Below are 254,401 nucleotides of genomic sequence, written 5' to 3' on the forward strand. Positions count from 1 at the left end.
CATGTGTTTTAGTTACACTGATCATGTAAACAAACAGAAAAAAATTGAAGAAAGAAAAAGAATTGTTTAAAAGGCTTCTCATTTTGTCTTATAAAGTGAGAAAAAAAATTCCGTTAGCAAGTCACCTTAACAACTTTATATTTTCAGCCTCCAAAATGTTCTCGTAGTGAAAAGCAACATTTTGTTTTCTAGTCGGTCCCATGCAAAAGAGATGCTACGTTTCCTTTAACAAAGTAGAAAATATTGCCAAGCACCATATTTCCGTTTTAACAGAAGGCCAGCAGGCTGTCACAGTGGTTGGCACAGGGGTCGCCAATGCGGTGTCCACGGGCACCAGGATGCCCTCAAAGACCACGAGTAGCCCGCGGGCATGTTCGAAAAATAGCTCTCCAGTGGGCATTGTGATTTTCTAGGAATGTTGTATAAGTGATTATTTGAAAATTATTATATATTATTTATGTTTCCCAATTATTGTAAGAAATCATCAAATCTTTTTTAAATTGATTATCCAATCGATTATTCCATTAATTACGATTACATCTCCCAATATTTGTGTCGACCAATTTTTGTGTTTGAGCCCAAATAATAGCTTGTGAATATTGCAGTGCTTCTCAATTTTTTTTTCATTACGCCACCCTCGGGGGTTGGGGCATCCCCCCTTGCTGGTTGGTCTGCCATCGAGAGAATTCTTTCCACTCACCGTTGGAGATTGCTTTCCAATTGAGAAAATTCTGCCCAGTTTTCAAAATAAAGTTTTTAGTTGAAAACAGTCCCATGTAAACATCCCCTTAACATAAAGTAAGTGTGGATAAACGTTTGTTTTCTCATTTGGGTTTGTTAGCAGTTCACCTTGAGGCCAATTTCTTTTAATTCAGTTTTCAGTCTCCAAATCTTTTTCATGTAAACGGACAGCCAAAGCTTTTCTTTTTTTTCTGTTTCACTTGAAACTGTCCCAAGGAAACAGCTCCGTAATTCCTCTGACAAAAGTGGAAAAACCCTGGAATGGCGCATTTAGCTTTGGTGTCAAGCAGGCCACATTTTTGTAATTGAAGGGAATTGGAAGTTTCCCTTTTCAAGCTCATTGTTGTGTAAACCAATCACTCATTTTTAGTTGAACACAAAATAACGCCTTAAGTCCCCTGATAAATTTGGGGAAGTGAATGGTGGTGCGCCATATTGATGTTTGTCCGTTAGCAGGCCACCAAAACTCATCTTTTTATGAAAACAAAACATTTTTTTGTGGTCTGGCATGCAAGCACAAAGTGCAAACTGAAATGGGTTGATTCTTCTCCTGTGTTCTATCACATTATTGCACCATGTGTCCTGCACTTATCGACGGTTGTGTGTCACAATCCTAAAAGAAAAAAAAGCTGTACAAACTGACAACCGAGTACAGCAGCTCCATCTCCTCCGGTTATTTTGCTTAATCTGTGGCACCGACTCATGATCTCTCCCTCATTCCCTTCCCATCTCTCATCCCTGCTTCTCTCTGTCCCACACTGCATGCCTCTCTATTTATACTGTTGAGTCAGTTTGACACTGACGGTCATGGCACACGGCGATAAGAAACACTGAATCATCCTGGGTGAAAAAGAATCCGACACTCTCGTGTGTTTTCTGAAAGCCAACGCGTGCCGAGCGGAATGTTCTCAACATCTTCCCGAGAGGGGGGAATGGGATGCTGGCTGTGAAGATGTCAGGAATGGCGGGAGCACAGTGTGGAGCACAGCACAGCCAAGTGGACGACCATGGAAACATGCAGAGACACAGGTGTTCCTACTGACATCAACAGAATCAGAATCCTCTTTGTTAATGTGTTGAACTTGGATGCCCGAGCAAGGCTCTTCAATCCCATACAAACTGCATAGAGTGTGACGTGTCTATGTGTGATGTGGATAATATAATGTGTTTGCATGATGTATGTGTTTGCCCGTAGAGCCGCCGGTATTGATTCTCTTGCACTCTCGCTGCACTCGAGCATACTTCCCTCAGGACGCCAGCGCCAAATGGAATAACACTTCTCAAAAGAGACCAACGAGGAACGAAGGCGGCCCGTCTAGTCAACAAAAGAGCGGGAAAATCCACCGTAAAAGTCACCTTTTCTAACCACTCCATCCCTTTATTCCCCCTTCCCCTCCTCCTTCTTTTACTCACTGGAGGATGCTAAACCATCAGGTTTCTTGGCTCCACTCCATGGGATGATGTCATTGTAGATGACATCACCATGCAGACACACACACACACACACACACACTCCCTCCCACCTTATTTTTTTCCCTGAGAGGGAAGGTTCTGTTTGACACACACCCGTGATACCACGAGCCAAACTGCCCTGTTAGCACAAGCACTTGGATTGAGAAGACTCACACACAAATACACAAAGAAAGACTACGACAGAGGGGGAGGGGCACTCGGGGTACAAGTTAGTCTAATTACACAACACTGGTGGAACCATGCGACCACAAAGCACACACTGTCATTAAGATTCAAACCAGTACGTTGTTAACATGCTTCTATTTGCAACGCCACTGTCTGGTGTCGAATTACAATAGGCAAATTAGGCTCCAAGAGTAGTTTGTCAAGTTTTTTTCTTCTTCTTTTTTTTTTTATCCATACGACACATTTGGGAAGAAAGTGGCAAGCTCAGTACTGTCTGCATTCTCACAAAATTGGACTGCAAATCTAATTACTTAACAGTTAGTTTAATCAACAGCAAAACCAAACAAGGATAAATGGGGGTTTTACACAGGTTTATGTGTGGGGATATTTCTTGTCCACAACTATAAAACCGCACCATTATGAGATAAAAATGACTTATAATGCATAATGTGACCCTTTTAGGCAGAGCCGGGCATGCATTTTTTTCTCCTCCTCGTGGTCTTAAAGGTGCTTAAATTTGGACAAATGACAAACAGGAGTAAAGCTGCTAAACAAAAACAATGTTGACAAGTGTTTATGTTTTTTGCCAGGCTGAATAGATGGCATTTTCTTGGTTCATGTAAGATAACGTGAGATGACAAAACGGTACTATTCTTGATAAAGTTATTAAGTGCTATATTTGTGTTTTATTCATATTTATGTTGTGATAGCAGCCTACTTCCTGGTTTACAGAAAATGATAAGACAGTGTCATCGTGTCATTTTTGTGTTTGCTGGCAGGCAACTTCCTGGTTCAGTGAATTATGCATTGATGCATTTTGTACTTGTTAGCAGGTTACTTCCTGGTCCACTAAGGATGACGTAGGACAATGGAGTACCGCAAGATATACGTCACCACACTTAATTCATATTCATGAGTCTAGCGAGGGGGTCAAACTCGGCCGGCCAGTCATGCTAAACGCATGTAAACGGTCCACTAGCGAGATGTCTACTGCGCTAAACCTACAAATTCTGTCCAAGTATGATATCCCTGGTGCCAAAGTCACTGGTATAGACGTCGAAGAACATTCAAATGTTCAATTGAAGAGATGGCTGAAAAAGACGTCAAAAGAGCCGACCTGATCCAGAGGTAACGTTTTTTTTTTCTCCCCTTCAAAACATCGTCCTACGCAACTGACACTGACATTCTCCAGTTTCAACAAGCTATCCTTCCTTTAGCACCATATGCCCTGTCTGTCATATCTGGTTGTCTTACGTCTTTGATAGTTGTTGGGGGTAAATTTGTATTGCTTTTTTGTGTGTGAACTAATCAAATCAAATCAAATCAAATAAAAAAAATCAGGCGGTAAGCAAGACAGGTCTGAAAAACAGTGGCAACGCCATTTTAACATTTTTCCTCGGCATTCATTATTGTCGTTTGGCAGTCGGGGTAGTGCCAAACGCCCAAAAATTAAAATAACATAAAGACAACCTCTTGCTGGCGTGAAACTGCTCTTTTAGATGTTCACACAAGTTGACCCACGTTCACATTTATCTCTCTGAAGTTTTGACTTCGGGAAACAAACAAAGAATACATCCTTCATATGTGGACGGTCGTAGTGTCTGGAGTCGTTTCCGCAAGTTCCACAACAGCTGCGTTTACTCGGCATGTTTTTTCCCCGGAGATAAACGATAAAAAAAACTAGCATTACTAGCTATAACGAGCCGGCTTCATTTTTGACCTCCTTCCGGTTCAAGCTGCTGAAGTCACGTGACCTTGCGGTCTAAAAATAGCATTCGTGCGGTACCCCGTTGGATTGAATCAGCCAAAAGAGAAACAGAAGGAAATAAATTAGGCTCGCTCTACCAAATTAAAACCTCAAATGTCCTGCGAAATTGCCTCTCGATAAAATGACTGTGCACCAAATCCTAGATTACGGAAATGTACTACATAGACCAACTACAAAAACTCTCCTCCACAAGAAATACACTGTGACGTACCACACTGCCAACCACTGTGCCACCGGTACTCTTTTAACTTGTGACCACAATGACTGGTTAATTGGTGCACTCTTCTTTCTTTCTTTCTTATTTTCTGTCCCAAACAAACAAATAATACAACTCTTAACATTCAATCCAATGTCATCATTTAAAAAATGTATGAGACACTTTTCGGATGGTTCAAGGTGGGAGTGGTTGGGGGGTTTAACAGTACAATAAGCGTTTAATGCTATTGGGTAAAGGGCGATGGAATTCAATGCCCTACCTCGGCAATATCTTTTGTATTAAAAAAGAACTGACTGCACATGTTAAATTTTTAACAAGAGTCTATATTGCCGTTGTTCAATGCGCCCAAAACCAGAAGATTTGTCATGACACAACCAGAGATATAAAATAAATAAATAAATTAGTTATCCTACCCAAGGTGAAAATAGATATGCATAACATTTTAAATATTTCTATTATAATATTTAAATGTTTTCAGTTTAATCCTTTTCAAAGTGATTTAGCAGTGCTAAGTTTATGTACATGTGACTTCTCCGTTTTTCCATTTTTGACAAATGTACAAAAATGTCAGGAAACCTATTTCATGGTTTCTTTATTAAGTGTTTTGCGTGGAATTTATTCTTATTTAATTTATTTTTTATTTTTTTTGGGGGGGGGGTGCAATTCATACAATTTCAAAATTAAGTTGTAGGGCTTCAAAAGTGAAATACTTTGAATAATTTCAAGGACGTACTGTAGATAATAAAAGTATTGTCGGCTTCTCGATTACAGCAATACCACCGTATTGTATTGTCCTTGTCTATAAATTGTAACAAAAGCCAAATGCGCTGTGATTCCAACCCAAATGCAGATGTATCACAGACAGATTTCCGTGGTATTGATTATTGCGTTACTATCGTGCCAAAATAATGTGATGAAATCCATTTTGATAATGCTAAAATCTTCACACAAGTCTTACGACATACCGATTCACTTTCTTAGCAAAGTATCGCAATTACATTAAGAGCACAACCAAGTATTTTTTTTTGTTTGTTGCCGTTGCGACGATCCAATTTCCTTTAGAGCAACTTGTTGAGGAGCGCTGACCAGCTCCACCATCACATTTGAGTCATGACTAATTTAGTAGAAAGATCTTTCTCACCCTCTCTCTTCTCAGCGCACCAGAGGCACTCCCTCACTCCTGAAACACGCCTGGCCTTTATGGAGCACACTTGGCACGCCGGGAGTCGATGATGTCATACGGGTGAATGGGCCTAACAAAATGGGGATCAGCAAAGTGTGAAGAAGGCAGCGACCTGATGAGCAGGCGTAGATATTCCGGCTGTCTGTCCAGCAACACTAACAACATTTTGGTGCGTTTCCTGCGACACTGATCCTAAATTACATTTTGCGAGTCTCAAAATATTGAGGCATGATTGCAGGTTTTCATGTGGTGCTGCTGAAGGAGGTCTGGAGAGTGGTTTCAATTCTGCCCGGTTTTACACTGGAAAAGACAACCAATGCTGATGAGATGATAGGATCTGATATTTAGGCATCAATGCCTATCAATTACCCCATTAATAAAATAATGTATCTAGAAAAATTAGTTTTTGTGGTAATATTTGAGGACACCCGGTTGGTAGCTGGTTAACATACTAAGTTCAGCAGATACATTGTATCGCTTATACCTAAAGGCCTATTCTCCAAAAGCTGTTTGATACTTTTGGCATGTTTTAGTTAAGGTGAAAAAAAAAATCTACATTAGTTGCTGAAAGTCACAGGAAAATTATGTTTAAAAATATTTTAGCCAAGGAAAGGAGCAATCCAGCATTCAAGAACTAATGCTGCATTCTAGAGTATTGGGAATTCGGAACTTTCAGTTTTTCCACTAGGGAAAGTCTACGAACATTGAAGCTCTAATTCAGCACAAATCAGATGTTGTACAAAAAGTGAAGACTTTATACAGAGGGGTAAACAATTATTAAGATGGTGTACATTAGGCACATAAAAATTCCGCAGGGGATTAAATATATTAATTATTGCCCCTAATATACAGTAAACTGTAGCTATTGTATTCGTCTTTATCTGTATTAATGAACCTATTGAAACGTATACCAAAAGAAGATTGTTCTATCTATCTACACAAACCACAAATAAAACAAACACAAGCTTATCTTGTCAGCTGTGTTTTTGTGTACATTTGAAAGAAACACATTGAGTAGAATGTTTTCAAATTCCAAATAGTTTTGAATGCTAACATTCACTAATAACTATCCAGTGAGCTAGCGTGCATTAGCAAAGCAATTTTGCAAGAAAGCAGCTTTAGAGTATGTTTAAAAAACGGCGTTCTTAACATCTGTGTGTGTGTGAACATACCAACAAGCTGGTAAAAAAAGCTTCTTTTTTTTTAACGTTTCCCATAACAAAACAATTTATGTTCAGCCGGACTTTCAAAATCAACTGAAAATGTTTTTATCATGTACCATAACTAAATTGGCAGCATTTAAAAAACAAAACAAAATCTTAAAGAGCCAGTGAAGTGAATTCATATATTTGTTTTTAAATACATTATAGATTATTGAAGATAATTGCTGAAAATGTGCAAATACGGAACTATGTAGTACTTACTTGTGGCGCTATAGTGTTACTTTTTTTTTTCACTATTAAAAGTTTTTCTCATTTTTTTTGGGGGGGGCTAAAACGGGACCCAAATACACACTTGTACCCCTGTATAAGTTACCCTGTGTCCAAACGATATTAGAACTTGAGCGCTTTCTTTCACCTGTGTGGTTATGTGGCACAACTGCAATGTGCAGTTAGCTAGCTACCTAGCTTTGCCTACACCTCAAACATGTATCTTTCTTCCCTTCGGATAGTCTGCTGGTGTGGCTGCATTAGAGCGTCTTGTTGTTTACCGCGAGTGTGCGTACGTCATGCTGACAAAAGCGGAAGAGAAAGGAGAGGGACATTTTTTTAAGTTTTGGCTTTGACAGCCAGGGCTTCGACAGGTGTGGCTTCTTTAAAGTGCCTCGTTGTGCACTGCAAGAAAGACAAAAGATCGAGGAGAGTGGAATTTAAAAAAAAAAAAGTTTGACTTGATGCTTAACTCATTCACTGCCATTGACGGCTATAGACGTCAAAAATTTATTTGAACTATACAAGTTTCACATTTTTTCCCACTTTTGTTAAGAGTATGAAAACCTAGAATTTTTTTTAGTGTGCATTTATAACAGATATAAAATGTGTGATTAATCGATTAATTACAATTTAAGAAATGTAATCGTCTGACCCCCCCAATTTTTTTTAAATAATCTTTTCTTTTTTTTTTTTAAATTGGGGGCATTAGGGGATTAGAATTTTTTATTGTAATTAATCACATGACTTCACTAGTTAACTCAAGACTAATCACAAATTTTATATCTGTTTTAATGTACAATCATTTTGTTTTTAAAGGTTTTCATACTGTGGAAAAAAATGTGAAACTAATAACTCAAATTAATTTTTGACGTCTATAGCCGTCAATGGCAGTGAATGAGTTAATGAACTAGCAGCCTTTTTTTCAAGGCGCAGTAGTGGTATATGATCGACAGTTGAGCGGGGTTGGCTTTTCGAAGCCTCTTTTTATATACAGTACTTGATTTGTTTTAATCATTCAAATTTGGCAAGGCTACTGACAGCACTCTTCTATGAGGTCTATTAAATTTAGATGACATTTATTTTCCCTTTCCAGAAACTTTGAGCTGAAAACAGTTTTTTTCCTTCAAATGAGTTAAAAACAATCTCTAATATTAATTACGGTCACTTAAAAAGATAGGTGAAAAAACACCAGTTGTAGGGCATTCTGGGACTTATATTTTCACCGGTACTCATATCTGTGTGTCATAAAATATTTCCTGCATGGTACTGTATATAGTCTAAAGATGCCAATGGTACACGGCTAGTTTTAAATTGTAGCTGAAGGCAAATGATTTGCTGAGTTGTGGGATGTCAATATCTGTGCTATTCCTGAATGGTGAGCTTTGCAGCGTTGATCATGGAGTTAACCCATCTGCCCGATGAGTGTAGGCCAGAACCCCCGTCATTCCCACCTGCTCTTGCCTCCAGAGGAGATGGGGGGGGCGTAAGGGGGGATACATTTAGATGACGGTCGAAGCTCAAAAAGCAGAGATCCTCCAGATTGGGGCCTTCATGTTTGTTGCCAAGCATACAGGGAGGGCATGAGAACAAACGTGTGCCCACTTAAGTCTTTCTATACAGTGACAATAAGGTCCAGACATGTATATTGATACATTGATAGACCTTTTTGTACTGTACATCAAAAATTAAGTACTGTATCATCAATTGGAAATACTACTCATGGCAGATGGCGGTACACCCAAAGTCTCCACTCAATACACTTTAGATAAATGTTTGCTCATGAAGGAATTGTTGAGTGTAACACAGTAATGGACAGTGTTAACACTTTACTCATTGGGGACTCATTAAAGAAGTTGACATTTTTAAGATTTGAGTCAGAGAAAATGTTATGTCCCTCCAAACTGACAGCTATTGTTTTAAATGATCATATTGTGCTTTTTTTTCTTTCCTTTGTTATGATTTTATAGCTGTGCTTGTTTGAGACAAATAAAAATCAAGTCAAATTGTTGTTTGGCAGTATTATGCAACATTACCAGAGAGATTTAAATCTGGTGATCAGAAGGTGGGCTAGAGAGAAAACGACAGAGAAACACAGTTTTATTGTTCATAACTCACAATTTTACCTTTTTCTCTTTCCAGCGTGGCAACAATTTTAATATTCTGAAATTGGGCACTGAAAAAAAAAAGAAAAAAAGAGACTTTTTCATCATAATGGCATGACTGTATTTTTGCAATTTGAGATTTTTATTTACAACTTTTTCCAACTAATATTACACTATTCCCATAACATTACAAGAATTCCCTGTGATATTATGACTTTATTCTTTAAACATATACATCTCATCGTGTAACTATTTTTGTTGAAAAAAATACTAAACATTACTTTTTATATTCTTGAATTGACTTTCCCCTTTTATAACAGTTTCACAATCCCATATTTTTTTTCATAATATCGAAATGTTATTCTTGTAATATTATGACTTCCACCTTGAATGAAATGACAATTTTTTTTGCAATTTTTTGACAACCATTGTCTCTGTCTCTTCTTCTTCTTCTTCTTTTTAAAAAGTCACCTTAATTATATAAAATCCCAATACCATTTTATTCAATTAAATTTTTCCTTAAATACTATAACTTCATTCTCATAAGGTTACACATTTTTCCTTCTAAGTGCACAATGTTACTATCATACTATTTAAACTTTTTTTCTGGACTTATTCCTATTATCTTCATAATATTACAAATTAATTCTTGCAACATTAGGCTTTTTTTTTTTCATAAAATATTTGAATTAAAATTTGCGATGATGCTTGGTACAGTATACATCCAGATGTTAAAGTCTTTTTTTGCAGTACTTTTTTTTTAATGGGCAGGAAGCCGTCTTCAACACATATGGTGTTGCACTCAGTTGGACCGGTCATTTACAAAAGCTTGCATACCACAAACCACGGAAAATTAACACAGTGGGTTACTTTTAAATAGGTTTGATATGATTATGTTTAGAGTCTAATTGAACGTTGCATGTTTTCCTGGCATGGTCTAATATGAGAAGCTGTGGCCTGGCTTCTGTCAGAATGTTTACAAGCGTATTATTGGACATATTTAGTTCTAGATGGGGGGATGTGGGGTTGCTCGCTTTATTTGTTCTGAGGCCAAATGACATCCTTATCACATCTGTTGTATGTTTGTCTTGTTTATATCACGACTCGGGCTTCTTGAGTGAGAGAGTGTGTGTGTGTGTGTGTGTGTGTGTGTGTGTGTGTGCAGCCAAGCCTAAAAGCATTTAAGCGGGAACGGGAGAGGGTCTGGAATGGTGGGATGACATCATTGTCCATGATGTCATTTCTTCAGGGTGACTTTGGCACATGTGAGCATGGCTGGTGAGGTCACATGCTCACTTCTATATGCAATCCTTAATTGACAACAGCTCAGCAGCTCATCATTAGCGACAGATGACGCCGTGTCGAACTGAATTGACCAATCGGGTCATCACAATTACAAAAGTGTTACAGGTGACATTATTTATATGGAACGAAAGAACAGCAGGGGGTGGGGGGGGGGTGTTTATTTATTGCAGAGGTTTGGTAAATGTGATTCACACACACACACACACACACACACACACACACACACACACACACACACACGCACACACACACACACACACACAAAATCTGAACAATCACATTTTCTATATTTGCAAGTGATAAATATAAAATATCAAATGTTAGTCAGCATAATGTATGCAAGCAACGGATTGTTTTAGTGTAGTAAAAATAGCTGCAATAATTCTGATACATCCAAACTCTTATTTACTAACCTATTTTACAGACATACTTAAAAATAGTTAATCAATAGTAGTTATCAACAATCATTTTTCATCAGAGAAGCACATAAAATGAGGATACAGTGTCACAAAGTTCCATTATAAATTCATTTTTCATGAACTGCACATTGCATACATTATAGTACTGTGTAAGCAAACAAACACGCCACATAAATTCTATAAGAGAATCAGCTTTGTCCTGTGGTAATCTGGAACTAAATTGACTGTTCTTCTAATAAGGTTATTTTGAGCACTGAAATTATCTTCCTTCACTGTCATTTGTAGCAAAACCAAATGCTACATGAAGTAGGCTTACTTTATTTTGTTTAGTGTTTTTTAATCTGTAATTTTTGGATTGTGATTACATGCAGTGAACAATCTAAATAATCAAAGCTCCAATGTCAAATCATTTTACATTTCTAGTCATATTGTGGTGCGAATAATGTTACTTATTGTGAGCAACATAACCTAATTTGACCCTTCTCAATATAAAATTAAAATAATTGATGTGCTAATGTTTCAGGAAAATAGCCACACCCAGTTTGCATGCGAGCTGAGTAAATGTACCAGTACTGTGAGTGGAAAATATTTCAGTGGTAACAGTTCTCAGTATGATACACTTCTGCACCCCTACAAACTACTGCACAAACACAATAATATACAGTGCATGTATTGTCAGCGTCCATTTAAAATGACTCAGCATTGGAATCTTTGTAAAGGCAAATTGATACAACTCAACCAATCGTTTGTGTGCAATGTGTGTAAGAGCATCAAACTTCAACCGTTCTCTATAAATTAACATAATTATCTAGACCAGAGATCATCAGTAGAGCTGTGGAAATCATCCAATTTCACTGGTGTGTGTTTCTTCAATCCCTCCAAATGTATCAGCTTTGTGTTTGACAAACAGGGCCAGAGTGAGTACAGTGAAATGAGATCATCATTGTTTTAATGCAGTGTTCCCTGCCCATTTTGCGATTTGGTTATTGCAGAAGCACTACTTTGCAGAAATGCACCTATTGGAGGTAGGCGGTGTTTGGAAGATGTCACCAGCAAAAAGTGAGGGAACACTGTACACAGAATACAATTTTTGTTATATTTTTTAAACATTTCCGTAAGTGCCTTAACTCAATAAAGGTTGAACACTGTGTTTGACTTTTTCCACATTTTACGTGAGCCTCTTCACAAAATGGAATAAATTCATTTTCGTCCCCAAAATTCTACACACAACACCCCGTAATGACAATGCGATTCCTCCAAACACGGAACTTGTCATTCATGCCAAAGAGTTCAATCTTTGTCTCGTCAGACCGGAGAATTTTCTTTCAGTCTTTCAGACTTCTGTCTTTGAATGGGACTTTCTACCCCCCTGGCCACTGGATTAATTGTTACATCTTATTTATCAATAAAAAATAAGAATCATTTTATTGTGTGCTCTATACAAAATGACTTTTATGAGCAAATTGAAAAAATATAATTGCCATTAATTTCATTCAATTTTAAGGAAAACTGCTGTAGTTGGTGGCGGCACGGTGGCACGTCCGCCTCCCAGTGCAGAGGACATGAGATCAAGTCCGGGCTTCAGCCTTCCTGGGTGGAGTTTGCATGTTCTCCCCGTGCTTGCGTGGGTTTTCTCCGGGTACTCCGCTTTCCTCCCACATTCCAAAAACATACATGGCAGGTTGATTGGACGCTCCAAATTGTCCATAGGTGTGATTGGGAGTATGATTGTTCGTCTGTGTGTGCCCTGCAATTGACTGGCAACCAGTTCAGGGTGTACCCCACCTACTGCCCGAAGCCAGCTGGGATAGGCTCCAGCAACCCCCGTGACCCTTGTGAGGACAAGTGGTAAAGAAAATGGAGGGATGCTGTAGTTGGGATATATATGTCTTTTTTTTTTAATTATATGTCATTGTTTTTTTGTGTGGAAATTTCATGTATCATAATTTTTAATGGTACACTTGGTATCGGTGAGTACTGAAGATTTGAGTTTCGTCAAAAAAAAAAAAAGGTATAGAACATCCCTAGTGAATACATACGTGCATGTGATTTCTTATGTTTCTACATTGCCATGTTCAGTTATTATGTGTAGAATTTAAAGTAAAAGATTCATTTCTTCCATTTTGAATTGATGCTGTAGCATAAAATGTGGAAAAAGTGAAGCGCTGAGAATACTTTCGGACGCATTGGAGAACATCTCCACATACAATAGGTTTAGGAAACCTGAATAGGATGACATTGCCATATGGGTAGCATGCAGGTGTCTAACTGTCTAAAAACGAGCTAACGTTGCATTGGAAGCGGTAAAGAATTCAAGATCTGTGTCACACGAGCTGTATAAGAGGAGCTGCTCAATAGCTTAGCAGCAACATTTCAAACCAAGCAGGCCGGGGATGACAAGACAGGTGAACAGGGAATTGTGATTGATTAGATGGGATCTAATTTAAACTAGGACTGTCACTAACTAATCTTTTAAAAATCGATTATTCCATCAAATTGTCGTGTGCAAATATGGTTTTAAAATTATTAAAGTTTGGAGGCAGAAATTTGTGTGTTGAATTTTTGTGGTCAATTTAGCCCCCCCCCCCAAAAAAAAAACGGTTCCCCAATCCTAATGTAAACATGAAGAAACCTGACTGGAGTAGCATTTCCTAATTGGTAAAAAAGACGCAAATTCCTTTTCAACATTATTCGGGGGCCACATATTACCTTGCACTTCATACGCAGATGTACGACAAAAATGCTACTTTAGATGTGGACAAAATACATGCATATGTGCTAAATTCTTGCTTTTTTCCCCAAAAAAATTTCAGCTCAACCAATTACTTTCAGTTAAACCAAGAAAAACTGAGGTAATTGTTTTCGGCAATAAAGAGGTGTGCTCTTATTAATAAACAGCTGGAGTCACTGCCTTTAAAAAGCAAAGACCAAGTCCGAAATGAAGTCCTAAAAGAAAAAAGTGCCCAAAGGTAATCCTTATACTATTATACTAGTAGAGGTCAGAATTTTTGTTCAACTTTAGAGCAGTGTTTTTATTTATTTATTTTTTTTTACAAAATTCAGAATTGCACAACTTGAGGGGTGTTCTATTTCATAGCATCCTTGTCTTTCATTCCCTCGAATATACCTGTATGCGTAATTTGAATCAACCCCTCAATGAATTGAATAAATGCATCAGTGCATGAGCATGTGCTCTCTCACACACATGCAAACACACACATGGATCACTCGAAGCAGAACATCTATTCTCATTAGTACCCTGTTGCAGTCTGCAGAAGCCAAACTGACCGTGTGCCAATGTAATAAACTTGCAATCCCCCTCCTGCCATTACCTCATCGACATGATATCACACCGGTGTCTCATAGTGATGACATCACACTAGCAGATTCGCAGACAGGCTCACCACCCCCACCTAAATATATGACACTTTGCGACAAAGGCCTTTAGCCTTGAAAAGTCAAGGACGAAATGCAGACGAATCTCAAGATTGGACCGTCTTGCTGCGTTATTTTCATTTTATGAAGGCTCATTGGTGGATTTTTAAGTGTGCCTACCATTGTTTAAATGGTGATTGTTTAGCCTTTCTCGTCACGGACGGTGACGGCAGCTTTTTAACGTATTCATTTTTGTTGACTGAGGTGAATGTTCGCTGACGCGCAGCCTCTACCGCATCGCTTAAAAATGATTGCGTTTAAAAGTCAATGGGTTTATTGACTACCAGCTAATACCTTCAGATCAGACTTGTTTTTAAGTTCAGTTGAAAAAAATGACAGCTTTGACATAAAAAGCATAGATCCATCACAAGAACAATTTCACTAAAAGTCTTATTTGAGTGGTTATTTTATGAAGCTGTTGCACCAATCCATCTTGTGAGGTAAGTCAAAGCCAATACATCTGCTACATGTCTCTGCTGTGGACATACTAGGCCTTTTCCTTGGACATATCATTTAGCATTTCTGCCTGTCACTCTCATCCACGGTCTGTTTTTCTCTTCAGACACCAGAACCTGAGAGAACCTAAGAAGATGCAAAAAGGATTCCAGGCAAAAAGATACTTCGCGTTATCCCCTCGGCATCATTTACAAAAGACGTGAAGACAGAGGTTTGGGATTAGAATTTAAATGACCCTCTAAAATGCGACGTGTAAGGCGGTTATCGCCGCAGTGGAAAAAAAATCATAAGTATTCAGAGGGAGGTAAACTAAATACACACGAGTAACACAGCACATACGGTGACGTGTGCACACACAGAGGAATGAGCCTGATGATTTTGCCACCTATTGATCTCGGGAGATCTGGATGATCATTTTAATGGTTGAAGATGTCTGTCTCAAAAAGATAACAAAAAAAAAACAGGCTGCAGAAAGAACCCCTTTGTATTCAGGGATTTTGTCTGATAGCAATAAACCACCATTTCATGTGTTAATGTAATATATTTGAAACATTGCAAGGGGTAACAAAAGCTAATTAGCTTTTTTTGTTTGTTTCTGTTTTTGTCTGCAACTAGACTCTTTGAAAGTTTAAAATGTCCCACCTTGAATCTGAAGGCCCTCTGATCATTTGCCCCTTTAGGGCTTTCTATTTAGGGTTGCTTTACAGGACAAGAGTACGGCACCTCTGCGGATTTCACGAATGGCATATGTAAAAATGAGTGCTGTCAAAGTGTTAACTAATTAATTAATCAAAAAAATATCGCATTAATCATGCATTAATGCAGATGACTCACACGATTAATTTTGACCGCATGCAGATGATTCTTTAGCTGACAGTGAATGGTTACGTTAAAGGTAGCACAGGTTGTGTTGGAGGAATAAACATAACTACATGCATTAAAGTAAAACATTTAACAAATTTTTGCGTATGACATTCAGCATATTTGTTCATTTGTTCAAACTATCGGTCATTGTTTTTCCATTTTACCTTATGGAAGTAATTAACTGATTAGAAAAAGAGGAGGATGAGCGTGTGCAGTGGATCAAAAAATGTTGAAGACGCCCAAATAACATTAAATGTCAAAAGAATTAACACATAACACGGTGCTCTTTAAATTTGGCAGGCAAAAAATGTTGATAAAATGCCTTTTGATTTGCCTTTGATTCATCGTGATTAAGATGTGATCAATCTGATTGAAAATTTTAATCTTTTGACAGCTCTAGTAAAAATAAAACAAATGTTTAAAAATGTAAGTCACAATTGCCATCATTAGATTGAAAAATTCTGACAAATTCCAGTCAGCAGCCCGGACGGAGCACGGAAGCAGTTTATTGACTCAAACCGGGCAATTGACAATTCCGAACATCGGGCATTTATGATATTTACGCAATACAACTCAATGCAAATGCTTCCACTAGTGAAAATCACAAATTGTAGTATTGCTTTTTCCTGTGACTAGCATATGAATAAGACAGATTGTTATTGTAATCAAATGACATTTCATCACATTTTGAAATCAAAATGATCCTCACAAATCAAATTACAACCAAACAAAGTCCAATGCTTTTCAATGAGCAGAAAGCGTCATTTCACAGAGTAAGACCGCCATTTTGATGTATGCCAGCTCAGAATTGACAAGATGACGTTTCACCTTCAATAGTCTTTAGTATAGCCTCCTGTTTGCACAAGAGAAAAGATGCTTAAGCCTCTGGAAGAATAAGTGCACCGCTAGATTTGACAGGGGACACCCTCCTTTAAATGCTGCTCCACCCAGAGTGCGTAGATTTCACGAAGGTGTGTCATTGACACAGTTAAAGGGACTCTTTTAAATAGTATCTTTTTACTGCTGAAAATGTCTAAATGAGTCAAGTATCCCTTTAAGTCCATGTGAGAATCTGCGCAGCCAAAAGTGCACGGCAAGTGCGCCTTTTCTGACTTAAGCACACGGGAGAATGAGGCAGAGCTGAATGAGCGGTCAGGGAAAGCCCCAATGCATAACCACAGTGGAAGTGATAAAAGACATTTAGCGTTTCAGCACTAAAATGCCAGGTGTTGTGCTATACCAAGTCCAATATTTGTTTCTGTTACGTAGGGATGCCGAGGCCTCACCATCTTCAGCCACTTCATCTCGTTCCCCTGAACACGTCTGATGGAGACATCCAGCAGACATCTGCGATATATGCCCAAGCCACCCAAAACCCAAGTCTTCCCCTGGGTGAGAGAGTTCCTCACCCTATACTGAAATGCAGATTCAAATTTCAGGGCGGGGGGATGGTTTCTAGAAAGAGGCACCATGCTTCGGTTGAAGATTAATTACTTATCAAACTCTGATTAAAACAGTGTTTCATTTCCTGGGTAACAGCTAGACCAAGGGTGCCTAAGTCTGGTCCTCGAGAGCCCCTATCCAGCCTGTTTTAGATGTTTCCCTCTTCCAACACACCTGATGCTTATGATCAGGATCATTATCGGGTTTCTGCAAAGCTTGCTGATGAGTTGAACATTTGATTCAGGTGCAGGGGGAGAGAGACATCTAAAATGGGCTGGATACGGGCACTCGAGGACTGGATTTGGGCTCCCCTGATCTGGATTGTTCCAAAGTTGTGGAAAGAACAAGTCGAAGTAAATTCTAGATGGTGTCATTAGAATCACTATGCAGATTATCTCATTCTATTCTCTTTTGATGAGACCTTCCAAAAAGCTCTGGACTGTTCACAGCAGTAGTTAAAGTGGTCAGAATCACAGCTTAACATGTCAGGGCATATTTCAATGGCTGAATTCAACCAAATCAAAAGGTTGAGATGCGCAAACTGTGAACTGCTATAGTGGAAGAGCTACTGCTAAAATGGAATACTTTCCTAACAACTTCTGATGAAAGTTTCCTGCATTGACGGAACCTCAACTATCAGAGGCAGGGATACTGCAAATGAACTGGAATTTTGAGGTCTCTTAAACAAACAAATAAACACATTTCATACACAAAAAGTCCTTATTCTAATTACAGCCCAGGACATGCGCTGAGCAGTCTCTAATTTCTCCCCGAGCAGAGAGACTCGCAAAGCCGTCTGCGGCCGACCGTCAGTCGGCAGATATAATTACTGCATCATCTATGGTCGGTGCGAGCCTACAGTGAGAGCGGGAGGCAGCGAAGGACAGGGAGATTGATCCGTGTAAACAATAATTAGGGTTGTAGACGCTGTATTGGGGGGGTCTACTCGGTGGGACATGGTGCAAAAGGGAAGGGAAAAGGAAAGGATGGGCTGATGGAAGATATGAGACTGGACAGGACGCCGTCTAGATGTGCCAGAGTTTGTATTTAACTGTACCACGTTACAAGAATTAGGTATTTGTCTGATAGTTTTTGAATCATTGGCTATACTGGACTGTAATCATTCTCTGCAAGCTCCACTCACCTGTTGATTAATTGTGGTTGGAATGTTTGACGTCACCCAAGGCCTCATGAGGCTCCTTTTGTAGCTTTTATTAATTGTAATGGGATAGTGCCGCCGAGGCATAGCCCTACTTATTTCTAGTCAATGGTGTAAACAGTGCATCCAAAGACAATAAGTGAGTATAAAGTTGCAGATTTTCAAAATGATCACAGTGCCACAGTGTTGTCACTCCCACGTAAAAACATGGCTACACTATAACTATGTGGTTGGTAGCAACATTTAGATTCAATACGTGTATAATTTTCGGTTTCTGGACTTTTTTTTTTAACCAAATGAAATAACATCCAGCCAATTTGAGGCAGAATTTAATCAGGTGTTGCGGCTCAGTTTGGATATGGGTCATGAAAGCAAATGGAATCGGATATTCCTAGATCGGAATCAGGAGGTTTGGAAATCATACAAAAGGCCATAAAGAGAGAGATTGGATACACCCTGAATGCTGGGATGCTGACACATGTCATTAGTGGGCTTTCCATCCACCCATTTTTATTCAAATTGTAAAGAAATGCGAAAATATAACGGAATGGAAACACTAGAAATTCAAAAAAGGGCCCAAAATTCGCTAAAAAGTTTTTACACTTGAGGGGGTGGATTTTGAAGCGTATCAAAAAAAGGAAAATGCAAATTTTGGCTATGGAGACAGGTTTTGCGAATAAACGCTGACAAGACTGTCACACGTTTTGACCGGATATTACGTCACACGCACGTTTGCAGTCCCTAAAGCATTGTCAGACGATAAAGTAAGGTACAATTACAAAAGCAAACTCATACAACGTCATCGAACGGCGCAGTCACTTCCTGCTTTTCTTCTTCTTCTTTTAACTCACTGGAGGATCACATCTCTATGGTGTATACCGCCACCTACAGCACCGGAGTCCCCTCTCAATATTCGCAAAAGAAGAACAGATGGAAACGGGCATAAGTAGCATGTCCGTTTTGCGCATTTTCAGTAAATTCGAAACAATTGGATGTAAACCTGACTATTGATTTTATTTTGAGTGATATTTCAGGTGTTCAGCAAATGCAAACATAGTTGTCGGATACGGGTCATTTATGTAAGTATATATGTCGTTATATGGAAATGGACCCAAAAAATAAATCGGCTATAGTAAACCAATATATGGCTGACGTTGAGCCAAAACCTCATAAGTCACAATTTGGCAAATTTCATATTTTTTCAAAAGTCTATACTACTGGTCAGTCCACATGTGTGATTGTTGTTTATTTATTTATTTTTTACAAATTACTAATCAATCTAAAGTGTTGAAATGGCTCGCTCTTTTTGATGATGTCATTTTCATAGTTGAACAAGCATGCCGTTTTGGGGGTCTTTCTGAACGTGATGGTATTGGAGGTACAAGGTTTCGGCCCGACGCCAACGATATATATTTCATTGACAATTTAAACAGTTTCCTGATCAATACCAAATGGTTCCATTGACATCAAATTACTTGCTTTCAAATAGAACAAAATAGTTTATATAAAGCCCACAAGAAGAGATACTCGAGTCCTGGCATCAGACACTGCAGCAACGGAAATAGCATTGAGCCAGAGGCCTCCCACAGAGCAACTGATGCTGGGAATTAGGAGTCACCACTTTCGGGTTGGTGTGTAAGGGGTGGGGGGATTAGGAATTTACGGGAAAAAGTTTCTCTCAAGTGAGATGATTGCCGAAAAAGAAAAAAAAAACAACGGGTGAGCGTGCAAAGCATGAAGCGCAACATCTTACAAGTGAGCGAATGGCATTACACGCATTTTTGCATTCCCGACATTCCTCGCCGCTGCATTTCCAGTCAGCGGCGAGCCGTGCTGTTCCAATGCTATGACATCACCCGGGGGTTCCACTCTGCCTTCCACATTCTGCCTGCCGCTCGCTCACAATCCCACCCATATTTGGAAGTGAGAGGAAGGGAATCCCAGCTGATGACTCAAAGGCCTCGGCTGCCAATGGGAATTTACTCCACATCTGTTTTTCAGTGCAAGGATGTGTGCGTGCGTATTTGTGTGTATGTAGGCCAATCACATGCACATTAACGTTATCTCCTGAAGCTCAAAATGGGACTTGAACTCAAAGTCCATATAATAATAATAATCTAATAATAAATATGTGAGGAAAACTTGCGTTGCTGTCTCTAAATTTAGAAAGACTGCCGTGTATTAGCGATATTTATTTTGTCATCCTTATTTAGTATTAAAGAGGAGGTCAAACCCCTAAAAGATTCTTGACAGTAATATGTTATATGTTATCATATAACATATTACTGTTATCATTAGTCCAAACATGACATTCTGACTAATATTACATTTGTGCAATATGAGTTAAGTAGCAAAATCCCGCCGTTTTTATACATTTCAGGGGGCGGCCATTTTGCCACTTGCTGTCGACTGAAGATGCCATCAATGTTGCTCAGGTAACAACCAATCACAGCTCTGCTTCAGAAAACAGGTGAGCTGTAATTGGTCGTTGCCTGAGCCCTTCAGCAAAATTGATATCATCATCAGTCGACAGCAAGTGGCAAAATGGCCGGATTTTGCTTCATTATTGTCAAGAAACGTTTAACTCATTCACTCCCAGCCATTTTCACTGAAGCAACCCCTTTGCTCCCGGCTGTTTTACTGGATTTTGGTTGATTTTGCAAGGCCCACAGAATATTGTATTCTATTGCTATAAAAACATGGAGTCTCTTCTTTCATTAAAAAAAAGATCTATCTGTTTTCATTTTGCAGCAATTACCTTTAGAATATAGCTAAGTTTCATCATTATTCACAAATCTGTTTAGGACTGTGGGTAAATGAGTTTTTTGCAACATGGCCCTGGTTGAGCTCTTATACTCTGCTGCCACCTGCTGGCCGTTTTTGTAATTACTACAGTTGCTTCACCCGTTCTCTGGACTTCAGAGGCTGCATCAAAGCCTTCTGTACGCTCTAGCATAAAACAACAACAACCATAAAACGTCTTTGGGACACTTAAAACATTTAAAATAGAACATATTTATACGTTTTTGGGAGCAAACGAGTTAAGGTTGACTTTCATTTTAAAGTATGTCCTCATTTTACAACAGAGATGTTTTCCTATAATGGCAACCTAACCCAAATTTGTTGGCAGAATATATTACAAAGCTACACTAACACACTAGTAAAGTCGTCATTAAAGGTTTTTTTTTATTTAAAGACCCTCTACCCTATAATATAAAACAACCTACTAAAAAACTGCAAGTAGGGTGGTAAGTGATCATGCCAACATATTCTTAGTCCGCTGCCATACTTTCCTCTGGCCGTTCCAGCACAGGGATATTGTGCTTGGACTGGTTTTTGTGGACAAAGTTTGCTTAGTGTGAGAAAACCTAACATTGACCCTGCTTGGAAATGGGACGAAATAATGATGCCTTTGAAGCAGATATGCTGCTTAATATTGCATTCAAACAGAATCATTCCACATGGAAGGAGAATGCAGTGCTTTAGGACTGAAGGCTTTGCTTGTGTCAACATTGAAAGTTGGATTCAGGTTTATGAAGCAGCACCAAGCTCTAAATTTGGATACGCATTGTTAACGTCTGCGTGCTGATGACAGAAGACACGGGTCCCTGGGGTTGTGTGTGGTCCGGGCTATCAGAAAAGGCTGCTGTTGTTCTCCCTGGCAGCCAGACACGCACACGCGCTCCCTCAAGAAGGCCCGAGAAAGAAAGAAAGCTTTCATGGAATATTCTGTTTAAGTGCACACACAGTCGCATATGATACTCCCAGGACCCATAAAACATGTTATTCACAGACAATATCGCACCCACGCTTTGTTTGCCTCGGACTACAGGCGGCATAAATTCGGATTTCAACAAGAAATTGGGTGTTCTGAGAAAATGTTGCTAAAATCGGTGACTGAGCCTCTAAGGCAACTTCATTCTTACATCAAAAAGTCAGTGAGGGATGCACACTGAAAAAAACGCGGTATTTGACCTTGAACAAGTTAAGGACCAGGCTTGGGGAGTAACGGAGTACTGCCGTAACATAATCAGATAACAAAATTTTTTAACTGTATTCCGTTACAGTCTATTCAATTACAGTTTATTAAAAATGGGGATTACTTCAAGGGATTACAATTTCTACGATGAGAGAGAGTGCGAAATTTGAAAACGCTTCACGGACGGGAGGAGGAAATGGCGACCAGTATTCACTGGAGCTTACTCGGAGCGAAAGTTTGAGCTGAGATTCCAACGGCATGCTACGCGCTGTAGCTTCTTGCTAGCTAGCCCGCTAGCCTACAACCGTAATGTGCGTTACATCTTCCAAACAAATCTTCCTCTCACCAATTCACTATTTAAACATCATGCACAATATATACACGGCTAAACTTGTGACTGGGATAAAAGTTCATTTTGCAGTTGATGTCACGAATCATCATCTTCATTGGATCTATCTATCTGTCTATCTATCTATCTATCTATCTATCTATCTATCTATCTATCTATCTATCTATCTATCTATCTATCTATCTATCTATCTATCTATCTATCTATCTATCTATCTATCTATCTATCTATATATCTATCTATCTATCTATCTATCTAGCCTACATGCTTTTTAATTACACAATCATTCTTGCTATTTGTAGGCTGCCCGGGTCCCTATCACCCGCAAATAGCAGGGGCACATTTATAGAATATATATTGTGGTGATATTTATTTATATTTTGTCTTCATGAGCATAATTAAATATTGGAGTGATCCAAAAGTAATCCAGTTACATTACTTTAATAGTAATATTATGTTACTTGGATTACGTTATTAACTACATTTTTTAGCAGGTAACTTGTAACTGTAATGGATTACATTTTAGAAGTGACCCTCCCAACCCTGTTAAGGAGCCACAACATCTAGATGGCGTATATTTCACCAACAAGTTCTCTTTTTGTATATTCTATTCTTCAAAATGAAACTGGCAGTCATTTCCACTAATATCAATTATTTTGTGGCGCAATCGGTAAAGAACTAAGTACCCTGTGAACGCCCCTTTTTCATTGCCAAAGTCGATATGTCTTGGTGTGAAGTCAGAACTAGAGATCAAATCCCCTGCATAGCCAGTGTGATGTGTTTTTCAGTCCAAAACTACAGAAAAAGCTCGTTTCAGCTCACAAAGGATTACTTTGCCATTTTTTCTTGAAAAACGACAATGGTGAGAGAATAAAAACGTTAGAAGAACACACACCAGCAGTTATTCTGACATGAATTAGACAAATTTAAAACAGAAAAAAACTACAGGTGCCCCTTTGCTTATGGCAGTCCCAACGTACGAGGTCTTGAGGTAATGAACGTCATGCAATGAACTAGTTTGATCAGTGGTATAGGAACAAGTTGTTACACGACACAAGGAGGCAGGTTCGCCACACTTACTGGTTTTCATTTGATGTTTTGACATTTATGGCCACTGAGCAAACTCGGACAATTATGGACTTGGAAGTGTTTTACCGTACATCAACATAGTTAAGTTCACAGAACGTTTTGACTTGCGTACAAATTTGGGGTACGTCACCACCATAAGAGTGGGACTCATACACCGAGGACCCCGTGTAGTATTTTAATTCAGAGTGATTTGGTTTCATAGATCGATAGAAAGTTAAGTGCAGTAGTAGTAGTATGAAGATGAAGTGTTGCTTGTGCTAAGCCATGTTTAGCGCAGATACTGGTCTTGCTATTTTGCCATTTTCATATAGGCCCTTAGCCAAACCAGCTTTTTGTCAACAACGGACATTGATTTGGTTGTTCTGTGATGTCGTACATTTGAGTCCATCTGCTGCACTGTTGGACAAGCTGTTCAAAGGCTGTGTGTTGTTTGTGTGCTTGTGTATGTACAGTATACTGTATATGAGCATTTGTTTCATCAAGATTTTCAGGTAGGTGTTGGAAACACAATATTTTTTCCACAATATTACCTCTCCCTCCACCGAGGTGCCAGTTCAAAACATTGCGTTTTCAGAGTCATCTTCTTCTGCTTGTTCGTACAAATGACAAGGGTGCAACAAGTTGTGCAAGTCATTTCTAAAAGCAACGGGGGCTTAGGATCGTTAAGAAAAGGGGAGAATAAAAACGTTCAACCAGTGGCAACAATTAGCAAAATTATGACCGGAAGCGGAAGCCCATGAGAGCCCTAAAAAATAAGGTGGATAGGACTAGCAAAAAAAAAAAAAAAATATATATATATATATATATATATATATATATATATATATATATAAAAGTTCTATAAACCTAAAATAGTATGAGGGACCCCCGCAGAATTATATAAAAGGGATGACACATCTTACAGTCATCTATCAGGCAGGAAAACACACATCATGCATCCTACACACCTCCAGTGGAGCACACACAGAAACAAATGAATGGTGCAGCTGGGGAAAGAAGAGAAAAAACAAGTGACTCATTTGACCCATAGAAAACCAACAGGGAATTAACAGTCATATCCTGAGCTGAGTGAGAGCGCAAGCACCCTTAAGATGATAAATAGTCATAGTAGTAGTAACGATGCATTCTATTATTATCAACCAATATTGTCTTTAATTTTATACCAAAAGAATGTACAATACAATTTATTTGTATAATTGTCCCCCACCCAGGGTTCACACCATATTTTTCCAATACTACTTTTCCATGACTTTTTCACAATATTCACGTAATTTCCAAGACACATCTTGATCCAATTTGTCATGCTTTAATGGGAAGAGATTCCAGATTCTATCTGGTTTCCTCATTCCAATTCTGAGTCCAAAAGCTTCTCGAGTCTGATTCTTTTAGGCACAGGGTAAAAAAAAGAAGAAGAAGTTTGCATGTCCAATCTACGGCCATCCATGTTTTTTCATTTATTTATTTTTGTGGCACATTTGACTCGGACCGTGTTGTCTGCCTGAATAGTACAACAGTACAGTCCTTACCTTCTATTCTACACTGTATGGGAAGGCAGCTGCTTGGGGTCCCCAAACCAGTGGCCTGGCATGGGCGCCATCTAGTGGTTCACTAGTGTAGTGGCAATTGCATTTTGAAAGTGCACTCCATTTATTAACCTGCATATCTTAGAAAATAATGAAGAGGAGCTATTCATCCGGGTAGTGTGTTTTAATGTGAAATAAAAACGTTCACAATTTTTTTGTTAATTTATTAAAATAATGGGGTTCCGTATAAAAGGGGGGCCACAACAGACCTTTGAATCGCCTCAGAGATGGATCTATTCTAGTGGGATACAGGGCCACTGACCACCCCAAAATCCTGAAAAATCATTGGGCCTCATTGACTAACAGTGCGTGATTGTGAATGCACAAATTTCTGCTTAAATCGTGCACATGTGAAGGTCAATACCTCTTGGCATCATGGGGTGAAAAAATCGAATGTTTTTAGCATTTAGCCAACCCTTTACCAATACGTTTGAATGAATTTGCAGTACTTTCAAGCAACATAGCCTAGTCAGAACTGTTTATTTCATAATGGAAGTTCCATGCTTCCATCGTATTGATTGCTAATATCAATAATGTTATTTGTTTGTTTTCACAACAGTTTTGATTTTGACTTTAGAGAAATGCACAATTAACGTTCTCAAAATAATATTATAAAAAAAACATTAGCATGTTTATGTGATTGTTGAAGTTATATGACAGTTAACAAAACATAAGACATTTAGCCAAGGCCTTGGCTGACCTCCAGCGTCGTTTTTGAGGAACTACATCAAAAGTGACATAACGCCTGCATATAGCCTACCACTGTATGACATAGGGAGGACCGAGGGAAGTACATTCCTTAAAATAGTGTGCGTTTCGCAACTTTAGCGAAACGGTTGAGCACAAGACGCTTCAAAAAATATCTGAACAATTTAAAGGCTTTTAAGAAGCTATCAAAATAGTGAGAAAAAAAAAGCTAGTGAAGCCGCAACTGTGGTGCAATTCTATATATTGTAACTTTTAAAGGATTACTCAAAAGGAAGTCAGACTCTTGCTCCACCCCTCACTAAAATTTGAAATCGGCGGTCAAAGGGGGTGTGACCTGGAGGACCGTTGGCTTGCGAATGGGGAGAGGGTTGGGCGTGGTCTGGCTGTGATTGACAGCAGCAATTTACGAAGAAGCCGTTTAAGGACTCTGTAGGAGAATGAGCAGGTGGGTGGTGGGGGCGACTACATCATCCAGAACAAGTGACGTAGTACGTCTCGTCTCGTGTAATGAGAGGACAAACAGCCAATTTGTGTTTAGCTCAGTGTTTAACCTTAAAATGGCACCAAACAAACGCCCCCCCACCCTCACCCCTCCAAAAAATAAATAAATACAAAATTCAAGCTTTCGACAAACATGTACTAAAATGTAAAAATAATGACCAGGACATGTAGACAGCATTTGTAGACACCAGTTTATACAGTTTATCAGCAAAAAAGAAAAAGAAAAAGAAAAGTTGATTAAGTGTTGAGTTATTCCTTAAGTTAAAAATAAAAAGTTGTTATTATTTAAAAATAAAAATAAAAAATGACATTGTGCTGCTCTTTTCCCGGAATGATAGTGGGGGGAAAACAATAAAGTTTAAAAATGGGATGAATTATGATGTTATTCTAATCAATGATATTAACGTTGCATTCGTATTATATTTTCCCACCTATTCTGAACATTGGCCCTAGTTTTAAAGAATCTGTGGCTCTTGATGAGCTCAAGGGACTGACAAAAAGTTTAGAAAAAACAACAAAACTCTTCCCTGCCCCCTCCCTCTTCACCATCTTATCGATCACACCGGGAGGTCGCGCCATTTAAATCAAACGCTCGCGCGCGCAGCTGAGCTAGTCGGTCTGAAGGAAAAACAACATGCGTGCCCTCCTGCTTCTGATCCTGGTCGGCGTGGACGCTGTCCCCCAGGAGCGGCTCCTCCTCGGCGCCCTGGGCCTCTCCGAGCGGCCTGCCGCCGCCGACGGACTCCCCGGGTCGCGGTCCCGGCGCCTCGACGTCCCTCCGGCCCTGTGGAGGATGTTCCGGAGGTCGAAGCGCGTCCAGGCTGAAGGGGCAGAGCCGTGCACGGTGTCTGAGTACGGCGTCCGTGGCAACATCATCAGATATGTACAAGACCAAGGTAGTATGCTTGTGTGTGTTTGTGTGTATCCACGTGTAGGCTACCTCAGTTGGGTCTTTTTTGCAAATATGTGTTTATCTTGTGTGCATCCCTGTTTGTGTATCTGTGTCTGCGTTTGTATGTGTGCGCTTGTGTCTGTTTTCTGTGTGTGTACCGGTACGTTTTGTTTGTGTGTCCATGCCACCATGTCTCTTTCATGTTTGTGAATTTTCAGGGTCTTTGTCAATTTGTGTGCTAATGCTAAAGTGTGTATGTGAGCACATGTTCATCCACCTACGTTTGGCGTCCGTGTCCATTTGTGTGTGTGTGTGTGTGTGTGTTTGAGTGCTTAATTATGTTCTTTGGTGTGTGTGCATGCAGGCGGTGTAGTTCTGGGTTCCGGCATGGTGTGCCCAGGCTGCGTGGACCAGCATCTGTTTTTCAATGTAGCCGCACTGGAGTCGTTGGAAGTCTTGTCTCTGGCCCAGCTGCACGTCCACTTCCTGTGGAGTTCTGGGCCCAGGGGCTCCGGGAGCTCGGCGACCCTGCTGCAAAGCAGTCCCTCAATCAGTGCCGTTCTGTACAAGGTGGTCCGGCCCACGCTGAAGGGTGCCGACCCTCGGGCCAACCGCCGCCTTCTACTGTCCCAGTCGGTCCGGCCGGGCCCAGAAGGGGTGTCGGTCACCTTGGATGTAACCTCGCTGGCAGAGTCCTGGCGCCGCCCGGCACGCAATTACGGTCTACTTCTGGAACTGCGGCCTCTGGACTCTGACCTGGATCAGTCCTGGGCGGCGCCACCTGTGCAGGCCTCGCTGGTGGCAGTGTCGCTACACCCGCAGCAGTGCCGTTCCCGACAGCGGAGGAGCGTTGAAAACGCCCTGCAGGCCCCTGTGTCGCCCAGCAACATTTGCAAGGCCCGCCGTCTCTACGTGGACTTCAAGGACGTAGGCTGGCAGGATTGGATCATCGCACCGCAGGGTTACGTTGCAAACTACTGCCATGGCGAGTGCCCCTTCCCTCTCAGCGACAGCTTGAACAGCACCAACCACGCCATCCTGCAGACTCTGGTTCACTCGCTGGACCCGGGAAGCACCCCTCAGCCGTGTTGCGTGCCCGTCCGCTTCTCGCCCATCTCCATGCTCTACTATGACAACAACGACAACGTGGTGCTACGCCACTATCAGGACATGGTGGTGGATGAATGTGGATGCCGATGATGAAAGCCTCCCATAGCCCTCCACTCCCAGGCCTTGCTGCCAATTGTCAACTGTCCATTTTTAAATGATGCCAATAAAGTTTTGAATGAAACATGGGGATTATTTGAACTTTTTAGTAGACAAGAAAAATGAGAGATACTATTTACAGTAATAGGGATAGACCGATTACGACCGGGCTGATTATCAGCGCCAATATTTGACGAGTATCGGCCGGTGTTAACTTCTGTGATCTCTTATTTAAATTTGTATTTAACTTTATCGATGCTGCTGAGCTTGGGAACTCTTTGCAACTTTTATTTTTATTTGAAATTAAAACTAAAATGTGTGAAAATTTAACATGTCAGATGTTTTGAAAATTTGGAAACATTTATTTACTGTAGAATAGAGTTATTTACTTAAAAATAAAAACATTTTCCAAATCTGAAAAGTGCCATAAACATGCTAAAGACATTTCGCTAAAGTTAAGCGTTGGAGTTTGTATTTCATTTTAAATTTTAAAAATTTTGCTGCCAATGTTTCCATTGAGTGAAAGTAAATGTCGGCTATCATTCTCCTTGACTAATCGGTATCGGCCTTGAAAAAAAAAAAATATTGGTCTATCACTACAATTTAACAAAAAGCGGACAAGGGGACTTTGGCAAGGCTAGATATTCTAAATAAAAAGTTGTATTTTCCAGTTTCACAAATTGCAAAAAAAAAAGTGTTTTATTTTTTGGTTCTAATTGTTTACCCTCCACAAGACTTTTATGTTAATATTATATGCATACAAGATTGTGTATGCATCATCATATAAAAATACGGAGGCTTATTTTAGGGTGTCAACATATGACACCGACTTACCTCAAAATCAGTTTGTTAGATTCCCGCTTACCAGTAAAGTTATTTCAGTGCTAAATAAAGTTTAACAGGGGTGCTATTGTTCAGGGAAACAGCTGAGATAAAAATGGTTTCTGCCTTATCCCAAAGTCAATTGGGATAGACAGCGTCACTGAGTCAGAGGAACTGAAATCAGGAAGGGGGATACAGTATTTCACATTCAAATCAAATCAAACTCTATTTATATAGCACCTTTCATACATTAAAATTGAACAATTAAAATACCCACTGTACAATAAAAAGATAACCCACCCCTCCCCTTAACATTTGCAACTAGTACCTTTGGAATACACAATGCGTTTGCATGACATGCAGCTATAGCCCCCTCTGCTGTAGACAAAAGCGAAGGGTTAGTATTATGTAGTGTACTGTATCGTCTTTGGCCCTGCTGGTACAAAACTAGGTTTACTGTATTTAAAAAATAAAATAAAAAAAGCGCGATGCATCGTGTTTTCTCAGTTGATGAAAGCAGGTCGCCTAAATGTATAAAAAAGTATAGGCTATTCATGAAATAACGTAATGGAAAAAGTATTAGTAACGTAAAAAAAATAGAAATCATCTGACATTGTTGCCATGGTAACAGGGACTCTATTAGATTTACCTGATTTAACAAACAGCATTTCTCAAGGACTATGGATTTGGCTGAAACTTTTTAGGCACAGGGCTGGACTAGCCATCTGGCAAACTGGGCAGATGCCTCTTTTGGGGCTCCTTTAAGTATTATTTTTCTACATTGTGTCCACTGGCTCACAATTTAGAGGGACGAAGCCGTTAATTCATTTCGAATATAGATAGCAATCTAGTCTCAAACATCATCAATTAACTTCAGTGACGGAAGTACATGTTAGACAACAGTTGGGCCAGTGGGCCTAAGTCAAAATGCCGATTTTTCTGTGCCAGTCCAACCCTGTTCTATGGGAATGTTGTCTATCCCTGCTAATTTGTCGTTTGCAATTTGTGTCAATGCCCGTTCTACCCCTGTCATTAAAATGTCCGGTTTGTTCTCATACTCTGGCTTTTCAGTGAATGTTCCTTTCATGTTAGGGTGTTTTTGGACTAAAAAAAGTAATATTGACTAAATAAATAATAATAATATTGATTAAAATACATTCACAATCATTTGGCCAACGTGGCCAAGCATAGAGGTGTCACAAGGTCCCATTAAAAAAAAAATTGTATGACCAAGGCACGGATTGAACCCACTATCTCACAGTCTGAGGGTAAACACTCTACCACTAGACCACTGAACTAGTAACATGCTGGCTGGAAAGAAGAAAAATGATCTTAGTAAATATAACGAAACCCCGAACTGATGTTTTTTTTACAAGAAAAAATGCTTAGAATAAAGTTCTATATTAAACTTTTGTCTGATTATTTTCACACTTTTTTCCATTTATTTTATTACTAGATTATGCAAAATCTTAAAATATGAAATTAAATTTATGAAACCCCAATAACAGGGCCTTTGATGTTGGTTAGCCATCTTAAAATGTGGAAAATGCTTGTTTTAAGCCTCACAGTACTTAAAACTGGCTGTTAACACTCAATGCCAAGACTGCTTGATCAAATAAGATAATTAAGTAATGCAATCTTATTTTAAGTAAAAATAACTTAGCAAATTTAGAATAGATTTAAGAAATTATATCTTACTTATCTTAGGTTTGCCTAATGGTAAGTCCGCCTCTGTATTGTAGCAATATTTTATTTTGTCTTCCTTGTAACTGAAAGTAATCAAGTTACATCCATCCATTATCCGAACCGCTTATACTCATGAGGGTCTTTAATATTATGGTTCTTGGATTACATGACTAACTACATTTTTCAACAGGTAATTAGTAACTGTATTATTATGGGTTACTTAAAGTAAACCTCCCAACTCTGCCTATTTGTCATCAAAAAACTCCTAAACGGGCTTGAGAGACTACTAACAATCAACCGTAACAGAGTAACAGTGTTGACTTTTGACTTTAACCCCATTTGAAATTTAAAGCATCCGTTGACATTTCTGGTGAAAGTAGTAATTCAATTATTTATTAATTTGTTAAAATGCGGCAGTGACAAGGCCTCTGTAGGGCCGCGAGTCGGCTGGTGTGGTGGGCTGCGGCGAGAGTATCTGTGACTGCTACTCCGGCTCATTATGTAGACGTCTCCATGAAATGAGGAGATCGAGGAGCGTTGCCTCATTTAAAAAAGTATATCTCTTAAATATATTAAAATATATCACATTTTTTTATGGAAAAAAAAATATCTGCCTCAAATAAAAAAGAAATATCAAAATTTATAGAAACATGGTCTACGTATATAGAATTTTTTAACCTAATTCTGGTTACTTAATTCTGTCTGTTAGCGAGAGCCACTACATCGTGATAACTTACATTGATGTTTCTGCATTTGGCAATTTATTAATTTATTATTATATTATATTATTAGTATGGGATTTTTTTTAATGGGCTTTAGGTGAACTGATGAATACACACACGCTCGCACGCACGCACGCACACACACACGCACATTCACATACTCACCCACATACAAAAAAAAAAAAAAAAATATATATATATATATATATATATATATATATATATATGTGTGTGTATATGTATATATATGTATATATATTTAAAAAACAAAAAAACAAAACAAACATTTATAAAAAAAATTTTAATTTATTTGTTTTTTTTAAAAAAAGGGAAAAAAAAGTATATCTCTTTTATTCAGTGATATTTGTATTTATTCCAAGGTATTCATTTTACATCATTAATGATTTTTTTAAAAATGTATTTATTTAATTTAATTTAATTTGATTTTAATTTTAATTTTAATTTTAATTTTAATTTTAATTTTAATTTTAATTTTAATTTTAATTTTAATTTTAATTTTAATTTATATTTTTATTTTTTAATTTATGCTTTAATCTTAATTTAACCAGGAATTTTCCAAGGGAGTTTTGGCTAAGAGGTGGCAAAAGTTACAGTTGCAACACAACTGAAATGACATAATAGATTAGATAACACAATTACAAGTTAAGAAGGCTGTCTGAAGTGCTCCCCGTCTGGATTTAAAGTAATTCAAAGAGATACATTCTGTTAATTTCCAGTTTTTTTGCAGCAGGTTCCATGTAGAAGGGGCAGAGAAAACAATATTTTTTTTCCAAACTCAGTGCGAGTAAATGGTCACATGGGTCGGGGATCAAACCCACAACCTCTGGTTTATGAGACGATCACTCTACTAGTGAGCCATGCTAAACCCCGTTAGCAATAATAAAAAAAAATTAAAAAAGCACTTTGAGTGTGCTACAGAAAAGCGCCACCAATCTCATGCTTTATTGTTAACATTTTATTTGAACACAAACTGTAAGAATTGGAAGATACAAATGTAGAAAAGAGGGCAGTAGTGCAAGAATCCCACAAGAGTCAATCTGACAGACATAGCTGAAGCATTCACATATGACAAGTCTCCGTAATCAAAATTGATTTTTTTTTTTTAAATGTTGCAGCGACAAGTCACTTTTTAGCCTTAACAGAAATATAGAAACTTTTTCTGAAGAAAATAAAATCCCAGTTTCAATTTCAGTTTCTTGACAAGATTCTCAAGCAAGATACCCAAATATTTGTGAGGAGTACTTTGTACAAAATATTTTGTGGGTAATTTGTGACTTGAGTGTGTTTCTGTGCTGATACAAGCAAATAAGAGTTAAGCATTGGACATCTGGATAGGAAAGCAGATAGACTTTTTTTTTCATCCTATGAAGGAAATTGAATAGTACAGTACATATTACCAACACTTCCTGAATGGGATGCTTTTTTTTTCTTAATCATTAGTGAAACACATTGCAATCAGTTGTGCACTGAACACATTTCAATACAAACACCAAACAAATTGGAAATGTTAATTATCCAGAAAAAGTTTTCCATGATGTAAATAATGTTACATAAGTTTGACTATTTGAATGCCAAATCAACTAACATGGACAGGGTTTAAAACCATTTAATTGACTTGATTTGTTTTCTGATTTTTTTCATCTTCACTCCATAGATGATTGGATTCAAGAGAGGATTGTACTCCACGATTTGCAGCATCATGATCAAGCGAACGGTCTTTGGAATCTTTGACTCCATTCGGTTCATAATCACGTCAAACACAGCTAAGAAAGAGAAGCAGATTAAAACTATCAAGTGAGGTAAGCAGGTGTCAGTCGCCTTTTGCCAGGCTCCGTCGCAATGGCGATGCACAACGATAAATATTCGGATGTACATGAGGAGGATGGACAGGACAGGGAGAACCAAAATGCTGAGAAAGATGAACACACCGTAAGCGACAAACATTTGTGATCTAACGCAGAGAAGCTTATTCGCAGAATTATTACAGAAAATCCCCACTGAAATAAATGTGCACATTTTTTGCTTTACAATCATTAAAGTTCCCGTCCCGATCTGGCAGGCGGGCAGAAGCCAGGCCAAAGCTAAGAAGATGGTGACATCGCTTGTGCGCATGGTCGTCGCATATTGCAGAGGCTTGCAGATGGACACGAACCTGTCGATAGCCATGGCGAGCAACAGAAAGAAGTCTGAAGCGCCAAAAGTGTAGAAACAGAACAACTGCAACAGACAAGCGGTGTGAGAACCACTCTTCCCTTGAGACAAGACGTCCACAAACAGTTTGGGGTAGATAGCAGTGCTGAAAAAAAGCGAGTTTAGTGACAAAGCTGCAATGAAAATATACATGGGCTCGTGAAGGTTCCTGTGAATCCAGATGATGTGAATAATGGTGCCATTAGTACATAAGATGAGAGCGTAAAGTGCCAAAAAGAAGACAAAAAAAGCATATCTGTACTTATCCAAATCTAAATAGGCACTAAGACCTGTTAGGATGTGCGTTCCGTTCGCCATGTTTCATTCACGTGCACGATGCACACTTGGTGGTCGAGAGCTGCCGTCTTTTATGATGGCTGCTGAGCCTACAAGGACCTCATTATCAGCTGCTGTCACGCCAACAAACTCCCCTTAAGTCCTTTTGGCCTCGGTATTGTTTGTGGTGCTGACCTGTCCGTCACATGCAGAAGGATCAGACGTTTGTTGGACATGAGGTTCAAGTGATGAATCAGTTGTTCATTGTTCTCACTGGCTGTTTTCGTGCTATCCGACTGTTAAATATGCGTTGTTCAAAACATGTTTTGCGAAAAAATGGATGGCCAATCTCGAGCAATGTTTTTCTTAACAATTGATAAAGCGTGAAACGTTATATCGCTGGCATTGGGCTAAAACCTTGTACAGTATCTCCAAAATAGTTACTTTTCAACCATTAACATTGCATCATGAAAGAAAGAAAAACATTTTCAACACTTTAGATGAGTCAATAATTAAAAAAAAAAAAAGTAAAAGTGACACTCACAAGTATGGCCTGATCAAAAGTATACATTTTTGAAAAAATATGAAATTTGCCAATTTGTGACTTAGGAGGTTTTGACCACCTGCGATACTAAAACATTGAACGTGAAATAATTACCACTGACCTCTTTGTTGAAAATATTAAGTATTCATGAAAGTAATACTGTATAAAGTAAGGACGTAACAATAACGGCAAAATCGTGATATCGCGATATCAAAACTGCCACAAGATATCGTCGTTGTCATGTCACGATATTTAAAAAAAAAGTCAGGTTGATTTCCATTTGTGCAGTTCTAGCACCCTCTGGTGACTAGTTTTTTAGTGCAGTTTAATTTTCACAAAGCATGTTTTGGCCCTTCTATGTTTAAAATCCACGCTAATGGTCAGATGAAGGGGACGTAACATGTTTCGGAACAGAGTCAATATGTGTAGGAATTCAACATGTGCTTGCATTAGTAAGTACCTCAATATATATTTGTGTTGTTCCGATACCGTTTTTTGGCCCTCGATACCGATTCTGATACCCAGCTTTGCAATATCCGCCGATGCCGATACCATACCGATACCTAAGTTTTCTTTTCTCAACATGAAAAAGCTTTCCTGCCATTGGTTCAAAGCATTCAAGGGCCAATAGCTCGGCATGCAGTGAACATGTCACACATCAGTGAATGTCGTGCATGAGCAAGACACAAGATGCTGCAGCCAAAGTCCTATATCAGCGTCAGAATTAATGATATCGGCATGTTACTTGTTGATACTCACCGATACCGATACCACTGTTTTAATGCAGTATAATATATTTGTATATATAATATTTATAATATTTGTATAATATTTTTCATTGCTGTAATGTACAAAAGCACAATATTGTGCGCTTCATTTTTTTTTTAGGATATTGTGACCTTTTTTTGTATCACCAACCTCCCCACAATATCGTGATAATTATCGTACCATGACCTTCATATCGTGATAATATCGTATGGTGATGTTTGAATATCGTTGCATCCCTAGTATAAAGTGCAACTGAGTGTTGCTGAGTAACGTTTTCAAGCAGAATAACCCTTGATAGATGCACACCAAAACATTACTTTTGAGTAGATTTGAAATTCAATGACATTATTTGGTAAACATATTTCATTCTAAATCCTCCCAGTCCGTTTTTTTTTTCTAAGCGAGATGATAACAGTCCATGCAAAAAAAAGATAATGGCTTGTGTTTTAAAATAGCAACAGGTGCCCATTTTGAAAGTTGAGTCTAAAGTATTAAAATATAGGTTCTTCTTTTTCTATGTCATACAGAGTGTTCTCCGTTATACATCATTGTTAAAATATTATGTTATTTTTATTACTAAATAATAATTATCACATCAATTATAAAATGATTATTCATGTATGTATGTATAATGAATAAAAATGATCAGGATCGTTATCAGGTACAGTTGTGCTTGAAAGTTTATATACACTTGGGATATGGAAATTTATGAGCATGCTGTGTAGTGAGAAAAAGTCTTAATTAATGCCCATAAAATATATAATACGGTGGCAATTGTTTTGATATTTTCAGAGGTTGAAGCTGACATGAGTCGAGATGTGCATTCGAATTTGGTGTGTCATTAAGCGACGTTTAGCTTTTGTACATTTACAGTTGTGCTCATAGGTTAAAAACTTTCAGACACAACTGTAATCTGCAGATCTTGCTGATGAGCGGATCCTTTGAATTAGGTGTGTTGGAGGAGGGAAACCTCAGTGTAGAACATGAAGGACTGCGGCCCTCGAGGATCGGAGTTTGATCATGCTCCAAATTGTTCTCAGGTGTGAGTGGTTGTTTTGACAAAAGAGACTTTTTTCTTTTTTAACTTTGAAGAGAAAGCACATTTGTCTTTTTTTTTCATTTCTGAGGTGGTGATCTAAATAGTTTTTTTTTTTTGGGGTGGGTGGGGGGGGGTGTTAGTTAGTTTCAAAGCTTGTTTGTGTGTCAGGAGAAATTAAAAAAATCCCAGAAGGGAAAACAACAAAAAGCAAAACTTTTTTGGAACGATGTAATTGTCATTTTGTTTTCCTATAATCGAGTAAAAATAATAGATAAAAATTGGGATTTTATTGTAAAATCACATTTCCCAGCCGTACATCCGTTTCTGGAGGCAAACTACAACAAGATGGGCAATTAAGAGGAACGTCAGCAGTGTGTGCAACGTCAACAGACTGGGATTGACTTGTTATTGTTTTCTGCTGTCATTACATCGTTTAATTAGAAGGGAAAGAATGATGTAAAGATAGTGTCACAACAAGGTCAGCCTCTGGGGGAGGCTAATGATGAGCTAGTGGCCACAAGTGACGTTCACATGGGAGGTTGTAATCTGGCAAACAAGTTAAGTATCTGGACAACACCAGCAAAGTGTTACCTTTAGCACGTTGAAAATGACAGTAAAGCCTGGTACACACATCAGGATTTTTCAAATCTTAAGATCATTATTATTATTATTTTTTAAATCTTTGGCAGACCCCCACATAAAGATAAAAAAATGCGAATTAAACAGTTTTGGGCATATTGTGTGAGGTGTGCTCAGATCATATCAACGCATTAAAACACACACATAAATATTCGATTCCACCACCAATCAAGAAAACAGTTCTCCAAGGTCAAGCTTTCACGTAATCACACATAACTTCACGTACACGAAGAGGACCAGGCACATCCTAAAAAATTTTTTTTTTACATCATCAATCTTATATTTCTGGCTGAATGTCATATACACAAATGTTGATACATGAATCCATTAGAAGTCAGACAATATATGAAATCCAACAGTTCTGCCATCACCAGCATGACTTTTTCCGGCCAAAGCAGCCCTCTCTCCACGACTGTCACAAAACTAAGAGTTAAAATGGACCCTCAGCTCAGATTTGACACACACATCAAACACCTCGATTAAACCTCATTTTACCATCTCAGGAACATCGCAAAACTCCGTGAGAACATCCAACGTCCCTCGGAATTGAACACAAGGTTTCCTTCCTCACCCATCAATGCATTCAGTCATACCTCAAAGACCTCCTTATACCGAAGACCTCCAACGAACCCTCCGCTCTGCATCTTCAAACCTCCTTCCAGTCCCCAAAACCAAGCTCCGCACTCTGGCCTTCTTCTCGGTGGCTCCCAGGCTGTGGAATGCTCTCCCCGAGCGCCTATTGACATTTTTAAATAGGCTTTTTTTTTTACTCTGTAGCACTTTGAGATTGTTGAAATATAAAGTGCATCACAAACTACATTTATTCTTATTACTACTATTATTATTATTATTAAAATTCTTGACAATAATATGTTCTCTACAGACATACTACTTTAAATACAGTATTCTGTTTAATATTGTGTTAGTGGAACATGAGTTAAACAGCAAAATACAGCAGTTTTGATCAAAATCAGAAGGCGGCCATTTTGCCACTTGCTGTTTACTGAAGATCACATCACAGCTGCTTCGGGCTCAGGCAACGACCAATCACAGCTCACCTGTTTTCTGAAGCCGAGCTGCTCAAAATCATGTTCTTTGCATTCTTTGGTCAAACTAATGGATAACCATGATGCCAGTTGTGGGGTCGTGTGTATAGAAACGGATGACAAAAGTCACGGTTTGGATCCGATAGTTTTTCGAATTAGCAAAAACAAACAAACAAACAAGATAAATAGTACTTTGCATTCATTTATTTTGTAAAGCGCTTTTCCCCATTAAATGAAAAAATATTTTCAAAATGTCTAGTATAGCCGTTTAGGATATTAGGAACACAACTTTTAAGTGCAATATGAGGTAAAAACATTATTTTTAACTGGTTCATGTGTAAAAAGTAATGGCTTAAAATTGTTTTCCTATAATCTAAACATATTTTTGTTGTTGTTGACATTTTGAGTTGAATGTTTTACTTTTTTGAAGGGCAAAAGTGTTTTATAAAATAAACAAAGACAAAGTTATATTTCATATTTCTAGTTCCTAAAGAAACAACGGTGGGTCCAGCGGGATGTTTTTCTGGATGGCCGCCAGGTGGTGCTGTTTATTACGGGCCTCGAGAAAGTCAGATAGCAGCAAAGAGTGGCTCAGAAAAGGCAATATTAAAGAAAAGGAGTGGAGCTGACACGCCAAATGCATCCTAACACAAATGTATAAATCATCGCAGAGCCCTGAAGTGCAGTGAGTAGGCGACACAAAGTCTAACACAAAAACAAAATATATGTGTAAATAAGGGGCCAATAGCATGTTTGGGTGATCATTTTTCTACTAATAAGTTAATGTTATGGTATTTGTATTTGTTGGGAACAGTAGGTTACATTGGAAGAGGAAGAGGTAAATAGCAGGGCTTAGCCTGCTTTTTAGCACTTAAATTTTTTTTAGTAATTACATTGAAAACAAATATAGAAATGACTAGTTTTTAAATGTGACTAAAACTAACTTTTGCATTTTGTCCACCATTTTGTAAAGCCTGCCCTTGCTATTAGTAATTGAAACACATTCTAGCACAAGACAAGGAAAGGCAAGTTTATTTGTACAGCACATTTCATACACAAGGGAACTCAATGTGCTTTACACAAGGAAAAACAACACCTATAAGGATCGACAAACACAGAGCAAAAAACTACTAAAAGAACATACATTAGACAGCAAACTTTAAAAACATTTAGCGTAAGGATGTTTAAAATAATAATAATAACAAAAAGGGGAAAAAAACATTATTTAAAATTCTTTATAAGACCTTAATCAAAGATATGTGGAAAAAAAGCAACGTTTTCAACCTGGATTTAAAAACATTTACACTCAGGGCTGACTTCCCTTCTGTTGGCAGCTTATTCCATTTGTGTGCAGCATAACAGCTAAATGCAGCGTCGCCATGTTTACTTTGAACTCTTGGTTCCACTAGTTGGCCCAAGTCTGTAGATCTCAGAGCCAAGGAAGTTAAAGTGTGATTGCAGTTCATTATTATGAGCTCTTAAAAGAACTGAAAATTTGTCTTGTATCTTGCCTTATTTATTAGGCTTTATGTTTAGAGAATATCAAATTAATTTCCTTAGCACTCTTGACTTCATGTTTTCATAATTGTTCAGATATACTGATTGTGATCTAGTAAGTTATCATTTTTGATCACATACGACATAACTATTGACGTCATTTATTGGAATGTTAAACTATTTTAGATTGCTACATTAAAACGTATAAAATGATATAGGTTCATTAAAACACTGTAAACTAAAGTGGGCCGGTCTGAGCCAGTTACAGTTGACAGTTACAGTGATTTAATGTTATTTTACATTCAGCATATAAGATCATAGTCTACTTTTGAACATTATCAAATAAAATAAACATTGAAATTCTGTTATTTTGGGACTTTTTATTTATTTTATTACAGTGTACCTTATGTTGAACTTAAAGAGTAATTCAACAGAAAGTGAGACTTTTGCTCCACCCCTCACTAAGTTTTGAAATCGGTGCTCAAAGGGGGTGTTGCCTGGAGGGTCGTGAATGGGGAGAGGGTTGGGCGTGGTCTGGCTGTGATTGACAGCAGCAACTCGCTAAGAGTGGCTGGCGGGGGTGACTACGTCATGCGCCACATGTGACGTAGTCTATGCCTTCCCGTGTAATGAGAGGACAAGTCGCTCATCTGTAAATATCGCAGCCACGGTAGGTCTACGGCAGAGGTGCTGACAACCAATACAACGCTGCAGGAAATGTTTAAAAATAGTTTTCTTACCAGTGGCACAAGCGAGGTGACTTGGTATGTTCCCTGTTCTCCAAATGTGCGGAAATGCAGAAGGGTCTATAAAGGGGGAGGAGGGAGGGGGGGTATGTTAGCAATATATATATATATATATATTAAAGCGCTATACATAAAGCAGTACATTTACCATATTTACATATTTGGATAATGGATGTGTAACACACATATACATACATACACGTACATACATACATACACATACATATATACAACACATACAAACTAGGGGTGTACATCTCTTCACAAAAGACGATTCAATACGGTTTTCAGTACATGGGTTGCAAAACAATTCAAGGACGGTTCGATTTGAAAGCTGAAAGATTTGTTTTGATATAGTACAGTTCAAGTTTGAGGGGATGATGCAATGACTTTTTTGTTGTTGTTGTACAAACATGCACTTGTCACTACTGTAAACGTGCCATTTCCTTCTAAGATATACTGTATCTCTCCAATAAGAGACGATTCGATACATATCTCGATGTATTTCAGAGTGATTCGGTTCGATTTATTTATTTATGCATATTTAAAAAAGAAAAGAAAACGATTTTCCAATTCAAATAGGTTTTTGTAACACCCCTAATACATATATATACAAACAGGCAGCAAGCTAAGGCTTTGAAGAAAGACTTGACTGAAATAAACAAATATAAAACACAGAACTCGCCGTATTGGAAGAAGATAATAAACCGATACCATAAAAGCATTGTGACGTCCCTACAAGGTCTGGCAGATTTCGGACAAATTCAGAAGTTTTCTTAGCCACAATAAAGGTTGGCCCAAAAGTACTCAGTAGCACTAGGTCTTCGAAGGCGAATGTCATGAAGTCGGGGCCAGTCAGGTCAAGTCAAGTCAGTCAAGTAAATACATTCTCCGTAGTCAACCCCTGTTAACAGGACAAACACTGTTATCAATCATGTATAACTTGATTCTGTGTTCGCCTAATACATGTGATATTACTCACAAATGCTTCATTGTAAGTCTCTCCATAATAGTTAATGGGGCATTCGGTCAAGTTAAAACGTTGGGGATTACTTAGTAGAGATGTTGCACCTGCAGACAAGACATGACACATACTAAATAACAAACATCCCAACATTGAAATGTAAACATTTGTTGCGCTTTATAGCACTTATCTTTTGAATAAGATTGTGTAGCAAAGATTACAAGTGTTCGTCAAGTCAAGTATTCGAGTAAAGCACATTTGTTAGAGGTACAGTATTGTATATGGTAGGGGTTGAACAACTAAGAATTAGGACCAAAACCACTAAAGGTTTGCGTAGCTTTTGGAGCAGTCTGGGAGCGCGTAATCCTCTAAGCGAGCGCAGCTGGGGAAATTGCCAAGCAGATTGCGCGCCAGTGCGCCGTTTTTTTTTTTGCGCATATGTAAATTAGGTCATTTATTATACTTTTGGCGGAGAAATTGCCCACCTCTATGCAAATGAGACTTATTAATAAACAACGTCTAATTTGTGTGGTTGGGGGGCATTTTGTAATGTTGGTTTACAACACATGACGTAACACGGGCTGGTCGCGATCGGCGAGCATTTTGCGATCATTTTCACATGACAGATGCATTAACACTCCGTTATGCTAGATGAAAGTCTCTAGTCCATCTCTACTGTATGGCCACGTCAACCTCTGAAAATATAAAAGATGATCGCGCCAATAATTTGTATTTAATGGACATTAAATGAATGAATGAATGATGTTGTCATCCTTTCTGCTCACTGCAGCTTAATGGCGCTAAATGAGGAAAAGGTTTTTGCACCTCCTTGGCCCAAGCTCGCTTTCTGATAATTAAATTTTGGCACACTTATCCAGTTGAAACAAGTTGAGACCATCAGGTCACAAATTTTCACATGGGCCGTCCCCCGAGTGAGTGGTCGGCCAAGACAGTATAAGACTAGAGACTATTTTGAATAGATTAGATCTTCTTCTGCATTCAGCAGATAAGGCCTTAGTGTAGTTGACTATAATGTGAACAGACAGACGGACAGCGTCTTATTCACAAAGAATGCGCATATGGTGAAATGCGTCATTAAATGAGATGCCCAGCAGAATCTGCATGGGTGCGCAGGTGCTACCTGTGCGTATTTAAATGATGTAATATTTGGCTGAGGAATTGCCCACTTCTATGCAAATTAATCTCATTAACAAATCAACGTCCATTTCGCTAACACCAGCGCTAATTTCCACATGCAGTTCGAGTGACACAAATGGACCTTTTTCCACAAAAAAACGGAAAAGACGTCATGACTGGGAATCTCAACTTCCAGTCCTTATATTTAGCGCGAGAAGCAAGATGGATCTCAGAGTTCATCGTACACTATCTCGAGCATTTGCCCAAAATCTCCTTTGCCGATGTGGAAACTAGCATTGTACAAGAAAACTTCATCAGGAAAAAAGGAGAATGAAGAAAGGGTACACATTTTCCCCACGAGAAACTCAGCGAAAAGGGGGACGTCTAAAACGCCTCATGTGCATGTATGTCGCCTAAGGTCATAAAACGCTCACTATAAACAGCTTATTGTGTTACAACGCCTTGCAAAAGTATTCACCCCCCTTGAATTTTTTCAACATTTTGGCACGTACGACCACAGACATAAATATATTTCATTTAAATGTTATGTTAAACATAAACACAAAGTAGAACACAATCATGAAGTGCAACAAAGTGGATATCAAACTTTCAAACTTGTCTTACAACTAAAAAACTGAAAAGTAGGTTTTAAACCAGTGTTGAGTGTTTTGTGATTTGACTTGAGTCTCTTCCTGCCCATCGTTCTGCCATGGTGTTCTTGGTGCAAAGCCAGCATTCATACTTTGCCATGTGTGGCAAGCGGTGAGAAACCGGTACAAAATGTGCACAGCTGTCAAACTGTGTGGGCATGTCCTTTGTGAATCGGACACCAAGAATGCGGGTGCAAATCAAGTTGAATTAATGGCGCTGTCAGAGGTTGCAGTTAAGTTCATTCTGTGTGGATTCGCTCCAAAGTGTTTCAAATAAAGCAACAAGAATGCCATGAAGTTGGTCTGTGTTGTGCCATGAATAACGTTTTTTTTTTTCACTTTCTCACACTTTTCTCCCAAGCATGATTGGACATAACGATTTGGCAACAAAGATGGAGTTTCTGCCCTCTTTCTTTTCCGCCAATGCTGCCTTTGGTATGAATATTTAAGGCTAACCACTGTTTTCACCCACAACAAGCTTATATATAGGCATATAAAGATTGGGTTGCCTTATTTTCACATTGCCTATTTCACAGAGCATTATTTAGTCTAAAGTCCTTTTTAAACTTGCTGAAACAAAGAGACGATGAGTTCAAACTTTAAACTTCAAACATTGAAGTAATGCCCTATATGAGAAATTCTAGGTTATTCTGCTCTCCAAGCACCAGCCCCTCCCAACCTGAGAAAACGAGCTGTTGGCACGGTTATGACGTCATTGCGTGCGACCCCGCCCCCGCACCGCCTCTGCGGACTGAACGCACGCCCACTTTCTCTGAGACCTCCCTCCATGGGATGATGACAAAAGTAGCCTTTATCAATAAACATTCTGTCCAAATGAATTCAAAGAAATCAATTATTCTTCACATTTGCAATGCCAAAGTGCAATGAAATGACAATTGGCTGTCTAAAAATCCATTGGCTGACACTGGTGGAAACTACAAGTAAAACATTTGCGATGGTAGAATTATTTGAACGGATGGTGTAGTGGACAGTGTGCTGGCCCCACAAGCAATAGAGCATGGGTTCGTGACCTGCTGTGGTGCTTCTTTTTTTTTCTCTCTCCTCCTTTCTTCTAACTTCTCTGCTCCCCTCCTCTTCCACGATTTCTTGCGGCAAGGACCCGTTTTGTTTCAAATGTTTATCCACGAATTGATGGCTTGCGAGACCAAATGCAGAGATCTAGCAGCCCTTGAAATTTAGAGTCCATTTTAAAAATCGGCTTAAAACCGATCTGTATGTTTCGTGGGCTCGGACGACGTCATGAGAAAAAAAAAATCTTTAACAAAATAAATACATCTGTGATTAGAGGTGAAATTTTGCTACATTAATGTAGCTATATTCACTTGTCTTGTTTTTGTTTTACTCCTGTGTTTTTTTTGTTTGTTTTTTATCTCAAAAGTTGTTGAACATACAATAATTTGATTTGAGCTAATGTTTAATTGTTTGTGCTTCGAAAATGTACTAATTGTCATTGGTGAGGTTTTGACCGTTGACTAAATTACTGATGTCTGAAAAGGAAGCATCTATCGACGGATGCTAAGGTACCTTAGTTTTGCTAACGTGCATTCACATGGGGCAAATCCATCTGTTACAAATCCATCTTTTACTAATCCATCTTTTAAAAGTGAGAGCTCCTGCTTGGTTCCTGATTAATGTGAAGACCTACCAGTTTGATACACACTTCTGAAATAACAAATTTGCTTGTTACCTTGAAAAAAATGAATAATAAATAAAAATAAAAAAAAAATAAAAATAAAAAAAAAAATAAAAATAAAAAAAAAAATAAAAAAAAAATAAAAAAAAAATAAATAAATAAAATAAAATAAAAAAAAATAAATAAAAAATAAAAAATTGTACTCATTAAGATAACAGATAAATATCAATGTTCAACACTATTTTTTATATTCATCCAGTGTTAACATTTTAAAATTGGTGAACTATTTTAGAACAGGCCATCGGCCAAACAGTCACCCTCGATTGCGAAACCCATGGCGGCAGCACCGGCGACATCACATGGCACAAGGAATTTGTCTCCGGCAACCTGGCAGGCATGGACAGATGCAAGGCCGGTGGGAATATGTCCAAAACCGTCAATTTGGACAAATTATATGGTGGTTTCAAGAGTGTGAGAGATGTGTACATTTTGGTACTAGTATAGTCCTCTAGTTACAAACATTCTACTTACGAGCATTTCGCAGATACGTACAGGGGCTGACTGACATGCCGTATTCCACGCGCAAGTTAATATTTTCAAGTGCGCGCCACATTATACATTACGGTACAGTACTGTGCTGTAGTTCCCCTCTCTGCCACAACCCCGCCGAGCAGCACCGCGCCATTTGTGCATTTCAACTACCTCCCTGTCCTGCAATGCATGGCACAGGCTCTCTCTCCCTGGTTGTGAACTTGTTGTCTCTCTCTCTCTCTCTCTCTCGTCCTCCTGTCTGTCACCGCCAGCCGCCATGATTAGTATACTTCGAGTGTGTGGACGAAACTTACTCACACGCAGTAGCGTCCAAGTCGCGAATAAAAGCTTCTATTCGGCACAGATGAGCAAACGTGTGGCCGTGGTTTTGGCCGGCTGCGGGGTCTACGACGGCAGCGAGATCCACGAAGCTTCCGCCATTTTGGTGCATTTGAGCCGAGGAGGCGCAAGTGTAGGTGAAAAGTGAAAGTAACGTCCGCTTGTGACGCGGGGCTTGGCGCGTGCCGTGTGTGATGTTGTGTCTTCGTTACAGGTGAGCATGTTTGCTCCCAACGTGGAGCAGATGCACGTGGTGGACCACGCAAAGGGTGACCCCACGCAGGAGAAAAGGAACGTGCTGGTGGAGAGCGCCAGGCTGGCCCGTGGAAACATCCAGGACCTTTCCAAACTCAGCGTCAAAGATCATGACGCCATTATTTTCCCAGGTGACGTTATGCTATTTGCTTAAACCGTTTTTTTTGTTCCCCGTTAAATGACTGTCACGAATGCACATCTTTTTTGTGGCAATATTAAAATTCTTGTGTTGTTTTCTGACTTTATCTGAGAAAATGACAACCTTAACACTTGCAGTATTGCAGTCTTGCAATATAAATTTTTCAATCCTAGCTCATCCTTTACAATTTTAGTCTTCCACAATAGCAACTTTTTTTTGCTGTAGCATTATGACATTAGTCTGGGGAAATTGATTGCATCTGTTATTTTGATCGTAGATTGTTTTTCTTGCAAAAGTATGACTTGTTGCAATATGCGACTGTCTGAAAATCATAAATATAAATACACATCCCCAACGATAATATTGCAGTTGTGTTCTTGTAATATTTATTTTTAATTTATTCTAACAAAATGTTCTTTTGTTTTCATTTTAATTTGGTGATATTCTGACTTTTTTCAGAAAATTATGTCTTTAACAAAGTTTTATATTCATATTTTACAGATCTTAATTACATACAGAATTTTGTTACAGCTGCATTTTTTTTAAGTGATGTAAAATAAAGTTTTGTTGTGTTGTTTTACACTGTATAAAACCCAATTCATCTTGCCAGTGATATTATATTATAGTGATATTTTTTCTTTTATGTTACTGTGACGTTTGTGTGTGACTTTATTTAAAAATTTGTACTGTGTGACATTGATGCTCTTTGTTAGCCCATCTATGATAGCAATTAGCTAGCGCTAGGCATGAACAAAGGCATGCACATTGATAACGGTTGTGGTCATATTTGGGCAGGTGGTTTCGGGGCGGCGAAAAACCTGTGCACGTGGGCAGTGCAGGGCAAGGACTGCACGGTCAACGGCGAGGTCAAGGCGGTTCTAGAGGCGTTCCGCGGCGAGGGCAAACCCATCGGCCTCTGCTGCATCTCGCCTGTGCTGGCTGCAAAAGTGTTTCCCGGATGCGAGATCACCGTAGGACTGGAGAATGACGACAAGTACATATAAACCACTTAAACTTTACTTACCGGAAAAAAAAAACGCCAAAAAGTCATCGAGGGCATCTATTCCCTCGCCTTTTAGGTATCCCAACACGACGGACACAGCGGCCGCCATCAACCAGTTGGGCTGCAAGCATGTGAGCACAGGCGTTAGCCAGAGCCACGTGGACAACAAGAACAAGCTGGTCACCACCAGTGCTTTCATGTGCGACGCGCCCATCCATGAGGTCTTCGACGGAATCGGCTCCATGGTGCAAGGTGTGCTTAAGCTAGTGTGAAGCCAGCCTTATTGCAAGCGCTAAATCGATGAAAAATTGTATTAGGAAATGAAGAAGCACTTCCACATATAATATGCAGCACCTCGCTTGACTCCTTTTCTTTAATTGTATAGTTTTTTGTAGGCAAAATTATAATGATGCATAGTGGCTGCAATCAGACTTTCCACAGGGTATTTTTGAGCACAGTGTGGGAGTGCAGGGGCTATATTTATTTGCACATTAAAATGACAGAACTATAGAGCTTTGTGATGGAAAATAAGAGGTAAAAAAATAGCCAGTGAAAGTCGTCGACCTGTCTAATGGTGTGTTATTGTATAGAGGAAAATGCAATAAATGTGTCCAGCTCATTGTGATATACACCAAGAAGAGTTGTCTGCAATGTCTAAACTGCACCTGTCTAAATGTTTCATTCTATTTTTATTTTTGGAATACAGCAGACACACCATACTGGCTGTTCAACACAAGCTTGTTGCATGTTCATGGATGTATTTTTTTTTTTCTTCCCAGTATTTGAATTTTTTTCCCCTTGCGAATCTAAAATATTATTGAATGTTTATCAGTGGCTTTTATTGTTATTGAAGAATTTAGGTATAAAACAAAAATCCAAAGCATTCTAATGATCGTCAATTATATGCGGATTCTATTCGCAGGCTGGTCCAGTCCCTATTTCCCCGCAACTAATGGGGGCCCATTGTAACAACATTTTGTTTCCGGGGGAAGGGGAGATAAAGGATAAGGTTAAAATGATCAAGAAGCAGCATTTACCTGATCTTAGTTTTTGGATGAAAAAGGAAAATTAAGAATTTTTTTAAATCTCTAAATAAGGAGAACTTAAATTTAAAAAAAATTGGAAACATGGCTTTTATTCACTCACCAATAGTACATTTGATTCAGGTTTTAAATTATCTTGAACATTTACCTTAAAAAAAAAAACTGAAATACAGCACATTCTTAAACAAATATTAATGGTCATTGTTTTCTTAAAACGATTTCTTTGGTTGATACAGTGCTTGATTTTCATTGGAGGGAAAACAGTCTTGTTTTGCTCATCCACTTTGAGACAAAGCCCGTGAGCCATATCGGTGGCCACATTCCTCATTCGTCATCCTCATGTATGAATGCAACGCCGTACATTCTGTCTCCAACTCCATGTTCCTTATGGTGTCCATCACCCCTTCAGCTCCCTCTGAGCTCAACACAAAGGAAGCATTGGCCATGAATTTGTCCACCAGGTCCTCCTGCCTCAGCGGCTTCCTCCAGTGTCCGTAGAATGTGTCGCACCTTGCCGACAAGCTCTCCCCTTGATAGGTTTCGATGGTGACCTCGCTGTACATCTTGTCAAAGCTGGCCTGGTTATCCCTAGGAACGTGCACCTCTACTTTGCCCAGGAGCTCCTTGAGATCCCGACGCTCCCTTTGAGCTCTGCTGAATGAGCCCACTGACACGCCGGCGTCCAAGATGGCGGAGCAGGCGTTGAACTGGAAGGAATGCCTGGCCTGGTGCTCCGTGGTGGGAAAAGGACAGTCGATGTACTTGGAAGGCGGAACTTTCAGTGTGATGAGTTTGATCTGACCCACGTCCAAGTTTGGGATCTTAGCGCGAGCCGCCAAAGCGGCGTCGACCACCCAGTGCATCCCCAAATGAGCAGGCATGCGTTTGAATGCCACGTCTTGCTCCTCAAGGACCCAAGCGGAGCCACCGACACCAGGGAGCGTCATCACAGACGGGTTGTAGTCTTCGTAGTAAACACCGAAGCCGCACTCTACGTCCAGGATGGCCCGGTTGCCCTCCAGGCCCATCTGGGCCAGCCGAGCGGCCTCCAGGCCCCTTTGGGCGGCGTAGCCCATGTGCAGGGGCTTGGTCTGGGTGGCGGCGTTGGCGAGCGGCGCCCCCGCCGAGCACACCGCGATGGCCAGAGCGTTGGCGCATTGCTGGGAGGATAAACCCAAAAGCTTGGCAGAGGCCGCCGCGCTGCCCATCACGCCAACCACACTGGGAGGGTGGAATCTGAAGAGAGACAATTCATTAGGTACAATTGCATCATGCACAGCAGGACATTTGGAGACACATGCTTTTCATTGGACGGGGACAATATATACATATTTTTTGTAAACAGTTTCTTGGTGTTAAAACAACATGCTTTTCAATAGTGGACAGCAATAAAACAAGCTATTGTTTTTGTATTTAACAAAAACTAATTACTTCTTTGCCTTTTTTGGAAGGGATCATGAAAAATAAAAAAAATTACGGTTACTTTACTGTAATAAATAATTTGAATTTGAAGATACGTGCTTTTAATTGGGCAGTGTCAATTATACAGTATTTACTTTATTTTTTGACACCAAAATGAAATTTGAGTTTATAATTTTCATACATTAAAATAAATAAGGTAAATTAAAAAATAAGTACATGCTTTTCATTGACAGCAATGATTTTGCTGATGTGATTTTGCATTTTTATCTTTGAAAAACAGATGCAGTAGCTAATGTATTCCTTTTTTTGTGTGTGAATATTTTTAAGTATTTAAGTATTTTTAAGTATTTTAAAACTCACAAAATGAATAACAAACATGATCCGTTAGACTAGATGGTGTGTGATTGTGTGAAGTTCCTTATTTAAACCACCAGAGGGAAGTGTTCTTCCACCACCAATAAATAAACGCATGATTTGACATTTGACCCCAACGACCAAACACACCAAAGTGGATATCATTGAAAAGAAGCACACAGTCCAAACTTCCTACTTCAATTGAAGTCGTTGGGGGGATGCTGTGTATGTACCTTTTAGGGATGTCGAAGGCCTCCCTGGAGAACCTCAAAAGTCTGCCCTGCACCTCAATGCCAACATTGAAAGCTAACAGCAGTTCCACACCGGAGGGCCTCGTGGGCGTGACCTCCACCAAGGCCAGTAGCGCGGCCAGCACGGCCCCCGACGGATGAGTGGCGGGGTACCACGTGTCGTCAAAATCCATAGAGTGAACCTGGAACCACGAAGGCAAAAAGTTTCAAACCGACGTCACGTGACTGTAGAGTGCAACATGCCATGTGACCCAACTTACTGCCACACCGTTGACAAATGCGGCAAAGTGCGGAGGCGCAGTTATGTTTGATTTGCCCCAAACGCTGCTCTTCTCCACTGAATGGAACAACTGACGTCATCCACAAGAAAAGAAAGGTAAACTAGTTACTCAGCTTAATGTGATTTACTGTGATTTATTTGATTATCTTTTAAAAATAATTTGTCTTATGCTAATATTTTGACATTTATGAAATAAACGATGTATGTATAAAATGCATTTAAAATATATGTAATTATATATATTGTTACCTTCAAATTGTTATTATTAATTTTTTCCAATTGCCGATTTGCAACAATATCTATATTATTATCTAAGTATAATAGTCATTCAATGTATATACTTTAAAATGTACTGTATATGCAATAAGGTGTAAGATATACATTTGTAATTTAGTATATTGATACTGCTCAACAAAAAAGCATCTAGCCCTCAATTTTGTGATATAAAAAAAATAAATAAGGGCATATGTCTTTTTTCCTTTGGAGAGTGATTACTACTACTACTACTAATAATAATAGTAATAATAATAATAATAAAGCTGATCAGATTTCATTGGCAAAATCAAAGCAGTAGCCATACAACCCTGTTCATTACATTTCACATTTTGCCATTTTTGCAGTAAGAAAGAAAAAAAACCATTGATGCGATGCAGTTGCACACTACCACAAACTACAGTATATAACTCCAATAATAAATAAATACCTCTCTGACAGAGTCACTCTAAACTATAATAAACTATAAACAATATTTGAGCTAAATGGATTAACTCTTTTTTTTTTTTCATTTTTAATGTGAGTGAAACTGAACACGCATAGAAAAAGCATATCTTTTGAGTAAACTTTTACACAAAATATTGATAGATTTTATGGATGTTTGGACTTGGGCCACTAATGCTCTAATCCCACTGCTGGGTGCTCATTTGTAAAAGACAATACACAAACTTTGCTATGGTACAAAAACATATAAGTATCCTATAAAAAACAAAACAAAACAACGGTTTTCTATTTGTATTGCTCCAGTGTTTTTTAGAAGGCAGATTTTTTAAAATATATGTATTGTAAATGTCTGTCTAGTTAAGAAGTATCCATGAGTTGGAGTGTACCTGGCTGTACTTGAGAGCTTTGTTGAAGACATCCGTCCTGGATCCAAGCAGGCCCACGCCAAGGGTGTCCAACATCATCCGTTTACTGCGCCTAATCACGCCGTCTGTCAGCTGGCCGGCGCCCAGGGCATGGATGGCGGCTCCGAAGCTCTCCGTAACACCCTGCAATGGATAAGGTGAACACCCACACTCAAAAATCACTCACCATGATCATCCAGATCAGAGCTACTCAGAAGACATTCCACTACCTTACGCAGCATCTCTCGTGCCTCAATGTTTGCGTTGATTGTCAAACGTCCTAAAGGGAAGCTCCTTTTTATTAGGGACGCTTACGCCCAGTGGCGAAATGTCAAAATTTCCAAAGTGGTTGATAATGGTCAAGTGGGTTATTTCACAATGACTGAATGTTGCGTTTGATACGGTTTCACTTTCATATACCATTACTGACCTCATGAAAATATCTTTTTGGCTTTTAAAAATGTTGATTTCTTTGTCACCTGCTTAATCCTGTAAGAGCGCCGAGGGCCGTACTAAGTTAATGAAAAAAAAAAAAGTCCCATCCATCACACAGTTGAGGTTTTATTAGTTTTCTAATCTTATTTCCCCCTGAGTTTTTAGACGGTTGATAAAAAAAAGACAAAATAGAAAAATACAAAACTCTAATTAGTAGACTTGAGGGTTTTAGCACACTTATTTTTGTTGTTGTTCTTGTACAGACTAGAAAAAAACAACTAACCAGATAAAAGCAACTTCATCATCCATCCATCCATCCATTTTCTTGACCGCTTTTCCTCACAAGGGTCGCGGGGGTGCTGGAGCCTATCCCAGCTGGCATCGGGCAGTAGGCGGGGTACACCCTGAACTGGTTGCCAGCCAATGCAACTTCATCATGTGTTTCATAATTGAGTTTTTTTTTTTGTGGAGGAAATGACACAGCCTCGGTCAAAGCAGCCATGTCGGGAATGCATGTGACACAAACCTTTGGGAAAGTCTGAAGATAAGGAAAGAGGAAGAAGAAAACAACAACAAAATGTTCACATTGCAGTCCTAGCTCGTTGGTGCGGCACAAAATGGCAACAAAAAGCTTTTCTATGTCCTGTGCAGTTTTAAAGTTGGATTGTTTATCTTTGAATGCAGGCTGGAGTAAAAGTTTATGTGGCCAATTTAAAGGACTATTTATTTTTATTCAACTTGACCTTTAAAATATGATTTATTTAGTTAAAGAAGAAAAGTGGTTCCTGATGAGCCGAAACATTGACATTTTGCTGTTGTCATGCCGAATGAGCAGCAACAAAAACAAACTTTAAAAAGTACTGAAAAGATAAAGATTGTGAAGCTGGTTGTCTTCCAATTTGTTCTCACTTTCTGTTTGTTTTATTTGTCCTCTTGTAAAATAACAGTTGAGTCTATTAGTCAGTCCCAAAGTCAAACTGTCACCTAAATTAAACTTTAATTAAATGTAAATTCAAGTTAAAGGGGGAGATTGCAGTTTTAAACAACACTTTTTCTTCAATCAGGCTTATGAATAAGTCTCCAAGAGACTTTGGGGTGGGTGGGTGTTTTGGGTTTGGGGTTTAGAGAAGCAAGTGGTTTTAAAACTACAAATACCCTCTTTAAGTAACATTTTAACTTTCTTTATTTCGACCAGTAGAACAAGCCGACCGACTGTAAAAATCAATGCCCACCCTGCATCTCTTCTACAGAGAGCAAGTCCACAAGGGGGCGCAAAATCCCCATACAAATGTCAAAGATTGCGCATCCAGTTCTGAATTAAAATGATGTTCCTGCTTTTGTCTCCTCACTTCACCTGTCTGAACAAGATTTTATTAGACTGTCTCCTATTAGTTGATTACACATATAAGCCTTATTTAAAAGCTCGGTTAAAATTATATATATATTTTTTTCTTCTTTTTTCTTTTTCTTTTCTTGTTTTAACTGTAAAATGTTGTGATTATGTATTTTATATTTCTTAAACTACGTGAATCACAATGTGAGTCCCCTTTAAAAGTGCTACAGTACTATTTATAATAAATTGACTTGCTTGTTTACTGAACAGGCATACCTAATGAAGTGGCCGGTTAGTTAAAGATGCACGCATTTCCATCATAGCAGCGAATGGTGTCAGCCTTACCACATTTACAACCGAGTGTCACACACACGACGCAAGTACGCGTAGGCAACATTTTAACTTCCACCGAGGGTTAAAATCATTTCACGTTGCCATATTTGTTTGTCCACTCCCCTTTATCCACAGCATTCATTTACAGTACATTAAAGCCGGGTAGTGTAGTTTAATGGTTAACTGCACCCCCCACCCCCATCCTTCCCTTTCCTCCACCGGGTCCACGCTTCATAAGCCGTTTGCAGCCTCTTGAGGCTCAGTCAGCCAGCCCACTGAAGGAGCCGACACGCACACGGACACACGGACACGCTACCGGACACACGGACACGCTACCGGACACGATGGCTCTGGCCGAGGCGTGCAAACAACGTGACGACTCCCACTTCCCGGACATCGTCGAGCTGAACGTCGGGGGCCAGGTGTACGTCACCCGGCTCCAAACTCTCGTCGCAGTGCCGGACTCGCTCTTGTGGCACATGTTCAGCCGCCGGACCCCCAAAGAGCTGGCCAGGGACACTAAGGGCCGCTTCTTCCTGGATCGGGACGGCTTCTTGTTCCGCTACGTTCTCGACTACCTGCGCGACCTGACCTTGGTGCTGCCGGACTACTTCCCGGAGAGGAGCCGACTGCGTAGGGAGGCGGACTTCTTCCAGCTTCGGGAGCTGGCCAAGAGGCTCTGCCCGCAGATGAGCAAGGACAACTCCATCAGCGAGGAGATCGGTCACAGCGACACCGAGGACGGCTCGCTCCCAGGCGGCCAGCCGCCCTGCGCGTCCGCCGGGGGCGCGGAGGTGGCGTTACGCACCGGCACAGCCGTGCGCTCCCCGTCTATGGACTCCAGGAAGTCGGGCTACATCACCGTGGGCTACCGGGGCTCGTACACCATCGGCCGGGATATCCAGACCGACGCCAAATTCCGCAGGGTGGCGCGCATCACCGTGTGCGGGAAGACCTCCCTTGCCAAGGAGGTGTTCGGAGACACGCTGAATGAGAGCCGAGACCCGGATCGTCCGCCGGAGAGGTACACGTCGCGCTACTACCTCAAGTATAATTTCCTGGAGCAGGCCTTTGACAAGCTGACCGAGGTGGGCTTCCACATGGTGGCATGCAGCTCCACGGGCACCTGCGCCTACACCAGCAATGACCCCGGCGAGGACAAAATCTGGACAAGTTACACCGAATATGTCTTCTGTCGAGAACAGTAGCAACAGCACTTTTTAAATGCAAATAATTAAGACCCTTTACTGAGTCCTTGGAATATGAATTACCCTTCTGACCATATAAAATTCTGATATTATTGCACCCCTTATACTGCATGGTTGTAGACCAGTGTTCCCCAGTCTTTATTGAGCCATGTGCATATTTGACATTATCACACTATCAAGTAAAAACTCACAAAAAAGAAGAAACCCTACAGTGACCCCCACCCCCTTTGCCTTTTCGCCAATTCCTTTTTGGAAAATCCATCCTCCCAAATTTGCTGAAAAATTCACCTCTCTGCCGTTTTAGTTGTCACCGGTGCTCACAACTGTTTAAGTGAGTTAAGGAGCTTCATTTCGACCAAAGTAGTCCTTTGCCGCCATTTTGTGGCCTTTTTAGGTTGTTACTCGCGGATTTTTAACCTTCTCTGTCCCAATCTCCTGTCGAATAGCTGAGGTTCACTGTACTGAGATAATAGTGGGAGTGGAAGAGCATTTCATTGTTCTGCCTGTCGTTATTCATCGCCGGCATAAGATGAACAAAGATACGGCATTCATAGTATTTTTGGACCAATGAAGTGGAATCATCATATATGCTACTAAAAAAATATTTCTAATTCTATGTGTATGTAACAAAAGTTTTTCATCAAAACAATTTGGTTCCAGTAATAACATCCCCTTCAATGAACCTGTTAACTGTATGTTGAATAACATACCAGAAAGAGATACAAAATTTGGCCCATGTTAAGAATTGAAGTTAAAAAAGCACAACATTTGAACCTAATCCAGTTAAAATTGTGACCTTGTGACCTGTGATGTGAAAGAAATGTCTGTGGTGACAGACGCTGTCCAATTTAGTGCAAAGCAGTGGCATACAACTTAACATTAGTCTAGGTCACAGTCCAACATCTGATTTTCATCTGTCATCACTCACTGCTATCTTAATTAGGATGACAAAACAATAAATTCCTTTTTGTCTTTTGTTAAAAGACCCCAATGTCCTGACAGTGAATCTACCAGATTGGCTCTGCTGTTAGCTGTATAAGAGAAGTTCTCCCCCCCGTCTTTTTACATATCGCTCTTGTCCAATAAAAATAATGTATTTCTTTCTTCTTCTTTTTTTTTTATTGTTAACACCCCCCGCTCCCTCCCCCTTGATCAGAAACAAGAAGACAGACTTAAGAAATTCAGACAATTTTAGTTGGTGGGATGGCATTAGCTGCTTCAGCTAGTAGTGTAGCATGATAGCAGTGCAACACGGTGTTACTCACCAACAAAGTGGCCATTTTGTGTATGAATAAACTCATTATACTTATATTGTTTTTGGAGTATTTTTTTTTCAGTGTGTGTCTGAGAACATTCCTACCATTGCATCTTTATTATTATTATTATTATTATTATTTTAGCTATGCGAGTTGTAGTTGATCCATGTGCTTTCAAAAAGCATTGCCACTTAGGCCAATCTTGAAAATGTTATTATTTTGCCCAAATATCCAACCAAATTGTGGCAGGAGAAAGTATAGTTAAAACAGGGTACATGCAGAGAGACAAACGGGGCACATTTTCCCTTAATTTTTTGTTTGTTTATTTCACAATTTCACAAAATCACACAAGCCATAAATATAATGACACATCAGTGCGATCAATAAAGTCTTCTTACAACGGAGTATACATTTTTGCTTGAATTGTGAAAAGGGACACCCCAAAAAGCTATGATCTTATTAAACGGGGGTCCAGGCCACCACAATGAACAAGAATGAACTAATAAATAATGTATGTCATAATTACTAACAAGTGGTAATTATATAGATATACAGTATTTATCAAATACAAAATAGCTTCTAGTGTGGTCAAACAATGTGACATATGGGTTTCATTTCAGATAGATGAAATAAAACCTATTGGATTAATTGAAAGATTTGATTCGATGCGATTTGATGCAAGGAGAGAAAGCAAACACCGTACCACAATATATACCAAATAATGTTACAATAATTTAAATGTGGCTCGAATAAGGATTTATAAAGTGACTGTAGTGCTTATTTTGGTAAAAAAATTCCGTACTTTAAAAAGTAGTCCTACATTTTTGGACAATTTTTTATAATCTCGTCAATGTGTTTCCTAAAAGTGATACATTGATCTATATAGACTCCTAAAAATGTAATAGAATCAACTTTTTTAATAGAGATGCCATCGAGAGTTATATTCATAACTGGATCTGTAAATTTATGACTGCCAGTATGGAAGACCATATAGAAAGTCTTCCTAATATTTAACGATAATTTGTTACACTTGAACCAAGTATATGTGCCTAACTGCTCATGATCTGCTTCTACTACTATTCTTTCTTCTTTTTTGTTCTTTTTTTTTTGTATTTTCTGGCAGTCGGAATTCTTCTCATATATATACAGTGCTTTAAGTTTGTGAACCCTGCAGTCGTGGTCAGATTTTTTCTATAAAATATTAAAATAACCTTATTAAATGTTTAGTCATACACCAATCTACAATGCTGGCATTGAAAATAATGGACTTGAACAAAAAGAATGATAGAATTGTCAATTCATTCAAGAACAACTTGTAAAAGTATGTGAACCTCAGACATTGCACCTCCTTTTGCAATGAGAACTTCATCCAAACACTTTCTTTAGTGACTTATCAGTCTTTCACATTTACTTTAGGGGATTTTTGCCACTCTTCCTTGCAAAATGCAGCCAGTTGAGAGAGGTTGGATGGGCGTATAGCATAAACTGCCCGCTTCGGGTCCCGCCACAGTATTTTGAAAGAATTGAAGTCAGGATTTTGACTGGGCACATGCAGAACATGAATCTTGTTGTTCTTCAGACATTCCTTGGTTGTATTGCTGGAATGCTTTGGATTATTGTCATGTTGCATGATCCATCTTCTACCAGGCTGTAACTTCACAAAGGACGGTCAGGTTATAATCCAGGATTTCACAATATTCCTCTGAATTCATGATTCCCTGGATTATGTGGAGTTGTCCAGGTCCTGAGGACTTTTCACCAAACATGACTGTTTAAATTGTGACCAAACAATTACATTTTTGACTCATCTGTCCACAGAAGGGACTTCCAAAAAGCTTCAGGTTTGTCCAGGTACTCTCTGGCAAAGTTGAGATGGGCAGCTTTGATCTTTTTTGTTTCTACCTAGCAAGCCTTCCATGAATGTCTTGTCGATTGACTTTTCTTCTGATTGTTAAAACATGCACGTGTCCCAGATCCAGCAAAAGAGGTCTGCAAATGCCTCGATGTGATGTTCAGGTTGGCTTTCACCTGAATTATCATTTTTCTTGTGGTTCTTTCTGATATGTTAGAAGGTCGTCCATTTCTAGGCAGGATTGTAGTAAAATTCAGTGTTCTCTAGTTGCAGATGATCTGCGTCACAGTGGAATGATGAAGCACAATTTTTTTTTAGATGACTTTATAGCTTTCCCCATACAGATGTGCTGTCACTACCCACTTCCTGAGGTCCCCTGAGATTTCTCTTCCTCCCAGCATGACTGACCTGTATGGGTTCACCTGGGTAAGACTAAAGTGACGTGGTTTTGTCTCAGTTTCAGTCAGTGATGCACAATTTCTTTGCTAAACCTCTCATTTCATCGGTCCATTTCAGTGGTTAGTTTAGCTACCAATTTGTCCCACCTGGTCCTACTTGACTGCTTGTTTTAACCAATGCAGCTTGGGGTTCACTTTCTTTTGTACCTACATGAATTGACCAAAACTCTTTTTAATTAAGTTTTGACTGCACAATTGTTAAAAAAAAAAAAAGAACAATGCATTGAATTGATCAACCTAGATTGAACAACAAAATCAGGTTGAATCAATTGGAAAGTTCAAATTGCTCAAGAGGTTCGCAAACTTTATATATATATATATATATATATATATATATATATATATATATATATATATATATATATATATATATATATATATATATATATATATATATATATATATATATATATATATACTGTACTGTATATATATATTTATTTATTTATATATATATATATATATATATACTCTCACACACACACAAAATGTAACTCCTTACATTGACCAATTCTATAATAAACAGTTTTTCTCCCACCCTGTGCCAGCCCCGCCTTCTTAACGTCCGCTGACCTTTTTAAACTGCAGGCAATCAAAGAGGCGGCCTCAAAGAGAAACTGCACTGGACCTCATTAGAACCCAGACGCGTCACGCAGCTATTAAACAGCTCGGGCGGCGGTAAATATCGCGGGGGGTTCTTTCACATAAATTGAGATGCGTAACATGCTAATCGTGCAGCTGTGCACACACACTATCATTGTCAGTTGCAAGTGTGAAAGGGTCCAGCTGCACGCTAATATGAGAGACATGCATATTTGGACCACCTTGCTCATTCACATCAAAGAAGAGACTTTGCATTCACAAGATAGTGAGAGAGGATTTAAAATATTTTAAAACCGGTGGTGGAGATAAACCCCTGTAGGGGATTTAGGACACATCCCTGAGGGATCCCTTTGCAATTTAACAATATTAAACTAGAAAGGTTTCTTATTTTGTCCCTTTGCATTTGGGATTTTCCATCCATCCATTTTTGATAGTGCTTGAATGGGAATCGAGTCTCAGTTTCAATTTAAGATCGGTTCCAACTAAGCGATGCCGAATAGTACACCGCCGCTGTTATTGATTCTTCTTAATGATGCTCCTGTGTCTATGTTCAGCAGTATTTTGGTCATGTGGGCCATTTGACCAATCAATGTTGCAACTCTTGTGATGTCATGTGTTTGTGTAGATATTACGACTAACTGTTTCTCAGAAGTTCTGTATGTGTGTGAGTGCATGTGTAGTGTTAAGTGGACTGCTGTGTGTTTTGTGGATTATTCATTGAAACTAACGTGCTGATAAAGCCCAACCTCAACATTGTATCATGCCCTGGAGAAACCGTCTCCCCTGCGTCGGTCAGGTGATAGATTCAGGAAAGGTTAACTCGGCATTAGCACAGCTGACTCCATTTAATCTAATGAGCGTCATTACTCTGCCATTTGACAAACAATATTGTTAAACATTGATGACGTATGCGTCAATTCTTGCGTGACTGCGTGCGAACCGTCAGTCTGTCAACAACAATGTCGGATAGCCGTGTCGTAGTCGTTTTGCGCAGCCTCCTTAGCTTGCTCATGCTTTTCCAGCAAAATATTTTGCTTCTTTACTCCCACGTTCAACAAGCAATCTTGTACTTGAATCACCCGCCATTGTCACTTCTCCTTTGTTCGTCTTTTTCATGTTGAGAAGCCATGTTTATTCTGTAGATTGCAATAAAGTTTTTTTTAAAAAAGTGTCCGTCTTCTTCGCTGATTCTTCTTCTACGCTTTCCGTTAACTCCCTGTGGCTGCGCTACAGCGCCACACCCGACTTGGCTTATACATTACAGCCATTAAACGTCCTCAGCGTCTTCTTTTGGACACACGCAAGCCTTGAAATGCTTCTTTGTGTACGAGATTTGTTTGAGGAACGAAGCCGGCTTTGCTTTCGTCGATGATTTTGCCCGAATAGGCAAGAAAATGCTCCAATTAAGCCTCATTGTCAGTACTGTACGTGCGTACCCTACTTAAGCTTTATTCTATGTCAAAAATAAGAACCCAGTTATTTTATGAGATATCTGAGATAATATGGCATCAGTAAACATGATGACAGTGAAATATGTCGAGGCGATTTGCAGGAACAACAACACTTTTTTCATTCAGGGCTCTATTTTCGTAGACAGTGCATCAGCTATGGAGCGCCAATGCTGGCAGACGACTCGGCGGTCCAGCACAGCAGAAGGCGTGTCTTGAAGATGCGTCTTGCAAATTGACAACTTGGTGGCAGAAAGTCGATGTCAAATTGATGCCGGCTCAACGATGTCTAACACCGACACAGGGCACACATCTGGTCTGATGTGACATGTTTCATTCATAAAACATTATCATTGTATTGTGTGTTTTTTTTATCTTCTCCAAGTTCCACGCTTGTCTGAGTACCTGTTCCCGAATGATTTGGTCGAACCCACTTTATGCCTGTCACGAAAACAGAGCCTTCAGTCTCAAAGACGCTTCAAGTATCGGGTCGGCCAGTACCAGTTGAAGTTTTCTCCTTGTTTTTGATGTTGAAAGAAAAAAACTGTATTTTTTGAGGTTATAGATTCATTTTTCTCCACCCGAAACACACAGAGATGAATAACTTGCCTCATGATTATCACTGGCTGTGTATATAATCTTACTGATTAATGATTTCAATGCTTGTATCAGCAGAGTGATCTTATCGTGTTGACTTGCGAAATTGATTACTCTTCAAAACAACCATAGCTGGCAAGCGAACCGAAGCTAATGAAGTGCAAATGGCTTCTCAGGTCAATTGCTACTGAACATCACAGTTTCAAAAGCATTCAAGAGCTATTGTAATATATCACTTTTCTTTTAAAATGATTGATTTCTTTAAAAAAAAAAATACTACAAGAGGTAGAAAGTGGATGGCTGATTCCCCCCCCCCCCCCCCCCCTATTTATTAATTAATTTTATGGTTAAAACGGAAGTTGAATGCCCCCAAGAAGTTGCACAATTTGAGTAGTTTTTATTTTTTTTATATTGTAGTTAGTATTACTTTTTTGCTTTATGATACAATGGTTAACTTCTCTCGACATCTGTTGGATAGTTAAGATTGTTAAAATGCAGTGGCAGGCCAATCATTTGGTATTTGGGCCTTCAGTAGGGATTTACTGTACCTGACGTAATCCACCTCATATTTTTTTTGTTTTTTTACCACTGCTACCACATCCCAAAAAACACACCAATTCGACACAGCAGAAAATGGCTTAATTGCTGCTAATTTGTCACTGAAAACATTGCCTGTGAGGTTAGTAACATACAGTTAATAATTCTATGTTGGTAACCATTTGAGCCAAGAACCAATCCCATTTACATGATATATTGTACATTTCCAATGGAGACGTATAGCATACACAGCATACCATGTCATTTGTGCAGTGAAGCCTATTATAGTTAGTTCCAAATTTACACATAGAGTGGTACGGTTAGTACCCCTCTTAAACTTAAAAATGCCTCAAAAGTAGTTCCTTATTAACAGCAGTTAACTTGTTTTATGTGTATCTGACAGTTAAAAATGTTAAAACATCATGTAAAACATTCTCCGCGTTAGCATGTTAGCCTTGCTTGTGGAGTGTTTTGTAGGTCGATTTTTTGGGAATTATTTGAATACAAACCAACATGTTGGGGGAAAATATGCTTTAAATATTACACTGTCATTGTTAGTTGCTACAGCCAGCCACTTGCTAGCGCTAGGCCAAAAGGCAAATCATTATACACATTATTTCAATTGTCGGGAAAGTTCTTTCGTCTGATGATGGCATTAGACAACGAGCGTAAAAGTCAAAAGGAAACATGAAAGGACAATAATAAGGAGATATTAATGCTGTTGAGTTGTTTCACATTTTATTGGGTACATATTGTGCGTCACTTGTTCAGCATATGACTGCTGATTGACTCCCTCATATGGACTCAGGATACTCCTCAGCTTCATGACTTATTTTAGATCAAAGCTGCTTTCATTTGCACATCACAACGGTGACTCCCAACCGAAAGCCTCATGATTATTCTAATTGAACCGAGAGTCGCAAACACAACCTCTCAATGTGAGGACATCTCACAATATCAGATTAGGAAGAGTTCTGTAGCAGGTATTTACGGAAACGTATTGCATTCACTTGGGGGGGAAAAACTCCAGTTTTTCTGACTATTTTTGGGGGGAGCTTAGAACATTTTTTTCCCTGTTTTTAAAAAAAAACATTTTTTTCCCCTCAGTTTTTCTGAATATGTTTTTCTTTTTTTCTGAGTAATTTTTCCCTGTTTTATAAAATAATTATTTTTCTGAATTTTTTTTTTCTGTTTTTCTGAGTATTTTTTTTAAAGGGATTTTCCCTCAGAGATTAGAGAACAAACCACAATACAGTATACACATTCATTCCTTTATTGAGAGCCATTAAGTAAACATGACCATCTTATTGCATATGGAGGTATGCGGGAAAGTGTCCGTTTCCGCTATTAGCGAGTCTGCAACAAGTCACTTGGAGTTCAGAGGTAAAAAATAAAATTACTACGAAAAACAGAGCTGGTGTTCTGTTTTTCCGAATCATTTTTTTTATAAATTTTTCTTTTTTTTTGTGACTATTTAACCCCCCCCCCCCCGTTTTTTTCTGAATAATCATCTCCCCCCTTCCCTGTTTTGCTGAGTAATTTTTCCTCCTGTTTTTCTGAATAATTTTAATCTGTTTTTCGGAATATTTTTGGGACAGAAAAAGAATATTCAGTAAAACAGAAAAGAATATTCAGAAAAACTGAACTAAAAATAAAATACAAAAAAAAAAAAAAAAAGCTTCCCCAAAAATGTGTCGAGTAGTTTTTTTTTCTTCAAGTGAATGCAATACGCTTCCGTAGGTATTCAACTTGAGAGCAGTATGAAAAGGGTACCTCTTGAATGTTATTTTTTTATGGAAAAGATTTGTACTTTATTTCTTTTAGTGACCAAAAACCAAATTTTGCAGCATCAATGTTGTTGTTTTTTGACATTTCATAATGGCCACACCATCTCAGAAATCTACTTTTGAGAGCAAAAACAGATCAAGATGGCCGCCTTTGATGAGAGCAGTGTGGTTTCAAAGCAAGCTTCGCTCTGGCTTTTGGTTTTGGGATGGGGGGGAACTTCTATGCAAATCACAATTGTAGGGTGTAAAATCGTACACGACAGCAACCACACGTACGGCTTCAATTTAGAAGTGAAACGTCTGTGAGGTTGTACAATTCGGAGCAAAACTATGCGTCTAGAGTGTAAAGTGGTGGTGGGGGATTATGGTGTTGCTTCAGCATATATCAAAATAATTTGGACCGTTCCATACTGCCAACTTTGTGGGAACAGTTTGGAGCTGGCTCCTTCCTCTTCCAACATGACTGCGCATCACTGCTTGATGACAGTCTAGTGTGAATGAACTTGACTGGCCTGACCTCAACACACTCACATCACCTTTGGGATGAATTAGAACAGAGACTGCGCTGAAGTCTTGATGCCATTCACGATCATTTTAACGTTCTGTTTGACTTTTGAAACCATCTTTCACATGTTGAACTCCAAATTGTTTAAAGAGGTTTCACTGTGTAAAGAGAACGATGACATCATGCATTATCTGTCATGTTCAGACCAAATGGAATACAAACATTCTGCACAAGCGATTCGATCCAATCATTAGCATTAAGCATTTCAATAAAGCCTTGTGGAGTTTATGGAAGCCCCCGCCGTAATTATGCAACACACTGCAGTATATCAATAAATGTCATCTGGGACTCACTGCAGGTTCCGCTGTGCTTCTTTTAGTGGCAACAGTTCCCTGTAAGGAGCTTCAGTCTCAACAGGAAGAAGGGGGTTATCTTTAGAAAGGAACTAAATAAAAAGTGTAGGCTGCAGAGCAGAGGAAGTCAAACGTCGAAGAAAAAGTGGAGTTAAATGCCTGATTTACACACACACAAACCTAAAGCATCGGTGGCAGGAGACTATTTGATCCAAATTATGATTATATTAACTCATTCGCTGCCATTAACGGCTATAGATGTCAAAATTAAATTTTAACTATCTCTTTTAGTTTAACATTTTTTCCCCCACTTTTGTTAATAAGAGTATGAAAACCTAGAATTTTTTTATTGTACATTTAGAACAGATATAAAATTTGTGATTAATTGTGAGTTAACTAGTTAAGTCATGTGATTAATTATGATTAAAAAAATTAATCGCCTGACGTCCCTAATTTTTAATAATATTTTCTTAAAAAAAAAAAAAACAAGAAAAAAAGAAAATAATATTAAAAATTAAAAAAATAATAATTATAATATATATATATTTTTTAATTAATGGCATGACTTCACTAGTTAACTTACAATTAATCACAAATTTTATATCTGTTCTAAATGTACAATATTTTTTTTCTAGGTTTTCATACTGAACATAACAAAAGTGGAAAAATTGTTAAACTAATAGAAATAGTTATATCTATAGCCGTCAATGGCAGTAAATGAGTTAATATATACAGTATATTTTTTAATGGGATAATTTTATTTATTTTTTTAAATTTAACTTCAAAAATATTTGTTTTATTGTAATATAGAAATACATATATGTTGTAAAATTCAAATTATGACCAAGTCTCCCACAACTATAATGTATAACAATTATTCGACTATTGCATCATATTTGATCCTAAAGCTGACCGTCCTCAGAGGAACTGAAACGACCTCAGATATGAAAACATATTGACATCTGCTCCACTCTTCCTTTGACAGATGTCTGCCTCCTCTGCTTGTTTACAGGTTAAAGCACGAGTGGATAACTAGGTCAAAAAAATGAAGACGCCTTCACTTGATTTGATTAACACCTGGCGTGTTTGCTACATATCTAAAGAGCACATCAGTATTTAACTGCACTTTAGTACAAAGCTGCACATTTGAGAGCAGTCGTGAAAGAGCAGAGAAAGGCAGCGTCCAACCACCCACAGGCAAAGCTTACCACTCTTGCGTGTTCTGGCAAACATCAATGGTGCTATTTTGATGCTCGTAGACCAGAAGACACATTTCCCAACATATATTTGGAAGGCACAGCATGCATAACCGCAAGGCCGCAAAACCCCCTAAGCTTGCATGTTCTGGTTCTATTATGGTGTGTTTGCCTTCATGCATCACGCTAAAAATAGGCTAAAGCAAACATTTAGAAAAACAACACGGCTGAACAAAATCCATCAATCCAATTTTCATTCGTTCATGACCATAGGGGTAAGAATTATGATTTAAACTGACCCTATGACCCTAAATTATTAAACAATCTAAAACCACAAGCGTAATGGACAAAGGAATAGTGGACAAGTCCCTTCAAATATTAAAACCTTTCTTTAAAATTGCCTGTTAAAGTGAATAAAGTTTCTTATGAATCGATGACTGTACATTTGAAAACATTACTTGTGCGTCCAATACAGTATTTGTGAATTTAGCATCCCGGAACAGAATTTGCTCAACTTTTGAGGTTTTCCTCTACATTTTCACAATTGAGTGATTAGTCAAGTACACGTTGCCGGCTTATTTAACCACACTTTTATTCTGAGGCCTGTTTAAAAAAAAAAAAAAAAAAAAAAAACTAAACAAAAATAATTCCGCCAACACACATTTTTCACGGGACTAAAACTAGACTGGACTAAAATCCTCATTAATAAACAATAATTGGGTCTAAATCAGCCTGCATTTCCGTCGACTAATGCAGACCAGATGAAAATGTACTTCGCTTAATAAAAACTGGACTAAAATCTATGGACATTTTACTTCATGAAGAAAAACGAGACGGAAATTGTATGATTTTGTAAAATCTTGTCTCTGCTAATCTGTCACTGTGACACTGTCATGTCTCATTTCTCATTTCCAACACAAGCTAAATCCAATCAACAGGATTGTTATCAGTCTTGTGCAGAGCTTGCTGATGAGCTGATCAAATATCAGCTGTGTTGGAAAAGGGCAACATGCAAAACCTGCAGGACTCCGGCCCTCGATGCCCACCTCTGATGTAACATTAATCCAACAGCTATAACGTTCCAACAATAATGTTAATCTGACCACTAACTAATGCTAGCTAATTTACTAGCTTGTAGCATGGAGCCATAGTAGCCACTTATTGCTATACTGTAATTGTGTGTCAAGTTAATTTTCATCAAAAAGATGAGAGAAAATTTTATGTGAAATAGTTTTAGATCTGATATGTACGGAAAAGGATTAGGGCCAGTGACGAGAGAGAAAAAAGGCTTGGCAGGATTCTGACTTTATTCTTAGAATACTCACTTTAAAGTCAGAATTCTGAGAATAAAGAGACAATTCTCACTTTAAAGTCATAATTCTGAGATTAAAGTCAGAATTCTCACTTTACTGCCTTTAAAGTGAGAATTCTGAGAATAAAGTGAGAATCCTGCCAAACTTTCTCTTTGCTGGCCCTAATCCTCTTCCGTGAACTTCCGTTCAACATTATCTACTGACCCAAAAAAAAAATGCAGGGGTAAAATGATTGTCCTGACTAAAACTAGTTTGTTGACAGTTTTTGTTGACTAAAACTAGACGAATAAAATTACGTTTTCTTGGACTAAAATAAGCACTAAAATGCTAGATTTATAGTCGACTAGATGTGCACTAAATAAAAAAACGAGATGAGGTTGACTAACTATGTTAAAAACTAACAAGCGTGGTTAAAAACGGGACTAAAACTGAGACTAAATTAAAAAATGTCTGATAAAATTAACACTACACCTAACAAACTTGATCTTTCCACGGCCGTTATAGTTTACGATAAAAGCTCAATACTGCACTCTGCACTGCTCTCTTTATTGCTCTTTCACTTTCAGGACACACTATAAAGCTGATTTTATTCCACTTTAATTCAGTTTCAAGGTTGGATTGGAATTTAAGTGTAGTGGAGTGGAGTTGTGCTGCAAATTGCTACAAACAGCAGCATCCCTGTAAATGTTATTCTCAACTAAAACTACAGTACAGACAGCACAGTATATCCCGCCAGTTGGAATACAACACTGGTATAAACTGGTCTTATCAGTGATCTGAACGCATCGCGGTTGTAGCAGGTGTTGCTGCCCTAAAGTGTCCTTCTGCATTGACACCCCCGCTGTGTGTGGCTGCACACCAGCTGCGCCTCCTTGTTTATCGTGAAATGGTGGACTTCACTCTTTCACTTCTTTGTGGGTCGTTGTCATTCAAATGCTGAATTGGAAAAAAACAATGTTTTCACATTGCCTGTAAGGAAGATTGCATGTGCATATTTGCGTGTAGCCGCCAGTGGCGAGAGATCCCGAACTAGCTAACCACTTTTGTTGTTTGTGCGGAACCCGATTGCATGTAAAGCCCGGCCACAGCATGAGGTGCCGTCTGCGTCCCGGCGCCAGTGGCGTAGCGTGGGTTGTCAACGAATAGTTATGCCCTCTAACATGTGGAGCTAAAGTGCATCTTTGCGGCTCTCCTTTCCCAAAAGTGAGGGCATCATGTTAAATAGATTTTGATTTCCAAAAAAAGGCTTCAAGATACTTAAATGATACTCAAAGTTTACTTTCGCCGATTGTCTTCTTTTTTTCTTTTTAAATCGGTGTGATTAGAACCCCCACCATGACCATGTCACCAATTTGGGAGCACAGAGCAATACTACTGAGCTAAAATTCTCATCTTATTTGAACATTCATGCGTAAAAAGCTAGCCTACATTTTTCTTTTATAACAATAAAGCTATTTGTTTAATATGCAGTATAACAATAATAACACCTAACCCAAAAGGAATATCATTTTCCAGCTTGTAGACCCTTACATTTAGCAGTTAAGCCTTAAAATGAATGCGGGTTTGCATTGGCCATGAAGTCAATTGGATTTGCAGGGAGCGGATTACCGGCCTCCGCTTCCTCATATGATTCATCTTTTTTTTTTTTTTCTCGGTGATGTCGCACATTCCATTTTAGTCATCTAAAGAAGGACTCGACATTTCCTCTCCTTTTCAAGGTGTCCCTCTTACAAAACGGGATATCTTTTTACCTGGTGAAAGTCTCTTACACGTTCTACCGTGAAAGTATTGATTTGTGATCATTCTCACACTTTGAAATGCAAGTGTTTCATCACGGTGACTTCATCACCAAAAGCTGCTCACACTCTCCATTCCTGTGAAAGAACGTATACCCTTTCATATTTGCCTTCCTGTAGAGTGATGTAACATCCTCAACTTTCTTGGATGCCTCTCATATAGAGCACATTTGGCCTTACTGTAAATACAAAGCCCCAATTATCTCAACTAAATAAGATTCTTGCTCTCTAACTCTAACTTTAACCAATCTTACTAATACAACAATACACTGGTGCTTTGAAATACAAGTTTATTTTTTTACGTGTCAAATCTTTTCCCATTTAACTCATTCACTGCCATTGACGGCTATAGACGTAAAAAATTCATTTAAACTATTCTATTAGTTAAACATTTGTTTCCACTTTTGTTAACAAGAGTGTGAAAACCTATAATTTTTTTATTGTACATTTAGAACAGATATAAAATTTGTGATTAATCGTGAGTTAACTAGTGAAGTCATGTGTTTAACATTTTAATCTCCTGACACCCCTAATTTTTTATAATTTCTTTTTTTTAATCGCGTCAGGTGAATAATTTTTTTTCATTGTAATTAATCACATGACTTCAATTATTAACTCACGATTAATCACAAATGTTTTCTATCTGTTTGTGGATTTTTTTTTCGGTTTTCATACTCTTATTAACAAAAGTGGAAAAAGTGGAAAACTAATAGAAATAGTTCAAATGATTTTTTGACATCTATAGCCGTGAATGGCAGTGAATGAGTTAAAAGAATGGAAATGCCATTAATCAGTTCTAGCTTCCCAAAAAACAGCATAAACATTTGTAATGTTTTTTTTAAAATTATTATTAATTAACATTTTTTTCCACATTGTTTGTTTCAATTCAACGGACAATGTGCTGCTTCTTCTGCTATGTCCGCCGTTAGCCACTAAGGGGCAGTATAATAACCTTGCTTTGCAAGCTGAATTCTTCTGTATTTGTAAATTCACAAACTTCCGAGAATCCATCTTGTACAGAGTACGCTGATTTTCACCAATGGGAGCCACTGGTGGTTTGGACCAATCACAAAGCAATATTGGGTTTGCGGGTGGGATATGTGGTTGCTACGAAACCAGGAAACACCGACACCGTAAGAAACAAACAAACTTAACATGAACGAATGGATGCTGCAATTAATTCTGTTCCCGCAAAATTACTCACCGATTCCTTGTTGAATGAAGAAGAGCAAGAGGTGCTTTGTGCGTTTTTAACTGGTAAAAATGTATATGCTTTTTTTTTTTTCAACCTATGACACAACCACGACGACATTTTCATCCGTTGCCGTGATTGGTCAAAACAAAAGATAGGTCGACGTGCACAAGATGCCGCATTGTCCAATCTGCTCGAAGTATTGCGCAGTATTTCCCGCCTTTCCAGAGCAAATCACAGATTAATATTGTGGAGAACTCCCTTGAGTGAATCACAATTATCAATCTGGCTATTGCCAGGTTAATGTTCAATACCTGTCAGCATTTGAAGACCAGCTCAATATAATTTTTAATCGTTATGACTCTCACTCAAAAAGTTTGAAAAATCACTACGAATGGTATCAAAAGAGAGTTCTTGCCCATTTTGAAAGTCTTTTCCTGAAAAATCGGCCTGCTGTCTATTGATTTCAACCACGTGGTGTTATCACTATGACTGCTGATCATATTGAGCGCACCCGGTTCCCCACTGGTCCCCTGACATCCAGATTTAGAATTTCCTCTCGGCCCCCCGCCAGCTCTTTACAAGGCCGACATCCACCCCCCTACACCTCCACAATTGACATCCTGAGGCCAAGAAAGGTCAGATGGCTTAACATATTAGCGCTGTCGATCACTTAACGATTTTCAGTAGGGGAGGCTGGCGGGGGGGTTCGCCAATAACACCTCAACTTGTCTTTTCTGTGGCTCTTGTACGGGGCACTTGAACGATACCGACGGCGAAGCTCACCTGTCACTATTTGGGATCCACGTCATATGTTGCGTCCCCCCGAGGACACAAAGTATCGGCCCGCCAGAGCGTGAAATTAAGTTTGGAGACAAATGGAAGCCAGTGATGTGATAAAGTGAAGCAAACATCAGCGAGTTAACAAGGCAAACAGTCTAATTAGCTCCAGGCCTCCCGTTCTTGTTATTTTTCTCTCTTGCTTTACTTACCATTACGTAGGCGGTGATAGGTTTATGCCAAACATGGGGAACGGCTGGACGAGAGCGGATGAGTGGCGATCTCATGACTGTGGTGTTTGCGCTCCATTTTAGTCCTCCAAAGTGCACTAAAGTGATGCTGAGTGATCCGGGACCGGCAGGAATTTGACCTGAGATAAACCCCAAGCCTAAAAAAGAGATTCATTCAAGGGAATGATGTAAAAATCGATTTTGTGGTTTAGAAGTAATTTGAAGCGAGTTAATATGTTCCACCAAGTTCCACCAAGCATTTGCTATCATCACTAGTATTCTAAACCATAAAAAAAGAAGAAAGAACAAATGACCATGAATTTGAGGATGTATAAAGAACCTTACATTGATGAAAATTTGAATATACTCGCATATCTAACATGTAATCTTGTCATGTGTTTTTAAAAAAGGAAACTAACTCGAGATGCATGACTCGAGTTATGAGTTTTGAGATACGAGCTGGCCGAGTTTGGCCGAATTTTGCCATGACTTGCAAGTGCGGACATTAGATACCAGCACAGTTTAGTAGCAGTGAACTGACTTCACAAAAGAGGCTTTGAACTGTTTCATGACACTCGCAGTATGTTGCCAAGCTAAACATAAAAAAGAATTCGACCTTGTGTATTTAAAACAGGCCCCACTATCTTAACGCTAATTTTGCATTTATGGTGGACCCCTGCTATTCACGGGGGATACGGACCAAGCTAGCCTGCTGATAGCAAAAATCTGTTTTTAATTGACATCCATTATTACATGCATTGGAATAAAAAAAAAAAAAATAATAATCACATTTATTAAACCAACATGTTGAATATTTAATGACAAACCACCAATAAACACATTCTATGAAAAAAAAAAAATATATTTTTTAATCTGCAAATAGATGAATCTATGGGTGTTTAACTGTGAGTCCATTATGTTGCAGTGCTTTGACTATTTAAGTAACGGACTGAACACAAATGGTTCCGCAACAAATTGTAAACAAGACAATATAACATTCCTCTCAGTCATATCCTCTGCTTAGAACAAATAATAATAGTGCTGTACTGATGAGCTCAAAGAGGAGTTGAGACGCGTTCAACTTTAGTGGGATTTATAATAGTCGCTAGTCTTAAACTGCCCCCTTGTGGCCACATCAAAAGGCACAGCATACAGTTAATGCTAAATGCAGTAAATTGTATTTAATTAGTTTTTATAAAGTATATATGTAAAATGGAGTGCTATTTTTACACGTTACAACCATTTTGTTGTTCTTGGGAGGAATGCTGCAACATTTCTATTCATTTCAATTGGAAAAGATGATTTGCACTGTGGTATTTGTGAGGAGGATGAGCGTGGCCTAGCGAGTGGCTCTAGGAGCTGCTCTTAATGAAATGAACTTGAAGTATGGTGCTATTTTAATGGAAACATAAAACTCCAACAATATTATCATTTCCTCCTATGATAAACGAATGGCATTTTTCTTCTTCATAAGATATTATTAAAACTGCAATAGTGCCAAGACAGAGATACAGTTATGTTTTAATATTGGATTACCGAGGACACAAGAAGGAAAGTTATGGGAATTCCATTTTCCGTCTCCCTAAAGAGCCTCGGATGCGTGAATTAGAAAGAAGGGCATTCAAGCAAAACAAGTAGTCACCCAGGAGCCAGGAATGTGGAAGAACCCTCCAGGGCTCGCCAGCTCGCTCCCTCTGGAAGAAGGCAGCAGATGGCTCGAGTTCTCTTGGGACTTTGGAGGAAGAAGTCACCCTGATGAAGCTTGTAATCATGGAACATACAGTATGGAACCTCCAAACGTGGAATTCAATCAACAGGGTGGAGGCTGAAGGGTTTTTCTTTTCTCTCCCCAAAATCTCAGTGCACACGTGAGTAAGTTGTATGGGAGGACATCTTAGCCGAGCAGAGGTACGAATAAAGTAATTTATGTAAAGTGTCACCCTCTTAAAATGATTGCCTAAAAAGTATGTTTTTCTTTTTTTGCCTAAATCATCTCCTCATGATGCAAATGGTTCATTTTTTTCAGTTTCCTGAAAAACCTGGAAAATAACCCATTACTTTAATAATAAGGCGTCGATATATAAGGGTGTCAAACGTAGTGCGTTCATTTTGAGTTAATTTAAAGTTCCTTTAACACCACTAAAAAAATTGAATGCACGATTAATGACCGCCCCTCACTTGGAAAGCCTGGACTGGGGGAATTCCAATTGCAATGCAGCAGACACCTCCATGTCAAAATTTTGCATAGTAAATTTAATAATGCATATATTTGTGGAGACTGGGGTCAAGTTGTATTTTACAATTTTAAAAATGTGCAGAATTTCACAAATTACTTCATGATAAAGATTAGATAGCTTTAAATATGAAAAGAAAAATGCACTGAGCTGTCACTAACGTCTTACAAATGCAATTATGCCATCTTGTGGCAGAAAAATGACCAAGACAAATCAATATCACACTCATTTTTTACAGTACAGTACATCTTTTTAATTTTTAACTCAATTTTATGAATTATTATGAATTTACTGTAACAATGATATTTCTATTAGTTTAACATTTTTCCACTTTTAGGTTAACAACCGTATGAAACGTAGAAAAAAAAATATTGTGCATTTTATTGTACGTTTAAAACAGATTCTATTTGCAATTAATCGTGAGTTAACTATTAAAGTCATGCGATTAATTATGATTGCAAATTTTAATCGCTTATATATATATATATATATATATATATAGAAAGACTAATTATTATTCCTGTCTAGTTGTACAAGGAAAAGTAGTAACTGGCAATCCCTGCTCTTGAACATGTCTGCGGAATGGTCACTGTCCGAGTCCAGTGGCATCACCACCCCTCCATCAAGATAGCGCCGTACAAAACTTCACATCCATAAATCGACACGAGCCGAGTGCTCCCGCGTCCGCCCAAACAAAACCAGCCGCTTAACAATACAGCGAATGATGGCACACCGAAGGCTGTTCGCACCGCGCTAGTGTAATTACAGCGCCGTGAGGGCGATAATGACGCTGAATGGAGCGCGCACAAAAGAACGGCCCAAAGGCTTTATGCGCTCCCGGGGAAATATCGCAAGGTCGACACAATGAAGCCGTATGGGCCGCCATCTTTATTTCCTAGCCCCACGTGCGTGCTTCTCCGCAGTCAAGACGGCACAATCAATTGTTAGAGTCAGGAGGCTATTTTAGACGGCAACCACTTACTGTTGGATTGATTTTTAAATTGGATGTGAAGATCTCTCTCTGAATGTTCTAAGCTCCTATATGGATGTCAGTGTTTTAATGAGGAGCCATGTTGTTCTTTAGACAAGAAATTTGGTAAGCGTGACGCAACAGCACCTCTGCTGGTTGCAGCCAAGTCATGCACTATACGCTGCACAAACCAAAATGAAATAGAGCTCTCAGTATGATGCAACACAGTTGTTCAACCGAAATAGCAACCATGTTGTTAAATGAGTCTCTGATATATTTGTAAAAGCATTTTAGGCTACGTCTCATTGGATCTCGATAGGTTGTACAGATGCAGGTGTCCTTGACGACCATTGAAGGAGATGATGAAGGTCAGGAGCTCCAGGCAGGAATAAGGCATACACAGTCACTTCTCACTTCATCTCCTCTTCTGTGAATAATTCAAACCTCTCACACACCCCCTGCCCCCACCACCCTCAACCCACATAATCATGTTTGGGGGGGAAAAAAATACCAAAATGGAAAATGTACTGGAGCTGTATTTCAAGAAATCTGCCTGCAATGTATGAACTCTTGTTGCCGGTTATAGATATCATAACAAGCGCTGTATTGATTTTAAGGGCTATGCAATGCTGTGCAACAGGGCTGGCAGAAATGTTTTTAACTCGTGAATATGAGGCCTCTATCTGAAGACATAAACATTTGGAATGGCTCATGAATTAAAAGAAAATCTGACATATAAGATGGACCAAGACCATGACCAGTACAGAGAGCAAATAATCATGTCATGAGTCTTTCTTTCTGGTCTTTGTCAGCACTTCTGCAGCTGAGTTCTGGAGTAGCTCTAATGGTACAATATTCTTTTTTAGGAAAACCAGAAAGAAGAGCAGTACAAAAATCAATTAGTGTCTCTGTGTTGGCTTTTGAGAGAAATGGATGCACTTTGGAAATATTTTTGGGATGGTTAAAAACCATTCTGATGTGGTGTTCAACAGTGAAGTTTGAGTCAAAATCTACACTTCTTAAATTGATTGGATAATCTAAATTTTACTGCTGATTTAAAATGAAATAATATTTATCTGTTTTATCTATATATCTGTTATCTTATTTGTTTTCGGTGAGGGTTGGACTCCGCCAAGGTTGCCCTTTGTCACCGATTCTGTTCATAACTTTTATGGACAGAATTTCTAGGCGTAGCCGAGGTGTTGAGGGGGTCCGGTTTGGTGGCCTCAGCATTGCATCTCTGCTTTTTGCAGATGATGTGGTGCTGTTGGCTTCTTCAAGCCGTGACCTCCAGCTCTCACTGGAGCGGTTCGCAGCCGAGTGTGAAGCGGTTGGGATGAGGATCAGCACCTCCAAATCCGAGACCATGGTCCTCAGTCGGAAAAGGGTGGAGTGCCCTCTCCGGGTCGGGGAGGAGGTCCTGCCCCAAGTGGAGGAGTTCAAGTATCTTGGGGTCTTGTTCACGAGTGAGGGTAGGTTAGAGCGGGAGATCGACAGGCGGATCGGTGCAGCGTCTGCAGTGATGCGGACGCTGTATCGGTCCGTTGTGGTGAAGAAGGAGCTGAGCCGAAAGGCAAAGCTCTCGATTTACCGGTCGATCTACGTTCCTACCCTCACCTATGGTCACGAGCTGTGGGTCGTGACCGAAAGAACAAGATCCCGGATACAAGCGGCCGAAATGAGTTTCCTCCGCAGGGTGCTCTCCGTTAGAGATAGGGTGAGAAGCTCGGTCATCCGAGAGGGACTCAGCGTCGAGTCGCTGCTCCTCCACGTTGAGAGGAACCAGTTGAGGTGGCTCGGGCATCTGGTTCGGATGCCTCCTGGACGCCTCCCTGGGGAGGTGTTCCGGGCATGTCCTACCGGCAGGAGGCCCCGGGGACGACCCAGGACACGCTGGAGAGACTATGTCTCTCGGCTGTCCTGGGAACGCCTTGGGGTCCCGTCGGATGAGCTGGCTGAAGTGGCTGGGGAGAGGGAAGTCTGGGCTTCCCTGCTAAAGCTGCTGCCCCCGCAACCCGACCCCGGATAAGCAGAAGAAGACGGACGGACGCATAATATTTATCTCAGTGCTTTAGCGGGGAAGCATATTGCATTCATTTTGAAAGAAAATCCTGCTTTTCTGACTAAAAATTTTTTGGGGGGGGAGATGGCTTTTTTAATGTGTTTTTTTTAATGTTCCTTTTTATTGATTTTTTTTCTGTTTTTCTGAATACTTTTTTTCTGTCTTTAAAAAATATTTTCCCGTTTTTCTGGACATTTTTTTCAGTTTTCTGAGTAATTTCTATGTTTTATAAAATAATTATTTTTCTGTTTTTCTGAATTTTTTTTCCCTGTTTTTCTGAGTAATTTTTAATCCTGTTTGAAAAATATATTTTCCCGTTTTTCTGGATTTTTTTTCAGTTTTCTGAGTAATTTCTATGTTTTATAAAATAATAATTTTTCTGTTTTTCTGAGTAATTTTTCATCCTGTTTTTCTGAATATTTTTTATGAGAGAAAAAATCAATAAAACAGAAAAATATTCAGAAAAACTGAAAATAATAATTAAAAAAATCCACAGAAAAACAAAGCTCCCCCCCAAAATTTGTCAGAAACTGGATTTTTTTTCTCTCAAGAGAATGCAATAAGCTTCCGTACTATAGGACTGATAACCAATACTTCTGTTTTTATCCTGCATGAGCTGCAAGAAGCTTTCTACCATCCATGACTTAATGTCTTAAATACAATTTAAATGGGCTCAATTAGCACTGTGTCATCAGGAGACACAGCAACTTAGAGATGTGTACCATTCACATACAGTGTAAATGTGGAAAATTATACGGTGTCTCCTGATGAACGTCTCCAAGCTAAGCTAAGCACCTAAAATTGAGCCTTGTGGGACACCACATTTTAATAAGCATTCATTGAAACTTACAATTTACAAAAAAAAAACAGTTGCTAAGATGGAAAATCGGAAAAACAGTACCGATAATCAATCAATTTGTCAAGTAACTTTCCATGATCAACAACATCAAAAGCTGCACTTAAATCTAACAAAAGTGTATTTAATATTAGTGAGTCACTGTAACTTTATGAAGACCTTAAACATAAATATTGCGTTATTGGAAAATAATAATAATTAAAAAAACTGTCCTTCAGTACACATAATTTAAATCATCTATATCTCCGTTTCCTCCAACAAATGGGAGTTTTTGAGGACACATAGCAAACAGCAGCGGCGTCTGGCATACAGAGGCTAAAGCTAAAGCAAAGCTTCTGCTTAGCATCCTATTTCTGGGGTAGCGCCCGCGGGAGGCCTGTTTTGTTTCCCATAACAAACATGTCCTCCTCTGTCATAAAGCGTGTGAGTCAGAACAGAGCCGAGGATGGATTGTCTCCAGGAGGAGATGTTTTCTTATTTCCTCTTTAAGTGCCTTGCAGCCTGCGGGCGTCACACGGCCCCCTCGCTTTGTTTGTAGCGTTGCCCTTTAGCGCGGCGGGGATTAGCGTGAGGGGCCTTCGTTCCTCACTGCTAGGATCTGTGCTAATATGCAAAAGGTTACAGATCAATATCTCAGGAGGGGAGTGATTATCCGTTGATTAGCAATAGGCTACTTAGAGCCATCTGGGAACCCTTCAAAAATCATTTACATGCAGTATTATAAACACCACTAGTGGTTAGCATGTGTGCCTCAGAGGGCTGAGGTTTAGGGTTTGAGTTTTGGCTCCAAGTTTATGTATAGCTTACAGTATAGTTACTCTCTTGTCAAGTGGAATAAAATAACTTAGTTTCCTTGCCAATTGACACTGTTCCAGAGTGCCAAATCAAGACCAATTATAGTTCCAAAGGGGACAAATTATTTTTTTGTTAATAAATTGTAGTGTCTCAGGACTGCCTGCCAATTCCATCAAGTGTAAAATTAACCCCTTCAGACCCGAATTTTTTTCTGCTGGGCTTTAAAAAATATTATTTTTTACTGATTTTGACTCTTTTACCACATAAGAACAACATGGCAATTTGTTTGGGGGGGTTATCTCATGTTTTTATTTGTTATAGTGGATGCCAGGATAGCATGGCTGTAAGGTGTTATTAACTTACCAAGCTTGTATGTAACATTTTTAACATGAACATCATGCAAATCAGCTTGCGATTGTGATTGGTTAGCTAGGATCCAATCATAGTTAAATTAAATTAAGTAACCAAGTAAATCTAAAATGATCTTTGTATTTCTGAAAATGGTTGTTACAGAGCTAACAGCAACGCTGCAATTTCGAACTGATCCTTCTTTCGTGGTCAATAGCCAGATGAAAAAGAAGAAGAAAGAATTGTATTGATTTTAAATTACATCCATGTCTACGTGCACACAGCATTTGGTTCATAGGTCAAATGACAATGTGTTTCTTTTCACTGCTTTACCTTTTGGAATAGCCATTGATTGCCCCAATTTCACAGGTGTCGACTCGAGAACTCATTTGGACATCTTGTGATTGGAGCTCAGGTAGGTGAGATTGGCAAGGTAAAATTTTCTTTGAAAATAGTGACACGGCCGCCAAAAGGCTCAACTTTGCTTTCAGACCACAACCCTCTGAGTCATTTCATGAGCTCTGAGTCATTTCATGAGATGTTCGATGCTCACTGGCAGGCTGAAGGTGGGCCTGTACATTAAAAAAGGCTATTTTGAGTAGGGTGACATTTTGGGCACCGCAAGAGTTTAGTCCATTATAGCACAATGTGTTATCAACTGCTTTCTTCTTCACTTGCTGTCAAATCATTTACTGTAAATGTTTCTTTTGCAAATTTTGTGGCTGCTCCCTTATCTTTCTCAGGGTAAGGTGTTGTGCAGGTATAAATTCTTGTCCCTGGCATCTTATGATGGCTCTTTAGTCTTGCCCACAGAGGGATAAGAATCGCAAGCTAATAAATAGATTCCTAGAACAGGCGTGATAGAAAATAGATGGAAGCTTGTTAGTTTCAGAACATGCGTAAACATTCCATGGTTCTCTGGAGAGCGTGGCATTTACAGGTTGACTTAAGGTGGTCTTGATTTCCACTTGCACGGTCGATTGACTTTATGATGGGCACACTCGCATGAGAACAGGTCACATGACCATGGTAATTATATCAAAGCATCAGGTGGACTAGGGCAAAAATGAAGTCATCCTATTAACATTTTTCAGAGCAACAGAGCAAACCTGTCCCTCAAACATGATTTTATGCTTCATTAATACATTTTTACACTCTTTCATTCAATGTTCCTGGTGCATGAAGTCCACCATAAGGCATTTGAAATTCAGAAATGAACTAAATATTTCCCTCAAAAAAAAAAAAAAAAAACATCTTCTATTTTTAACAGGTGTGACATGACAGTTAAGCCCACATTTTTTGGGGAAGAAAAAACAAACATTTTTCAAGTGTGAAGAATGCAGAACAAGAAATTTCCCCCCAAAAAGTACTTTTATTGCCATCACACAAACATAAAGAATATATAAATTCATGATTAAAAACACAACAGACAGAAGCCCTGCATTAATGTAATGAAAAATAGGAGCAACATATATATTTTTTAAATGTAGTGTTACAATTAAAAAACAATTCATTAAAATCTCTGATACACTTTTAATTGAAAATCTATGTAAAGTACTTGAAATGTACGACAAGTTTCCTCTCTTTCATAGTAGTTGACGTGAAAGTGGTAAATGTAAATATGTAAGTGCATTTTTCTCAGAATTTACACGTTAAGTAAATTTCTCCTGATGGAGACTGGCGTCCAAAGACTAGTCTAGTATTTTTAGAGTTGAGACCACACTACCCCCTATTGGTGAGTTTAAGATACAGCAACAATAACCCTACAAATACAGTATCGCTGTGATGTTCATTAACAAGTACGACTCAATATTTTAATTGTAAATTTAAAAATGACTGTTCTTAGAAAATTCTTATTGATTTTATAGAATTTAGAACCAAAGATCTCTGGTAGCGAGGTCAGATAAATGGTTTCTTGTCCTGCTTCTCCCCAAAAGTTGCTGGAAATTGAATAGAAATCTTCTACCACAGTAGAGGAGAAAAAATATCCTTTTCGGTTTCATATTCCTCATCCAGGACACCATTGAGGTTGATTTTGTTTTTCAAGCAGTCGGATTGAAAATCTCCCCGCTGCAGAGCGCCAAGAAAAATCCAAAAGTTGAGACGTCTCCTCAGTCCACAGTAAGACTGAAAGAGCCAATTCCGCACCCCCTTCTGACTCATTTCCATTCCAGTCTTATTCTCAATTACGCAACGACAAGGACAATTTCCTACCTTTTTGTCGCGGAAGCAAGAGAGGCAGGGGTATGAATATTCAATAAACGCTCATTGCAAATTGGATCTCGTGTAACAGCTTCGGTGGCGAGATTATTAGGATTTGTGGAGATGGCTTATCAAAAGTGTCATGCGATGCCGCTGGCGGAATCAAATGGGCGTGACAAATTGCCTCATTGAAATTCCACCCAGACACCTGGAATCATCAGACAGCACAATTACACGAGTCCACGATCAGCGTTAAAGTCTTTATTTACAAATCTGTATGCCATCATCACATATATATTCTTCACAACCTGTGTAATAATCCGTCTCATTAAATACAGTCTGGATAATGATAATAGTAATCTTAATTACTTCTCCCTGTTGCAGACATATAGGCACATAAGTAGGCGGATGAACACTGAACACAACTAGTGGGAAGAAGTGTTATTTTTCATTAAAAAAAAAATAATAATAAAAGGAAGATGTTGTAGTAAGATATAGAGCAGGGGGTGAGGAGCCTTTTTCCTCCCAGGGCCATTTTACATTTATGGAAATATATGATCTTTATTATGATAGAATTAATGTTCATCTTGGCCGTATATGAAACCGCTCTTGCGCATAAAAAATACACCATTCTTACCCATGGGCTAGAAAGAACAAAACAAAAAAACAAAAAACAGCACAATGATTCGAATCTCAGGAATGAAGATACGGAAGTGGGCCATGTGGAGCCAGGGGAGGCATCATGGGTTGTTGTCGCTCGTTGTCTCCTCGTCAATCTTCTGGAGAACCCTCAAGTCACATCGAGGTGGGCTGGCCAGCTGGAAGAGACACGTCACAAAACTTTGAAATTTAGCTTACAGGCAGGTGCAGCAATGTCACATGTGACTGTGAGCGCGGGTGCTTTTTGCTTGGCAGGATTCAAAGGGGCTGAATAAAAGTCCATTCTGCTCCATGTAACAACCTGGTAATTTTTTATTATTTTTTTTTAAATCTTGAGTAACAGACAAACTAACCAGCTAACCAACTATCTGACAGTCAGATTAACCAAAACCAACTAATTAAACTGACAGACAAACCTGGTAACTATAGCTTACTAACCAAAACGGACTGACTACAGAGACAATTAGACAGCTAGACAACCCTGACAATGAGTTGCCACGAGTGGAAAGAGGAAAAGAAGAAGAAAGGTGGTAGGACTTTGCCTTACTTTTGAATCGCATGTAGCAGGAGTTACAGTAGAGTTGTTTGTTTCGGATTCGGACTTCAGCCCCAGCTTCCGATCCCCCAAGGGTCGACTTGCAGTCGATGCACTGGAAACAAACACAACGTTGAAACAATACATTTCAGGAAGAAATCTTTTTATTTTTATTTTTTTTATTTATAATAATTCCAATAACTGACTGACAATAGACATTTTTAACTATCTATCTATCTATCTATCTATCTATCTATCTATCTATCTATCTATCTATCTATCTATCTATCTATCTAGCTAACCTGCTGGCTAACTAACTAACTAACTAACCTGCTTACTGTCCAACTAAATAAAGGATTGCTTGCCTAATTTACTAATCAATTAGCTGACAACCATGTAGATGACCAGCTAACATATTGACCAATTATTAACCACCCAACAAACTACAAACGAACAACCTGACTGACTAACTAACTAAAGAACAGATTGGCTGACCAACCAACCAGTTGACTAACTGATTAGCTGGCTAACTACATTACTGAATACTGATCAGTTAGCTAACCTGCGAATATCTTCCAACTAACTGTTTAGCTAAATATCTAGCTGACCAACTGACTGACTAACCAACCAACCAATCAATCAAACTAACTAGCTGATTGACTAACAATAGAACCAGCCAACTAATGTATTGACCAATTAGCTGACCGATTAAATAGTTGGTGAACTAAATATGTAACTGACTAACCCTAACCAAACCCGTTTTAATGCGATAAACGATGACATGTAACAACCACAAGTTATGAAATTATTATTTTCACAATCACAGAAAAAGCAGGAAGGGCAAGAACCTCAGAAAGACATAACAAAACAACACAAAAGAGAGGTGGGATGACGTCCGGATGAATTTAGAAAAGATAGAAATATTTGGTCAAGGGAAGTGGAAAAGGCAATTAAGACGAAGGTTGAGATTGACTTTATCTTGGACTTTCAAGATAAAGAAAAGTGTGAGATAGTCCGAATGTGTGAAGAAGATCTCACCTTAAAACAGGTCAAATGATAACAGAGCCCGAGGGACTCGATGATCATGGCGGCTCCTTTTCCCAGCGCCGTGTCACACAACGTACATACTTTCTTACCGCTCACTGACCTGCATCACAACGCACAGGATGGACGTTTGGAAGCGCACACAGTCACTGACACTTACGGATGATATTTCAACACAACTACAGCAACTGACAGAAAGTGGAAACTGATCTTTTTAATGGCAAACATTTTCTTGAAAAAGAGAAAAAGTGCTTTGTTACTTAAAAATCAGTTTGCTTGTTGATGAATGCCCAAAATGGATACAACATGTTGTAAACAAACAAGTTTTTGCAGAAACAGTCTGAAATAAAGAAAAAAAAAAAAAATCATTTGCAACTAAACGCAGAAGCTTTCGCCAGAACTCACGAAAGCTGCGGCATCACCTCCGTTCAAACGCCAGCCAAGCCCACTTTACCTGCTGCGCTGCTGCCGACCACCTGCGTCAGAACCAAGTTCTGGCGAGGTGGTGGGAGACAGAGAAGACGGCGAAGGGGACGACGACTGTCGAGACCAGGGGGTCGTTCCCGCTGCCGGGCCCCGGAAATTGGGGGGCAGGGTACTAGAGCCCGACCGCGTCCCCGTCAACCCGCCACCATAAAAGGGAGCGCTGCCGGAGAGGGCGGAGTGCGGCCGGGAGTCGTTTGTAATATAGGAGTCGCTCCTGGGTGTCCACGACGAACGGCAGGAGTTGAGGCGGTTATCCAGGTGGTCAAGAGAGCCGCTCCTGCAAAGCCAACCCCGCGCCCAATTTTGCCAGTTAGCCCCAGAATGGAAACCCACAACCTGCGTACCTGGGTGTTAGCGAGCCCACACCAGCACCACCAGCACCGCCGCCAGGCCGCTCGACATACCTGCGCGTCGATGGCAGGTCCTCGCGGCCAGGGGTGGTAGCCGAGCGTTGGCGGATCCAGCTGCTGTCCGTCAGCAAGTTAGTCTTCTTCTTCATGTCGTTCAAGAGTTGCTGGCGTTGGAGCTCGGCCTGCGATGGCGGCTGTGAACCCTTTGCGTCGACCACATCGCCGCCCGTCACTGCAAAGAAGTAAGTATTAGCCCCCTTTGAATGACATGTTGCCACATTGCAGCCTTCAAACATGGAGATATTTTTTGATAAGAAGAAGAATCAACACCAAGTGGGACACAATCATGAAATAGAAACTTTTTCTTTTTTTTTTTTTTACAAATAAATATTGAGAAATAGGTCATGCAAACTTATTCACCCCCTTTTCTCTCAGTGCAGCCAACTGACTCCAGATAAAATGTTGACCTAAATGACTTATGATGATAGAGTGCACCTGTGTGTAACCTAGCAACAGTTCACTCGCGTCCAGCAATATTGCTCGTTCACACGTATCCCGAATCTGGTTTCAGTCCATTCTAAAGACTTAGTTCTTAGGACTGTGGAATGAATCGAAAGGATTTTTATTTGTGTAGTGTGTCCACATCGTTATCCTGGGGTTCAATACTGACTGAGATTTACCAGCCAGATTTGGTCAAGTCCATCAATTGTGATTTGGATTGTCTGATTGGCATGCTGATTGGAACGTTTTGATTCAGAGGCCGATCACATTGCGGGGGCGGGAGCCGACCTCTCTCAGGCTCCCTGTATCTCATGGCATTGAGGATGTTCCTCCTCCCCTTCTGCAACTCGCTTGCGGCCCATTGACCATGGGCCACTTTGTCACGTGTGCTCTTGGCCTGCTCCTCCAGCAGCCACTGGGCCATGCCGCCCCGATGCACAAACACACCTACAGCGTCGCACAATTGACGTTTACGTGTGCCTCAGTGCACTCCATTAAAAGTATTATGTACAATTGCTAAGTGTATTTTAACACTTGAATCACTGACCTCTGCTCGGAAGTCTTTCTTCATTCTCAAGTGACATAGACCTGGGGGAAAAAAAGAACACAATTAAAATTGACATGCTTTTTCCTCTACATCTTTAGGGTTTATTTGGAAACTTGGTTTTTGATTTGTTTACCAACTATCAACGATTAGTCTTTTAGACATTTATGTTTGATGTTGGATTTATTTGCAAACTTACCATTGCTGTGACTTTTGCCATTTGTCCTATTATTTATTATGAAAACTTTTGGAAAGATTTGTTTGCCATTAACTTGTTTGTAAACGTACTGTTTTACATAATATTTGACTGCAAAGTTACACTACTGTTACTAAAGATGTATATACTTGCCTGTTTTTATAATTATATACGGTATATATATTTTTAACGATTCATAGGCACCAGCCAGGAGGAAAAAACTGGCCTACCAGGACAGATCAAGATGATGCCCCCCAGTAACGACCTGCTTAGTAAATGCCTCAGGCAACACAAGCCCAATAAGGAGAAGGAGCCAGATGGACTGCCATGGAATGACTGACAAACTGTTGTTGGCCACCCAGCCTGACACAGCTGTGGTGGATAAACATCAAAAGACAGCAGTCGTGATCGATGTAGCAATCCCGATTGATAGCAACAACAACTGGAAAAAAGGAAGATGTAAAAATACTAAGGAAAAACAGAGAAAATGTGTGGTAAAGGCAACATTGATGCCAGTAGTGGTTGGGGCACTCGGGGCAGTAACCCCCAAGCCTGGTGGACGGCTCCGGCAGATATCAGGAACAACATCCGATGTCTCTATGTAGAAAAGTGCAATGCCGGTAACAGCTAAGAAGCTGAGCAGAATCCTCAAGCTCCCAGGCCTCTGTAGAGGACCTCAGCTTGATGGAGATATTGCTCAGGTGGGCGAGGAAACAATTTATATACTGTACTATTAAAAGCTATTTTTCACCTTTGTTCACTATTTGATATGTTTACAGAATTACTATTAACCTTTTAACTGTAAACATACCATTACGTTCCTGTTTTTTTGCTACTAAATTTGGAAACTTTCTGTCATATGCCTTTAAGAAAAATCCTCATTTGTTTATGTAGTTTCTATTTTATTATACATCTATTGTTTTTAAACGTTTGATTTGTATCCAATTGTTTTCTATCATTATTAGAGCTGTCAAACGATTACATTTTTTCATCATATTAATCACCCCTTAAAATTTTGATTCATCACGATTAATTGCTTAATAAAAAAGGCTTGTTTATTAAAAAAAAAAAATCCATCCAAATTTGAAGAGCACCGGTTATGTGTTGATTCTTTTGACATTTAATGTTATGAGGATGTCATAAGAATTTTTTTTTTGATCCACTGCACACGCTCACCCTCCTTTTTTTCTAATCAGTTGATTACTTGCAGAATTTTAAATGGAAAAAAAAAATACCCCAATGTTTTGACATGAACAAATATTCTAAATGTGAAACATGTATTAAATGCTTTACTTTAATGCATGTAATTATGTTTATTGCTCAAACACAACCTGTGCTACCTTAAACGCAGCGATCCGCTGTCACGCTAAAGGATAATCTATGTTCAAAATTAATAGTGTGATTAATCTACGTTAATTCATGATTAATGTGATAATTCTTTGTGATTAATTAACCAGTCAACACTTTAACTTTGACAGCACTAATTATTATACATTATTGCTTTATCTTAACTCATTCACTCCATTTTCACTGAAGCAAACCTCTTCGCTCCCAGCTATTTTACTGGATTTTGACTGATTTTGCAAGGTCCACAGAATAATCTGTGCTATTGCTATAAAAATATGGAACATACCAAAAGAAAGATTAGTCTCTTCTTTCATCAGGAAAAAAAAAAGTATATTTGTATCTTTTTCCGTTTTGCAGCAATTAGCATTAGAATATAGCTCAATTTCATTATTAGTCCCAAACCTGCTGAAAACACTGGCAAAAAGAGCTTGTTGCAACATGGCCCTGGCTGATCTCATAATCTGCTGCCACCTGCTGGCCATTTTTTGGAATAACTACCATTACTTTAAGCGTCCTTTTCATGTCAGAAGCTGTATCAAAGCCTTCTGCATGCTCTACCATAAAAAAAAAAACATTTAAAGAAAAACACGTATAAATACTTTTTGGGGAGTAAAGGACAAAGTATTAAAAAAACATATTATTATGGTTTGGGGTTTTAATGAGTTAATATAAAAAATAATGACCGTTGGTCCTCCATGGCAAACTCTCTCTCTCGCCGCTGCTGCTCTTCTGCGTCCGCCAGCTTCCTCCTCAGTTCCTCCTTCTCTGCCTCTCTTCTCCTCTGCCACAGCAACTCCTCCTCTTCCCTCTGCTTCCTCTCCCCTTCCTCCTTCTCCCTGCTTCTTCTCCTCTCCTCTTCCAACTGCCTTTGGTGCGCCTCCTCCACTTCCCTCTTCTTCCTCTCCTCCTCCAGCTTCAAGCGTTCAAGATCCTCCTCCCTCCTCTTCCATTCCTCCTCCTGCTGCCTTTGGCGCTCCAGCTCTTCCTCCCTCCTCTTCCTCTCCTCCTGCTGCCTTTGGCGCTCCAGCTCCTCTTCTCTCCTCCTCATCTCCTGCCTCTGGCGCTCCAGCTCCTGCTCCTGCTCCCTCCTCTTCCTCTCTACCTCCTGTTTCTCTCGCTCTAGTTCCTCCTCCCGCCTCCTCATCTCCTGCCTCTGGCGCTCAAACTCCTCCTCTGTCCGCTTCCTCTCCATCTCCAGTTTAATGCGCGCCTCCTCCTCCTCCTGCCTCCTCTTCCTCTCTTGCTCCAGCCTCTCTCGCTCCAGCTCTTGGTAGGCGAAATTTGGGCCCACAGGCTGCAGGAGACACAGAAATGTGTGTAATTGAACACATGATGGTGTTTTCTATTCAAAAGGAAGTGGGACCACAAGCAAATAGTTCTTACTTCCTGTGAAGTTATAGACAGTGGAACAAATCTAAAGGGGAATTTTTATTGTGTATTCTGTCCATAATGTTATCCTGGGGTTCAATTTAAGGAAAGCTAAAAGCAAAATATCAACCTCTATGTATACTCGCCAACTAATATAGAAGAATCATAGTTAAGTAGTCATAAACTTGCTCTGCTGGGTTACAAATAATTACATTATATACAATTTAGTTAGTATTTCAATCAATCAATCGATCGATCGATCAATCATTCATTCATTTGTAAAAGACAATATAAAGCAATATTCAGATTCAAAGTAAAGTAAAAGAAATGAAAGGGGACAGAAAGAACTAAAACTTGTTTTGTCTGATCCTGATCAACTCGAAAAACAAAACAAAAAACAACACAAAATGAATGACAGCGAGAGGTCAAGACGCTTTCAGTGTAACAACACTACAAAATAATTCAACTGTGTCCTTGTGCTATATATATTTTTGCAGTAATTGTGATTTTATACTTTTTTTTAAAGATTTTGTTTTACAATCCAGATTGTTCCACACACTGACACCTTGAGTTGAAATACATCTTTCTTTTTATTTTGTTCTATATTTATTTTTTCTATACATTTTGTTTGTATATTAACTGGTAAAATTTCACGAGGGATTTCATACAATATTTTAAGGCGGTTAAACTCCATCAATTCATTAAATTTTAAAGTTCTTAGTTGTATAAATAATGGATTAGTGTGGTCTCTGTATGCACAACCGCAAACAACACGAATAGCACATTTTTGTAAAAGTAAGATGGATTCAGTGTAGGTTTTAGCTGCACACCACCACATTTTAATACAATAGGTCAGGTATAGAACAATCAATGAATTATACAAAAATAACAAAGCATTCTTGTTCAATGATTCTTTAACCTTGTGTAAAATGGCTATTCATTCAATGGATTGTATACTTTTGATTTAATTTCTGCGGTTGGATGCAAAAACAGATTTCATTTAATCTACACAGCAACAATGTAAGTATATGTAAGACAAGTAAATAGTTTAATTCAATATGTATATTACTATCTGACAGAAAAATATCATCTTACTGTTATGCAATGGCTTTTGTATTATTAAAAACGAATACAATTTGGAGATTTGACTATTTTAATACAATTTACATGTAAGGTAAGTACATCATTTAATGTATTAATTGCTATTAGTCAACAATCTAATACAATCATTTTTAAATATCTTATATTAGGAGCATTAGATTGATATATTTCCTCTCTTTTGTCGTAAAAAAATTCAGGCCAATTTCAGCCCTTTTTTTTCCTTTTAAAAAAACAACAACGCTGCTCAAAATTAGAGGATTGGATAGCGTAAATGTAATGAATTTAATGTTTAGTATACAATTGAGTCTAACAGTTTAAATATGGTACCTCGGGTTGTAGAACACTGCTGGAGATCCCCTGCTGGGCTTTTGTCCACTGCTCCTGCAGTTTTTCCTGGTCAAGCTTATATTTCTCCTGCATGAAAAACAAAAACATTGACACCTTTTCAAAACCTTAAAGGGATACTTGACTCGTTGGGCCATTTTTCATTCATTTGTCAACAATTAACACCTTTAAAAACTAACTTTGCCATTTGCTGTCGACTGACGATGATATCACCCGTGCTCAGGAAACAGGTTACGACCAATTATGGCTCACATTGCTGACCAAACCCAGAAAACAGGTGAGCCGTGATTAGTCGTTACCTATTTCCTCAGCACAGGTGATGTCATTCTCAGTCGATAGCAAGTGGAAAAAATAGTTTTTAAAGGTATTAATTGTTCATGAAAAATAATGCCGTTATCAAACAAATTTGGGGCAAAATATTAACTAAGTACTGCTGAAAATGGCTCAATGAGTCAAGTATCCCTTTAATTAATTTGTCTTCAATGTTTAAATTGGCCCTGCGATTGGCTGGCAACCAGTTCAGGGTGCACCCTGCCTACTGCCCGAAGCCAGCTGGGATAGGCTCCAGCACCCCCGCGACCCTTGTGAGGAAAAGCGGCCAAGAAAATGGATGGATGGATGGATGTTTAAATTGACCTGTAGTTGGCGCTCCTGCTCCTTCTGCCACTTCTCCTGCCTCCTGCGCTCGTCTTCTGGATCCCAAGTCCAGCGAGCCGACGGCGCAGCGATTGGCGGAACTGGTATCTACGGATGGAGAGGATAAGGCTCTTTGAAAATCGACATTATACTGCAATACATATAGTATGAAAGGAGCTAATCTAATTCAAGGGCTGTATTGAACATTAACGCACTGATGCTGGTACTTACATCTGGCATGGCGGAGTCTGATGCTCCTTGACAAAAGACAAAATATATATTTGTGTCATGCACCATGGAAGATTAATTCAAGGCACCCTGTAGGCCATCTACCACATTAACAGGCTGATGGCAGGCTTATTTACCTTTAATTGCCCAGCCAAGCACCAATTGACCATGAAAAGTGACAATGAGAACAACCAAGCCATAAGAAACAAACAAATGTCAGGTTCGCCCCATTCAGACTTATTGATTCTCTCCACTCAACATCACTCAATATACATCAAATGTTGATGGTCATCAGAGATCCATTGGTGTGAATGGGGAAAGAAAATGTAGAAGAGCATGATCGAGTTGCATAAGCACACCATCAGCATGCAGAAGAAGAGAAGAAGAAGGTTGAACATGCTGAGATCGTGGCAGGAAGACTGTATGCTTTTAATAAGCATAGCAAAGTAAAACAAAAAAAAGTGTGCATAAGAAGGAAAGAAACACATCACAAGAAGAAAAAATGTTTGCTTTTAGGTCTGACATACTATTCACCCATTTTTTTGCACCCAAATCACAAAATGTTGCCATTAAAAAAAGGTTAATTTTACTCTCTATGAAAACTGTTGCCATTAAAAATATATATTGTTTTGCTCAGTGGATATTATTTTATTTAATAAACGATTTTAGACTCAAATGTAATATTTTTTATTTTACTATGAATTGAAAACTTACCAAAAATGTATACACATTTCACCCACAAAGTATTTTTGAAAGGAAGTGTTCTATTCATTTTGCTGTATTGAAGGTAAAATTGTTTTTGAGGGTCTTCCTCTCAAATGCGAAAGCTTGAACAGTATGGCCTCAATGTAGTGGTGCTGAGGTCAAGTCAATACTCTGCTTACCACAGAGGAAGACCAGCGCATTGACCCTTGACCCTGAGATGTCTGAAAAAGGAAAGAAAGACCTCTGAAACCAGACAAGATCAAGGAAAGAAGGGGTCCCAAAAGGCATCCTGGGAGGACTCCATTTTCATTCAGTTGTATTTCAATTAATAAAGCATGCAAAGTAAATCACTCCAAGTTTGAGAGATTGCTTCATGAGATAAAAGCATAAAAAACAGGCCCAACCCTCTTCTAAAACATGTTTTTATTACCTTTCTCAAAAAACTCTGACCTCCGTTTTAAGTTTATCATAGAAATGGGCTCTGATTCTACACAGAAGATGGGAGAAATAAGGTTTAATCAGAGGAAAAACATACAATTAATATGTCCCCATTACTTCAATTAGCGGCATGTTCTTACCTTTTGTCGTCATGGACACTTTGGGGTAACCACCATCAACGCCATTGGAAGCCATATCCTGCGCAAAGGTAGCCCTTCAGTAAAAATCAGGCGGACAAACAGCCGTGAGGATTTGGCCGTCCACTTACCACCACAGAGTGGGTGGCCAACTTGGTGGACGTGTCAGTGAGCGAAGTGAAATCCAGCATGTTGGCGGCACCGGCATCAGGGAAACCTACAAGTATGGGATGATCCGGACTGGTCAGATTGATGGTCTTATGGCCTTTAAATGGCGGGGAAGATGGATCTCTGTCCCAGTCTGCATGCAGACAATATAGCAACATGTTTTTTGTGTGTTTTAGTGGCAACCAGGAAGCCAAAGGCCGAGGAGCAAGGGGCAAGTGTTGTCATAGAAAGCAGCAGAGGGGAACGGGACAGAGAAACCATCTTCCTCAGCCATGAAGCATATGACAGCTATCATCCACCCACAAAGAGTTAGGAACAGGCCAGTCATTAGACAAATAACATATATTGTGTGCTAAAACCAATGAGCTAAACACATTTGTTTGTTCATGACAACTTTCCAAGTTGCTCTCTTCTCAAATGCCCCCACTTTAAATGATCAAACAAATGTAAATATCAGACAAAGCAGTTAAGAAAATGGATGGACAACCCAAGTAAACATTAAATACAGTTTTGTTTTGGTTTTTTAAATGGTGATTTGATTTCACAGCACTGGAGGGGGTCTATCAAAGATGTTTACATTCAATGTCCATAAATTAGTACTTTTAAAAAATCCACAATGTGTGAGACGTATCAGCAAATCATATGAGATTTAAATGAAACTGTATTGCAGTGCGTACACTACTGACAAAGTTAACGGGGACATTTTTAATGACAGTGACCTAAAGTTTGTCTCAATGTGCTTCTTTATCCCAATTATCTCCACCAAGCACAGGTTATTGCTGATTGTTAGCAGGTTGATATCATGAATGACTGGACAGCAAAAACTAAAAATGTTCCTGTAATTTTCAATAAAAACGGGACGACTTTCTATTTCTGCCTGAGAAAAAAAGGTAAATTATCCTGGTCTGTGAAAATGGAAGTAACTTATTTTAACAGGAAGTAAGTCAGGATTTTCATATCAGAGCAGTAAACTCTGGAACTCTGTCCCCACTTTTGTGAACCACATATTATGATTTGAGATGTTGAGAGTCTTGTTGTTTAGGTTAACTTATGTTGACATCCCCATCATATGCATTTATGTTTTGGCTTCACAATAGAGGCCATTAATTGCTATCTACTTTCTCATTGTTGTCAAAGTGAAGGCTCACCATAATGTGGTCAGAAACGGCCATTTTTTTCTTTATCAGCTCAAACATGGTTAAGGTCTGCCCTCCAGTGTGGGCCACACTAGTTTCACTTTCACAATTTCTCACGAGTCATGTGGCGCTAGTATCCCAGTAATCCTGCCAGACCAACACTGGGAGAAAAAAAGTGAACTCGAGTTGAGTTGTTGCTACCACCACAAGCAAAACAGTGAGAATGCTGATAAGACAAGAAAGGACCACAAAAATAAAGAAACTGGCAAGTGGAAGAATGCAAGAAAATGTCCACAGAGGAAACAAAAGTAGAAATGAAAACTATGGATGGTCAACACAGTCACATGAGTGTTGGCGTGAGGTGCCTCCTCCCACAGGGTTGTCATGGGATTATTCACGCATGATTCAACAAACACTTTATGGTCCAATTTAGAGTGTCACAATCATTTAAGCAACGTGAGGAGCGCAAGCGACAATGTCAGTCCGGGAATGCGACCACCTTAATGCGTCTCATTAACGGACATGCGTGCGCACACGCACGCACGCACGCACGCACGCACGCACGCACGTGCCCCAATAATAGCCAAGATAAACTTCTCTTTTTTTTTTAAATTACGCTGTGTAAAAGTTTAGAGTGTGCTTGTGATGTCACACAGAAATGGGACTATGAATTTAAAAATGTTCTGATTTTTTATGTTCAAATCTATGCTCTGATTTTTCCGTGCGAAGTTTACATGTTCACCACGTGTTTACATGGGTATACTATGGATTTCTCCCTCGTTTCAAAAACATAAATCTATGGGAGTGAACACAAAGATTGAAGCTACATCAGCAAAGGTCGTCAGTAATTTCTTCCCTTTTCAATTCCTGTAATGTCCCAATACTTTTGTCTTTACAGTTTCCGTGTTGATTAAATGGTCTAAATCCGGTAGGCCCGCCCCCCACACACGCACTGTGTGTATGACTCACTGCTCTTGCCATAACGCCTAATGTCCATCACCAAACTGCCCTCTTGAAGAGCCCGGTTCAAGCTGGCCTTCCAGTCCAGGTAGCTCATGTCCGCCACCCGGTGGCCGTTCACTGTCAGCACCTCGTCCCCAGCCTGCAACTGAAACATTTCAGCTGGGCTGCCTGTGTGAGACAACAAAGTAGGACTGTGTCAGAGCCGAACTTTAAACTCATGTATGAAGCTAGCTAGCATTGTGGAGATGGGGCAGTCAAAAAGGGAGGCTCGGGCCTGGGAGAGCTGTCCCAGAAAGATGCTGCCCTACATAGGCCTTAACTGCAGTGGACTAGAAAACATGCTGATACACAGCAGCCATACGTACACTTTTCTTCTGCACGGTCTCAGCATGGCTTTAGTTGCTGCCTACTGATATTTTTTATTCATTCAAAACCAATAACGTATAAATACGTTTTTTTAAATAATTTGTCCTGCACTCCCAAAAACGTACTTAAACGTTTTTTCATGTTTATTTTATTTTATTTTATTTTATTCTAGAGCATAGAAAAGGCTTTGAAACAGCTTCTGACATGTAGAGGTCACTTAACACAATGGTAGGTATTACAAAAAACGGCCAGCAGGTGGCAGCAGAGTATAAGAGATCAACCAAGGCCATGCAACAAGCTCTTTTTGCCAGTGTTTTCAACAGGTTTGTGAATAATGATGAAAATTTGCTATATTCTAATGCTAATAGCTGGAAAACAGAAACAGATGAAAGAAGAGACCCTAATCTATCTTTTGGTAGGTTCCATTCTTTATAGCATTAGAACAGAATATTCTGTGGGCCTTGCAAAATCAGTCAAAATCCAGTAAAACAGCCGGCATCAGGGGGTTGCTTCAGTAAAAATGTGGGGGAGTGAATCATTTAATAGAAATTAACTACTCAAAATGTGTGTTACCAATCGGGTTGACCACTGTGTGAAAGCACCAAAGTGTTTGAGGATCTCCAATGCTTTTGCTGGTGTTACCTGGTTGGATGGACTTGACGTGAGCCCCGCTCGAGTCCCACGCCGCATCAAAGCCGAAGTCTCGACTGCTGTTGGGCTTCTGATTGAGACTGATCCGCATCTCGCAGGAAACTTCCTGGAAAGCAGAACCAGACACGAGACACTGTCAAGATAAATAACAAAATAAGCTTAATGTATAGTACGTAATTATGACAGGACCAGAGCCTTGGAGGAAACCAGACTTCTAGTCGGCATTCAAGCAATCCCCCATTCAATGAAATGTAAAATGACAAACTTCTCGTAAATGGTCTACCAGTAATTTTGAAATTTCAATACAGGACTGATTTTGACACTCCATCCAAAATCAGGGAAGTACAGGAATACCTTGCTGGGTTCTTTGGCTGGAACTTCCCTCTTGACCTCAACTGGGTGGGACGAGAAGCTTGATGTGGAAGTGACACTCTTCCCCGTGTTCCCCTTTTGTGCATCGTCGTCGTCGTCATCATCCTCGCTGCTGTGTACGGGGCTCAACTGCGACTGGGCCTCGTTTTCAGCGGTCATGAACTGACGATAGCGGCTCGGCACCGAATGGTTCTTGGAAACTGCAACGTTGCCGTTGATGCGACTGTTGGAGTCGTCCAACTGTAAGACAAAGACGTGTGGACAAGTGCCTTTTACACCATTCAGTGAACACAATTTGTGACTAACAAGCAATAGCACATCAACTACAGTGGCACTTAGAAGTTTTAATGTTCCAAAGGCTGTACAATTTGGAGCAGTGGTTCTTAACTTTGTTCGAGGTAATGAACCCCACCAGTTATTTACCCAATCCTTCTTTATTGAAAAATATAATATGATTTAAAAAAAAATAATTATTTTTTAAGACGTAGGTATAGGGTTTACTAGTGAACAAAATGAACAAGAAGCGTAGCCTTTTCATCAAATCTGGAGCTCTTCACTTTGAATTCCAAAAGCGTTGTGTAAGCACTTTAAAACAACCACCGCTGTTTTCTTAAGATGGAACCCAGGGGCAGCAGATGCAACGAAAACAGCAGAGGCCCTAGAATTGAACCCTGTGGAACACCATACGTTCCATTATACACGTGAATTGCACATATTCGTCCGACCACTTTGGCTAGCACTTTGAGGGCCTTGTAAGGTGGAAAAATGCTATATAAATGAAGAACCATTTACACTGACACTAGTGCAATGCACTCATAAGTGTTTAAACACCAGAGTTAAGTGTAGTTTGGTAGAATTAAATGTTTAATGCTGGCACTAGTGTAGAGTACTTTCAACACTACTCAGTATTTACCCGTGCAGGTTTTTAACACTATACAGTGTTGGAGTTACACTGGTTAAGTGTGAACAAAGTAACACTTTGAAAAGTGTCAGATTTACACTCATTGGTGTGGACACATAAACACATCTAGTGTTAGATTTAACACTGTCAGTGTTAATCTAACACTGGCGATTTCGCTGTGTATGAAGGGATTACAACAATAAAGAAATTACACGATCCACCATCACAACAGCCAAAAGTCGACTACTGAGCGCACCAAATTCCCTGCAGCACAGATAGACCAAGCAATGTAGCGTGATCACCTGCAGCCTGCAGCCAATGATGGTCAAGTGAGGCATATCATCACAAATCAGTGGAGGAGGATGTGTACGTGTGGAACCCCTGAGACTGACTCACCGAACCCCTGGGGTTCGATCAAACCCAGGTTAAGAACCACTAATTTGAAGGAATCAATTGTGGTTGAATGTGTGGTACCACTGTATGCACGTAAAAGGGTCCTGGACTCACTGTGACGGCCCGGGTAAGCGAGCCTACGCGAGACAGCTGTGTCCCAAAAGGTCTCGGCGTGACGACAGACGACAGTCGCGCACTATCCGATCTCTGGTAGCTCCGAGGCAGAGAGGCGGAGATCCGAGAACGCGCTTCAGTGCTGGCTTCTGTCTTGCTGGGCAGCTGTGGTTTGAACATGGAAGCGGAAGATGGTGGCTGCATCTTGACTGGGCTCTTTGGCTCAAACACTTTTTGGGAGACTTTCGGAGGTAGTGAGATCTCCTCTGTTTTGGTTGAACTTTCAAAAACTGAACTCCTGAACGAGGATGTGGTTTCGGAAGGTTTGGGTCTGTAGAATGAGCTGCGACTGGTGGTCCCGCCATGATCATCTACGGCATCAACTTGCTGCTTCGAGGCCCTGAGCGGGACGTCTGGAGGCTTGTCCTCTTTCTGAGCTGGCTCAGAATAGCCCGAGGAGTGATAAGGAGTGTCAACAGTGTAGCTCCTGCTCATGCTGTCTCGGGTACGGGGTTTTGGTTTCTCAAATACGTCGCTGTCATTGTCAAAGCTGAGCGACCCGATGCGGCTGCTGGTGCTGCTGGTTCGCCTCCCGTCCCTGTTGACCCACGGAACGATGAGAAGAAAGTAAGTAACAAGTGGATTTCATGATGCTGCGGCCAGTGTGCACGGATCTCGTACCTGTCGTCTTGCATCTCCTTGTAGGTCTTGGACCTTCTGGTGCTACCACTGTACGTGATCTGCTCGACCTTCTCCCTCTCTTCTTTCTTTTTAACGATGTCAGAATTGACGCTCTTACGTCGGTTCTTCCATTTGCTCAAGTCCTGCAAGAAAAGAAGGCGAGTTTCACCTTAACAGACGTTGACATTCAAGCGAGTGAACTGAACAATGTTCTATTTGTGTGTTTTAGGCTCCACCCGCCTGGCTCGCCACCCCATTGGATTGGGGGCCGTGTGACCCATATGCTGCGTAAAGGCTTCATTATTCCACTATGCACCAATCAGACTGTATAGACATACAGTACATTGTACACCGTTCCCTCAGATACAATACAGCAGCGGTTCTCAACCTTTTTTTTCCAGTGACATACCCCCTGTGAAATATTTTTTCAGCCAAGTACCCCCAAACCAGCTCAACGCATTTCTGATTGCTCACATGAGAGAAAAATAAAAATCTATCTATATATATATATATATATATGTATTAAAAAAATAAAAATCTATATATATAACCGAGTGCTGTGCCATCATTGTCTGATTTATTCAACTTTGGAACTCTATTTGTATTTGTAGTCTCTTGAACAATTTGGAAATAAAGAGTTAACTAACTAACTAACTAATAAATAAATAAAGATTTGTGCACATGCAAATTATTATCAACATAAATGTCATCTTTTGAGATTATAGTAAAGCTCTGTTCTCAAAAACGGGTCACAATGCCACCCAGGTGTGAACTAATTTTTAAATAAAGTTTTAAAGTGATTGACAGATGATTCTAGGTGGCATATAACCAGTTGGGTCAAGCCATTCTGGTATGGGGGAGATGCTGGGTTTTTATGACACTGAAATTGAATAGCCTACTACTTATAAAATTAATTTTATGAACTTTTTTAGAAATATTTACATATACTTTTTAAATATATTTTAAAATCTCACGTACCCCTTGGAGTCCCTTCACATACCCCAAGGGTTACACATTCCCACATTTGAGAACCACTGCAATACAGGATGCAGATGACTGTATTTTTGTTTTTTGACCTACTATAGTATGAGGTTTTAATTAATATTTGAAATGAAGCTTTATAGAACAGTCACTTAGTAAACTGCTTTTTACTCTAAACAGAGTCTATTTGGTCCCACTCAAAACTGAGTAAAATTTACAAAAAAGTTACTCAAGGGTTGAGGAACAAATCCACAACTTGAGGTTGGGACACAGACAAACTATTCCCTGAGCCATGCAGGCTTCTACTGTGTGTTAGTATATCACTCATGTCAGCTGAATTTTTTGTAACTCCGAGAGATGAAAACCGATGATTTTGGTCTCCTTTTGGATATAAGGTAACAGTAGAAGTGGCATAGCTCTGGGGGTAGAGTGACCCAAGCTGTGGGACGTGAGCTTGTTTCTTAAGCGTTGTGTAACTTTAAACAAATTTATTTTTAATAAATAATAATAATAATAATAAAAGTAAAATCTCTATGGGATAGGCAAATTTTCCCGTACACACTAAAAATACTTTGAGTAAAAGAATATTTTACTCTATTCCAAGTGTAACTTCTCTCTTTAGAGTGGGACCAAATACACTGTATTTAGAGTAAAATGTACTCAGAAATACTTGGAAATAAGCAATACAAATGATAACTATTCATTAATCCATCTTTTATATTCTTTACTTATACCTTCCAGTACAGAAAGATGACTTTGAGGGAGCGCCCAACTACAATTGACAGTCAATCACCATCCGACACAAATAATTATAGGTGGTTATTCAAACTCAATTTATATATATTTTTTATTAATGACGGGAAGATCTAAAACCAGCAACAGGGAACCATCAAATAACACAAGTCAAACTTTGACAGTTATAGTATTTCACCTCTTTGGAAAAACATTTTGTATTATGATCTTTATATCTAATTTTAATGACACAGTCATTTCCATTATTTTATCTTATTTTATTTTTTGGGGAGGAGAACAAGTATCCTGGGGTCTTGTTCACGAGATCGACAGGCGGTCCGCAGTGATGCAACAAGTTCCCGGATACAAGCGGCCGAAATGAGGGTGTCCGAGATCTCCCTTAGAGGTACGGTGAGAAGCTCGGTCATCTGGGAGGGACTCAGAATTGAGCCGCTGCTCATCCGCGTGGAGAGGAGCCAGTTGAGGTGGCTCAGGCATCTGGTTCGGATGCCTCCTGGACGCCTCCCTGGAGAGGTGTCCCGGGCATGTCCCACCAGCGGGAGGCCCCGGGGACGACCCAGGACACGCTGGTGAGACTATGTCTCTCTGCTGGCCTTGGAGCTCCTTGGGATCCCGCCAGAGGAGCTGGTTGAAGTGGCTGGGGAGAGGGAAGCTGCTGTCCCCGTGACCCGACCCCAGATAAGCGGTAGTAAACGGGTGGATGGATTTGTTTTTTTTTATATTTTACACCGATTCGTCTAGTAAAGTGTGGAGTCTAGATTACCCACAGGAAGTTCCCAAAAGAGGTCCTCTAAATGAAGTCTATTTTATGTAGTGCTGACATTTCAAAAATTGGTTAAGGTATGCCCATTTTTCTGCCCAGTCTCTTTCTGTGTGTCAAACTCACATCCTGCCACCTATCGTCGCTCTGCTTGACCTTCTCGCGGTATTTCTCGATATCTTCATATTGAGACCGTCGTCTGACCAACACAGGTTCTTCAGTGACATCGCTTGTTGATTTGCTCCTAGGAAAACAGAGTTAGGAAAATAAATCAGATCTAAAAGCAACAATAAGACAAAAGTTTGAATCGTAGCTCCAGTTAGAAGTGGATGCTCAGTTACAGATCTATCTGCCAAATATTATACTCCCATAGAACAACTGTTTGTTCATAAACATGTTAATGAAAATTAATAGTATTTGCATGGACAGAGAAACACTTGTTTTATTGTACATATTTGTTACAGTGAATGTAATATAGTTCTATGGCAACATAATATTTTGACAGTTTGCATCCCAGAATTCCAAATAACAACACACAACAATGTCAGCCATCCAGAAGGTTAACACGTTTGCCCTGTGGCCACACGTTACACGTTAGATGACCACCCCGGGGCGCAATAAGCTCAGCTGGTTAGTGAACAGTCCCGGCCCACAATGCAAACACAAGCAAAATATTGTACACACGCACATACACACACTCACCTGAAGAAGAAAAAAAAAGTCGAGAATTAGCGAGCTTAGACTTGTGGCCTATTGTTATATCGTGTAAATCTCTTGACAAGAGATTTTCAGGACCCTTTTGGGAGAGGCCAGCAGCACCCACCACGGCTGCCACAATGTGTCAAGTGTTAAGCATTTAGCAGCAGCGGCAGCCACAAAAGCGTGAAACGAGCAAAATGTGTCACATTCCTGGCAGCCCGTGTCAACTTACCCCTCGAAACTGTCTGATGCTTGCCTTTCTCTAGGAAACCAAAGAAGGGGGGAGTGACAGACAAGAGTGTCACATATTGTCACATGGGATCTTATGCCGTCCACTTGTGAGCATCTCAAAAGTTTTACACCAGGTCGGGTGTGTGTGTTTGTTTGCACATGGACGATATCATTTCACTTTACAAGACACTCTGGAAACCTAACAAATAATGGTGAAGTACTGTACACCCACGCAGTGGGGCTTAAACAGCTGCTTTGTGTATGTGGAGATTGATGTTGTGGTTGCCACAGAGATCTCGCAAGTGGCAACCTCCGTCGGCGCCATGAGGAATTTCCGAAGGCTTTCGCGACCCATCGCAAACACTTGAGTGTGCTAAGTGAGTTTCAGGACTCGCACGGAAGCTGCATTCCATGCAACACAAGAGAAAAATATTCAATATATGCCTTTTATTTATGTTTATAAGGTCCAGTATTTTCTTTTTACATCCACAAGCAATCTGATGAGAAAACCCTCCAAAAGTGCATTCAAATATATTTCATCACACAGTGGCTGGGTGCATTTACTCAACTGCAGAGAGGTACAGGCATCTAGGGGCAAGGTATTTATTTGATAAAATGGAATTTCATAATATAGTATTTCCACATATAGGAGCCTGGGGTATTTAATTGCCCAACTACAAACAGTGTTTGTTAGGGGTAAGGCATCTATTAGGGGAGGCTTTTATTTGCACATTTCAAAACGTTTAAATAAAGGCTAGAGTTATGTATTTACTCATTTGCAGTGAGTACCAGGCATCTTCTGTAGTAAGGCTTAATTTATTACATTTAGGGGTGTCATAATTAATCGCATGACTTCATTAGTTAACTCAGGCTTAATCGCATATTTTATATCTGTTCTAAATATACAATTTAAAAAAAATTCCCTAATTTTTCATACTCTTGTTAACATAAAAGTGGGGGGAAAAAAAGGTTAAACTAATAGAAATATGTCAGGATCTTTTAGTCATTTATATAATAATGTCATAATAATTCATAAAATTGAGTTACAATTAAAAATATGTACTGTACTGTAAAAAATAAGTGTGACATTGATTTGTGTTGAGATAATTTTTCATTTGTAAGACATTGGTGACAGCTCGGTGCATTTTTCTTTTCATATTAAAAGCCATCTCATCTTTAACATGAAGCAACTTATGAAATTCTGCACCTTTTTAAAATTGTAAAATACAACTTGACCCCAGTCAAATTTATTAAATTTATTACTGCAAAATTTTGACGTGGACGTGTCTGCTGCGTTGTGACTGGAATTTCCTCAGTAGCTTTCCAAGTAAGGGGCGGTCATTAATCACGCGTAAAATAAAAATAAAAAATAAAAAGTGGCATTAAAGGAACTTTAAATTAACTCAAAATTAACACGCTAATTTTGACACTGGTCGGCTCGGTGGCTGACTGGTTAGCACGTCTGCCTCCCAGTGCTGAGGGCGTGTGATTGAGTCCGGGCTTCGGCCTTCCTGGGTGGAGTTTGCATGTTCTCCCCGTGCTTGTGTGGGTTTCCTCCGGGTACTCCGGTTTCCTCCCACATTCCAAAGACATGCATGGCAGGTTAATTGAACACTCCACATTGTCAATAGGCGTGATTGTGAGTGTGGGTGGTTGTTCGTCTCTGTGTGCCCTGGATTGGCTGGCAACCAGTACAGGGTGTACCCCGCTTACTGCCCAAAAGGCAGCTTGGATGAGCTCCAGCACCCACGTGACCCTTGTGAGGATAAGTGGTTAAGAAAATGGATGGATAGGTGGATAATTCTGACACCCCTAAATATAATATATATATATATATATATATATATATATATTGCCATAAATATTTGTATTTATTTGCGAAACAAAATAAAAATGGAATTGATATATTATCATCACATTAAAGCCTCTGTCTATATATATATATTTTAAAATTGGCAAACCTCCATTTTATAGATGCCCTGTCTGCACTGCAAGGCAGTGTCACTTTTGTCTCAACATTTTAAGGGGCACTGTTTTGTTTACATTAACTGTACTATAGACATCATCGTAACGCATATACGGTCTGTGGGCCAGAACCGGTCTGTCAGGTTGTCTAGTCTGGCCTGTGGGGACACAACACACCGGCATTTTTCATTAACTCATTAACTGTTGTTAATTTCATCCATTGGAGGGCGCACTGACCGCCACTGATATGGCAACGATATGACATTATGAAATTTGGCTATTACTCAGGGAAGATTTTGTACTCCTTTTTTTAAAGGATTACTCTGGGGTAAGATTATAGTAAGTAGGAATATTTTCAGAATGTATACTTGTAATTATTTGCACCAAAAAACAAGAAACGTTTTGACCTGCTGTTATTTATGGCTTATTAGGCCACGGACATACTGGTCAAGCCCACTTGAGATCAAATTTGGGTGACAGTGGCCCCTAAATTAAAATGAATTTGACACCACTGTCTCAACAGATGCCACATCTGCTCTGCCAAGTGTTGTGGTAAACAAAAACAACACGTAGCAGTAACAGTCATGGAACAAAGGCCACTATTTGAGAAAGAACGGCGTTCATAAAATTTGTTCACAAAACACACTTCGAAAAATAACCATAACATGCAGCGGTTCTACATTGTAGCATTAAAATATATCCATTAGCCAATCAATAGGCTATTGTACGAAATTATCTGATTTGAAAAAACCCTCTTATCTAAAGCATCAACAAACAGTAAACACAATAAATTTCCCAGTAGTTTTGCAGCAAATGCAGCCCTCAACAAAACTGTCAAAAACAAAACCCCAGCCAATTGAGACATGAACTATTTCAAGCTAAATATGTAAATGCAATGCGCTCCTACAACTTCAGAGTGGTTAGCATCTCCACCATGAGCCTCTTCTTGTATCTCAGCTGACTAGCTTCCCTGATGGACTGCCACCTCTGCAGGTCACCCTCACTACAAGAAGTTGGCACAGAGGGGTTCGCCTGATTGGCTGGCACTTGGTTGTGCGGTGCCGTAAGCTTTCGGATCAGCATGTCATCCGTTTCGGGACACGGCTCCTTTCGGACACGACTGGATTTGTTTGCCGATGATTCCTGGGTGAGCGGGCACGGCGGGCACAGGAGCCTGGTCTTGAGTTCAGGAGGGAGGTCCCAGGGCTCAGGGATGGCCATTGGGGAGAAGTTGTCAGGGGCGCCTGACAGGGGACGTTGTTGCTGCTGGATTTTCTCTCTGCGTTGGATCACGTCATCCTGCTCGATGTCGGGAAATTCCTCCTCACCCTCCTTATGAAGCTGCGTCACGATATTGATCTGTTCCTCCGATGTGCAAAGGCAGCGCTTTGCAGATAGCGGGGTCTTCACTGCGGCGAGCTCGCTGTTTGACTGGAAGGCGAGGGTCCGCCTCGCAAACATGTCATCATTCTCCAAATCAGGGACGATGCTATCATAATCGATAGGATCCGGGGGCTCCCGGGGGTCTTGACGTCCTAACAGGGGCCACTGCTGACCTTTGACCAGTCTGGGACCGGAGGTGGGGTCCACTGGGGCGAACACCAGAGGCGGGGTCGCTAATAGGGTGGTCTTGGGTAGGTGTGCTGAGCTGTGAGCGTGCATAGGAGGACTGCAGAAGGAGGGGCAGGTGTAAAAGAAAAGGACAGAAAGCTGATGAGTGCATGCACGTGAACTGGACTAAAGATAAAGAGAAGGAGGGACAAAGGACAAAGGTAGTTGGACGGCCCTCAATCAGTTCAGGTTCAGGGTAGACCAGGGGTGGGCACACTTTTGTGGTCACGGTTTCTAAAGGGACAAATGAGCTGGCTTGCTTTAATGAGATTAAAAAGTATCATTTTAAAGCTAATAAGAATAAACCGGTAATAAAATAATTCACTGTTTTTAATTTGATAATTTAATTATAATGTCACATCCAGTTACTTAAAAAAAGGAATACTGTACAATTGTATTCAACAAATTTTTGTTAAAAAAAAAAAGCTAAATTAATACAGCTAACCCTATTGAGGATAAATGGTAAAGAAAATGGAGGTGTGTGTGGAAATATTACAGGATTCTTGATAATGTAAATACTCGGTGTGCATACTTTGAGTACAATTTCTTGCAGTTTGACTGCCTGTGGTGAGGAATGACACGTCCAAAAACATTTGTCCATATTGCGCACTCTTAAAAGACAATTGTTGAACCAATTTAAGATTACAAATTGAATTGTTGACCAATTTTAAAAAATTGCTTCAATTAATAACGTACAATTGAATTAAGTTCATCCAAAGTGAATATATTAAATTTAATGAATTATGAATTCATTAAACTTAATATATTCATTTGGGATTAACTTAATACATCGTGTGTTACCAATTGAAGCTATTTTTGAAGTGGGTTCAACAATTTCAAATTCATTTTAATTGAAGTGATTAAAGTGTTGTGGCGGGAAAATTGCTCTTCCCGAGTCAGCCAATTGGCAAAATTTGTGTATAAGATGACAATTTATATAGATAATGTCAGGATATTCTAGTCTAGAACATCTTGACGTGGTGCAACTGTATGGACCTTTTCCCCGCAGCGAGGGTGCTATGAGCCGTGGAGGGGTGAGGGTTGGAGGTGCCTGAGGGAAGCGAAGCAACGGCGTCAGGCTCGGAATCGTCCGACGAGGAACCCGACTTCTCATGGCTGAGGCCGAGAGTGGAAGCAAAGTCAAGGAAGGGGGAGGGACAGAAGATGCGGGGCAGCGACAGGGAGAAACAAAGTTAATGGAGAAAAAAATGAAGTGGAAATGCAAAGAATCATGCACAAATGTTGAGGAAAATGACATGCTTCGTAGAAAAGGGGGGAGAGTTTAGCAAGCGTGAAGAAACTGGACACTTCGTTGAGTACACCTGCACAATCCAATGTGATCCAATACAAGGGCTGTATCACACATTCTACCTCGGATGTTAATGGTCATCCAAATTTTAAAAAAGGCATAAAAGAAAACATTCAAAAAGTAACCATAACATGTCCAAAAACAAAAGAAAGGCAGAAAATTACCATAAATGTCTTTGAAATTGCCCAAAAAAGTCAATAAAGTAACTATAAAATGTCCAAAAACAAAATTAAAAAATCCAGGAAATTACCATAAAATGTCCACAAAATTGCCAAAAAGTCAAAAAAATTCTATAAAAAAAAGGCAGAAAAAAGTTTTTTTTTTTTAAAAAGCCACAAAATGTCCAAAAGAAGAAGAAAGGCAGACAAATACCATATGTCCATAAAATTGTCCATAAAAGTATTAAATTTTACAACAAAATCAGAAAAAAAAAATCCAAAAACCAAAAGTGAAAGGTAGAGGAAAATGAATCTCAAAGTATTGGATGCTGCATATTTTTTGGGTTACGGTGCAGCTCAAATTAGCTCTTGGGCACTTAGTATATTAGATTAACAATGTTGAAATGTTTTGTGGCTCCAGACAGATTTTTCGTTATTTATTTGGCCTAAAATGTCTCTTTTGACAATAAAGGCTGCTGACCCCTGGGTTAGCAACAGAGTTCAATTGTGATGTATTTGTAAAGGCAGACATTTTAATACAGCTCTTGTATTAGATCCCATTGAATGTTGGAGGTGTACCTGCCCAAGTGTCTTATGTTTCTTCTGACTAGGGCCTGGTTTACTAAAGGCTTGTGCATTCGGTCTGTCAAACGCACTCAATTTAATTTTCTTTATGGTTTGTCTGAGAGGCAAGTGCAAGCCAGCACATAAAGGTATTCAGCAATGCAATTTTGAAGCTTTTGAATGATTTAAGAAGTGACACAGGTATTTACAACAAGGTATCGTGCCATCTTACCTATGAAAAAAATAATTTGAACTGGCTTTTATGTGGGTACGAGTTGCGCCAAATCGATGTATTTTTGAAAGTTCAACAATATATTTGTCTTCCCCTAACACTTCCAATTCCATCACTTAAAACTTCATTTTATGCTTGCAGTGCTCTCCCAAATTTTGATGAAAACTGCTACCTCAAGCGCAAAACCGTCTTTTAAGTACTGCGTCATCTGAGAGAGCAATTTTAGTAAATCAGGCCCTAAGTCCATGTGGATTCCTGTGCTCCTCACACACCTGAACCCTTGTATCTTCCTGTACCATGGTCTCCTCTGAGAGCCCAACTTGATCTTCTGGATGTGAACATCCTCGTCCGGCGTCCACAACTTGGGCAAGAACTTGTGGTGTGAGGCATCACCCGCCACCAAGGGTCTGGCTCCCACCTTGCGGGCATAGAGGTCGTCTTGCACAGGGTCAGCGTAGCCCACCTCGTCGTCGTCGTCCTCGGAGTTGGCGTATAGTTCACTGAAAATGCTGTCAGTGGACACCGGGGGGCGGCGCCCGGCCCTTTGTTCCTCACCGTCGCCGCTGCTTCGAGAGACACGGTGCAATCACGCGTGTGAAAGCAGTTGGTTTGTTAGGCAATCACGGCACACCAAAAGTAGACGGAGGGGCGGAATGATCCTCATAAGCTCAAAACAAGCTTGAAACCAAAATTCAGTCAGAAGTGCACAAAAATAATCAGGCAGAGCAAATGAAGTTGTGCAGCTGCAACTCAACCCGGCTCAAAACAGGAAACAAAAAACCCAGAAAACAGCGCTGTTAGCATGAGCACATCCAAATATTTCAGCCGATGTTACGACGAACAAACTGAATGCATAATGGCAGCGTCCATGTTTGCGCTCTCGCCACAACAAACACAGTCACACAACTGCTTCTCTGACCTGCGAGCAACACTGGGGCTCACAGTCACCCTTGGCCATGGCCCCCCAGACGCCCTACCCAAAACCGACAGGTTGGCGGGTACGGAGAAGTTGGCAGGGGGTGCCGGAGAGGGGCTGTGGAAGCGTCGGCTGGCCAGGTCATCCATAACGACATCGGGGGCCGGACGGTCTGAGTCAGAGTCGCTGCCGCTTTCGTACTCAAAGGCCCACTGTTGGTGAGCACTGGGGGATTTGGGACTTTTGTCAGGGGGCGGCCTGGCGTCACTGAGGGCGCCGTTCCAGGAAATGGGAAGGAAACACAACACCGGTACCAACATGGACCATTGGACCACATACAAACATCAGCAGCATTGGAAGAAAGCGAGTTACAATGTAAAATTTCATGGACTGTGTTTGGAATCATTCACTCATTTCCTACTCCCTAATCAGTATATAGGGAGTTTTTTTTTCCTTCTTACTTTTTTTTTTGCATGGTGGACAATATACTTCACTCATCAGTTAATAAAAAATCCATTTTCAAACACTACACAAGCGCCATTAATTACATCACTGATGTCGCAAAAATAACAACCTAGCGTATTAATGCTAATTGGACAACCTTCCGTTAAAAAAATAGACCAAATAAGATTTAACAACAAGACTCAAAATAAGTGGTTTCACATCGTAGTTTGTGAGTCCAAATTTGCTAGATTGCTTCAATGAGTTAGAAGCACATCACCTATGCTATACACCGGTCGTCAGAGGCCGAGGCAAGCTTGGTGCTACTTGCGTGATACCAGCTAGCTAGCAACGAGCTTTGGCAAGTTGCTAGTGCGACTAAACACGTTGTGGAGTCACTCCTATGTCAATAATCATCGCCTCTATGTTGGCAAAAAATATACACTTCTGACAAGTATCGTTTTCAACAAGGGATGATGAGGACAGATGGAGAAGCCATGCTAATTGCTAAGCTAACCTAAGGTTGACATTATAGTGCAACACCGGAATTAAGTGCTTGGCTGATCAAGTACACTTTTCACAGAAGTCTCAAACCGCATTCAAACCGATAGTATGCAACTCTGAACAGCAAAATTTAGATTTTTGATGTCTGAGCAACAAATGTTGTCAAAATTACAGTTGATCTTATCTTCATCTTTCTTAGCTATAATACAAGACATTCAGAACTAGTAAGCATAAACTGAAATATGCATTTGTTTGAAATTGCCACACTGAATATGTTTCTAGACAAGATATACATAGCGTTTGCTTCAATGTGAAGGTTAGAAATAAAAAATGTTGATTAAACTGTATAAAAAAGAAAAATGTTGTTCATAAAACCCTTGCTACCTAACTTAATAACATTTCATTCAAGTTTGATTTCATCAACTTGTTGTGTATATGTAGTTACATATTATATATTTTTATGGTTTCACAGTCATTATGGTCATCTGAGGGAAACCATAACCACAATTTGTGGCCTGCAACAAAAATGATTTAGACACGCCTGAATATGGTGAATAGATTCCGAACAGAGCCACAACTTCAGTCACTGGTTTAGCTCGAATACGGTACCTGGTGATCGGGGGGTCATCCTCATCCATGTAAACGAGATTTGCCCAGCTGCGGCGATTGTCGTCGTTGCGCTCAGCCCGTTTCTTTCTCAGGGGAGCGGGAACATAACCCGTAGCCTTGTCTTTAGTGGGCAGGAACTGGTTGAACTGTGTGGTGACTTTTGGAGTGAGGTTGACAGAGCGACGGTAAGAAAGAGACTCCTTATTGTCGGCCATCTTGAAAGCCGCGTCGGCCTCGGCGTCGCTGCAACAACCTGGAGTGTGGAAGACGATAAGCATCTAATGTTTGATCAGGTTGTACTGGAAACTGAGAAAACCTTACCACATTGAACATGGGCTGAATGTGACACAATAAACAACAATCCACCCACCCAAACAAAAGCACACACCTTCAACCGAATGTGCTCTGGCACCAAAACTGTCAGCACCACGAAATTTCCGATCCTAGAATGACCGCTACTGTGTGGTATCATGCGGCAATAACAAGTAAAGCCAAGTAGGGACAAGTGCAGTTTCTGTCTATGTCACTGAACATGTTCTCGATAAAGTGATAAATGAAACATCCTTGGGCAAGTCTGGTGTAGAAAATAACAGAACTTTGCCATGTAACCATTCCAGTGTTTGGTGTACATCATGTTGGCGAAAAGGTGATGAGACTAAACAAACTAGGAAAAAGCTAGGAAGATTTCAATCTTTAAATTCAACAAAGATCAAATAATACTGTATGTAGTTTTTTAAAATATTTTTTACAATTATATATATTTTTTCCTTCTGCGTATTACAACCATTTTGGTAGGACATTCTCTCGCAATGTAAAACATTTGTCATTCTATATTTCTGGAAGATTAACAACTATGTTGGTCCTTCCAAAAAAAGCATAGTATAACTTTTGGGTTGGGTTGGCTTGAAGAGGCAAATCGCAATGGCTGAAGAAAACAAGACGGGAGGTTTGAATAGAAGGAGGGAAATTGTGTGTTCTGGCAAGAGTACGGAGACTTTTTTCTCCCCTCTTTTGGAAACCATTTACAAGTCAGTGTGGAGCACTGTGGAATGTCTCACTGCTCCGATTTTATGGGTGGGTGGATGGGCCATAATGTGACTATTCTTGTTTTAATACAAGCAACTATAATCACCAGTGAACTTTCAACAGAAACAGTGCCATGCTGAACAAAACCACTAGATGGCGGCAGATGTTTGTTTTAACTAAGTCAACTTTTCACAGCTTGTCATCCCACAAATATTTGACAATCCTGCAAGATGAGGTTAAATATTTATGGTAGACTTGGAAAAAATGAGAAAGGGAGTAACACGGCTGTTAGTAGGAGACATCCTACCCTCGCTGCTGCCTTTGAGTGTGGCTTCCGATGAGATGCTAAGCGTCTGGGAGCCAAGAGAGTCCAAACTGTCCAAGGAGTCGTCTCTCTTGTGTCCACCTCCTCTTCCGCCTCTTCCTCTCTGATGATGCTCCTCTCGCTCTGAATGCCAGTTATCTCCCAAAGCACTGTCTTGGATGCTGTTGCTTTTCTGACCAGACAATTCTTGTAGAGCCTTTCAACACACACACACATGCAGATTGTGAGGGAAAAAACTAACATTATTACAAGCAGTTATAATATTTAGTTCCAGTGTGTGTGGGTGTGAATGAGAGCACTCCCATGTGGAGCATGACCTCGCTTGGCCATGGGCCTCTTGCTTTTGCAGTTACACAAAACCTCAATGTCCAACAACACAAGTAGGTCTACAGTTCAGTTCAGTATTGTTTTAATAGAAGGCATGTGTATGTGTATGTGTACAACTGATTGTCACACTACTGTTGGGATCTCCAGTATGTATGGTACTCAGTGGTATGGTACCCAGGTCACTATCCCTTTCCCATATTCCTCGATCTGCACTAATCTTGATAAATAAATAAGTTACCCAATGCCAATACCTTATAACTAACTGACTAATTAACTGATAAAGTGACTAACAATGCAAAACAAACAACTTGACAAGCTAACTAAAAACTGAACTAAGATGCTGACTAACTAATTAACTGACTAGCTAGCTGACTAGTGAACTAGCAAACAAATTAACAAACTAGCTGGCTGCTAACTGACTGACTAGCTCAGTAACTAAATAACTAACGTAATAGCTAACTAACTCACAAAAATTAAACAAAAAGTTGCTAAGTAGATAATTAACTAGATGAATGGCAAACAAAAATACAGAAAAAACAAAGCAATTTGGCTAGCTGGCTAACTGACTAAACACCTAACTAGCTGATTAACAAAAAACACATGACTAACTAGCTAATAATGAAAAAACACAACTAACTGACTGACTGGCAAACACACTAATTAAATAACCAGGGTTGTGTAATCCAGATCCAGAAAGTAAAAAAAAAAAAACTAAAACAGTTTGACTTTAGCCACAGGTGTTTCAACTGGCAGGTAAACGAGCTTGTCTCCACCTGTTGAGTAGAAAGAAGCACCTTTGGCTAATGCCAAACTGTTTTAGGATTTTTACTTTCTGGACCTAGCTGAATATTTATCTCACTAAGTAGGGAGCATATTATCTAAATAGCTAACTAAGTAACTAGCTGACTACATAGCTAGGAAATAAGAGAATTACCAAGCAACCAAGCAAACAAACAAACACACACACACTTTAATTAGCTATGGAACTAACAGGCTAAATAATGACCAGACTAGCAATCTAGTGGACTACATATTTTGACTAGTAAAATAGCAAAGTAACTAGGTGACTAGCTAGTTAGTAAGCTAACAAACTCACTAACTAAACCAGATGTCACAAAGACGTTGCACGCGGGCAATAGGTAACCCGTGGGCCTGTTCTAAAAATAGATGTGATTTATAGAAATAATGTTCACTAATTATTGCAATAACTAATTATCGTTGTCTTCACTCTTCATATATATGAATTAATATTACAAATTTCTAATAATCACATATAATAACATTATTAAAGGAAATTTGGGCAAATGTATTATATTATAAGTATATCAAACTGGTGGCCCTGGCATTAATCACTACCCAGGAAGAAACTCTAAGTTAAGTTGGTGACCACTAAACTAAACTAAAATGTAGTAAAATGGCTGTTGAACACGGTTAAAGAAGTTAATTTACAATCAAACAGGCATTGCACACTTGCAAAAGCAATGCAGCCAATCCCAGTTTGAGGAGCATTACAGTATTACTGTTGCATGCACAAAATGTGCTCAAACCAGTTAAGTCACATGTTGACGAGAGTGAGCAAGGTGGTAAGACTTAAATAACTTAGTGAAGCCGTGGGGTCATATACTGTATGACTTAACATAGCCTTTAGCTTGGACTCCCCCATGCAGCATGTATGCCATGTTATCCTGTACTGACCCTATACACTGAAGGAGCCTACAGGAATGAAATGTACAGTGGCTGTGAAAAGGGGATTGCAATAATGCTCATATAATATTAAGTGTTTGTTTTAATATACTGACGTGGAGTGTTACCTTGTGAAGTGCTGTTCCAAGTAATCCCTCAAATGCCTTGAAATTCAGGTAAGGTCCATCATAGGAATGCTCACTCTGAGCTCGTCTACCAAGCCAGTAAAGTGTGATCAGCACCTGTAGAATACAAACACATGACATGAAATAGCTGAGGTTTTGTAGTGTGTTCACACCTTACTGATCTACTAAGTGAACAGTACGCTGGCTGACTAGTTGATTTTAGCAAGAAACAAGAGAAGATCCAGTAGTAAAAGTTAACTACTATAGGCTACTAAATGTACATACAGTAGGTACTTGGCCAAGGGACCAATTCATGCTCACAAATCTTTTTGTATTGACCTCTGGCCTGTGTTAAAAAATATCACACAAATATTTAACCATGAGGATTTTTAAATAACTACTTAGCATACTGTTTTAAGCAGGTATTAAAAAAAAACAAAAAAAACCTGTGTGATAAATAAATGAAAGGAAATACATTTTAAATTGTTATTATGGTGATGATGACCTAAAGTGCATTGTCTCTAACAAACTAATCATAACTCACATTTTTAAGCCTCCGGTCGGTCTCTTCGTCCCTGTTAGAGTAAAAAAAGAAAAAAAGAAAACAGAGGTCACTGTGTGTGTCTACATGCATGTATATGTGAATGTGTGCGTCTGTGTGTACGTGTGTTTGTGTGTCCGTGTTTGTGGGTGGGAGTGAGTGGACAATAAAATAGTAGCATTGAAAGAGCTAGAAAGTGAGAGCACAGGCCACACTGCCCGCCCTTCACACGATAACACAAAAGGCTGAGACAACATCACACACACACACACACACGCACGCACACACACACATGCACGTTCCTGAAAATACCATCACGTTGGGATTCATTGGAAAGCACTAATTTATTTGTTAGGCCTTGTTTGTTTTTTTACGACGTTACAAAATGAATCACATAACTGGGCATAAACTTGCTGGCAAATGTATTGAATAAGTGTCCAAACTTTTGGCCTGTACTATATATCAGGCTAACTATTTTTTTGTGAACCAATTAGGACTTTGAGGTAATCTTCTGTGACTGGTGTAGTCCTTCTGTTTATGCTGACAATGCAGCATTGATCAAGATGTACCTGCTACGTTAGCTTCTCACATTGGCCACTAGCTAGCTAGCTGCCGCTAGCTTTGAGGTGTCACTTGTGGAACTGGCATGTACTGTCTGTTTTGTTTGACATAAACAAACAAGAGTGCTATGCTATGTTAGCTTCCCGTAATAGCCGCCAACTGGCTAGCTGACATACGCTTGTCACTTGTGAAACAGGTTCCCACTTCCTGTCTTTGTGTGCTTTGTCAGAAAGGAGCACAGCGGGAAGATGCAGACTTCTACTTTAGCTTCTAGCTATCCAAAACTGGTTGATGACATGTTTGTCACTTGTGAAGCAGGATTCTGCTTCCTGTCTTTGATCTCATTCCCATTGGCTTGTCAGAACTCTCGGCCAGGACACTGAGTACGGATGTAGACTGCTACATTAGCTTTGAGCTAGCTACTGTACCTAATAGGTAGAATGTTACGAGCTATGTTTTCATATTTTACATCACATTTGTAGTTGTCACAATCGCCTGTGTGTTGTCTACTCAGAGAGGCCCATGAACAGTGATAATGGCCCACACAGTACACCAGTGGTGAGATACTGTAAATGTACACTCATGAATTTGATGAACGCAATAGCCACACATGCCCTCACCCGCTTTCATGCCTTCCTTGCATGCAGTCTGACTAATACACCTGCTAGGGTGTGGGTGGGGCTTAAAACAAGGACAGCCAGTTGATTAAACAGCAATGATGACATGAATTAATTTGATAATAAATGGTGGAGCTAGAACTACACACATTCCTTGTTGTTGATGCGCACATTCTTGGCAATACACTTAGGCTCAAATGTACAAGTTCAAGTGGTTAGTGATAATGGTGTGCGATACTGCAAGATTTGCTATCAATCGGACACTAAGAAATACAAGGTCAGTATCACCGATATAATACTTCATAATAAAACTGAGTTAATATTTATGACCTCTAATTGACTTTTGTTTATTTTTCCTTTGGATTACTAGTCTGCTTTATGTATAACGTCACACGACCAAACCCAGGCTTTGTCTATATTCTGCGATTATGAGCATAACAACGAGTTGATGAAATTAAAATTGCTAAATTTTGTTTTCTTTATGGCTGGTGTTTTCGGGTTAGGGTTATAAACGCATGCATTCAACTTGGGATGAGGAACAAGCTAGGTTGCAATTGGTGAATTTCTTCAAATAATTGACGACCTCCAGCCCACAAAGGTGATATAATTTGTGATAAAAGTTTAGATCACAAATAAGGCACAAACTATGAACCTTATTCGCATTTTCTAAACTTCTGAAAATCTATAACCATTGCTGTACCTTACAGTGCAGCACTATAGAGAACAGGAAACAGCCTATGGCAAATCACACATGTCTTGCTAGTCTCTCCTTTGTTTGTTCCATGTAGTCATGTCAATACCGCCCACTCTTCAATTCTGTACTTCTAGTAATGTGTTACAAACATAAGAGCCTTAAAAACTAACTTCCTCCTCAGCTTCTGCAAGCACCTCCTCAAACGTGTGATGATGTAATCATAAAAATTCAACATAATATATCCTCTGAATCTTTTTTTTTTTACCACATCACAAAAAAATCGCAAGTAGGTGGGGTTTTTCTGCTGATAAAGGGGTGTTACGTTCCAAAAAGAAGCTCCTCTTCTGAGTCAATGTTGGGATCAACCTCAATATTGTGATCGACCATTTGTACAGAGTATCTTCAGCTGCAATTTTAGAGAGCATACTGCACAGCAAAATTTTCATGAGGAAAAACAGCTGAACTCTCCAAACAGTCATTTCACACCCATTTATTTTCAGTATACTAATCTTACAAATGCATGCAGCCATGAAATACTTATTCGGAACTGCAGTAATGCATGCTGCTTCTTCTAATAAGGTCTGGTGGTAGTAATTTTCCAAAGGATGAGACTAAAAATAAAGGGTCTCTAAAGAACTATTTCAGTGGATCCAAAGCCTGAGGGTGTTTGTTTTACAATCATCTGAAAGTCTGTGTGACCCAGCATTGTAGTCTGTGTGATTACTTTTCTATTCTGCAGTATTCTATTATATTATATCTTGCATAAGTGTGTATGGGAATTCAAACAATTTTTTTGTAGAAGTGAAAGCAAATGTTTGCAAAGTCTTACTGGCAGCTCCCGCAGGAAGCCCTGCAGCTCCACACATGCTCATCCCTTCACTTGTGCAAACTTTTCATTCAAACAAATGACAGAGACAGTGCTCAACAAAATGTTAGCATATGTACATGTGGTAATGAAATAGTGCCCTATGCTACATTCATGACTGTCCAACTAAAAAGTGCAATTTTGAGAGCTATGGTTCGTAGATAATTTAATATGTATAATATTAGTTAGACATATGTTTATGGTCCAATACAATGCCTACGGTATCTCCAAAGTGTGAGCTTTTAGTATCTGTAACACAAAGACATTAATATTGTTTTATATTTCAGCCTAAATATTTTTTTGAAACACAACATTTGGAGGCACATGATTTCAGTATAGTGGTGTTTTTTCTTAAGCTAGTAGCTAGTACAAGCTACTATTTACAGTAAAAGCTAGTAGTAAATAAGCTACAAGCTAGTACAAACAACCACTGGTATTTTTGCTTAAGCTAGTAGCTAGTACAAACTACTATTTACAGCAAAAGCTAGTCGTACATAGTACAAACAACTACTGGTGTTTTTGCTTAAGGTAGTAGCTAGTATAAGCCACTATTAACAGTAAAAGCTAGTAGTACATAAGCTACAAGCTAGTACAAACAACTACTGGTATTTTTGCTTAAGCGAGTAGCTAGTACAAGCTACTATTTACAGCAAAAGCTAGTCGTACATAGTACAAACAACTACTGGTGTTTTTGCTTAAGCTAGTAGCTAGTACAAACTAATATTTACAGTAAAAGCTAGTAGTAAGCAACAAGCAAGTAGAAACTACTAATACTTCTAGTACAAGGTATTAACTTATAACAACAGAAGAGCAGTACATCAGCCCCTTTTTGAAACTTACCACTACTTCTTAGGTATACTGATTAATGATTAATGTGAAGGGCTACCAGTTTGATATACACAAATTTGCGGAAATTACCTTTAATAACATTATCATTTTATATGATTATTAATAACATGATCATGTTAATGATTATTATGAAAAATCTAAATATCAATTTTCAACACTTTAGTTCTCGAAATCTCTACTAGGTTTACATTTTCAAATGATCACTTTTACAATATCCCCCAAAATCACTGATGAGCTATTTTTGTTTAGAAAAACCCAAGGACTACTCATGTGTTCCTTGGGGGCAACCAGTTTGCTGACCTCGATAATTTATCGATTTGTTTACAACTAGTGATTGATCATAATGTTGGGGCGCTATTGTGTTGATGTGAATGAGCACTGGTATTTGATAGCTTAGCGTGAGTAAAGCTTGTAATGAGGACGGCTGGCACCCGACTCCAACTTCAACAAAGCGCTGTTTGGAAACTCAAATAAGATGACATTTTTTGTTCATATACTTCCTGAGAAGTTGTCATTCTGGAGGTCGGAGGGACTTTGCCTGACAGCAATGATATATAAAATAGGAGTAAATACTGCCACTTTGTATAGTCCTCATCGACTAAACAGCGAATCTGGTGTCCAGTTCTGTCGCCGACGCGTACATACATTAAGACATGATAGCACTTTGCACTTCTGCATTTATTCAACACCTCATCTGAAATCTCACTAGTCTGATGAGTGCTCTTTCGTTAGATTTCACACAAGCACAGGGGCAGACACAGCAGCGTACACACAGACACACGCTCTCTCACCCACAAGCACGTGCGCGTGCACACACACAATACAATCCAACACTTGAACAGAGGAGGCACCCGTGCCAGGCATCGCTTTGTGTCACCAAGTGTAAAAAGAGGGAGTGAATGAGGTCTGGTGTTAAACCACGAATAATACCACCTTCGTTTGGTGTGTTCACCATCACCAAGGCCACTGCCACACTTCCAAGTCATGCTATGTGGGAAAGAAGATAAAGCTGCCACGCACACAGATCACTCTTGTCCTTTCCTTTACATTCACATAGGAAAGGACAAGCTTGTATCTACATTGTTTTTGCATACCGTATCTGCTCATTCATATAACCTTAAACAGAAAGTGTAAGCGCTCAGTGCTTGTCAAGCGTATGTTCGCCATCAAAGGGACATTTCATTGGGTACCTCCTGCAAGGTCTAAAGGCATCCAAGGCAACATTTCTGATAATAATGCATAGAACAGGGTTAAATAAATAAATAAATAATCTGATTTGTTATTACTGCACTCAGTGCTCAGCTGTTGGACAGAAGCCACCAAACAAACAAAAATTTGCTGTGTTTTGTTGACAATAAATGGACTTCACTGACTAATGTTTCCCATGGTGCTTGGAAGTGCACTACAATGTGATAACTGATATCGATATTATGGCACCCACGCGCTTTGAATCATTGTGGGTAGCAAAAATGACCATATTAGCCTAGATACCAAAAGAACAGGTAAACATCTTTACCAGGGTTCACCAAAGTGGTGCTCTAAAAATAGCTTGTCAGTGTTGGGACATTGTGATTTTCTAGGAATGCTGTAATGGAAGTGATCACTTGGAAATGGAAACACTGGCAGAGTTTAAAAAAGGTTGGTGACTCCTGGTCTATACAATTTGCTGATTTCTTAGTTTTTTCCTCTTGGACCTATGTATAGTACTCCCATTTGATTTTGGATGTTGTGCGTTTGTTTTTTGGGGAAAAACAAAAATATCATATTTTTATACTTGAGAAATGGGATACTATTAGCTAGTAAATTACAAGCTACTATTTACAAACTAAGAGACGAGGTTTCAATCTAGTACAAGCTAGCTACAGTTTAGTGCAAGCAGCACCTAATTACAAGCTACTAGTTGAAGTGGCTAACCTGGCAATAGCCAGATTGATATTATGATTCACTCAAGGGAATTCTCCACAATATTTATCTGGGACTGCGCCAAGGTGATTTGCTCGGGAAAGGCGGGACATTCTGTACAAAACTTTGAGCTGATTGGACGATAAAACAAGCATGGACATCTTTACCAGATAAAAACGCACAAAGTTCCTCCCGCTGTTCAATATTGAACAAAGAAATGGCGAGTAATTCAGCGAGAACAGAATTAATTGCAGCGTCCATTTGTCCATGTTAGGTTGTTTCCCCCGGCATCTGCGTTTCCTGGTTTCGTCACAGCTGCATATCCCACCCCCAAACATAATGCCGCTTTGTGATTGGTCTGAATGAAAATCAGCGGGCTTGTTACAAGATGTATTCTCTGGAGTTTTTGAACTCACAAATACTGTGAGAATTCAGCTTGCAGAGCAAGGTTAAGAAGTGGCACAATTCACATGAAGTAAGGTAGCAGCAACTAACTGGTATTTAGTCAGCTATAATAATGCAAGCTACTAGCTACTAACTATAAGTAACTAGCTAGTCAGCTCTAAGTTAGCAAAAGTTAAAAGATAGTATCATTATTGCTAGTTGAAAACTACTAAAGCTATCAAATATTAGCTTGTAATACCATGTAGCAGAAGCTACAAGCTAGTAGAAGCTACACTCTTCTAAAGGCTGCTCTCCAGGCTGTAGTTCAGTGGTGAAGTGAAATAGTTTCCATGATTCATCTGGAAGACTTTAATTTCCCTGTCAGCCGAATAGAAAAAAAAAGGGATAGATTTGGCGTTAAGACGGTGGTGAATCACAACCTCCGGTGTGATGAATCAGGCCTTGTAAAATGTCATCTTTTAAGGTACAGAACAAAATGCACTTCTTATCTCTGGCATTCCTGCCACAACACCCGCTATTGCTATATGACACTTTGTATATTGTCTGTACTTGACGTCACTGATAACAGTTCTTCTATCAGAGAGCAGCTTGCACAAGCATGAAGCAATAGAATCACCACAAAGCTCAAAGGTCAGCACACACACGTCTGATTATACTTTTATGGTTGCCGCCACAAGGCACAAGTTCATACGCATGTTTCAAGTTCATCAGAACAATCTTTTTTTTAAATCAATATCCAGGTCTGCAGTCTCGTAATATTTCAAAGTAGCCCATAAACAAGGTAGTCGCAACACATCCTGTTTAGACGGAAAACCAGTCGAGCAGCATTGAAATTCTCTAAATATTTCGGATGAGGGTTCAAACACTTCTTACTTTTTACTTCCTATGTGGCTTTGTTATGCTTTTCTGTATTTGTTCCTGTGCTAATAGTTGTTGGTAGCTATTTATTCAAATGAAGGTGGGACAAGGTATCCATTAAAGGTGAATCCACATATTTTGAATAATATCATTAACTTTCACTGATGTCAGGTGAATTCTTCATACCTCCAAATTCACCACTTTTTAGAAGAGTCCGAATATGTCACATTTGGTCAAGCATCAAAAAAGACTGCAAGACATTTTCAACACCTAGATTGGTCAATATTTTGTCAATAACACCCACATATGTGGACTGACCAAAAGTATAGATTTGTGAAAAAATATTAAATCTACCAAATTGTGACGGTGACATGCATGTTAATTGGAGTTTTAAAAGCAAACTACAGTATAAAGGATTATTATGCAATAACTGAAACAGAGTGACTGTAACTTATAGCATGTATCGCTCTTGAAACTACGCCCTACCAGTTAAAATGCAGCACACTACTGCAAGCGACAAGCGCCGAACCAAACCAACACAAGCTACTAACAACTCCCACTGATGGAGCAAACAACTCTTTCGTAGCCACAAACCACTTTTAGCTTGTAAGTAGGGATGTAACAGTAACGGCAATATTGCGATATTAAAATTGCCATAAAATAATATAAATATTAAAAGCAGCACATCTGTTAAAAAAGCGATGTTGTATTCCATTTGTGCAGTTCTAGCACCCTGTGGTAGGTAGTTTATATTAGTGCAGTTTCATTTTAATTAGGAATGTTTTGGCCACTGAGGTGGTTGTCACTCCCATAAATCAGTCATACCAGCAAATATCATCAAATAACATGTCCCTTAAAAAAACATGACTTTTAGCCCTCTTCAACTGAACACAGCACTGTGCATTTAATTAGTATTGTTATTATTATTATCATGATTATTATTATTATTTTATTATTTACAGTATTGTGAGTTTTTATACAATACTGCAAGTTTTTTCATCCACCTCCCCACAATATCGTGATAATTATCACATCGTGAGGTTTATATCGTGATATTTATCGTGCCATGACTTTTGGACATTGTTACATCCCTACTTGGAAACTACAAGATAAAGCTAGCTTAGCTTGCTAGTTCAAACTAATAGCTATTATATTGTAAGTTAAAAGCTAGTACATGATACAAGTCACTAACCACAAGCAAGTAGCTTAAACTGGTACAAGCTACAAACTATTACCGGTAGTTACAAGCTAGTCACATTAAAACGGCTATGTACTTGCTACTCAATATTAGGCAACAAGATGTGGGGGGGGCAGTAACCCGAGCATGCATATACAGTATACATTTATACATACACATGGCAACAAGTTGTTGGAGAAATGCTAGCTGCCTTGCTGGCTACTGCCGAGGTGCCCTTGAGCAAGGCACTGTACCCACTTTCAGCTTTAGTGGAGCAAAACTGTTTCTGCACATCGTGGTGTGCAACACAAAATATACAGCAGAGTGTAGAGTACATGCATTTTACGCACTAAAAAAATAAATACATTTGAAGTTTTGGTTAGTGTGAGGCCACTGTGCAGCCTTAATACACTCAAATTTAAAATCATTACTTTATGAGGAAAACTAGCACTCTATAATATTGTACTAAAAACATACAGTAAATCACCAAAACGTAGACGCTAATCAGCGTTAGTATTAAGCTAGCGGGGCCTTTCTTGGGGCAGTAGTTTCACTGTTTTAAATACACAAGGCGTAATTCTCTGTTTTGTTTAGTGTGACGGTAAACGTCAACTGGGAGTGGTATTAAGCAACATCAATCTTCTTTTTTGATGAATTGTTCACTAGTCCCTTAACTGCTGCTTATTTTGAAATATGTTGAGCTGCGTTCAATTCTACCATGAAGCACTCATATCACAAGTCTGTGCTCGCATGTCAAAGCAAAAAATCGGTTGAACGAGGGCTTATATCTCAAGGCACCATTGTATAGAGCTTTGGGACACATTGTATCAGTTCCAGTTATCATACCAGTGCTTTAGAGGAACTTTGCCGTGTGAAAGGGAACTTCAGGCTGAGAATAGCACAGGTTACAATGGCTTCGTGGGGGAGGAGGAGTTTGGACACACAACACAGCAAAGACAGCTGCTAGAGACCACTTTCTCTTGCTGTGCTCTGATCAAGTGAAATGAAGACACTTGATATTATCTCCTCCCACTGTTACCGCCTGCTGTTTTATTAGTTACACAATCTCAACTCAGAAATTCCTGTAATGGGTAACATGACCCACACAAATTTATACCCACACTTTTGAATTCCCTTCAAAATGCAAAGACCTGCTATTCATATCTCTTTTCTGAATAAAACACACTTTAAAAACAGACATAGGTGTAAGGGCAGCCCTGTACGCATTGCAGAATGCAGTGGGGGGATGAGAGGACGCTATTTAAAGCTACGATACCATTCATTCCAATCAAGCTTGACAATCTTGCATGTCAAACCAACCCTCCGGATAGTCTAATAATAGGACGGGACTTCCACCTCATCTCCCCTTTTCTCACATGGTGGTAAAGAGAACTGCATAACAAGTGCGATAGTCCAGTCGTGTTAATGCAGCGTATCGACTGGTTCCCCTCGTATAAGGCTGGTGGAGATGTTGTAATAAATTGGAGAGGGGACAAGGAGCAATATTAAATAATAAGAAGGAGATAAATTATCTTGGTCAAAAGAATATACATTACAATATGCAGTACGGCAAGCATCTTTTGGGGATACGGCTTTTATTTTTTTCCTACAAATAAATCATGCTTGATTAAAATACTATACATGATACATATTTATGGCAGAAGAATGTATTCATTAAATTAAATTATTATTATTATTATTGTTATTAAAAAAAATGATAGTATAGTTTAATGATGACGATGGTTCTTTAAACTATATATTTAACATACAGTTTTTTACTTTGTATTTTTTTTCTTAATAATATGGTTAAATACATCACTTTTTTCCCCCTAAAAGCAAAAATGATGATTGAAAAATAGCAGTATAATATATTGAAAGTATAAGCAACTATTAGGGGTAAGGCATTTATTTTTATAAACATGCCATCATCATAGTAAATACTGTAAGGTAACTCTTCCAAAATGGAGTTTATAGAAGTACAATGGCGGAAGTGGCCAAGAAGATAAATGGCCGGTTTATGACTCATTCCAATGCACCATAAAGACAGTGTTTGACGCACTGATATCATTTTGTATCATAGGGCATCATTGTTAGCTTGGCAGGTGTGTCACGATAACGTGGCAGATTTGTTTGTTTAGCGTACGTACAGTTGATCTCTATGTCTTTCAACATCACTTTGGGCATAAACCAAGCATGGCTAATCCAGCCAAGAGTGGATGATGGGAAGAAAATGGATTGCAGGAAAGTTGTTGCGGCAAAGAGTTCAGTGACAAATGCCTGACAGAAGGAACACCGTTACGACGTACCAAAGCCACAAGGTTGCGGGTATTTTTATACTCTAAAACAAAACTTTTTCTTTTTTTTAAACTAATCCTGCCCACAACAGTAGTACTGGCAGGGTTTTTGTTTCTGGATCTGGATAGCCCAACCCTATATATGTCCATATATACACATGTATACCTATATATGTATACATATGTACAGTGTTGTATATGAAATCATTTTTAATTAAGAGGTACATTTTTGGGGGGGTGGAAAAGTCATAATTAGGGGTGTGATTTACTTAGTACCTGGCGATTCGATCCATATCACGATTTATAGGTCACGATTCGATTCAATACTGATTAATCACGATACGAATCTATAATTCGATGATTGCGATTTTTTTTTACAAAAAAAATTGAAAATACTAATCAGTAGTGATAGATAAATGAAGCTTCATGAAGCACTTGTGATATTTTTTGACTCCCCTGTATGGCACTATTGGTTTAAAGGTGCTAGCTAGCTAGCTAAAGAGCAAACTACATAGACAGACAGACGGACAAATGAAGCTTTATGAAGCACTTGTGATATTTTTTGACTCCTCTAGATGGCACTCTTGGTTTAAAGATGCTGTGGGAATGTAATCAATTTCCATCGCCATTATCTTTAAACCAAGAGCACCATCTATAGGAGTAAAAAAAAAAGAAGACAAAATTGCAAGTGCATCATGAAGGTTCATGAAGCTCCATTTTCCCATCACTACTAATCAGTTTACTTGTACATATACACTGCAAGATTTATCTGAAACTTCAGGCTTATAACTGTGAGACACTGTATTTAACCAACAGATTGCAATCTGTTTCAGGTTTGAAAAACATTGCAATAAAATATTAAGGCTTAATGTTACATTAATATAACATTCTTCGATGCTTAAAGTGTAAACCCTAATCCCAAGTAAGATGTTTTGTTGAATATTGCCATAAAACATTATAGATTTAAACATCACTTTGGCCGCATATTGAATTGATACGAGAATTGCGTGCTCTATTATCCCAATATATCGCTGACATTTTTTTTAACACCACTAGCCATAATGGAACAACCCATTTTTTCATTCTCCCACCCCAATTAGCCATAATCAATAACCCTCCAACCCCTGCCCCGGTAACAGCCTGCTAGCATTAGCCCAGTTCTATCTACTGCATCGTCAAGCATGTCAAAATGTTACTGCTTGCTTGCACCTGTCCCGTACACCCCTCGAAAGCATGCCTCACCTAGTCGGCTCCCTCCTGCTGGCTCACCTGAGTGCAAAAAGCGAACAGGTTGTTCGACATGCCGCTCTGCTGGCCACACTACCGAAACTACAACAAACAGTGTTGAAATGTCATCCACTTGCTATATTACCGTCCTGTACCGATCAGGCCAAGGCCTTAGTTTTACTCCTCTCAACTGACTATAGCCTACACCCAAAGGGAGTGATGGGATCAAAACATGCCAGAGACTGCATTAATGAATCATACTTCATCGAAAACACATAGTTTCAACATGAAAATACATGTCAAACTAGCACGGCACTCCGCCAAGGCAAAACAACCTCAGTTTGGATCAGTACCAAATTGTGCACATTGATAAAGTAGATAACACACCTGCAGCATACGCCTGTTTTTGTCATTATCAATTATGTTCTTTTCAATCAGAAATCAATATTGTTTTTTGTTTTGAAGTCACAATAAGTGTAGAGAAAATAAAGATTTGATTGTTGTTGTTTTTTTCCTGAGCAGTACAATTCGGATCAAGGTCAAACAATCTTTGGAATGAAGGAAAATGTTAAGGGGAAAAAAGCACAACTTGCAATATTAAAAATATGAAAAATTATTCGTGGCACTGCCACATCAAATATTAATGTGGTCTTTCGGGGTTAATAATTTGCATGTAATATTGATGCCAATATTCAAAAAAATAATACATCTCCAAAGCATAACTGTATATTTTTTCTTTTCAATCCAAAACACAATATTTCATGAGTAAAGCACCAAATTAATTATTATTATTAAGGATCTATCTATCTATCTATCTATCTATCTATCTATCTATCTATCTATCTATCTATCTATCTATCTATCTATCTATCTATCTATCTATCTATCTATCTATCTATCTATCTATCTATCTATCTATCTATCTATCTATCTATCTATCTATCTATCTATCTATCTATCTATCTATCTAAATATATATATATATATATACCAACATTGTAGGCTTCTTCCTGAGCCCATTCCCAACCCCTCAATCATAAAAAATAAATAAATAAAATGACATTTCACCCAAAATCCTGCAATTTTAACAACAGTGAAAGATATATATATACTGAAAAATACAAACGATTTTAACAACAGCAGAGAAAATCATCTGGATCAGCACTTTTATCCAGTTCTGCATCAAAATCGTATGAGCTCTTCCTAAGCCCATGCCCCATCCCTCAATAATGCCAAAATGAAATTGGATAAGTGTTTTTTGCATAATCCTATTACCAAAGCACAACATCACCTGTTTGTGCCACTAAATAAAATAATAAAACAAAATAATAACATTTTAAACAACAGTGAAAAATAATTTCTGGATCTGTTCAAAAATTCAACGGGTTCTTCCTGTGATGATTTTTGCAGAAATTGGTCAAGTACTTTTAAAGCTGTTCTGCCAACAGGCAAAGGGCAATGACGCCAGTCGTAATGACTAACATGCAACAATGTGGAACTACAGTACAGTACATTCAAAGTCTCATTCATACACGATACAAAAATAAAGCATCCGTTAGCAGAAGTTAGCTCACTCACTTGACTGTGACTCTTGACGACAAGTCCTGTAGGTCTCCGGGGTGAAAGAGCTGCGCCTCCTTGAGTCCGAGCTTCAGGCAGGCCTTGAGGAAGACGTTAATGTTGTCCTGGTTGGATGAGAACAAGAGAGCACAGATGAGGGCTGTCCAACACACACACACACACAAAAAGTAATCACTCAAGAATTTTCTGCTAGCATTGGCGACGCAGCCTGCGACTCATTGCTTCCAAAGTTCATATCGCACAGGCAGGCAGGCAGGCAGGGAGGAGCATGTTTGTGTGTGTGAGTGAGTGTGTGCATAACAAACATGCAGTGCAGTGAAGGGAGGGGTGTCAGCGTGTGACAGGAGCTGACTGACAGCAGCAACGCCACCTGTGGGCAGGGCTCGGGTGTGGCTACAAGTGCTAAAATGAGGAAGTGTGATATTGCAGGCTTTGTGTTTGGTCTCCTCCTCCTCACACCCCATCTGTGGAATCTGAGAGGCAGCGTCTTATTTTGAAGATGGTTGCTAGGAGACGTGAGGTGATAGAAACTCACCTAATGCCACTGTGATATTTCGTAAATGATGGTCTTGATTAATTTGGGGGACAATTACTATAAATTATTGTTAAGTTCAGCCAACCTAGAACAATTAATAGACAACATATATAAGAAGAGGGACAAGAGATTTAAATTCAGACAGAGAGTGTACCCAGATTACAGTCTCTTTTCCGCTATGGCCACACTTCGCCGCTCCCTCTATTTCATTGGATTTTCACTAGTTGCATAGCAGTTGCTGTTCTAAAGGGGAGGGTTACACACAACAGCAACTGCAAAGCAGTCACGAATACAAATCATCGGGAAGATAATAATGTAGACATGAGTTTCTTCAGCACTCAAAGCTTCAAAAGTTCAATCGCAAAATATTCCAGTCGTCATTTTGCAATAGGGCCACAGTTCTTGTTTTTGAAGGTGGAGGAGCATGAGTCATATTCCCTTTCACAGAATAAATGCTACATAATACCTAAAAGAAAAAAATATGGGGTACATTTACGTACATTAATCCTAACAATTATCCACATATCCACCTGCGTGCTGTAGCCTATCCCAGCTGTCTTCAGGTGGTAGGCGGGGTATGCCCTGAACTGGTCGCCAGCCAATTGCAGGGCACACAGAGATAAACAACCCACTCACAATCACACCTATGGGCAATTAAGAGTGTTCAATTAACCTAGCATGCATGCTTTTGGAATGTGGGAGGAAACTGGAGTATGCATAGTGCACACATTGGGATAACATGATCAATTCACAAAGGATTGACCTGGAATTCGAACCCACGACCATATTTAAATATATTGTTATTTAATTGATCAGTCTATTTTTATTTAATGTGTAGTGGGTTGGATGATCTAAAAAAAAGATCTTTACACAACAGTACATAATTTAAAATATATATAAATACATATAAAATATAATGAGAAAATAAAAATACAAATCTATGAATCTACTTATTAATGAACTCATCCAAAACCCAAAAACGTATAAATAAGTTTTTGATGTTGTTGTTTTTTATGCTAGAGCATACAGAATGCTTTGATGCAGCCTCTGAACTGAAAAGAATGCATTAAGCAATGGTATTTATTACAAAAACGGCCCTCAGGTGGCAGCAGCAGAGTATAAGAGATCAACCAGGGCCAAGTTGCAACAAGCTCTTTTTGCCAGTGTTTTCAACAGGTTTGTGAATAATAATAAAACTTAGCTATATTCTAATTAATCGACAACTATTTTAATAATAAAGTAATTGTTTGGAGCCATTTGTTAATTTCAAATTGTCCAAATCCTCTGATTTCTGCATATCGACAAACTGATTATCTTCTGTGTTTGATCAAAATACAATGACCAAATCGGCAAAAAAGTACAACATCAATCCCTCTATTTTTTAATCACTATACAAATACGAATACAAAGTACGAAATAAACACCAATCACTGCTTAGTAAATAGTAATCACGGGAAAAAATGCTTTTGTATTACATTTTGATGCAAAATTAAATGAATCTGATTAGTCGATTAATCGTTTGAATAATCGATAGATTAATCAATCCCAAAAATTCGGTAGTGATGGCACTAATTTAAACAATATTTTTGGTCGGCTCTCTGAACGTTCTTAACTCCTGCTTCAGGACAACAAGATTGAACATTGTGCAGTTCTCACAGAGCAAAAGTGAGGACGTGGGATGACATCATCATGGTCTGGTGTAATTGCTGGGTAGATTCTATATTTAAAAAGGCCCAAACATGCTGGCTCCATAAGCCACTGTGGCTGCCCACAGGCCAATTACACAACCATTATGTCTTTGTAATAATTATCTTACCCAGTCATTAATATGTAAAATTAAAGGAAACTAATAAAATACAAATGTCCTGCAGTGAATGTTGCTTTTAACACAGGGGTGGGGACGATATATAAAAATTTTGGGACTAAATGTCTTGCATTAGTTCACCATAAAATACAGGGATTTTTTTTTTCATTCATTCATTTTCTATAGTGCATGTCCTCATAAGGGTCACAGGTGAACTTGAGCCTATCCATACGGATTTTGGGCGAGAGGTAGGGTACAACCTGGATTGCTCACCAGCCAATCACATGGCACATAGAAAAATAACATTTGAATGGCGCTGACCAATGCGGACTGCAACAAAGTGTGGTATGTAATAATCCCATATCCAGAGAAAGAGGGCAAACTAGCATTAGCATGTGTGTTTATTTTTGACATTTATAGATTATTTTTATTTGTTGTTAAAATTGCACAGCCTGATGAATACTGATGTGGGCCGTGTGTGGCCCTTGGGCCGCAGGTTTACTACCTGTGCTTAATCTAAAAAAAATAGTTCACATGCGCAGACTAATTAAGGTGTTTTTCCACCTCGCCTTCTTCGGCTCATCTCCAGAATGTTGCCTGACAGACTGACTGACATGATTGCGCAAACAGCGCCCCAGCGCAAATATGTTGCAGGTTTGATTCCTGGGTTGTGAGACGAGTGCAAAAAGATCCTTTTTGATCATAGACAGAAAACAAAAGTAGCCTGTTGTCAAGGATTTAACAAAGTATCTAAATTAATTACCAATATATTTGTTTACCAATTTTTTTTAACATGGTAAAGCAATTGAGAGCACTTTCTATTATACAAGCCAATTTAGGGTTCAGTCCTAATGACACTTGAACAGCAGACAGTCAAAGCCGGGACTCGAATTGCCATCAAGTGACTGGAGAGAATTAACAAATGACAATAAAAATTAGTCAATATATTATTATTTTAATATTATATTATTTATTTTATTTTATTATGATTATTTTCTATGTATTTCTTCATGTATATGGTTGTATATTGTTTAATTTTATTATATTTATTAAAATATATTTTAAATATATATTTTTTTGTTGTAATTTGGGTGGGGTGGGAAAATATTTCCCGGTACACATTGTGTTCCTTCGAATGTGTGTGCTTTTGCCACCAGGGGGCAGCATAATCCAGACCCAGAAACACACACGAAGTAGAGTTTGACAGCAAACAACTGTAACTGCCGTCTCGCGGAATCCTCGTACTTCCTAAATCATCACCTTTTAGGAGATCCCAAAAATGCATCGTCAAAGAGAGCAAGCCATTTTCTACGCTTTAAATTGTTCAATAATTTGTAAAAACAACATCCACATGTGTGGAGTGGACTGACCAATAGTAAATATTTTGTGGGAAAAAAATATCAAACTTTACCAAAATGTGACACACAAAATGTGATATGCAGCATGTGTACCTTTATGTCTGTGAGCTTTGGGCACTATAGCTAAAAATGCGCTATATTAATAGCAGTCCATTCCATTCCAATATTATTGTATTGTCTATCTACATATGTTGCTGCACTGCTTGTGTTTATATACCAATTCCCTAACAGGCCATAACACAGCAACATAGATGCTATTTGTTAGCCCACCTATGGAATTTCCCACTATATGTTAGCATTAAGCTAGTAAAGTTGTGTGGTTGTATTAAATATACAAATAATTTTCTTTCTTTTGTGTTTAGTTTGATAGTCAACACCAACTGCAGAACATATTGGAAGCCCCCCCTTTTTTTGAAGAAGAAGAATAGTTCCCTGGCTTGTTGTGAAGTAAGGGCTCAATATTTAATTAAACAGCATGCTGGCTCGTATATCGTAAAACTCTTAACTTGGGTCATTCATAAATCAAGGCACAACACTCGCTTAAAACTGCTTTAAAAACAGCACATTTTTGGCCCGTACACACAATTCTAATACCTTTGATTAACTTTTAATACTGTGATTGACAGGTGACAGGTGTAAACTTGGGACAACCCCCAGCTCACCCACAACAACCCTTAATGAGGACAAGCACAATTGAAAATGGCTGGATGCGTTGCATCCGTATTAAAATTTCCTTGAGATGGTAGTTGGAGAACTCTGAGCTTTTTTCTTGAACTGATCCTGCCAATTTGGAAGCAAAAAACACGCACTGAGCCATTGTTAAAGACATTGTAATCGCCCACATAGTTATTAGAACAGTAAACTCATTCACTTCCAGCCATTTTCACTGAAGCAACCCCCTTCGCTCCCAGCTGTTTTACTGGATTTTGACTGATTTTTTCAAGGCCCACAGAATACTGTATTCTATTGCTATAAAAACATGGAACCTACCAAAAGAAAGATTAGAGTCCCTTCTTTCATCAGGAAAAAATATTATATGATTAAATATATTATATTTCCATCTGTTTCGTTTTGCAGCAATTAGCATTAGAATATAGCTATGTGTCATCATTATTCACACATCTGTTTAAAACGGTGGGGGAAAGAGCTTTTTTGCAACATGGCCCTGGTTGATCTCTTATACTCTGCTGCCACCTGCTGGCCGTTTTTGTAATAAATACAATTGCTTTATTCGTCCTCTTCATGTCAGAGGCTGCATCAAAGCCTTGTGTATGCTAAAAAAAAACATATAAGTACGTTTTTGGGACCGTGGCAATATTTAAAACAGAATGTTTTTGGGAGCAAATGAGTTCATGTCACTTTGATTTGAACACAACTGAATAACACAAAATTGCATTGCAGGCACACTGGCTGCTTTGAGATAACAGTGTCTTCGGAATGTCGCTGCCACGCGCCCGCTTTTAATCCTGCTAAATATGCCGTGTCCGTCTAACGGCCCCAAATACTTTTCACGCAGGCTTCAAGTGCCCTTTTTTTTTAGAGACATGCAGAATTTGCAGACAGATTGTGTCGGATCCGTTACAAACGCATTGGTCACATTGCGGTCAACTTTCTCTTTTCTGCAGCAGCAGTTTTGGGCTAAAGACGGACATACACTGCAATTAGCCTCAAGTGAACTCAAGCCTGCAATGCTATTATAACAGCAGCCCGCATAGTTCACATCCTTTAAATATTCTCTCTGGGGGGGAACATGTTGTGGTCAGATGTCTGTCATTGACATAAGTAATGGCTTCAATAATGGTTAAATGTCTGTGTTAGACAAGGAGGCCTGAATGCATCAAGCACAACCACCCATGACTAATTTCTGGTTGCATTATTTGATTGGGAAAATTTGCAAACAAATTTGATGAGTGAACAGCCTGCGTTCCACTTTATTAGTAGTAATGTTAAAAAGTTATTTTGTTTCCTTTCCACGGTGATTAATAATGTGGTGCATGTTGCCATGGCAGCGAAGGAAAGTAAACGGTTCATTTCCACAGTGATGACGCAGCATCAGGACCAAGTGGGGGCTCAGTTTGCTATCTTGTGGATACTTTGGATGGGATGGAGGGGAAATTGGGGATCAAACTTGGAATCTGGAATCCACCGAGCTAGTCCGTCCCTTCACCAAACCAAATCTAAACACGGACCCGCTTCATAACGGTACCACGGCCCAAGCCACAGCTCGCTTATTTTGCAGCAGCAGACACAGACTTGCACAGACTTGGGAAGACTTCCCAAAAGAAAACCAGAAGAATTTGTCTCTGCAGCCAACATTGCTAAATTTTCAGCAAAACCAGAGAAGTTTACACACACACTTAGTAGATGAAGACATATCTTGCCTCTTATCTTGCAACACTGCATTTTTCCCCCTCATGTGACATTATTATTATTATTATTATTATTATTATTATAATAACAATTATTATTATTATTATTATTATAATTATCATCATCATCATTATTATTATTATTATTATTTTACAAATTAATACAGATCTTATGAACTCTTTCCTTTTTTAGCTTGCATTTTCTTAAATTTGTGAATTTTGAGGATCACTGTATAGTTTCTTTTTTATGTTATAACAGGATAACAACAATTAAAACATAATGTTCTTTTCGCTATCCATCCATCCATCTATTATTATTTTATTTACTTATTTTTTTTTACAAATAAATATAGAGCTCATAACCCCCCCCCCCCCCCTTTTTATTGTATTTTCTTGATTTTGGGAAATTAATCTGTCACTCATAGATGTTTATTTTGAGCATCACCGTGTAGTTTTTTTATATTATAAGAGCATAACAACAATTAAAACATACTGTTCTTTTTCTCCATCCATTCAATGTGTTCTTATTATTTATTTATTTATACAAATGAACACTGAGCTCATAAGCTTCCCCCTTTTTCAGACATTTTCTTAATTTTGGGAAATTAATCTGCCACTCATAAATGTTTATTTTGAGCATCACTGTGCAGTTAAAAAAAAATCGTATTTATTTATTTTTTAATGTTATAAGAGGATAACAACTATTAAAACTTACTGTTCTTTTTTCTGTGCTTTTTAATTTTTGTAACTTAACATGCAGCCAAAAAATACTTTTTTTTTGTTTGAGCATGAATGTGTTTAAACAAAATCACAACAATATTGTCTTTTTTTTTTCTCAAATGGTCTTCACTCTTCATCATGGGAAGTTAATCTCCCACCATTAAGAAAAACAAAAAACGCTTTAGAACATTTTAATAATATCTGTTGCTAATCTGTTAACTGTGGTTTTATAAAGCCCTTTGAGACTCTTTTGTGATTAAGGGCTACACAAATAAACTTGACTCGACTTTTCAGCTTCACAATTTGGGACGTGTAAACTAGTTTTGGCAAATCTCTCCCTGCTGGCCGTTAGAAGTTATAGAGGTTTCAGCCCTTACTTTTGAGAGTTTATTTATCCATTATTTGTACCTTGTCCGTCTTCACATTCTTAAAAACCTCACACTATATGCATCGGTAGTCCTCATAAGAACTGCGAGTGGCTGTATAAATGTTGAGTAGTAAAATTCTGCGCTATTCTGACAGCAGAGTGCGAGCGAGTGAGTCATGTTTGGAAGGACACTGGTCTTTTCTCTCTGTGGTTAGCAGTAAGCGGGAAAAGTCCCGTATATTTGCTGCAGAATTTATGACCAGGTTGGTTTCAAAAAGGTTTGCGGTCCCAGTCTTGGAAAATACCGCAGCAGATCTCAGAGGATACTTTGTCTTAATTGGCGTGGTCTGTGCGGGAATGATTGTTCATGTGATAAGTCATGAGGGTGCAGGTACACACTTTAACATTCTTAACTCCCATACAGCAAGTAAAAATGACATAAAATTACTCAGCCTTTGATGATGCATTAATGGAATGCACTTATTATGTAAAATTTGAAGAGAAAATTGCTTTATTTGGAGCAAAAAAAAAATCCAAGATTTTTATTTTTTTTTTAACATTTGTGGAGTCATCATTCATAAAATGGCAATTCGGCAAATCGGGTCCATTTGCCTTTACTGGTACCCCGTATGTGTGTCAGAATCACAAAACAAGCTACAGAAAAAGAAAAACACACTTTCAGATGCCCACTGAGTTGAAATCAAACAGGATTTAAGCCCCCCCCGTAATTTTGTGCGATTTATGGTGTAATTTACTGTTTGTATCCCCTGTGTTGCATCCACTGCGCAGCCTGTTGATTCACTGCGCTCAAGTGTGTGTGTGCGTGTGTGTGTGTGTGTGTGTTGGGGGAGCGGTACTCTATAATTCCACTAAGCAGCTGGACTCAATTACTCCCACAAGAGAGAGCTTTGTAACGGGGTGGTTTAAGGTACTTTTCAAGCCTCTATTTCCCTGAAACTTGTATGCAGTCACTCTCCAAAATGTCAGCTAAGCCACTCTCTAAAAGAAGCTTACATCTATACATTGTCAGGCTGAGAAAGGTTTATTCTTAAGGAGAACTTGGGCAAAATGTTGACAAACATAATAACAGCTATTTCATCCTAAGCCTTGTTTGAACTCTTTACTGCTTAAAGGGGCCATAATAGCGATTGTAGGTGTATTTGTGATCTGGCATTTTTTTGTTGATTCGGGAACCTATCCTCCATTGCTTGCTGAAAAATTCACCTATTCACTGTTTTGTGCTCAGTATAAAAACATAATTTTGTTGGCATCTTGTGGAATTATGGAGTTGAAGTGAAGTGAGGAGAATCATTTAGTCAAACCATAGCCTTGTCTAATAGAAAAAAGTGCTTTACCGCCATCTTGTGGCATATTTTGGTAATTACAAACCTTTCTGGGTGGGTGTAAATAATTGGCTCATTGTTACCATTCACAGCAGGGCTCGTTTACTGTCTTTCACAAATAGCAGGGCAGGGTTCAATGAAAAATTTACTTTTTAATTGCTTGTATATATATATATATAGTTGGATCTTAAGCTTGGATCTTTAGCAAATTAATCTAGAATAGCATGCAGTTGACCTCATCAAAGGCCAAACAGTGATTAACAGACAAGGACAAGGTCCTATGTTTTTTATAGTTTTACCGCCACATGCGTTTATGTGCATAGTCACAGGATTACCGATAACAGATTGCAACAAAACTTTCACCAGAACTGTAGGACAGGAACAGAAAGAACCCATTTGATTTTGTACATTCCGATGAAGGCCGTACTACGTATATTAAATGTAGCTACTCTTACAGTATTAATTTTTTCTGCATAAAAATTGTTTTGTATTATTATATTTTGATTTTTTTTTAAATATCTAAAGCTATATAATGATTTTTATTTTATATGATTTTTTTTTTAATTGTTAATTTTGCTGTGTACATCTATGCAAATGTGCATTACTACTACTATTATTATTATTATTATTATTATTATTATTATCATCTTCAGTGATACAAATTCAGACTAAGGTGGTATCATATGTGTTTTTTAGTGCTGTCAAACCATAATTAATCACAATTTTAATCTATAAAGCTTGGGTAACATTTTATGTAAAATCATCAAATAGAATTTATATTTCGATTCAAAGACTGTTCTAATACCGGTAGTTATTTTTGAGCCATGAATATGATTCTTTTTCTATAAAACACAACTGCGAACAAAACTGAGTTGTCTTTACAGGCATTTTTTCATGCATATTCTTCTCATACTGTAGAAACAATTCTTAAAACTTCTTGTTTATAGGTATAGTTTTCCTAACCAGCACTACCCTCCAACAACGTTGATTTGCGAGGCCTCGTGGAGGTATAAATTGTGCACGACCCACTAAAAACATACAACAATATGGCATTTGAATTTGGCTCTGCAAAGTGTGCAAATTATTTTGGATTTTTCCAATGAGCCGCCAAGCAAGTTTTTTCTTTTAATAAAATGTAATTAATCTCCAAAGTTATCGCTTTAACTTTGACATAATTTTTTTTTGTATATATACTGAATTATCATTTTTATTTAACGTTTTATTTTTGTGGAATCGACTAAATTTTGGTGCAAATCCAGGTAAATAAGAAGATCCAGTATTCTAATAACCCACACACCCCTATACTTTCTTATGCTGTGGTAAAAACTCAGAAAGATACACCACTGTTTTCCTCCACTTTACAGTGCTGATGGATTTTCATTGGCAAAAGCAAGCACAGTGATAAAAGTAGAGTACTATTTTCCTAATAGTAACGCCGAAGAAGGCAAGTTACTGGGTCGACAGCAAATATGTGGAAATGGCCGCTCCTGTTTTGTTATGGCTCTGATACCTGTAAAGGTGAGCCATTAATAACTGCATCCACCATTGCCTGTCTATGATGTTCATACAGAACTGCCACGTGGTGATTTTTATTTATTTATTTATTTTTAATTCTGCCCTCCACAGGTGGTGTGAACATGGCTGTACACAGCAAAATTAACAATTTTCCCCCAAAAATATAATCATATAAAATAAAAATCATAATATAGCTTTAGATATTTAAAAAAATGTTGTCCCACTAAATTGTGTCATTTATAAAAAGCAACAACATAGAAGAAGGCAGAAAAAGGTGGTCTTTTACTGGTTGTGTGACAGGAGGTGTGATACTACCTCCGAAGGCAGAAAATTGCTGGGTCACAGCAACACATGCAAGAGGCAACAAAAAAACCCTGCTTTTATGGCATTGTAAATGGGGCTTGCTTCCGTCACAGCTCCAATACTAGACTATATGCCGCAAGGAAAAATGTCATCTTTTATAGGCAGTGTGAAAGGGGCCTCCTTTGCAACTCTGAATGTAAAGGTGAGACTTCACAAGGGATGTAATAATATCCAAACTTCACGATACGATATTATCACAATATTGTGGAGAGGTTGGCGATATAAAAAAAAAAAGACCTCATACTAAAAAAAAAAAAAACACACAATATTGTAATTTTGTACATAACAGCAATGCATATAAACAACCTACAATCTCTAATAACACACAAAATTGAGGCTGTTTACTTGCCACTGAACGCACACGCAGAGTCCTCCACATATTGACTCGGTTCACAAGCATATTACGTTCTCCTTCATCTGATCATTACCGTGGATTTTAAACATAGAAGGGCCAAAACATGCCTTGTGAAAATTAAACTGCACTACAAAACTAGCCACCAGAGGGTGCTAGAACTGCACAAATGGAAATCAACCTGGTTTTTTAACACGTGCTGCTTTTAATATCGTGACATGGCGACGACGATGTTGTGGCAGTTTTAATATCGCGATATCACGATATTGACGTTATCGTTACATCCCTAGAATTCACAGGGCAATATTATCACCCATTCCGTTTCAGTGCAGTGCAAGCCTTCAAGAGCAAAGTGAAAGGTTGATTCTGATATGAGCTATGATGCTACCTTGAAGGTAAAAAATTGTGAGACCGACTTCATGACCTCATTCATTGTCAGTATTGTTTATACAGAAAAATTCTAACTTCTACAAGAAGTGTGAAAGGTGCTTGTATTACAGCCTTGATACTACCACAGAAGGTGGGAAATTGCTGGCTTGAATTTGCCTTTCTATTCCGTGTCAGCGCCATTCATACACAACAACTGGCATGATCAGCAGCTACGTCATTTAATGTGACCCTTTCCTCCATCATATTCAGACAAGACAAAAATCATAGGAGACTTACCAGACCAGCAATTGGGGTTGGCAGCCTGTTGATCCTCTTGATGATGCCAGGCTTGATCCTGTTGATCACACTGCAGGAGAGAGAACAACACACAAGACATCTGCTAGTCTGCTCTAAGTTACAGTGAATGAACAAAAAGCTTTGCAAAGCCCTGCTGTGTTTACGATGGTGTTTAATGGCGGCCACCTGGATATGGTTTAGTCGGTGGCAGTGCTGCAACCCCATGTAAACAAGATGGACCCTCCGCACAGCACTAGTGGAATAAAGACTCACGGAATAGCCCCTTAGTTGCTTTTTAATATTTTACTATTGCTCAAGATTTTACAAAATCTCATGAGACTTTAGTTAAAAGTAAAAATGCAATGTCACATTCTCCGCCAACGCCCAATAAAAATTCCAGACCGTTTGCTTGCTGTTGGTTGTGTTTTACTGACGTGTACAAAAATGACATATACAAAATATAAAAATTAGGGGTGTTAGGCGATTAAAAGAACTAATTGTAATTAATCACATAATTTCAATTGTTAACTTACGATTAATCACACATTTTATATCTGTTCTAAATGTACAATAATATGTACAATAAATTTTTAGTAAGTTGTCAGACTCTTAACATAAAAGTGGAAAAAATGTTAAACTAATAGAAATATGGCTGCATCTTTTAGTCATTGATACAATAGTTTCATAAAAATTAAATTGAGTTGTACTGTAAAAAACGAGTGTGATATTGATTTGCGTTGGCCACTTTTCTGCCACTAGATGGCATAATTGCATTCGTAAGACGTGAGTGACAGCTCAGTGCATTTTTATTTTTATATTAAGAGTTATCTAATCTTTAACATGAAATAACTTGTGAAATTCTGCAAATTTTTAAAGATGTAAAATACAACTTGACACGAGTCTCCGCAAATATATGCATTATTATTAAATTTACTATTGCTAAATTTTGACGTGGACGTTCTACATTGCGACTGGAATGCCCCCAGTACAGGCTTTCGAAGAAAGAAGCGGTCATTAATTGCGCAATAAAAAAATAGTGGCGTTAAAGGGACTTTAAAAACTCAAAATGAACGCACTAATTTTGACCCCCTCTGATAAAAATATCAAAAATTAATTTAAAATATAAATACTTGAATTTGAATTTGCAACACAAATCTAGAACGCTTAGTCAAGTCACCTCGAGTCCCTCCATGGGCCTCCTTCCGCGGAAAGAGGAGGAGCTGCTAAAAGCTAAAACGTTAGATAGTGGTTTGCTAGCGAACACGTTACTTGTTCATAATAAAGTGTGTTTTCTATTTTGTACTGTATTTATTTTGAGCTACGCACTAATAAAAAACAAAGTAAGTTCGTTCTGGGGCTGGAAGAGATTAATTGCATTGTCATTCATTTGAATGGAAACATTACCTCGGTTTGGGAACATTTTGGTTGGCGAATGGAGTCAGAACGGATTGTGAACAGAGGTTCATCTGTGTTTGCTATTTTCACCACTAGATGTCACTTAAGTGAACCAACCGCTCCTGGTATATACAAATAAATCCTTAATCCAGATAAAGGTAACCTTGAGAACATAAATCTCACTTGGTGTTGGAGAATGTAGCATCATCACGCATGTTAAAGAATGCAAATGGAATGCGGCTTGAAGTTTGTCACACAATAGAAAGTTGCTGCCATTGGATCAGATAACAAAGTGGAAGCTGAGTAGGAAACAATCGTGTTCACGAGCCTTCTTCCTTCGATAACCAGCAGCATACAATGGAAGTAAAAGGATGATGTTGTTTTTGCACGTGTGAAAGTGATTTAACCTTCATCCTCCCCTTTCCTCATGCTGACAAAACACAGCACGGGTGTGTGATGGATTCTTCTGTGAACCAATAGTGCTAGAAGACCACAACACTGAACAATATGTTGTATTATCGTGGTTGAAGATGGCAGTTGTGTACATTCCAATGGCTGTTTCTCATTTTTTGTCCCATCCATGTCGTTAAATAAGACCAAAATATTACAGTTAGAATACTTACAGTAGGACGCCAGCCAAGGCCAAACAAACTTTTCATTTCAATCAGCACCAGAAAATAGTACAACTTCATACTGCCAATCATTCGTGCAAGTGTGCATAATATTGTCATTAACGCTCCAGTAAATTGCACAATCTATTGAATAATGCCCTGTGGTTCTCTATGCTTATCATGACAGTTTTCCTCTTTGCCATCAATGCACACTTTCTGAATCATTTTTTTTCTAGATTAACTAAGAAATATTCAATGATACCTTGTTAAGGAAATCAAGAACAATTCCCCAAAAGTTAGCTCATATTCTACTTCTTTATCGATATCCCTTGTACGGTCCTTCATTTTCCTTTCTTTTTTTTCCCCGTACGGTCCTTAATTTTCCTGTTAAAAATGAATGTATTATTTAGTGAAAAATTAATGAAAACATTGAGTAGTAAAAAGTATTTTCCCCCTCAATATTCCAGTTTATATTGTTCACTAATACTGAAATTATTTCACATATATTTTGACATATTCTGTAAAATATGTTTTATAATAATATTAACTCTTTGACTGCCAGACGTTTTCAGAAAAGGGATGTCGCCAGTGCCAGCCGATTTAAGCATTTTGACTGATCTTTCAAGGTCCACAGAAAATGTTGAGTTTGGACTATGGAAACACACATACTACCAAATGAAAGATTGAACTCTCATCTTTCATCAGAAAAAAAGTTTGTTTATACCTTATTCCATTCTTCAGTAATCAACAATAGAAAATGGTTAGTTTCACCGAAATGCTCTGTTTTGAAACAAAAAACGGAGAAAACAAGCTTTTTGCGAAACGATGTTATTTCATGCACTCTAGTGAATTTGACACTTCTTTTTGTCCATGAATGATGCCACAAACACCTAAATTGTGCTTTACTTCTGTAAAACGCTTTCACCAACAATGAAAAAGTGTTTTTAGTTTGCAAAATACGTTTATTTCCATTCAACAGTGTAACAATTTGACAAAACAATTTCGCAAACTATTTACAAATGTGTGCAACTGTGGTACTATTTACAATTATGTGGATGTTTAAAATACAGTTTTTCTTTTTGTCACAAGGAGACGGAGCAGGATTTGCACAACAGATTCGTTTCACTGCGATTGCCCCTTTCGCGTGCAGACGTTACACTTTCTTGACGGCCTTTTTTTTCCGGGGAATAGCAAGTAGCAGAGTGTACCCACTACTCCGATGAATATGCATTGGACTCGGGGCACTCTCTGTCGTCCGATTGAACGTCCGCCTGTGCAGAAGTGCTCGGTTGTGCTCCGCGTTTTCCGGTTTTAGCATCGCTAGCCGGTTCGGCTTTATGACGTGGTCATAGCCGCCGCGTCAACGCTTCCAACTTCGGCGTCCACCTCGGAGCCACCATCATCATCATCGTCGTCATCACTGTGCTCTTTAGCATTGGTCGATGAGCTGCTTGCAACCGGTCGCCATTGTTCGCTTCCTCAGCCATCTAGCTCCGCCTCACGTCTTCTACTGCCGCGTCAACGCTTCCAACCTCGGAGTCACCATCATCATCATCGATGATGATCATCGACGTCATCAATGTGCTCTTTAGCACTGGTCGATGCTTTTCGTCTTTGAAAAAAATGCTCAAGCGTGAGCTGCTTGCAACTGGTCGCCATTTTCGCTTTCCATCCCCAGCCATTGTCCCCTCTAGCTCCGCCTCACGTCTTCTACTGACGCCTACCCAATCTTGTCAAAAGAGAGTCATCGCTGCCATCTAGGGGCCAAAAATAGTCATAGTCAGGCTAACTAGATCTGCTTGAAACTTTCACCACAGCTGGCCAAGGCTTTCCTCTACCCGTTTCAAAAAAAAAAATGGAGAACGTCTTTTAACGTCCTTGGCGGCCCTCCGTAGGTTTTTACTAAACGTCATTTAACGTCCTTGGCAGTAAAAGAGTTTTTTTTTTGTCAACATATTATGCTTATTAGACAAACAAAAGATCGGAGAAAGGTAGTTTTCATTGGACAGCATCTCATTGTCATCTTTACTACTTTAATGACATAATACCCCCCCAGCTTTAATCTTGTGATACACAGTAGGTATACTTTTTTATTTTCTGAAATACTGTGACATTATGACTTAAGTCACAGAAAATGAGTATGGGCCATCAGCAACATGTTAGTGTAACTGGCATGAATACATAAAATATGAAACTTAAAAGAGTGTCCTATGACTCCATTCAGCTGCAGGCTATTGTTAAAACTTATGACACAAAAGAGCAACACAAAATAAGGCCACAGTGCATCCTCTGTTGTACAGCCTTGAAACAGAAGTTTGCTGGATGGGAAAGGAGCAACAAGTGGGGAGTCGTGGCATGTGGGAAACGCCAGTCACACCAAAGAGCCTAAAGATGCCAAACGTAAAAGCAGCGTACTTACTCGCACAGCAGAACTCCATTCTCCAGAGCCGATCGGAAGTCTTTGCCCTTAAATGTTTTCTTGGTTACTGCCTGAGGGAGAGAAAAAAAAGAAGAGAAACATGTGAGGAGTGTACAAGTGCAGGCTGAGAAGAGGAGGTGCTGGTATGCAACCACGAGGGGGGGCGGCTGGGTGGAGAAGAAACGTAGGATGTGGAGAACAGTAGGAGAGGAAGTCCGAGGTATTTCCTCCGGCGTTCCTACACGGCGGCTAAGGGGCAGAGCGGAGTCGCTTCAGGTGCTCCTTGAGATGCTCTCAATCCTCCTCAAAGAGGAAAGTAAGTCCTAAATGTTCTTTACAATACGTTCTAAGCATCCATACCAGTCTAAACACAGAATTCTGATTAATATTGCATTCGTGGAATATGATTTAAACAGACAGATCCGCCTGTTTTGTCTATTTTGCCTTATACTGCCACTTGTTGTCGACTGAAAATGACATCACAGTAAAGAGAGAAAACGGGTGAGCTGTGACGGTCGGCAAACGTGACAAATTGGAGAATGAAAGTAGAGTAAAGTTGATGTCTGCTGGAACCACGTTTAACTAATGACACAGGTGGTGTAAAATGATTTCGGTGGATTTGGTCAAGCCACAGGCGGAGAGATTCCGAGCTCCCTCTCAATCACAAGATAAAAAAGAACAAATGATTATTATTATCATCTTCAAATATTTATGAAAGCAACTCTCCTCTGACAACTATGGGTGGGGGTGGGATGGGGATGTCACACACGGTCGCACAATTGGGGGGTTACATCAAGTGCAAGTTTATGCTCACTGATCTCCTGCATCTACTACATGCCATGTGTTCACTCCCACAACGGTGCAAATACACATTTTTTAGCTGTGTCTGTCTGCAGGAATACCAAAAGAAAGAAAACTCCACCCATGCACAAAGTTAGACTGCACTTTGCCCTAGACTTGCACTGGCCAAGAAAATAAGGCCCTAATGGCTATATCCAAATAACATTTCCACTTTGCTTTACCGTAATGTTATATTTTTATTCATGTTATTCATGAAAGATCTTGATTTCATTTATATAAGATTATGATGGTATTCACAAAAACATCACAACTTTATTCATTGACTTAAACAAAATGACAACTTTTTTCACATAACATCACAATTTTCTCACCACCATGACTTATTCATGAAACAATCTTTTTTTTCATGTATCATTATGACTTTTAATCTACTTCATGCAACAGTGACATTCTTTACATAACATTACATCTGTCCTCTTGACATGTTTGGAAAATGGATGGATGGATTCACAAGATTACAATTTTTCTCATTTGATGACTATATTCATGTAAAATGTCGACTTTTTTTTCATATGATTATATTATATTATGCATGACTTTTACATGTACTATAATTGTATGTCTTCAGTCACATACCATTTTGATTCTTGCAACTTTTACGCCAGTAACAGCATTTTTTCCTCATAATGTTACAAAATTTTTCGCTTCTTCTTCTTTTCTTTTTTTATAAACATCACGTTTTTGTTGTAAAATTATTTCTGTATTCATGCATTACAAAATGTTTGATAATATTATGATTTTATTCAAGTCATACTGCAAGTCATGAGCTTGGTGTGGATTTTTTTTAATACACTACAACTGTTCATGTAATATGTAATACATACTGTAATTTGATTTTATTCATTTTTTTTCTTGAAACAAGTCCCCTTGTAATATTACAACTTTATTTTGAATATATTCATACTTTATGTATTTTTGAGTAGGTTTTGAAATGCATATCAGTTTAAGAGGTATTGACTTACAACTTAAAAATGGAAACAGTTTAATTTTTGGGGGGGAAATGTTTTCAAACATTCATCTGCAACTGGGTTTCACTTGATCCTCCAGTGTCTCTCTTGACAGTCAAAGCAAAGCCAACCAGGTTGTAAACTGACTCTGTCTGGCTCAGGAATGACAGTGTGGTTGCCATTGTCATCATAATTTTTTTTCTTTTTTCTCTTTTTTTTTAATCTTACGGGATATAATAACTGCTGTGGGAGGCCTGCTCATTTTTTTTAAGGCACTCTAATTTTATTCTAGAGTGACCAGAAGTGACAGGCAAATGTGGTATAAAAATAGTGACAATTGTTTTATTACCATAAGGCAAGGAGGCAAGGTATACACTCTAAACAAGTTGAACGGGTTGGGCCAACCCCATTGGTTGGTTTTGATGATTCCTCCTATTACGGCTTTTGTGTCCCATTCCCTCTCAATGAATACAAAAGCTTGCCCAATGATTGCCCTATCTACATTCTTTCATGTTTGGAGAGTGGCAAATTACCCGGGGATTCAATTTCAGTACACCGTGATGTTTTTCTAACGAAAAAAAACAAAAAAAATGTGTTGCTATACATCCAAACACACCCTCTGTAAGCTGACCTTGAATAAGCATCATTACGAGCAACACAATAGGCTGTGCACGGATGAAGAAGAGAAAAGCAAATGTTGAAAACACACCCAAAAAATAATAATTGCACAGGTAAACAAATTTGTGCACGTGTGGCCAGTTGAAATCCTGCCCCCAACTGTTCAATGTCAGGAAAGGCAGAATCTGCAACTTCGACAATAAATGTGTCATTTTATGAGTAGAATGATAAATATTGCGAGAATTAGTTTGAATGCTCAGTGAAAAAAGTTCACGATTTTAAGAATAAATTCATAACATTACAAATATTTGGACTTAACAAGAAAAAACTTGCAATGTTCAAGAAGACATAGCATTTCAAGAAACAAGATATCATTTTATGAGAATAAATTCATAATATTACTGAGTTAAAAATTTGAACTAGAAAAGTCATATTACAAAAAAAATAAAAGTTTACAGGATTTTTTTTTAATTTTAGGAGAAAACGTAATCAGGTTATTAGAGAAATATGAATAAATAAAAATAATTTTATGTGGCTCAAATCTAATTATGTGAGAAGTTGACAAGATTGTATGGTAAAAAAGGAGAAATGAGAAAAAGATTAATATAACAGAAAAAAGTAGTTTTTTTAATATAACTCGCAAAAAAAAAATTGAGAATGAAGAAGGTAGTATAGAGTTAATTGTTTCTATTAATTTTTTTGTACTTTTTTTTTGTGCACATCCGACGACTGTGTTCCTCCGAGGTAAAGTAAATTCATTTTTGTTGAAATTCCTTATTAACTGAGATGAAACAGAAGAGCCGCAGGGCTCACCCAAGCACATAACTTTTGTGCACTCGAACTGTCATCATTGGCAACATTTAACATCCACTCTAGCTTGCCTGTCAGATACGTGAGATGAAAACTCATGCTAATGCTGCGTTGCTCTGATTTAACGGGGAGATTTAAGAGCAGTAGCCGAGATTTGGAAATCCTTGGCGCAAAGCCTGCACTCCCCTCAAGAATGTGCTGGATGAGTCTCGTGACGGCTTTTCCCCCCTTACATGTTAAAGATGCCAATATGCGGTTTGCAGGATTCCTTCGAGTAACAGTAACAATTGTTGGGCTCTCACTGAAGATGCCAAAGTGATTTAGTGTTAAAACACAATGAACAGCTATAATAGGCAACAAATACAAAGTCAAATGGAATCCAAGTTACTGTGTCATAGCTTTGGAAACAGCAGTGTTATACTCCACAGGTCTACACTTTGGTTCAGTGCCTATATTATTATTATTATTATTAATTTACGACAAAACATATTACAAGAAAATGTCATATTTTTACAACAATAAAAAGTTGTAAAATTATTTAACGCATTATATTTTTCGTAATTCAACATGCTCATATTACAAGAAAAAATGTTGTTTTTATAAGAATAAGGTCATAATATTGCAAGAAAACGTTTTAAATGTACAAGGCACAAGCGCAAAACAGTAACAATGCAACAAAAATGTTTACAATAATAAAAAAATATTTAAAAAATACAAGAACGGTTGAAATTTTAGATGTATTATTGATTTTAAAAAATAAGTCATAATTTTATGAAAATAAAGTGATAATATTATGAAATCAATGTCAAAAGAGAAAAAAGTTTACCAGAATAAAGTTGTAATAATAAAAGGAAAAAGTTACAATTTTTAGGGAGAAAGAAAGTCATTACAACATTTGACGATACATCCACACGGCTGTCTTACCGTGTTCTGCTGCCTCAATTCTGTAACGTGCTCCACAGTCTCCACATTGCTTCACTGGGCCGTTTTCTTGCTGCCCTCAGTCTCCTCTTAGATAAAACATCTCCGGAGCAAATACATCAAAGAGTTGCTCACCTCCACTGTTGTTTGTTAGCGTGTCTCGCTCTAACTGAGGCATTCAATACAGCGCGGTTTTCTCAGTTCCCTTGGGCACTCAGAAACCAAACTGCCCCCGCGCCATGAGCAATCGAAAAGCACCATGAAAGCATCCGTATTAAAGACAATGAATACAGTACTACGCAAAAGAAACATTCCTCTATCCACTAGATGTCAGTACATGCAACATACCGGTCCTTGTATTCAGTCAGCGAGCCAATAACGATATCTCGGCTGAGCACAAATAATCGCAGGATTTGAGTCCGTGACCACAGCTAATGTTTATTCATGCGGGCCACTGAGGCGCATCAGTATTTGCATACCACACAATCCCACCATCCACCGAATGTTTCTAAAATCTTTTGTTCTAGAAAAAGACATGGTTTCATCAGGGTCCAACTAGGGCATTATTTGAATACAGTCCAGTACAACATTACAGGGCTCGATGTGCATTGTTGGTACGATACTGCATCAACATGTAAACTCAGCGAAAGCATCCTTGTCTGAGGTCTTCATGCGCTTAATTGCTCTGAGTCACAAGTTGAACGCTGCCACGTTGAGGCGACTAATGACCAGTCCGTATGACAAACAATAAGGCAGTGTGGGTCACGCCAGGCGATTCGTCGAGGGGCCACAAATCACAAAGAGGCGAGGAGAGTTTATTTTGGTGGAACACATTAAACGCTGGCCAAAAAACATATTTTCATCCACTGTTTGAGATGTTTTCCACTACCACAATGAATTTGCAGGTTCATGGAATGTTCTATGCCTAAGTCTTAAAATCATTCTGTGTGTAATTACACCCACTGGCCACACTATTAGGACCGCCTCTCATGTGGCTAAATGCGGTAACTGAAACATTAAAAACTGTTCAAAGTATAATACAGCTCATTTTAAATACACCCCATCCAGGAATCTGCTTTGCTAATTGACTTTATAATTCAGCGACTTGGTCATGAAGTGCTGCCTCCGTGAAAGAAAATGCAATCCATTTCTTAATGGACTTCAGTTGTTTTGTTTTTCATGCTTTTGAAACCCTGCTTCCGCAAGTAGAAGCCACTTGCCTCGTCACAACCTCCTATCCCTGACCTTGGTCACCAATATAACGAAAGCTCTACTGAACATTGACCCTGCAATAGAAGTGGGCGGGGTGAGCAGTGGCTCTTTTTTAGGGGTGTGGCATAAAAAAAAAAAAGATTCCCATAAGAATCACGATTCTCATTTAGTACGATTCAGAATCGATTTTAAATGTCCCAAAATCGATTTCATTTAAATTATTTTATACTGTCTTCCCTTTGTTTGTGTGTGCCTTTATTAGGAGCGCTGTTCATGTTGTACCCGATTTAGCCACTTAGGGGCAGTGTGGTTCCACGCGGTCTAATACACTGGTAAGTTGTAGCCACATTAGAGAGTAGAAGGAAAAAGTCACGATCAAGTTATTCCAATAAAAGTTGTTTTTTTGCAGGGTGGAGCCATCCTTTTGAGTGATAAAAGTGCCGCGAGTAGAGCACTAATTAGCATTAGCGAGTCAGACTGGAGTAGATCATTACGATTCCTTGAACATCTATAAATTGAAGCAAAAATCATTGTCAATCAAATAATTTTGAATCAATCGAAAAATCTATTCTGAATGGAATCGCACACCCAAAAATCTAAATCTAATCGAATGGAGAGACATTCAAAGATTCCCACTCCTACTCTTTTTCATGTGACAGAACCACCCAATTGAAACTGAGTGTGAGGTATAAGATGAAATTCTTGATCTGTATTCTTGTTTGAATTGATATTCTTGATTTCATTATTATTATTATTTGTTCCATATTTCCTACTGTAAAAATGGAGGGCTAAAGGTATTAGTGATTTCATAAAATTGCACTGCTAGAATTAACTGTAGTAATACTAATAAATAATAAGATATATATTATAATTATTAAAAGCAACATTTCAGTGGTTTAAATAAAATATAACAGAATATTTGCTAATTTAATGTGTTTTATATTATATTCAATGTATTAAAAAAATATACCATTAAAGACTATGAAAATATATAAAATCAGAAACCAGAAAACCCAATCAATGTGTAAAAGCCTGTGCACCCCCACCCTCCTCCTAGAAAAAAGAAAAAGATGTACAAAAATACGTAAACAGTATAGATGTTTGGATTTGGTTGCGGGGGCATCTTTAAGGAAAACCGCACGGGATTATGTTACCTTAGATTGGCCACTTTGTTCCAGCGGATGCCAGCGAGACAAAGGGGGTAGGGGGGCACATCAAAACTAGGCTGATTATACCTTTACTGGTTTAACCTTCAATCAGCTAAGCTTGGGGCTAGTTAAGAAAAAGGCTCACGTTGCATTCTAGGTAACAAGTTCACTCTGGAATTTTTTTTTGCCGTGATGACCCCAAAATGTGACAAAAAAAGTGAATGAAAAAATTAAGCTTCATGAATCACTTGCATTTTTTTTTTTACTCCTTTAGATGGTGCTCATGGTTTAAAGACGCAATGGAAATTGAATCAAGCAGAGTTTAAAGATGCAGTGAAAATGGATACAATTTCTATTGCATTGTATTTTGCATCATCCAAGAGCACCATCTAAAGGAGTAAAAAATATATATTGCAAGTGGTTCATGAAGCTTCATTTTCCCCAGTGCACCGCATATATTGTAAAAGAAACTTCCAGAAAGCTATCAAATGTATTTTAACTGCCACCGTCACAAAGTTTTTTTTCTTTCTATTTCTTAAGCAGTTGTATGCAGTTTGCTATTGTTGGCATACAGATATACCGACATGAAGGCTCAACTCTGCAGCCAAGCCAGTCACTCCCTGACGGGTGCTTATGATTTCAATAATCTTAAGCAGGGTTCCCCAACCACTATATGTGGCCGCACAGAGAGACCGAACAAAAATATTTTATTGAGCAGATCAAAGAACTGCAATTGGCTGGCAACCAGTCCAGGGTGTACACCGCCCGAATTCAACTGGGAAAGGCTTCAGCACAACCACAATCCTAATAAACAGAATAAAAAATTGATGGATGTGTGATCAAAGACGTATGCTAGTTAGCAAGTTAGCATCTCCTATGGTCTCCTTCAAAGTGTAAGTGTAGCTGGAATGGTCCGCATGTTGCGACTGGCCGATTACACACCTGCTACATAAAGTATCTTCAAGTTGTGCTTCATCTTTTTCACAGATTTAAACGACCCGACAAGTCTTCCACGCAGCTTCAGCTGTCAATGAATCATGCGAATCCCAAGAAGAAGACGAAAACTGTGCGTCTTAACAAGATGTCAGAAACGTTACAGCGTTATGAAACATGGCAGAATTGTCGACGTACTTCACTTTTTGTAAGACTGCAGATGGAAAATTTATCCAGAATAACTCGAGCGTATGCAAAAAAATGCAGGAAAAAAGTTGCCGCTAAGATCCTTTGAGTCATCTTTGTGGTCAAACATAAGGCCTGGCAAGCATATTGCATTTGTAGTCATTTCTTTCTGGGCCATGAGAACAGAGATTGTTTTGGCAATGTTGTCTTTCATATGCAAAATGTAAAAAAAAAAAAAAAAAAAACACATACACAAACAAAATGCCGTTTGTGGCTAGATTGTGGTGTAAATGTATCTTTCGGCACGTTCTCCTGCTATTCCGTTCCCTTACTGTTTGTTACGTAAGGATGCCATGCTGGGGGCCTCTAACGCAGGAATGTGTCCATGTGACAAGCTGCAGAGCATTTAAGAATAACTTTTTAACATTACTAACAACAACACTAAAGCCTCTGTTTCACGTTGTGTGAAGCACAGCCTCTTGTTAATCATTCAGCAGCCAACGGACCCAAACACACTCTTACCCACCACCAGCCCTCTCACGTTAAAACCACAACCATTATACCTGTTCGAGCTGGTGGGCTTCCTTATGGAATCTTAGCGTCCCCCCGCCGGCTACAATGGGCCAGTGTGCGCGACACTGATGTCACACTGAAAACATTCACAATCCCCCCCACCTCGTGAAATTGGAACAATATTTGTTTAGTTGCAAGCTGTGCACAAGCAGCGGGCCACCCTGCTGGGAGGAGAATACGTGTGACTGTGATGAAGAAACATCTTTGTGGCCACTAAATACAGCTTAGCAGTGAAGCTAGCTACTTTCATGGCAACTTCTTATCAAATTGCCACTAGATAGTGATGGTTTGGTCACTCACACAAGCAAATGTGGACATAAATTGTCATTTTATTGTCGGACTTTTAACGATTTTTTTTGTAATGATAAATGATATCGACCGATATAAGTCCAAGGACCTCAATGAAGATCTAGAAGGGCAGTTGTAAAGTGACGATGGGGAAGACTTTTGGAGCCATTTGCAATCAAGTGCCACCACCCAAATTACCACTTTAAACTGTACATGGAAGTTGTCACACCAATGGGAGAAGACCTAAACCAGGGGTGGCCAAGTTCGGTCCTCGAGAGCCACTATCCAGCCTGTTTTCCATGTCTTCCTCCTTCAGCGCAGCTGATTCTAATGATCAGCTCATCAGCAAGCTTTGCAGAAGCCTGACAACGATCCTGATCATGAATCAGGTGTGTTAGTGGAGAGAAACATGGAAAACAGGCTGGATAGTGGCTCTCGAGGACCGAACTTGGCCAACCCTGACCTAAACTGTCACCCTCGCATAAAAGGAAATTGGTTAGGCGATTCTTTCTTGTGGCTTATACAGTTAAGTTAACTATAACGAGTGAGCAGTCCACCTGGGATGAAACTGTGAAAAAGTTAGAATGAGACATGCTAAAAAATAATAAGTGTGAAATTAGTACACAGACAACACAAAAAAATATAAAAAAAAATAATCTGATTTCTTGAACACATTCACAAATGACTGAACGTTTCAAAAAACAATTCAAAACAACGTGTGTAATTTGTTGCAGTGATTTGAAAAAAGTAAATAAAAAAGTGATCTTTTTTTAACACTAAAATCTTGGATCTCTTGAATCTAAAACTAAAGTTTGAGTTATATGTTACAAAAGACACATCACAGTCTATGGGAAAAAGAAAAAAAAGAATTCCAATGACTCATCAACATGTGTCACTTTTATGCTAGTAGTAAACTCCTAAAGGTTTTTTTCTTTCCAGTTTGCAACTTGTCACCCAAGTATGAAATCTTCCGTTTCGCGATAAAGACAACATCTCTTGCCACATATAATTGACCTCAATGTCAGAAGAAAGACCAACAAAAAAAAAAACGCGTGCACTCACTTCGATCCACCTCTGAGCCTCCACGTACGCGTCCTGGCAGCTCGCCGTGGACTGTTCTCGCCACTCCATCACACCGAAACGTCTTGTAATTCTTTAAACTGAACCGGGAGTCAATGGATTACACGTTCACTGGCGTGAACATTATTGTACTCGCTTCTCTTCTCCGAAACTCGCCGAGTGGACCAACCAGGTGATATTTGCTGATCTCGCTGTGAACAAAAACAAAACGAAACAGTTAAAAGCATTCTTTTACGCGTGCAAGGTGGAACAGTCACGCATTCCTTTGCATCGCATCACATGATCACACGGCTCCAACCAGACACACCTGTCTCTTATGCACGAAGTACTGTATTATCCTTACCTTTTACTTGTTCTCCCAAGTAGCAATCACGTACAGTCGCGGACCATATTCCACGGATTCTGTTAAAGTGTCTAAGATGAGGGAGCCCTGTGGATCACCTCCTAATACGTCTTCATAAATTGTTCAAAAATGTTCGAGTCTCCCTTGAAGAGATTACAGTAACTTTTTTTTTCTTAAGACGCAGGCACACAATGTATCCCTGCAGCGACACTCTATGGAAGTTGACGTGTACTACAGGCTACTAGTTGGCTCTCTGGAGTGCCTTCCAACACATAAAATGTGAAATTAAACAGCAAAGTGACTTTTATTTGTTCATTTCTTCAATTGTGACTATGAACAAGCAGCTCTGCACTATCCACTGTTAAAAATAAAATAAAATAGGTCATTCGCATAGTAACCACCCCCACACCGAGATTCTCTTGGACGGATCAACCAAAGCACAATCAGCCAAAAGGTAAGCAGAGCTGCAGTGTCTCATAGATTACTAGCATTAACTAACAGTGTTACCAGTTTTAGCTTCTGATATTAAGGTCATAGGATCATGTCATGTTGAGCTAAGTTGTATTGTATTTGTGTTTGGCAATGTCATACACTGCACCTACACTAATTGACAAGTGTAATTCAACAGCTTGGTGACGAAATGCTGCCTAAGTCAATGAAAATGCAATTAGGTTCTCACTTGTTGTTGTGGAAACAATGTTAAAGATGTAAGATGTTGTTGTTTTTTAGTCCCAAAAGTAGTCACTTCTGTTTAAAAAAAAAAAGAAGTAAAAACTGCCAAAATATGGAGATATGTATTCCCACCAGGAGAAAGAAATAAGTTTTTTTTGTTTGGTTTTCATTTTAAAAGCAATCAATCAATTCAAGTCAAATAGTCCAAAATGAAGAAAAAAAAATTCACAAATATATCACACGTACCGCATCACGAATATGCATGGGTTGACTCATCGGCAAACAAGAGAAGCGTTATTTAGCCTTTACGCTAATCTGGTTTATTTTTAATTATACTGTACACGTTGAAATTGACTCATCTCATCAGTACAAACATTATAACACAAAGACATGACATTATTTGTAGCTTTTAATTGAGAAGTGTTTTCATGATTACAAAAAAACATAAGCACCGTTCACAAGGACACGGTGTCTCGACTCTCAAGAAATGCTTGATTAGTAAGTGCTTCATCTTCATAACATCATCTTTAGCGGCCAAAACTGCCGCCAGCAGTGAAAACCGTGCTCAATTTTGTAAACATTTCAGTGCAATAAGATAGCACTTGAAGCATTTCCCTAAGAATCTCATTCAACTTTAGCAAAGTAATTTGTGGAAGTTTTTTTTTGTGTGTGTCTAAATTGAAAAATGTTCATGAGCTTTCCGCAAATCAGTAGCTGAGCTATGTTGAAGATGCAGATAAAGCCAGCACTTGAGAATGTTTTGGCAGTAAAAATGTTCTCTCCGCTCATGGGATCGCCTCAATAAGAATCTTTGGAGAGGGCGATGATGGTGAAGCGGACCTCCTGCGGGTCGCGGGCCATGAAGGTCTTACAAACCTCCGAAGCATCCTGCAATGAAGAGGAGTTTGACTTTGACATTTTGCTTTTTACTACAACACCAACATTTTTGGTTTATTTGGCACCATCCTACCTCAAGGAGGGTATCTTCCGTTGTTTTCCCGTGAAGAATTGGGAAGGGTTTACGACCATCTGAGCGAAGGGGGAAAAACACACTTGGTAAATTAGATGACAATCAAGCAAGCCGTGTGGCAAAAACAATGTTTTTTTTCCCCCTTAATATTTATCAATCAAAACTATGGAAAAAGAAAAACTGTCGTAATATCTGAACTTTAACTGTTACACTTGCTTAAAAAAAAAAAAAAAAAGTTAACCACTAGGATTAGGAGGTTAAAAAACTACTTTAATGACAAATCAAATCATGCAAAACATGTTTACATTGAGGATAAGCTTCATTTAATAATATTCAAGTGTGTTTGTTAAAATGTTTTTTCACATGGAAATAATCTGTCTACATCCAAATATGTTATTAACTGTCAGACATTTTTAACTTTGAAAATGTTTAAATATATTATAAAATAAGGTCTAGGTTCCACACAAGTAAAAGTGTAAACCACTCTTAAACAACAACAGAACATTCTACCTTAGCTTTGACCACGCCAAGTTTATGGTGACCCTGAAGTCTTTTACTGCTCTGAACGCGAGTCTGCTTACGTCACGTAACTTTCTGCGTATAGTCTTCTTTTTACATTAACCAAACCTTTGTTGAGGGGCGCTCTTTCTTTTTGGATTATGTGACACAAAAATACATATATTTATCCATTTAAAATATATATAATAACATTTAAAAAAAGCAAATCACGTGTCAAAAATTATCCTTGGTCATTCAATGCGTTGAAGTCAAATTTTCTGCTTATTTTTTGCTTGAATTGTTGGTCAAATTTTAAGGCGTGTTGAAAACTATAATCAGCTTACCTAATTCATACAATTGCCCTCCGACATTCACAAAAGCTATAAAGTGAAGGTTGACTTTCTCGTCTATGCTTGGAGCCTGCAAAAGACAAAAAAATAAATAAATAATACAACAACACGATTTCAATGAAATCAAAGTCATGACCAAAACCAACAACATACCTCAGTCTGTCCCTCCTGTGCACTGGATTCATGCGTGACACGTATACTCTGATGATAAACACAAGGAGTACTTGTTAGCCGATAATAATGCTAAAAACTTATGCCATTAAGTTCTTTTTCGGCGTACCTCATCTGTCTCCAGGGAGACACCTCTTTCCTGCGGATTCATTTTACAGGTACGATCGACAAACTTCTTCAGAACCGAGTCAGACTCTAAAAATAAACAAAAAAATAGTATAGAGTGACTCTAGCTTATTTTTGGCCTTGCAGAGTGGAGCTTTTAAAGACATTAAGACACCACAGCGATAACCCATCTGGCACCATGACAAATTACAACTCTGTATGATTGGTAACAAGGATGTACGATAATTATCGACGCAATATTTGGAGAAAATGACATCAGATATTGAAAGCCGTAAGAGAAAAACACAAACATTAGTCTGGTTACTCTCACTTGAGAGTCCAAACCTGAAGCCTCCTGCACGACGTAGGAGGTAAAATGGCGCCGCTGCGCGCAACTTTAGAAGTAACAGTGAGCCATTTGTCAACACGGCTTTCATCGCTACACTTAATTTTTGCCATTTCATTTCAAGTATCATTTAGACATGCAAGGTCATCAGAATTTGACCGCTTAGGCTTTGCAGCAGTAATCATATCATTCCCTTGCCTATGCTATTGCTCATCAAAACACACCGGATCCGATTTGTAAAATTGCTACCTGGTAAGAAGTTTTCTGTACCCGACATCAATTGAGTGCTAAGTTGAGAGGCTTTATGGTGATTGCACCGCTCCAACACATAATGCAATTTAAACAGAATCCGTTCATCACATAACATGCAGTGGGAGGCTTGTTACTATTTATTCAGGTGAGGTCATTAAGAAAAGATTCTCATTGGCAATGCCGACTTGGCTGCATTCAATAAAAAGGATTAAGTATATCCTTTACTTTCAAACTCTGGAGTCATTTTGGCCTTCGCCCAGGCCTTTCCAATTGTCATTTTCTCACTTACGTTTATTAATCACTCAGGAATAGATACCATTTTTTTCTAAACGGCATTGGCATGGATAAGGTACTCAAGTGTCCTGCTTATATCTATATTCAACCTTGTGAGGTGAGTCCTAAGAGAGACAGGAACCAGGATAAGGGTGCAAATACTAATGCCAGATGCTCCCACAAAATTTAGGTTCTGTTACATCTCCATCGCTGTAATTTTGCAGGTTCTCTGTCTGAAAGAAGCTCATGTCTCCATGTTGAATTGTTGCCGTCTTAGAGCAATGACAACTCACCAAATTCCAAGTGTGTGAGGTTGTTGGCTACGGCGTGAATCAGTCCTATTGTGCCGCACGCGTTACCGATCGTTTGCCTCATGAAATAGACATCGGGGGACACTTCCTGCCGCTCACTCCTCAGTCGCTCTTCCTCTTCTTGCTTGAATGTTTCATACTGGTTAACAGATAACAAATATATTCATTCTATCTGCACTAGAGATGCTTAGACCAACTGAGTTGTTCCAGTATCCATTTGCCACCCATGCATTGGATTGTGCACGTCTAAATGTGTACGTACCTTCTCTGTGATGGGGAAGAGGAGCAGCACAGCACGAACAGGTCTTGGCACCATGCTGAGCATATCTGGATCCAATCCATATACGTCTCCGAACTGCCAGGTTTGCTTCATGCCCAAAGAACTGACAAACTAGGCACAAAATGATTAACTTTAACTTCATATGACGTCACTTACTAATCGCAAATTACTACATTCAGTTAATGATTGAACGCAACATCGTTGTTTAGGGCCTTATTCCACATTACAGGGGGCTTTTGAACTTGTTTGTCAACAAATTAATTGATTTAAAGCCACACTCACCTTCGTCATGACCTGAAACGACAAAACAGAAACAGAAACATTAGCTAAAATTTCGTAAATATGATTACAACAACAAGAACACTATTAGCTTTTGTTCTGGTTGCTAGCACTAGGTAGCCAGCCTGCACATGTTTTGTATTTTCTTGCCACGCCAATGTGTTTTAAATATAAGGAATGATCTAACATCAACACGTACTTCGGGATTAGCCTCCAGAGGCAACCAGGTTGGGAAACTCATTCTGAAAACAAATGTAGTTAGTTTCCTTGCAAGAATGACAGAAGAAAGTAGATTTTCCCAAGCGACTTTGACAGCCGGGCTTCGCTTCCGCGTCGGCAAACCTCGCTCACCATTTAACATAGTTGGGAGGGGAGTCATCTTCTGTTAGATATGAAATTGCATAAACATTTAGACATTTCGTCACAATAAATACAGTTATTTAATTTAATTAAAGTTATAAACATTAAATAATTACACAATTACTATCTGTTGTCAAAATAATTATTTTTTCCTAAATTTAAATCGCACACCACCACCCACAGAATGAAACATTCCAGAAAAGAGGGCGGGGCTTTCCATACAGTTTTTCTTTTCCTTTCGTATCTGAATAACATGTGCAGATATACATTGATATGAAATAGTTATGTGACTAAAAACACATGTTTTAAAATTATTCTTAAATCAAAAGAACACATAAAACGCCGTTAAATAATCACGTGAAACTAGGGAAGATTTGCAGTGTGATGCATTTACGTACAGGCGTCAGACAGGGGCGCAATTTTTGTCCATTCCATTTATTCAATGCGAAATAGTCAAGTCAGAGATGTTCTTAAAATAAGATCAAATTGTCGTGAATAGTTCATTTTGGGTGTTAATTGTAGAATTTATTTATGATTGCATAAATACAGAGTAGGTAACGTTATGTCAAATACTGCTTCACAAAATACGACTTTTAAATTTTATTTTTTACCACAAATAACTGACGTACGAGACCCGGAAGTGGTTTGAACTTTTGTTTATCACATCATCAACACTTCGAGAACATTACTCTGCAAAGCTAAACTCCGAGAATGCCATCAGACCACTCTCTTGGTGTGTGCAATAAATATTCTTCTATGTATGTGTAAAATGCATGTCATTTTAATCTAAAACCTCGTTTGCGTTAGATACAACTGGTTGTTACAACTTCATACATACTAGCGCTAGCTTAGCAATTAGCACCACAACTAGGGAGAATTGGTTAGCTAGCTATTAACTGTAACTGTTAATTTTGAGGATCCATGTGAAATGCACGTTTAAACTTTGTTGTCATTGCTTGTAAGGGTCAGACAGCGTTGTGGAGAACATCTGCAGACTCAATCCAGACTTGTTAGCAGAACCAGTGAGTACATATGACACCAGAAATATTCCTACATTCCAAAACAAATCTCTTTACAGCAGACCTGAAACAGAGTTGGCACTTAAAATATCGATTTATCATATGATCTCCAGTGTCAGCACGTCCTGAGTTATCTACAAGGACAGACAAAAGGAGTTGATTCAGCAGAAATATGTGATGTGAGCAAATACACCAAATATAATCTGTTTAAATACCTCAATTTTGTAACCTACAGTACTATATTATTGTGCAATGTCCAGATATTTCAGCGAGCTGGAGTCACACTTGACCATGAATCTCTACAGAGCATCGTCAGATTCCTCTTATTAACCTTCAGGTATTGTTCACTCTAGTGGCACAGTTGTACTAATACATAAAGATAATACTTTATAATTCTCAGGTCTGCTGCGAAGAGCAAACTTTCTGCAGATGACCTTGTGTCAAGGCTAGAAGAAGGCAGCAGAAAATGGACCAAAGCTTCGCTCCAGGTTGAGTGTCTTTCATCAACTTAAGAGAAAATTACTAGTTATTTGGTAAAACACTAGACCTCATGTTGAACACACAAGAAAAGCCTCATTTAAACAAAATGCAATCCCAATACTTTATTTATTTGAAGCTAAGCAGCAAGCTCTATTGATACTGTACATCAATTTACATGCAAAACATATGCTTTCCCAATGAAGGTAAATACATGCAAGGACAAATACAGTCTACAGTTAAAAAGGTAAATCATAAAGGCTAGATCAAGCAAAAATAAATACAGCCAATCATACAAAAAATAGATTAAGTGCAATTAGTAATGACAAAACTAAAAAAATTGTGTCCAATTTATAGACTCCTACAAATAGAAGCCACTGAAGATGAATAAATGCCTCCCTCAAATTAATGCCTCCCTTTTCTCATCAGAAAACAGCAGTAACTAAGTGTAAACACCTCATTAATGCACTAAAATTTTCACATACAGAGTCTCATTAGAGAATTAACTTCTGAGTGTATTTGAGCTATAGTATGTTGCTAACCAAAACAGCAGCACTCCGTGTCTGATGAATTGAAGTGTAGAGTCTCAGTGCATTTTGTAAAAGAGTTCCCTACTCAGCATTAAAAGTTGATCTTGTGTTATGTGGACATGCTGTCTTTGATGACGATTTTTGTTACACAAGATCATCCACAATGTCAAATACAGCACTATGCCACTTTTTGTTCCACGAGGCCAGTTCTTGTTATAACAATCCATTTATTTACAGTAGTTTTTAAGGCCAGTTTCACCTGGCATAAGTTGTAATACACCTGTGATACTCTATAACGTTATTCTAATATGCTTCCATCTGCAGCTTGAATAATAATTGCTAGGCACAAGGCTAATAGTCATTGGAAATGATGTTCCAACATTGCTAGCAAATTGCAGTCTATTTGCTTTCTACCATATTTTAAGTATATCATCTGCTGCTAGATGTTTTGTCATGTTTTTTGTTTGCTTTTTAAACATCTGTTTGTGTTGTCCTTACTTCAGGTGCTCCACAGCTTATGGGGTGAACATGGAGAATCGGTGCAAGTCCTGCAAGCCGCCCAGGACTTGCTCAGCGTCGGTCGGGTAATCGCATCACAATATAGCAGCCTTGCTCATTTTCTCGGCACAATTTGTGAACTTGCATGTTTACGTTGTTGCTGTTTGTAGCTTGTAGACATGCAGTGGAAGCTGGGCATGGCGGTGAGCTCTGACACCTGCCGCTCTCTCAACTCGCCCTTTGTGACCATTCTGCTGAAAATCGCTGAGCCGTCGGGCCAGATCAGCCAAAAGGCTTTTGAGATGACCGTCCCGCAGTTTCAGGTACGCATTAGCATATTCTGTGCCATTTATTCCGCTATGATAAAATGGCTTAACGTTTTGTTTCTTCACAGAACTTTCACAAGCAGATGAAGGAGCTGGCGGCTGTCATGGAGACTATTTGATGGCACGTGCCAGTGTTGACTATTGACTCACATGTTCACATTATTGTTAATGATGTTTTGCATCGTTGAGAGTCGCTGCATTCACATATCAGCGCCTTCCAAGGACAAAGACATCACAAATGGAAAAAAAATAAAATATAAAATGATTATTATCATTATCATTTCAAATATTTTTATCAAAGGTTTTCGACACTTGATTTATTAGGACAAAGTAACAACGTGGTGAGTCTGCTAATCTTAAAAACAGCCTGAATGGCGGAGGTGTGGTCTGAAGCGGAAGTGCATGTGAAAGGACAGTTCAGGTGGTGAATGGAGATAAAATATGTGTTGAATGCGGCGAAAGAAAACATGTTTTCATTAGACGTTTAGCTATGCAGTTTTAACAGCACATGCATGAGATTATGGATTCGTTAATTGGGGTAAAAAATGAACAGATGTTTTTTATTGGACAGCATTGATATGTAATGTGTGGCTATAATATTAAGTCTGCTTTGTTGTATAAATAAATCCATATTACTTTTTACAGTCCGGTGTTTTATCTGCATAAGTTTCAGCATCAGTGTCTGATGTGATGTACAGTATACTTAGTGTAAAATACTTGTCGCAAACCTCAGAAAGCAAGTGGAGTTTGTACACCAGTTCCGTGTTTATATTGCATTGCCAATTGAATAAGGGATGCAATCATGTTTTTTTGTGATGAATTAGCCTCTGACGTCTTGGTTTGTATAAAAATAGGTTGTGAAAATCACTATTTTTTTTTTGTTTATGACACTACTTTGCTAGATAGAAAGCAGGCGTTCCACTCTGTATAGTCTTTCCTTTCAGATGGAATGTGAGGAATTTTGGTCTCACTCCTCGAAAGCAATACTGAGAAGTGCTGAACTTGCATTTGGATGGTTACACTTTTAGTTTGATCCCAATTTAAACTGAAATGTTTGCATCAGTTTATGTATAATTCAGAAACTATTGTACAGTACTCACATTAAAAAAATGCTACTTTTCAAAGTGGTACTTCATAGTCCCCAGTCTCACATTTTTTTCTTCCACATCCCACGCAGATCAGAAAATTCAAAACATTATCATTTATAGCTTTGTTTGGTCTGGCACCGGTACATTTGATAGAGGAAATGCTCATAATGTGTGAAAATGTTTTTATTTGTAAAAATAATGTACAGTGGACCCTGTTGTAACACCAAGATTGACCTGTGAGAGGCAGCATAGAGCCACCGGGCATCCAGAATAAGCTAACAGTTAGTCAAGTCATCTTTATTTATTTAGCGCTTTCAAACATGTACATTGTGGTTAAAAATTCTTCACACTAATTACTAGGAATGACTGGGGCGGGGGGAGTAAGTTTAGGTTAGCACGTGACTCACAGTATCCTTTAATTTTCAAGAAATCAAATCATCTCTAAACCTTCAAAGATAATGTAAAATGAGTTGTGTTGTGATCATAGTTTGTGGTATCTAAATATTTTTAGAGGTGGACGTCAGTTATTTGCTACTGTACTTGTGAAAAGAGGAGTTCATTGTATTCTGTTTTGGTGGGCAATGTGTAAACGGCACAGTCGAATAATAAACGCCTGATCTTTTGTTGTGGCAATTTTGTGTAGGATAAAGAAGTGGGTTGTCAGTTTGGTAAGCTTGAGTGCTCTCATGTCTTGGCTGATAAGGTTGCAGCTGCTATTTTAAGAACTCTTGGATTCATGGCACGTGGTATATGCAGTGGGGGTCTCCCCATGCTAACATCCTTGTTAATATAATCAAGACTTGGATGATATTTTCTGCTCTCCCTAAATTAAATTCCAAACCATCAACTTTGTAAAATAATGGCCCAATTCAGTCATTCCCCCGCCCCCCGTTTTTCTCTCTCCAGAGAACACAAAAAAAACGACCAAATATTAAATATGTTTACTAATAATTTAATTTCAGGGATCAAAGTTTAACTAAGGATGTAAGCGGTTTTAGCAGAGTTGGCCAGCAAATTGAGGCAAAAAAAAAAAGAACGAGTCAAAATATGGCTTAGGCCAGCGGTGCCCAAACTCGGCCCTCGAGGGCTGGAGTCCTGCAGGTTTTGGATGTTTTCCTGCTCCAACGCACCTGTTCCAACGAACAGCATTGTTATCAGGCTTATGCAGAGCTTGCTGATGAGCTTCAGGTGTGTTGGAGAAGAGAAATATCCCTAACCTGCGAGAGTTTGGACAATGTAGCTGATGTAAAAGCGACTACCAAATATTATATAAAAATACCAGCCAACTTGAGTCCCCCTAAATTGGCTTCTCTGGTTCCTCCCTTTTGACAATCAACTGACATATCAAATATTTGAATTGTGCTTGTTACAGTTACCTGGCTGTTCCAAACAAAACAACATAGCTATCATAATATATGATGAATAAATTATCTCATAAAAAGTGTACTTGTAAAAGTTGAGCTAGATAAATTAAATTGTATCATCGTTTGTTCCTTTTTTTTCTTTAAAACATAGATGATTGTTTGTTTTTGTGTGTGTGTGTTTTTATTTTTTTTATGTTTGCCTAAATCAGGCTTCCCCAATTTTGGTCCTCGAGGGCCGGACTGAGCGGACTCCTGCAAGTTTTAGATATTTCCGTCCTCCAATAGCTACACTTGACAGAGCTTGCAGGTGAGCTGATTATATGAATCAGGTGTGTTGGAAGACAGAAACATTCCAAACTTGCAGGAGTTCGGCCCTCGAGGACCAGGATTGGGGAAGCCTAGCCTAAAGCGCCCTCCAATTCTGGAATGACCTCAAACCTAATTGAACAATGTGATTGACTCACAAAATGTAACTTCCAGGTCTCTGGAAAGGATGCTCTTTAGGACACCCTGGCACGGAAGGGGACACACTCCCTCAGTGGAAAAGGTACTCCCTGTTGTGTTTCTGCGCTGTCACGTTTCTCCACACGGAGGCCCCACCCCTAAAGCTTGCACATGTGCTGTGGATGGGCGGGTCGTCGAGGCGCATGGGCCGCGCCACCTCCTTTCTGTAAGACGCTTCGTGGGAGGAAAGCGAGACAAGAGGAAAGACGGCCCTTGAAACAACGTTTAAGCCAAAGGTGTCTTTTTAGGGAAATGAGCATGTGGCCGCTGCCGGGATGTGGGGAGTGTGACACGCTCCTGGAGAAAGTAAGCACAGTTCTTGTTGTGTTTACATTAGCGCAATACTGAGCCACGTTTCTAGCTTGCAAGCTTGGTCCGGACAAAAACAAGAAGACGAGGAAGACAGGAAACTAATCAATGCGTTCTTGTGCCATCATTTTATTATATGACAATTAGCCACGTTTGCGCCTTTGGGGAGTGGCAACATTTATTTATTTTTGGGGGCAAAAAAGTTTGAAATGTCACAGCTGTCCACCATGGAGATCCCCTCGGGCGAAAAGGAGGGTAGCCACATGCCGGACAAGAGGTTCCCGCTGATTTACATCGGCTGGTCGTTGCTGGACCGCCGTACCACGCTGCCCATGCTGCCGTGGCTGGTGGCCGAGATCCGGCGGAAGAGCGAGCGGGGCGACTGCGGCCCCGCCATGCAGCCGCGGGAGGTGCAGCTGGTGCTCCACAGCCCCTTCCTGCGCTGTGTGCCATGCTCCTCTTCCTCCTCTTCCTCCTCCAACAACAACTATTCGGTTTTTATCTTCGAACACAAAGCGCAGCACATCTCCCGTTTCATGCACAACAGCAACGACCTCACCTACTTTGCCTACCTGCTGCGGGTCCATCCCGACAGCTCCGAAGCGGAGATGTCGTGTCACGTGTTCAAGGCCAGCGACCCCAATCAGGTAATAAGCAGTCACACGCGCCTGTTAACACCAAACCCACCCACACAGCACGCCACCAAAAATGAACACCATTATCAGAGCATGTGTGAGTCGTCATCGTGAGTGGTTTGCATGCTTGCCTCACAGATCTGAGGTTTAACATTCCAGTCTCTGCTCTGACCTTCCTGCATCTACTCCATGTCCTCCCACATTCCAAAAAACGTGGCCATAAGATTAATTGAATACTCTAAATTAGGGCTGTCAAACTCAACTTTCTTTAGTGTTCTGGTTTTCTTTGCTGTTTAGGTCATATGAATGTATAATCACACCATGTTACAAGTGCAGAACATTGCTCCTGCATTTCAATGTTTTTATTTCAGCAACAAATTGAATTTGAAAACTCTCGGGAATAGTGACACCCAAAATGTTTTAGTATACAACTATTGTTCAGTTCTTTTGTTGAGGAGGTATTTGTTTTAAAAAAAAAATGTACAAAATGAAAAAAAAATGCTGTTTTGGTTTTTGGAGAACAAATCCATTTAGGTAGGCAGCAACAATTGATGTAAAGGTGCAGGTCTCGTCCCGGGCCTTGAGTTTTACACTTGTGCTCTCAATTGTCAATATATGTGAGAGAGTGTGTTTGGGCCTCTTCACATTCTCATTTTTGCTTAGGATTTGTTCTTTCCCAATCCAAATGAGATGACCTGGAAGTACCTACAGAATAGGTTGTTAAAACCTAAAGATGCTTTAGGAAAGGTGCCTTGATGCATCCTTTAAAGTTATCTTTAGAAAAGGTTATCTATATCAAGCTTTCCAAAAGGAAAGAGTATGTTTCGGTTTTGCTTAGAAATGTGATATCTGGTTTTCAAAGGAGCACCGGAGGCTGTTGCTTGCTTCTACCTGGTCAGCGGGGTTCCTGGATATAAAACCATGCTGTCGTTCAATGTGATATGTTTTTTTTGCAGTTTCCCACGGTACTGCCTTAAACAGACCGCCCCAAACTGGAGGTGCTGCACAGTGGAAAAGTGTCGCAAGTACATACAGAAGCATTCAGTCCCAGGCTGTTTTGGAAACATTTCACAACATGTAACCCTGAACCAAACAGTACTGCTTGGTAGAAATTGACTCTAGGATTTGATTGGATGAGTTACTACCAGAATTATTAGCCACCTCAGAGGCACTGTGATTGACTGACTCTTTCATATATGCCAATAATGCCATCTATTGTGGCTGCTTTTGAGATAGCACAATAAGGAAATAAGGTACAGAGCAGGATTAACTTTCCATCAACATCCACTGTGCTAGCTTTGTCATCTGGTGCCCTAAATACTTAATGCCAAAACACATTTTAGACAAGACAAATAATCTGCATGTGATTGAAAGGCGTGTTCCCCAGAAAAAAGAAAGAAAGAAAAAAAAAAAAAAAAAAAAAAAAAAAAAAAAAAGGCGTGTTCAATGACACATTTGTCACCCATCATCAAGGCTCTTTGTGTTTGTGTTTTGTCACGGTCGTACAAATGCAGGCGGAAGGCCAACATAACTTGCAAAGATAGATGCTAACATCCTGAAAACGCGACACTTGCATATCCTTAGAGATATGTCCTGATTTTAAGAACCGTCCTGGACTTTTGAGACTAGCTTAGTTTCACTGCAGGCGGTCACATTAAATGGTGCTAATGCTGCCTGGCATGGAGAAAAGAACATGTTAAATTGTGTGGTGCTGGCAAATGTTACCATTCAAATTCTCTCAACAATTAGAACATTATAAATCTCATATAATAAAAACGATTGTAGTAAGCAAAGATGTAATTGTGGACTAAAACCCAATGAAAAAAACAAAAAAAAAACATTGTAGTGTTCATAGCACGTAACCAAAACGTCTGATCGGATTTCAATCGATAGCATATGTATTTGGGGCGGCGTGGCTCAGTGGTAGAGTGGTCATCTTGCAACCCTGAAGTTGTGGGTTCAATCACAGGCTATTGTGACCATGTTGAAGTGTGCTTGAGCAAGATACTGAACCCCCCAGTTGCTCCTGATGCTGCGTCATCAGTAAATGAATGAGTAGTCAAAATTTATAGTGTTTTTCTTAAAACTTTATTTCAAATATTTAAATGACAATACAACAAAACAGCATCATTTGACAGTAGTGTCAAAAAACAAACAGAGACATTTAACCAAGCTATTTTACAAAACAAGTATGAAATATAACTGTTTTTGTTCTCTATAAATAACTACCAAAGAAACCCATTTACAAAAGAAAATAATTATTTCCTCACTTATTACTATATTAACTCATTTCTCGTAAATGCCTTCACTAACATTGTACTTTCAACCACAGTGTATTAAGCATTTTTTTTTTAAATACAATTTATTAAATTGACAAATACTTGTACTTCTTTAATATTTTCCTCAAGACGATTCAACAAAAGTAGTTGGCTTTGAGGGCCTTGTAATGTGTAAAAGCGCTATAAATGAAGTACAGTACCATTTACTATCATTCTTTTGGGATTGTTGTGTGTGATACGATGTGATGCAATATAAATTCATTATTTTGGCTATTTTCAGGTTGGCAACCACATTTATCAGCTTGTGTGTGTTTTGATTTTTAATTCAAAAAAACGCTGAGATCCATGAAAATGTTGTTATCGCAATTACTGTATTAGCAGCATTTTTGGTTCAAATGCAACCACTGGATGAAATTTATGTCAAGAGAAATGACAGTTTAAAACTAAAATAAAAGGCCTGCATTATCTACAGATCGTCTTTAATGCCGCGCAAGGAACAACATCATTCGTCTGGGAGATTGTTTACATGCCCCTGTCGGTGCAGCTGTTTTGGTTAGCAACAGAGTTTAAATGGGCTCAGCAGGAGGTAAACAGTTACAATTTCTTATTTCTGGGTGAAAAAGAGGTGTCTATTTAAAATAGGGAGGGGTGTTAATTTGTCACACAAAAGTGGTACTTGTATGTCCTTGTTAAATGTCCTTGTAAAAAAGTTTTTTAAAAAAAAACTAAAACTTGGCAGAAATAAGAGAGGCATTTTTTCAATCTCTTGATTTAACTTTTGGGGGAAATTTAGTTCAGATTGTGATGACACTGCGTTTCACAAGATGTTTTTTTTTCTTCTTCAAATTGTAACATGAGCCATCAAGTTCCTGCTCCTCTTTCTCCCTGGAACGTGAGAAACGTCACCAGTTCTCCTTCAAAACACTTACGGAGTCGTCACGTTTTGCGCTGCCCTCAAATGTTTCTGCACTCTATCACGTTTTCAGTGGAATTTGTGTGAGTGAGAGCCATGGATGGCCGGGAGCAATGCAGCCATGACAGATTTAAGACCCGGGCGCTTTCGTGGAGCTCGACATACCATTTCTTAGCATTGCTGAATGCACCTCAGTAAAAGAGGTACAGTATTAGGCAAGGGAAACTGGTTTGGCAGTCAGTGGCTGGGTGGACCACTTGGAATGCACTTCCAATTCCACTCGAGCACTTTTCACATGTGGAGGATTTAATTGATGACTTTACTCTTTATGATACTATACTACTCATTGTGGTTGCCTGGTTATTTTAGGGGGTGACATGCATGATTCCAGATCTATTATTAGCCTTAAACGTGATACGTGAGCAGGTCAGAGCGAAGACTTGTATTGCACAGCAGTTTGTTTGCTTGTATGAAGATCATTAAATATCACAACATGCTGGGGGGAAAGAACATAATGTTTAACTGGAGGGGAATCTGAACACAATGTACAGTAATCACAAGATGTGCTTGTGCCTTGCTAGACAGGGTTGGCTGCTTGCTGGACTTGAAAGACAGCTTCATGCAAGGGTTTGGTGTTGTAAATGTAGTCCATTTGGGACTAGCAGATTCAATTACAAGTAACTACATATTAACAAATGCCTTTTGTATTGAATAGTTCATGAGAGAGAGAGAGAGAGAGAGAGAGAGAGAGAGAGAGAGAGAGAGAGAGAGAGAGAGAGAGAGAGAGAGAGAGAGAGAGAGAGAGAAAAGAGAGAGAGAGAGAGAGAGAGAGAGAGAGAGAGAGAGAGAGAGAGAGAGAGAGAGAGAGAGAGAGAGAGAGAGAGAGAGAGAGAGAGAGAGAGAGAGATGAGAGAGAGAGAGAGAGAGAGAGAGAGAGAGAGAGAGAGAGGAGAGACGAGAGAGAGAGAGAGAGAGAGAGGAGAGAGAGAGAGAGAGAGAGAGAGAGAGAGAGAGAGAGAATTTACATTATTTTCCTAAACACACAGGTCGGCAAGAGCAATTTCATAAATAGAAAAAAAAAATGCTTTCAGAGAGAGAGAGAGAGAGAGATATTGAAAAAATACATTTATTTGCCGCTCTTATTTACATTATTTTCCTAAACACACAGGTCGGCAAGAGCAATTTCATAAATAGAAAAAAAAAAATGCTTTCAGAGAGAGAAAGAGAGAATAGCGGAGCCCAATAAGATTATTTTGTCTTCATGAGCTCAGTATTGGAGTAATCCAAAAGTAATCAAGTTACATTACTTTAATATTATGGTACTTGGATTATGTTACTAACTACATTTTTTTAGCAGGTAACTTGTAGCATTAACGGAATACATTTTAAAAGTAACCCTCCCAACCCTGCGAATGAATATAGCAGCTAATATAAGAAGCCATTGAGAGTAACCACAACCTTTTACCCATTTTTAGAGTCTGGCATAGTTTTACAGTCTCGCTGAGACAAATTTAATGCAGACACAACTGCATTGTTCTATTATCAGGCCACTTGCAATCTGATCGCACGTCGTTTACACTGAATGGCCCGTCCCACCTCTGTTGTCACTTGGAACTGGTCCACAGTGGAAGTTGACCCACTGTTGTCTGGGGAGGGCTAGTTTAAATCTAACTAATGAAAATGTCTAGAATAGGGAATGTGCTATTTCGCCAAGACTGGATGATCCTAATTTGGAACAGAATCAAATCATACTCTTTCACAGATACTCATCATGTTCATGCGCTTTACTGTTTCTTAAGATTCATGCATTATGTACACAGCGGGTAGAAAATTGGTTACTTTTGTCTCATAACATTTGCATTTTATTTGCATAGTACATTTTTTAAAATGCAGCTGTAATACCCATCCCTCTTTGTAATACAAATAGTAGACGGTGTGTTTTGTTCCCTGTTATTTTCTCATAAATTATGATTTTTGTCCCTGCAAGAATCCAAATTTATTATTGTTGCACAGTTATAATTTTTCATTCCACGTTTTTGGCTTTGCAGTTCTGATTAGTGATATACCAATATGTTTTTTTCAGGGCAGATGCCGATACCAATTATTAGTAGTCAAGGAGGCCGATAACTGATATTTCAAGCCAATATTAATTTGTAGTAGAAGAGAAAATATTAGTGTCAAAACTGTGTTGAAATGCTATTTAAGAATATTTGTTTAAAAAAAAAAAAACATTTCACATTTTCAACAATTTGAAGGTTGTTATTTTAATTTTAAATATATAAAGAATAGACAACTTTGTTCAAAAATGATAAAAGTTGCAGGGAGCTTCCCAGGTCATCACCATATGTTAAACTAAATTAAAAACTAAGCAAGTAAAAGACTACCTAAAGTTTTCTACTGTAGATAAAGTTGTCCAAAAATTCAACAAAATTTTCAAATTTTAACAAAACATTTTATCTAAAAAAATATTAAGTGTTAGCATAATCTTTTATGAAGCGGAAATTTAAATAAATACAAAAGTATTCACCGAGCGACAAATGCATGCGAAAGTAGCTAATTTGGGGTTTTCGTCGGGGGTTCGTAAAAGGTTCAAAAGATCTTCGCAGACAGTGAAAAATTGTCTGAACTTGTTCAAAATTTCTTTGCAACAAATAAAAACCGTCTGTAAACATCTTACAAATCATGTTGAAAACCCAAATTCGCTACACTGGCAAGCATTCACCACTCAGTGAGATGCCAGCTTTATCGGCCTTCAGATTTGTAAATCGGCCCGGACGATAATCTGTCTTTCCCTAGTTCTGATAGCTGTAAATAGCACCACCACCCCCCCCCAGTAGCGCTCAGGTGCCAGTCTTGTCATCAGGGGCCGGGATCATGCATGTATTTAGAGCTTTCCCTCTTCCAAGACACCTGAATCAAATGATCCGCTTACCAGCAAGCTCTGCAGGAGCCTGATAACGACCCTGATCATTGAATCAGGTGTGCTAAAGGACGGAAACCTACATGAAGGACTCAAACTTGGACCCCCCTTGTGGACTGGTATTTGACACCGGTTCAGTAGACTGCAGGGTGATCCTAATTTGAATCTGTACCAAACTGTCTACTTTCATTGCTGTCCAGGATTTTCCCACAATTATGTCATTTAGACTCATCCATTGCATTGTTTTTTGGGGGGCGGGGGGATTCATTTTGCAATTCTGATTACAAAATCCAGTATCTCGCATCTTTATTTAACATGTTACAGGAATGAATTTGTGAGATTGATATAAAAAAAAAGAATTTATTGAGGTAGATATTTATAATAATCTCACAATACTAACATACTTGTATATTTTAAAGTCAAACTCTTATGTGAATGAAATGTGAATTCTGACAAACTTAAATGCAGTCAGTGAATACGTTATTACAGTATTTCTGTAAATTGCTCTCTCTCTCTCTCTCTCTCATCCCCATTTTTAATAAATGTACCTGTAATCTGAATACATGTTTTTTCCTGTAAGGGAATACAGTTACATTTTTTTTGTAATCGGATTACGTAACGGCGGTACATGTATTCCGTACTTAATATTAAAATGTACATCTCTATAACTTGTGTGGTACTAATTCTTAGCACGGATATCAACCCTCCTCACCTCCAATGAACAGTATTATATTTATAAATTAATGTCAAATATATATTTTGATAGAATGTTTACATTGGATATTATTCCATTTAATTTTCAATTTAATCTTTACCCTGATTTGGGCCTATTAAATCATGTCCGCCATCCTGCATTGCTTAAAGGTGACATTTTGTATCGCTTTGTTTTGAAATGGGACATGAACCCGTGGCCCTTATCGGGCAGATGGAAAGCAGTGGAAAGATTCCATAATTGTCGTGCAAACACATGACTGCAGTCAAGTGCCTCATTCCTCCTCCGGCCCAACAAAAGCACAGTAAGCACACCATGAACTGATATGCGTTTCAAGTCGTATATTGAGCAAACATTCATAAATAATCGTGACCTGCCATACCATCTTTAATAAACTGAAAACATTTAGCCTGCATTCAAGCAGTCTGTTTTCACCCTTCCCGTGCCAGAAAAAGTTTAATTGGACCTAATCTCCATGACAATGTGTTGCGCAACTTGTCCCATCACTTGATTTAGGTGGTGGTTAGAAGTGGGTGGGAATCACACACACAAAGCAACCAAAGAGGCAGGGGATTTCCTTTAAGTGCCTTTGATTGTCAAAAATGTCCATTATTATTATCATGTATTGATGACAGATGACCATGCAATACTTTGCTATATTGATATTTGCGGTCCCTGAGAGAGTGTATCAATTACACTGTTTGCCTTTCCAAGCCATTTGTGACTCATAGAGGGGGTGTGTCAGCTGCATAGAGTTTTTTTTTTTTCATCAATCCACGTACAGTACAGGCCAAAAGTTTGGACACACCTTCTCATTCAATACATTATGTACTTACTTCATTATCACGACTATGTACATTGTAGATTCTCACTGAAGGCATCAAAACTATGACGACAACTAATGAACACGTAGAGTTATGTACTTAACAAAAAAAAAGGTGAAAATAATAAAATAAATCTAAAAATAAATAGCCACTCTTTTTACTGATTACGTTTTTGCACATTCTTGGCATTCTCTCGATAAGCTTCAAAAGGAAGTCTCCTGAAAAGGTTTTCCAACCGTCTTTAAGGAGTTCCCAGAGGTAAGAAAGTCAAGAGTTTGCAAAAAAGTAACTAGAGGAAAGGATGGCTATTTTGAAGAATCTACAATATAAAACATTAGTGATGTTAGAAAAAATCAATTTGGCAATATATCGCGATATTACAGCGCAATTCTCAAATTGATTCCATATGCGGCCGAATCGATTTTTAAACATCAATTTATTAGGGAAATATTCAACAAAACGTCTTAGTTACTAGGATTCACACATTAAGCATGCAAGAATGTTATATTAATGGGACATTAAGCCTTAATATTTTATTTCAGTGCTGTTCAAACATGACACAGACTGCAACCTGTTTGTTAAATGCAGTGGCTCAGTTATAAGCCAGAATTTTCAGATAAATAAATAAATGTTCATACAAATCTTACAGTGTACATGTACAAGTTTACTGATTAGTATTTTCTAAATTTGAGTAAAATAAAATAAAATCGCAATAATCAATTTATAGATTCGGATCGGGATTAATCGGTATGGAATCGAATCGTGACCTATGAATCGTGATACGAAACAAATCGCCAGGTACTTGGCAATTCACACCCCTATAAAACATGTTTTCAGTTATTTCCCCATTTTTTGAGTACATAACTTGACATCAGTTCATCAGTTTTGATGGCTTCAGTGAGAATCTACAAAGTAAATCGCCATGAGAATAAAGCAAATGCATGTGTCCAAACTTTTGGCACGTGATCCTTACCATCACGGATCAAACGATGATCCATTGCATCATTACAGGTCAGTCTTCATTTCATCAATTAGTCTGTTGCATCACTCGTTCATTAGTAAGTACAACTCTCAGTCGCAAATCACTTACTCTTTACACGTCAATAATCACACACTCTGTAATTGTGTTGTCAACAGTGACTTTGCATAATCACTAGAACTGCTCATAATAGCAGTCAATGCGTAAGTTGCCATACAGTTGACATTGTGCGGATTTCATAGGAACTGTTTATAGCTCATTGTTTTGCAAGAGTGACTGACTGACCTTGCAGATCCGGATGGAAACAATGTGAAACTCGTTGCAGGCTGTCAGTATTGTTTTGTTTGCTCATAGAACTAAAATGTCGTTTTCCACAGGGCCTGTACAAGAGTTTGCTTGCAGAGTTTCTCTGTTTTGACTTGTTCGTGCATGCGAGTCATCAAAGTGTATTTTTCTCTTTTAAGGCACCAGTTGCAACCAAACCCGACAGAACAGGAACTCAGTGTGTCCCTGAAAGGCTCTGATTTGTTGCTGCCTGTTGTGACTTCTGTCCTGGGAAAGCGTGGGCGTTCCCTGGCTGCTTGTTTGCCGGTCTTCTTCACTAGTGCACTAATTGGTCTCCCTGTTGGTTTCAAGGCGGCATTATCTCTTATCTGCCACCACCCTGTATTAAGTGTGGTAACATAGAGTCAATTTCACACTAGTTTCTCAGCCAACTCATTTTAAAGGGGACTTTCTAATTGTTTGTATCCATACAGTTGCTTTTTTTCACAAGTGCACAAGTTAGCGTTAGCTTCTGATAAACAATACTACCGTAAATATAATCAGGCTTCATAATTCACAAGTTCACCTATTCATTTTTTCCTTAGCTATTTTATTTAACCCTGGAGAACCCACGGGGTCAAATTTGGCCCCTATAAATTCTGCTACTCAAATAACAAAGACCTTCTTTTTTTTTTTTACAAATTTAACTTCAAAAGTCCAGAGTGCCACTTCTGACCCCTGCATGGGGCCATCTAGTGGATGAATATTGCACTTACATGAGCCAGAGTGGTGGTGACAAGATGGCTGGCAACATGCTGTTTTGTTCAGCTGGAAATCAATCCAAACAAAACCATCTTCTCAGCAAACCATCAGATGGTAAAATTTTTTTTTTTTTTGTTAATCTATTTCATATCATGTTGCAGAATGCCTAGGAGTATGTTTTATATATATATTTTGATAAATTAGCAACTCTGAGCTAGTTAAAATTTAAAAAACATATTTTGGTGTTCAGTGAACTTATAGCAGTCATTCAATGTATAATTCATAAATTTCCAAAGAAGAAAGGGGTTTTTGGGTTCTCCGGGGTTAAAAACAAAACAAAAAACACCTACACTTTTTGTACTCTTTCTGAAACAATATAATATACCATCAAAACCATGTCTAAAGATTTTAGCTGTGTGGGAGCAGAAAGGAATTACACATCTCCACCATCTCTTCTCAGATAATATGTTTATATCATATACATCCTTGCTCCAAAAATACAATATAAAAACCGGAAATTTTTTACATTATCTACAAGTTAAAAATATGATAAAGAAAAAAATTCCAACACTTCGAGGTACGCTCCAACCGCCTGTTTTAGCTAAAGATATTAACAAGCTTTCTCCGACAACAACAAAAAAACTTTCAAAAATATATAAGTTACTTTCATATACTGATAAAATGTCTTTACCCATCTCGAAATGGGAGACAGACTTGTCTATAGCACCGGAACCTGACTTTTGGATTCAAGTTGGTGAAAACGCATTTAAAATGACAAAACACACAAATTTACAACTTATCCAATATAAAATTATTCACAGAACATACATTACTCAATATATGATGAAGAAAATGGGACTCTCAGACTCCGACATTTGTCTCCAATGCTTACAAAACACTACAGACACTTATGTTCATGCTTTATGGTTATGTACTCCGGTTATGTATTTCTGGACTAAAGTCTTAGAAAAACTTTCCGCTATTTTGGACTGTAGGATACCTTTATCTCCAAACTTGTGTTTGCTAGGTGACCTAACAACAACTGACTTACCACATAAACAATTTCAATCTACACTTGTAGCCCTTACTATCGCTAAAAAAACAATTCTTGTTAACTGGAAAAATAAACAAACTCTGAATATTGACCAATGGTCTAACCTCCTCATAAATCACATTTTAATGGAAAAAATATCTGCCTCAAATAAAAACCAAATATCAAAATTTATAGAAACATGGTCTACATATATAGAATTTTTTAACCTAATTCCGGTTACTTAATTCTGTCTGTTAGCGAGAGCCACTACATCGTGATAACTTACATTGATGTTTCTGCATTTGGCAATTTATTATTATATTATATTATTAGTATGGGATTTTTTTTAATGGGCTTTAGGTGAACTGATGAATACACACACGCTCGCACGCACGCACGCACACACACACACACACACACACACGCACACGCACATACACATACTCACCCACATACAAAAAAAAAGTATATATATATATATATATATATATATATATATATGTGTGTATATGTATATATATACAGTATGTATATGTATTTAAAAAAAAAAAACTTTTATTAAATTTTTTTTAATTGATTTGTTAGTTTTTTTTTTTTAAAAAAAAAACATGTCTAAAGAAGAAATGGTAGGTAACATGGAAGTATTATTAGTGATAACTAAGATGCATGCTTTGTATTTTGAGGAGGAGAAGGAGGGTTTTCGTGGACGTTAGAGTGAGAATTCATCTCAAAGGTGAGAGAAAATTGACTAGTTTTGTTAGTTGAAACATTTTTAGATGATACTGGCATTTTTGAGGTGTTCTAGTCTGGTCTAAAAACACAACACAGTTCTGAGACGGTACTCCTGAAAGTTTTAATGGTGTAGTTTTAGCAACAGACTCCACAGGTCCAATATGACACATTATTGGTTCTGCTAGATTTAGCAGCTGCCTTTGACACCACGGACCATCAGAGCTTCCTGTCCAGCTTGGAGAACTGTGTGCCAGTGTGTGGGCATTTAGGCTAGTGCTTTGGAATGCTTTTTTGTTTGCTCTGTTGCCCCTCTCAGGTTTGGAGTGCCTGAAGGTTGAATTCACGGCCCACTTTTATTTGTCCTTGTATCTTCTTTCTTATGAGTCAATACTCCAAAACCGTGGCATTTCATTTCATTTTTATGTGGATGGTACACAAATACTGTGCAATTAGAGCATGCTGAGAAAATAAAGGCCTGGATGTTCTTAAATACAAAAAAAAAAAGATGCTGATCTAAAACTCACTGCTCAGATTCACTGGCATAACAAAGGAAGGAACATCACACAAAATCATTGGACTGACTCCCAGTTCGTTTTTGTATTGTTTGTATAATTATCTTTTTTTTTTGTCTCGCCCCACATTGTCTGTCCAATGGGCTCCCGCCCTTGCCCTTCACATCCTAGCATGCTCCCTCAAATCAACATATCAGTGTTGGAAAACCAAGAGGAAACCCAGAAAGGGCCACGCTTTCTTTGTTGCTGTGCCAAAATTTTGGATTCACTTCCTGTTTTTAAGTCTGAACTTAAAAGGCACATTTCCCTGCTGGGTCTTACCTCAGTTTGAGATCTTTGAAATTTGTTTTGATTGTTTTTCTTTTTCTTTTTTTTTTTTTACTGTTATTTTACGTTTGTTTTATAATGGTCTTGTGTGGAAACTTTCTTTTTTTTTGGTGTTCCTATTTCATTGCCAGGGTCTATATTTACGTTATTTCCTGCGTGTTTGTTTTCTTCAAAAAGGAGACTGAATGAAAGACTCAAAATGACTTAACATTTTGTACAGTATCTTCCAAAGTTCAGCAAATCCCTGGCATTTTAGATAATCTACATGTATTGTTCCTTGCTGTTTTTTTTCTTTGTTTATGTTATGCTATATTAAGCACTTGGTTTAACTGTGTTGTTCTAAAGTGCTCTAAAAATAAAGTCGAACCAGATTAGATTGGATGTGCATGTGTGCACGCACACACTTCCAGTGCATGTTTTTGTAACAGTCATATAGCTGTGCCTGTCATCGCTAGAAAGACCCGCATTGTGTGTCACCTACATAATATTTATGTACATAACCATGAGGGGTGGGAATCTTTGAATGTCTCACGATTCGATTCGATTCCGATTTTTGGGTCTGTGATTTGATTCAGAATCGATTTTTGATTCAAAATGATTTGATTGACAATGATTTTTGCTTCAATCTATAGATGTGCAAGGAATTGAAATGATCTACTCCAGTCTGACTCGCTAATGCTAATTAGCACGCTACTCACTTTTATCACTCAAAAGAACGACTAAACACTGCAAAAAAACTTTTATTGGAATAACTTGATCGTGACTTTTTCCTTCTACTCCCTATTGTGGCTACAACTTAACAGTATTAGACCGCGTGGAACCACACTGCCCCTAAGTGGCCAAATCGGGTACAACATGAACAGCGCTCCAAATAAAGGCACACACAGACAAAGGCAAGACAGTATAAACTAATTTAAATAAAATAGATTTGGGGACATTTAAAATCGATTCTGAATCCTACTAAATGAAAATCGCGATTCTTATGAGAATCAATTTTTTGGCACACCCCTAATAACCATTCAGTTTCACATATTTGACTCTTCTGACAGAGTGATTGCAGACACACTTTTATTAACACTTTTGTGTAAATTTGCTCTTTGTGTACTCTCTATCCTAACTTGTATTTGCATCGAGCATTCAGACCAGAACATGAGAATAACAGTTTGTTTTCCCCACGTCCTTGTCTCTTTTATCATGGTTGTATAAATCACATTCCATTATTGTTTGTTTTCCAAAAGGTGCCAGAGGTGATCAGCAGTATTCGCCAAGTGTCCAAATCGGCCCTAAAGGAAGACACTAAACCAAAACAGGAAGCTGACGAGGCCTTCTACAACTCTCAGAAGTTTGAAGTGCTGTATTGTGGCAAGGTGGGAACCGGATGCAAACTAAATGTCCATTGTGCCAACTGCTATCCTTTGCGTGACCGTTAACGTGCATGTAACTGCAGGTGATGGTGGGACACAAAAAAGCTCCATCCACCCTCATCGACGACTGCATCGATAAGTTTCACCAACACGAGGCCAAGCGCAAACGCCTTCTCAATGGCCAACGAGGGTCCGTGGACAAGGTCCCTGTAGAGTTCACTATTGGGCTGGGAGAAGATCCACTTTCCTCTGCTTTGAATGAGAAGAATGAGGATGCCAAAGGTCTTGAAGGGGATGACGTGACCGGTAAGAGACGCGGCTTGTGGAAACTTATACCAGTTAAATGGGGTACAGACATACGGTTTTTTTTAAACCGTGAGATATCCCACACGTGATGAGTAAGAAAAATGGTTGGAAAAGAAATATGAGAACGGGGTTGTGCTTCTGGGGGAAATGATGTATTTAGATTAGAAAATGTCTTCACCACCATTTTACACATGCATATACCATATACATGCCTTTAACAAGTTGCAAAAGCTCAAGTACTCCCCAGTAAACATACCCTTCTATGTCATTTGAGCAAGGCAGAGCGATTGACAAAAATGACTTCAATGACAATGTTAGCTTTCTTATCTATCTACAATAATTTATTTTTTAAAAATGAAGTTGTGGAATTTCAGACATAGAGTAGTTAACATGATCATTGACAGACTATACTTAATTAATTGACTTTTCTGTTGCTCAGATAAATAGAACAGACGTGCTCTTTTGGGTTGACGGGAGCAAGGTGAGAGGTTTCACTCTAGTTAAGTGCAGTGTTAATGTTTATATTGTGCCTGTTACTGGAGCTTAAACTTTTTTTCTTTTCTTTTTTAAATCAATTGTATTCTTTATTTTCATGCTCAACACATTAAGCTCAGTTCAGTTGTATTTAACTCTAAAATGCCATACATAATAAATGTCAATTGAAAAATGACTCAAGTGCATTTCATTTTTCATAATTTAGATGTAGTATTAGCTTAAATATCAAACTTTGCATTATGTTGTAGTGGCCTTCAATAATATTCATACTTTTTCAGAAATAAACCTCTACATTGTTTTTGATGAACATTTAGGCCTGCGACTGTGTATTAATGATGATCATTATGGTGGCACTTTGAGAGCTAAGTATTTTTCATAGGTGGTACTTGGTGTAAAATTTTTGAGAACCACTGAACTTGATGATGAAAATGCCGTTTTGACTTGATGTTGCAGGGTCTGCCATGTCCGTCAGCGGCAGTCAGAGCAGCCTGAGAGGAGCGTTTCCAGAGTGCATTTTGGAAGATTCGGGCTTTCAGGAACCGCAAGAGTTCCGCACGCGCTGCAGCAGCCTGGCGGGAAGTCTGCAGAGGAAAGCCGGAGAAGGCGTCGGGATGGACCCTGCACGACGCAGACATGCTAGCGCTCCCAACAACGTTCAGCCGTCTGATTCGGACAAAAACAGAACCATGCTTTTCCAGGTAGGCCGTTGATAACTTGGTTTAAAACTTGAAAGCACATATCGGATTCTAGCTGAATGTAGACACTGAGTGCATTGATGCAACACAGCACTGTTGATTAGTATGCACTCGAAAGCTTTGCAGGATGAATTGCATTTGAAAGAGCCCTTTTCACACACCACAGCAGAGTAAACACAGGTGTCGGAAAAGCTTAGTGCGTTACACTTATAGACCTAGACTTAAGTTCATTCAAATGTTAATTAAAATTGAAGGTATAAGTTTTATTGTCTTTCCCTTATGCTTGGCTAAACATTGAATATATTGATATGCCCTAATATGTGATCGGAACCTAATTAATAACCTAAAAATAGAATAACAGGAACATAAGAAAGCATCTTAGTGGACCCCGCTATTCGCCGCTTCTCTCTGTCTCTGTCTCTGTTCTCTCTCTCTCTCTCTCTCTCTCTCTCTCTCTCTCTCTCTCTCTCTCTCTCTCTCTCTCTCTCTCTCTCGCTCCCTCTCTCTCTTTCTATAAATAAAAATAAAAATCCAGGAATATGTGAATCCGTGGGTGCCAAGTATGCTGTGATACATTTTATGTAAAAAAAAATAAAAGGAGAGAAAAAATAAATATTTGAAAATGTAAAAAAAAAAAAATTATACATCCCATATATGTGTTCCATATAAATTATAATAAAAAATATAAATAAAATGCACACGTAAACATGGTGTTAGATAGAAATTGAGTGTATTTTTAAGTAAAAGACTAGCAAAATAAAATGAAAAATGACCCATGTATTTTATTGTATTTTAATTTTATATTGTGTCTAAATGTTTGAGTGCACAGTAAACTTAAATACTGTCAAATACTATTGTGCCGTATACAAAAATACAAGCAATGCAATATTTAATTTAATTTAAACATAAATAAATATATATATATACATATTATTATTACGACTATAATCCGGTGTGGTGTGTTTACATTTATGTGTCCCATGTGATGTTCATTAACTCATTTGCTCCCAAAATATAAAAACGCTCTATTTTAAATATTACCATGGTCCCAAAAACGTATTTATATGTTTATGTATTTTTTAATGCAAGAGCATACAGAAGGCTTTGATGCAGCCTCTGAACTGAAGAGATCACCTTAAGCAGTGGTAGTTATTACAAAAACGGCCAGCACGTGGCAGCAGAGTATAAGAGATCAACCAGGGCCATGTTGCAACAAGCTGTTTTCCCCCACAGTTTTAAACAGATTGGTGAATAATGATGAAACTTAGCTATATTCTAATGCTAATTGCTGTAGAATGGAAACAGATAGAAATTTACTTTTTTTTCCTGACGAAAGAAGAGACTCTAATCTTTTTTTTTGGTAGGTTCCATGTTTTTATAGCAATAGAACTGAATATTCTGTGGGCATTGCAAAGTCAGTCAAAATCCAGAGTGAAGGCGGTTGCTTCAGTGAAAATGGCTGGGAGTGAATGAGTTAACATGCACTGTCCCAAAATAAATAAATAAAAATTGTAAATATTTTGGACTATACTACATACAGGTCTATATACAGTGCTGTTCAAAAGTTTGTGAACCTCTTGAGCAATGTGGACTTGCCAATTGTTTCAACTTGATTTTGTTACATTTTATATGAAATAACAAGTATAGTTTTATCAATTCAATGCATTGTTCCTTTTTCAAATCAATTGTGTAGTCAAAACTGAATTAAAAATATTTTTGGGTCAATTCATGTAGATGCAAAAGTAAGTGAACACTGAGCTGCATTGTTTAAAACAAGCAGTCAAGTAGGATCAAGTAGGATTAAATGGTAGCTAAACTAACCACTGAAATGGAACAATGAAATGAGAGGTTGAGCAAAGAAAATGTGCATCACTGACTGAAACAGAGACAAAACCACATCACTTTAGTCTTACCCAGATGAACCCATACAGGTCAGCCATGCTGAGAGGAAGAGAAAGTGGGTAGTGACAGTGTCTGTCTGGGGAAAGCTATAAAGTAATCTAAAAAAAATGTAGCTCCATCATTCCACTGAGAAGCAGATCATCTGGAACTAGAGAACACTGAAAGTCACTACAATCCTGCCTAGAAGTGGACGACCTTCTAAAAATATCAGCAAGAACCACAAGAAAAGATATAATTCAGGTAAAAAGCCAACTCAAACATCACATTGAGGGATTTGCAGACCTATTTCGCTGCATCTGGGACACATGTGCATGTTTCAACAATCAGAAGAAAAGTCAATCGACAAGGCTTTCATGGAAGGCTTGCTAGGTAGAAGCAAAAAAGATCAAAGCTGCCCATCTCAACTTTGCCAGAGAGTACCTGGACAAACCTGAAGCTTTTTGGAAGTTCCTTCTCTGGACAGATGATTCCAAAATTGAACTGTTTGGTCACAAATAAAACAGTCATGTTTGGTGAAAAGTCCTCAGGACCTGGACAACTCCACATAATCCAGGGAATCATGAATTCAGAGGAATATTGTGAAATCCTGGATTATAACCTGAAACCGTCCTTTGTGAAGTTCCAGCCTGGTAGAAAATGGATCATGCAACATGACAATAATCCAAAGCATTCCAGCAATACAACCAAGGAATGATTTGTGTTCTGGATGTGTCCAGTCAAAATCCTGACTTTAATTCTTTCAAAATACTGTGGCGGGACCCAAAGCGGGCAGTTTATGCTAGACGCCCATCCAACCTCTCTCAACTGGGTGCATTTTGCAAGGAAGAGTGGCAAAAATCCCCTAAAGTAAATGCAAAAGACTGATAAGTCACTATAGAAAGTGTTTGGATGAAGTTCTCATTGCAAAAGGAAGTGCAATGTCTGATTAAGTGAGATGTTCACATACTTTTGCAAGTTGTTCTTAAGTCAACAACTTTTGTTCAAGAATGAATTGACAATTCTATCATTCTTTTTGTTCAAGTCCATTATTTTCAATGCCAGCATTGTAGATTTGGGTCTGACTAAACATTGATTAAGGTTATTTTAATATTTTCTACAAAAAAATCTGACCACGACTGCAGAGGGTTCACAGGAAGAGGTGGAGGATTAAACAGTATGCACGTATTCTTTGTATCATTACAAAGCAGTTAAGTTATACTGGAAATGTGTGTGTTTGTGTGTATTTTGCACTATCAACATATTTTTATGCATTTATTGCATTACATGCAACACAACACAACATTTCTAATTATCTTTCAATATGTAGGAAGAGCAGCACGAGGATATATTACACATTGGAAATTGCACTTTATGATTTGCATTTTTAATAACTTTGTAATTTGCATTTTCATATTAGAAAAACATGGAAGGTGCGCTTAATATTGTTCATATGAATATTTTTAAAAGAGAACTTAACAAACTATTTAGTCATATTAACATTTAAAAAAAAAACTATTTAAAATGGCAATAGTACATTTAATCTATACAGTGTATTTCACTTTGTAAATTAATGTAAACACCATTATGTTTTCATTGCGGTGTAATAATAATAAATAAAAATAGATTTTTTAGACCATTTTTTTTTCGTCAAAAAAAGCTCTTCCTGCTTGGACAGTGGCAATTTGTTGAGTAAAGACACAGTAGCACACTTTGGATTTAGTCAGAACAGAAGTGGTGCTGTCTTCATGGTCCACACTAAATATACCCAACACTGTGCTAAAAAGCCTCCTGCAAATCACTTTGATGTTCATTTGGCAGGGAGTAGTAATGCACTGCCGAGTTATGTTGCAACTCGTCAGTGCTGCTGTGAACATAGGCAGTTACTGGCTCCTAATGTTTTTCTCTCTCTCTCTCTTTTTTTGTAATACAAAAACGTCATGTGAGCCAGCTGCTGTCCCTCACACCACGATTCCACACGAGTCTAATTATAGCCAGCCGCTCAATATGTGACACTGCAACACACTGACATTGATTTTCAGCATGTGCTACTGCAGTCTAATAGTATGTTTGAACCTCACTAATGCTGTTTGGTTGTTTTTAATGGCGTGAGTCAGTCTGACTGAACATGTTTTTGTTTTTTGCTTTTTTTTTTACAGGTTGGGCGTTTTGAAGTAAACCTCATAAGTCCAGACAGCAAAACAGTGGTGCTGGAAAAAAACTTCAAAGACATTTCATCTTGCTGTCAGGTTGGTTTGCTTTCTGCACCAAACACCTTATTATTATTTTTTTACGCTAATAATAAGATTTTTAAATTTTTCTTTTTTAAATATCATCATCAATGTATTGGCAAAAGAGATAATAATTTCAGAGTTTGTGTGTAACTAACATGAAATACCGAGAGCTGTCCAATGCGTGAAAAACAATTAATTGTGAAGCTGAGGGAAGATGGAAAATTATCCAGAGTTGGTGCATAACTATTGGCCATAAACAGTACTGCTAGAATGTTTCCGAAGAAGAAATATAAATGGTGTACAAAGTAACAGACGGGTGGATCAAAATTTTGAGAACTTAAAAAAAAACTAAAAATAATTAGTGACATCAACAGCAACCTCTGATTGCAGGAGGGAACTTCATAAATGTGAACAAAAGTTCAGATGTCTAAACCTTATAGAGCATGAATTGTACCTGTTGAAGGGAGTAAGCCTCTAAAGGTGCCATAGAAGAAGAATGGAAAGAAATAGATTTTAAGTCTTATGCACTTAAATCTCTTTTCCACCACTTTTGCTAACCTAAAAATCTACTATATCTACAATTACTATTACAAATAATGCGATATTCTAAGTTGTTCTCTTTTCTTATATTCAAAAATTAAAGCCACATGATCAACAGTAACAGTGTTGAAATGCAATACAATAGGGGAGTGCATATGATATTGATTGCAGATCTGGAAGGTCTTCATGATGGGCCTAAATAGAAGTTATGAGTCAATGTTTTATGTTGCAGATTGATTTTTGACCTTGTTGAAACCCAACCTAAGGATGTCGAATGGTATTCAATGCAAAGACATTTTGTTCTCAATCTTGCCTTTTTCAACATTTTGACTGATAGGCTGCACGTCCAAAAATCTCATCAATCTGCTCATTTACAGGCTATCAAGCAAACTGACCATTTTGGATTCATCTGTCGCGACCATTCAGAATCCGCTCCCAGCCAATACGTGTGCTTCGTTTTCCAGTGCGCCAGCGAGTCGCTGGTGAGTCTTTGGCAGGATATACAGTAATTTAGCAAAAAAGAAAGAAGCACTTTTTGATTATTATTTTTTTTCCTTATCATGTGCAAAGGTGGATGAGGTGATGCTGACCCTTAAGCAGGCCTTCAGCACAGCTGCCTCCTTGCAGAGCAACAAGACGTTAGTCCAGTTATGTGAGGCCTGCCCCATGCATGACCTGCACAAGCTGTGCGAACGCATAGAAGGTAGAGTAAGAACGTTTCCCGTTGTGTATTTATATTTAGTACAAAACAGGGATTAGAAGATGAAATGAATGATTATAATGCGATTTAAAAAAAAAAAAAATTTTTTTTTTAAGTCATTCATTGTGTTTGTGTTCTTTGGGATCACTCTTGTAACAGCCCAATGGCCGTTCCTCCCATATTGTTGCTATCCAATTTAAAACCTGGGGTGTCCTATTTCTTCCAAGAGCCACTTAAATTTTTTTTTTTTTTAACTACTTTAACTTTTTTGTAACACACTAAACCAGTCCATCGGTGCAGGTAAAAAAGCTTGAATATTTATATATACCATATTATTATTATTATTATTATTATTATTTTAACCAGGTAATAAAAAAGCAAAAAGGCTGAAATAAATTTTCAGGATTTGGTGGTGCCAGAGATGAAAATAGACTTATTTTCTTGGGCCTTTTCACCAAGTGCAAACGATTGACAAAGGGCCATGTCATATGTTTATCTTACTTAGCACCCTAAAAAAAAAATCTGAAACAAGACACTTTTGGAACCAGAATCGAAATGAGGACACAGATAATGTAAATTTAGATTTTTCTCAACTACTCAAGATAATCAATTTTATACTGTACTCCCCCTACCCCCTCACCCATTTTTCCAGGCCTCTACCCGCCCAGAGCAAAGCTGGCCATCCAAAAATATCTCTCCCAGCTGCCTGACAATGAGCAAGTGGAGATATTCGAGCGAGTTCAGGTCAGACTGACATCCTCTCAGTGTACGTTAATAGGTTTGGCTGAGTGAGTTATTCTAATGGTTGCATGTCATCTGTCAATGGGTTGAATGTGCAGAGACTGAAGCCCAGTTCAGACCAAGAGGAGAATGAGCTGGTCATTCTGCATCTACGGCAGCTGTGTGAAAACAAGCAGAAGACCCATCTCCACATTGGAGAGGCCCCTCAGGTAGCTGCATTTTCACCTTAAAGTACCAAGAACTTGAATGGAGATGAAACATTATGAAATTTCATAGTTTCATGGTCGTAGTGACTAAAATGATCACAATTAGAAGTATTATGTAGAAGTTACAACAAAATAAAAATGTCCTGTATTTGTTATTGGCAGTTACACAAATCAAAATATTAGGTACATTTGCACTTTCAACCAAGAACAAAAGCAATAATGCTAATATATATATATATATATATATATATATATATATATATATATATATATATATATATATATATATGTCCGTCTTCAATTCCGCTTATCCGGGGTGGGGTCGCGGGGGCAGCAGCTTTAGCAGGGAAGCCCAGACTTCCCTCTCCCCAGCAACTTCACCCAGCTCCTCCGACGGGATCCCAAGGCGTTCCCAGGCCAGCCTAGAGACTATATATATATATATATATATATATACAGTAAATATTGTGTAAAAACACAGACTAAAAATACACTAATAAAATATTTTTTGCGGGGGAAATTATTATGACAAAAATACAGAAAGGAGCAAAGAACAAATATATAAAGCTAGCTATTAGAATATAAATATTAGAAAATGGTATATAAAAATGATTAATACACATTCTATTAAAAAAAGTCTCAGATACTGTATTTAAAAATAAATTACAATTGTGACAATGCATTAAAAACTGTACAATAAAATAAAAACACAAAGAAAAAAATACTGATTAAGATATTGCGCTAAATATGCACAAATGTTAAGAAATAAAAAAAATTGTCAAAGAATACACGTTTGAAAAGTGGTAAATGTAAAAAATGTAAAAAGAAAAAAAAAGTACATGACACAAAACAAATATGCTTACAGTTACAAACAAATATTTTTTCCAATGTTTTTTTTTTAAAAATAAAAAATGGTTAACTTTTTACATTTTTTTATAAGTTAACTTTACTTTGGGATGTTAAGATTTATTAACATGTTTTTTTGTGATTAAGGGCTAGATAAATAAACTTGACATGACTACTTAAAACTGGCTGTCCAATTAATATATGTATATTTATATTCGGTTTTATTAGCAAAATGGAATTGATTATTTTCCTCCTTGTTGGCAGAACGCAAGCAACTCTGCAGGGGACGGCGCAGCCACGGGCAGCCGCTTCAAACTGGACATCCTGAAGAATAGGGCTCGCTCATCCCTCACCAGCTCCCTGGAGAACATCCTGGCCCGTGTAGGTTCTCTTGCCTGCCCGCCTTGTTGCGTCATCTTGATCCCCGGGGATTTAGAGTGACCCATATCTGTTTGTAGAATAATACCTCAGTCGCCACATCCGGGCTGAACTCAAATCTGAAAACTCCTTTGCCATCTGTTATTTTGTCTGAGAGGCGAAAGTAAGGGGTGGGCATTTGGGCAACCTGCTGCCCGTGGGGTATGAAAGTGAAAAGACCAATAAAACTCATGCTCATTATGTAATAATCGATTTTTGGCCATTCATTCATTTTCTAGACTCTGAGATTTAAAACCGGGCCTCTCAACTATGATAGCTCCACTTTTCCACCTCTTTATGAATTTAGTATTGCCTTCAGGGGGACTCAAATGGCCATAATTTGGTGCTGATAACAATTTAGGATTTTATTGATTTGAAGTGTGTCATTAATTCTCACTGTTTATCATCTCCAGGGAGCCAGCCGGATGCGAGGCCGTTTGGGAAGCATGGGAAGCATGAGCAGCTTTGACAAAGTAAGTATCCTCTCAGAGGGACCATAACATTCTCAGAGGAAGGATTCTGTGAACTGTCACTTTTCACTGGCTGTGAAAAACTTGCGATAAACGACACAAATGTCGACGCCGGCAGTCTTGCAGTCACGTTGGGGTGTCGTACCGCTCCACGTTCACGTGGTATCGAGGAAGCCAGGGAGTCGTTTGTGTTCTGGTGTCACTGTTGTGCAGAATGTTGAATGAGAGTACGATGCAGTCCCTCTGACTGCTTGAGAGACGTATAGCTTGAAATATAAAATGCACACAAGCATGGCGTTGGCTTCACACAGTGTTGACTTGGCCATCTCCTTCTTGCGTTAATCCACAATCGCACATGCACACACTTTCTCTTTTCTCAGTTTTCTGCTAACTTTCCATGTTTTCTCATCGTTTTCCATGATTTTAGTACATAATCCTACCAAATGTTCGTTAATCGATATATACTTTTGAGGTTGCCTACAAATTACAAATGTAATTGACAGGTTATTCATACCTACATATTGACACTGACTATTGTTTTACCATAAATTGATTATGATTGACTTACGGGTTTTGCCAGTATCAGGGCAGAAAATAGGCAAAAATGTTGTTCATTGTTTTCTGAAGTAAAAGTCGATCTTATTTTGATTAATCACAAAAGATAATCATTCTGTTCTCATAAAGAAGTACAAAAATCAGAATATTTACTGTTGAGATGCTTAAATCCGAGGATTTGTCGATTAATTGATTAATTTGGACACCTGTGGTTAGTAGAAGACGTTTTATTTTCATGATATTCATTAAAAGAGGAAGTCAACCCACCAAAAAATTCTTGAGAAAAATATGTTCGATGCAGCCCCACTAGTCTAAATACGGTATTCTAGTTAATATTGCGTTAGCATGTTGCGTAAATCCAGCAGTTTTTATCAATATCAGAAGGCGACCATTTTGCCACTAGTTGTCGAGTGAAAATGACATCACAGTTGCTCAGGTCTCAGATAACAACCAATCACAGCTCAGCTTCAGAAAACAGGTGAGCTGTGATTGGTCGTTGCCTGAGAACCTGAGCAACTTTGATGTCACCTTCAGTCGACAGCAAGTGGCAAAATGGCCGCCCCCTGAGATGGATAAACATGGCTGGACTTTGCTACATAATTCATTTTCCACAAATGTAATCCAGTGTTTCCCACACAATGTTAATACTTGGGCGGGCCACCCAAGTAAACTGACTGCCGCCCAAGAAGTTTTTAAGAAAATTTATTAAAAATATATTGTAATTTTTTTTTTGTTAATGTCGCAACCAGATTTACTGCATGTAAAGTTACTTCACCGTCAGTCATTTGTGGATCTTGAGGCTAGAGGAGATGCAAGTAACACGAATGATAACCATCTACTACTACTTATTACACAGCACAATACGTTTTTGTACAAAATGTAATGATTGTAAGTTATTGTGTTAATATGCAGCAGGACATCTTGTACGAGTCTATAATTTCATGAAATGAATTCATTGGAACACAAACTGAGAATTTTTTGTTTCACGGCTCATGGCGTTTTGAAAATCAAATCAAAATCCTGCTAAACTGTTTCAACAACCAGCTCAATCTGAGTAGGATATGAATAGTGTATAAAGTAACTCTGAATGAGTTTTTGTGAATTCAATTTTGATATATGTTTAGTATCTATGTAGGGATTAACAATTGTATTACACCACCTGCCATAAAGACAGCATCAAGCATCATAAACTATTTAAATGGAGACTTTTTCAGTTTCAGGGCATGCTCTAAGTTTTATCCTTTTAAAAGTTCACATTTTTATACCCAAATTTGAGTAATCAAGAACATTCAACCACTAAATCCACATTTTTTTATACAATTTTTTGCCCTCAGTTTTTTTTTTGTAAATGGTACATTTGAACAGCAGCACTTTGTGATAGCATCAGGATGCCAGTCAGGAACTCCCAAGTCAGGATTTCCACTTCTGCTGAGTCGGGCATGTGTTGACTTCCTCTTATTTTTATTTTTTAACCCCGCCGCCCCTATTAGAGTAAAGAGCAGTGCGCCACTTGCTGACCTACCAGTCACAATCAAGAACACATTGAGCTAAGACTTTATTATTATATTTGGTACCACTCGTATGTGGCAAAAGGAAGAACAAGATGCTGCTACAGCGCCACGAGGCTGGGCGGGGGTTGTACCAAAAAAGTCACATGACACTGCTCATTAGAATACAATGGTTAAGGGAGTTGCACCAGCAGAAGTGTGGAAGTGAAGTCCACGAGTGGACACAAATGAGTGTCGCTGTGGTGGTTTGTTGACGAGGTGAGTGCTGAATTTGACGTTGCAATATTAGAGTACAGTTTGATTTGAGATATTTTGACCTACTGTATTTGATGTGGCTGGTGCTGTTTCTTTACTCAACTGCAGTCGTGTAGCTCCCCGGAATGCAAACATTGACACACACAACATTGTGGTGAGACCAAATATCTGTGTTTACTGCAATGTAAAGCGTCATCATGTTTAACGCAAATTCATCAAAGGACAGACTGTTTACATTCCTCAGTAGGTGCTGCTGTATTAGTTAGCAACAGCGTTTAGATGGGCTCAGCACTTTGTAATGTGTGTCAACAATACAGAGAACAAGTTAAGAATGACAGGAAGGTGTTTATTTTTCTTAAATGGATGAAACCACCAGCCATCTATTGGGTCACATTGTCTACTTTAGGGTTGGTTACTACTTGAGGAAATTCAGCACTTACCATTTAATTGGAGAAGAGGGATGCTGTGACTTAATTGATTACAGAAACTGCTTATATTCTTTGGTAGGTGCTGCTGTTTTGGTTAGCAATGGAGTTTAAATGGGCTCGGCATTTAACTCTGTGTGAACAATCATGTCTATGAACTGAAGTTATCGTTAACTCATTCACTCCCAGCCGACTGTTTTACTGGATTTTGACTGATTTTGCAAGGCCCGCAGAATATTGTTCTTCTTTCATCAGTAAAAAGTATATTTCTATCTGTTTTATTAGAATATAGCTAAGTTTCATCATTATTCACAAATCTATTTAGAATTGTGAGTAAATGAGCTTTTTTTCAACATGCCGCTGGTTGATCTCGTTTTCTCTGCTGCCACCTGCTGGCCGTTTATGTAATAACTACCATTTCTTCAACCCTTCTTTGTAGCTGAGAGTCTGCATCAAAGCTTTCGGTATGCTCTAGCATAAAAAAAAAACACATAAAAAATGTATAAATACCTCTTTGACACACTTAAAACATTAAAAATAGAACATATTTATACGTTTTTGGAGCAAATAAGTTAATATCCATTTTTACTGATCAAGAAAAAGGACTCATGTATTTGTGGAAGGCATTTTGAACTGAATATAACTGCTTCTTCAAACATCAAAGCGTATTGTAGGAATGAAAAATGTTGGGTTGTTGTGATTGTTTTATATTTGTTTGCTATATGTTTTATGTTATGTATTTTTTTGTGTGTACAGCGCCTTGTGACAGCTAATGCTGTTTGGAAGCGCTTTATAAATAAAGATGACTTGACTTGACTTGAATTATGTACTCAGAGATGAATTGAGTTGGGCAATTTTTTGCAGAAATATGCTACTTTTAAATTTTTTGATAATACCCATAGTTTTTCTGATGGAATAAGAGAGCTCTCTATTTGAGGACGGCATTTCCTTAATGCGATGAGCCACCCAGCGACTAATTGGGGCACAGCTGCATTTTGAAAACAAGAAAAAAAGAAATACTATGGAGCCTACCTTTTTTCTGACCAGAGAGAGACTTAATCAAAGCGACTATTTACAATCCCCACTGCTGCTGTTTTGGTGAGCAACAATGATTGTTGCACCCTGCGACTAACAGGGCATATCGTTTACAGTGTTGGGAACGTTACTTTCAAAAAGTAATTAGTTATAGTTACTCATTACTTGCTTAAAAAGTAACTGAGTTAGTAATTGAATTACTTCATAATAAAAGTAACTCGTTACTAGGCAAAGTAACTATTTTCACAACTTAAAAAAAAAGTTTTATATTAAACAATTTGGATTTTTATATTATTATTATTATTATTATTATACAAAGGAGAATAATTAGTTAGATTAGTTTGTTTATGGGAAAAAAAATCAGTTACCTAATGCCGTTAGTTTAAACGGCGTTATAAAAGAAGAAGAAGAAGATTCTCAACACTGATCGTCTATTATAGGGATGTCATTATTTGAGGAAATACAATACTCCAGATTGCTGCTGTTTTGGTTAGCCACAGGTTCAATTCGGCTCAACTCTGTTTTTTGCTTGAACAATAGCCTCAATGAGAAAATATATTATTTAACACAAAACATGACACTATCAAACGTGTATCAAATTCTGCGGCATCTAATCTTTCCCAGCAGGATGAGGAACCCACGGGTGTCTCCCCGCCGGCTTCCCCGCCCCCTTTCCCAGACGATGACCCGGAAACAAGGCAGCAGTTCCGCCGGCGCGCTCACACCTTCAGCCACCCGCCCGTGAAGAAGCGCATCTCCTTCGAGGGCCAGACGGCCAAGCAGCCACCTTTGCGCAGGCAACATTCGGCCACATCGGAGGCGCTACAAAGCAGGTAGCATGGCGTGAATGCTAACTGTTAGCCACAGGTGTGTACATGTAAACATGACCTCATTGGATAGGTTTAACTCGTTACACGAGCCACACACACATGAAACGGGACTATATGATGTTCATAAGTTTACTTTGTGAAGCACATTGAATTAACTTGTATATGAAATGCGCTATATACTGTCAATAAAGAGGCAATGCCTTGCCTAATGTGGGCCCCTGGGCTGTATGCAGTTGGCCTCTGTCCCAAGCGCCCACAAATTCCCACATATACTGTAATTGACGCTCCCCTAAATGTTATTTATTATGATTGCTTCTTAGTAGTTTAAACTATAAATAAACCAAAATATTAACCCAAAACACTTGAAAAGCATTTTAAATGCAACATACATCCTAAAAATATCTTCAAACATTGCCGCACTCCTAAAAAAAAAAAAAAGTACAGTGAATATAGTTTAACACTGTAGTAACAACAATGGTGCCGATGCTTCTGGCGTGTCCTGTGCTGGTGGGAAACGCAGCTGCTTCATTGGTCGAGGTTGCTTAGAATGGCTAACGCTTCGACGTTTACTGACCCGAAACCACTGGTACCGACAGCATGAACTGGCGGGCGTAGATTGATTTAATGGATGTTTCGCTCAGCTGCTGTTACGGATTCCACTGGTTTTGATCATTTGTTTAGTTCTAGTTTAGCAAAAGTGTCAGGAGCTAAAGCAGATGCAGCAAACATGAATTCCAGCCATCTTCAAGTCTCTCCCGCTCACTGCCAATCACAAATTTAACTTGGCTGCTGTTAGATTGATGATTTGTTGTGCAAGCCAAGGGCTGAGAAGTAAGTGTAGGCGTAACTTATGCCATTACTGCCTTCAGGCTTAGAATTGACTATTTTGACATTTTTTGCCATGTTTATGGCTGACACAAGCCTTTCATTGTCTCAAAAAGAGAGACTCAAGATTAGTGCTGTCAAAGTTAAAGCATTAACTAATTAATTACTCACAAAAAATTAACGCATTAATCATGTAAAAACCCAGATTAATCACACTATTCATTGAGTTGATCCTTTAGCTGACAGCGGATGGTTACGTTAAAGGTAGCACAGGTTGTGTTTGAGCAATAAACATAACTACTTGCATTAAAGTCAAGCAAATGTTTGCATATGACAATCAGAATATTTGTTCATGTCAAACTATTGGGGTCATTTTTTCCCCATTTAAAATTATGCAAGTAATTAACTGATTAGAAAAAGATGAGGATGAGCGTGTGCAGTGGAGAATTTTTTTGGAATATGTCCTCATAACATTAAATGTCGAAAAAAATCTAACATAACAGGTGCTCTATAAATCTGGCGAGCAAAAAAATGTTCATTAAAAAAGCCTTTTTAATTAAGTGATTAATTGTGATTAATCCAAATTTTAAAATGTGATTAATCTGATTGGAAAAAAGTAATGGTTTGACAGCGCTAATTAAGATACAATATAATTTACCGTGCCATGAAAAAAACAAATATATATATATTTTTTATTTTTTTGCCTTATTACAGTTGTAAATAGGTAAGTTTCCAGGAATAACAGAGGATAGGTTAAAGAAAAAACTGTAAATGGGTGAATCTATGACTGCTATACTGCTAAGATGTAGTGTTTGACCGTAATTTTAAGCATTTTTAAATTTCGAATCATTAATTTATCAATAAATTGATAAATACACAGGAATATTATTTTCACAACATTAATGACTTTTTGAAAATTGCTTTCTCCGGCGACCCCTTACTTTACTTTATTCTACTTATAGATTTAATTTGATTGAATAAAACTTAAATTATTGAAATTCTAATGCAAAGAGAGTTGCACTATTTAGCCACACACAAATGATTTTTTTTTATTCCATAAAATGTAATAGACAAATGAAGCTTTTCAAGGGAAAACAAGTTTTTTTTAAATAGATTAATGCTTCCTCATCAAACACCTTAAATATGTTAGTTTCTTATTAATTGTACATACTGTATAGTTTCGTCAAAAAATCCTACAATAAATTTTTAATTTTAAAATGAATCATACTTTATTAAAACATTTGATTTAAAATCATACTAACCTTTTTTTTTTTTCAAATTTAGAATTAAAAACAATTAAATTAAAATGTGGAAAAGCTAGGTTTTGTTTTTATTTTTATTTATTCAGCACAGTGGAAGTAGTTGATATGATGAAGCTTTGTTTAAATATGAAGCACATACACATTTCTCCTCTATTTGCACCACTTTGATCCCCTCGCCCTAAACAATGGCACACACGTTTCCGAACGTGCGCCCCCTCCCCTTCCCTTCCAAAAGTGTATAACGTATTTGTTTTCCATGTGCTCGCGCAGTCCCGTGGCCGTGTCGAGAACACGCAGTTTATCGGAGAGCCAGTCCTTCAGCCCCCCCTCCTCCTCTTCCTCCTCCTTCTCCGCTCCCACTTTCCTGAAGAGCATTTACCAGGGCTCCCTGGGCTCCCTGAGCTCGCTAACGGACAGTGGGAGCATCAAGAGGTGACAGGATGATGATGATATATATATTTTTTTTTTCGGATGCTGGGATGACAGTAAATGTTTTCGTGTTGGCTGTCCAAACTTTTTAACACCCAGCTTTTATTTATTTTTCTTCTTTTCCTGCCTATCAGCAGTGAGAACCCTCACACCCTCTTCCTGTTTCGTTCCGAAGTAGAAGGGGACGCTGTCGTGCTTGCATGTCGATGTGGAGCGCATCTCTGCATGGCCGAACTAAACGCTTAACCTGTTTTGGAGCTTTTAGTAATTTAGTCACATTTGCTATTCAAGCTGGCGCAGAAACCGGCGTGTCATTGAGCGTGGCGGTGCTCAAATGAAGCGTGGTCGTCCGTTTTTGGCAGAAAGTAAAGGTTAACATTTGCATTATTAATGGGATTCGTGGAGCACACCCGTGTAAAATGTCACTTCCACACTGTGAGGATCATCCGTGTTATTTCATTGAATAAATCATGATTTTTATTCTTCCCTTATCTTACCTTTCAAATAATACCTTTCAGAAACAATCAGCGAATATTGGGGCCCACACTAGAATGTCATTGACTCACAGAAGAAAGTTTTACAAAAATCAAATCTGAAAGTATTTAGAAATACTGTTTTATTGCCAAAGTGAAATTGTAATCTCTGCACTTGAAAAGTTTTGTCAAGAGGCCAAGAAAGTTATATTTTTTCAATACAAAAATGACTTTGAATATTATAATAAAAATATGCAATTTTCCAAGAATTACATCCACATTTTATAAGAAAATGTTAAGTAAAAACAATATTAGAAAAACATTTTAATTTCACAAGAATACAGTTCTATGACTATAAATAGTTTGTCCCAGAAATGAAATCATATTATAGGGAGAGAGTTGCAATTTTCCAAGAACAATATCAATATTTTTGGAGGAAACAGTTGTAATATTAATATTAGAATAAAAGAAATACCTGTATTTTGAAAAGAGACTTTCATGAGAATGAAGTTCAGATTATGAGAGGGAAAAAATCTTGGATTTTACATAAATAAAGTCTATAATATATAATCATCTGTTATGATTAATTAATTCATACGATTACTAATATTAATCTATCTACAAACACTTATGTTAATGGTTTCTCACATAATTATCAACAATGATGCAACAAGTTAGAAAATAGATAGCAATATGCAAAATATATTTCTATAAATCTCTGCAGGTGCTTATATTTTAAAATGGAAGGAAAGGTGCTCTGAATATGTATGTGTTTCTCTGCTAAAGTGAATGTAAACTGGCAAGGATGTGTATGGATGCGCATTAATCATCCTATTATATTAAAATGCATAACTTGAAAAGATTCATTGACCTGATGAATACTTTCTTTCTCCAAAGCCTTTACCGACTGAAAGTGTATTTTTCCTAGCTGTGGCTGTTTGCTTTATTAACATAGCTAATGCCTGCCACATGTTTTTAATATGTCCATCATTCAACATCATTGTAGTAACTCCTGTACTTGATATAAGGTTTCATCTGTCATGTGCGTGTCCATTTACTGCTGCCCATGTAAGATGACACTAATTGCCTATGTGTGTGTGTGTAATGTGTGTGGCAGTAATGGCGAAGGCAGGAAAAGGACACTATCAGGCTGCAGCAGCGACTCAGTGAGCGGACCGCCACCGAGCCCACGTAGAGTCTCGTGGAGACAAAAGATCTTCTTGAGGGTCGCCTCGCCCATGGGCAAGACTTCCATGCACCACTCAGGTCTCCCCAATCACTCTGACACGCTTACAAAATGCTACACAAGCTACACAGTTCACATACAGTAACTATTACTTAGGTGCAAGTATTCAATTTTCTACTGCTACCGTCATTGAGAATATACTTGTAAGTGGATGAGCAAAATGTTATTTTGTGAGAATAAAGTTGCAAATATAAATAAAAAATATTACAGAAATAAAGTTGTGATTTAGCATGGATGAACTTAACATTTTATGTCAGAATAGGTCGAAAGCAGCTATTTGCAAGGAGAATCTAAAGTCTAATTTTAAATACAAGGAAAATGTAATTTTACAAGAATAATCATAATCTACTGTGAAAAAATTGTAGCACTTTTAGAATAGAGTAGAAATTTAATGTAAATGAAGTGGAAATATGTGAATTAAATTTGCAAAACGAGGATAACATAAAAAATTTAGGACAAAATGGGTAATACGGGAAAAAAAGTGTCCTTTTATCTAATAGTTACAATATTATGAGAATAATTGTATTATTATGAGAAAAGTCATTTTTTTTAGCAGAACATATCTATCGATAATAAAGTTGTAAACATTACAGTAATTAAAAAAATGTCTAGAATGAAGTTTTAAGACAAAATGCAGTATTATGACTGAAATTAATGTACATTGGGGCAATAATAAGCATAACATGAGGGGAAAGTTTCTGCAGTAGAAAGTCGAATTGTTACGCAAATGAGGTCACAATTTAGTGGTCATGATGTTTAGATTTTATATTAATTCTTTTTAAATTAGGTTGTTAATTATGATATTAATTTAATTATTCCAATGAAACTATGATATTACTAGGAAATAGTCTCTTTTTTTTAAAAGAATAATCATAATTTTATGCTAAATTATCTTTTTCGTGATAATACAGTTACAATTTGACCTGGACCTTACATCCAGTAATAACATTTTAATGTTACCAGACTTATTTATTTGGATAAAATAAAGTTGCAATTTTAGCGCATTACTACGGAAGTAAGTTTATAATGTTACATAATAATAGTCGTAAGTCAAAAAAGTTCTAAAATAATGAGAACAAGTTTAATAATGCTAAAAAAAAATAAAAGTTTATATTTTTTTAGAACAAAGTGGAAATATTGCAGAAGTCATAGTATTTTGTGAAATTTCTGTTATTTTAATTCACTTAAATCTTAGTATGCAAAACATTTTTTGTCACGAGGAGAAAAAAAAAGTTAAAGAGAAGAAAATCATGCCAGCTCCCTAAAATACAGTTGCAATACTAATAGAAAGTACAATTTCACAAGCACAAAGGTTGGAATTTGTACAAGAAAATGTTAAATAATGACCTGTTACCAATAGTTTACAACTGATTCATAGTGAAATGAAATTATAAAAACTTGGAACAGGGTACTCTTTAGGCTCACGAAATTCTCCAATCAAAATCAAAATTGCAGCAAACAGTGTTGGATAATCTTCACGTGTGAAACTGTTGAGCCTTGCTACATCATGTGACTGATGAAAATCAATAAGTGTCTTGCTCTGATGTCAACCACAATAATAACCCAAATGGGTTAGATTTTTACTTTTTGCTTTCTTCCTTTGATGCCCTTAGACCATTCAGATGCCAGGGAGCTGCTGCCGCTGTCCCCTCGCAGCCCGCACTCGAGTGTGGACCCTCTAAGTGGAGGAGCTGGTCGGCCCAAAAGGACGGCGGCGGACTACCGGACGCTGTGGAAAACCGCCATCCGCCAGCAGATCCTGCTGGTGCGTATGGAGAAGGAGAACCAGAGGCTGGAGGGTGAGTATTTACCAACCAATGTTTGTCTTCCATTCAAGTACCATTTGATCTTAAGCGCTATTAAAAACACTGATAATAATCTTTATATAAAACATATAACTGTTTTCCATCACACTAGGCCCATTGTTATACATACAGTGGATAGAAAAAGTCAATTAACCCGTGCTCAAATGCCATATTTTTGCAATATAAAGAAACTGAGGACCTACTCTAACATCTAAACTTTATTTGCAATTAATGGGAGGCACTTTAAAAGGTGGCAAGTGTATGCAGAATGTGATGTGAGGGTGTGCACACTTATGCAAACCCATTATTCCAGACATTTATTTTTACTTCCCCTTTTGAAATTGTCTTTTTTTTTTTCAAATGAGTTTTACAAATTACAGGTCACATTAATGGTGGAAAAAAAGTTTGTAATGATTTATCATTTAGTTACATAATTTGAACAAGAGTGTGTAGACTTTTTGTCTTCACTGTATGTGCATCTGCTGTGTGTTGAATGGAACTTTCTGCCTCAGCTCATTCGCATGTGCTTAAATAGCCCAGCTTGTGATGTCACTTCTGTTCATGTGAATAGGTTGACATGTTGCTGTATTTATAGAACGTGTGCGAGTGTGTGTGTGTGTGGCATGTTCACACATGTTTGACACAAAGTCTTACACACAAACATGCAAAGTAGTTTAAAATTCAGGGTATCACGTTCCTGCTTAGGGAGACCCCCATACAGCACAGTTGCCCTGGGAGAATCTTGTTGCATATTTTGCCCCCTAATGGCCAAAATTGTTCATTGAATTACGCTGGATAATGATCAGAAATTCAATGTGAGATGAGTTACAACTTGAGAAAAATGAACAAGATATGTTGTTGTTTTATTTTTTTCATAATCCTGATCAGCAAGGAAAAGAATAGCAGATGATACTGATGGCACTGATGGCTGTGCATATAGTACCTTACTATGGCAAATACCAAAACATAATGTGCTGTATACCATGTCAACATAATATTGATCATTCTAGCGGAAAATAAATAAAGCCATGTAATATTATTTGTAACAATAATAATTTATACAAATAAATCCCCCACCCCAATAAAGACCTGGTACTAGTTTGTTGGATTCACATAAAAAAGTGTGGATAAATATTGCACAAAATAAAATCCTAGAATAAAATCATAGCCATGTTGGTGATAGATAATTTTAATACGTGCAGCCATTGCCCATAGTTTTAAAGGGGAAGTCAACCCAAAATGTATTTATTTTTTAAATACTATGTTCTATGCAGCCCCACTAGTCTAAATATGGTAACATGGTTAATGTTGCGTTAATGAAGAATATGAATATGAGTTGAGCAGCAAAATCCAGCCATTTTTCTCCATCTCAGGGGGTTGCCATTTTGCCACTTGGTGTCGACTGAAGATGACATCAATATTGCTCAGGGCTCAGGCAACAACCAATCACAGCTCATCTGTTATTTTGAAGCTGAGCACAACCAACAACCAATCACAGCTCAGCTTCAGAAAACAGGTGAGCTGTGATTCCATAAATGTAATATTAATCACAATTTCATGTTTAGACTAGTGAGGTCACATATAACGTATTATTGTCAAGAAATAATTAAGGTTGACTTCCCCTTTTAATGTATATCTAACACTCTCTCACTCTTTCAGTGTATGAGGAAGATATGGTATTCTAAAAATGTGTTGGAATGAATAAAGGTGTCCAATTACCACAAATAGACACCACACAAGTTAGTAAATAGTCACCTTTGACCACTATACAAGGAAATACGGTATTCTGAACATGTGTTGTTCCAATTAATGGCCTCCCACATAAATGGCTTACCACTAAAAGATAACTGGTACTCTATGCTGTTAATTACTGTATGTAAAAACCTCAGGTCACTATATAAGAAAATACAGTCCTTGCGATAAACACCCTTACTTGACTGAATGCACACCTCGAGCGCCTAGGAAATTCATTAATATCCTAAAAAATTGTTTGTACATATAAACGTCTGGTACTCTCTGCAGTGAAGTAAATGAACACCTTGTGTCATTATTTGAGGAAATACAGTATTATTGTAAACATGTTAAAAGTTGTTAAAAAGCAATTTCTGTGTGCTACATGTTGTTCTGCTGTATATGTAAAACGTCAACACGTCTTTCTTTGTTTTTGACACCAATGCTGTGAATAACGTTTCTATAGAAGGTAAGCCGCATCAACAGAGTTTACAGGGATGAAGACAGATTGATGGGGTTTTTGCATGGCTTCATTGTTGTTCACTTGAGCTGTTCGGTTTTCTTGTGGTCATCCTGTACGCAGGTGTTCTTTTCGGTCATCTCCAGGCGTCAAGCATAACAGCTGATGGTGTTCATGTGGTTATTTATTGTGGCTTTTCTTGCCTAAAGGGGCTTCCAGTGGGGGTTCATGTTATAATGTCTCAGATGGCATCCATGTTTACACAGTGGAAGCTCTATGGCTCGGGAACGTCAAATTAGTTGGGATTTAAAAATGCATAGGGAATAATAGCTATAGAAATAAACTAAATCCTCAACATTTGGACAATTTTCTTTTTTGACATTCTTTACAGTTATTCTAATTTTAATAACACATGTAAAGCTGTAATATTCTTTAAAAGAACAATGTTGTATATTAAGACCAAATTAAATTATTTATTTATTTATTTGTTTATTCATTCTTTTCTTTTTCTTTTTTCTTTTTTTTACGCAACGACCACTAATTCATATTGTTGAAATATAGTTGGGATATTACGGCAAATTGTTTGCAATTTTATGAGAGTAAAAATGTTCATTTGTAATGTTAAAAAAAAAAAGTGCTTGATATTCAGAACATTAAATTATAACAAGAAAAAGATTTATTATATTGAAAAAGTTATAATTTTCCGTTTTGCACCTTCCCAGATATGTGGGTCGAATTCTGACTTTAGAGGTTCCACTGTATGCTGTCGTTGTGCGTTTAGTTACTGTCTGTGTTCTTTTATTTTCTGAGGTGCCCAAATATGGGGTCAAACATACAGTATTAAATGCTAAGCTATGCGACTAGCAAGTATGATTTAACGTGCGGTATTTCTTTGTGCTCAGCGAGTCGGGATGAGCTGCACATCCGCAAGATGAAGCTGAGCTACCAGGAAGTGGGCCCCGACTCCCACGAGGTGCAGGCGTTGTGGGAGAAAAAACTGACGGCACCGGGCAGAACCACCGTGCGGCAGGACCAGGAGGATTTGTACCGTGCACTCTGCCAAGGTGAGTCATCAAAAAAGATGTGACAACATTTCTATTCTTTTTTTAACTGGCAACAAGGCTGTGTTTGTTGGTTGTAATTATTAGAGCATATTGCTGTTACACTTTTAACCCGGCACACCTACTCACCCACGCTCACGCCCTTTTAAATATGGCCCAAAAAATATAAATAAACAAAACCTGTTTTGAGCTAAAATCTTAATTTTGTGGAAACATTTTGAATATCTCATAATGGTTCCCTATTTTAAAATGGCAAAACAAAGTTAATTATTTACTCAACTCAACTTTACCTCTTCTTCTAACCTCTAACGTTTCCTGATTACCAGTTTGTTAGTTTAGCTCAAAAACCACCGCAGCTACTATTAGTAACTTCATCTCATGCCTTCCATACAACGAACCTCAGCTTTTGGAATTTTAGATTTAGAGTTCGAAAAATGTTTTGAACAAAATTGAAGTTTAGATTATCTTTTTCGTTAATGCCTGGCCTAATTGGTTTGTTGATGTGCTTAAACGTTTTCTTTTGAATTTCATTTATGAAGCACACTTCAACAATACAAATGTGGATTTCAAATCTTCTCTTCTTGGTGTATTCAATTGATTAGTCATGCACTACAATTTTTTAATGTCCTAGAATTAATATTGTTTATTTGGTGACCTTTATCATATATGAGATTAAAATAGATTAATTCTATTAATTAATTAAAGATCCTGTAATTAATTAGATTACAATTTTTAATCGCCTGACAGCACTAATAATAATACAATTGTAAATAACTGAACAAAAATGCAAACATACATGCACACATACTGCAGGTGTAGTTTTTTTTTTTCACTCTTGTTGCACATTACTGACTTGACAGCAGTTGATCAAATCGTGACAATAAGCCAGTTTTAGATATATTTGCATATTTGAGGAAATGCTCATTTTGAAACTTTTAGGGGACAAATATCTATTATACAGTATTAGCATTTCATTGCAACACACAATACTGTTTATCAAGTAAGACCGCACATTTCCTCTCCCCTGCAGCTCCTCAAAAAAATGTCAAAACAAAGCTATGTAGTGGAGGGAATGCTTATATTGAACATTTTTAGTAAAATAAAGAAGTAAATAAGTATGACACCAGATCGTTATTCCACTTTTACGCTGGCAAATCCCCCGTCAGTTCCATCAATATGCATGCTGGCGTTTATGCATCAAATGCCATCATTCACAGGCGTTCCCAAAAGTCGTCGCGGGGAGGTGTGGATGCTACTCTGCCATCAGCAGCGCTTGTGTCGCAGACATCCTCCGCGCCAACCAGCCGCCGACACGCCCTACAGGGATCTGTTGAAGCAGCTCACCGCACAGCAGCACGCCATTCTGGTGGATTTAGGTGCGCAATGGCCATTTGTGTTGCACATCGCAGAAGAAACGAATGAGTCTAATATAGGATCATGTCTTTGTCTTAGGTCGGACCTTCCCCAATCTGGACTACTTCTCAGCCCAGTTGGGTGCTGGTCAGCTTTCCCTTTATAACCTGCTCAAAGCCTACTCTCTGCTGGACACTGAGGTATTGTATGTATTACCTGAGTGGTGTTTTATAAATAAAAATAAGATAAATAAAACTTGTTTTGGTGCACAGGCATATATTAGTACTCATGAAAAATGGCTTGTAATACACAGCGTCTTACTGAGTCACTTGCAGTGATACTGTAGAAGAAGACAGACTATTTTTTGTTGGTGTCTACATGACTGTATGTAGAGTATTATACTGTTTCTCAGTGGCCAACATGGGCACGCCAGAAGGAGCAGCACAATGAATTGGATTGCAGCATTAAATCATGCCCAAACTGTGGAATTCTTTACATTATATTTGAATTATGTTGTTACTCTACATTTTCATACAGTATATTATGATAAAGAGTTAATTTTTCTTATTTAAAAAAAAAAAAAAATTTTTTTGAGGGTGGTGGGGGCGGCTGATACGAAGTAATGATGTTTTCGTTCATTTCAATGGGTAAAGATGATTTGAGATAAGAGTATTTTGAGTTACAAGTGTTGTCACGGAACAAATTAAACATGCCAGTTAATCTGTCAGTTATATTGACAATTAATCGATTAATCAGATTTCAAAGTTTTAATTTCCATCCCTTTATCCAAAAACAGGACATGATTTCACATTTACAACGAGTTACTTGTTAGGTCTGTAACTGTCAGAAATGGTCAAATATGTTAATGATTATTTTCTAAAGTAAAGCAAATGATTGCAAATGTTTTATTTTAATTCAGCACAATTCTGCTTTCAGGAAGGACTACAAACATTTTCTAAGAATTTGGACAACTGTAAATAATAATAATAACTATAATAATAATAACAACAATAATTATAATAAATTATAATAGTAATAATAATTATTATTATTATTAACGAATAATTGATAAATTGTCAATTAGTCACGTAATCATTGAATCTGTAATTTGAATAAATGGATGTCGTTTGTGCGTGCAGGTGGGCTACTGTCAGGGCGTGAGCTTCGTGGCCGGCGTGCTGCTGCTTCACATGAGCGAGGAGCAGGCCTTCGACATGCTCAAATTCCTCATGTACGACCTCGGCATCAGACGTCAGTACAAGCCCGACATGGTCTCGCTGCAGGTGAGCGCACCACAAGATTTCCAATTTATCAACAGGTCACCACAGGTTGATTCACGAGTGAGTAACCATGGAAACTTGTGTGTAATCTGTTGAAGGGAGAGGAAGTGCGTTTGACCCATTGCACCTTTTGCAGCAACAGCCGTGTTTCACTCGCACTCTCTTTTCATTACTTATTTTAAAAGAGAAGGTTTTGTGAGATAAGTCAGATGGGTTCAATCAAAGTTTTCTAATCACTCATACATACAGGCTGTAGCACACAAACAATAATAAAATACATTTTAAAATCCTAAAACACCAGGGGAAAAAGTATTATCCAATTGATGAATAAACACTTCATTAAGAATATATTAATTAATTCACTTAAGGCCCCCAAAAAAGATATCCATCCATCCATCCATCCATTTTCTTAACCGCTTGTCCTCACAAGGGTCGCGGGGGGGTGCTGGAGCCTATCTCAGCTGACTTCGGGCAGTAGGTGGGGTACACCCTGAACTGGTTGCCAGCCAATCGCAGGGCACACAGAGACGAACAACCATCTACACTCTACACACCTATGGCACGGGGAGAACATGCAAACTCCACCCAGGAAGGCCGAAGCCCGGACTCAATCTCACGTCCTCTGCAATGGGAGGCGGACGTGTGTATATATATATATATATATATATATATATATATATATATATATATATATATATATATATATATATAACCAGATAATTAAAATAAGTCCTGGTATCGGCCCAAATTGATACATAGTATCGGTATTCGCCCATCCTTACAATTATTATTATTGCTGATATTATCATGTAAACAAATGTTTATATATATATATATACAGTATATATATATATTGTATATACATATACACGTCCGCCTCCCATTGCAGAGGACGTGAGATTGAGTCCGGGTATATATAAAATACATACCAATGGATGGATGGCATATCTATCCTTAAACATTTGTTTACATGATAATATCAGCAATAATAATAATTGTAGGGATGGGCGAATACCGATACTATGTATCGATTTGGTCCGATACCAGGACTTATTTTAGTTATCTTTAATTTCATGCCATTTTAAGGAAAAGTATTGTATTGTATTGGGATATATGTCTTTCTTTACACTCATCTGTCATTCTTTTTTTTTTGGGGGGGAGTGTTATGTATCAAAGGTTACTAGAGTGTATCTGTGACTACTCAAGAGTTCAGTATCGGGCTGAAAAAAATATTAGCACTGATATGAATGTTGCAAAAAAAATGAATAGTTTGAAATTCCAGTGTACAAAAAGGAAAAAGAGCTCCTTCCTTTTTCTGACAGTTTTCGCTTTATAGTAGTATAGAGTACATGTGTGTGTTGCCCTCTTGCATTAGGCTGCAAACATTTGTTCACCTTCCTAAGTGCGACCACACCTTCAAGCTGGCTGGTTAGCTGGCTCGTTTAAACATCAGCTGACATTGGCGGGGGCTGTGAAAACATCAGCAGGCAGGCTAATGTTTAACGCCGCCACAACTTCCTGCTTAACGTCCGTAAGGACCCAAACCACCTGTGCAGGACGGTAAAGGGCATTTCGTACCTTTCTTGTGTGTTTTTACCGTCAGGGTGGCTTCTAGTCGAATGCCATGCAGTGAGAGTGAGCACGGTGCATGCCTCAGCAAGCCTCTCTTGCTTGGGAACGTTCAGCAGCTACAATAGCACGCATTGTTCCCTTTAATCTGCCCAAATCCAAATATCATTTATTTTTCTGCGTTGCGGCATGTTTTGTAATGTGTGTGTGTGTGTTGTGCGTAGATCCAGATGTACCAGCTCTCCAGACTGCTCCACGACTACCACCGCGACTTGTACAATCACCTGGAGGAGTACGAAATCTGCCCGAGCCTGTACGCCGCGCCATGGTTCCTCACGCTCTTTGCCTCGCAGTTCCCTCTCGGCTTCGTCTCACGCATCTTTGGTACGTTATTTTAATTGCTCGTCAAATTTTAGCTTCACTTTGTTGTTTATGTTTAATGTTGTGCAGGTGTGGAAAGTAACAAAAGAAAAATGCTGTTTTCCCTTGCTGATTTATAAACAGTGGTATGACAACAAAGCACTTTTCTTTTCCTGTTAGAGAAGGTTACGGCCTAAATCAGTAATTCTCAACATTTTTACAGTGAAATATTTTTTCTGCCAAATACCCTAAAACCAGTGCAAAGCATTTTTGGTTGAAAAAAAGAGAGACTTAAAACACAGTACTGTGCCTTCATTGTCTTACTTATTAAAATTTGGAGCTTCATTTGAACAGTGGTCTCTCTTGCACTATTTGGAATTCTAAAGATATAACTATGAAAAGAAAGAATTAGCTTAATTACAGATAAAGATTTGTGCACATAAAATGATCACTGTTAAGTGTCCTCTTTTAGGAACATAATAAATATCTGTTCTCAAAAGGAAATAATTAACTTTTTTTGAAATAACAATTTCAAACGATTGACAGGTGATGCTAGGTAGCATATGACAAGTTGCGTTGAAAGATTCTGGTTTGGGGAGACAATGAAACTGAATAGCCTACTAAATATCAAATAAATTTTATTAAGTTATAGTTTCCTAAAATATTTGCATAATGTAATAATAAGTCAATATATTTTACTGTAAAATGAGTAGGCAGGACGAGTTTCATGGACAAATTGCTTTCCTAGCCAGAGGCCCCAAAATCTAATTTTGCTTAGGGCCCCATGGAGGTTTGAGCACTGCCTTCATGTACCCCCATTTGAGAACCACTGGTCTAACTAAATGGAGCTCCTCCCCTGACTAGCAAAGATGCCACAAGATGGCACCAAAGCAAAATTTTTACATTAGACCTGATTTTGGCCGAAACAGAAAAACATGTTTTCAGCAAATAGCAGAGGATAGTTTCGCCAACAAATCTATGAAAAGGTGAATTATGTAATGCCGGACCACAAATATGCAGGGTTTTGTTATTATATTGCATACTTTCTACTACTACTTTGTACTCCTTACTTTGTCAAGTAAGTTGTATTTGTGTTAGTAGTTATTATTTACTAATGTGTATGCGTATGAAATGTGTGTTCAGTTAACTTTAGCAAAGCTATGTTTTGACAGCATTTAAGTGATTGTTTTTCTTCCTTGTACCATGTGAGTTAATAAGAGGGCAACTATTTTGTACGCAAATAAGGTATTGTTGTTATTCTAGATTATTAAAAAAGTGGTATATGTAACTGATAATACAATTAGTTTTTACGTGGGTTTTTTTTGGTATTAAGCAGTCAGTGCTTTTTTTAACTAGTTTTTTTTTTTTTGCTTTAGCTAAATCATTAATTCTACTTTTACCAGGGACTTTTTTTTTAACATAAGGTTTTGTAATTGTTTGTGACACCTCATGTTTTTTGTTTTGTTTTGTTTTTCAGACTTTCTATTTGCCCAAGGCTCAGAGGTCATCTTCAAAGTGGCCCTGTGTCTGCTGAGCAACCACCAGGGGGAGATAGTGGAGTGTGATAGCTTCGAGAGCATTGTCGACTACCTGAAGACGACGCTTCCCAGCCTCACGCAGGCTCAGATGGAGCAGACCATTGCCAAGGTGAGGATGTCGTGGCTGTCATCTACTACTTTTTTTTATATTGGTCAAAATGTTTTTTTTTTACATATATTGTGATTCTCCCCAAAGTGAAAACTGTATTATTCTGTTACAAGATCACTATCATAAAACCTGTATTAAATGCACAGGCAACATTTTAATGTTCGTAATCTACACATTAAAAATGAAGTTAAGCACTGTGAAAACTACCCCCAAAAAATCCTACTATATGAAATGATGACAAGATGGAAATAATCTCTTCTAGGTTCAGCCTGCTGCCATCATAAATTAGATAATCACTGTAAAAAAAAAAATTACGTTAAAAAAAACAATAATATAACACAAGCCTTTCTATGACGGCGTATTAGGGCTATGTATAAATATATATTTTTTAAAGGGCGGGGCGGGGGCAATATTCCGCAAAAAAAATCGCAAATTTGCCACTATATAAAGTGGCACATTTGCGACTTTATATATAGTGGCAGATTTGCGAGAAAACAAACTCAGAAACTCACAAGAAATACACGTCACGTAGCCATAATCTAATCATGTGAGGTTTCGTTGGTGGTTAATTGAACACTGTTTATAAAATTAAAAGGCAGGATGGAGACTGATTCATTCTTAAATTAAAACTTTACCCGTCATTCACCGCAGCTAGAGCGACAACACTTCCTGATCCCCTATCAGCTGACTAACAGTAACCAATCAGATGCTAGCATACCATAGGTAAATGCAATTGAATGACGCAGAGTAGCAGATTCGACACATCAATTTAGATACTTGTACCAAAAAATACCAAAATGTATGAATGTGTAAATAATAATTATGGAAACACAAATGTACAAGTAAATATACATTTTAAAAAATTAACTTAAATTCTTGATCGTCCGGGTGTGGACCTTTGCAAAGCGAGGCGTCTTTGTCGCTGGCCAATGGCCGTATACAACGGTTCAAAAAGCGAATGCTTAACTTGATATGGTTAATCTCTGCTAAAGCAATTAGGCTACTATCTCCTTATTTGGAAACTTGACCGAAAAGTTTTGGCACAAACAGTCGAATAGTACGCTACGTGTATTTCTCGTATGTTTTTGAGTTTTTTTTCTCGCAAATCTGCCACTATATAAAGTGGCAAATTTGTGAGTTTTTTTCTCTGGATATTGCCCCCACCCTCTAAAAAAAAATATATATATTTTTTTATATGTGGCCTTAATACGCCGTCGTACCTTTCAGCGAATGATAGCTCAACCAGCATATGTCATGCATGTAAATAGAAGTGAAGTGCTATTAAACTAAAATTCTCTCATCTGTGAAAGAGAGTTTTGTCACAGATAAAGCACCTTTTATTCCTTTTCATTTACTGTCATACAAGTCTAAACATCAACCATAAATAACAACAAACTCTCTAACAAAGTCCTGCTTAGCTATCAGTGAATGTGCAGTACTGTTGAGTGTCTCACCCATTGCTGGTCACCAGGTGACCGAGATGGACATCTCCAAGCAGCTGCACGCGTACGAGGTGGAGTACCACGTGCTGCAGGACGAGGTGGCCGAAGGCGGCGCCACGCCCGACGACTCTGAGCGCCTGGACAAGCTGGAGAAGACCAACGGGCAGCTCAAGAAGCAAAACATGGAGCTGCTGGAGAAACTTCAGGTAAACAGCACAAGTCAGTTTGTGGCTGTGGCTGGCAAGGTGCAATGGCTCAGATATCCTGTAGATGGCAGTGTAACAAAACATTTAAAAAAAAAAAAAGTAGAAAAAAGACTGCTTGTTCAGAGCAATAATTGGTCTTCAATATAATTAAGCTGTTTTATAATCACTATTATATTACACAATATAATAGCAGCAGACTTTTACTGCGGTTTTCACATCTGCCTCACTGTTGACAGGCTCTGGGTTCAACTCCCTCCAAATTGGCAGTTTTGTACTAAAATTTGTCAATGATCATTGTACCAAATGCTATTTAATTTACCATGAGATTAGTCTTGTTTCACTGGTAGTCTGGAATATTTAATACAGGATATGTTTGTTTTCAACCTTTTTATTGTCATCATTAAGGGCTGCACAGTGCTATTGTGGTTACACATCCGCCACACAGTCGACAACTCCCACGCTCGAGTCCCCTCTAAATGGCGGTTTTCCACTCATTGTCAATGATTTTGATTCAAAATCTTACAAAAATTAGAGAGATAAGTGGTTGATATGATATAGAAGTGGGAAGTAACAAATATATTCTAATTATGCAACGGTGGGAAGTAGCAAGTAAAGTATCACTACAGTAGACAGTAAGAAGTAATGATAAAATGATGACTTATAATACACACGATAGGTATAGTATATGAACCTGTTGAAATGCATAATAAGTATGCATAATATGGCACACTGAAAGTCATAATTTAACATGTAAAGTTCTGATGTGAACTTTCACCGGTTCTTTTATCTTGAATGCTCACTATACTAATAATAACAACCAGGAGACTGCATATTCTCAGTTGAACTATTTAATGGATGCCAGAATGATCGAGTTCACAACTGTGGAGCCTTTTCTGCTGAATGCGGAAGAAGAGCTAATCTATTTAAAATTGTCTCTACTCTGGTTTTGTTTTTTGACCAAGGATGTGGAACTCATTTTTCACGTGACCCACATTGTAGTTACAGATTCCCTCGGAGGGTCATTATGACTGTGAAACTCAATAAATGTTTAATCACCTCCTCATATTAGTACATATACACTACACAACAAATTGATGGATACCTAGTTTAGAAATCTGAAGGCAGTTCTAAACAAGTGGGCGGAGCTTACTTTGATTAACTCTTTGCAGAGTTGGTTTAACACTATATATATATATATATATATATATATATATATATATATATATATATATATAATTAGATTCTCCAAACTTTGGACTTTTTATTAAATTAACTGTCAAGGTTTACATTATCAGAAAATGTAATAAATCCCCAATAATGTAATAACTGTAATAATTCCAATATCAGTAAGGATTTTTTTATTATATTGTGGTGAAATTATTAAATTATTGGACTTAGTTACATTTTTGATTGAGTTAAGTGTAAATTTCATTACATTTTCAGGAAATTATTACATTATCGGGTGATACAGGGCAGCGTGGTGTATAGGGATTTGCATGTGATCTTTACAATCATGAAATATAAACATTCAAGAACACAATCCTACTGTGATGTTTTTACCAGGCGGCCCGACAGAAGATCCAATCCCTGGAAACCAACGTGGAGAACTTCCTGTCCCGCGAGAGCAAAATGAAGCACGCGATCCGCACGCTGGAGCAGGAGAGGTCGGCCCACCAGAAGACCATCGAGCGCATGCGCTCGTGCCTCCCGCCCGATGTCGCCGACGTGGAGATGACCCACATCAAGTCAACGTCGCCGGCACCCGATGCCAAAGCCAAAGCCGGCGCCAAGAAGCCTTGATGGCGGGCGAAAGCGCGCGGGGACATGCAGGGAGCATTGATTGTTGTGTAAAATTAAGAAGCACAACATCCAACAATTGTGGATTTTTTTGAAGCAACACCCTTTTCTTACAAATGCCTATGCTTTTGATTCACTTGAAACTTTTTGTCGTTGTTGTTGAATGTATTTTTCGTCCAAAGAGATAATTTTTTTTGTTTCCAGAAAAGTGACTTGAACTTTTCAGAGTGACGTCTTCTCCTCTTTAGGAGGAAGTGTCTCTTTCAAAAGCTCAGACAGGATGTTAGGTCGTCTGCCTTGTCGGTTTCCTGCGTGACTGACCGCAGTGTCGCCTCCACGACACAACTCAATCAAACAAAACGTTTGAGGTGTAGACGATTTGAAGCCGAATTGTCTCTTTTGCTGCTTTTGCCAAACCAAAAACTTCTCTCATTTTGCCTTTGCCAGGGATGAGGGTATTGACACTTATTAAATGCTCAATTGTGGGTAGTTGATGGTTGATGTCTTTTGGTTGTGATCAGCAGAGGCGCTGCTGATTCACTCTTAAACAGTTTGCTGCCTAAAGAAGTCCAACGTGATGTCAGCTACAGCCAACATCCATACTTTTTTGTGTCATGTAGGGACTTATTTCTCAAAAAATTAAACTTTTGTTACGTTAAATTTAGGCTGTACGTATTTACTATCCACTACTTTGCTGTCTAATTAAGACATTAAAACACAAAAATATTTTTCTGGTAAATATTATTTACCATTGACTTTACTTTTGTAAGACTTTTTTTCCCCTCATAAAGTACAACTTTATTCTCTTATTACTTTAACTTAAATCAATATGACTGAAGAACAACATGACGTCAGCTAATGCCAACAGCCATCTTGTGGCAAGAGATTAAAACAGTTATATATATATATATTTAAATGGAAGAAAAATTGACGTTTTTTAAACCTTTTTTAAGTTAACTGCCTGAACCTATAGAAGAGATGTTGGTTCTCGTTTGCTGTCTAAGCATGTCACGTTGTTGACAACTTTTTCCTCATCTTTTCTAAAAAAATGTAACCGACTTTTTTTTTTTACTTTGTTGCCTTGAGATACCGTTTTAGTCCCTTGACTTTTTTCTAAAAACAATAACGTCAGCTCAGAACAAATATGACGCATAAGCTTAAAAAAAGAAACATATTGCATTCTCATAGCGTTTTACTCAGATTTATGTGCTTTTTGGGGTGTGTGTGGGGAGGGGGGGGGGGCAATAATTAAAAAAAATCGTTTTTTTTATGTTGGATAAACGTTACTGTTTTAAAAAAACAAACAACATAATACAAAACATTCATACTAACTATTTAGTCTGGACTAGTTTGCTGTCCAAAGAAGTCAAATCGCTTTGGCGACCCAAAAATTGTCGGACATGATCTAACACTAACATGATAACAGGTGTCCAAAACATTCAGAGAAAGATTTTCGCACCCCTTTAAAAAATATTTACAAAGTAACAATCGATGACTTCATGGTTAATTTTTTTTCCATGCATACTATACAGTATGTACATGATTATATTTTGCTGCCAGTGTCATATTGTTGCAGTGTGTTAGGAAGAACTTGTTCAGTTTCCTTTTCACACAAACTGCATTGTTGCAGTATAAAGTGCTCCTTCCTGGCTCGCACCTAACTTTTGCTTCAAGTGCGCTGCCACATTTGACTCCATGTTTGACTCACCTGTTCCGGTCCTGACTGAGAATGAAACATGAAAGCACATCTGATTCCGTCTGTCAGTGTCCTCGTCCTTGTACAGATTTCTTTCTTTGTATTATATATTGTATATTTTAAGTGCTACAAATGTTTGCTTGAGTGTTTTTTTTCCCTTGACGTTTGCATATTTTCAATAGCACTTTGCTTTGTTTTGCTGAGTTAGTGTGTTGAGTAGCAGTGCAACACATTTATCTCCACTTTGCGCTCATGAAAATGGTCAATGAAAACCAAAGCGTTTGTTTTGTTTTTTTGACAAATAAAAAATGTTTTGTATGTTTTGTGGGAAAAATATTTGTACTATTTTAGCGAGTAGCATTTTATGAATGCGTACTTGGACCACGCTGGGAAGAAACTACCAAAATAAACTTAAAACATAAGAAAAATAATTTTGGGTTGGGATGAGCGGTTTTACAATCGTTCATTAAATAATATTTATTTTTGCAAGATGATGCATTTCTCAAAATAAAGTTTTGTCGCAGAAACATTTCAACCTTTCTCCTTGGAATTCCAACATTTGTATTAGAAAAATAAGTATGATAAATAATATAATAATACAGTATATATATATATATATATATATATATATATATATATATATATATATATATATGTATTACACCATTTTCATCAAATTACCAACATCAAATCAGGGGGTGGTTCCCCCTCATTAAATTTACGCATTTCGAAACAATATGACAAGCTCCTCAGGTTACTCCTCTAAATTAATGACTTTTTTTTTTTTAAAGGGCTTTCCCTGAATTATTGTTTTTTTCCTGTTCTACTACAACATTGTCAGAATAAAAAATATGATTATTCTTACTATCACTGTCGTAACAGCCTTTTTGCCAGTGACCTTAAGCTTCTGATTGGCTAATATGGTCTTTTGGCATCCTGCATTCCATTGTTTTGTTTTGTTTTTTTAAATTGGTTTGATTTGAGTTTTGTTTTTGTTTTTTGGCTATGAAGATTTTTTTAGAGCACAAGCAGCAAGCAGGAAATGAATCACCTTTTTGAGGGCATCAGAATGCTTGAAAACTCACCCATTTTAGTAAGTTTGTAGCCTGTTGAAAATGTTTCTGTTTTAGGGACGCTGTACACAACCCACCAAAATTCACTCAGTGGCGCCCCCTGGAAAATGAGAAAAAATAATTAACCCTGACACCAGTTTCACAATCAATACAAAATTGGTTGGATGTGTCTCTAATAAAATAATGCACAAAAAAGTTCCAAGTACCCATGGTCAAAATTGAACAGGAAGTCAGCCATTTTGACGAACTCCTGCTAAGGAATTAAACGAACTTCATTTGTGAAGCTTTTTTGTGCGGTGTCATGGAAGCACGTCGTCCAAATTTTATGATTATTTTACGGATTCACTATGAAAAAGGAGTTTGAGAAACTATCCGTTGTAATGTTTTAGGTCATTTATAGGGAAAAGCACATGGACAGCATTGCCTGAAACGGTTCTCCATTTGTGGTAAATACATTCTATCACTGTGAATGACAGCTGACGGTGTTTACACATGGTGCTGTCCTTCCTTTCTGTGTTTTTTCTATACAGTGTAAAGATTGCTTGTACGTCAACATGAAGGCTACATGAAAGCCAAAGACTCGCAAATTCAATCAACCCCACCTCACTTCATCCCGATGCCCTTACACTATAGTTATATACTCACTTTACTCTTCTATAATTTAGCACTTTACCATGGTAGGGTAACACTAAAAGGCTCTCTGTGTATTGGAGACGTATGCTTGTGCAAAAGAGCAATGGTTGCTTCACCTTGCAAGTCTATTTAAAGACTCCTCTAGACGTGTACTTTTCTTAAAGGCAAAACATCATGATACGTTCTTTCAGCGAACAATGCTCAATTTGAGTAAAGTAAACCGTCATAATGTCATTGACATTTGAACATTTTTTGAAAATTTCATAGAAAAAATGTTGTTAAAAATTGGGTTACACACATGGATTGGTCACCTTTTATATACTGTATATTATTTGAGAGATGCAGCACATATTGAAGAAGAAATGTTCATGTTTGCTCTTACTTCCCTGATAGTGCGTGACGTAATTGAGACACACTTGATACATCCACTGACTCAATCGGACAATTGGATTTTATAGTAAGATTATTCTGGGGGGGATATACACATCTTTTTTTTATGGGTCTTTATTTTACTTCGCAGTGATTGGATGTAAGACATGTAAATGGCCTGCTTTTTATATAGCGCTTTAACTACACCATATGTAGACTTGTGTTTGAATACATTCAGTAGCACTTTGCTTTGATTTACTAAGCTTTAAAACTTTACAGCTTTAAATATTTAAAACTAAAAGTGGTTTGTTTTAATGGAAATTGAAAAAGGTTGTATTTTGATTTTGGTGTGAGAATTATGACATATCTTTGTTGTCCTGTGAAAAACACTCATGTCCTTTTTACACATTTATTTATTTATTTATTTATTTTACGTTTTTGGGATGTCTGCATTCAGTTTCATCTAAAAATGTAAAAAAAAATAAAAAATTTAAAAGAGATAAAAATGAACATTTGTGTTTTTCACAGAACAGTGACAGTATACTCTTTTTTTTCACCACTTTTTTTCTCCCATAATATTTAAACCTAATTCTCATAATACAAATCTACTACTCAAAAATATGACCTTTTGACACCTTAGAACGGCAACTTTATTTTTGAAACAACACATTTTCTTGGAATAATAATTATCTATTATCTCTTGAAAAGCATAACTTAATTCTAATGAGATTTTCTAAAATTGTAAATATTAAAACACATTACACCATTGCCATAAAATGTACATTTTCTCATTGCAATGACATCTTATTGCAATACAATGCCTGTTTTAAGAATTATTATTTTTCTTATAATGCAACTTTATTTTCATTGCAGTAGCCTACAACTTTTACCTTGGAAAAATATGATTAGTCTCCTTAGAATGATGACTGTCGTAATAAGATTACAATTGACTTCAGGTCGACTGGGGAATGCAGTTTGGAAAGAGAAACACTCTTTTTGTATCTTTAGCTTCCTCTCTTGTGATTGGACGTAAAGCAAGTTGACTAGCATGAATTCCCCTGCGAACGAGGGTCTCTAGAATGTCAGATAACACCACTCCCCTATAGAAGGGTCTGACCGGTAAAGCGTGGCCCGCCGTCAGCCTCTGCCAAGCCTGGAGCTCGTCACGCATCCAGATGACCGCCAACCGACAGCCTATCGCACACCAAAAACAAAGGAGGCCACATTCCTCGCGTATTCCCACACGAGCGCACATCCTGGAGCAGGGGAAGAGCGGGACACCGGGGTGGAGGAGTGGGGGCCGGCGGGGGGGTCCGATGGGGATTGACTGGGAATGACCCTTGCTCTGCTGAGCGTCTTATCAACTCTGTTTGTGCTCTTTTTTCTTTTTTTTCTCAAATCTTCACCTTTTCAATCCATCTCCTGCTTGATTTGGATGCTCATACAGTATTGTGGGATTATTTATTTAATAATACAGTGAGTCTTCTATTCACGTGGAAAGCAAAAGTAAAGAAAAACAAGTATTTCACGTCTCCCCCACTGAAACGGTTTATGATGAGAAGATGGTGGCAAATCACTTATTTTATCTATGTAATTCCTCAAGTCAACATAGTTTCTTGACATCAAGATGGTGATAAAGCACTATAGCCGCGTTTCCACCGCAGGAACTTCGGGGGTAAATTTACGGGGCCAGCCCCGTATGTGCGCGTCTCCACTGCAGGAGCCTTCCCAACCGGGCCACATTTACAGGAACTTACGAGGTCCTACTCGATGGTAGGCACTACGCCGGTCCGATTAACTCCCGATCGGCGGAGTGCTGATTGGCTAAAAATGATTTAGTATAAAAAATTATTTGACCTTCATGCACAACGATGATGCATTCTCGGCTTAAGTCTCTTCCACCAAAGCAATTCTCTTAATAATCCTTTGCCTATTTTCGTTCCACTCTACTGTTAGCCTTTTCAATTTCTTCATCGAGACGCCGTCTCCTCTCACTCGAACCATCCATCCATGCCAAGTACATAAAAAAAAAATCAGAAAAAAACAGCAACCGCCACAAGTTTTTCTCTTTCACTGTTGTTCTGATTTTTGCGGCGCCGTGCTTGGGTGGCGTCACAGAAACTGTCGCAAGGAGATTTCGTGTCGATCGAAACTTGTGACTTACAAGTCGGCCGTTTTAAATACTTAATCTAAACGCCGTCTCCTCTCACTCAAACCATCCATCCACGCCAAGTACATAATATAAAAAGCAGAGGAAAAACACTAACCACCTAAAGTTTATCTTCTTCCTCGTGATTTTCGTTGCGCGATACTTGGGTGACGTCGCGAGAGAAACCGTCGCACGGCATTTACGTGTCGCCAAATGGGCCGGCTGAGAGAATGGTTCCTGTGAAAGTCCATCCTCCCTCCCCATTCCCGAACGTCCTGCGGTGGACACGCGGCTTAAATTTGTCTAATTAAAAAGTCCTCAATTCACTTTAACGTAGTTCCTTGACACCAATACGCCACAAGATGACGCCAAAGCAATACTTTTATTGCTTTAGCCTGAGCATAAAAACGGTAAAAGGTAAGTTTTTACAGCTAACAGAAGATAGACAAAAAAATAAAACAATCTACAAATATGGAGCTTCACTTCAATGCCCTCACATGTGGGAAAGGGGAGCCACAGCCAACAACGGGCTTTTCAGCCATTTGTTGACACTACAGACACTACAATACATACAATATTTTCTGCACTTTTTATGCTTGCAGTTTATTCTGTGTTCTGCATTTGGATCTTGAACGTATCCCCAGCGACAACTGTATAGATGTTCAGGCTGCTCAGGCACCTACATTATGTATGACATTTGTGTGTGTATATGTCACAAAGGGCTTTGTAGGTCGGCAGCAGCAGACGGGGGGAAAAGTTGATGATGTAAGCCAGTTGCGAGAGCGAGCCGAGAAGCTTGTAGAGTGTCCTCGTGCCTTATATGGGAATTTTATCTGCTCCAGTCCTGGTGCACTCCCAAAACCACAATGACTGTTATGAGTTGCGCAGGCTCGTCGTTTGCTTCCCAGCATCAATAAGTGTGTGTTAAATGTGTAGCAGGGTGATAGATGCAGATGGAGATTCTTTTTTGTTTTTACACAGGGAGGAGACAACAAGTACGGGAATGGGAGGGAAAACAGCTGGAAGGGGTGGGAGACCCTGGGGGGCTCCGTCGGGTCCGAAGAGAGAATATGGCTCCCTTCAGACCTAATTCACACACTTACATATGTTCAGTAGCATGACCCTTGTGATAGTGGTTGTGGGGAGAAAAACATCCTGTCACCACTGGGTGGCGCTGTGACTATCTGAGGAAAGTAACCCCATTGATTGCTTAAGACCTGGCCTTTCCATTACAGGGGTGTCAAACCTTTTTTTTCCTACCTGGACCACATACAGATAAATAGATGGATTTCTTCACCTTTAATTTAAAACAATGAGAAAACAACTACATCAAGCAATTTCATATTGTTTTTAGGTTGCCGTTATTTAAAAGAAAAAAAAAGTTTTCCGTCTAATGCAATAAGCAAATTAATGGGTCGTCTGAAGCCCTGTGAACCATCAGAAAAGATCCACCCCTGCATCATGTTCTCCACAATGAGAACCAAAACAAAAGAAATTTGTAGTAAGATGACTTTTTTAGGATCATTATTTGGACCTTGACAAGGAGCACAAAGTGGAGGAAAATATTTTGCTCATCTCCTTAATGAAGATAAGTTTTGTTGCTATTTTAGTTGTCAATCATTTCTTTGCATCTTTGCCTAAACTCAATTTGGGTGTCTGAACCATAACCCTTTTGACACTTACACTTTTGAGAAAGAATAAAATTGCTACTTAAAAAAAAAAAAGTCATTCTTTAAAAGAAAAAGAAATGAAAGGAGACAGACAGAAAGAAAAAAATGTGTGATATCTGCCCCTAATCAACACACACACACACACACACTCACACACACACACACACACACACACACACACACACACACACAAAAATGTCAACACAAAATGAATGACAGCAAACCGTCAAGACGGCCTCAAAGTGCTAAATATATTTTTCCAGTAATTGTGCTTTTAAACATTTTAAAAAAATGTAAATGGACTGAGATGATTTTGTTTTATAGTCCAGATTGTTCCACAAACAAACACCTTGAGTTGAAATACATCGTTCTTTTTGTTTTGTTCTGTATTAAGGTTTGGAAAAAATATCTGTTCCTCTTAATTTGTACTTACTTTCCCTTTTTTTTTAAAAAAAAAAAGTTGATTTGCATGTTAATTGGTAAGATTTCATGATACTTTATACCTTTATACAAAAATTTAAGGCGGTTAAATTTCATTAAATTTTAAAGTTTTAAGTTGTATGAATATTGGATTAGTGTGGTCTCTGTATCCACAACCGCAAACAACACGAATAGCACGTTTCTGTAAAAAAAAATGATGGATACAGTGTAGGTTTTGGCTGCAATAGATCAGGTATGGAACAATCAATGAATCATATAACAATAACAGAGCATTCTTATTCAATGATTCTTTAACCTTGTGTAAAACAGCTACGGTTTGTGACACCTTAGATTTGACATGTTCTATATGTGCTTTCCATGTTAAATGTTCATCATTAAGTTTCTAGGTATCATTATTGATGAACATTTAACAAAATAAGTTTACGATAATTCCTCATTTATAGTTGGGGTGATTTTCAGACAATTGCTTGATAGACCAAATGGTAAATGGATCGTCATTTATATGTATTAATTTTATTATTTATACAGTATACATTTCACACCTTCATGCATATTATACCAGGTGCAGGTATTATTTTGTCCATGGTCTACCGTACTGTAGTTTCTGTGACTGAATGCGTGGCTTGGCCTATTGATGAATGACAGAGTTAGTGAATGATAGTGTAAGCTTAGCTGGCAGTTAACTGGAGAAAATGTGTCAAACCACAGATTAGGTGTGAATATGTGCTTGTGTTTATTTCCTGGTTGAATACAAGTTAAGTAAAAAAAAAAAAGAAGCACTTTAGTGTTGTGTAACTCAAGCCAGTTGTGCTTTGCAAAAGGCACATTGCACTTTCGCTTATTTTATTTAAGTGTGAATTGATCCCAAACTTTGGACATCCTCTTTCTTTGATGCACTCTTTCCTCCAGCTCTGCGGCAGTGATCCATGTGGAAAAATAATCACCACAAAATCTTTCAACGCAGTGACTAATCCACAATATAAGTACAATAGAAAAATTAAAATGGTAAATAGTGAGGGATCACTCTAGTTCCAGTGCAGAACTGGAGAGACTTTCCCTGGCTTTGCGCAAATGCCTGCTCTAGGAGCTGTGTGGTTTTATCAGCGGTGGTAGCAATAGACCTTCTTGCTGTTTTGTTTTGAGAAGGCTGCCATGAATAGTGTAAATTTATTACAAGTTACAGCATCATTATTATTATTATTATTGTTATTATTTTTTTTACAACTTATGTGTCATTTGCGGTATTTGTGATGCGCTATTTTTTTGTTGATTTACTTAGCACTTATCTAAGTGGGTGTACAGTATATGTCTTGAATTTAAACACTCAATTTAAAGCATCTATGCCTTTGTATGCAAACAACGCGAGGCTCCGTCAGCATTAATAACCAGACGCCGTTGGAGATTCCTTGTCAAGTATGAGTGAAGTCTCAGGCGATCGGAATGATCAGAGCTTGAGAGTCAGGGCCCCTGAGCCCTTTGCACCTCATCACCTGGCCTCACATCACCTCCGCTATGACTCAGACACGAGACAGGCGAGGGCGAACGAAGACGAGCGAGAGACGGCAAAGATGCTGGCGGCCTCCAAGGAGGGGGTGGTCAGACGGACCGGGAATGAGTCAGACGTCCTCCTACGTGTCGCTCGATTCAATCAAAGCACAATCACGAGATCCGGGTCGCTTTATCTGTAACTTTTCATACAAACTGTAACTGTATTTTTCAGATGATGCTAAATGGGGCGTTAAAATCGGCACAGATATATTCTGAGAGTTCACGCATTTTTCTGCCTTTTTGCTATGATGCTGTTTTGTATGAATGGCACCAACATGAAATGAGGGTAAAGAAGTCAACCTGCCAATTTTCTGCCTTTTCCACACTGCATTAATGGCCACTACATGGAATGGCAATATTACGGCTTCTGAAGTAGAAACAGAAGAGAAGTAAGATGACGCTTGTGTTGGAAAAGTGACATAAATCTCCCGCCCTGTTGTGATGAAAGCAATCCAGACCTCATCATGTTATCTGACCTCAAAATGTCGTGGGTTTGTATGAAAGCTCACACAATTGTGGAAATATCCTGCTTCGCTGGGTTCTGTCTGAAAGGCGAAAGAGGATCAATGCTGGCTCTTCTCTGTGCCCGGTTTTGCTGGTATGTTGTCTGTGTGAAAGATGCAGAATATGTAACAGAGACGGGACAAAGCCTCTGCGTTAAGGGATGCCATAAAGGTGGGACAGAAGTGTGGAGTGTGAAACAGATTCGTGTTAATTTCGTCAACGAAAACTAAACAAAAATAATTTCGTCAACACACATTTTTCACCAGACTAAAACTAGACTAGACTAAAACCCTCATTAATAATCAATAACTAAGACTAAAACAGTATGCATTTTTGTCGACTAATGAAGACGAGACGAAAATGTACTTCACTTAATAAAAACTGGACTAAAATCTATGGACATTTTAATTCATGAACAAAAACGTGATGAAAATGATAGGATTTTGTAAAAATCACTCTCCCTTTCAAATCTGCAGCTAGCGAGTGCAACATGCACAAACATGAGACAGACAGGAAATGGATTCACAGTGAAAGGTAAAAAAAAAAAAAAGTAAATTATAGTTATAACGTTACATTAATCCAACGGCTATAACGTTCCAACAATAATGCTGGCGAATTTATTAGCTCAAGGCATGAAACCATAGTAGCCACTTGCTGATATACTGTAATTGTGTGCCAAGTTGTTTTTCATCAAAAAAGATTAGACAAAATTTTATGTGAAATAGTTTTAGATACGAAATGTTCAACATAATCGGCTGACAAAAAACATACAGGGGTTATTAAATACAATTTTTGTTGACTAAATCTCGACGAATAAAATTATGTTTTCTTGGACTAAAATAAAGATTAAATGCAGTCAAAAAGGGGATTTAAAGAAAAAAAAGCAAACAAGGTACTTGGCGAAAATAACAAAATCAACAATTTCCAAAAACAGAAGTCAAAGCAACAAACCAAACAGGGCTGAGCAAGAAAATGATACGACAGGACATGACATGGGTGCGACAGCGACAATGACTCGACAAGCACTGAAAGAAAGCAGGGAACTAAATACACACAGTAACGAGACAACGAGAGACACATGCACAAGACACACGTGGCTTGGGGAACTGATTGGATAACACCAGGGACCGGGATGACAAGCACAGGATGACATGATAAAACCTGACGAGACATTGACACACTAGGAAAACATGACCAATAAAACAAACCAAAACACAGACCATGACAAAAACGGGATGATGATGTGATAAAAACTAACAAGCGGTGTCTAAAATTGAGAATTTTTTTTAAAATGGCGGATAAAATTAACACTACAACCGATCCCGTCTTGTGGCGTTGAAAGCAATTGCTACAAACGCGGTCTGACGAGACAAATTCCATGAAAAAAACAACAGAACGATGCTTGGCTGTGAAGCTGAGTGGAAGTTTTTGCAGGCTCTCCATATGAAAGAGGCTTCAATTCGACGTTACACCCTGGATGACCTGGTCACATGACCACGTGAGCAAGGCGTGGCCTCACGAGGAAGTGCTGACATCATGCGGCGTGTACTTCCTTTTCACGAGACCGCGGGGGTGATGCGATGGGCGAGGCCGCACACGCGTGACTCACGCACCACGTGACGTCAACCTCTGAGAAACTGGACGGCAACATTTTCATTTGTCTTTTTGACGCAACCTCCCAGAACCTTTGTCATTGGGTTTACTCAGGGAAGAAAAATCCACAAAATAAGAGTCTGTGATACGCATTCCTTTTCCACAGCCTTCGGCCTTTTCTTTTTTTTTTCTCGATAAGCCACCCAGCTGTTGTGGTGAGCGCGGACAGACACACTGGATGTTATTGTGCTGATCCGAGCAGGGAGGGGAGACAGCTGTACTCGTGTGGCCCAAGGCGGCCCGTCATTAGTGCCAGCCATCGCTCCCTTGTGCCGTGTGGTCCCCAAGCACCACACCCAAGTAGAACATCCACTGACCTGATTTCTGGCTGTCCTTCCACCTGACCACTCTCCAAAAAGTACTTGGCCAGTCTGAGTTCCATGCTGTTTGCTCATTGCTTGAAAAAAAAAAAAAGCATCATCGATGTAACATTTGAGAATACACATCTAGATGTTCACTCTCCTTTCTTTTCTTTGGTCCTTCCTCTGGTCTCCTGACAGCCTCACGACTCTGGCTGGAAGTGTTCGGTTTAGGTGAACGGTATGGGATTTTTTAATAGGTTTTAGGTGAACTAATAAATACACACACACTCGAACGCACGCACGCACACAGGCACATACACATACTCACCCACATACAAAAAAAATAAAAAATAATAATAATACAAATAATTTAAAAAAGGAGAGCAATGATGATGACATGTCAAATCGGTAAAATTACAGAATTAACAATACTGAGCTCTCCAGAAAAAAAAAAAAAAAAAAAATAGATGTAAGCATACTAATGTTAGCTCAGAGTGTTCCTGTGCCTTAGGCCAAGTACACGCATAAAGACAATCCGGTTGTTTTTGTCCTGACCTTTTTGTCTTACAAGATTATCCTTTGGTCTGAGGTGTGTTAATAGTGTATTTGCCCCAATAATATAGACCATATGTTAAAACGTCTTTAATGCAAGGTTATTTCAGTTCACAAAAACTAACAGAATAACTAAATCTGAAATTGAAAAAACATTTTCATTAGCAAAATAAAATAAAAACAAAAGTTCATTTTGCATATACAAAACTAATAAAGACTATCATTATAGCGAAAATGTCCTTCAGTTTAATTTGGGCAATTCATTCAATGCATGGGTTTTTGGGGTTGATTTTTAAATGTAATTTAAATGTTGACTTGGATTCTTCTTTTTGGATTCGCGAGCAGACAAATGCACCAAACAACACACAAAAAATCATCAGCATAGCAAACTCGGAGCGACAGATTACTGCAGCGCTGCTGTTTGTTATAGCTTTTGCTTCAACAACTTTATCTAGACTCGTGGTCAGGGACTTGAGACTTGAGTTGGACTTGGAACCTAAAGACATGGACTTGACTTGGACTTGTGGACCCTTGTGGACTTGACTTGTACCCATTTCTGTTAACCAGAAGGCAGGTCGAGCAGCTCTTTGGGAGTTGTTGTCCTTTTATTGTATGTCGCAACATCATCTGGTGGTAAGCTACCACCAGATGACGATATTGGCTACCACTGGTAGCTAATAACAAAGCGCTACCAGATGATGTCGCCTCTAAGGTGACAGCCATGCTTGCAGCTTGCGTTTCTGGAAAGGCTGTCACAAATAGTAAAACTAAAACTAACAAGTACTAACAAAAACCCTCAGAAAACTAATTCAAACTCAATTTAAACGACAATACCCAAAACAAAAATAAAAACTAACTATAATGAAAATTCCAAACTTATTATAGGCCTAACCCTAGTTCATTGTTTGCAACAAAACTATTCATGTGTGCTGGGAAAATCAACCACACCAGAATCATTTGATTTCATGAACTGTGATGTCAGCCAATCAAAGAAGTGCCCTGACTGACCAACAAGGAAGTGGCAGTAAATAAAACACAATGCAGTTTTTTTTCTTCAATAAAAGTGACTTCCTCAGACAACACTTCAGAAACACTCGGGTAACATTGTCACATTTAGTGAGAGATCGCCTGCAATCATTTGAGATTTTTGCCGATGAGGACTTTGTTTCAAGAGCAATGGTGGATTATCGAAGCAACCTCCAAACAATATGACCAAAACGGTCAAATCACTGATTTTCTATCTTAATGTGTTAAAGTGTTTTTTTTTTTTTTTCATTTCAACTCAAACTGTATGAGTGAATTCCTGAGAAAGGAAGTCAAAGCATTGTTACGTAACGTAAAATATGTCATATTTCGAACCTTTTTCCAAATGCGACCATCATAAAATGAAGTCAAACAGCCGTAACAGAAATCCTTTTTTCGCGACACCGTTCTGTACGAATGGCACCAACATGGAATGGGGTACAGAAATTGATACACCAAAGATTGATCTGCTTATTTTTCACCTCTTACACACCTTTTGCAAAAGCTGTCATTTTTCAATCTTTATCAAAGATGCAGTTCTGAATAAAAGGCTGCAACATGGAATTGAGAGACAAAGTTGATCCAGCAATATTCCAGCTTCTGAGGTGGTATTAGAGCCTGAATTGAACCCCCTTTCACACTGCCTGATGTAATTTATCTACCATTATTCCCTGGCATTATTCTGTTTGAGCAACGTTAACACACAATGAACGACAATCTTGACCAGGGTAAGCAATTTTTCACCTCAGAGCCGTGACGGAAGCCCCTTTCACACTGCCTCTCAACGCCAGATCATTTTGAATAAACAGCACCGACACACAACGGAAGGGAAGAAATTCATTTGTCAATTTTCTGCCTTCCGATGTAGTGTCAGAGCTCATCGTGTGATTCTTTTAAAGGAATTGAATGCCAACCATAAAAAAATAGTACAGTAACAGGTTTCGGGAACAGGCTGAAATGACGGAATCCGAGCGTGAGCACAGCTGAGAAGGACATGAGGGATTTGGAAGGAAAACACAACAAAAATCCCCACTAAATAAATACATCGAAGCCACGCTCTCGAGTTGTAGTATTGTAGGTGAGGGTGCGAGTGTGCCCATCACCGGGACATTTGTGCATCAAACAGAAAAGCTGCGAGTTGTATTTAATGTTGCACTGGTGAGAGCATGCAGTGTACGGCCTCTCTAACAAGCTCCCACTCAGCCCACTGGAAGCAGGCGGGAGGGAGGGTGGGAGTGGGAGTGGAGTGACTGCGAGCGAGGCTGTTAGAGCAAGTGGGTTGGATGTGTCCATTTCTGTGTGTACGCGTGTGTGTGCGCTTGTCAGTGAGTGTGTGAAGAGCGTGAGTGTGTGTGTGCAATGCGCGTCCTTTTGTGTGTGCTGTACTGGGATGTGGAAATTGAATGGAGCCTTTCACTTGGGCTGCTCGTCTCCCCGGGGGCGGGGTGGGGGTGGTGGGGGGTGGTTGCCATGGTTATTCTGGAATCCTGCCGCTAATGGGTGGGAGTTTGTGTCGCTCTGGCAACCTGGCCTGTCTAGGCTGGAATATGTGTGTGCGCTGGTGTGTACACCAGGTGTGGTTGGATGGACACAGGAGGTCATGTATAATATGTGCGCGTGCGTGCATGTGTGTGAGAATGTGTGTGTGAGAAACTACTGCACCGGATGGTTTAAAGGTGTGGCAACACAACTTTAATTTCTCAAAGAATAATTAATATCTTGATGATAAAATGGAGGTACATGAAGGAAGAACAAAATGGTCAAATAAATGTCACATTGAGCGGGTGGTTGTGGACCCAATTGCAGGGAAGCAGAGCGAGTGCCACTCCCGACTTGGCATATGCATTACAGCCGTTAAACGTCCTCAGCGTCTTCTTTTGGACACACGCAAGTCTTGAAATGCTTCTGTGTGTACGAGATTTGATTAAGGAACTTTGCTTCTGTCTGGACGGGGCCTAAAAGAAAGCCAGGAATTAAAAACACATAGTAAAGAGAGACACCTGGACAAGACACACTTGGCTTTGAGGAGCTGATTGGATGACACCGGAAACACAGGAGGACATGATAAAACATGACGGGGAATTGACATAGGGAGACACACAAGGAAAACATGATGAATAAACCAAACCAAAACACAGACAATGACAGTAGAAAGGCTATTTTGAAGATGTTTTGGGGCAAAATCCTACGTAGAGCTATGTAGAGCCCCAGAAGATTATTATTATTATTGTAAATTTATCATGCACCTATCATATTTTTCAGGTGTACCTAATGAAGTGGATAGTGAGGCTCTCCCATTCACCACACACGCGATTTATTGCAGGACAAGTACGATGTATGTAATAAAATCATAGTCATATGCTGATGCAATAATGCTTCCCTTTTACGGCATCGTTGCGAGCGGGAAACATAATGCGACCCGGCTCTCCCTGTATCCCCGTCACCCGCCCCATCGCCGCCTCGGGCTAGAGCAGCGCCTGGAACGAGGGACGGAGGAACCCATGTGAAGCCAACGCATAATGAGAAGTTACATCCTGTCTTGCCTTTTTACAATAAGATTGTCAGTGCTTGTCAGTCTCGCCGATGAGTGCGCTTTACATGCTAATTTAGATTTCATTAAGACCCGCCCCCTTGGTTACTGTTGCTGAGTCTGTCAACTTTCAGAACAAAGACATTTACACTTGATTCTCGAAAAACGACAACTTTAATTTCAGTTTTTCTTGCATTACATTTTTTGCTTATGACAGCTTTACTCTTTTACAATAAATACTTTTAGTGCAATTATAACAATGATATTCTCTTTTGCTACAGTTCATGTTCTGCATAGCAGAGGCCTACTCACCGTATGTGCAATGTGAGCAGATCATCCAGGTTTCTTTATTGCCAGTGTTGTCCTTGAGGGGATCAAGCCTGTGATAGTCACACAGATGTCTTGGCTGCCGTTTCTCTTTTGGAGGACTAATCCATACGCTGCACCAAGCCCCATTGGATTTAAAAGAACTCGGTTTGGCCATGTACTCCCCTTCCATTCCAGTCATTATGTGTGCCTGGAAAACACAGTGGGGAAAAAGTGTTTCTTCTGTAGCGTGTCCAAACTGAATAAGAATATAAAGCAAAAGGCAATATTATGACTATGGCGATGCGTGACACGGTCGGTCAGCGCAAGCGATGATGTATGCGGCGAAGGACAGGAATTAAATTGATTGTCAGGAAACCCGTGGCCATCAACTTTGATGCGTTTTGTGCTGAGAATTCGGTCGGCGGTTCAGATCTTCCCCCCAAAAAGGCAGCGACCAGAGGCTGGCTTAGACTAGAAGGACCCCATAGAGGCGGAATGATGCCAAACCATTATAAAATAATTCAGAGAACACTTCCAAGTATGTCACTGGCCAGAAAGCCACATGATCAGCCAATCAAAAACAGCGCTACTATAAAAACATCTTGCTAGAAACTTGATTGATGCACAAATGTTTCCTTTGTAGAATACATTCAACTGTAGGTGACCTTTTAACAGCAGCTGGTGGATAAATTCAAATATCAGTACTATCCAGAATGATACCAATGGATAGTGAATTATATCGCAGTTCATCATTTTTTAACCACATAAAGCATGAACCATGAAATATATGAGAGAAAACTCTGATTCTTTGTAAATATAATATTTATAAGTCCTTTTGAACAAATATATATATATATATTTTTTTTTAAATCAACGTCCACATGACTTTTGATTTGTGTCATATTTAATACATCCGGTTACACCACCTTTAATTCGCACGTTTATAACAGTCAAAAATATAATAATAAACAGACATATCAAACATATTAGTATTTCCAAAAATCAGAAAGAACATTTCCCACTATTAATAAGTGTAGATGTCTCTCCTTTCTCAATTGGGGCGATCTTGCTTAGTCGCTGGAAAAGCCAACAGCTGGGTGATACTGCCCTCTAATGGATTATCTGCGCAATGCATGTATCTTATCATATACGCCAGGGTTTTAATGGGAAAAAAACATTATACTCATGAAATAGAGGGCTCAAAATGTCTTGTATATAATATGATACGCTTCGTGTTATAGGGTTAAGTAGATTTTGAAGCAAATGTCTTTACAGGAATATGTTTTTCAGTATACATGCAAACCTGAATTTAGGGCTGCATACTTTCGGTGTAGTGCAGCAACAATATGTTGGGCAGCACTGAATTCTACCCGACACCGCGTGCAGCATGCAATAAAAAAGAAGAAGATACAGAGAAGATCCCCAACTTATCTCCAAAAATAGTCGTCGACTATTTGTTGGTGTTCCCAGAGAGTAGAAATAATTTGCCATTGGGAATTGTAGTCTACTGATCGTATGTGATATGACGCTGTTGTGGGAGTGGACACAGCTGCACGACTTTCCGGCCAATTGAAGCGGTTCTTCTTGTCCATTTTAATTGGGCACAGGAGAGGCACACAATCTACACGGCAGAAGCAAAAATGGATCATGCAAGAGGTCGAAATGCAAAAAGTTTATTTATAAGGAGGAGCCAGGGCTATCATAGATCACTGCTGCGAAATTGGCACTTCGAGACTACCTTCCTCACTGATTCTATGTGTCTGGGTTTGATTTTAAAGCAATACATATGGCAGACAAAAACTGGAAGAATAAGAAATTTGAGCAACATTGCCAGCTAGTGGTCTGGCATGCACATTACAGAGGTTTTAGCCGCTCGATATGGATTGTATTCACAATGAGGTTGTCGGGCATGTGTACATTTTCCCTTCTGAAGACAAAAGTTTCCTGTTCTTAATTTAGAATCGAACAATTGTACAATATTTCTACGTTGTGGCGTTCAAGCATCAAATTTACCGCTCCTGACTTGACAGACACTTCGGCAAAGTTGAGGAGCAGCAGCCGTGGCATTCCCTCATCAGAATTCTTGACACTTTCGAAGCAAGCCAATTTTTTTTGTCAGTTTCTTTTAGACCCCCCCTCCCATTTTTTTCTTCTCCTTCTGCATGTTTTCTCCCCTCAGCCCCTTTCCAACATCTGCCAAGATTTCCACTCTGTAGCCCAGACAGCCTCAACCTTGACTCAGGGCCACCCCATTCTCTCAGCGGCCAACTATTTCACTGACCGCAGCTTTAACTTCACTGCTCCGCCTTTCGGCCCGCCAGAATGCACGCGGCACCACTCGGGGGTCTTTCTGGGAAACCGCGGTATGAGAAGAGAGAGGGGCCGATCCGACATCCAAGGCCCCCAAAAGACACATACGTCAGTGCAGGCAGCGGCCCCGCAGGAGTCGTTCGCGTTGGTTACGGTGGTTTTAAATGCTTCTCGGCATACGGTGGAGGTGTGACTTATTGGACAGCCAACAGATGAAAAATGATACTGGACATGACTCAACACGTTCATCCAAGTTACGAGCGCATTGGCTGATTTGTTAAATAATCTGTCACATCGCACTATGGAAACTTTTTAAAATGCTGAATTCAAGAGGAAGCTTTTTAGTGGTGTTTCACAAACGATTTTGGGACGAGATACCGTTTGGCTAGCCTGGAAACCGCTGCTAACCAGCGGATGCGTCTGGTCACTGTCGGCATCAAGAGCATTTCTGAGGCGGGGCAGACCTTACCAAACAGACAGCTATTTGTTTTTGATAAAATGCTGTGATTGTTGTTTTTTTCTTCTTCTTTTTTTTGGTTCTTCATTGTCCCCCTAATTTATGAACACACTTCTACCTGTTTCTTATTACGACCTTACACCCAAAACAACCTCTTAGTTAAACTAAAAACAAAGATCATGTAGCAATTTTTACTTATATTTTGAAGTTTAATTCAATTCAGCTATCATTAAGTACATGCTACAAGTTGAAGTCTTCAGGAAGATTTTATTACAATTCTAAGCAAGGGTTACAAATTCCGACATATTCTGTGTACCTTAAACGCATCAGTAGTTGGAGCAGAAGCTCCATGCCCCGTCCCAATAGAAGAGGAACGTTAGTTTTACCGGGGATTTTTGCCGCGGCGAAAGTGGATGGAAAGGATCGCGTTCTTTATGAAACTGAGGGGGACATCTTCCCCGCGTCCTCAGAACCAACTGCGCCCAAATGTCAGACTTTATCGTAGTTGCGAGGCTGATTACAACTTGCGTCAATACATTTCAATTGAAGTTAGGCTAACACGCAGCATGCTCTGTGATCATGTCTACAAGATCTATCAAATAAAGGCATTCGTTTTGCGTGAGTTTTCTGCATTCTATGACCTTGGCTTTTGTTTTCTGTGAGTGAGACTACGTAAATACAAACAGAGAGACCAATTTACCCACCTCAGGTGTAGTGGCGAGCGACCTGCCAGAATGGGGCGCTTCTCGTGGTATGACGTCATCCAAGGATAACGTAATAATAATTTGTTTTATGTAAATTATGTTGCTGAATTTTAGTTTTGAAAGGCAACAAAACTACTTTAACAAACTATTAAAAGGGCATTAGTGCCAAAAGGGGATGTGCCCCGGCACCTATATATATATATATATAAAAATATATATATATATATATATATATATATATATATATAGTTGTTTTTATTTCCATTTATATATATAAAAAAAAAAAATTCAAATTATATTTTTTTACATCGGTTTTTATTTTCACTTTGAGACATTTATTCATTTTGAATTTTGGCTGCTTTGGTCCTCCATCCAATGACGTCACATTACGATAGCTCCAATTGAACATTACATTTTTTTTTTCGTTTACCTTGATCATTTGTCTTCATATAAGATATATACAGAGAATTACATTTTTATGACTGTTTTAAATGTTTGTGAATGGAAAAAAAAAGAGGATTTACTCAGGGTGTTACTCAACTTCCGCTTCTGGCCCAACAGTTCCTGCTCAGTGTCGGTATCATATCGGGCAGCAAGATTTTATGTAATGTATATAAAAAGTGAAATATTTCTTCTTCAAATGTGTCCATGTTTTCCCGTTCGAACCAGTAGCGTCAATCTTCATGATTGGCACTCATGGCAGCCAATCGGAGCCATTGTACTCAAACAATGGCAAACCTTGTGGGTTTGTGTGTGTGTGTCAGTTATTAGTTTAAGTGCAAACATTTTGGGGGTAGAGTTTATCATTACCTGGCCATTCAACTAATTTCAAATGTCTTTTGAAAAGTGCTAAAAAGAAATCAAAATTATATGATATAAGGCTTTTTTTTCGAATAGTGAGTTACTTTGCCCACTAACGAGTATGTTAGGTTTTGGAGTACCGGTAGGTTGGATCACACAAGCATAGACCATGAGAGGGTACAAAAAGGTTGTTAAGTACAGAAAAAGAGATTAAATAAATAACACAAAAGGCGCTGGTAAAAACATTTGCAAACAGCAAGAGAAAAATTGAGACAACAAAAAAATCACTTGCTATAATAAAACGAGCAACGAAGATGCTATTACATGAGCGCACAAAAAACAACTACAAACTAAAAACAATGCAGAGTACAAAACTACTTACACGCGTAAAGACTATGGTAACATAAGCACAGGAACTATGAAAGGGCTAGGAATAACATTTTGCGCAATAACAGCCAGCCAGGTGAATCTTCTGGCACCCGATGCTGTTGCTCAGTCTTTTTTAAAGTCGTTTAATCTTTGACGCGCTTCAGGTGCAGCACTAGTGGGACACGCCCCCTCACTCGCTCACTGGAAAAACACCAGACACAGAACAGAACTGAGACCAGGAGCATGACAGAGTTACTTTCATAATGAAGTAGTTTAATTACTAACTGAATAATTTTTTAAAGAAAGTAATTAGTAACTATAAGTAATTACTTTAACAAAGTAACATTTTCAACACTGGTGTCGTATGTGTCATAGCAGCTAGCTAGCAGATATTTCCCCACATAAAACCGGCCTGAAATTCTGACTTGCTTGAATGTTGTAACACAATCCTCCGTTCCGTTCCGTCTTCAATTCCGCTTATCCGGGGTCGGGTCACGGGGGCAGCAGCTTTAGCAGGGAAGCCCAGAATTCCCTCTCCCCAGCCAATTCACCCAGCTCCTCCGACGGGATCCCAAGGTGTTCCCAGGCCAGCCGAGAGACGTAGTCTCTCCAGCGTGTCCTGGGTCGTCCCTGGGGCCTCCTGCCGGTAAGACATGCCCGGAACACCTCCTCAGGAAGGCGTCCAGGAGGCATTCGAACCAGATGCCCGAGCCACCTCAACTGGTTCCTCTCAACGTGGAGGAGTAGCGGCTCGACGCTGAGTCCCTCCAAAACAATGCACGCTATAAAAAGTGAATTTACTCACATGAAATTTCTCATATACCAGAAGTTAACTGTAACCTGTATTCAAATTCAAAATGTTAGACCAAGATAAACATAGACAAAGGACTTTCTTTCCCCGTCCACTATCAAATTCAACAAGTTGATCTGCTGACATTCTTGCACTACATCAGATTTCAACTTGTAAACAAAGAAGTTGGTAAAAGAGTCATGTGTGGCACTTTTCGCTGACACAGTAATATTTGTGGATTTGTGTGGATGAAGGGGAATACATTTGTGTGTGTGTTTTCTTCTTTTGAGCAGCAAGGGCCCACACTAACCACCCTGGGGTCTTGTTATCCTCCCCTATGTCGGAGCTCTGGGGGCCACGCTAATGAATCCTCCCGTTGTAGAAGTTCCTCCGGCTCCAGTCGGGATATCTACAGGGCTCAACTACCTGAGCCGCCCTCCTCCTTCTCCCTTCCACCTAGACTACAGGTCTAGCTGCAGCATGAATGAAGGCGGGCTGCGATGGAGACACTGAGGTGTAGGTGATCGCACTGAATAATTGATGCACACAGTTCACTCAGGAACACTCTCAGACCCCCTCCCCCATCCCCCACCCACACCCACACACACACTCTACTATACACACACACACTTTCTCTCACACTGATTGTAAGGAGAAACATGCCGATCTTGTGCTATGTGGCTGAAAAATGTGAACTACTGTCGACTCCCCAATGCTCACCGTGGAATTTCTCCCTACTCTCTCAGCTTAATATGCGCTTCAAATGATTCTTGCATGACATCTCACCGGGAGAGAACAGAGAACCATAATTTGAGTTAGTATTTAAAAAGTCGAACAACAGTTTATTCCAACTGGCGTGAAATCTTTTATACACAAAAAAGATTAAGCACAAAATGTACAAATTCTAACACCCATTATCCTATAAATTTGATTGACTTGAAATTTCACGCACCAGTCTAGCTTAACACCATTACTGGACCATGAAATTCCACCAGATGGGACCCCTGGGTCTGTGATTCAACCCAACAGGTCACACCAGTCACACTTTAAATTAGATCGACTTGACATTTAATGAAAACTTTAAGAATCTATCGACTGTATCAAGGTGTATGCCACTTTGTTGCTGATCCATCCTTGGGGGAGGTTTTCACTCTACTGAGATTCATTCCAATTTTATGACTGTTCCAACTACGGTTACATTAATATTTTTTCTTAACCTCATATAAAACTTAACAAAGGGTTTGTTCTATTCTAGAGGTGACTGTTTAGTAAATATGAAACACTACACGCAAATCCAAATGGTGATTCATCACTCTGAGGACAGAGTTGAACTAGATAGCATAATATTATTAGCTTGTTAGCATACATGTGAGTTGATACTATCTACAAAAAATATGAAGATAAAACCTATTTTTATAATGTCTTATTATGTTGGGGGAAAACAACACCTAAGTGTTGTCCATAAAAGCTCCAATGCCATCGAACTGAGGAAACACGCCTTGTTAATGAGGCCCGGCGAGACGGGGCATTGCAGCTACAGAACACTATTGACTTGATAGCTTTGGTGTTATTGATAGGATACAACATCACCTTTCTCATTGGAAATAAATAAAACTGCTGTCATCGTAAAACATTTATTAACAGTATAGGAAATGTTTGAAGTTAAAGTCTAGACAATGCTAACTTACTAGCTAAAACACACACACACACACGCACTTGTGGAATGTCCCCCAGCAGAGGGTTGTGTGTTTATGGGAGCGTTTTGGCATGAAGAGGAACGGTCCTGCTCCAGTGCATAGTAGAAAAATGACGGGTTGCACTGAAGCAGGGGTATATCCTCAGTCAGAGGGTGAAAAGTATACCATGAATTTCAGATGGTTTTTTTTTCATCACATGGGCCTCAGTAGACCTCATTCCATCCAGCACCAGGCGATTCACAGTTTCAGCGGAATAGACTGAGACGGTGTGCAAGTGCTTATTGACCAACTCGTCCTGAACGAGAAAACCAGAGTGAATGTCAAGACTACTGAGTTAAATGCTGGCTAGCTGTGATATGTTTGTCATTTGTAAAGCAGGTTTCTGCTTCCTGTCTTTGTTCCCGAGGGCTTGAGCTGGTATTGAGCAAATCTTTATGAACTAAAGACTTTTATTTGGACCTTTTATGACAGACAAGATCAAACAATAAGTAAAGATGTAAACAGCTATGTTAGCTTGCTAGCTAAATCACATGCCCTTCATTTCCCGTCTTTGCTCGCATTCCCATTGGCTTGTTAAGACTTTTTTTTTTTTAAATGTTAAATGACTTGATTTTAAATCTTCTATCACCAGTATGTTGCATTTTAATCCTTCTGTAGACTGTTCATTTCTCATATTTATTGCTGATTGGCAAGCTGCTATATAGTTGTCACATATATAGGTTTCTACCCATTCACATTGGCTTGGTACAACTCTTAGCCGAAAACTGTATTGATCAGCTTTTTGTCAACAAAGAAGCTTGATTTGGACCTTTTGTGTCCATTGTGGTGCATGTAAAATCTCGGATCGATGTCCGCAGATGACAGAACACAGTTGTGTTTCTATTCACACTCTAATTAGAAGAGCATGTCCCGGGGAACATCTCGCAAAGCCTGTGACTCATTCGCTGACAACCCAAATGTGAGAGCCGCAACTGTGGCAAGGTTTTTTTCCCTCTTTTTTTTTTCTTGCGGTGAATACGGAGTGCGAGCATTCCTCCCCGGGCTGCGCATTAGGCCGGATGCCACGCACCTTCGCCCACATGCCTCCCACCACCCGGCGCCCATGTATATAAATATATAGAGAGGACCCAAGCTGCAAGCATGCAGATAAAGACTCATCTCATTGATGTTCGCACAAGCTCGCTGTTTGAAAAAAGGAACGTCTCTGACAAATCAGATTAACCAATATGAATGTGAAGCGTCAGATATTACATGGAAATGTGCAGATACAAGTGCGCGCGGTCGTAACACCTGTTTGAATGTTTCTTTAAGCAAAAACACTGTCACGACATCACAGCTTCCAGGAGACATGTTTATGATTAGGTCGACCTCTTTGAACGGCACACAATTTATTATACCCCAGCAGAAGGAATTGATTTCATCACCATTTCTGTTACTTATTACTTGGCAGAACTATACAAAACTACAATTTGTCATTTCTAGTGGAAGAGTGTCTCATCAGCCAATGTAATTTGTTTTCTAGTTGTTATGTTAGTTTGTAGTAAAATGCAACAATTACTGCTCAGGCTCATTAAAATGAGTACTATATAAATACAGTAGCAATAAATCAAGGTTTTCTGTTTCTATATGTGCCCTGTGACTGATTGCGACCAGTCCAGGGTGTAGTCTGCCTTCACCCAAGGTCATCTGGCGTAGCCGCCAACACCCCATGATCCTTTTGGACGGCCTTTTCACACTGCACTTGGTTTTCTTGGTGTTTGCTAGAGACTGCAAGCTCGCCCAAATTTGGAAGTGCCTACAGGGAGGCTTCTCCTGCTAAAATCTGCTAAACTCTGAAATCACTCCACCAGACCCTTTCCTATTGGATGCGCCTTCTAATATAGTATATCACCACGATCCTGTTCTTAGATTGAGTATTTTCAATTTGAGGGCAGGTCGTGCTGCAGCATGGGCCCACCTTGCATGCCGCGCCGTGATGTGACATGTTCTGACCTCGTGCCCTCGTTGCACATACTCATTATTATAAATAAATAGATGAATTGATCTACAAATAGTAAAATTATCCAAACCATTAAAATGCGCAGTTATCACGGCTATTTATGGCTCTTTGACCCAGAATACAGTGGACCCCGCATCTTCGTGGTTTGGCACAGGCGGATTTAACTATTTGCACTTTTTTTTCCCAATATTTGTACCTTTTTTTTCTTTTGCCAACCCTGGTTTTGTGGAAAACAAAATTATTTGACTGTGTTTTGGGTTGGGTCATTGGGTTTATTGCGTTGTTATGGTGCTTATTTTTCCCTTGTGATAATGATGTCGTCATTTGATATGCAGTTGTTAGGGTCATCTGGCATAGTCATTCTAGATCACCAGATGATTCCTGATCGCCACTGCTCTCTGCTTCCTCTGGGGGATAGTTCCAATGCGGAGAACAAAATTCACCCTACTTAGGTGTGTGTTAATCACGTGTACTTTAACTCTTATTTCGTCATTTAGGCCTTTATTTTGTCATATAGACTTGTGCTTTGCCCTAGCAGAAGTTTCTGAGTATGCAAGATTTTTCTTCCATGTGTTCAAGGTTGCTTCCACGCATCCAACCCTGCTCTCTCAATTGAGGTTTCTCAGTCAAGGTTTCTCCGTCAAGTGTTTTCTTCGAGGCCATCTGAATCCAGCTCTGCTCTCTGTTGTTGCTTTTTATTTGTACATATAAAGACACTGAGTTTACCAACTCCTGTGTCTTGTCTATATTTGGGTACTAATTCCTCAGCTCATTATTGATTGTATATCCCCACTTATTCATGAATCTTAAAAAAGAAAAAAAATTGCAATTACAGACGCTCCCCTACTTACGAACATTCGAGTTACGAACAACGGTACATACGAACATGTCTGCGCGCATGCGCGCATGTCAAAAAATGTTCGGAAAGAGATGCTGTAAGTTAGATTTTGTATTGCGCACCTTTTTCCGAGTACTGTAGTGCTTCTTTCCACCGCTAATACCGACGCTTGGCGCTGTGAGAGCTCACCCAGCATTGGAGGCTCAGCAACGTGTCGAGGAGGAGGAAGAAGAAGAAACGCCTGTCGCTCATAGATAAAGCCATCGCACTCTTCGAGCAGCAAGACCCAAATATTGAACGTTGCACAAAGGTTGCAAATCAATTGAATGATGCCATACAGTGCTACCGCATCATTTATGATGAAAAAAGAAGAAAACTGTGAAATCGTCGTTAGATCGCTTCTTTCGGCCAGTTTCTAGTAAATCCTCCAAGGAAGATACTCATCAACCCTCATCTTCTTCTCCTCGACCCTCAACTTCTTCCTACATTGAAGTTACGGAGGAGGAAGTAACTTTTGAAGCCCATTCCAGCGACGACGAAGAACCTCTCATGATATAAAATCCTCCTCTTCCTCCTCCTCCATCATCTCCTTAAGCATCGAGTACATCTTCCAAAAGTAAGTTAAACTTCATTTTATTTATCTTATTACGTACATGTACATACTGTGTGTGTCTCTCGTTCTCTCTCTCTAACATACGTAGTACAGTACTGTACGTATTCTCTTTAAACATAAATTATAATACAAAATATAGCACTGAAGCAACTTACGAACAAATTCACCTTACGAACGATCGCTCGGAACGTAACTCGTTCGTAAGTTGGGGAGCGTCTGTATAATGCATTTGAATTATAAGCAGCTTTTTGTGGGCCAGCCCGGTCCCAATCCCTGGCGAATAACAGGTGTCCACTCTACTGTTATTTCTGTTTTTGCTAAGATAAAAAAAAAAAAAAAAGATTTTTAAAAACATTTGTCAGATGAATATTGCATAAAACTTGAAGACAAAATTCAGGCCTATGCAGGAGAGGGGTATCTATATGAATATACAAAACGGTATGTGTAAATGTCTGTGCGAATTCAAACCCCACTCCGTCATCTGTTTTTTATCATGGAGAAAAAGGCAGTTAAAGGTGCTGGCAATGATGAGCTCGGCCTGCACTGGCTTGTCTTGCACTTTTTACCCTCCCTACGAAAGTACCCCTGCAACCAAGCCCCCCTTTTCACCAGCACCTCAAATGAGATCTCCCTTTCCCGGCCTGTTTCTTCTCACTTGCTTTGTCTTTTGCCATTTACTTGCTGCCAGACCTCCACTTTACACAGCCCCACTTCCTCCTCCTCCTTCCTCCCTCCCTCGCCTTGGCAACGGGTCTCCCGGAAAGGTAGAAAGCCTCTGTGTGGTGAAAAACCCAGTGCAGCATCACAGAGGCCAGGCTGGCTACACGTTCAAGTACATGCAGCCAAAAGAGGCTTTCGAGGACATGATCGTGAAAAGGGAGAAAGGGGTGTGTGTGTGTGTGTGTGTGGGGGGGGGGGGGGTCCAAAACAACCAGCGTTGTCATGACCGCACGTACATGTACGACTTGCAAGCGGCAAGGGAGAGATTGTGCAGCGGTTACATTCAGCCAGATCCCACAGGGGGATCAATAAGGAACATCTGGGGCTGGGGTGGACAGGGCAGCTTTTGTTTGCAGGCCTGACACCTCACCCACATTCTCTCCAAGCAAGGGAGGACAGGAATGGCTTAAGGGGGGGTGTGGAGGCGTTTGTATTTCTTACCAAGGCAGATGATCTACCACCTAGAGACATCGTCATTTGTCAGAAAATGGACAGCAGCAACATTGATAGATGACAATACGTTTGGGGTGTAACGGTAGTGTACATATTTTTTTTTGATTTTTCAACTCGGAACATTTATGTAAACCAAACAGTGATTGTGATCTTCTAAGCACATTCAATTCTAATTTTGATTTCTGATCAAATACTATATATTGACGGTGAGGCATTTGAGAATGATACACTATTAATGGTAAAATTGTATATCTTCATCAAAAGGTTGTGATCTGAAGTGGGCCAGTCGGAGTAATGAAACTCCAGAGCTCAAAATGAGTCCCGGTCCCTTCCTCAAGATTGAATGGTTGTCTGTCTTTGCAAATGTCCTGTGATTGACTGGCGACCAATCCAGGGTGGCTTCTTTTGCACAAAGTCAACTGGGATAGGATCCAGTTATCTGCGACCCTGAGGATAGGACAGGATAAGCAGCATAGAAAATGGACGGCTGGATGTTCACATAATGTATTTGTCTCAGAGAGCATCCAGCACCATGAAATGCTCAAAATACAGACAATTCAGTTTCAGTCATTTTTTTTTCCATCTAGAATTTCAAACTTAAGTCGCTGAATATGAACAATCAAGTACAACAGAATTTATTAACCATCCTGTATTGTTGGGTTGTTGTTGTCATGGTGAATGTGAGCCGATTTTTTGCACTTTCCATAATGGTTGTTTTGTGATGAAAAGCAGAGAAATAAGAGGAGCAGGAAAAAGGGGCCAACATGGATTGTCAGTGTAGAGTTGAAGATGAGTCACGTTAATAATAGCTTTAACCAGCTAGCATGGCCATGGTGCACTTTTTTTTTTAAAGTCCCATGTGTACACAATACTTTTGAAATATAAATATTTTTTTACACTTAACACTCAACAAATACTCTATTTATTTATTTATTTATTTATTTATGAACAAAAGTTAAATAAAACTAACAATAAAACTAATAAAAATTTAAGTAAATTTGTTAAGAAAAAAAAACTAACAAACCCACCCTAAAAAACAATTAGTATTAACTGAAACTTTTTTTTTTAAATTAAAAAGTCCCCCAAAAAATACATACTAACTATAATGAAAAATCTTGTGTTGCCTCATTATGTTTTCGGGTGAGCTGGAGGCTATCCCAGCTGACTTTGGGGGGAGAGCTGGAGTCTACCCTGAATTGGTTGCAAGCGATCATTTTTTTTCAATGGTGCTGTGTCGACCCAAGTAGATATCATGCAATAGGAAATAGGATTCTGGACCTCTGCATGGTCTCGCATCAAAAGTGACCCTCGGGTGTGTGTCAGTGATGATGAGTCGCAGCACTTCCTCAATCCAGCCAACTGTCTGTAGCCACTAGCCAGCACATGTTGTCTGTGATGAATGTACTCCCTCTCTCTCTTCCTCACATACTTTTTACTCCAAAGTTAAAATGGAGAGAAAGTGTGCATCCAAAAAGGCTTTTTCACAGGAGAGAAATGGAAAAAGAGATTTGGAGAGTGGATGAAGTGGAAGTAAAAAACAGAGTTGAAGAGAGGGAGGGAAGGAACGGCGAGGTAATGAGGCCAGTGACTGGCTTTACACCTCATCTCGGTGGAAACTAATTGGGAGAGAGCTGCAGGGCACTCATTTGAGCACTCTGCTGGGTAAATGTAGTGCAACCAACTATGAAGGGTAAATCAATGTATTACCTCTGCCTACACCTTGCTTTTTTCTCTTCATTCTTGTCCTCGCAATAAGCTATCCAGCTAATAAAAAATTCAATTGACTTGGGCTGTGCTTGTGGGCATACAGCTATCGATCCAAGTAGTACCACCAAAAAGTTCTGCTAGTTAGCCTGAAAGAGATGCCGAAATATTATAACATAGCCTGGAAGTCTGTTAAAAAGTTCTATGTTATGAATTGTCTGCAGTTGTAGGTAGTGTGACTGGACTTCCTGGGTGGTGTGGACATGCTCCATCTTTAAAGCTACAGGAAGAAAAAACACACACACACACACACACACACACGCACACACACACACACACACACACACACACACACAACAGAACCTCACAATTTGCACAGCCCGAAATTTTAGAGGAACAATTTTTAGGGAGAAAATGACCTCTAAGATTGATCAGAAAGCTGCATAGGTTGAACTTTAACACATGTTGCTCCACTTCAGCAATACTAGGCACGAATGGTTAATCAGTATTGTTTTCATCAACGACGATGGTAAAATGATTTTATTGACAGTCATTTTTTTCATGACAGTAACTTGACCGTGAGAAGCTAAACATAAAATTGTGATCATTATCTCGACTTAACGTTGATTTTAAATTGCCAGTTTTAAAGCATCCCTTCTGGAAACTACACGGTAAAAAAATGGGTAGTAATATTTACTTGAAAACACGTAGTTAAGCTTTTCCACTCTCAACATTTTTTGTACATTTTACTACTTAATACAATTTTTTTTTTTTTTTAAAAAAGCTATGTAAGCGTTGAGGAATGAAGTCATGACCTTCAGCTTAAGAGAGAGACATGCTACCACCTGAGCCATGCCACTCTTGCTGTTTGCCACTATACTGCATTGCTGGTGTGTCCAAAATGAGACCAAAACCAATCTCTTGGAGGTATGAGGATTCCACCTGACTCCAGCAATATACTAACATACAGAAGGAGTGGCATGGCTCAGGTGGTAGCATGTCTGTCTCCCAAGCTGAAGGTCAGGTCAACACTTACATAGCGTTTATTATTATTATTATTTTTTTTTTATAAACTCGTAAAATTTACTAAAAAATATCCTTGTAAACGTTACTTAGAATGTCTGAAAAACGTAACTAGGTTTTTTTCAAGTAAATGTTACTTTTTTTCTTAATTATTATTATTTATTTTTTTTACAGCGATTAGGTAACTAGCAAGTACATCAATGTTAGGACAGGAAATAAATGTATTTAATAAAATGGCAAAAAAAAAAGGTGAACAGAATTGCATCATTAACATGATAGTCTTAAGTTAACAAATATGAGTATTCAAGATGAAGTTACTTTTGTGTGAAAAAAATAAAATAATAAAAAATTTTTTTTAAATACAATAAAATGCAAATACACAATATGACATGAAATATGATGACATAAAAAGAGAACAAATACAAATTCAGCAATGTGCACGAATTATTGTATATCTTGTGTGTTTTCTCCCACGGTGGTATGGTGGGAGAAACGGGAAACAAAAGTGCATTGCTACCCCCTGCAGAGAGCCTAAGGGTGGGTTGAAAAAGGCAGCCAGAATTTGGGAGGTCTGAGGTGGGATTTATCCACACCCTTGGGCTGGGGGATATAGTAGGCCTTCACGGACTTATATAAGAAAGGAGTTGTCCGCGCGCACACACACACACACACACACACACACACACACACACACACACACACACACACACGCACACACGCACGCACGCACGCACGCACGCACGCACGCACGCACACACACACACACACACACACAAACACGCACACACACACACACACACACACACACACACACACACACACGCACGCGCACACAAACAAATTCAATGACGTCGAGCGACAAAAATGAAGCGCATAACCATCAAACAATGCAGCAACCAAACAAAAAGTTGATTATTGCATATTATGCACATGTGTATTGAATTGTCTCATCCCGCCTCTCATTGTGCTACTCAGAGGCTCCTGATCTGTACTGTTTAGCCCCATACGCCCCCCAACCCCCTCCTCATACTCTCTTGGCGACGGTGGCTTGCCGCTCGGCCTCCTGGGAAATAGCAGCGGATAAGTTATTCAATTACAGGGCCATTATTGGCCCGCATGCTCTCAGAGGACGCCGCTGATGATGATGCTGTGATTACACCGCCGCTGCTCCTTTACGGCTCTCAAACCATGCAGCCCAGTAGGTGCATTCTTGCACTTCAACATGTTCACTTTGTGGTGCTTTTGTGTGCTAATGCAAATCTTTAAAGTCAAGTGGGAGACAATAATAAGATAGGGAGGTTAAGGGGTGAAAAAAAAAATAAAGACATGGATGCATTCTAATTCATTTAGTAGACTATCCTACAAAAAGAGAATTTTGTAAATCTGCTAAGGTTGAACTGTTACGAAAGCAATGGCGCATACTTGTGTCTGTTATCTAGCAGGTTCCTTCCTGGTTTAGGAGGATGATGTAAGATGACGGGAGCATACCATTTGTAATTCCGGCAGGGGGAATAGTTCCATTGTGACTAAAGCAGGAAAGCAGAGAAAACGTATTCCTCTAATCAAAAACATGTGACACTGTTTTTTAGTTTGACTATTTCTAAGCTACCATGCTACTTCATGGCTCATGAAAGACGATCTAAGATTTAACACTGTGACTTTTTATTTTATTTTGTGGATTCCATCATGACTCAAAGAGCAAAAAAAATAAATCTTTGAATGTTATAATTGTTTTGTTTGTTAGTCAGTTTGTAAGGTAGTAATCCTTCTTGATTACTGGAAGATGACAGGAGACTATAGGACCAAATCATTTTTATGATGACATTTTTGGATGTGGGAAACGATTCCATCATAAGTCGAATGGCAAAACAAGAAAAACAAATCTTGAAATGTCATTTGATTTAGTTTGTCCATTAATTTATTATTAAGTAGACTACTTCCTTTTTATGGAGGATGACTTAAGACCATAGGAGCTTACCATTTTGTTGTTGTTGGGGAGGGCGGGTGATAGTGGGTGGGTGGGGGGGGGGGGGGGTATTAACCTTCACTCAAGGGAGTTCTCCACAATATCAATCTTAGACTGCTCCGTGGGGATTTGCTCGGGAAATGCTATACAATATTTCGAGCTGATTGGACGATGCAACATTGTGCACGTTTGTTTTGACCAATCACAGCCATGGATGAAAATGTCGTCTTCGTTCTTGTCAAAGGGGGTAAAAAGCACAAACATCTTTACCAGCTAAAAATGCACGAATTGCCTTTCGCTGTTCAACATTCAAGAAGGTGAGTAATTCTGCAAGAACAGAATTAATTGCAGTGTCCATCCGTCCATGTTTGTTTGTTTGCCCCGGCGTCGGCGCTGGCTTCCTGGTTTCGCCACAGCTGCATATCCCGCCCCCAAACACAATGTCGCTCTGTGAGTAGGTCGGTTCGGTGGGAATCAACGGGCTCGGTACAAGTTGTATTCTCCGGAGTTTGTGAACACAAATACCGCGAGAATTCATCTTGCAGAGCAAGGCTAGGTGATTACTTGATCTCAGCACTGCCTTTTACACCATTGATCATAACATTCTATTAACATGCCTTGAAACATGTGATGGTATTACAGTTTTAGCACTTTCTTGGTTTGATGAATCTTGTCTCTCAGAGAGGATGCACCGTGTAATCCATGCCAATTGGACCTCTGAGTATTCTAATGCAATATGTGGTATCCCGCAAGGAACAGTACTTGGAACACTATTGAGTTTAGCATCTACATGCTTATAATATAATATAACATTAGATTTCACCGTTGCTCATGTTACCCAACTATAGATGGCCTTAAATAAATAATGAGCCTGCACGATTGCTGTAATCTGGAGGCGTGCCTCGCTGATAATAAACAATGGATGTCCATCAATATTTTTTTTCTTTTTAATTTTGCTAAAACCAAAACGTTTTGGCCCTGCCTGACACTTGTTTAATGATACCACACTGGGTCTTGATAAATGTGGACCCAAAGTGACTCAGCAAAAAAAAAACATGGTGTTATATTTGATTCAAATCTCTTCTTTCAAATGCACATCAAGAATATTACCAGATCTGCTGTTTTTCATCTTCGTCTCACATTGACTATTGTAATGTGCTGCGTTCCGGTCTTCCCATGTCTATTATTAAAAGTCTACAGTTTGTACAAAATGTGGCAACAAGACTCCTGATGAAGACAAAAAATTTGATCGTGTTACCCCAATACTAGCCAACTTGCATTGGCTCACGGTCCATTTGAGATGTGATTTCAAGGTTTTGTTACTTGCTCATAAAATATTACATGGCTTAGCACCTTCTCATCTTGCCAACTTAGTGGTACTGTACATTCCTTCCCAAAACCTTTGCTCACATTACGATGATATTTTGGTGAGCCAAAAAAGAAGTCAGCTGGTTCTAGAGCATGTTGTGTTTAGGCTCCAGTGCTCTGGAACGCCCTTGTCATGGAAATTAGAACTGCTACTTAAGTAGAAATCTCAATTTAAGACTTATTTTTATACTCTTGAATTTAGTTAAACTACATGTAGGTGGTTTAGATCAGGGGATGTTGTTAATATTTGTCAACTGTGGTCCTGTGAAGCAATTTGTGACTCTTTTTTGATTAAGGGCTTTAAAAATAAATTTGACTTGACGTAATTGTGTGTGTGATTTTAACATACTTAATATATATATATTTGTTTTATTTTATGGTGGAGCAAATTATGCCATCATAAAAAATAAAAAAAAACACGTCTGTTTGTTAGCTAGCAGGCTACTTCCCGGTTAATGAAATAAGGACAACAGACATATCTTTTTTTCTTCTTCTTCTTTTTAAATTTGAGGCATGCAACATGATTTCATTGTGACTAAACATCAGAACAAAAATAAATAATAACAATAATTGAGTGCCATGTTAGCTTGTTTATCTTTTCATTAGCTAGCAGGCTACTTCCTTGTTTATGGAGGATCACTTCAGACAATGGGACATTTTAACAGTGATTCAAATGACAAGAAAATGTGTCATATCTGAGGATACAAGTGACTAATCAGAGACAGCAGTCACATGTGTTTTATTGTTTTCTGCAAACAATATCAAAATTGTTGTTTGTATATTAGCTAGTGTCTAATCAATTGTCACAATCAACTCTGCTTTGGGAACACTATTATTGCCAGGAAAAAAAAGAAACAATGTCACACGAGACAGAAGCAGGGAAGCGGCGACGCCTCAGCGCGCCAACACATGAGGCGACCGCCCCTTACACACACACACGCACACCCAAAATCCAAACACATCCCTTCTCACGGGACAAGTGAGGTGCTCTTTAAAGTGTTGCCATGATGGGTCTGCCCTATCTAACCAGTGCAGACCCACAGATGCCCTCCCCGGGGGGACGGGCTGGAGGGGAGCAGGGCAGCGGGCCTGGAGCCTCATCTGCTCTGCCCAGAATACAAATAGGTCACACACTCACGCACACACACACACACACACACACACTGACCATGAACAAGAAGGGGTTCTGCCAGCTGAATTCCTCCATTAGCCATGATGGGAAGGGCCATCTGGTGTCAGTGTGGTGAAGCAAGCAAGTTAGTGAGTACGCACACATTAAAGAAACACACACAGAGACACACGGGCAGCAGAATAGATTTGTTTTATCCCAATGAGACTCTGGCCTGTACGAAGGAGAATTTATTAAGGCCACATTGAAAAGGGAAAAAAAATAATTGTTCAATGAAAAAAACAACAACCTTTATTTCTTTGACAACAAATTTGTGACTAAAAGTTTTGGGGTTTTTTTTTCAAAGAAAACGTGTCAGACGTGTGAGGAAAAAAAAAGCCATTATATGCAAAAAAAGAAAAAGAAAAAAAAGTTTGAAGCGTAAAGAAAAAAAGTTGTGGGTAATTGATAGGAACAGTCTTATTATAATGAGAGTTTTTTTTTTTTTAGAAAAACATTTTTGGAGAAAGCAAGCAGTGATCTTTTAAAAAAAAACAACAACTTGAAACTTGCACTGTTATAAAAAAAATTTTAAAGAATGAAATTTGTAATTTTTTAAGAATAAAGCAAATTCTTTTTACAGTTTTTTACGATTGCTTAAGCACAAAATACAAAACAGAGCTCGGATTTTAAAAACACTACACGCAATAAGCACAACCATGCACACGAGATGCAGAACATCTCACATCCTGTGCAAAATCAATCACTCTTGTCAAAACTCTAAAGACATGTATGTAAACCATCTTATGTTGCCATATGACATAAACATGGGCCAGATCAGACCCGCAAAGGGGTTTAATCCGGCCCATGAGACAATTTTGTAAAGTAAAATTTTTGTTTTGTTTTGTTTTTTTTATGTCGGACCAATTCATCAGCTGGACACAATCAAAACATATACATTTGTAATTTTAATAAGAAGTCCTCAGATGAGCAATGCAACTTGTACACAGAATCGTCCTGGATGCCATTATTTTACACGCAACCTAAAGTTACGGTTTGTTTAAAACATTTAAAAAATCATAGAACGACATAAACGTGTTAAATACGACACAAATTCAATTACTGGTAACACAAATACATATGACAAGCATTAACGTCCTTACAACTTCATTAACTGCACCACACAATGCATTCTGGGAATATATATGCAAATTAGGGAGCTTTAACACGGCTGGAACTCATACAGGCAAAGTGTTCGATTTGCATTGGTGTTATTTTTTGGAACAATTTGATTACAGTTGAGCTCCGTAATTTAGGGCTGGCCCACAAATAGCGAAAATCTGCTTATAATTGACGGCAAATGTTTTTAAGTTATATTATTTCACTGATCCGGCTCACTTGGTAATATATTTTCTTCCATGCCCCCCCTGAGCTAATATGAGTTTGACACCCCTGGTCTACAGTAAAGCAATCATGTGTTGAAACAGCCAATGTGCGTGTGTCACCGTGTGATGATTTGTCAGTCAGTGCTTTGGAATTGGAAGGAAGTGACATTATGACATATTTCTGTGTCTAATGTATAAAAGTGTGTTCAATGTTTCGCAAATCATTTTGTGTGTTGTTCTGAAAACAGTGAAGCTGACTTTGTGTTTATAGTGGTGAAAATCTGGTCCATTGTTTTGCTCCTACAGTGTAAGGTGTTGATAATTATGTAATTCTTTTGTATTTACTGTTTATGCAATCGTAAAAAAGTGTAATGCAAAAAGGTTGGAAATTTACTAGATTTAGCCTAAAAGGTAATATTGTTTCAAGATGTATTAAAGGAAAAAAAGCTTTTTGTTTGTTTTCTTGAGAGAGAAAAATGAAGAAAAGAAGGATTCTATTTTAAGAAATAGCGGCAAAGAAAAACGGTTATATTTTGTGTAAGAAAGATGATGCAGGACATGTACTAATATGACAAAATGTTATATATATATATATATATATATATATATATATATATATATATATATATATATATATATATATATATATATATATATATATATATATATAAATTAAGCGATACATTTTTTGAAAAATGTCTTTAGTTTGGGGGAGCCTTATATTTGAGAACACATATTCACAATCTCAGAAGGATTGTTTCAAGGGGGAAAAAATTAGTTAATTTTTTATATACAAATGTTGCTGTAATGTTACAGGAAAAAGGTAAAAAAACACAACAGAAGGACAAAAGAATTAATTTTCAGAACAAAATATGTGATCACACAATTTTAAGATGGTAAACATATTGTGGCGGCCGTGGCTCAGGGTGTAGAGAGGGTCATTCAGTAACCAGCAGGTCGCCTGTTCAATCCCTTCTCTCCCCAAGTCATGTGTCGTTGTGTCTTTGGGCAAGGCACTTCACACTCATTGCCTTCAGTGCTACTCACACTAGTGTATATAAGGTGTGAATGTTTGGTGGTGGTCGGAGGGGCCGTAGGCGCACACTGGCAGCCATGCTTCTGTCAGCCTCCCCCAGGGCAGCTGAGTAGCTTACCACCACTACAGCGTCAACGTGTGAGTGCAAGAATAATGTATCCATTCCTCTGTAAAGCATCTTTGAGTGTCTATAAAAGCGCTATATAAATCTGATGCATTATTATTATGTGAAAATAATCTAACAATAGCTATTTTAGAAAAAAAATTGTGTTCTTTCACAATGATACAAATTGCGACACCTCATAAAAGAGACTTACTGGTTAATAACCATAACATAAACACCATCAAACTGTCCAAGAGAGCATTTGTTAAGACATCTCTTTGGATTGGAGTCCATTAAGTAGCAGTGAAACCCAATGCAAATGAGCATTCACGACCATCACATTCGTGCTCTTTTATGAGCAAGAGAAGCCTTTCCCAAGATCTCAGCACCCAAAGTTTACAGTCCAAACATGACAGACATTGTTTCCTACTCTATTGTAGCGCCGGGTTCACCCTTGAAATGTTCACCCTGTTTTGGAAATTCCTGGAAGAGAGAAAAACTTCAGTCAAGTTAAAAATAGACATTGCTTAGCAGTGATGTCATTCCGTGAAGCTGAGCGCTGAAGTTTCCTTTTTGCAGCCTGCGCAGCCTCCACAGATTGGAAAGAGGAAAAAGCTTATCGTTTGTTTTGGCTTGTTATCAAAGACCTTTACCTGATGAAGAATCAAGGAGGAAATCAAGAGACATATGTTTAATTCATTGAACACATTAACACACGCAGAAGGACAGTGCTGCAGTTTGAACACCTAAAAAACTTTTAAGATAAAGTCAGATGTTTCTGGAAAAAAAGTTTCATATTACAAGAAAAAATAATAAGGATATTAAATATTCTCATAATTTTACGAGAACAATGAAAATGTGGCAAATGTAAAAGAAAAGTCAACACCTTATAAGAAAAACCCTATAATTGCTAAAAACAAATATAAAACTCAGTGAGAATGTTTTAGTATGACAAAAAAATATTTAATTAAATTTAATCTAAAGTGGATATTTGATTTGTTAAATTTTAATCAGAAATAAGATTATCAGAAATAAGTCAGAGAAAAAGTTATATAACACATTTGGAGCGGAAAAACATTTTTCAAGAAAAATTAAATGTTATGACAAGAGCATATTATACTATATATACTGCGATTGGCTGGCAACCAGTTCAGGGTGTAGCCCGCCTACTGCCCGAAGCCAGCTGGGATAGGCTCCAGCGCCCCCCGCGGCCCTTGTTAGGACAAGCGTTTAAGAAAATGGATGGATGGATATATATATATATATATATATATATATATATATATATATATATATATATATATATATATATATATATAGAGAGAGAGAGAGAGAGAGAGAGAGAGAGAGAGAGAGAGAAAAGTAAGAAATAAGAACAAGTACACAACTACAATTACTTAAAGGAAATGGTGGCAGACATAAAAAAATAACAATACTTTTTGTCATTTATGTATCTTAAAAACATCTATTTGAGCTGACAGTTGAATATTATTAAAATTATCTTTTGAAAAATCATCCCTCTCTGGCCTCTAACTACATTTTTAATTATGACTTAAGCTTGTATCTCATTGGGCGAAGGCTGGCAAGGGCGTGCTCAAGTTGCAGCGAATATTTGATTTTTTTAGTCAGGGTTAGTTCAAAGGTGCAAACCGTCTCAAAGACGTTCGCCAACAAAAAACACTTTAACCAGGTCCACCGGCGGGATCCCAAGGTGTTCCAAGGCCATAGTCTCTCCAGCGTGTCCTGGGTTGTCCCCGGCGCCTCCCGCCGGTGGGACATACCCGGAACACCTCTACAGGGAGGCGTCCAGGAGGCATCTGAAACAGATGCCCGAGCCACCTCAGCTAACTGTGAGTCCCTCCCGGATGACCGAGCTTCTCACCCTATCTCTAAGGGAGAGCCCGGATACCCTGCAGAGGAAATTCATTTCGGCCGCTTGTATCTGGGATCTTGTTCTTTCGGTCACGACCCACAGCTCGTGACCATAGGTGAGGGAAGGAACGTAGATCGACTGGTAAATCGAGAGCTTTTCCATTTGGCTCAACTCTTTCTTCACCACCACAGACCGATACAGAGCCCACATCACTGCAGACGCTGCACCGATCCGCATGTCGATCTCCTGCTCCCTCCTGCCCTCACTAGTGAACAAGATCCCAATATACTTTAACTCCTCCATTTGGGGCAGGATCTCATCCCCGACATGTAGAGGGCACGCCACACTTTTCCGACTGAGGACCGTGGTCTCAGATTTGGAGGTGCTGATCTTCATCCCAACCGCTTTACACTCGGCTACGAACTGTTCCAGTGAGGTTGGAGATTTTAATGATATTATTTAAAAAATAATTTCAATAACAGAACACCACTAGGGTTCTGATCGGGGGAGGGCGTTCCTCCCAATCATGCCCATCCATGTGTCACAATGAGCAGGTGGAGAAGGACCCAAATGCAGGGAGGCAGGAGAACCACGGCAGTGAGGCATGAAATACTGAACAAAATTTATTTAACAAAAACACCAACAGGGGTACCGGTTAAAACTCTAAATAAACAAAACCAACAAAGTTCTGAAAAGACCAAAAATCAAAGTAACAACAAAACACAAGAATGATGACAACGACAATGATCCAACAAAGACATCATAACATCAGGTCTCACTGTCATTGTCTCACTGTCATTGCCAACGTGAGCGTTGAAGTCCCCAGGGGGAGCGCTCTACAGCACACCCTCTAAGGACTCCATAAAGGCTGGGTACGCAGGTTTGGTGTAAAGGCACAAACAACAGTCAGGACCCGTCCCCCCCACACGAAAGCTACCATCTCGCCAACCGGTGTGAACCCCAACGCATAGGCGCAGAGCCGGGGGGCAATAAGTATGCCAACACCTGCTCCGCGCCTCTCACCGTGGGCAACTCCAGAATGGAAGAGCATCCAACCCCTCTCGAGAGGACTGGTACCAGAGCCCAAACTGTGTGTGGAGGTGAGTCCGACTATATCTCGTTGGAACTTTCTCGGCCTCACACACCAGCTCGAGCTCCTTCCCCGCCAGACAGGTGACATTCCATGTCCCGAGAGCCAGCTTCTGTAGCCGGGGATCGGTTCGCTAAGGTCCCCGCCCTTAGCTGCTACTCAGCTCACTCTGCACCCGACCCCTTGGGCCTCTTTGGCCCCTCTCATCGGTGGTGAGCCCATAAGAATGTTAATGCTATAATATCAATCCTAATGTTATCCATGCTTGAAATTCTTTATTCCTGTTCAGGGAACGGACGCGCAGGAATGGAATCTTCGAATAAAGGCGATAAAGAGTGAGTTGGGAACAAGGAATTGATGTGAGGAGCAGACGTTAGCCTCGTCGTCTCTTGTGGAGTGCACTCCTGCACTTGCGCCCGGAGAGATAAGTCCTGGGCTCTGGCCCGGAAAAATCTTCAGCATCCTCGTCTCCACCCACAACAGTCTTGCGCCTGTACTCAAGAAAAGGGAGGTGGCGGGAGGGGGGAATCATTTGTTGCGCCGCAATCTGTGTCTTTTTGATTAACACCCCCACTCACCTCTCTTTCTTCCTCCTCCGCCCTCTCTACGCACACATGATGATTTAAAGGGATGCCAGAAAAACACTGTGACAAGTCTAATTTGGGCCGCTTGGGAGAAAGAGAGAGAGTGAGAGCGAGAGGGGGGCTAGTCGATTCTCCACAGTTGGGGCGAGAGAGAAGCTGTTGCCATGGCGACTCTCTGGTAGCTCGCGTCCTCGTGTTTGGAGAGCACTGGCTGTACCCAAGCGCCTGGGTGGGGAGGAGGGAAAGAGGTGAGGCAGCGGTGGTGGGAGGTAGTGAGGGGGGGCAACGCAAGGTCTCGCAACAAAAGAGCAACAGAGAGGTGGCTCGCACAACTGTTGATGGCAGGCCTGACAGCTGGGTGTATAATCTTACATCATTGAGGTCAGGTGTCAAGTGCAATGTCATGTCCATTTACTGCTTTCAATGTGAATACAGTGTTCCCTCACTTTTTGTGGGTGTTATATTCCACGCTGGCCCGCGATAGTTGAATTTCTGTTTAGTTTTTAGTTTAATTTTTTTTTGGGGGGGGGGGGGGGGCATCTACTGAGCCATAACGAACCCACCACTTAGTTTTTAATTTTTTTTTACAAGAAAAATTGCTGTAGAAGTATACTGTTTTATGAGGAAAAAAATACAATTAAAAAAGGTTGTGGGGATTGGAATAATCTATGAAAAACACAAAATAAACAACACAAAATAAACAACCCAAAGTAAACGCTGCAATGTTTGAGTTATGGACCCAAGTAAAAATCTGCGATAGAGTGAATCCGCAATGAGTGAACCGTGAAGTAGCGAGGGACCACTATAGTCCTAATTTATATTTCTATATGTATTCTTCTCTCCACTTTTTTTGTTTTTGTTTTGTTTATGTCATTTTGGGGTCTGGGGTGGACACAGGAATACAGTATATGAGAAATATATATATATATATTCACAGGGAAAGTTTTTTTACTAGTACAAGAAATTGTTATCCGTCCGTACGTCCCTCCATCCATCCATCCTCTGTTCCTCTTATCCTTGTTTGGGTCAAAGGTGACCTCAGCCTTTCCCGGTTAACTTTAGGCAAGAGAAGGTTCAAAGCCTTTCTTTGTGGAGTTAATACGTTCTCCCATGCTTGCCTTGGAGTTTTCTACGCAATCCGAAAAAAGACACATTTGGTTAATTGAAGACTTCAAATTGTCAATTGGTTTGATTGCATAGCCTAAATAAAAACAAATAAATACATAAAATCTGTTATTGAATAAGAATAGTGATTTTGGGGTGGGGGTATTGCTGAAAAGTAATAAATGTACAAGAAAAGAAAATAATCACAACAAGAAACAAAAAATCTGATTGATTTAACAAAAAAATAATATTATCAAGACAAAATCACATCATTATGATTTTCAGGCCCCTCGAGATACAACTATTTTTTTTAATCTATTATGCACAACAAAGTTTCAAACTACATAGATTTATATGCAATTTTTAGTTGATTGAAATTTTACCTCAAATTCTCAAATATGTTATTTTGGGTAGTATTTGACTTAATTTGTCTGCTTTATAAATTAACAGTGGTCTCACAAAGCATGCTGATACCTTGTGCGGCATCATACATGATAAGGTTAAAACTGTGAAATTTTGTACAAAAAGCTTATTCAAATTGCGAGTTTGTATGATTTTCATGGTATTTGTTTTACATAATTTTAGTGGTGGATTTTTCCAAAGACTTGATTTAGGAATTGTGTGACTCAGGGGTTAAAACATTGGACTTTATTTACCAATCAATGCTTTGACTAGCAGTTGTTTCCTCAACAGACCTATTTGCTAGTCATTGATTGGCCCACAGCCAGCCAATCACATACTAGCAATATTCCAAGCCAATTCACAACAAATTTGGTGATGCTTTCATACACGTGACGAAAGCTGTCGTCCGACACTCGGTGCTGAGATTGCGGTTGTCCTGCTGGCGCGTCCCTTTCACCACCCCCGCCCAGCCCCCCACCCCTGGCGGGAGGCTGACCTTGGCAGGGCCTGACAGAGAGACAACCCGCGGGGGGAACCGTCGAGCTCTGCGCCAGCCCACTCGGTCTGTGCAGGTGTACTGACGCCTGGACAAACACAAATGCACAGCGCCCACCCACCCACACACGCACACACATACACACGCGCGCAAATACACACACATGCAAATGCACTGGACCGGGGGAGACACCCTCGGCTAGCAGATGTGCTAACGCTCTATTTCTCTGCATTCTTCTTGCACTGTCGTCCTCTCTCTATTTCACAGTTATGTGACTATTTATTTTTCCATTTGCATTTTTTGGTCTTGCACACTCATACAAACTGGATCTGGGCTGGAGGAATCCCATCTGCTGGTTATACGGCATAACATTTGTGAATTCAGATGCGCATAAAAATATCAAATGTCTCAATGACATTTTACCTCAACGTCATTCAAAAGTGAGTTCACAGTTGCATTTGAGTTAAATGTATTATATGCTACATGTATGCTATCATAAACTATTGGAAAACATACAGCAGTATATAGTATAATAAACACAGAAAAACACACCCAAGTAACCCTCAACCGTTGTTTTATGCATATTCATGTAATAATTCACATTACAAACAAACACGCTATTACCTATATGCTATTACTAGTATTGAGAGCTAAGGCATGCATGATGTTTTCCAAAACCACCATAGGTTTAATGTGTAAAAATTGGTTAACCCAATAAATGACATACATTTCAGCCAACGTTGCTTTATATTTGTTTTCTTACACATCTTACTGACAATAACACGAGGAAGAACGTATTCCATTTTGGCGAGCTCATCAAGAGCGATACCCGGATCAAATTGACGTGTTTCGGCAAACGTACAATTTGTAACCCATTCGAGTTGATTTGGGATTTGCTGCCCCCATCTTTTTTGTTACTTTTTTTATTGTGTTTCAACATGGTATTTACAGGTTTTATTGTATGGATCTTATTGAATGGTAATTCCCATAAATGAAGAGTCAATGCGAGTTTTGGGTGTGAGTTAGCTTAAGCCTCGTTTCCATCACCAGTATCTACTCTACTCTACTCTACTCTGCAAAAGCCCCGTCTCCACCAACAAATCTACTCTACTCGCTTTTCCTGGTACCTGCTTCTTTGCGGTTCTAAAAAAAAGTAGCCCAGTTTCAAAACGTGACGTACTTATTTTGGAGGCCAATGATTGGTTCGAGACAAGTCGTCATCAATGTGCAGCTGCGCAAACCACCACCCCAGGAAAACAGCTGACATTAACGATGACGAGAGGACAACAATGGCCTCCAAACAGATTAATGCTTGGACTTTTGAGGAGGTGCAAACCTTTTTAACATTATTGAATGCAGTCTTCTGGTTGCTGCAATATTCATTCAATGTCTTCAGGCTGAAATAAACAGGCACAAACCATTGTTTGCGCTTTCCATTGTTTTTGCCTTTGTGTG

General features: G+C 38.8%; 9 protein-coding genes across 18 annotated transcripts; 5 read left to right on the plus strand and 4 right to left on the minus strand.

Moving 5' to 3' along the window:
- Positions 1-26,938: 26,938 nt before the first annotated feature.
- Positions 26,939-28,555, plus strand: gdf3 (growth differentiation factor 3). Its single transcript, XM_077580292.1, has 2 exons — positions 26,939-27,268; positions 27,629-28,555. The coding sequence occupies exons 1-2, from the start codon at positions 27,007-27,009 to the stop codon at positions 28,462-28,464; spliced, it is 1,098 nt and encodes a 365-aa protein (XP_077436418.1). The 5' UTR covers positions 26,939-27,006; the 3' UTR covers positions 28,465-28,555.
- A 4,249-nt stretch (positions 28,556-32,804) lies between these two features.
- On the minus strand, positions 32,805-35,920 carry LOC144060407 (olfactory receptor 1500-like). The gene has a single exon (XM_077579943.1). The coding sequence runs from the start codon at positions 34,227-34,229 to the stop codon at positions 33,318-33,320; it is 912 nt and encodes a 303-aa protein (XP_077436069.1). The 5' UTR covers positions 34,230-35,920; the 3' UTR covers positions 32,805-33,317.
- A 9,694-nt stretch (positions 35,921-45,614) lies between these two features.
- LOC144060600 (glutamine amidotransferase-like class 1 domain-containing protein 3, mitochondrial) lies at positions 45,615-47,802 on the plus strand. Its single transcript, XM_077580289.1, has 4 exons — positions 45,615-45,874; positions 45,956-46,127; positions 46,931-47,129; positions 47,215-47,802. Exons 1-4 carry the CDS (start codon positions 45,680-45,682, stop codon positions 47,408-47,410), a joined length of 762 nt encoding a protein of 253 aa, XP_077436415.1. The 5' UTR covers positions 45,615-45,679; the 3' UTR covers positions 47,411-47,802.
- Positions 47,803-48,257: 455 nt separating this feature from the next.
- acod1 (aconitate decarboxylase 1) lies at positions 48,258-53,346 on the minus strand. Of its 2 annotated transcripts, none has more exons than XM_077580287.1 (5): positions 52,328-53,346; positions 51,592-51,753; positions 50,469-50,558; positions 50,191-50,390; positions 48,258-49,417 (listed from the first exon to the last, which is right to left on the minus strand). In XM_077580287.1, the coding sequence occupies exons 2-5, from the start codon at positions 51,667-51,669 to the stop codon at positions 48,457-48,459; spliced, it is 1,329 nt and encodes a 442-aa protein (XP_077436413.1). In that variant the 5' UTR covers positions 51,670-51,753; positions 52,328-53,346; the 3' UTR covers positions 48,258-48,456. The 2 variants fall into 2 exon arrangements, with proteins under 2 accessions (XP_077436413.1, XP_077436411.1); XM_077580285.1 differs by lacking the exon at positions 52,328-53,346 and adding an exon at positions 51,840-52,233.
- Positions 53,347-53,724: 378 nt separating this feature from the next.
- kctd12.1 (potassium channel tetramerisation domain containing 12.1) lies at positions 53,725-56,227 on the plus strand. The gene has a single exon (XM_077580288.1). It carries the CDS (start codon positions 54,055-54,057, stop codon positions 54,916-54,918), a length of 864 nt encoding a protein of 287 aa, XP_077436414.1. The 5' UTR covers positions 53,725-54,054; the 3' UTR covers positions 54,919-56,227.
- Positions 56,228-80,534: 24,307 nt separating this feature from the next.
- lmo7a (LIM domain 7a) lies at positions 80,535-151,324 on the minus strand. 4 transcript variants are annotated; one of them, XM_077579146.1, is made up of 32 exons: positions 150,821-151,090; positions 141,262-141,332; positions 136,837-136,906; positions 125,442-125,548; positions 112,418-112,448; positions 111,877-111,990; positions 109,721-109,934; positions 108,388-108,640; positions 106,837-107,100; positions 106,190-106,483; positions 104,651-104,770; positions 102,954-103,712; positions 100,080-100,103; positions 99,275-99,392; positions 96,655-96,797; positions 95,974-96,571; positions 94,548-94,805; positions 94,185-94,299; positions 93,183-93,344; positions 91,041-91,210; positions 90,913-90,970; positions 90,765-90,821; positions 89,633-89,658; positions 89,402-89,509; positions 88,748-88,834; positions 86,635-87,245; positions 84,412-84,452; positions 83,418-83,595; positions 82,982-83,290; positions 82,522-82,630; positions 81,496-81,598; positions 80,535-81,106 (listed from the first exon to the last, which is right to left on the minus strand). In XM_077579146.1, exons 1-32 carry the CDS (start codon positions 150,887-150,889, stop codon positions 81,084-81,086), a joined length of 5,664 nt encoding a protein of 1,887 aa, XP_077435272.1. In that variant the 5' UTR covers positions 150,890-151,090; the 3' UTR covers positions 80,535-81,083. The 4 variants fall into 4 exon arrangements, with proteins under 4 accessions (XP_077435272.1, XP_077435271.1, XP_077435269.1 ...); XM_077579145.1 differs by lacking the exons at positions 102,954-103,712; positions 104,651-104,770; positions 106,190-106,483; positions 106,837-107,100 and adding an exon at positions 151,182-151,324 and having other exon boundaries at positions 91,041-91,126; positions 100,080-100,109; positions 150,821-151,029; XM_077579143.1 differs by lacking the exons at positions 102,954-103,712; positions 104,651-104,770; positions 106,190-106,483; positions 106,837-107,100 and adding an exon at positions 151,182-151,324 and having other exon boundaries at positions 100,080-100,109; positions 150,821-151,029.
- Positions 151,325-152,244: 920 nt separating this feature from the next.
- uchl3 (ubiquitin carboxyl-terminal esterase L3 (ubiquitin thiolesterase)) lies at positions 152,245-156,027 on the minus strand. Its single transcript, XM_077580046.1, has 9 exons — positions 155,888-156,027; positions 155,692-155,703; positions 155,392-155,520; positions 155,112-155,268; positions 153,952-154,037; positions 153,825-153,872; positions 153,666-153,741; positions 152,824-152,882; positions 152,245-152,741 (listed from the first exon to the last, which is right to left on the minus strand). Exons 1-9 carry the CDS (start codon positions 155,927-155,929, stop codon positions 152,652-152,654), a joined length of 699 nt encoding a protein of 232 aa, XP_077436172.1. The 5' UTR covers positions 155,930-156,027; the 3' UTR covers positions 152,245-152,651.
- A 492-nt stretch (positions 156,028-156,519) lies between these two features.
- On the plus strand, positions 156,520-159,542 carry commd6 (COMM domain containing 6). The gene is made up of 8 exons (XM_077580152.1): positions 156,520-156,781; positions 157,012-157,070; positions 157,181-157,246; positions 157,328-157,404; positions 157,468-157,555; positions 158,578-158,658; positions 158,743-158,895; positions 158,967-159,542. Exons 1-8 carry the CDS (start codon positions 156,760-156,762, stop codon positions 159,015-159,017), a joined length of 597 nt encoding a protein of 198 aa, XP_077436278.1. The 5' UTR covers positions 156,520-156,759; the 3' UTR covers positions 159,018-159,542.
- Positions 159,543-161,932: 2,390 nt separating this feature from the next.
- On the plus strand, positions 161,933-211,518 carry tbc1d4 (TBC1 domain family, member 4). Of its 6 annotated transcripts, none has more exons than XM_077580178.1 (23): positions 161,933-162,810; positions 176,294-176,422; positions 176,503-176,725; positions 177,674-177,918; positions 181,953-182,042; positions 182,945-183,049; positions 183,138-183,270; positions 183,920-184,011; positions 184,107-184,217; positions 185,325-185,441; positions 185,891-185,950; positions 190,350-190,558; positions 192,913-193,074; positions 194,662-194,810; positions 196,404-196,589; positions 199,689-199,850; positions 201,065-201,223; positions 201,300-201,400; positions 202,340-202,483; positions 204,274-204,433; positions 205,887-206,056; positions 207,528-207,704; positions 209,268-211,518. In XM_077580178.1, exons 1-23 carry the CDS (start codon positions 162,373-162,375, stop codon positions 209,502-209,504), a joined length of 3,759 nt encoding a protein of 1,252 aa, XP_077436304.1. In that variant the 5' UTR covers positions 161,933-162,372; the 3' UTR covers positions 209,505-211,518. The 6 variants fall into 6 exon arrangements, with proteins under 6 accessions (XP_077436304.1, XP_077436305.1, XP_077436306.1 ...); XM_077580179.1 differs by having other exon boundaries at positions 190,353-190,558; XM_077580180.1 differs by lacking the exon at positions 192,913-193,074.
- The last annotated feature ends 42,883 nt before the right edge of the window (positions 211,519-254,401 follow it).

This window comes from Vanacampus margaritifer, chromosome 11, assembly GCF_051991255.1.
Source record: "Vanacampus margaritifer isolate UIUO_Vmar chromosome 11, RoL_Vmar_1.0, whole genome shotgun sequence".
In the NCBI taxonomy this organism is placed as follows: domain Eukaryota; kingdom Metazoa; phylum Chordata; class Actinopteri; order Syngnathiformes; family Syngnathidae; genus Vanacampus; species Vanacampus margaritifer.

Excerpts from the sequence above, each read along its gene's own strand:
- gdf3 (XM_077580292.1), top strand. The coding sequence starts at position 27,007 with ATGCGTGCCCTCCTGCTTCTGATCCTGGTCGGCGTGGACGCTGTCCCC. Across the intron at positions 27,269-27,628 it reads CAGATATGTACAAGACCAAG|GCGGTGTAGTTCTGGGTTCC; the intron begins GTAGTATGCTTG and ends GTGTGCATGCAG.
- LOC144060407 (XM_077579943.1), bottom strand. The coding sequence starts at position 34,229 with ATGGCGAACGGAACGCACATCCTAACAGGTCTTAGTGCCTATTTAGAT.
- LOC144060600 (XM_077580289.1), top strand. The coding sequence starts at position 45,680 with ATGATTAGTATACTTCGAGTGTGTGGACGAAACTTACTCACACGCAGT. Across the intron at positions 45,875-45,955 it reads TGAGCCGAGGAGGCGCAAGT|GTGAGCATGTTTGCTCCCAA; the intron begins GTAGGTGAAAAG and ends TCTTCGTTACAG. Across the intron at positions 46,128-46,930 it reads TGACGCCATTATTTTCCCAG|GTGGTTTCGGGGCGGCGAAA; the intron begins GTGACGTTATGC and ends ATATTTGGGCAG.
- acod1 (XM_077580285.1), bottom strand. Across the intron at positions 50,559-51,591 it reads AAGCTCTCAAGTACAGCCAG|TTGTTCCATTCAGTGGAGAA; the intron begins GTACACTCCAAC and ends GGATGACGTCAG. Across the intron at positions 49,418-50,190 it reads GCCTTCGACATCCCTAAAAG|ATTCCACCCTCCCAGTGTGG; the intron begins GTACATACACAG and ends GTCTCTCTTCAG.
- kctd12.1 (XM_077580288.1), top strand. The coding sequence starts at position 54,055 with ATGGCTCTGGCCGAGGCGTGCAAACAACGTGACGACTCCCACTTCCCG.
- lmo7a (XM_077579146.1), bottom strand. The coding sequence starts at position 150,889 with ATGGAGTGGCGAGAACAGTCCACGGCGAGCTGCCAGGACGCGTACGTG. Across the intron at positions 99,393-100,079 it reads GCATCAGACAGTTTCGAGGG|GAGCAAATCAACAAGCGATG; the intron begins GTAAGTTGACAC and ends CTGTTTTCCTAG. Across the intron at positions 83,291-83,417 it reads GACCTGCCATCGACGCGCAG|GAGCGGCTCTCTTGACCACC; the intron begins GTATGTCGAGCG and ends TTGGCTTTGCAG.
- uchl3 (XM_077580046.1), bottom strand. The coding sequence starts at position 155,929 with ATGAGTTTCCCAACCTGGTTGCCTCTGGAGGCTAATCCCGAA. Across the intron at positions 153,742-153,824 it reads CACAGGAGGGACAGACTGAG|GCTCCAAGCATAGACGAGAA; the intron begins GTATGTTGTTGG and ends TGTCTTTTGCAG. Across the intron at positions 152,883-153,665 it reads AGGGCAATTGTATGAATTAG|ATGGTCGTAAACCCTTCCCA; the intron begins GTAAGCTGATTA and ends CCCTTCGCTCAG.
- commd6 (XM_077580152.1), top strand. The coding sequence starts at position 156,760 with ATGCCATCAGACCACTCTCTTG. Across the intron at positions 156,782-157,011 it reads GCCATCAGACCACTCTCTTG|GGTCAGACAGCGTTGTGGAG; the intron begins GTGTGTGCAATA and ends ATTGCTTGTAAG. Across the intron at positions 157,556-158,577 it reads GGACCAAAGCTTCGCTCCAG|GTGCTCCACAGCTTATGGGG; the intron begins GTTGAGTGTCTT and ends TCCTTACTTCAG.
- tbc1d4 (XM_077580178.1), top strand. The coding sequence starts at position 162,373 with ATGTCACAGCTGTCCACCATGGAGATCCCCTCGGGCGAAAAGGAGGGT. Across the intron at positions 194,811-196,403 it reads GACTTCCATGCACCACTCAG|ACCATTCAGATGCCAGGGAG; the intron begins GTCTCCCCAATC and ends TGATGCCCTTAG. Across the intron at positions 207,705-209,267 it reads AGCTGCTGGAGAAACTTCAG|GCGGCCCGACAGAAGATCCA; the intron begins GTAAACAGCACA and ends TGTTTTTACCAG.